This window comes from Colletotrichum costaricense, assembly GCF_030867565.1.
Source record: "Colletotrichum costaricense strain IMI 309622 chromosome Unknown Scaffold_13.1, whole genome shotgun sequence".
Taxonomy (NCBI): Eukaryota; Fungi; Ascomycota; class Sordariomycetes; order Glomerellales; family Glomerellaceae; genus Colletotrichum; species Colletotrichum costaricense.
In genome coordinates, this window is record NW_026848242.1 from 253,495 (window position 1) to 477,290 (window position 223,796).

The 223,796-nt window shown below is 51.1% G+C and overlaps 81 protein-coding genes across 81 annotated transcripts; 33 read left to right on the forward strand and 48 right to left on the reverse strand.

Annotated features, from left to right (window-relative positions):
• Positions 1–516: 516 nt before the first annotated feature.
• On the forward strand, positions 517–1,041 carry CCOS01_11515 (uncharacterized protein; the record flags this gene model as incomplete). The annotated part of the gene is made up of 2 exons (XM_060459668.1): positions 517–551; positions 612–1,041. The coding sequence occupies 2 exons, from the start codon at positions 517–519 to the stop codon at positions 1,039–1,041; spliced, it is 465 nt and encodes a 154-aa protein (XP_060309499.1).
• A 1,951-nt stretch (positions 1,042–2,992) lies between these two features.
• Positions 2,993–3,847, forward strand: CCOS01_11516 (uncharacterized protein; the record flags this gene model as incomplete). The annotated part of the gene is made up of 1 exon (XM_060459669.1): positions 2,993–3,847. One exon carries the CDS (start codon positions 2,993–2,995, stop codon positions 3,845–3,847), a length of 855 nt encoding a protein of 284 aa, XP_060309500.1.
• A 1,527-nt stretch (positions 3,848–5,374) lies between these two features.
• On the forward strand, positions 5,375–6,676 carry CCOS01_11517 (uncharacterized protein; the record flags this gene model as incomplete). The annotated part of the gene is made up of 3 exons (XM_060459670.1): positions 5,375–5,398; positions 5,494–5,729; positions 5,803–6,676. 3 exons carry the CDS (start codon positions 5,375–5,377, stop codon positions 6,674–6,676), a joined length of 1,134 nt encoding a protein of 377 aa, XP_060309501.1.
• Positions 6,677–7,636: 960 nt separating this feature from the next.
• Positions 7,637–11,296, forward strand: CCOS01_11518 (GRIP domain-containing protein; the record flags this gene model as incomplete). Its single annotated transcript, XM_060459671.1, has 3 exons — positions 7,637–8,156; positions 8,231–11,180; positions 11,245–11,296. The coding sequence occupies 3 exons, from the start codon at positions 7,637–7,639 to the stop codon at positions 11,294–11,296; spliced, it is 3,522 nt and encodes a 1,173-aa protein (XP_060309502.1).
• An 882-nt stretch (positions 11,297–12,178) lies between these two features.
• On the forward strand, positions 12,179–13,140 carry CCOS01_11519 (short chain dehydrogenase; the record flags this gene model as incomplete). Its single annotated transcript, XM_060459672.1, has 2 exons — positions 12,179–12,275; positions 12,329–13,140. 2 exons carry the CDS (start codon positions 12,179–12,181, stop codon positions 13,138–13,140), a joined length of 909 nt encoding a protein of 302 aa, XP_060309503.1.
• Positions 13,141–14,831: 1,691 nt separating this feature from the next.
• On the reverse strand, positions 14,832–17,793 carry CCOS01_11520 (uncharacterized protein; the record flags this gene model as incomplete). The annotated part of the gene is made up of 2 exons (XM_060459673.1): positions 14,832–16,164; positions 16,217–17,793. The coding sequence occupies 2 exons, from the start codon at positions 17,791–17,793 to the stop codon at positions 14,832–14,834; spliced, it is 2,910 nt and encodes a 969-aa protein (XP_060309504.1).
• Positions 17,794–18,477: 684 nt separating this feature from the next.
• On the reverse strand, positions 18,478–20,067 carry CCOS01_11521 (uncharacterized protein; the record flags this gene model as incomplete). Its single annotated transcript, XM_060459674.1, has 4 exons — positions 18,478–18,811; positions 18,876–19,289; positions 19,357–19,740; positions 19,814–20,067. 4 exons carry the CDS (start codon positions 20,065–20,067, stop codon positions 18,478–18,480), a joined length of 1,386 nt encoding a protein of 461 aa, XP_060309505.1.
• Positions 20,068–21,153: 1,086 nt separating this feature from the next.
• CCOS01_11522 (methyltransferase domain-containing protein) lies at positions 21,154–22,170 on the reverse strand (the record flags this gene model as incomplete). Its single annotated transcript, XM_060459675.1, has 1 exon — positions 21,154–22,170. One exon carries the CDS (start codon positions 22,168–22,170, stop codon positions 21,154–21,156), a length of 1,017 nt encoding a protein of 338 aa, XP_060309506.1.
• Positions 22,171–23,394: 1,224 nt separating this feature from the next.
• On the forward strand, positions 23,395–24,426 carry CCOS01_11523 (uncharacterized protein; the record flags this gene model as incomplete). Its single annotated transcript, XM_060459676.1, has 5 exons — positions 23,395–23,423; positions 23,491–23,768; positions 23,826–24,019; positions 24,098–24,166; positions 24,235–24,426. 5 exons carry the CDS (start codon positions 23,395–23,397, stop codon positions 24,424–24,426), a joined length of 762 nt encoding a protein of 253 aa, XP_060309507.1.
• Positions 24,427–26,068: 1,642 nt separating this feature from the next.
• CCOS01_11524 (FAD binding domain-containing protein) lies at positions 26,069–27,664 on the forward strand (the record flags this gene model as incomplete). Its single annotated transcript, XM_060459677.1, has 1 exon — positions 26,069–27,664. The coding sequence occupies one exon, from the start codon at positions 26,069–26,071 to the stop codon at positions 27,662–27,664; it is 1,596 nt and encodes a 531-aa protein (XP_060309508.1).
• A 1,096-nt stretch (positions 27,665–28,760) lies between these two features.
• CCOS01_11525 (uncharacterized protein) lies at positions 28,761–32,230 on the forward strand (the record flags this gene model as incomplete). Its single annotated transcript, XM_060459678.1, has 10 exons — positions 28,761–28,972; positions 29,196–29,479; positions 29,577–29,647; positions 30,035–30,183; positions 30,328–30,719; positions 30,800–30,926; positions 30,992–31,407; positions 31,475–31,633; positions 31,688–31,785; positions 31,850–32,230. Coding segments are annotated over 10 exons (2,289 nt in total), but the record flags the coding sequence as incomplete, so codon positions are not given.
• Positions 32,231–32,828: 598 nt separating this feature from the next.
• On the reverse strand, positions 32,829–33,743 carry CCOS01_11526 (uncharacterized protein; the record flags this gene model as incomplete). Its single annotated transcript, XM_060459679.1, has 1 exon — positions 32,829–33,743. The coding sequence occupies one exon, from the start codon at positions 33,741–33,743 to the stop codon at positions 32,829–32,831; it is 915 nt and encodes a 304-aa protein (XP_060309510.1).
• A 1,974-nt stretch (positions 33,744–35,717) lies between these two features.
• Positions 35,718–37,322, forward strand: CCOS01_11527 (uncharacterized protein; the record flags this gene model as incomplete). The annotated part of the gene is made up of 3 exons (XM_060459680.1): positions 35,718–36,754; positions 36,812–36,878; positions 37,020–37,322. 3 exons carry the CDS (start codon positions 35,718–35,720, stop codon positions 37,320–37,322), a joined length of 1,407 nt encoding a protein of 468 aa, XP_060309511.1.
• A 670-nt stretch (positions 37,323–37,992) lies between these two features.
• Positions 37,993–39,657, reverse strand: CCOS01_11528 (uncharacterized protein; the record flags this gene model as incomplete). Its single annotated transcript, XM_060459681.1, has 1 exon — positions 37,993–39,657. One exon carries the CDS (start codon positions 39,655–39,657, stop codon positions 37,993–37,995), a length of 1,665 nt encoding a protein of 554 aa, XP_060309512.1.
• Positions 39,658–41,760: 2,103 nt separating this feature from the next.
• On the reverse strand, positions 41,761–42,566 carry CCOS01_11529 (uncharacterized protein; the record flags this gene model as incomplete). Its single annotated transcript, XM_060459682.1, has 4 exons — positions 41,761–41,902; positions 41,953–42,089; positions 42,245–42,260; positions 42,343–42,566. The coding sequence occupies 4 exons, from the start codon at positions 42,564–42,566 to the stop codon at positions 41,761–41,763; spliced, it is 519 nt and encodes a 172-aa protein (XP_060309513.1).
• A 749-nt stretch (positions 42,567–43,315) lies between these two features.
• Positions 43,316–43,862, forward strand: CCOS01_11530 (uncharacterized protein; the record flags this gene model as incomplete). Its single annotated transcript, XM_060459683.1, has 4 exons — positions 43,316–43,401; positions 43,527–43,633; positions 43,701–43,733; positions 43,804–43,862. 4 exons carry the CDS (start codon positions 43,316–43,318, stop codon positions 43,860–43,862), a joined length of 285 nt encoding a protein of 94 aa, XP_060309514.1.
• A 619-nt stretch (positions 43,863–44,481) lies between these two features.
• CCOS01_11531 (uncharacterized protein) lies at positions 44,482–47,081 on the reverse strand (the record flags this gene model as incomplete). Its single annotated transcript, XM_060459684.1, has 2 exons — positions 44,482–46,942; positions 47,002–47,081. The coding sequence occupies 2 exons, from the start codon at positions 47,079–47,081 to the stop codon at positions 44,482–44,484; spliced, it is 2,541 nt and encodes an 846-aa protein (XP_060309515.1).
• A 275-nt stretch (positions 47,082–47,356) lies between these two features.
• Positions 47,357–49,197, reverse strand: CCOS01_11532 (uncharacterized protein; the record flags this gene model as incomplete). Its single annotated transcript, XM_060459685.1, has 3 exons — positions 47,357–47,979; positions 48,041–48,325; positions 48,375–49,197. The coding sequence occupies 3 exons, from the start codon at positions 49,195–49,197 to the stop codon at positions 47,357–47,359; spliced, it is 1,731 nt and encodes a 576-aa protein (XP_060309516.1).
• Positions 49,198–50,317: 1,120 nt separating this feature from the next.
• Positions 50,318–50,892, reverse strand: CCOS01_11533 (uncharacterized protein; the record flags this gene model as incomplete). Its single annotated transcript, XM_060459686.1, has 3 exons — positions 50,318–50,410; positions 50,491–50,823; positions 50,881–50,892. 3 exons carry the CDS (start codon positions 50,890–50,892, stop codon positions 50,318–50,320), a joined length of 438 nt encoding a protein of 145 aa, XP_060309517.1.
• A 923-nt stretch (positions 50,893–51,815) lies between these two features.
• CCOS01_11534 (uncharacterized protein) lies at positions 51,816–52,477 on the forward strand (the record flags this gene model as incomplete). Its single annotated transcript, XM_060459687.1, has 3 exons — positions 51,816–52,155; positions 52,208–52,320; positions 52,379–52,477. 3 exons carry the CDS (start codon positions 51,816–51,818, stop codon positions 52,475–52,477), a joined length of 552 nt encoding a protein of 183 aa, XP_060309518.1.
• A 923-nt stretch (positions 52,478–53,400) lies between these two features.
• On the forward strand, positions 53,401–53,973 carry CCOS01_11535 (ribosomal protein L14; the record flags this gene model as incomplete). The annotated part of the gene is made up of 2 exons (XM_060459688.1): positions 53,401–53,529; positions 53,659–53,973. The coding sequence occupies 2 exons, from the start codon at positions 53,401–53,403 to the stop codon at positions 53,971–53,973; spliced, it is 444 nt and encodes a 147-aa protein (XP_060309519.1).
• Positions 53,974–54,932: 959 nt separating this feature from the next.
• Positions 54,933–55,717, forward strand: CCOS01_11536 (NAC domain-containing protein; the record flags this gene model as incomplete). The annotated part of the gene is made up of 3 exons (XM_060459689.1): positions 54,933–55,172; positions 55,280–55,338; positions 55,399–55,717. The coding sequence occupies 3 exons, from the start codon at positions 54,933–54,935 to the stop codon at positions 55,715–55,717; spliced, it is 618 nt and encodes a 205-aa protein (XP_060309520.1).
• A 516-nt stretch (positions 55,718–56,233) lies between these two features.
• Positions 56,234–57,013, forward strand: CCOS01_11537 (ATP synthase subunit D; the record flags this gene model as incomplete). Its single annotated transcript, XM_060459690.1, has 4 exons — positions 56,234–56,242; positions 56,389–56,784; positions 56,844–56,930; positions 56,984–57,013. 4 exons carry the CDS (start codon positions 56,234–56,236, stop codon positions 57,011–57,013), a joined length of 522 nt encoding a protein of 173 aa, XP_060309521.1.
• Positions 57,014–57,651: 638 nt separating this feature from the next.
• Positions 57,652–58,674, forward strand: CCOS01_11538 (uncharacterized protein; the record flags this gene model as incomplete). The annotated part of the gene is made up of 1 exon (XM_060459691.1): positions 57,652–58,674. The coding sequence occupies one exon, from the start codon at positions 57,652–57,654 to the stop codon at positions 58,672–58,674; it is 1,023 nt and encodes a 340-aa protein (XP_060309522.1).
• Positions 58,675–59,963: 1,289 nt separating this feature from the next.
• Positions 59,964–60,858, forward strand: CCOS01_11539 (uncharacterized protein; the record flags this gene model as incomplete). Its single annotated transcript, XM_060459692.1, has 2 exons — positions 59,964–60,220; positions 60,549–60,858. The coding sequence occupies 2 exons, from the start codon at positions 59,964–59,966 to the stop codon at positions 60,856–60,858; spliced, it is 567 nt and encodes a 188-aa protein (XP_060309523.1).
• A 2,396-nt stretch (positions 60,859–63,254) lies between these two features.
• CCOS01_11540 (uncharacterized protein) lies at positions 63,255–64,987 on the forward strand (the record flags this gene model as incomplete). The annotated part of the gene is made up of 2 exons (XM_060459693.1): positions 63,255–64,562; positions 64,658–64,987. 2 exons carry the CDS (start codon positions 63,255–63,257, stop codon positions 64,985–64,987), a joined length of 1,638 nt encoding a protein of 545 aa, XP_060309524.1.
• Positions 64,988–66,027: 1,040 nt separating this feature from the next.
• On the reverse strand, positions 66,028–68,289 carry CCOS01_11541 (major facilitator superfamily transporter; the record flags this gene model as incomplete). Its single annotated transcript, XM_060459694.1, has 3 exons — positions 66,028–67,288; positions 67,344–68,070; positions 68,136–68,289. 3 exons carry the CDS (start codon positions 68,287–68,289, stop codon positions 66,028–66,030), a joined length of 2,142 nt encoding a protein of 713 aa, XP_060309525.1.
• Positions 68,290–69,043: 754 nt separating this feature from the next.
• CCOS01_11542 (uncharacterized protein) lies at positions 69,044–69,913 on the reverse strand (the record flags this gene model as incomplete). The annotated part of the gene is made up of 2 exons (XM_060459695.1): positions 69,044–69,773; positions 69,843–69,913. 2 exons carry the CDS (start codon positions 69,911–69,913, stop codon positions 69,044–69,046), a joined length of 801 nt encoding a protein of 266 aa, XP_060309526.1.
• A 1,460-nt stretch (positions 69,914–71,373) lies between these two features.
• Positions 71,374–72,065, forward strand: CCOS01_11543 (uncharacterized protein; the record flags this gene model as incomplete). The annotated part of the gene is made up of 2 exons (XM_060459696.1): positions 71,374–71,534; positions 71,636–72,065. 2 exons carry the CDS (start codon positions 71,374–71,376, stop codon positions 72,063–72,065), a joined length of 591 nt encoding a protein of 196 aa, XP_060309527.1.
• A 200-nt stretch (positions 72,066–72,265) lies between these two features.
• On the reverse strand, positions 72,266–72,790 carry CCOS01_11544 (uncharacterized protein; the record flags this gene model as incomplete). The annotated part of the gene is made up of 2 exons (XM_060459697.1): positions 72,266–72,492; positions 72,577–72,790. 2 exons carry the CDS (start codon positions 72,788–72,790, stop codon positions 72,266–72,268), a joined length of 441 nt encoding a protein of 146 aa, XP_060309528.1.
• Positions 72,791–77,109: 4,319 nt separating this feature from the next.
• On the reverse strand, positions 77,110–78,090 carry CCOS01_11545 (amidohydrolase 2; the record flags this gene model as incomplete). The annotated part of the gene is made up of 1 exon (XM_060459698.1): positions 77,110–78,090. One exon carries the CDS (start codon positions 78,088–78,090, stop codon positions 77,110–77,112), a length of 981 nt encoding a protein of 326 aa, XP_060309529.1.
• Positions 78,091–79,588: 1,498 nt separating this feature from the next.
• Positions 79,589–81,354, forward strand: CCOS01_11546 (abscisic acid ABA receptor; the record flags this gene model as incomplete). The annotated part of the gene is made up of 2 exons (XM_060459699.1): positions 79,589–80,772; positions 81,093–81,354. The coding sequence occupies 2 exons, from the start codon at positions 79,589–79,591 to the stop codon at positions 81,352–81,354; spliced, it is 1,446 nt and encodes a 481-aa protein (XP_060309530.1).
• Positions 81,355–82,383: 1,029 nt separating this feature from the next.
• Positions 82,384–84,993, reverse strand: CCOS01_11547 (uncharacterized protein; the record flags this gene model as incomplete). The annotated part of the gene is made up of 2 exons (XM_060459700.1): positions 82,384–82,690; positions 82,742–84,993. 2 exons carry the CDS (start codon positions 84,991–84,993, stop codon positions 82,384–82,386), a joined length of 2,559 nt encoding a protein of 852 aa, XP_060309531.1.
• A 2,089-nt stretch (positions 84,994–87,082) lies between these two features.
• On the reverse strand, positions 87,083–87,394 carry CCOS01_11548 (uncharacterized protein; the record flags this gene model as incomplete). Its single annotated transcript, XM_060459701.1, has 1 exon — positions 87,083–87,394. The coding sequence occupies one exon, from the start codon at positions 87,392–87,394 to the stop codon at positions 87,083–87,085; it is 312 nt and encodes a 103-aa protein (XP_060309532.1).
• A 2,562-nt stretch (positions 87,395–89,956) lies between these two features.
• CCOS01_11549 (pre-mRNA-splicing factor 38B) lies at positions 89,957–91,189 on the reverse strand (the record flags this gene model as incomplete). Its single annotated transcript, XM_060459702.1, has 2 exons — positions 89,957–91,046; positions 91,107–91,189. 2 exons carry the CDS (start codon positions 91,187–91,189, stop codon positions 89,957–89,959), a joined length of 1,173 nt encoding a protein of 390 aa, XP_060309533.1.
• A 697-nt stretch (positions 91,190–91,886) lies between these two features.
• Positions 91,887–92,729, forward strand: CCOS01_11550 (uncharacterized protein; the record flags this gene model as incomplete). The annotated part of the gene is made up of 1 exon (XM_060459703.1): positions 91,887–92,729. The coding sequence occupies one exon, from the start codon at positions 91,887–91,889 to the stop codon at positions 92,727–92,729; it is 843 nt and encodes a 280-aa protein (XP_060309534.1).
• Positions 92,730–93,419: 690 nt separating this feature from the next.
• Positions 93,420–94,108, forward strand: CCOS01_11551 (60S ribosomal protein L37; the record flags this gene model as incomplete). Its single annotated transcript, XM_060459704.1, has 4 exons — positions 93,420–93,423; positions 93,527–93,589; positions 93,706–93,777; positions 93,963–94,108. The coding sequence occupies 4 exons, from the start codon at positions 93,420–93,422 to the stop codon at positions 94,106–94,108; spliced, it is 285 nt and encodes a 94-aa protein (XP_060309535.1).
• A 696-nt stretch (positions 94,109–94,804) lies between these two features.
• Positions 94,805–95,976, reverse strand: CCOS01_11552 (uncharacterized protein; the record flags this gene model as incomplete). The annotated part of the gene is made up of 3 exons (XM_060459705.1): positions 94,805–95,092; positions 95,262–95,558; positions 95,722–95,976. The coding sequence occupies 3 exons, from the start codon at positions 95,974–95,976 to the stop codon at positions 94,805–94,807; spliced, it is 840 nt and encodes a 279-aa protein (XP_060309536.1).
• Positions 95,977–97,789: 1,813 nt separating this feature from the next.
• CCOS01_11553 (uncharacterized protein) lies at positions 97,790–99,370 on the reverse strand (the record flags this gene model as incomplete). Its single annotated transcript, XM_060459706.1, has 1 exon — positions 97,790–99,370. The coding sequence occupies one exon, from the start codon at positions 99,368–99,370 to the stop codon at positions 97,790–97,792; it is 1,581 nt and encodes a 526-aa protein (XP_060309537.1).
• A 753-nt stretch (positions 99,371–100,123) lies between these two features.
• CCOS01_11554 (uncharacterized protein) lies at positions 100,124–100,456 on the reverse strand (the record flags this gene model as incomplete). The annotated part of the gene is made up of 2 exons (XM_060459707.1): positions 100,124–100,141; positions 100,253–100,456. 2 exons carry the CDS (start codon positions 100,454–100,456, stop codon positions 100,124–100,126), a joined length of 222 nt encoding a protein of 73 aa, XP_060309538.1.
• Positions 100,457–102,976: 2,520 nt separating this feature from the next.
• On the reverse strand, positions 102,977–104,422 carry CCOS01_11555 (uncharacterized protein; the record flags this gene model as incomplete). Its single annotated transcript, XM_060459708.1, has 3 exons — positions 102,977–103,689; positions 103,739–104,165; positions 104,216–104,422. 3 exons carry the CDS (start codon positions 104,420–104,422, stop codon positions 102,977–102,979), a joined length of 1,347 nt encoding a protein of 448 aa, XP_060309539.1.
• Positions 104,423–104,952: 530 nt separating this feature from the next.
• On the reverse strand, positions 104,953–105,333 carry CCOS01_11556 (uncharacterized protein; the record flags this gene model as incomplete). Its single annotated transcript, XM_060459709.1, has 1 exon — positions 104,953–105,333. The coding sequence occupies one exon, from the start codon at positions 105,331–105,333 to the stop codon at positions 104,953–104,955; it is 381 nt and encodes a 126-aa protein (XP_060309540.1).
• Positions 105,334–107,720: 2,387 nt separating this feature from the next.
• Positions 107,721–107,969, reverse strand: CCOS01_11557 (uncharacterized protein; the record flags this gene model as incomplete). The annotated part of the gene is made up of 1 exon (XM_060459710.1): positions 107,721–107,969. The coding sequence occupies one exon, from the start codon at positions 107,967–107,969 to the stop codon at positions 107,721–107,723; it is 249 nt and encodes an 82-aa protein (XP_060309541.1).
• Positions 107,970–108,957: 988 nt separating this feature from the next.
• Positions 108,958–109,552, reverse strand: CCOS01_11558 (uncharacterized protein; the record flags this gene model as incomplete). The annotated part of the gene is made up of 3 exons (XM_060459711.1): positions 108,958–109,164; positions 109,240–109,405; positions 109,455–109,552. 3 exons carry the CDS (start codon positions 109,550–109,552, stop codon positions 108,958–108,960), a joined length of 471 nt encoding a protein of 156 aa, XP_060309542.1.
• A 1,459-nt stretch (positions 109,553–111,011) lies between these two features.
• Positions 111,012–111,943, forward strand: CCOS01_11559 (redoxin; the record flags this gene model as incomplete). Its single annotated transcript, XM_060459712.1, has 3 exons — positions 111,012–111,135; positions 111,204–111,406; positions 111,767–111,943. 3 exons carry the CDS (start codon positions 111,012–111,014, stop codon positions 111,941–111,943), a joined length of 504 nt encoding a protein of 167 aa, XP_060309543.1.
• A 1,704-nt stretch (positions 111,944–113,647) lies between these two features.
• CCOS01_11560 (60S ribosomal protein L24) lies at positions 113,648–114,531 on the reverse strand (the record flags this gene model as incomplete). Its single annotated transcript, XM_060459713.1, has 3 exons — positions 113,648–113,929; positions 114,050–114,193; positions 114,481–114,531. 3 exons carry the CDS (start codon positions 114,529–114,531, stop codon positions 113,648–113,650), a joined length of 477 nt encoding a protein of 158 aa, XP_060309544.1.
• Positions 114,532–115,148: 617 nt separating this feature from the next.
• On the forward strand, positions 115,149–116,721 carry CCOS01_11561 (adenosine-deaminase; the record flags this gene model as incomplete). Its single annotated transcript, XM_060459714.1, has 2 exons — positions 115,149–115,369; positions 115,596–116,721. 2 exons carry the CDS (start codon positions 115,149–115,151, stop codon positions 116,719–116,721), a joined length of 1,347 nt encoding a protein of 448 aa, XP_060309545.1.
• A 548-nt stretch (positions 116,722–117,269) lies between these two features.
• On the reverse strand, positions 117,270–118,155 carry CCOS01_11562 (nascent polypeptide-associated complex subunit beta; the record flags this gene model as incomplete). Its single annotated transcript, XM_060459715.1, has 4 exons — positions 117,270–117,499; positions 117,656–117,828; positions 118,012–118,018; positions 118,104–118,155. The coding sequence occupies 4 exons, from the start codon at positions 118,153–118,155 to the stop codon at positions 117,270–117,272; spliced, it is 462 nt and encodes a 153-aa protein (XP_060309546.1).
• An 843-nt stretch (positions 118,156–118,998) lies between these two features.
• Positions 118,999–119,485, reverse strand: CCOS01_11563 (assembly factor cbp-4; the record flags this gene model as incomplete). Its single annotated transcript, XM_060459716.1, has 3 exons — positions 118,999–119,135; positions 119,192–119,376; positions 119,433–119,485. The coding sequence occupies 3 exons, from the start codon at positions 119,483–119,485 to the stop codon at positions 118,999–119,001; spliced, it is 375 nt and encodes a 124-aa protein (XP_060309547.1).
• A 4,921-nt stretch (positions 119,486–124,406) lies between these two features.
• Positions 124,407–127,317, forward strand: CCOS01_11564 (SKT5; the record flags this gene model as incomplete). The annotated part of the gene is made up of 3 exons (XM_060459717.1): positions 124,407–124,869; positions 124,919–127,132; positions 127,184–127,317. 3 exons carry the CDS (start codon positions 124,407–124,409, stop codon positions 127,315–127,317), a joined length of 2,811 nt encoding a protein of 936 aa, XP_060309548.1.
• A 1,656-nt stretch (positions 127,318–128,973) lies between these two features.
• Positions 128,974–130,181, reverse strand: CCOS01_11565 (uncharacterized protein; the record flags this gene model as incomplete). The annotated part of the gene is made up of 3 exons (XM_060459718.1): positions 128,974–129,022; positions 129,309–129,891; positions 129,947–130,181. 3 exons carry the CDS (start codon positions 130,179–130,181, stop codon positions 128,974–128,976), a joined length of 867 nt encoding a protein of 288 aa, XP_060309549.1.
• Positions 130,182–134,378: 4,197 nt separating this feature from the next.
• On the reverse strand, positions 134,379–134,828 carry CCOS01_11566 (uncharacterized protein; the record flags this gene model as incomplete). The annotated part of the gene is made up of 1 exon (XM_060459719.1): positions 134,379–134,828. One exon carries the CDS (start codon positions 134,826–134,828, stop codon positions 134,379–134,381), a length of 450 nt encoding a protein of 149 aa, XP_060309550.1.
• Positions 134,829–135,081: 253 nt separating this feature from the next.
• Positions 135,082–135,480, reverse strand: CCOS01_11567 (uncharacterized protein; the record flags this gene model as incomplete). The annotated part of the gene is made up of 1 exon (XM_060459720.1): positions 135,082–135,480. A coding segment is annotated over one exon (399 nt), but the record flags the coding sequence as incomplete, so codon positions are not given.
• Positions 135,481–135,962: 482 nt separating this feature from the next.
• Positions 135,963–136,490, reverse strand: CCOS01_11568 (uncharacterized protein; the record flags this gene model as incomplete). The annotated part of the gene is made up of 1 exon (XM_060459721.1): positions 135,963–136,490. One exon carries the CDS (start codon positions 136,488–136,490, stop codon positions 135,963–135,965), a length of 528 nt encoding a protein of 175 aa, XP_060309552.1.
• A 2,972-nt stretch (positions 136,491–139,462) lies between these two features.
• Positions 139,463–139,687, forward strand: CCOS01_11569 (uncharacterized protein; the record flags this gene model as incomplete). Its single annotated transcript, XM_060459722.1, has 1 exon — positions 139,463–139,687. One exon carries the CDS (start codon positions 139,463–139,465, stop codon positions 139,685–139,687), a length of 225 nt encoding a protein of 74 aa, XP_060309553.1.
• Positions 139,688–140,772: 1,085 nt separating this feature from the next.
• Positions 140,773–141,153, reverse strand: CCOS01_11570 (uncharacterized protein; the record flags this gene model as incomplete). The annotated part of the gene is made up of 2 exons (XM_060459723.1): positions 140,773–140,850; positions 140,983–141,153. The coding sequence occupies 2 exons, from the start codon at positions 141,151–141,153 to the stop codon at positions 140,773–140,775; spliced, it is 249 nt and encodes an 82-aa protein (XP_060309554.1).
• A 766-nt stretch (positions 141,154–141,919) lies between these two features.
• CCOS01_11571 (uncharacterized protein) lies at positions 141,920–144,659 on the forward strand (the record flags this gene model as incomplete). Its single annotated transcript, XM_060459724.1, has 5 exons — positions 141,920–141,981; positions 142,077–142,156; positions 142,353–142,385; positions 143,165–143,509; positions 143,575–144,659. The coding sequence occupies 5 exons, from the start codon at positions 141,920–141,922 to the stop codon at positions 144,657–144,659; spliced, it is 1,605 nt and encodes a 534-aa protein (XP_060309555.1).
• A 373-nt stretch (positions 144,660–145,032) lies between these two features.
• CCOS01_11572 (uncharacterized protein) lies at positions 145,033–146,092 on the reverse strand (the record flags this gene model as incomplete). The annotated part of the gene is made up of 2 exons (XM_060459725.1): positions 145,033–145,718; positions 145,828–146,092. 2 exons carry the CDS (start codon positions 146,090–146,092, stop codon positions 145,033–145,035), a joined length of 951 nt encoding a protein of 316 aa, XP_060309556.1.
• A 1,577-nt stretch (positions 146,093–147,669) lies between these two features.
• Positions 147,670–148,911, forward strand: CCOS01_11573 (uncharacterized protein; the record flags this gene model as incomplete). Its single annotated transcript, XM_060459726.1, has 4 exons — positions 147,670–148,158; positions 148,274–148,329; positions 148,406–148,553; positions 148,660–148,911. 4 exons carry the CDS (start codon positions 147,670–147,672, stop codon positions 148,909–148,911), a joined length of 945 nt encoding a protein of 314 aa, XP_060309557.1.
• An 813-nt stretch (positions 148,912–149,724) lies between these two features.
• On the reverse strand, positions 149,725–150,804 carry CCOS01_11574 (eukaryotic translation initiation factor eIF-1; the record flags this gene model as incomplete). Its single annotated transcript, XM_060459727.1, has 4 exons — positions 149,725–149,873; positions 149,938–150,030; positions 150,157–150,231; positions 150,402–150,804. Coding segments are annotated over 4 exons (720 nt in total), but the record flags the coding sequence as incomplete, so codon positions are not given.
• A 939-nt stretch (positions 150,805–151,743) lies between these two features.
• Positions 151,744–151,950, forward strand: CCOS01_11575 (uncharacterized protein; the record flags this gene model as incomplete). Its single annotated transcript, XM_060459728.1, has 1 exon — positions 151,744–151,950. The coding sequence occupies one exon, from the start codon at positions 151,744–151,746 to the stop codon at positions 151,948–151,950; it is 207 nt and encodes a 68-aa protein (XP_060309559.1).
• A 174-nt stretch (positions 151,951–152,124) lies between these two features.
• CCOS01_11576 (dioxygenase) lies at positions 152,125–153,327 on the reverse strand (the record flags this gene model as incomplete). The annotated part of the gene is made up of 3 exons (XM_060459729.1): positions 152,125–152,398; positions 152,535–153,016; positions 153,100–153,327. 3 exons carry the CDS (start codon positions 153,325–153,327, stop codon positions 152,125–152,127), a joined length of 984 nt encoding a protein of 327 aa, XP_060309560.1.
• A 2,234-nt stretch (positions 153,328–155,561) lies between these two features.
• CCOS01_11577 (TAM domain methyltransferase) lies at positions 155,562–157,545 on the forward strand (the record flags this gene model as incomplete). Its single annotated transcript, XM_060459730.1, has 8 exons — positions 155,562–155,783; positions 155,848–155,886; positions 156,093–156,288; positions 156,365–156,490; positions 156,653–156,677; positions 156,737–156,874; positions 156,990–157,409; positions 157,473–157,545. Coding segments are annotated over 8 exons (1,239 nt in total), but the record flags the coding sequence as incomplete, so codon positions are not given.
• Positions 157,546–157,999: 454 nt separating this feature from the next.
• CCOS01_11578 (uncharacterized protein) lies at positions 158,000–161,694 on the reverse strand (the record flags this gene model as incomplete). Its single annotated transcript, XM_060459731.1, has 3 exons — positions 158,000–158,262; positions 158,330–161,362; positions 161,412–161,694. The coding sequence occupies 3 exons, from the start codon at positions 161,692–161,694 to the stop codon at positions 158,000–158,002; spliced, it is 3,579 nt and encodes a 1,192-aa protein (XP_060309562.1).
• Positions 161,695–163,589: 1,895 nt separating this feature from the next.
• Positions 163,590–164,781, reverse strand: CCOS01_11579 (uncharacterized protein; the record flags this gene model as incomplete). The annotated part of the gene is made up of 6 exons (XM_060459732.1): positions 163,590–163,690; positions 163,748–163,818; positions 163,877–163,950; positions 164,003–164,034; positions 164,085–164,626; positions 164,684–164,781. The coding sequence occupies 6 exons, from the start codon at positions 164,779–164,781 to the stop codon at positions 163,590–163,592; spliced, it is 918 nt and encodes a 305-aa protein (XP_060309563.1).
• A 748-nt stretch (positions 164,782–165,529) lies between these two features.
• On the reverse strand, positions 165,530–166,560 carry CCOS01_11580 (uncharacterized protein; the record flags this gene model as incomplete). The annotated part of the gene is made up of 4 exons (XM_060459733.1): positions 165,530–166,099; positions 166,161–166,262; positions 166,314–166,363; positions 166,425–166,560. The coding sequence occupies 4 exons, from the start codon at positions 166,558–166,560 to the stop codon at positions 165,530–165,532; spliced, it is 858 nt and encodes a 285-aa protein (XP_060309564.1).
• A 603-nt stretch (positions 166,561–167,163) lies between these two features.
• CCOS01_11581 (GMC oxidoreductase) lies at positions 167,164–169,370 on the reverse strand (the record flags this gene model as incomplete). The annotated part of the gene is made up of 4 exons (XM_060459734.1): positions 167,164–168,654; positions 168,717–168,797; positions 168,849–169,248; positions 169,321–169,370. 4 exons carry the CDS (start codon positions 169,368–169,370, stop codon positions 167,164–167,166), a joined length of 2,022 nt encoding a protein of 673 aa, XP_060309565.1.
• A 1,589-nt stretch (positions 169,371–170,959) lies between these two features.
• Positions 170,960–172,666, forward strand: CCOS01_11582 (CFEM domain-containing protein; the record flags this gene model as incomplete). The annotated part of the gene is made up of 6 exons (XM_060459735.1): positions 170,960–171,085; positions 171,187–171,322; positions 171,423–171,644; positions 171,700–171,767; positions 171,841–172,223; positions 172,300–172,666. 6 exons carry the CDS (start codon positions 170,960–170,962, stop codon positions 172,664–172,666), a joined length of 1,302 nt encoding a protein of 433 aa, XP_060309566.1.
• Positions 172,667–173,388: 722 nt separating this feature from the next.
• Positions 173,389–175,545, reverse strand: CCOS01_11583 (bacterial alpha-L-rhamnosidase domain-containing protein; the record flags this gene model as incomplete). The annotated part of the gene is made up of 4 exons (XM_060459736.1): positions 173,389–174,220; positions 174,270–174,477; positions 174,533–174,590; positions 174,646–175,545. The coding sequence occupies 4 exons, from the start codon at positions 175,543–175,545 to the stop codon at positions 173,389–173,391; spliced, it is 1,998 nt and encodes a 665-aa protein (XP_060309567.1).
• Positions 175,546–176,973: 1,428 nt separating this feature from the next.
• CCOS01_11584 (uncharacterized protein) lies at positions 176,974–178,053 on the forward strand (the record flags this gene model as incomplete). The annotated part of the gene is made up of 1 exon (XM_060459737.1): positions 176,974–178,053. The coding sequence occupies one exon, from the start codon at positions 176,974–176,976 to the stop codon at positions 178,051–178,053; it is 1,080 nt and encodes a 359-aa protein (XP_060309568.1).
• Positions 178,054–178,401: 348 nt separating this feature from the next.
• On the reverse strand, positions 178,402–179,028 carry CCOS01_11585 (thioesterase superfamily protein; the record flags this gene model as incomplete). The annotated part of the gene is made up of 1 exon (XM_060459738.1): positions 178,402–179,028. One exon carries the CDS (start codon positions 179,026–179,028, stop codon positions 178,402–178,404), a length of 627 nt encoding a protein of 208 aa, XP_060309569.1.
• Positions 179,029–179,700: 672 nt separating this feature from the next.
• Positions 179,701–181,782, reverse strand: CCOS01_11586 (uncharacterized protein; the record flags this gene model as incomplete). The annotated part of the gene is made up of 9 exons (XM_060459739.1): positions 179,701–179,791; positions 179,848–180,203; positions 180,258–180,320; positions 180,393–180,561; positions 180,629–180,732; positions 180,798–180,882; positions 180,955–181,269; positions 181,337–181,511; positions 181,569–181,782. 9 exons carry the CDS (start codon positions 181,780–181,782, stop codon positions 179,701–179,703), a joined length of 1,572 nt encoding a protein of 523 aa, XP_060309570.1.
• Positions 181,783–182,838: 1,056 nt separating this feature from the next.
• CCOS01_11587 (uncharacterized protein) lies at positions 182,839–183,684 on the forward strand (the record flags this gene model as incomplete). The annotated part of the gene is made up of 2 exons (XM_060459740.1): positions 182,839–183,096; positions 183,517–183,684. The coding sequence occupies 2 exons, from the start codon at positions 182,839–182,841 to the stop codon at positions 183,682–183,684; spliced, it is 426 nt and encodes a 141-aa protein (XP_060309571.1).
• A 2,316-nt stretch (positions 183,685–186,000) lies between these two features.
• On the reverse strand, positions 186,001–187,742 carry CCOS01_11588 (uncharacterized protein; the record flags this gene model as incomplete). The annotated part of the gene is made up of 3 exons (XM_060459741.1): positions 186,001–186,716; positions 186,770–187,401; positions 187,465–187,742. The coding sequence occupies 3 exons, from the start codon at positions 187,740–187,742 to the stop codon at positions 186,001–186,003; spliced, it is 1,626 nt and encodes a 541-aa protein (XP_060309572.1).
• A 630-nt stretch (positions 187,743–188,372) lies between these two features.
• On the reverse strand, positions 188,373–188,936 carry CCOS01_11589 (uncharacterized protein; the record flags this gene model as incomplete). The annotated part of the gene is made up of 1 exon (XM_060459742.1): positions 188,373–188,936. A coding segment is annotated over one exon (564 nt), but the record flags the coding sequence as incomplete, so codon positions are not given.
• A 4,543-nt stretch (positions 188,937–193,479) lies between these two features.
• Positions 193,480–194,560, reverse strand: CCOS01_11590 (S1/P1 Nuclease; the record flags this gene model as incomplete). The annotated part of the gene is made up of 3 exons (XM_060459743.1): positions 193,480–193,667; positions 193,742–194,401; positions 194,497–194,560. The coding sequence occupies 3 exons, from the start codon at positions 194,558–194,560 to the stop codon at positions 193,480–193,482; spliced, it is 912 nt and encodes a 303-aa protein (XP_060309574.1).
• A 1,250-nt stretch (positions 194,561–195,810) lies between these two features.
• CCOS01_11591 (uncharacterized protein) lies at positions 195,811–197,174 on the forward strand (the record flags this gene model as incomplete). Its single annotated transcript, XM_060459744.1, has 3 exons — positions 195,811–195,924; positions 196,032–196,131; positions 196,369–197,174. 3 exons carry the CDS (start codon positions 195,811–195,813, stop codon positions 197,172–197,174), a joined length of 1,020 nt encoding a protein of 339 aa, XP_060309575.1.
• Positions 197,175–198,945: 1,771 nt separating this feature from the next.
• CCOS01_11592 (uncharacterized protein) lies at positions 198,946–200,300 on the reverse strand (the record flags this gene model as incomplete). Its single annotated transcript, XM_060459745.1, has 7 exons — positions 198,946–198,991; positions 199,043–199,462; positions 199,523–199,660; positions 199,713–199,750; positions 199,810–199,964; positions 200,020–200,206; positions 200,268–200,300. The coding sequence occupies 7 exons, from the start codon at positions 200,298–200,300 to the stop codon at positions 198,946–198,948; spliced, it is 1,017 nt and encodes a 338-aa protein (XP_060309576.1).
• A 683-nt stretch (positions 200,301–200,983) lies between these two features.
• On the reverse strand, positions 200,984–202,360 carry CCOS01_11593 (alcohol dehydrogenase; the record flags this gene model as incomplete). Its single annotated transcript, XM_060459746.1, has 4 exons — positions 200,984–201,165; positions 201,230–201,954; positions 202,022–202,212; positions 202,358–202,360. The coding sequence occupies 4 exons, from the start codon at positions 202,358–202,360 to the stop codon at positions 200,984–200,986; spliced, it is 1,101 nt and encodes a 366-aa protein (XP_060309577.1).
• Positions 202,361–202,561: 201 nt separating this feature from the next.
• On the reverse strand, positions 202,562–202,789 carry CCOS01_11594 (uncharacterized protein; the record flags this gene model as incomplete). Its single annotated transcript, XM_060459747.1, has 1 exon — positions 202,562–202,789. The coding sequence occupies one exon, from the start codon at positions 202,787–202,789 to the stop codon at positions 202,562–202,564; it is 228 nt and encodes a 75-aa protein (XP_060309578.1).
• Positions 202,790–204,517: 1,728 nt separating this feature from the next.
• On the reverse strand, positions 204,518–205,012 carry CCOS01_11595 (uncharacterized protein; the record flags this gene model as incomplete). The annotated part of the gene is made up of 2 exons (XM_060459748.1): positions 204,518–204,539; positions 204,762–205,012. The coding sequence occupies 2 exons, from the start codon at positions 205,010–205,012 to the stop codon at positions 204,518–204,520; spliced, it is 273 nt and encodes a 90-aa protein (XP_060309579.1).
• Between the last annotated feature and the right edge of the window lie 18,784 nt (positions 205,013–223,796).

A 223,796-nucleotide genomic window follows, 5' to 3' on the forward strand; every position in this document is an offset into this window, starting at 1 on the left:
GGTGAGAAGGGAGGAAGGGAGGGGGTGTAGGAAGAGGATGGGGGTGTGCGGTGTGCGGTGAATGCTGTGCAGTGGAGGCAGGTGGTCTGATTTTCGTGCAGTGTCGAACGTCGCTGCCAAAATTGACAAACAGCCCATCCGCTGGGGGAATCGAACGAGGCAGGAACCAACCGCCCCAGGGCAGGGGAGGACCCGCTCGGCCCAGACCGGAGCCAATGGGACGAGCGACGTGCGTGCGAGTAGTCATCAAGTATCGTCACCGCAGTAATTGTACGGTGAAATACATGACCATGGTCCTCCCGACTGTTCCCGTGCTGCTGTTGAATTTTCAAAGTGGCCGTCTTCTCGTAACATTTTCATCTTTGATTATGACAACAACATCTCATCCAATCTCCAATCTCTCTCTCTCTCTCTCCCTCCCTCCCTCTCTTCCTGGTCCTTGTCTGTTTCCTCTTTTTTTTTTTTCTCCCTTTCTTTTTCTGTTCTTAATTTATCCGAACCGAGCAGGTCAGCAGCATGTCACTTTTGGGCCTTGTGGTGACGGCATCCCAGTGGATACCATCTTCCATGGATCATCATTGATCATGGGGAGTTGACATGTGCAAGCGCAGATGCCACAGAAAGCTTGCGACAATAACACTTTGCAATGAGCTGAAGCTATCCGTACTTGCTCTGGTAATGATAGTGTCCCTGCTGTTCGTTTGGCCGACACCCATCTCTGCCCAAGCAACATGGCATTTCAACAACACTCACACTCACTTGTACAGCAAGCATCACATAGACTCCAACACAGTCGACAACTTGACAGTGCTGATCGCCGCTACGGATCGCCCTGTTCCCTGCATTCCCGCGCATCCTACGGTGCCTACGTGCTCGCTTCTCCTCACTTACACGCACAGCTCTCCAGCTTTCGTCCACCATGAAACCCCCCAATCTCGCGGGCCTAGTCACCGTCTGCACATCATGTCGCACTCTCTCCCTTTCTGCGCAGTACCTCTCCGCCGAGGGAATACAACGTCAAAACTCACAATTCACTTGTAACTTGAGAGGCAGTGACAGCAACTACAATGGGCAGCATCTGCGAACCGAGTGACGTCTAGACCACTGGCCAAGTCCTATTTCACGCAGCTCCTCCCAGGTCCTCCATCCAACCCTCCCGACTCACTGCTTTGCGGCCTGCGGCTTGCCTGCCGCTTCGAGGACACTTTGCTGTTGATCCGAATTGATTCAAATAAATTCGATACATGCGACCAGCGGGTACATTGCAGACCTCCGACCGCGAGACACCTTTGCGCCATGCGGACCAACGGATCGCGTGTGGACTGTATCGTCCTGCCATCGGCCCTCAATCAGCCGCCGACCCCCTTTCCGCCCGGGCTTCAACCGCATCCAGATCTCGATAATTCCGCTCGCCGTCTACGGAGTACACTAACGGGACCTGGACCCTCGGGAATACGATTCTCTCTGTGTCTCGCCTTTTTTTTCCCCACTTGCGTAAAGGACAAGAGATTGCGCGGTCCGGTGGTCCCGGTTCGCCCTCCACCGTTCGCCGATTGAAGAAATACCAAGAGCCCGAAAAGAGCACCAGCATCTTCCGTGTTCGGCGGATCACTTACCCAGAGTTGCAACGACGGTTGGCATTCATTTGTTACCATACGACAGTCCGACCCCCCGAGAAGAAAAAACGGAAAAAAGTGCAGCAAGAAAATCAGCAAAGAACCGGCGCGCATACTCGTCCCGTTCCCTAAGACACGACCTGCACATCGCGGCGGCCGGCGCAACGCACTCGCGGAGGGCCTCCCGGGCGGTCTACCTGCAGGATCTGTGCTGTACTGTGCCTCTGAGCAGCAAACGCGCATATCAGTATCCCGTACGGAGTACTTCGTACATGACAACTCAACCCTATACTACGTGACTACCTACCCTGCTGCCTTAGTTTGAGGAGCTGAGGTGGTAGGAAGAGGACCCTGCAGCTCTTGTCCTCCGAGAAGCTAAACCTCTCTTGGAGTCTTGAGAGGAAATAAGGCGGGGTTTAACCTTGAGCGGACTATTTTTGCAGCTGGAGTTGGCTACTGGCACCGCTGGCAGGCCGCAGAGTGGCAGAGGCAGACTTTCAACTTGCGCGCAACTATCCGTACAGAGGCAGAGTGTGGTTCGCATGGTCTCGGTTCGTCCCTTTTCTTGCAGGAGAATTGCTTTTTCCTCCTCCTTTACCTCTCCTCTTGTTGTTCCTCCCCTGTCAACATCCAGTCACAAGCACATGCTTTCCAACGGCGCGAATGTGACGGGCTGTTTGTATCCGCATCTTGCTGGAAGTTTGCTCTCCCCTCCAGGGGCCCTCCACAATGTTTGCCTGTCAATTTGACATGCCCACATCCCCTCCTAGCGCCCTAACGTCGCTTACCGTGGAGAACTTTGATGTGGCGATGAGAGGGGGGCTAGCACTCCACGTCGGTCTGCAGGACGTGCAGCTCGCGCACATTGGCACGTTGTTGGCGCGCAAGGCACGTTTGGCGACACAGTTGTAACGGTTTGTGACGAGTCAAGACATGCATGCCCTTTTTGTTTCGTTGTGTCTTTGTCCAGAATTGCATAGTTTTGTCTGTCAATTGTGACGCGAACCCTCGGCTGCGCAGGTTGCCCTAGTTGGGAACGACTCGGACAGCCATGGTTGTGTTGTGGATGTCTTGACAGATCGATCTGGAGTGGCTTAATGAGTCCGGGATGCTCACTCATCGCCGAGTGATTGTCTCTTGGCGTGGTTTCTGCCTCATCTTGACTGTAGTGACTATCGACATACTCTGAATCTATGGTGACTCACGACGAGGCTCACAAATTCCAGCAGCTGCGAAGCTCGCGACATATATCAACCTTGCTGGCGACTAGGCCACCAGCACTTGCTATTCCATCATCGCCAGAAAGAGCTCACCATGACGAGAACCTTTCCAAGACATTCAAACTACTCACAACATCTAGATCAAATAGGCCTATCATGCCCTCTAGTAACCCCAACGCAGAACGCCCTCCAGCGCCCGCCCACCGCCCTGCCGTCCTCTTAGAGACAAACCCATTCTACATCGACATGAGCCAAGGTACGCACCGCAAGGCCCTCCCACCCTTCACCTCCACCCTCACCCGTGGAAAGAAACCCAGCCTCCGCCCTCGCTCCTCAGCAGAGATCTTCGCAGAGCTACAAGCCGAACAGAATAACCGTCCCGCAGAGCACGTCGCCTCCCGCCCATCAACACCAACGCCATGCCGTCGTCCACGAACCCCCAAGACGCATTCACCACGTAGCAGTAGCAGCAGCAGCAGCAGCCCTTCCCAGGACTTCAAAACTCCAGAAAGTAACCACAGCACACCCCGCAAGCGCATCATCCTGCCCCAACCCCCCGCCGTCACCTCCTCGGGTTCCTCGCACCGCAGCATCGACATGGACGGCGACATCCACATGAAGAACACAACCCCAGAAACCCACCCCCACGCCGCCCTCCGCGCCCTCGTAACGCAAACAGTCACCGAGACCTTGTCCCTCGAACGCGCGCGTCTGGTAGACGAGATCCGTCGACAGGTCCTCACTTCTCTAGAACGACAGATCGGACCGCTTGTAAGGGAGAACTTTGAGGCTGCGTTGGCGGAGGCGTTGGAGGAGCCGTTTGAGGGAGGGGAGGGGGGAAGGAAGAGGGAGGTCGCTGTTGTTAGGGTCGTCAGGGAGCGGTTGAGGGGGTTGAGTTGTGACGGGCTTGTGGAGGTTTTTTGTAATGAGGAGGTTTTGGGGGTGCTTAGGAGGTTGGTTGGGGTTATTGAGGCGGAGGTTTTGATGCAGGGGTGGGATGTTGTTGGGTAGGGCGGTATAAGGTAGGTTGAGGCCGTGGTGATGTTGGGTGGTGGTGATGGAAAGAGTAGATAGTCAAGTTGCCCATGAGATTTATATTCGTTTGTGCTCGATACTTGAGGTGAGGTTCGCGAGCTTGGTAGTTCTCCGTATAATCTGCTGGCTGGTACGGGAGATCCCATATGGAAAATCTTAGAGTCCTTCGATACTCCTATGGCACATCTTGGACATTGAAGCATCCGAGTAATTCGGCCATACTAGAGTTGGGAGATGGTTTCTGGCTTGATTGGTCGTTGAAGTTGACTTCGAATGAGAGACTAACGATGGTCATTGTAAGTCTTTCAGTGGACTCATTCATTCTCAATAGTGATTTCGTCGTCTAGCTTTCGATTTTGATCACACAACATGAGAGTCTGTTTCGGGTTCAAGATATATCGAGGACTCAAGTCAACTTTTATCGCATTGGTCAGTTGCCTCCAGCCTGATGCTACTTTGTTTTCTTTTCTTTGAGGCCACGTCACTGCGAGATCGTGAGGGAACATTATGGGTTATTTGATTATGGCTAGTAGCCTATGCTCTTAGCAGCGAACTTCAGTCTCATCTGAACGCATCTTATCCCGAGCCTCGGTGCTTGGTTCATGTTTTGTTTCTACCTTACCTTGGTCCTTGTTGTACGAAGGCAGCTTCTCAAGCGAGCATGAGACATGGCCACAGTTCGGTTCAAGAAAAGTGTAGACTGAGTGTACATGAAGTCTCTGTGAAGATTGACTGCGGAGCATTATTGCTTAGTTGTTTTCCACCTCTTCGCTGGCTTTCCTTGTCAGATTTTCTATCGATATTCGTTGATCACGTAACTCTTGAGAAACAATTGAGGCTCATTATATGTATTACGGATATTGATATTCCCAGAACCAGCGTCTCACTTAGAAGCCCAATATTTCCACCATAGATAGACCGGATGTGTTTGACTCTAAGCAGTTTTGTTGTTGAGGCTACCACTTAATGGTGTTTTATCACCCTTCATGTATCTTAATTAAGGTGAGGTCCTTGAGGCTGATATTCCACAGGACAGCTGAGGCTTGATCCCGGAGCTGTCAGGACGCTAAAACAGCTCTATGTTAGTGGTGGCAGGGAGAGCTCGGGCCCACTGTTTCCTCATTCAGCGCCGGGGACAGCTGTTCGCTGGTGCCCTGGGAGGCTGCGTCATAACCTAACAGCTGTCCAACTGCCTGAGGTGGACACCAGACCTAAGGTGGACCATTTGTGTCACGAAAGCTCCTCCCCTCCCAGGCCATCACCACCTCAGCCTCTCGACCTCCCCGATCCCGCACCTCTTCCCGCCGACCACAGCTGCCACGAGGACCACACATACGGCGGCGCTGCTCGTCCGATCTCCCACTGCGCATAACATTGCATCCGCCGCGATTCTTCATACTCCATTTTGTTTGACTTGCGCTTCTCCCCTGTCTTTTCTGCTACGGTCCCTCGAATTGGGCCATGCCGCTTTGAGCACGGCACGTGTCCGCATCATCTTTCGCCATGGTCTCCTTCTGGCCCTGGAGGGTACGTCAGCCACGACCTAGGACCTCCTCTCATTATGCGCATGATGCGCGCTTTCTGTAATGGACCGGATGAACCGCTGACTTTCCGATTCACAGCGTGACGACTCCTCCCCCGCCTCCTTCGAGAAGACCCTTTCTGCGCTGTCTACCAAGATCACAGACACCCAAGCGAGACTCGATGGCGCGCGCGCCACCTCCCGTCGCATCAGAGTGCTCTGGTCCTTGTACCTCGCCTTTGCCTACCTCGTCTACTCCATCGTCATCTTCCTCGTGGTAGGATGGAACGACATGGGCGCCTCAGAATGGACTGGCGTCGCTGGAGGCCCTCTCCTGTACGTTGTTCTTCTACCTCTCTCATGGAAATCTGGCTGCGCGAACATGAGACACTGACCATGCCCTCCTCAGCATCTACCTCACGCGAACAACCGTCACGGCCGTGTTCAACTACCGCATCGATTCTCTATCCGCTCGCCTCAAGGAGCAGCAGGCCGAGCGCGCAAAGACGATCCAGAAGCTCAAGGACGCCACAAAGTACAACTCCACCCTGGAGCTCCTCGAAAAGTACGGAGGCGACGAAGGCAAGGGCAAGAACAAGAAGCAGAACGCAGGGGACGATGATAAGAAGCCGCGACAGCAGCAGCAGCAGGGCGGCAGGCAACACGAAGTCGCCGCTCCTGGAGGCCGGACGAACATGGTACCCCCTCCTACCGCCAACATTCAACGCCGCGACGGTCCCCCTCCTGGCTTCCAAGCCGGACGTCCCCCGCAGCAGCCGCCCAACGGCCTCGAACCCACTGAAGAATTCGCGCCAAACGCCTACGCCCACCCGCCTCCACCGCCGCCCCAGTCGCAGCAATTCGCGCAAGCCGAGGGTCTGCCGGGCTCGTCGCACTGGTACGACCGCATCATGGACCTCCTCCTCGGCGAGGACGAGACGGCATCCAAGAACAGGATCGCCCTCATTTGCAAAACTTGCAGGCTGGTCAACGGGCAGGCCCCACCGGGCACAAAGGCCCTCTCAGATATCGGCACGTGGAAGTGCATGGGCTGCGGGGCCACGAACGGCGAGATGGAGGAGGGAAAACGCATCATGCAGGAAGTGCTCGGCTCCTCGCGGGGGGATGATGTTCCCACAGGCGAGGAGTTCAAGGAGTCTGATGATGATGTTCCTATCAAGGAGGAGGAGGATTCTGATGAGCAAGCTGCCGGCGTGAAGACGACGGGACGACAGGGTGGGTCGGCGGCGGCGAAGAAGCGGAAGGGCAAGGGCGGTAAATGACTTGAAAAACAAAATGGGGTGTGGTGATGGGGAACCGCTGCGCTGGCTAGCTATAGCCGATTATTTCATACCATAGTCACAGCATACAAAATAGAAAACACATCGACAGATTTTTGATTATTGTGCCGTCATCTCGTGGGAGACACTTACGCGTTAATGTCCACATGCGTTCCGGGACTCGGGGGCTTGAAGCCGGGATGCACCGTAGCACCGCAGTACCGGTGGATCGGAGGACCGAATGTGGCTAGTGCTGAGGCTGAACGCTAAAGGGCGCAGAGGTCCCCACACCCGCAACGCAACGCAACGCACCTCGGTGACCCTGGAACAGCTCCCTGCAGGCTGAGCGCCTCACTAAGGTACTACCCAAGGTAAGGTAAAGGTGAGGAAAGGACACTTGTGAATTCAAACCCGCTGCATCCAATGTACGAAGGGTCCCTTGGATGAAATTCCTCCCCGTCCACCACACACCTACACACAAACATACACACACACACACACCATTCGCATTCTCTCGTCCCAAACACCCTCTCCAAAAGACCAGCGCTGGCCCAAACGTTCCTTTTCTCCCTCTCCCTTTCTCCACGTAGTGCTTGCGCCACCAATAATGCAGCGCCCTTCGATCCTCGACATCGACCATTGCGCATAGAGCTCTCTCAGACTTTGAGCCACTTTTACCGTTTACCTTCCCTGCTGCACCTTTGAATTGTAAACGATACACCCAGAGAGGGATTCCATGGTCACAGGGTAATCCCATCATCCCTAGATCGGCAACATGTTCCAGGTTCGTCTCTGGTGTTCCTCCCCAAACCCTCTTACTCTCTTTCCACAGACCCTCCTCCCCGGGATAAGAAAACCTTGATCTAGACCTACACGTGGTGGTTTCGCCTCCCTTTTCCTCCCAATCTCCGTTTCTGCCCTCTCTTCTTCCCCCACCCCAAGCAGGACCTGTCCCCGCTGACAATGATGGGAATCCAACAGAGGCTCAAGGGCGCCATCGATCGGACAATCGCGGAGGAACAGGCTCGACAGGAGCAAGCACGACAGCGCATCGAACCAGGCGGAGGCACAGGCACAGGCACCCCGCGCAGGTCCGACTCCACCTCGCGGAGCAACCAGTCGCCCGCCCGACGACCCCGTCCCAAGAAGGCGGCAGCCGACGCCGGCGCAAAGGACGACGGCGGAAGCCCCTCGAACCCGGACCCTGCTGTCTTTGAGGCGGCGTTTGCGCTTGACGACAGCGAGGAACCGAGTCGCGTAGGCACACCGAAGCCTGCTGCGGATAAGGACGGCAATATGGAGAAGAGCGAGGAGAACGTCAAGGATAAGGCGGAGGAGGGCCAGAACGGGGACAAGGACCAGGAGAAGGGTGCTGAGGGCGCTGCTGCTGCTGCTGCTGCGTCGCCGGTTGCTGCGACGGAGATGTCTCCCGAGGTCAAGATGAAGCTTCGCAAGTTGGAGAAGCTGGAGAAGACGTATCCTGGTGTGTATACCACTCTCGCGCGCGCGCACATGCCAACTACTGTGATGGAACTCGGAACGTTAACGAAAGTGCAGAACTCCTCCGATCCTACAGAATCGCCCACGGCCGCGCCACCTCCATCGAGCCTTTTGAGCGTGTACTTAAGGAGCACACCAGCGTCGGTTCGATCCGGGAACCCGAGGCTCTCGTTGAGTATCTCAACTCCTTGAAGCAGAAGGAGCAGATGATTATGGACGAGTATAAGCGGGTGTCGATCGAAAAGGACGACTTTAAGAAGAAGTGCGAAGCCGCCGAGAAGGACGTGGAGAAGTTCAAAAAGGAGGTTGAGGAGCTCAAGGCGGCGCAGGCTGCGCCGCCGACACCTGCATTGGTTCCTCAGACGGAAGAGTCTAGAGACAAGGTGGACGCCGCGACGGACACAAAGGACGACGGCTCCGTCAAGTCTCCCGATGCGTCCGCTGTCAAGTCCCCCCTGCAGCAGGCTCTCGGCATCTTCTCTCCCAAGCAAAAGGCGCAGGAGCCTGGGGCGGAGAAGCCCGACGAGGCTACGGGCGACTTCTTCTCCTACGATGAGGAGGCGCCCAAGTACGAATCCGACATGGCGGCCAAGGACGAGGAGATTGAGAAGCTCAAGGCGCAGGTTGAGACCGTCAAGGCGGAGCTCAAGACAGAGGTCGACTCGCTCAAGGCCGAACTCGCCGCCGCCAAGGAATCCAGTGCCGATCTCACGGAGAATCTCGACAAGGTGACCAAGGAGGCTGGTGAGCTGCGCGATGTGGCTGCCGTCAAGACTTCTCTGGAGACGCAGCTCGAGGCAAGAAACAACGAGATCAAGTCTCTCACTGAACGTCTGGAAGCCTCGCAGAAGCAGCTCAAGGAGGTCGAGGCCAAGCTCAAGGGCGAAGTCGATTCTGCCAAAAAGAACGCAAAGGAGGCACAGTCGAAACTTACACAGTCCAATGCACGCGCAGACAAGGAGGAAGCTCGTGTCAAGGAGGTGGAGGCCGCCAAGACGGACGTGGAGAAGAATATCAAGACTCTCAACGGCCAGATCGAGACCTTGAAGAAGGAGAAGGCTGACAACGAGAAGAAGATCGATGACCTTACTAAGCAGCTTGAGAAGCAGGCGAGCGAATCCGTACCCGCTACCCCAACAACAACTGGGCCGACCGACACGCCCGCAGCTGGAGGTGCTGCCGGTACTTCAAAGAACGCCAAGAAGAACAAGAAGAAGAAGGGCAAGGGCGGTGCTGCTGCCGCCACCGCTGCGACGCCTGCCACGCCCACTACGACCGCAGGAACCGCGACACCGCCCGCAGCTGAGGAGGCCAAGGATGTTGACACGGATGCTCTGGAAGCGGAGATTACTCGTCTCAAGGAGGAAGTCACCACCAAGGACTCCCAGATCGAGAGACTGACGAAGCAGCGCAAGACCGAGGAGGATCTTCGCGAGGAAATTGAGACGCTCCGTGACGAGGTCACCGAGATTGGCCAGGAGCATGTTGTGGCTAAGGAGAAGATCAAGAACCTTGAGGCTGAGAAGAAAGCTCTGCAGACGCGGATCGAGGAGCTTGAGAAGGAGCTTGGGTCTTCGGCAAACGACGCCAAGGCGACGGAGAAGCTCCAAAGCGAATTTGATAACCTCCAGCGCGAATACGAGGATCTCAAGAGCAAGTCTTCGACATTGCAGTCTGACCTCGGCGCCGCGCAACAGCTGGCGCAAAGCAGGTACAAGGACCTCACCGACCTACGCGAGGTACTGCAAAAGGCGCAGCCTGAGATGAAGAGCCTGCGTCAGGACTCTGCTGCGCTCAAGACGACCAAGGAGGAGCTTACCGCGAAGAACGCAGAGCTGCGTAACCTCGAGAAGAAGGAGAAGGATCTCAAGGCAGAAGTGACGAGGGCGCAACGCCTGGCGTCGGACCGCGAGACCGAGATCAAGGCGCTCCGCGGCAAGGTTGAAGCCGAGACGAACAACAAGCTCCGTCTCGAGGATGCCCAGCGGGTGTCTGCACGCGACTTGCGTCGCTCCGAGGCCGAAAAGGTTGAGCTCGCTGCCAAGGAGGAGAAGACGGCCCGGGAGCTCCAGCGGGTGCAGGAAGACGCCAACAAACTCCGGCCCAAGGTCAAGGAGCTCGAAGAGCAAATCGAGAAGCTCGAAAAGGAGAAGAAGTCTCTTCAGGAGGAGGCGGATCTCAAGACGCAGCAGTATTCGAACGCGCAGGGTCTACTGGGCAGCATGCGCGACCAGACAGGCGAGCTGACGATACAGCTCAAGGAGGCGCGGTCGCAGTCCGAGTCGCTCGAGGAGGAGCTGGCTGAGATCCAGAAGCATCTTTCGGAGCGATCGCGTGAGGCGGAGCGGATGCGGGGGCTCCTTGCTGATGTGGACGAGCGCGCCGATAGTAAAGTGCGGGAGATGCGGGCGCGGATGGAGGCTGCGATTGAGGAGCGGGACCGGATGGAGGACGAATCGAGCACGCTCGCGCGCCGCAAGACGAGGGAGACGGAGGAGCTGAAGCAAAAGATTCGCGACCTGGAGCGGGATATCAAGACGCTTTCGACGGAGAAGGAGGAGCTGGAGAGCCGGGAGAGGGAGTGGAGGCGGAGGCGGGAGGAGCTTGAATCCGTGGAAGAGAAGGCCGAGGCGGAGGTCAAGGAGATGCGGTCTGCTGTTTCGGATCTGCGGACGACGCTGGACGCGTCGGAGCAGCAGGTTCGGGACGCCGAGAGGCAAAAGTCTGATTTGAGGAGGTTGCTTGAGGAGTCGAAGCAGAGGTTTGACAAGGTGCATAAGGAGCTCAAGACGGTGCAGACCAAGCTTGGGGCGAGTGTCACAAGCGGTCGGAGTTCGATGGACTCGAATCGGTCTGGGCTGAATGGTGGGCCTGCGGCTGGAGGTGCGGGAGGGTCTGCGGATACGTTGTATCTCAAGACGATTATGTTGCAGTTTTTGGAGCAGAAGGACAATAAGTTGCGGGAGCAGCTTGTGCCTGTTCTGGGGAGGATTCTCAAGTTTGACAAGTAAGTTTTGATCTCCCTTTTGATGTGTAGATGATGGATGTATTTGCTAACATGGGATTCACAGGAGCGATGAGCAAAAGTGGAAGAGTGCTATTCAGCACATCACTGTGAGGTGAGGATAATCAGGGCGTGAGTGTATTAGTTTTGTATGAATAAATACCCAGGATGGCTTCTTCCTATGCACATGATGGTTAGGCTATTTCTACGTGCCGTCAGTGGGGCGTGTCTTTGTTGGTGTTGCTTTGGTGTGATTAGTGGAGGCTCAATGCAAGATAAGGCAAGGTGAGGAAGGCAAGGTGAGCAAGGTGAGGTGAGGTATTGTCGGTGAGGTTGTGTAAGTTTGGGCCGGTCTAGATTGTCAAACTGGCGGGGCAGTCGGCTTACCTCATGCCATGTGCCCCGCCATAGCTCCAGTTCCCCCGCGCCCGGAGCTCTCGCCGGATCTTTCCCTCCGCGGGCCCAGGGGTTGACTGCATGTGGGTGTCGTCATGGAGGAGGCTTCACTGACCTCATCCGCTCGTGTACCCTCCCTATGGCGGACACTAATTCGCTGCCAGCCTTACCTGACGAGAATTTTACGTGTGTAAGTCCGACCGTAGAATCTCGATGACAGGGCTATTTCCCTTAAAAGCACCGCTTGGGGCTTGCTGCAGTTGCTCCCGCGCGTGCATTGCATTGTGTTTAAGATGACACGACAGCCTCTTCCGTGTCTCCCACGCTTCAATTGGCGCCTTCTGCATCTAGTCTCGATTTGTTAGATAACGATGAGATCATCCCGTGTACTTTCCCATCCAGTCGTCACCTCAGTACGAGGATTATATAGCCGCCGCCTTCTGCCCTCAACTTCACCTCTTCTTGTGCTCCCTCACGCCGTCAACACAGCTAAATTGAGTATTTCCACCTCACTCATCACGCGAGCACACGCAACAATCTTTTCTCCCAACACCACACCCACGATCCACATCACATCCCGCAAACACCCCATCCAACAAGCCAAAATGTCTACTGGCCAAAAGACATCCGGCCCCGAGGGCAACAAGCTCTTCACCCGCAACCACCTCTTTGACCTCACTGGCAAAGTCGCTCTCGTCACGGGTACGATACTTCCTCTCCCTCATCCCCCGAGACCGTGGTCTAACCCCCTCCAGGCGGCGGCACAGGCATAGGCCTAATGGCAACCCAAGCCCTCGCCTCCAACGGCGCGAAAGTCTACATCACCTCCCGCAACCAATCCAAGCTCGACAACACCGTCCAAACCTACGGCCAAAACGTCCCCGGCTCCATCGTCCCCATCGTCGCAGACGTCACCAAGAAATCCGACATTGACAAACTCTACAAGGAAATCGAATCAAAGGAACCCGCCCTCGACATCCTCGTCAACAACGCCGGCGTCTCCAGCGCCGCCTTCGAAGTCGAGAGCGACTCCGCGCAGGACATGAAAGCAAGCCTCTTCGACGACGCCTCCGCCGACTTCGAGGACTGGACCGAGACCTACCGCACAAACGTCGCGGCCGTCTTCTACGTCGCCGCGAGCTTCCTCCCCCTCCTGCAGAAATCCACAGACAAGCAGCACGGCTGGTCCGGCACCGTCATCAACATCAGCAGCATCAGCGGCATGATTAAGAAGTCGCAGCACCACTTCTCGTATAACGCGTCCAAGGCGGCGACGATTCACGTGAACCGCATGCTCGCCGAGGAGATTGCGTCCAATGGGTTGAAGATCCGCGTGAACAGTATCGCGCCTGGTGTTTTCCCCAGTGAGATGACGACCAAGGAGCCGGCTGATGAGGAGCAGAAGAGCGAGATTCCAAAGGAGAAGTATGCTGATAAGGTTATTGCGGGACGGCCTGGTCGGGATGAGGATATGGCGTCTACGGTGCTGTTTTTTGCGTGTAATCAGTATTTGAATGGTCAGACGCTTGCTGTTGATGGGGGGTATACTCTTGCTGCTGGGATGTGAGGGGGGTTTAGGTGCATCGTGAGAGGTGGTTGTGGTACAAGGGTTCAACAGGCGTTGGGGTTGTCAAAATATGTTAAGGTATGGTGGGATGCAGATAGAACATCAATCGAGTTTTGAAATCAGAGATGTGTCGAACCCTGATAGGGAGGGAAAGTGAAAAGTGGTTGTCAACAAGCACCGTCCGTTGTAGTCGATGGTTGAGCGGTACAATTCTAGCTTCCAGGAAGCGAGGTTGTATGTTGGCTCACGGTCATACATAATGCCATGGATAGCTTGTTTTTTTGTGCATTTTTCGGTGCGGTACGCTCGGTGCGATGTTGATGTTTGGTGAATACGTGTTGTGTATTCCGTATGTACCGGTGCTTGGTCGCTAGAATGATGAGAGGTCGTGAGTTCAAGTTGAATTATTTTGCCTCTTTTCTTTTCCATTTTAACTTGCTTACGAACGTGGGTTAGGTATCTAGATGTTATTAATCACTTATCTCGAGCTTCTAATGTTGATACTTCGATACTTGACCTTGAGATCGGAAGATATCCAGGAATCTCAACTTAGTTAGGTTGACGAGACCGCCAAGCAGAGTTTTAGCATCTAGCAACAAATAGATAAGTACCTTACCCAGAATCCCAGAGGACCTCCGGCTCCAAGCATGTCGACGGCTTCATCTTCTTGGTGGTACTGTGCCAGGATGGCTTCTCGCTCCTGGAGGCGGGACTCCAACAGCTTGGCGGTGCGCCTTGAGGCCCGGACCTGCTCCGAAATCTTTTCCCACTCGGCGTTGATCATCTTGCCGACAGTGACGATGTTGTCCTTTATAATAATGCCCCAGGCGCCGACCTCTTCCTGATCTAACGTCTTTTCTATTTATGACAAAGAGTACAATTCTTGTAGTGCTATATTGTAGGACGACCCGAAGTAACGGTTAGGAGGGTGGGCTTGATGTTACTTGAGCGGGATTAGGTAGACATAGCGCGCAGAATCTGCCCTTCGCAGTATACGAAAACTCGAAAGTTCCCGTAAACAATGCTAGAACTATGGATATATTCATGAATTACATTACTTTATTATTTGAGTATAATAGCTCGAATATTAAAATACTTATTTTAACAGAGCTAGAAGTTTTAATCGTTATTACTTATTTTTCTAATATAGTTAAATAATTTATTTAAAAAGAACGTTAAATAATTTTAGTATTACTGAGAGACCGGATCTGATAGCGCTATCATATTTTAAAAAAAACAGTTTAAGTAGATATAAAAAGGTTTTTTAACATCTTTGTATATAGCTTATATAAGCGCTAGCGACTGGTACCTGGAAATATGCACGGAAAGATCAGGGCCTAAGTGTTGTTGGCGGAAGCATTACCGTCCTCTGGCCTATAATTACCTTAATGAATAAATGTCCTCGGATTCCTCTGAAATTAGTCATTCGTTCGGATCCTCATGATTGCCATTGTCTGGGGAGTCAACATACACATCCACATCCTCCTCTCTGAGACCCACAGAGATGGCTTGCATAACTTGCTCGTTAAAGTGAACATGTTTTATTTCCCTCCCACGCAGAGGGATTGTAAACTCGTTCTCGTTGAAAGACCGACTTTCTGTTGATTTGGAACCGTTTGGGCTTGTATTCGAGCCCGTAATCATTGGCCCATAAAGCCAGGTCACATCGCAATCTTTCAACCTGGGAATGGTCAGCCGAAAGAAGAAACAGAGACGGAGGAGGGGATTAACCAATTAAGCTTCTCTGGCGACACGGTCTTTAGACCATCCTTAGCCTTCGTCCAAGCACGCCATGCGGCGTTTTCCAAGCGAGCTTTGTTGCCGTATTCGGATCCGTGAGACGCTAGGTATCTCCGAGAGGCCCAAAATTCTCCATCCTTCCATTCATGAGCAAGAAAGTCGACATGAACAGATGGTCTCTCCTCTATAGCAGCCTCATCTTTGGCCAATCTCCTCGGGCAAGAGGAGCCCATGCCATCATTGGCCTTGACTGATGCGAGAAGTTTCATCAGACCGAGCTCCTCGAGTTGCTCAATCACAGACGTATGCCCATTCTCAAGGGCAAAGTCCGCGACGCCCTTGCGGTAGTTGGCCGTCACTGCCCAAACGTCGGCCCCGCATTCCACTAACTTGCGAAGGGTGCTAGGGCTACCGAGTCTAGCAGCTTCGAGTAGGGGCGTAAGAGAAACACCTGTTCTCATTTCCGTGTCAAACCCTCCTTGGCAGTTGCAGAAGTCTATGGCCTTCTCCAAGTCAAAAGCACACGCCAGCCACACTGGATGGGCCGGGCTTCTGGTAGCTGAGTAACACCTTTCCAGCTCCAGTCCCGTGACTCCATCAAAAGCAGCGGTACGACACCAGATCTCGAATATCGAGGAATCTGGATGAGGTCTAATAAAAGTGTCGAATAGCGGCTGAAAAGGGACCTTATAACGATTTTCTCCGCTTAGCCTGGCGTGCTCATGCCAGTACTGGTCCACGTACTTTTTCACTGATTTTTCGGAAATGGGATACGAGGAGATGCCTTTCCCCAACAGCTCCTGGTTGGCGGCTATGCGAGTTGGAGCCAGGCTGGAGCATATGTGCAGCAAACTGTGGTGGGCCAAGGCTGCATGTCCCTTTGACGGGGTGAATGTCTCATCTCCACGGCCCTGGAAATGTTCGAAGAACTCGCGGACTGACAGATGGACAAAGCGGAAGACGTTGAGTGCTGGGTCAATCTCTACCAGATTTCCACAAATGTCCAACAGGTGCTGTGGTTTCAGCGGGATAACCGAGGCCCCGGTAACAAGGGAGATGAAGGCCGCGAATGTCTCCGTTTCTATCGCTTGTTGTCCATAGAGCAGCCATTGAAACACGCCGTTGGCAAGGAGTTTTGCAAATGTCCCAGAGTCTTGGATGGCGCAGTAGATTGCGTAGTATGAGTTGTCAAGGGTTCGTGGGAGGCGGCCAAGCCGAGACTTGAGGTCCTGGTCGAGTTTCGCACGCTTCAACGTCTCGAGCTGCAGGTCTACCCATCTGAACCTTCGATATGTCAGTAGTTTCAATGACTGTTTACTCTTGATAAAACACCTACATTCCCTCAGCCTTCTCTGACAAAACTGACGCAACATCTTGGCGAAGTCCCGGAAGTCCAGGGCCGTAGAGGTTCTCTCGAGAGTCCATGAGCGCACTAACTCTCTCATCAACGAATCGGTTGATATCCACAGAGTTGTGAGCGGCGCTGACTCTGATGTCTGACGTATCGGCTAGCGATGAGATTATATCAACATCGTCACGACTCGAGATAAGAATTTTGACCAGATTCGCAGACTTGTCTCTCACTTCCTTAAGCGAGACGAGAAGGTCCATCCGTTCATCCTCGTCGCATTCATCCAGAGCGTCGATAACGATTGTTAGTGAGGGGTAGATGTCCATGACATGGATGAGAGTGTCTTTGCATTCCTTCAACGACCACTCACGTTCCTCGAAGCCCTCATCTTGTATCTTCTCATACATACTCTTCACTGCTTTGGGGACTGTTCGGTTCGGGGACATAGCTACAGCTTGCCGTAGAAGACTCTGTACAGCGGCTTTGCACTGTCCTCGCAAAGGTTCTCGCGGATCTCTGGCGCAGTAGAAAAAAGCCAGAAGCTCAGCCGATTCAGCTTTTATGGCTTTTATCGAATCGATGACAACCGAGCAGAGCTTTGTTTTCCCGCAGCCTGGGATGCCGTGCAGCCAAAGAATCGTGGACGAACTGCTTCCCCGCCAGCTGCGAAAGGCTTGGTGATGTAACAGCCATTCTCCTGACCCATCCAAACGCCCACGGACCGCAGCCTGGTGATGAGACGGATACGGCAACGTGGAGAGAGACCTCAATATGGTCTGGCGATCAGTTTCTTGGGATAGCTTTAGGAGTTGCGATGTGTCTGCGGCAATCCTGCAAATTGGAGATTTTAGGGCCGATAAGATTTTCTTCATGTCCGTCGTGTATTGAGATTGAGCTTGCTCTGACTCTGCGGCATCTAGCTCACGAATTTCGGCTTCTGCAATCCCCATGCAACGCTCGATTTCGTCCTGCTCGACGGCGACCAGATCGGAAATACTTTTTGTAGCCTCCAAGTCACCGAGCGCGCTTTTCGCCAAGTTTTTAACCGTGCCGTTCGAGTAGTAGTTGGCGCTTCTGTCCAGAAAACGCAGGATACGAGCATACAGTCGAGTGAGTGACTGTTCCAGGAGGCGGGCAATCTTGAGGTTGCGACCCAGATACAGGTCCTCCACGATCGCAGATTGAGCAATGAGATTTACAACCTGGCTCATGTTCTCAGCCATGATGCCGAAAGCCCGCACGTTATCGACGGCCGCCTGGAGGAAGAAGCGAACACAGGCCCAAGGCAGCGCCGCATGAGTAGGGTCATACTGCACAGCTGTATCACCCACAGCCTTGAACCTTTCTACCCAGGCAATAATCTTCTCCAAATAGTCTCTAACGATGTAGGTATGACCATGCCAGGTAAACCTCCACCGCTTTTCCTGTGCCTCGACCTTCTTCTGCTGAGCGGCCTGGAGGATGTCGCTCAACACCTCTGGCCCGTCGGCGTCGACATCGACAAAGGTCTTCAGTCGGCCCTTTTCGTCGGGTGGGAGAGTTTCCAAGGCCCTCGACCACATGTCTTTGCTGCATTTTGTAGTAACTTCAGCGTGAGTTTCCCTACGCTTTTGGGCTCCTTACCTTATCGAATCGACCATGGTCACGTGTTGAATGTTTGGATATACGTCCTTATTCGTGTCCTATTACTCAAGGATCAAGGTCTTAGCGCCGCGGCACCGGTACTGATTCTAATGCCTTTAAGTTGCAAAAAGATACCGAAGTCAGAATTGCTGCCTAACTTTTATTAATAGCGAAGACCTAGCTGAGGCTATCAATGCACCGATAGGCTTAAGTATTATCAGCTTAGTCAGATCACGTCGACGGGTCTAGCGCCTTAGCTTGATATGGGCATGGCTCTAGGGCTCTTATTGTAGCCTGATGCACCCGTGGCGGGAGCACTAGCGTGGCCGGAAGATGGCCGGCCGGCCCGGCCCTGATTAGGTAGCACGTGGTGGTTAAAGCGGTCCCGGAGCTAGAGATAAAATTCACTTCTTACCTAATTGCTTTCGATTAGTTGGTTAGGCCAGCCCGTGACGTATTGATATCTAAGTTCACAAGTAACGAGGGAGACGACTCCAAGAGTCAGCGGGTGGGAGGCGCCCCGTCTCACAACGTTTAGATAGCTGACTATCAAGGATTCTGTGTCTACCATTACTTGCAGGAATCCTTATGGGCAGCCCGCAGAAGGTGAACGGAACTCGTGTTCAGTACTTCTCCGCGACTGCGCCGACCACAGTGACAACGTTATTGTCAAAGTTTGGGGTAACTCTGAAGGTCCGGCTATCCAAATCCCAATCATAAGTGTGCGTCTCATCTTCGCCGCTGCCTCCCAGACCAATGTGAACGCCAAAGATGCTGATGCTGCCCCCGGCATTCTTCGTCTCCTCCAACTTGGTATCGAGGATTTCGGCGGTCGACTCGCCGACCGTGATCTCGTAGCCAAGACCTGCCACGGCAATAGCCTGGCTCGCCCTGGTGAGAGTTTTGATATTGTTTGGGGCGTCCGATCGAAGCTTATACTTGCTCATATCAACGTTCCTGAAAACAAGAATCAGCCATTGTACCAGAAATGATGAGCATAACTGGGGATAGGAGGGAATACCATGGACCGGTGGTAATGCTGATAGCTTGGATAGAATTGTAGGTGACGGTGACTTCGACCTCGGAAGACTCGGAGCCGGTTTCCAAGACGTAGGACTCCTCAGAGTGACTGGCGTCATCACTAAATGAGAACCACCCGGTACCAGCTCCAATATTGCCGTCACCTCCAGTCTGCCCAAATTCGTAGTCCGATGCGTCTCCTTCAACATCGATATTGACTTCGATCCTCTGAGGCGAGCTGTAGTCGCCGTCATTGGCTTCCTGTAGAGCATCCTGCACGAACTGCTTGTAGGATCCAGCTTCGTACAAGGGCAGACGCTGGAAGGACGGTTCCGAAATGTCATCTCCCTGGTGATTCTTGCTGATGATCTCGGCTGTGCTGAGACCATTATCTATTGCAGCGTGCATGTTGTAACTTCAGAGTGTCAGTCCTCGGTCGGTATTAAATCGCAATGTTCACACCATCCCAGCTTGTAACGTACCCGACAAAGTCCATCTCCTCGTTCTTGCCCATGCGGAGGCTGTCTCTATCTTTCTTGACGGCGACAGCCAAGGGGCCTCCCTGATGCAACTGAAGATTGATAATCGTTTGGGAGATGCTGTCGACGTTGTCCTTCGCAGCCATCCGAGCCGGAGCATTGCCGCTCTGAACCCAAACATTGAATGCCTTGTCGGTCAACCCGCGGTCAGTATCTCGCCTCCATTGCGCATGGGCGTTGTCTTGTTCTTTGTCAAAAGCTTTCTGGTAGGTGGCTTGTTTCTTCAAGGCATCCAGAAAGTTGGCATCCAAAGCAGGGTTAGATTTTCCTCCCTTCTGTTCGTTAGCAGAGTTACTGTAGTGCAGCAGAGGACTTTCCTTACCAGGTCTACCCAGTTCAAGTAGCTAGAACATGGCTTTAGCACGGGCGGTATCCTCACACAATGTAAAGTTACACTCACAGGCCGATTGCCTTGTCGTACCCATGCAGAGCAGACGGACTGTAGAAGACGCTGTTGGTAGACAATAAGTTGTTGCCGAGGCTGTACAATCCCCGCGCAGTGTAAGCGCCAGGAACGTTGTTGCCGGCCAGAGGACCCTTCTGGGCTTCGGTCGCCAAGAAGAAGATCTTGTTGTCACTTCTAACTCCAGACTCCTGTCGGATGGCATCGCCGTACTGGAGCCAGAAGAGCTGGGAAACTTCGTCGGAAGCCATGGTGGTTTGTAGGACTTGAAAGGAGGTGAGTCCTAAAGTTTGTGTGCTGCAAAATGTAGAGATAAGATGAGGATGGGATATTGAGGTGGGGATTGAGAGAATGCAGAAGACCTTTATACTTCAGTCAAACTATCTTTGATTGTTGCACTTATGAAGAGGAGTTCTTATTTGTGTACCTTTTCTTTCTTGGGGATCGCACGCAATTCGGAGGAATGCTTCAGGATCCGCAGTACTGTTGTCCCTGACTGGCTGCTGGGCACCATTCGGTTTTGCCAGGCCGAAGTCGCATTCCATCCATGATCTTGGCAGTTTATATGGCCCATCAACCAGGTCCAACCAGTCTCAGACCTCGGTAATCGACTTTTATGACTGGAAGAGGTTAGAGAACTGTCTGCCAAGTCTCAAGTACCGTTGTCGCATAAGAACCAATCCCAAGGCTGGGAGTCGTTGGTGGTTTCAAGATATGGACTAGATCTTAGACAGAATGGGGCATATTTCCCATCATGAGAAATTCTATCTGATAAGATATGTCTCATCTTGTTACAAGATCAAATCGAGATGCATGGGGTGAGGGCAAGATGGCTTTAACTAACGCTTTGTGGCTGGCTTCTACACCCACTGCATCGTGCCTTGAGAGCCCTTGATAGCCTCCGAAATGATGTGTCTGGGTGGCTGAGACAACAACAGTATTATTCTGCCGTGCAATGCTAAAGTTCTCCAGAAATTTCACGATACGGGGAGTCGGGATGAGACAAGACCTATTGAGAACCTTGGGTACGTGTACCACATCGCCCTCTAAGCATGATTAGCAGTACTCTAAGCTCCTGACATGTCACATGAATGATTGAGTTTATTGTGAGGTTTGTCGGAACTTTTAGTAAACCGCATGGGAAGCTACATCGATTGAAGGGCAGAGAACTTACATTGCTTATCAACATCTCAAAAAGGAGTCAAATCTCGAACTCGTCATCAAGGGCACATGCCCGGCTCTGCTTAGTCAAATTTGAACATAATTTGTCTCATAAATTCCTCTAATCAATCTGTGCCCAATCTGCCTTGGCATCATCGTTGTTCTTCTCTGGCGCTTCAATTGGCATTACCCTCTTCGCCTGCCTTCAAAGGCTTCCGTCCATAGATGACATATCCATTCCAGTACGCATGTATACGTGTGTCTGCCAACTCTTTTCTCACTTGCGCGCAGAGTATCAATGCCTCTTCTTTGGACCAATCCATGTAACGGGTCAGCAGCGCTAGAGTTAGGCCCTCCAAACCGCCCGAGAGCATGGAGCGGTTCCAGTCACCAAGCTCCTTGAGCTTCTTGTCCTTGGGCCACCCCGTGGACGGGAACTTGAACGGAACCCTCCTCACGTCCTCAAATCCCATCTCCTCCATCTTGCCAACCAACTGAACCGTCTCCTTGTCAACGGGGCGCCCAATCTTGGTGCAGGCTTCGACCAAAAGATCGCCCCATTTATCCATGGCTGTGCCTTTCATCGTATCATCATCAGCGACCGGAGGCCAGTGGCTATCTTGAATTTCAAAGTAGCCACCGGGCTCGAGGTGGTCGTACGCCTGCTTGATGATGTTGTTCCAGTCTGAAAAGCTCGCATTCATGTTTCGGCAGAGGATAAAGTCAAAGGGATTGGTCCAGGTCCACTCCTTTTCCAAGTCGTCCACCTCGAAGCTGCAGTTGGGGGGAACGAAACCGGGCTGGATAGGGCTGAGGTCGACGCCGAGGACGGTGGCCTCCGGGAATGTCTCCGCGTAGTCGAGGGCCCAGGTCCCAGTGCCGGTTCCGATGTCGAGGACTCTCTTAGCTTTTGTGCCGTCGTTCTTGGGACACAGACAGAAGGCATTGTCGAGCGCCAACATCCAGATATGATTGACAATGTCAAGACGATCTTGCTCGCGCTCGTCGTTCGGGAAAACGTACTTTCCATCGCTCATGCGATGGTACGTCCGTCCGTTCTCACGGCGGTAATCCAGAATGCTCGATCTCAGCGATGCGCTGGATTCGTCTGTTGAGACACCGCCGATGGAGGAGGCGTCGTCGATTCCAGAGTCATCTGCCTCAATGGGCGGCTGATCTTCATTTTGTTGCATGTTTGATAGCCCGTTGGTCTTGTGAACGTGCTGAGTTGAAGTTGGGGGCTGCTGGCACGATTTATGGAATGAATGAATATGGGCGTGATGTGGTTCTGGAGACGATCGTCTTATTTTACCCCTCTTTTTCGAAAGAGCCCCTGACTTTATACAGCTTCTCCGCTTTTTCAATCACATTTCTGTTGATTGAGAAGATAACAACTGTTCAAGTGTGCTCTGTTGGTTGAAAGTTCCAAGACGCAACTTCCAAGTTGGGATCCCAGCCCCGGCCAATTAGCGAGGGTACCGTAACCTCGGCTCGGATATAGGCCAGGATCTTCAACCTTGCCAAGATTAAAGGCATTGAGCGAAGATTACAAGCTCACATGGTAAGAGCAGATCAACAGATATACTACGAGATGATGAAAGACGTTCCTGTTGTTGGATCATACATTCTGGGTAACCCACTGAATGTGAACTACCTTACACAGTTAAGCAGCCCAGGGTGGGGAGGGGAGCTATTTATCCATGACTAAAAGCCAGAGGCCCACCTTTAATGGCTGCAGATAGTTCAATTAGTCTTTTCCTAATCACTATCTGGTCGATAATGGATTTTGAGCCAATAGTAACACTCTTACTCCTAATTCATAGGAATCGTGTTAGTTGGGTCTAGATATTTCGGGGGAACATTGGTGTTGGCTCAACATTCTAAGCAAGAGGGGCTTCAGCAAGGCCATGAAACGACATTCAGGAAATCCATAGCTTAGCGATGTTGACTTCACTAGTAGCACAATTGATTTGTGCTCCAGCAAATTCATATTGATGACGTGCAAAAGTTGCGGCAATATCTTCAACGTAGTTGAGACTAGCCATTTCAACAATCAACTCACGTCACTGTTAAGAACGAGATGCAATGAAGCATTTAACCTCACTACACAAGAATGTTCCGACATGTTGTTGGCAATCTACTACTTAGGGAAAACACATGCTAAAATGACTGGCTGAGAGAAGACGCAAAATTAGGGGATGGCGCCTTGGCAAGGCACTCTTTCAGGGCAACACAGCTCAGCTGGTTCGAATCAGCCGCACACTAGCGCGCTGTCGCAGAACATGAGAGCGATGACGGCGATATAACATGGACGGACAATTGCGAAACCGCGATAAATATAATGAAGACATAGAACCATAATAAGACCAATCAATTTCGGTGCGTGTGCCTGACCAGGAATAGACCTTGGACCAACCATGGACCATACTCTGATCCCAAGTCGCCTGTAAGTCCAGCCAACATCCTCCTCATCACTCATTCCCTCCATAGAGCCGCTACTGAAGAACAAATAGAGGCATATTTCGTCTCAAAGAAGCCGACACAAAATCAGGACTCTTTTCGCGACTCGGCAAAAAGTACATCTTCGCAGTGGCGGAGAAATATCCCCTGAATTTAGACGACGCCTTGATCCTCATCTACTTCCCACTAATACCCTACGGTTCGAGCGATGCGATAATCTTTATACGAAGTGAATCCGACAGGGGCTTTCGCAAATATGCTGCCGTTGTCGCAAGGGGCGATCCGCAGTTTGAGATTGAGATACAGCATTACCCGGCTGAAAGCGCGACTGGTAAGTAATCTGAGATACCGGGCTCAGTCTCTGAGAGACTGATTCAGACGTAAATAGATCCCCAGTCCCTAATGATCAAGAAAACAGCACACTTTCACTCACTCGCGGACGTGATCTCTCAACGCCAAGACAAAAAGACAATAGACACGGTCAAGATTGGTCTCAAATTCCGGCGAAGTTGGGTCGGGTCGCCGGAGTACACAGAGTGGAAAGAAGAGGCCGGGACTCTCGTAAAGTATAGGACTGAGGATGTAAGTATTCTTATAGTTTATGAGTCACAACTATTTCCAGAGTCTAAAGTAAAATTGTTAACGTCTGGACCAATGTAGTTCAAAGTATGGGACGACACCAACGCCCAGATCGTGATGTTGTTCCATCACTTCAACCTAGCCAAGAAGGTAGGCTGAGAACTCTATTTCTGGAAGTTCAACGGCCAGTGAAAGCTCAACTAATCATTCAAGTCCAGCCCTCAGGGGCCAGATTCTCCATAGACTTGGTGCAGAAAAGCGACGATTCGAATGAGTATCTCATCTACCCGGGGCACACGCTTTCGGTTCTTGCCAAGGCCACGACGCATGCTCTCTTGGCTTGGAAGTACTGGACGCATGATCTGCAGGAAGCATCACCGATTCGGAGAGACGAAGAAGAACCTTCTTAATGTCGCTGAGGGAGGTTGTTGGACGCAGGCACTTGCTATCGACAATGTACAGTGTAGCAATCACAATCCTTCTACTCTGTCACCTCCTTCTCTTATCTTACTCACAAGGTAATGTATTTCTTATTGGAAATGCTAGTGTGTGGAATGCGTTACATACTTCTTTGTCTCTTTGTTCTAAAATAAAGAAGAAGAAAAAAAGGTGTAATAAAATATGCTTATCTCCTTGGTCGTAAAACAGTTTGTCAGGCATTGGCGAGGTTTCGGTCCTTGTGCACCAGGTGTAGGTAGGTGAGAGTAGAGTCACCGCCACCCTCGCTTCGCGCTTTCCTACCTTTTCCATCAAATCGAGACCTAATACTTACCATTTAACTTACTATACTGCAACTTTAGAAAATGCTAGACTCTCCTTCTTCTGAGCTCGTCTCTCACTTTCCAAGCTGAAACGGATTGCATCTCCTTCTTCACTTTAGGCCTGCATTGAGCATCGGAATGCGACTTCTCAAAACGCCAGAGAGAGATCTTTGATCTGGATATCTCAATTAATGTCGGAGCCGAGATTTTTTCTTTCCGACTAGTTCATCCTGTGAAGGTAAGTGGCAGACTCTCAGTTGAGGGCTCTAAATGGCCCTTATCTCGAGGTTCCAAAGTCTATCTCATTTGACTTTTGCCAAGAGACACATCAGATGCATTTTCCCCAACAAACGAGGGCCACATGACAACCTCTGGAGAAATGCGTCTTGAAACACCCCAAGTAAACCCTCAAAGGCATGAATACTGATCTTGCTTGCTTTATAAAAGTTCGAGTGAGGGACTTCCATGACTGGACTTATAATCAATCCCTGCATTGCCCGAGATCGACGAGAAAAGCTCTCCGTTGGATCTTCGTCGCAGCATCCAGATGACTATCTCAGCCTTCACTCTGCACACTTTCCAAGACCGGGCGACCCACAAAGTCGGAGCATCGGGAGTCAAAGCGACCGACCTCCGATACCTCACGTGACTCGACTCACCCATAGATCCCAGCTGCAACTCCCGCCCGCCGACTACAAGCTAATTTCAACCACCGCCAGCCAACGCATTCATCGTCCCAAGTGGCCCAGGAAGGACAGCCAAGTCCAGGCAGAATACACTTTACCGTTCAAAGTAACGCCATCGCCAGCTAGAAGAATGTTACGACCCCATTGCCCCGCGTGCGACCGGCCTCAATCTGGCCCCGGTTCCCGTATCTGTCCTTGACATGCGTTGTGTGGACAACCCTGCACCTCAATCAAATTGCGTGTTTCCCCGTCTTACCTCTCGCCCGCGGACTTCTCCCTCGACAATCTGGCAATGAACGTGACGTACGCGGTGATGATGAAGCACGGAGCTTGTGAAGGCGAGGTGCCGACGTGTTCGTTCAGCTGATGTTGGGCATGGAAACTCTGGTCCTCTTTGAAGCATATCGAGTCCCCTAGATGTTCCGCAGTATGACCCAAACGAACTTACGCGGGAAAAAGATGTTATTTAAAGTAGCATCCCGCCTTGCCTCGTCGCGGTTGGCGTCTGCTGCCATCGCCCACTCAGAAGCACTAACACACCAATGCATTCACCATCAGAGAAAAGACCATTGACATCGTCAACCAAGAGATCATCACTACCGAAAATGAGCGAAACAGACGTTCTCATCATCGGCGCCGGCCCCACGGGCCTTACTCTCGCACTCGAGCTCTCGGTGCAGAGCATCCCCTTCCGCATCATCGACAAGGCCCCCGTCCCGTCAGACAAGTCCCGCGCCCTGGCCGTGCAGCCGCGCTCACAGGAGCTCCTCCACCGCCACCCCCACATCGCAGAGTCCATGCTCGCCGAGGGCACCGCGGGACCCGGCGTCAACATCTACTGCAACAAGCGCCATCTCGTCACCGGCACCTTTGACGACCTCGGCTTCGACGATACCCGCTTCGGCCTGCCGCTGTGGATCTCCCAGGTCGACACCGAGGCTGCCATGCTGCGGCAACTGGAGGTTTATGGCGGTACTGTAGAGCGGGGTGTGTCGGCGGACGATATCAAGCAAGACGGCGTCCGCGCGAGCACCACTTTGACAAAAGGCACGTCCAAAGAGATCGTACGGGCAAAGTACATTGTCGGCTGCGACGGCGCACATAGCGTCGTGCGGCACAGCGCCGACGTGACGTTTGAGGGTGCGCAATACCCTCAGCAGTTCATGCTCTGCGACGCAAAAGTGATAGGCGACTACGACACAGAGCGTGTCTCCCTCTTTCTTGGCAGTAGGGTAATGGTCGTCTTTCCTCTCAAGAACGGCGTGGTCCGCTTCGTAGGCGAAAGATCATCGAGGAGCAAGCGCGAGGGCGACCCGGACAAAGAGGAGATTGAAGAATTTGTGGAGGAGATGATGGGGAAGAAGTTGGAGATTGAAGAGACGCTGTGGCTGACGAGCTTCCGGTGGAACTGCCGTGGTGTCAATAACTACCGCGACGGACGGCTATTTATGGCCGGCGACGCGGCGCACATCCATTCCCCTGCGGGCGGCCAGGGTATGAACACTGGCATTCAGGACGCCATCAACTTAGGCTGGAAGCTCGCGGCCGTAATCCGCGGCGAGAAGGAGGAGGCATTCCTGGACACATACAACGAAGAGCGACACCCGGTCGGACAGCACCTCCTCACGGGCACAGATCGCATGTTCACCATGGTGTCGTCGCAAAACACAATCTTCACAACAGTGCGGAACTGCCTGATGCCGTGGATCGTGCCCCGAATCTGGAGCAACAAGGCGCGACGGCTGTCGCTGTACACGTTTATCTCGCAAATGGCCATCAAGTACCGCAACAGCTCCATTGTCGGCACGGCAGTCGGCTTTGATGGGCCTGTCAGGGGCGGCTGGCGGGCGCCGGACGGGCAAGTCACAGACGAGAGGGGCGAGAAGGGCAAGTGGTTGCTCGGGATGACGAGCGCGCGGGACCACACGATTTTCCTGTTTGCAGGCGGTGCGGGGGACGACGAGGAGAACTTGGACAAGGCGGAGGAGAAAATTGTCACGGACGGAAGGTTCAAGGAGTACGGTGTTATCAAGATCTACGCCGGGGAGACGGTTGGAAAAGGGGGCTACAAGGACGTGGACGGAGTGCTGCACAAGCGGTACGGCTTCGAAAAGGGGGCCGGGATGGTGGTCGTGAGGCCGGATGGGTATGTTGGGTTTATCGGCCCGGCGGAGTGCGTGGAGGAGTTCTTGTCAATGTGACGGCGGGGCCTGTCTGCCGATGGGGTTTGGAAGAGTGTCAAGATGGCTGGGAGTAATCGTAATGGGCCAGGTGCCATGAAGAGGTAAAGGCCGTTGTTGAGATAAAGCCGGGAGTTTGGGAAGACGTGGATAAACCTCTCCGCTCTACAGCAAAGTGCAGAATCGAATTCAGAGAAATCGTTACGAAGTATCTTGGCGAGAAAACCGTCTGAATGAAACGAGTCAACAACTCTACTGCATTGCTCGGCCTTACGCTCGGCGGCTCAACCGAATCAAGTTAATGAAAGCCGCAGCCGCGAACGCGCCGGTACTTGGCGTGGCATGTGGGGGGCAAGGGAGGGAACGGGTTGCGACTTCAACGTCCGAGGGGCCGGAGACTCTCCGAGCCAACGACCGCGGAAGCAGCCATGTTCCCTCCTCCGCAGAGCCTCCTTTTTCGCCATGTCGAGTTGACAGCTGCTTGATGTGGAGGAGGTTGCCACCGATGTCAGGAGGTAGGTAGGTAGACACATAGGAGTTTGCATGTGTATGGAATAAGACGCCGTAACAATGGCACTAGGACGGAGCCTTGGGAACGAGGAAGAGATTACATCAGACTGACAGGAGGAAATCTATCTGTAAATGGAAATGGAGACGAGGGAGAAAAACGCGGCCAACGTGGAGTCCCCGCATCGTGATAGTGTGACGAATGCATCGTCTGCTGTGGGCTTTGCTATTCGGTCCGATCGGGTCCCATGAGCCTCTCCAGGACGGGATTTTTCAATGGGGTTTGAGCAATGCAAGATTCGGGGTGGGAGATGCAGTGAGTCGTCAGTTTTCTTTTTGTGGATTATTCCCGCCTCGTTCCATGGTGGGAAGTGACGACCGGAGGGCGGGGATAAGGACGTGGATGAATCGGAGAATTCGACCCAAGTCTGTTCCGCGATCTCATCGTTCAGCGTAACCACATAACCCAATCGATGAGGTAGAAACGAACTGCATTCTCGGTTGCTCACTTTGCTGAATTTGTCCTGTCTAGGAACTGAGTACAAGGAACTGAGTAAGGTACCTACTACCTATGTAAAGTTGGTTGTGAAAGATGGTTTACTAAGACAGGTACGTACTCGCGGCGCTGACCGCCGAGGCGAGGAAGCCACGGATCGACGGAATTAAGCTTCGACTACAGCGATGGCCCCGGCACGCCTCGCCCGTTTCAGAGCCGCGGATGGAGTCTCCACCAAGCGACGTCATCGCTGCACCTTTGCCAACGTCAAACGTCAACGTCAATAGCGCGCCTTCTCGCCTTGCCTTACCTACCTTCCAGGTTATGTACCTACGTTACTGTGAAGGAATGAACGTGGGTACGTAGCGGTGATCAAGTATGCGGGGTGCAGATTCCCACTCCGTTCTTTTCCATCTTTTCCCGTCCCCTGCTACCATGCTTTGGTTGGACTCTTGACTCAGTCCGCGTCGTGGACTGCCACGGTTTGGCCGAACCATCATGTCATCCCTTCGGCCAGTGAGAGTAGAGACAAGAGAAACATGCATACAGAACGGTCGCTCGCACACAGCCGGCCGGGCTCAACCCCGAAACTCTGAATATCCCTGCTCCCAACTGTGGCCAATGGACCACTGACCTCGAGTCTGTCTCTGATGCATTGGGGCTGACTGATTCCCCGCCATCCATCCATCCTTTCCCATCGTTCGAGTCGGCCCGGCCTAATCAGCGTCGATACCAGCGAGCGGCCATCGCGCCCTGGGACCAACCATGGGTCTTGACCTTGGTTTTCCGCTTTGCTGCTGCCGAAGCTGCATGTTCTACCTTGGCAGCCACAGGTAGGTAGACCGTAGAACCGAGACCTGAGGTCCCTGGGACGCATGTTACTAACGCCGCCGCACCATGACGATGACATCGTTTTGTTATCCACACTAGTCAGGCGCCTTTCCCATCACCGCCCGATCCGTCAATCATTACCCCACAGACTGGCGACGAGCACACTAGGGGTACCTCCGGGCAGGTAGCCGCGATAGATTTAGCGGCGACGCCTTGTTACTGGTAGAGCTTGTCTGGGGTTGGCTGGCGTGCCCCGGCCCCATGTTGGTTCGGGACTAATCGACGGGTCCTCCACCATGGGAGAGATGATGCCGCTAGTCGGAGGAATTAGACGTATGTAGTCCCCTTTCTTGGCTTTCTATATAGACTGCGTCTGATGCCGCTTTCCCAAACAATGGCAGTCCAAGACAAATGTTTGTTGGTCTAGTCTAGTCCAGGGTAAATTTGGTATTCATCGGGATTGGGAAAACACAGCACGGGTTCCAGCACTAATTCTTCGACGCTCGGTCCGCTTCACCGTTTGCTCTTCACCTTTTCTTTCACCTTCCCTCTCACAGATTACAACCATTCTCACCAATCGACGACAACACATAACTGGATCGATTTCTCATACTGAGCCTTTCATCATGGGATGGTTTGGCTTGAAGGGCGGGTGGCTCACCTTTTGGGTCACCATCGCCTGCGCGACAGACATGACACTCTTCGGGTACGTCTGCTCCTTCCTTCCATCCTCCTCACCTCAGCTCACCTTCCACCATTCACCAATTCTTTTCACCCTCAAACTCCTCCCCCCCAGAGCCTCATCTTCCAACCTTCCGCTCTCAGGATCTCTAATCTAACACCCCACCAGCTACGACCAAGGCGTCTTCGGCGGCGTCATCGTAACCGATGATTTCCTCCAAACGATGGGCATCGTCGGCAACGACAAGCTCCAATCCACCGTCACCGCAATCTACGATATTGGCTGCTTCCTCGGCGCAATTTCCACCATATGGATTGGCGAGCGCCTCGGCCGCAAGAACACCATTCTCGTCGGCACCACAATCATGTCCATTGGCGCCATCCTGCAGACCGCCGCTTTTGGCCTCCCGCAAATGTTCGTCGGCCGTGTCGTCGCGGGTATCGGAAACGGTATCAATACCAGTACCGCCCCCGTGTGGCAGGGCGAGACGAGTAAGGCGAGTTGGCGAGGCAAGTTGATTGTCATTGAGATGATTATGAACATCTTTGGGTTCTCGCTGAGTATGTCTTCCTCGTCTTCCTTCCCCTCTCTGGATATCTCCCGGCCTCGTTCTTCGGTACCAGATACTAACGATGAGCAGGTAACTGGGTCACGTTTGGCTTCTCATACCTCACCGGCTCCATCTCATGGCGCGTTCCCCTGGCCTTCCAGTTCTTCTTCATCTTCATCCTCTACGGCACCGTCCCCTGGTTGCCTGAGTCACCTCGGTACGTCCCCTTCCTAGTCCCATAAATATCACCCGCTGGATTCCTATGACTGACAATAACCCCAGCTGGCTCATGGCTCAAGGCCGCGTCGCCGAAGCCGAACAGATCCTTGCCGACCTCGAAGACATGCCTGTCGACGATGCTTATATCCAGACTCAGTCCAAGGACATCCAGTGGGCCATCAACTACGAAAGAGAGAATACCGTCCCCTGGTCGGACCTCCTCCGAGGCCGGACCGGCGAGTCGTCGGGAACGTCCACCATCCGGCGTATATTCCTCGGGTGTGGAACCCAGGCCATGCAACAATTTTCCGGGATTAATGTTACAAGTTACTATTTGCCTCTCGTTCTCATCAACTCCGTCGGTTTGGACAATAAACTAGCGAGGTTACTGGCGGCGTGTAACTCTGTCAGCTACTTCTTGTTCAGTTTGATTGGAATTCCCAACGTGGAGAGATGGGGAAGGCGAAAGATGATGATGTGTAAGTTGTGGAAACGTCGAATCCAGGCCCGATGAATACGCACAGGACAGCTGATTGTTGCAAACAGACGGTGCCTTTGGCCAATTCATGTGCTACGCCGTCATTACCATCTGTATTCGTTACAATGAAATGGCTGGCCTGGCACCAGAGACGCAGTCCCAGTGGGCAAAGGCTTCGATCGCCTTCTTCTTCTTGTACTATGTCTTCTTTGGCATTTGCTGGCAGGGTACGTCAAGTCCTTTCCCGATTCTTTGGGTCAATGTTTGCTAATTCGATATAGGTGTGCCTTGGCTGTACCCCACCGAGATCAACAGCTTGTCCATGCGTACAAAGGGAGCCGCTCTCGGCACCGCAACGAATTGGATTGTCAACTTCATGGTACGTCTCCCGCGATTCTCCTCCAATGCAAATAAAATCACCCAGAGACCTAACCCACCAACAGGTCGTCGAGATCACACCACCAGGCATCTCTTCCCTCGGCTGGCAATTCTACATCATCTGGACAGTCTTCAACTTCTCCTTCATCCCCATCGTCTATCTCTTCTACCCCGAAACAGCAGACCGCTCCCTCGAGGATGTGGACCGTTTCTTCGCAGACAACCACGATATTTTCGTCTTCCGCGACAAGGACGCCACAAGCTCAAAGCGGCCGATGAAGTACATCGCGCAGGAAGAGGAGGCGATCACGAAGCGGAACAGTCGGGGCGGTGTGCCTGGTGCTGAGGAGGAGGATATGTTGAGGCGAAGAGGGGCTGTGGAGAAGATGAAGAAGGGGCGTGAGGATGAAGAGCTGGCGTTCGGAGAGCATAAGGAGAGAAGATAGGCGGGACCTCCTCTGTTTGTTGGTGGAGTGTACGATCTAGATGAGATATTTACGAGTTATGATGGTAGAAGTTTCATGATACATGATGGTTATTAAACATTGTTCTTCCACGATTGACCGATCGAGTTTGGGTTGCCATCTTCTGACATAACTGTCTAATGGCTGCCATCGCCAGGAGACCTCGATGGACTCTGGTCGTACACAAGAATAGACATGGAAAACGTCACCAACTTTGCGCAGTCTTCTTCAAATATCCCGGGTGATTCCATTCTATGGATCTGTCTATGCTGATCTGATTCGGTCTGGACAAGGTCTCGGGGGGCACGTTGTCAATCTGTCAGTTCGCGGACCTCATGATGCCCCACTACCCCTCCCCGGCTTCGTCTTGCCTCTTTGATCCTCTCTGCTTTGTCTCTCTACCCTTCCATTTCGCTCACTCTGATTCTCCTTCTGTATCGGTCCTTGGCTTTCTTGTCGATAGAGGCTTTCTTGTCGATAGAATCAAATCCGGTCATCTACCTCACGGAATAGACAGTCAGCAACGAAGAGAGATTCAATAGATAGCACTCACACCAGGAACCTTATACTTGCCCTCATTTCAAGCATCAAAAGGCGTAGCACGCGCCGCAGCTCTCAGCCATCCCGCGTAGGCAACAGGCTTCTCCCGGCTTCTTCTGACAATGGAAGCCGAAAAGGTTCCTCCGTGAACGCCGGGAGAGGGGGGTTGACTAGGGGCAGAAGAGGAATCTTGGCTGATGATCATCGCGGGGAACACGAGCATGATGAGGTGGACGTGGTCGGTGATAGCGGCGTGGTTGATTCGGAGGCTGAGGCAGGTGTCTGCGATATGCTTCAGCCATTTTTGGGTAGTGAGCTCGAGGCGAGAGACGTCGGGGCCGACGATGGAGGTACCCTCGTCGTGGTGGTCCTCGTTCTTGGTCTTGGTCTTCTCCTCCACCTTGCGCAAGTCGCTGACCAGGGCGTCAAAGGTACCAAAGGGCCTCACCTCGATCATGGCGAACCGACGACGACGACGGGTACTGAGTGGAAAGCTCAGAGGCAGGATCTCGGCTGGATCGTGGAGGGCCACGAGAGAGTACACGGCTCTCTTCAATTCCCATAACCCCGTATCCTGCCAACTGTGTTTGACCACAGACGGGATGGGCTGCGTGGGATGGCGGCGGAGGAGATGGAACACGAAAGGGTGAGCGGGATCAAAGAGCTGATCGCACACGTCGAAGGCGGTGGCACCCCAGCGCAAGTCGTTTCTGACTCCCACCAGTTGTCGGTCTTTGAGGGGCTCCAGGTGGGCGTCGGTTTGGAAGCATTCCTGTACCAGATTGATGTAGAGCATGGGGTCGACGAAGGTAACGTGGGTGAAGTCGCTCATTTGCAGACTGGTCGCGGTCTCTGGAGGCGGTAAGGGAGGATCGGCGGGCTCACCGTAGGGGGGGAACCAGGCGGCGAGGTCATCGTCGAGGTCGAAGAGTAACGTCTTGGCTGATAGCGGCATCTCGGCGGGCAGCGGAAGTATTCTGAGCTCTTGATGCAGCTGGAGATGATGTTGGCGACATGTAGAAGGCGTAAAGGCTGGCTAAATTAGCGAATGAAGAAGGTGAGGCAATCCGTTCCAGCTTGGAAAGTGAGAGACGGCTTAAGAAAAGGGAGGAATCCAGAGCTTTCTGGGTTTGTGGTGCAATGATTCGAATAATTCAGTAAGAAATAATTCAGTGAGTGCCAGGTCTAGATTTGATAAATATGGTGGGAAGGTGCGACGGGGGCGGGGGGGGGGGGGGGCGGTGACTCTGTACTCACCCACACGTGGTGCATGGCCATTCAGAGTCCTTAACTGATAGTCTGCCACTTATATCACAGGAATAACTGTTTCGGAAGGAGACAGCCTCAGCTCCGACGTCGATTTGGATGTCCAGATCAAAGAACGTCGCATCCCAATGGCTCAAGACAGACTTGGAGTCATTGCTGATTTGTTGTTGGCATGAACCTCATCGGCTTCCTAATTTGGTACCTTGAAAGACATCTCCTTGTTTAACGGCAGTATTCCCTTCCTGAAACTGCTTCAGCTTCTTTCACGACATGGAAACTGCGGACAACAATGTAGTATAGCTCGGGCATATCTCGCTCATGTCACACGAAATGGGGAGCGTCTTGCAGGACGCTTGACACACACTGCTGTCAAATTCCCGTGGAATCCGGGTTAAACAGACTGAAAGCACTTTGTTCTTGACTCTACCTCTATCATTACAACTGAGAACAACATAAGAAACAACTGGGAACAGTTCAAACTTGGTCCCTCCTCCACGTATACCATTAATATCAGTTCCTAAGTTTCGTTCATAAGCCGACAATCCCTCCTTATTTCTGGGAGAATCATCTTTCCATCCTCGCTTCGAGGTTTATTTCTTTCGTCCTCTCATCTGACATTAACCCTCCAGAGATATTAGTTTCAATGTCCCACAATCCAGCCCAGTATCGTTTCATCCGTCTATCCTCCATGGCCAATCCAAGATTGCTGAATTGCGTCTGATAGCACATCGTCCTTTTTGATGAGATGCAAGTATCTAAGCTTGCCTCGCTTCCTCCTCTCATCGCATCCAGATTTCTATGAACATTTCGAATGAAATATTTGGGCATTCAACTGATATATCAAAGTCTGAAATTCATCTTGACACCGACGATGTCTCCTCCCGGCGCTTAGTCCGGCACAAGGTTTTGGCAAGTTCTTCTTTTGCAACTGAAATTTTATCCCGGGAGATTGCAGAGGTCGCATAGGTAGTAACACAGGTAACAAAGGTGCCTCATTCCCTAGCATAGGGGTTCCTTTCCGGGCAAACACCACCTTTATTCTGATTCCCTTTCTAAGCCTCGTAGTACAAGCCGCGAACTCTAGACACTTATTAGGGTGTCTTTTAGAGGATTTGAATCTCCTATAGGCATCTTCATCCTTTGGGGTTTTGTCACTTTTCCTGTTAATTGGTCAGGTAAATCCAAACATTGTGGACTCAGGTGTTTGGCGCTATTTTGCCTGGGACAGGTAAGCTGTCCTTGCCGGTTTTTCCTAGCCGTAACTTGCTGCGAAAGAACTTCTATGTTCCTCCTTGTGTCAATGTCAAGGTAGTTTTCCTTCACCTTTTCAAGATCCTTCTCAATGTGATCCCAATTTTCGTTTCATCCTTCCATCGCAGAGGCCTTAGGTCTTTCTCCTCATCCGGCCCGTATTAAGGCAACTTTATAAACCTTGAGGTGCCTCATTTCATTCGTTTGTACTTTTGCGGGTACCCAGGGAAGTTCGAACTCATGCGCCGCCGAAAATCACTCTGCCCTCTCTCATCGACTCTTTCCCCTCCACTTTCGCACCGTCGAAACGTGTTTTTCCCTACACAGAATCCCTTTCATTCCTCACCGTTTCATCTCCTCGCATCTTGAGAAACCTACACTCTCTCCCCGCCAGGCCTGATCAAACCTCATCATGTCAGACTCTGGCATGCCGGAAGCAAGTGGGGAGGATGAGCGCCAGCGACAAATTCACCTCTGGACAGAGTTCGGGCGTTATAAGCGAGGAGAAGTCTTGACGCTCTATCCCAGAAGCTCTGGTATCCCCTACGGTCTTCCAGAGTACGGATCAGAAAGGCCCGAGTCCAATGAGTGGCTCCTCCCCGACTTCGACCCCACAGTTGAGCAGCTGGGTCATGAAGTGCAGGTCGAGGTCATCAGATGCTTGAAGTGTGACATCGAGGGTAGTGCACTTATCCTCCTTTGCAGGGTCACTAAGACACCATCCATCAGCCGCGACACTCATCATCGTCTTACCCTCGGGCTCAAGGTCGTCCTCAAAATCTTCGACCCAACCTTCTTCCTTCTGGACCAGCTCTCCTACTTCTTCGGGCTCACACCCAGCGAAGTTTCCCATCAACTATATAGTCGGGAGGCTAATGCCTATAAGTACTTCTACGAGCAAAAGATCACGGGTGATCCTCACATGGTACCGCAGTACTACGGCAGGTGGGCGCTCAAGTTCGACGCTAGCGATTCACCTGAACCTGGCAGATCCTCTTCACCCAGAACCCGCCAATGGAGATGTGTAGGCGCGATTCTCATCGAGTGCATTGCGGACCGCTCGCTTGAGAAGATGTGTGAACGAGACCACAGCGGAGCCTTGATTGCCGATAAGGCTCCCCTTCCCTACATCGATCACGCAAGCAGTACGTCGAAAGTTCTGTCTCTGAACGACTCTGCATCGCGGCTCAAAGTCTTGAAGAAGGTTATACACGGCGGTGTTTGCTTCGAGCATATTGGCCCCGTCATCAAGGGTCTCGATCCCCATGACATCGTCCTCACTTTCCTCCAGAACACCCGAGACCGACAGACCCCAGAAAGCATCCGCCCTGTCCTTCTCGACTACATCTTCTGTGTTGTGTGGTCTCAGTCCCGCGAAAGCACGCACGGACGGCTCGACGAGTTAGACGAAGAAGCACCGCTGATCCCCCGCAGATATGTGATGAACAAGTACCCGATGCAACGACTTCCAACTCCTCCGAATCCGACGTGATTCTACAATGCTAGCCAGATGCAGGAGTTCAGAGGCTGGTTCCCAACCGAGTGGACGGAAAAGGTGCCAGGGGACTATGAGGTCTGGGCCGCGAGCGAATTTGGAGATCCCACGCAGGAGAGAAGCTATTCGACTGAAGACATGCTTACGGAGAAAATACATGAAGCATAGAAGACGGGTCAAGAGCAATACGATCGGGAGAAGCCTATGCTCAGCTAACAGGGAAAATATGACCTGATCATCGAGGATAGTGACATCCATCCAACTCCGAAGGAGAAGCGTCTAGCCAAAGCCGAGGCCGATCACAAGTTTATGGTCGAGCCTTCTAGAAAGGAGAGGGAGTTTCTGCGGCGGATCGGCCATCCAATTTCAGCTGAACTTGAGGCCGAATGTAAGGATCAGCCACCTTCAGCTGAACTTGAGGCCGCTTGTGAGGATCAGCCACTACCTGAGACTGGATCAGAGGATGAGCCAACTCCAGGACCTGACGATCATCCAAAATGGAAGTCACCGCAAGAGATCTAAGCTTGATTCGAGTTCGCCAGACAGTATTCGAGGTCATTTGAAGAATACTCGAGTTGGCAAAGAAGGCGAGGAAGACACCGATGACGACGCCGATGACGACGAGGAAGACGCCGATGATAATAAGGGGGACACCGTTGTTGGCGAGTACATCGATCACGGCGGTGATTCCAAATACGGTCCTTGATGTGTATGTCGTGGGGGGTTTTCCGTCTTTGCAGGCGCAAAAGATCAATGCGTGGCATTCTTGATCGTGGAAGATAGTCTGGCCAAATTGACCGCATGATTATCATGTATTGGGCCTTCGCACTACTGGCCCTGCAAGAATCGGGCAAACCAGAGCGTACGACCTCTAAAAAGGTTAAGTAGTTTTCAGTTGCTTCTTCTATTACTTCCACGTCGTAGTGGAAGGAGAGTTATCAATCAAAAGTTTTAGTATGCCAGTATCTCCTACCTTTGACCCCGTGATTAACTGACTGCATTCGACGTCGACCCCAGTCTCACGTCCAACTTCTCAAAATCATCTTGACATTCAATGAGAATGATCGCCATTGCCTAAGTACTAATTCAGTCCTGGGTCTGATGCTTGGAATGTCAGTAGACCTCAATCAGACCAGCCCATCCAAAATAGACCCTAGAACCCAGAGCTCCCTAAGCATCACTTCCTCGTTCCTCACGCCCTCCCAACAACACCCAACAACTCATCGACAACGACCCCCCTGAAAGCCCGATCCAGTCCACAACTGCCACTCTTACCAAACACGCTCTCATCTTCGTCCTCGTCCTCGTCCTCGCCGCCCCCTCCTCTTCCTTCTGCTCCACCTCCTGCCTCCATGGCCGAGAACGCAACAGCCAACTGCCGCGGATCCAACGCCGCCCGCACGGCAGCCGTATACCTCCCACCCATGACCGCATTCAGCGTCCCAAGATGCTCTGCCGCAGAGACAGCACCAACGCCGACACCAGAACCAGAACCGCCCGAAGATGAGGCCGTAGACGAAGACGAAGACGAAGTCGCAGACGCAGATGCAACCTCCGTAATGGGCCTCCCCAGCCCAATCTCCAACAACAACACCCCCAACGCAAATATATCCCTCCTCTTACCCTCCTCCAGCGCCTCTCCCCCATCACCACGATCCTCACCGCCACCACGAACCCGACACCGCCTCACCTCCCCCTCCTCGAACCCAGCCCCGACAAGCAACGGCACCGACACTTTGGCCTCATACTCCCCGCCCCTGACCCCAAACCACACATTCTCAGCACGCACGGCGCCATGCACCCGATCAACAGCATGGAGCTCGCTCACCGCCCTCGCAAGCTGTCCCGCAAACCGGATCTTATCTGAGAGGATCCTCGCCGCCGCCTCCCGCCGCCCGCGCGTGAAGTGGCCCGTCGGCGAGCCGAGGTGCTCCGACAGTCTGTGGATCTCCGCGCTGCGGCAGCCGTGCAGCGGGGAGGCGTCGTAGAAGAATTCCAGCCGCTGATCCGCGTCCTGCTCCCTGTCTTGATTCCGGTTCTGGGTGAGGACCCGGAAGCCCGTGCAGCGGAGGAGGTACGGCGACCGCGCGGCGTGTAACAAGGTAGCGAGCTTGAGCGTTTTGCGGCATATATCCGGGTCATCCCGCGGCATGGCCCTCGTCTCGACAATAGTATTCGCGTCGCGGAACCGCAGGCACGAGGCCGTGACAGACACGCCGTCGACTCCGTCAGCGCCAGGGGTATGACACATATCATCACTCGCGAGGAGCAAGCTTGCGATCAAGGGGGCATCCCCTCTCTGGATCCGAATCTGCCAGATATCGTGCTCGAGACTCGGGTCCCGCCCCACGGCGATATCGCGCAGCTGCACGGCGCGCGTGTCCCGGCTGAAGAGGTCTTGGTTGAGCACGCGCTTGATGGCGAGCACGACGTCGGCGCGGATCTCGTCGTTGAGAGCTTTCACCTGCCTGTGGGTTTCGAGGAGGAGTTTCGGGTACTGCGGGCTTGCGAGGGATGTCTCTGCCGGCCCCGCCGTCACCGGGCTCTGTTGAAAGAGGCGGAGGGTCTCGTTGGCTCGTCTAAAGGAATATCTGCAGATGTTGAGGTCCACCGGCGCGAGGCCGCGGAATGTGGTTGATGATGGCTCGAGGTGGCAGATTTGGTCGTTGTAGATAAGTCTATATAGGGTGGTTGTGCGGTATAGTTCGGACTGGAGCTGGTTCATCTGTCTTCGCGTCTGTAAGTGGATCGTCTTGGTAGCGTTAGCCAAGTCGACTAGTTGACGGGCAGTCTCCTCGGCTCTGAAGACCACTTCCCCCAGAACATTGGTGCTGTCGTTGCTATTGCTATTCGTCATGTCTGCGTCGATGTATCGAGTCTTACTCAACTCGTGGACGAGCACATTAACGACGCAGCAGTGGGTTGTTATACACAACCTGGAACCATGTTGGAGGGTATCCCGACACAACGGTTCACTCTCCCGGTTCCGGGGGGTGTTCCCACAGTTGTCGAACCCGGCAGCACGAACGTTACCTCGGAAAACATACGCAGCACACCGGCAAAATTGCGGTACAGTAACTGAATCGGGTTTCAAGAATCAGATCCTGCCCGACTGGCGGCACACGTAGATCTCTGCGGGACACCGAGTCGTGTATCATGCCATTGTGGCAGACACTCAGCTTCCAACGACTCGTCTTTTGGTCGTTTTGCCATCCAACAAAGTCCCCTCCCCCTCCTTCTTTTCCATTTCAGCCTTGCTAGGTTCCTCAACGGAGAGGGGCCCGCCAGGGTATTCAGGAACGAAGCCAGGACCATGACATCACCCCCGAGAGAATGCATATCATCGGCCTCGAAGGCCGAAATGCTGGGTCCGACGCAGTGGCTCATGTACCATATGTCAAGGAGACTGAGGGGGTTCGGGAACTAGACATGTTGTTGCGGGCCAATGATTCAAGCGCTTAGCAGCCAAGTCACAAGTCAAACGACCCGGCAATGTTGCCAGCGTGGTGTCAGCAACCCTATTCCAACCACCATGTGGGCTAGCTCGATTCATTGTCGAACAGAGACCCTGACCCGAGCGATATTGGACGTTGGTTATGGGTACGGAGTAGGTACGAAGTACGGGTATGCAAGCTGAAAGTGAGTCGGAAAAAGAAACGTTCCCAGCTTCCTATGAAGGACGGTGAAGGGCCCCTTGGTACCTTTCGCGTGGGACTGATGCGCCACCTGGCGTATCTTAGCTGCCCGTATCGGCCAAGTTCCGCATTGTCAATTCCCATCTTGCCCTCATGGCCATATGGTTTTAGTCCCAGACGGTCGCGGCGGTGTGTGAGGGGAACAGAGGGAGTAAAACGAATAAAAGACAAGAAGCCATTTCCACGTAAGCGATGGAAGGCCAGGGGTTTCATGGCATTAGGGCAGGTCGGCGAGCTTACTCGTCTTCGGCGGCCACGCCGATTCGGGGAGCCTAGTAGTAGTGCCCTCAAGTCTGATCCGTTGATAGGACCTCTTAACGCATCCCCATATGCCCGCATATGCAGCTGGCTCTTTCGGGCATGTAGTCCATCGAGGTAGGAGTCCGACGTGCTGTTGATATCGTCGCTGGCGGGGTCAGTTTTTGCTGCCTGAGCAGCTTGCCACTTCAAACAAAGCGATTCGGCATCCCAAGATTCCCCGAGAGACGCCCTTGCCGAAGATGTCGTCGGCGTTGGGATTCGGTACCCGTGCAAGGGGGGTTCCGCTCCGTACACGGCCCGGCCACCAACTGCCATATCAGCCAAGGTTGTATTCCATAGTCGAGCTGCTTGTAATAAGATGAAATCCCATGAACAGAGGCTAGGCCAAGTCTCCTCGCTCGAAATCAGGGTTCGATCAAGGCCTCGACTCTGGTTCGGGAGCTTGCGTGGGGGTGCCTGGGCGAATATGTCGCACACAGCTCGAATGACACAATGGCGCAGATGTCTCGGGATTTCCGTCGAGGATCCATACTGGCGGTACGCTGGTCAAGCTAGCTATCAACCCGTCTTTTGGTCACGTTACTACGCGGGGAATCGCGGAATGCTACCGCGGGGATCCATTTGCTGTTCCGTATAGAGTATACTCTTCAGCCAAAGCACATACGGCACAACGACCATAACGCATCATTCGAGTCAGAACGCGGTTTGCTTTCTTTCTCTTGCAATTTTTTGGGCCGTGAAATATTGGCCTTGTTGTATATCGAATTAGAAAAAGGAAGTGTCTAGGAACCAGATCTGAGAAGCGTGACGTGTCTGATGCATGACATGACATGACAGGGTGGGTAGTCCGAAGCGCTCTGCGCCGTCTCCTCTTGCCTCCGCGACTGTTCCTGGATCGTGGCCGCAGCTGGTACGTCAGTTTGGAACCATGCTACAACTTTACCTCGTCCCTCCCATGGACCCCTTAATGTACCCCACTTTGCTCGGCAGTTGCGATTCTAGGTCTAGGAAGAGACGGCCTCCTTGACGTCCTCCTTGACATCCTTGGCCAGGTCACCAACACTCTTCTGAGATTGCTGCCACATGAGGATACGGGAGCACTGGACGACACCGACGACACCGAGGAAGAAGTTGACAGCAGCAAGACTGGACAGGTTAGTTGACACGTTCCCTTTGTGAGACCCTTCATGACATACAGGTAGTTCTTGGGCTTGATGATCAAGCACCAACGGGTCCAGATGATACCAGTGGCCGTCAGGGCACCGTTCTGGGTGAGAGACAGCTTCTCGGCGGGACGGGCAAAGTCAGCAACACCGGCAAGAACGAGAGCCCACTGTGTATTGTGTTGCCAGTCAGCATTCGTTCCATGGAGGCATTGCCAATTCTCTCGGGTATTTCTTCGTCCGGTCTATATCGACCTCCGACATCGCGACCGGACATCTGCAAGGGAGATACCCGGAGGTACCTTCAGCTACCAGGACTTCATACCTTCATAACGGGGGCCCTGGGACCATCGGAGTCAGCGGACATGTCAAAAGAATACCATGCGAAGCCTTTGTATCGCATGTCGGGGACAGTCTACTCACCAGAAGTGCACCGTCTTGATTCCGATGGGGCTGTCCCACATGCGCTTGAACCAGCTAACCTGGGCATCGGCGGACGCAGTCGAGCTCTGCCATCTCTTGGAGCTCTCGCGGAACTGGGCGCGGAACTGGGAGGTGCGGAAAGCGTTGCGGATCTGGGCACCGGCAAAGACCTGCTGGCGGAAGGCAGGGCGCGCGGCCTTGAAGAAGTTGTTGGCGGGGGCCATTGTGACGAACTTTCAAAGCTATAGCTTTTCTTTTCGTGTGTATATGTCGTCGGAAACTCGGGTTCGGAGGATCGATTGAGAAGGGATCTCAATTCACGCGGAGGCAGAGGTGGTTTGGAGCGGAGAGGGTTTTCCTTTCGATAGACGCACGGGAGGGATGGAGGGGAGAGGTTGAGGCGAGGTTGAGAGACGCAGATGCGTTGAGGTTTGGGACGTCCGAAGATGAGCGGGCAGCTTTTTTTGGCCCGGGAGCACGAGCGAGCGCATACGGTGCACTGAGAGGTAAGGCGCACGGCAGCTCTCAGCGAGCAAACAGCGTCCGTCAACCGGAGATAAGCGGGGACAACCCGTCGAGGGAAAAAAAGTTGACTGCGGGAGCACTGACCAGGTCGACCTCACCTTCCAATTTCCATTTGAACCTTAGCACCTTACGTAATACTCGCCTGTCTGTAGCTGCGTACCTTGAAAAACGGCCCCTAGATCGGGGGTGTTGAGTTGTGCATATGCATAAGTCCACAGCTCCAGGAGTCCAACCAATCAGTAATACCCAATTAGACAAGTTATGCTCATCCTGAGTTCCCGACCGCCTTATGCAAAATTCCCTGACCCACCTCGAACCGTGAGCATCTCGTTAACTTCAATCCTCGCCAGTCCGTCCACCAGCAAAGAGGCTACTCCAATCGATCCGAATCCCGCCAATTGACCCAACCGCCGCCCGTCCGCACCTCCTTCGCGCAGCCCCAGCCACGATGTCGAGCAAGTACGCATTCACAAAGGCCCTCAAGGAGGTGCGCTTCCTTTTCTGCCAGACGGGCGAGCACAGCGCCGCGACCCGGTACGTTTCCTCGACTTCCCTACACACGCTCAGCGCATGTACACCCCAACCTCGAAACCTCCCAACGACGACGACACCAACCGCTCGCATCACCTCGATTCCCCGCTAACCACTTCTCGCAATAGCAACTTCGTCGCAAGAGCCTACCCCACGATGAAGAAGAACAACCCCCAGACTCCCATCCTCATCCGCGAGGCCGCCGGCACACTACCCAAGATCTACGCGAGATACGGTCAGAACTACTTCCCAATGATACAGAATGAATACCGAATGCTGATTAGGTACTCTTCCTCAAACAGAATTCGGCGTTGAAAAGAGCCAGTCGCTGGAAGGTGAGAGTCACCCTCCTCCCTCCTTCAATCTCTCTCGAGGACGCTCAGTAGCTAACATGCTCCGCAAAAGGCCTGTCGGACAAGCAGATCGAGGACACAGTTACGACCCTGGTGAAGAACGGCGCATAAACGTATAAACCCGGGCGGGGACAATTGAACGAATAGACTCAAACAAGGACCTTTTGTACCATCACCATGTTGTTGAGAATGACGAGCCGAAAGTTGTATTGAAACTGAACTCAGCGAGCTGCCGATGAATGAAACTAGGCGCCATGGTAACAGTTCGGGGTTATCTGTGTTTGCAAAGTACCATTTCTACGACGATCCCATATGCGGTCTGCTGGATAGTGTCCACGTCCCCCGGGATGTTCACTGTGCCCTTGATCAGACGAGGCTCTGGGAGAAGACAAGTTCACTTCAGGTCACCTATGACGGGGCTCACAACCACCCAAGTAAGCATTCAAGCAATGAACGATCAGATAGAGAGTCTTCCGAGCAATGTTCATTCTATTTCTTCGCAACTACTAAGCCACAAGCGCGAGCTATGGGTATCACTCAAACACAAATCCTTCTCAAGGAACGAATTCAAATCCTCCCCATCACCTGCTTCTGAGATACCTCCCCAACAGGCTCTCCAATCTACAGAAAAGCTCTTAGTCAACCCTGTCCTGTCACATATGCTTCCGTCTTTCCGTATTTGTTCGTATCGCGCCCAAATCATTTCCCCCCAAACATCGAACATCCTTGTCTAATGCTTGCCACTGCCCTCCTGATGGAGCGCGCCCGAGGATGTCTTGTCCTTGGTCTTGTTCTCGCTGCTCATGCTGCTGGTAGGAGTGGTGGTGCTGCTCTTTGTAGCAGTTGATGTTGCACGCGCTTTGCCCCAGACGCTGGTCGCAGGTAGGCTGGAAGCAGGCAAGGGAGCAGGCGGCAGGGACGGGAAGTCGTCTTTACTTGCAACAGAAAGCTTTCTGTTGTGCGTCCCAGGGGCATGTTGCGGTTGCTGGACGTGCTTATTTTGCTTCTTAGGCGAAGGGTTGTTCTTCTGCGGTTCTTGCTTACCCTGTTGATGCTGCCCGTGCTGTTCGCGATCGCTGCTAAGCTGTTGCTGCTTTTTCTTGCTAGCGCCCTTCTTCGCACGCTGTCTTTGACCGTTGCCACTGCTAGCATTTGATGGCTGTGGGACGGGCGTACCACCTTCAGCGGGGTGGTCCTGCTTTGCCTTCGCCATGCTCTCGGGTGCCGAATTTTGCGTGCCTTCATCTTGGACTGGCACTTCACCAGTTGTAGAACTCACTCCATTGTCGACGCCATCTCCAGCACCATGTCCCTGACACTGTTCAGCTTGAGCTTTGGGAGGCGTTGGTCCTGGAGTGAGAGTTCGGGATGTGACCGATGAACTGCGAGAAAAGTTGCGTTGATGCTGAGTGGTCTTCACTGGGATCGGTACCAATGGAATTGGCGCCAGCTTCACCCTATGAAAAGCAGGGCGCGGTACAGGCGACACAAACTCCTTTGCCTTTGGATTGAGTTGCATGGTTGACTTTGCCGTCGCTTCGCTCTCAACCACGGACGTTTCTGGTGAAAACTTCGGTTCAGGCGTCCTGGCTGACGATGGAGTTGCTGGGGTCGATAAGACCTTGGGCGAGCTGTTGCCAGAGCAGCTTTCCTGGGCTGTGGTGAAGCTCATCTGTGAAGTACTCGCAGCAGATGGAAGACCGCCGTCGACGACATGGGCCTCCTTTAGGATGGTGGCTGCTCCAGAACTAGAACCTTCTCGTACAGCAATGTTCAGCTGAGCCGGCTGCTTGTTGCGATTCTTCGGCATTCGAAGTGAGCCGCCAGCGTTGGCTCGAAAGCTTTTGTTAGGCGGCTCCGGGAGACTTGACTTTCCTGGAGACGCTTCTGTTGCAACGATATCCCTGGCCTTCGTGATGATGTCGGCCGTCTCTGATGCACCAGTCTGGGTTTCCGCCGGGATATGAAGAGTTTTATCATCGGCGGCCACAGTCGAGGCGTCGCCAATGGGCAGAGACTCATCTTGACTTCCTGATGTCGGCTTCTTCTTCTTTTTCTTGTTTCTCTTGGTCTTCTTCTTTGAAGCATCGTCGGCCATAGCGGTGATTGGAACCCCTGAGATTAAGCCCGCATCGATCAAGCTGTCGAGTGCATGTCCAGAATTCAAGCGAAGGCTATCGCTAGGCCCATCTTCGTCAGGAAACGAAGTCTTGAGGAACGAAGAGCTACTTCTTCCTGGCATGTGAGGCACCACGTCGAAGACCTCGACACTGCTGGTATCTCTGTGAGAAAAAACCTTCCTGTACTTTCCCTTGCCATACGTGGGACTCTGCGCAAGAGGCTCAGGGGCTATGACTCCTTCTTCCGGGACAGGCGAGACGTGAGGTATAACCTTCGCAGATTCTTCAGATGGTCCCTGGTCACGAAGAGCGCCGAATTTGTGTTCCTTCTCACTGGGAGAGGCAGGGGGGCTTTTCTTGAACGGAGAGGCTACCGATTCACTGGCGTCCGGAGTAAAGACAGCCTTGCCAGACGAGTCAGATTCTCCGTATACTTCAGTGCCCATCGAGGTTTTCGTCAGCTTTTGAGGTGTCGCCGGCAAGTTGACGACAATGACTTTGCACGGACTGTTGGAAATCCGAGGGCTGTCATGCTTGGTTGTCTTCTCTTCATCGGGAATGACCTCCTCGGAAGGCGGCTTCGATTGCGACTCAGCTTCACTTGACTGTTGCAAAGCTAGATCGACAGTCGGTTTGGCTTGTGTCGGCTTGACGTCTTCGGGCAGTTCAGTTTTCCCCTGCAGCACAGTGGCTTGGTCTGCGGTGGGCAGTGGAATAGTTAAATCAGTTACCGCTTCGGGCTGAGAACCATGTACTGCTTTGCCCTGCGATTTTGATGGACGAGGAATTATGTACTGCTCCAAGGAGACTGCTTGAGATCGAGAGTCCATACGAGCAGATAGAGACTGGCTCTGGGTGAATTGGACCTGGCTGCTAGCCCGAGATTGCTGAGACCCTTCATACGAGTTCGGGATTCTATGCTGTTCAGTCGCGTCCCGGCTGCCCTTGGAATACATCAAGCTTCCATAACGCGTATGGTGAATAGGTCGCGTCTGGAGCATACAGTGAAGCTCTGCGCACTCAACATCCTTTGCGCATGCAATCTCAGTGATGCGAGAACCCTCTTTGAATCTGAACGAGAGCACCTGATATCAGTAGAATTCCTAGCCTGGACGAATGTTGCCACTTACCTGACAAAAAAGTTGGGTAAATCTTTCTGGTCCTTGAGAGCCAATCTGTTGACTTTCTCAACCTCTCCCCACCGAGACATCACAGCATGGACCTTTTCAGACAGGTCATCTCTAATCAGATGAGAGGTGAGCTGAACGAAGACAGATCGTTCACGAGCCTCACAAGAAGGACACTCGCAAGGCGCGTAGGCCCATTTGTTATCGCCAAGCTTTTCATGTTGATTTGTGCAAGTGAAAGTTTGTCTAGACGCGGAAGAACGGGATAATGCACGGCCGCGATTCTCCTTGGTTGGAGAACGACGGAAAACGGGCCCATGAATCGAGTCATCTGCATTGTGGACCTTCTCCCATCCTTTTAAATCGCCACGGGTGCGCTGCTGATGATGAGAAGGGCCGTTCGAGTTAGGCGCTGCTCGCGAGTTGAATCTTGTCTCAAATCGCGGATGGCCCATTTGCGAGCCGCGGTCGCCTGCTTGGCCAAAATGGGGGTCTGTTGATGCATTCCGCTTGCCGTTGTGTCTCTGAAAGGAAACCAGCTCAGGTGCCACTCCGGGAAAAGCAGCAGATTGAGCACGCTGCTGCGCGCCGCCCACGGGAACAGAGCCCGGTATTTGCGCCGAATGCCCAGCGTTGTTGAAGCGGTTGTCATTAGGTCTTTGAGGAGACGGAATGACCTGCGAGGGTGGGCCGTAACGGCGATTTCCAGGACCAGCAGGAGGTTCCATGGGTCCATGGGGAGGCCCATGAGGAAGTCCACGAGAGGGTCCATTAGGAGGTCCACGAGAGGGTCCATGAGAGTGCCCTTGAGAGTGCCCTTGAGGGGGGGCATGAGAGGGAGCATGAAGGGGGCTAACGGGGCCAAGATAGGGCTGAGGCATACCATGTGGACCTGTAGTGAAAGGCGTGCTGAATGGATGACCATCAGGTCTAATAGCATGAGGGTAAAAGGTGGACCCTCCCGGACCTGCATTTTCGCCTCTGGATATCGAAGTTTGATTCGTTTGCGCAACGTTGGGAAGCAAACGACCAGGCAGCTGACGAGAACCATCGTTACCATGGCCATGACTTGCCGAAAAGGTCTGCCGCTTGTCCGCTGGGGTACCCTCGGGGTAGCTGACGCGATTCACGGCCGTGGCAACATCGTGATGGAGATGGTCGATTGGAGTTTGCCTAGATGTACCGCTCACGATCAATGGCTTCGGAGGAGAGGCTTTGGCAGCCGGGCTCGTTTGGGACAGCGGGGAGTCGGGGCTGCCCTTCGTCAGGTTTGGGGCGGTTGATGCTGGGGCAAGTCCACTAGGAGTATCTTGAACGGGTTGACCCGCTGACAAGGTTAGGTCAGGCGCTTTCAACAGGTAACAGAGTCAACTCACCAAGCCAATGTTGCAGTGTGCCTCCTTCCCACTGGTACCCGAGGCTATTTTGCGGGTACAAGGCTGGTTGAGCCCATGGCTTGCCTAGAAGCTGATCATGTCGAAACTTCAGAGCATTGCGGACAAGTTCCATGCTGACAGGAGGCAATCCCTGGAGGTCAACGCGATCCTCTGAGCTCAGCAGATTGAGAACGTCGCCCTGGAATTCTTTGAAGTCTAGCAGCTTCTTCTTGTTCTCGCTCTTTGCAGCCCATTCGTCGCACCAGTGACCAACTTCTGCAACGATTTCTTGATGGAGGTTGCGAACGAGACATTGATTTTCGTGGTAGAGATGAAGCATCAGATTCCAAAGGTTCATCGCGCCTTGGAAGTAGATGTCATAGCAGTCGAAATAATCATACAAGTCTTCCCAGAACTCCAGCTGCGGCATGGACTTCATGTGACTCCAATGCTTCTTGCGGATGGCATTGGCCCTCTCCTGGAGCTCTTCAGCGCTCCATAAATCAATCTGGCGTACTGGGAGGACGTGGCTGAGACCGCGAGTGGGAAACTCGCCATTGTTGGTGCTAAAAATAGCCTTGATCTCCTTCGTCGGCTGGTTGTAGAAGGCGATCGGAAGATTGTCTTCGATGTAAAGTCTAGGCGTCTCTGCCTCCTTGGTACCGACCATCTTGTAGCCGTCGGGAATTCCGTTGGGGTAGTAATGAGAGGAGGGCTTGGTAGGCATAGAGTTTGCCATCGTAGCGCGACTATCGTGATCGTTGTTCCTGGGGAAGCGCTGATCTTGGAAGGAGCCAGGTCCTCCATGGATGTTAGAAGCCATACTGCAAAGCTGCGTATATCCAACGTCGTTTGGCAACGGGATGATAGGCTTGCGGTGATGGGCTCGGAGGCAATGGAGGTAGAGAAAATGAGAATATTTCTGGTGGCGATTTTGGAGTAGGAGAGGGATTGATTTGGTGGTGGGAAGGGAGAAGAGACGATGAAGTGGGTGGTGTTGTTGTTTTTGGGACGAAGAGAGAGGGAGAAGGTCAAGACTCACAAGGCAAATGAAAAAAAAAGAAGCAGGAGAGAGGTTGGAAGGAAGGAGGCAGGTCCCAGAGATGTTTGTTGGGAAGGAATCATGGGTGGGTGCACCTGCCTGTAGATGAGAGCAGCAGTAGCATCAACCAGAAGAACGAAATATTCAGACGTTCACAGAGTGACACCTCTTAGATCGGTGAAGTGGAGGAAGCAGGACTCAGGCAGCAACATAGTTCCCGGCAGCTACATTTTTAGTAAGTACACCAGATACGGCTCTCACATGGTAATCGCGTGAGCTTCCTGGGTCTTCCTTTTGTTGCGACGACTCCTACTTGATGTGTAGACACAATTTGCTGTATAGGTGGGTAGCCGGGATCTTCTTCCCCTCCTTTCACAGGAACTTGATATGAAAAGAGCCAGTGTTCTCTTCTTTCAGCCGTCTGGCATCTTTCCCAAGGTCATCATGCCCCTCATTGTAATGTCCATAGAGACAAACAAGTCTTACTCATTTGTTCCTGATAACGAATAAATGTAGTTGATGCAGCACACTTCCATTGAGGATCAGTAATAAGATGGGATATCGTTGGTCCTGGAGAATTGAGGTAGCAGTGCTTGCATATGAGGTAAGGCTTTGCTCATCAGCGTGAACGAGCACTATTGCAGGAACATAGTACTCATTGGAACTCAACTTGGATCCTCGTCCGACAGCTATCAACAGATTGACGGCAGCCTACAGAAATAGCTACGAGCTAAATTTGGGCTTGATGGAAGCAATGGAAGATATTTTACACGGCATAGAAGAGAGAAGAGTATATTCATCATTCAACTACTAATGTACCATTGGGGGAATGAGAACGCAGGTATCTGGATAACAAGGACAAAGGAGCTGCTTTGAAACATCTGAAGAGAGCGTTCTTCTTTCAGCTCTTCTCATTGCTCAAGGCGTTAATCATCTTGAGAATCTCAGATTCACTCTCACCAGAGACAGCCTTGCCGTTGTTCCAATCCACAGTCTGTATGTCTCAGTCAGCCAGGTTTGTTCTCAAAGTACAGGTTTGAAGAGGACCACGAGCTCTGGGGAGGAAACACATACCACGGGTCTTTGAAAAACCTCGGCGTTCTGCTGGAACTTCTTCAGGGCATCCTGCTCAGTGGAAGCACCCTTGATGATTGATGGGATCTTGCTCTTTCCGACGTATTCCAGGATGGTCTTAACCTGGTCGGCTGTTGGGGGGTCTTCGGTGATGTTGAGCTCAAAGTCGGCGCGGGACGTCTTGGGGCTCGTTTGGACGCTGTGGTCGCTGGCCTGGTCCTCAGTCGCGCCGGCGGCGGCGTTGGCCGACACCTGCTTGAGGAGGTTGACAACCCTCACAGAGGCGGGGGAGCTCGCCTTGTGGAAGACAGTGACGATGTCGAGGGTCTTGCGCTACAGTGTGTGTCAGTGGTCAATTGATCTGTATCGGGTACAATTGAGCAGCCTTACGAATCCGAACATTGTGGCAGGTCGTTGGGGAGCTATTTTGGTGGTGTGTTTGTCTTGCGTGAGCTCTGCTTCGTGCAGCGTGATGCGATGAAGTCGGTAGTGGAGCTCTGGAGCTCCGGAGCTATCAGGTTTACGTCATTTAGCCGGGCGGCTTAGTTTTAGACGCCAATGCCGGATTAGCGCACTGACGGGGCCTGCCGCGCTTGACCCCTGGCCCCATGCACCTGGGACTGGCCACAGGAGGCACAGCGATGGAGCATCACGTCTTGGGACCCCTCACTCTGTCATTTGGATGGGCCTGGAGCCTCTTGGGCATCGATTTGGCTTTTTTCGTAACGGAATAGATCAGGGGCGCGGCTCCGATGGGTCCTCTGCTATGTCATGTTGCCTTCCCACAGCAATAGGGCAATTGATCTCACTACCTATCTAGATTCACAGGATGTGCAGCACGCGATCAGGGTGCCGCACAGTGCAAAGCTCGAAAGTGACTGGTCGGTCGTCAGGGAAGGTACTGGCGGGGTAAGATTTCAATGCACCAGGCAGATTCACCTTCAACGCTCCTATTTACAGATGAGAGGCTTGCCGAAAGAATCAACAGCTGAAGAAGAAAAGGTGCCTAGGTCAATATCGATCTTGGACCTTCGCGCTCATTCGTTATCCACCGTGGAGCAGGGGTAGCCAGACTTGAGGCAGGCGATGGGCTGAACTCAAGCTCACTCAGCTTCAGCATCAAAGACAGGGCTGAAAATTGGCAACGAAGATGCGCCGTAAAGTCAGAGCCGCCAACTACTCTCCGCCCCAAGTGCATCGCCGATTTTCCATGTGGCATGAGCAGATCTGTCATGGCTTTTTTGCGGAGAATGACAATTGCATGACGTAGGAGGGAGTTTTGCCCGTCTAAGCTGAGAATCGGCGCTGGAGACGTCATGACGTAGATGTACCGGAGGGGGGTCGCTGCGCAAGTGCAGCTAAGACAGCTTCCTTCCCATTCATATAGAAAGCTCATCTGCTGTACGCAAGCCTTTTTTGCTCCCTTCTCAATCCAAGCATCAATCACTCATCAAACAACACACCGTCCTTGCTCTTTAGCAGTAAACATACCCTCAAATTTCCACCTCACCAACAAAACAACCATCATCATGTCCGGAAACTCAAACGTTGGCAACAGCGCCGTTTACGAGGCTGGCGATCAGAGAAATGCCAAAGAGGAGGAGACCAACAACGCCGAGCGTTTCCACGAGGGCAAGGAGCACTCTCACTTGGCGACAGACTCCAGTAAGTTGCCCGTACAGCGGCCGGTATTTTGCAGCTGTTAATAGTTAATCAGAGGATGAGCGTTCCATCGCCAACAGACTCGCTGCTGAGGAGAAGAAGAACAAGGAAGGTGATGAGGAAGAGTCCCTCGAGACCCGCCTTGGCAAGGAGGACGCCACACTCCCCGTAAGTAGCATTCCTGAGCCCTCCGCGCATGAAAGAATCAGTGCTAATTGGCAATCAGGCCAAGCTGCACGGTAACAAGCCTTCCAGGGGCGCCGAGATCGATAAGCAGCTCCAGGAGGAGGACGAGCTCCGCCTGAAGCAAAAGGCTGGAAAATAGACATGGGAAGCACAAATATGATTTTCGGTCCGGCGTTGGCAGGGTAGCACCAGCATACATGAGTTCATAGGATGAATATCAAAAGTCATGAGGCAAAACACTTTTCCAGTGATGTTTACACGGTGGTTGCGAGGCAGTCTGAAAGATCGTGCTCACGCAATTAATCATGAAGAACGGGCAACACACTAGGATTCAAGAACGTAGACGTTTACATATCATATTTTTTCTTTACTATTAAGTCGTCTATACTGGTGGTCATACCTGAATGTTGAATTAGTCAAACATATCCAGACAAAGATTCAGAGAACAGAGAGGTGTTGTTGGGTTTGGAGGTCAGAATATGTAAGAATTGAATATCATATATTCAGACGATATAGCCACTCCGGCGAAAGAGAGCCACCGAAAGAAATCAATCGCAAATTTTTCTCATCATTCCAATAGGGGGTGTTTCGGGCGATGTGAACGTACCTTGTGTTCTGTTGCAGCTTCTTAGACAGATGCCAAATTCTGAGCACCTCGAAGCTGATGAAGAGTAAGATCAACAAAACAAAGGGAGAGCTCAGCAAGCTGCACCTTTATGCGAATGGGAAAAAAAAGTTCTGTCGTCGGTGGGGCCTGCGCGGTGAGTGGTCACTGACCGCCCCAGCTAAGCCGTTTTGGGAAGAGAGGAACTCGGCTCGGTTAATCAGCAAATCCGTCTCATTGCGGCTTTCTGACTTGCCCTAAGTCGCACCATCCTCCCAGGGAAAAAAAAAAAGAAGTGTGCCGAAGTGACTTCGAACTCCATCCACCACTAACCACCAGCAGCACATCTTCGACGTCTGGTAAGTTGACGCGCCCCTCCAAGACAAGCAAGACGCAACACCACGAAATCCGCAACCCCGATTCTAACTTCGCGATCCAACTTCAGACCGACCAGCAAAATGGGTGACGCTACCATCGAGGGTTCTAAGTGGCGACTGGTCGAGGTCGGCCGTGTCGTCCTCATCCAGGGCAACGGCCCCTACGCCGGCCGCCTTGCGACTATCGTCGAGATTATCGACCACAAGCGCGTACGTTACGACAGCACCTCCTCTCTCCCCCGATACGATTCGAATGGTTTTTTTGAAATTGGGCGCACGAGCGCGCGCTCCGTGGACGATATAGGAAACCTGGAAGACTAACATGATACCAAATTGCAGGCTCTGGTCGATGGCCCCTCCTCAGACGCCAAGCTCGCCGTCCCCCGCCAGCCCGTCTCTCTCTCCAACGTTCTCCTCTCCTCGCTCGTCGTCGCCGACCTGCCCCGTGGCGCCCGTACCGGCACCGTCAAGAAGTTCTGGGAGAAGTCCGAGATCGACCAGAAGTGGAAGGAGACCAACTGGTTCAAGCGCAGCACTCAGATCGAGCGGAGAAAGAACCTCAGCGACTTCGACCGCTTCAAGGTTCTCCGCCTCAAGAAGCAGCGCCGTTTCGAAGAGCGCAAGGCTCTGGTCAAGGTCAAGGCCTCGGCGTAATGGACTCACGATTAGGATGTCTATGGGGTTGACTTTGAAGACTACGGGGCTGGTTTAGAGCGTGACAGCATGGGATCCGGTTTGGTCTGCATCACCGCAGCATTGGGTTGCTGCACATCTCTTTTGCTCCGTAACTGGAAGGGCTGTATGTCACATTCATCATCAATCATATGATGACCGGCGTCAAATACGGAAATTCAGAGCCAAAAATGAATTCATGGCACAATCAGAAAAATAGATTGGTTGGCTCGTGACGGGGACACGGAGTAAAGACTTTTTTTTCGGTTTTCCTTTTGACACTCTGTAAATCTTCATGACGAGCCTATTCTTGACGTGAATGCCATGGCCAGGAGTCGGTTCTCGAAATGCCGTTTTAGATCTTCCGGTTAAGTCCAGATTTCGTAGTGAGCCCATGTACGGCCAGGCTCTGCCTCAGCCTTGTAGAAATGACGGGCAGAATGTCATCCATTTCCTTGAGGCGGCGGCCGTGGCTCAAAATGCCCGGCGTGCACCGCGTCCCATCCGGGGGACCTGAACTGGGGGGAGCCACTCAGGTCGGGAGCGTTGGCAGACTCGCAGGCGGTTGTCTTCTGCTTACCTAATCCACTTTAACACAGTAGGTGCTGCTAACCCTAGAATTTCTCTGCGATCTTTCCTACAAACCACAAAGCCACCGAACATAATCCCCCACGCCGAGTTAACGATCCCTCGTTCTAGTCTTTGGTAAGTGTTGCTGTCCCTCTGTCGGATTTTTGACGCCATTGCCCGATCAACGAACCCGCGACTGCACCGACGAATTTTTGTGCGAAAAGTTGGCATTTTCCCCTTCCCACAGACACCCAAATCCGAGCTCGCCAAATCAGCTCTGCGCGCGATCCTAGCTCCCACCACCACCACCACACCAGAAGCACCCCGCAGCTAACAATTTTTTTTCTTCCCTCGGTTCAGCAGTCGACAAAATGGCCAACCCCCGCGTTGAAGAGCTTCCCGATGACGAGACCAAGAAGGTCTCCGTCGAGGAGCACGAGGACGAGAGCTCCGACTCCGAGATTGAGGGCGAGGATGCCGAGGGCCTTCCCTCCGGCTCCACCGCCGTCATCCACTCCCGCAACGAGAAGAAGGCCCGCAAGGCTCTCGAGAAGCTGCACCTGACCAGAGTGCAGGGCATCACCCGCGTCACTCTCCGCCGCCCCAAGAACGTGAGTTGCCTGGCATGATATGATGTGGCTGTTGTCGGTGGTGGTGGTGGTGGCACGCACGGCGCAATGCGGGGGGGCATATTGAACAAGGCTGACCCACGTCCCAGATCCTCTTCGTCATCAACAGCCCCGAGGTCTACAAGTCCCCCAACAGCAACACCTACATGTAAGTAGCATACTGTACCATGGGTCATGCGATGTGTGGAAACTGACATGTGCACTCAAGCGTTTTCGGTGAGGCCAAGATTGAGGACCTCAACGCCACTGCTCAGCAGGCCGCCGCCCAGCAGCTCGCCGCTGCTGGTGGTGAGCACGACCACGCCGGCCACGACCACTCCAGCCACGGCAAGGCCGTCGAGGCTGACGCCGAGACCAAGAAGGACGAGGAGGAGGACGATGGTGAGGAGGTTGACGCCGAGGGCATTGAGGACAAGGACATTGAGCTCGTCATGACCCAGGCCAACGTTAGCCGGAAGAAGGCCATCAAGGCCCTGAAGGAGAACGACAACGATATCGTTAACTCTATTATGGCATTGAGTATTTAGCGGCGGCCCCGGTCAAAGGTAGTTTCTCAAAATCTCGATACAGCAAAAAGGACGGAACGGGTTGGCATGTACAATTCCCAGGGAGTTGACTCCGAAAAGTCTCTTTCGCAATGAGAGGTCATGATAATCGGCGCTTTCTTGCACTCTGGATATCGCGCTTATGACATACGTGATGCGTGATTGGCTATTGTGACATCGTGGGCTGACTCCTGCTCGTAATACCTGCCTTTGTAGACCAGCCTCGTCTGGTTGAATTTACAGCTACCCCTCGATCTGGCGGGAATTGGCTCAGACCGAATTCGCAAAGCCGGGAGCTTTGCCCCACCATTGAACCGTTCGTTCCCGTGCAGCCAGTCACACCCCAGTACATTCGGCCGGATAAGTATCACGTGAATATCCGCGTGACACAGTCCATCCCGGCTCTTTCTCTGCTCTCCGGTCGGCAAAGTCAATCATCAACCTCACGACGACGCAACTCCCTCTCCACTCCCCCGAACCCTCAACAAATCCTCCAAAATGGCCGCAGTACGTGTATCCCATCGAAGTCCGCTCGTCTCTCGTCGCCGATTGATGCAATTGCCGCCCATGTCGCCAATTGGGTCGCGCATCCGCGCATCCGCTCCCTTGAAGCTGGGCCACCTGAGCTAATTTCTCTCCTTGTCCTGCAATAGCGAAGCGCAGCTCTCAAGCTCGACTGGGCCAAGGTCACCACCTCCCTCGGCCTCAAGGGCCAGACCGCCGCCTCCCTCCAGGCTTTCAAGCAGCGCAACGAGAACGCCCGCCGCAGGGTCCAGCAGCTGTCGGAGCTCCCCACGACCGTCGACTTCGCTCAGTACCGCTCCATCCTCAAGAACCAGGCCGTCGTCGATGAGATCGAGAAGCGCTTCTCCGCCTTCAAGCCCGCCACCTACGATGTCTCTCGCCAGATCAAGGCCATCGAGGCCTTTGAGGTCGAGGCCGTCAAGAACGCCGAGGCCACCAAGCAGAAGGTCGACCTCGAGCTCAAGGACCTCGAGAAGACCCTGACCAACATCGAGTCCGCTCGCCCCTTCGAGGACCTCACTGTCGTACGTACCGCCGGAATACGTGGAGGACGCGGATGGCCGGATGCTTATTATGACTACAGGACGATGTCGCCGCCGCCGAGCCCTCAATCGATGAGAAGACCTCCCAGCTCGTCTCCAAGGGCCGCTGGACCGTTCCGGGATACAAGGTACGTTCAAAGCACGACCCCGATATGATTCGGCATACTAATACCCCCTACAGGAGAAGTTCGGCGATCTTTCCGTGCTATAGACGCGTTCGTTCTTCGATTCCCTTTGTGTACTCTAGCATTGTAGATAGGCGATCGGTCCAAGGGGAGGGAATCAACCCAGCGGACATTAATATCGACCTGCTGTACCAAGCGCCTTGCCCATCCTATGATGTACTCGTTCATTCTGAGCCGCCAGCTCTGCAGAGTCGGTTTGAAGGATACTGGTGTTCGGTTGAATTTTTCCGGTTCGGAGTTTGTCTCCTCGGCGCTAACCGCAGTGGTGGCCGTTCACCGAGCCGCCAAGCCCAACAGCGTGACCGTTCGCACGGCTCATCCAGCAATATGCTATGAATTCGGTCACTTCATAAGCACGCGGTGAGTACCGAAATTTTGACATATCCTGGTTTGGTTCTCGGGGCTGAGCTCACACTCGACCTGCCCGGCTCCCCGGAACTACGGCCGGATAAACGGGATCTCGTCGCGACAACAACAGCCCGGAAGCCCCGACTTCCCCACTATCGGACCTTGAGTCTAACCTCATCTCACAAAGCATCTCAACACCAAAGCCGCGTACAAATGTAGTGACCTTCGCTCTTGAGCCTCTCGTTATCGAATTGTTACATTTGATCGCTTCAATTCTTCTGTCCTTATTGAATCACATACATCTCACTCACTCAACATGACCTCCTTAGACCGTCTCATCCTCAAAGAGGCACCTCTCTTAGATCCTACTTGGCTAGCGTTCGAGGAAGAAGTCAAAGCCAAAGGCCCAAAGAAGACATACTCATCATCCCTCGACCGCCAGCCTGTCTACGCGGAAGAATGCAGACAGCTCAACGCCCGAATGCTCGCCCCCGGCGCACCATACCACCACCTATCGAACACCACACTACAGCCACTCACAACCCCCTCGAGTCTAGACCAGTTCGCCATCCCGATCCTCCGTTTCTCCGACGACACCGACGACACCGACAACAACACCACCGGCGACGAGATCGTCGTGATTTACTACCACGGCGGCGGGCTCTACGTCGGCGAGGCGGACAGCGAAGAGCTATCATGCAGACGCATCGCCAAGGACCTGGAGGGCGCGACGGTGTACTCGGTAGGATACAGACTCATGCCCTCGTCCCCGGCCTCAACCTGCGTCTCCGACTCTCTCGACGCCTTCCACCACATCCGCGCCCTCCACCCGTCCCCCGCAACCAAGCTCATCGTCGTCGGCTCCTCCAGCGGCGGTCAGCTCGCCGCCGCCGTCTCGCAAGCCGCGCCCCGCGGATCCCTCCACGGCGTCCTCTTACGCTGTCCAGTCACCAGCGACGGCGGGAGCTCTCTGGACTATGTGCCTCCCTCCTTGCGACACGCGTATACCTCCTCCACCTCGCCTTCCTTCGTCACGAGTCTGTTGGGCGTCTTCTCGCGCGCTGTCCCGCGCGACGGGCTGGAGAGGATGCCGCTTGAGGCCGGTGCGGAGACGCTGGCTGCGCTGCCGAGGACGTGGGTGCAGGTTTGTAGTAATGATACGCTGTACTCTGACGGTGTTTGTTATGCGATGGCGCTTGCGGGGGCTGGTGTTGAGGTGAGGGTTGAGGTTGTGAGGGGGTGGCCTCATACGTTTTGGTTGAAGGCGCCTTGGTTGGCGAGAGCTGTCGAGGCGGAGGAGGAGATGGTTTGTGGGTTGAGGTGGGTTCTTGGGGGGTGAGGACGGAGGGAAGGTTTCGGGTACTCCCACTGTCTCGATAGACTATCTTTTTTAGATTTTCTTCCTCCTTTCTAACTTTCCCTCCTGCAAAGTTCATTCCTCTACGTATATAAGAAGGACTTTGATATAAGAGGGTAGTAATGATGATATGAGTAGTGAAAGGGGTATTCATCAAGATGAATAGCAGGAAATCGATTTTGTCACCCACTTGGCAGGGTCCTGGCTGATTGTATCCGTTCTTCCTCTAGATACTAGTGAGTGATTGGGAAGATTGGCTGCGACCATGACTCTACGTAGGGCTTTCGTCGTATTGGGCTCGTACGCTCCATATAGAAAGGCCTGTTACGTTTTTGTTTCCCTTCTATCTTTACACCACTTAGTCGATCAAGCCTGATAATGGCTCGATAGAGAGAATTCCAGCTTGCATGGCCTTGACTGGGATCGTCGACAGCGTCAGATTTTGGTCTCATAAACCCTGATTGGCATGATCGATGAGATTCAGAAGCAGCTCAGGACTGAGTCCCAAGTATTGGAGCATTAGTTTTTGGTTCTATGAGTGGAAAGAGGGCAAGGTCTCGCCATCCTCGGAAAAGTATATCGCTCAGAAATGATGAGCTGCTTCATGAAACCGGTAAAGGATCAATCAAATGATGCTAAGATCCATCTGACAGGTGGCCTCGTCTACATTAATGTAATGATCTATCCAATAATATCTCTTGAGATAATTCCAGTGGTTGTAGGGACGCCTTGTTGAGCCTGGCTCTTGGGTGTTGGCACTCACTGCACCATGAAAGGCCCAAGTGACGACCTAATAGGTTCAGATGGTCTGGAAATCGCAAGGTACCTGCCGTATTTAGGGGCTATATTGAAGGAAGGGATCGATTATTTTTGAGGAGGACTTTCTTTGAGAATATTACAATCACATGACCAGCTTTTTCCTAAGTAGCGAAAAATAACATCTTGAGGCTTCACTCACCGCCCACACACGTGCAACTATTCACATCCCACTCTTTTATTCCCTCTTTTAGCAGTCGGTCTCTCCTTCCTTCTACTTCCTTCTGCACTTTCCTTGTGAGTATATCTATCTCACTGCCTGGGTGACGCGCCAGATTTATTCCGCCTGCCGGTCAACTTATTTGTTCCCTTCTTCTCTCCTCCACCCACCACTTCCACTTCTTCACCCACACAACAACCCATCTGCGAGAATACCTCACTTCTCGGATCCCAGACAATCAAAATCACCAACTATCCCCTTCAATCAATCAAACCACCCAATACCGACATTCACAATGGCTGGTGAAAACGGTGACGCGCGCCGCAAGGGAGGCGAGTACTCGACCAACCCCAACACTCAGCGCACTCGAACCTACCTCGCCAACCAGACTCCTGAGCAGAGAGCCCTCAAGTCCAAGGTCTTCTCCGAGTACCGTGCCTTCCGCACCACCTGCATCAAGCGCGCCAGCATGTCCGACTACATCTACGAGCGCGACCGTGATGCCAAGGTTAAGATGCTGTCTGACGCCCTCAACAAGCTTGTTGCGAACCGGTAAGCAGCACTGTTTGTTATCTCATCACCTCACCTTCTGTCAATTTTGCCGTTTCCTTTGTTTTCAATTCCTGTCGTTTCTACTTACTGCTCTTGTTCTTTGTTTTCTCATGCGGCTTTATGAGTGAAACCACATCCTCTTGTTATCTATATTTCCTCTCATATCTATTCACCACTCCAGTTCTTGAGCTTCTATCAGCCGTAGCTCTCTCACGGTCTACAGTTTTCCTCATTTTTGCTTATCACTCTTATCCTCCATGTTCTCATGCGGCTTCACGTGTGAAACCGCATCCCTGGGGAAGGAATACAAACTAATGATATACAATAGCACTGCACGCAACATTGAGTACATGGGCCAGTCTGTCAAGCGCTTTGCCGAGCGCTACCATGACAAGGCGTTCCTTCGGAGCGTCGAGGAGGCCAATGCCTCGACTGCCCCTGCTCAGAAGAGCACCACTGGCTTGGCCAACCTTGGCCAGGAGGACTCTGAGGAGGACACCGCCAACAATGTTGGCACTGCTGCCGCTGACATCTCGGAGGAGTTGGCCACCATCAGCCAGCTTCTCGACATGCAGGCCAGAGCCAGCATGGAGACCTACAACGGCCTGACTGACATCATGCACGGCCTCGGCTTCTAAGGAAGCACCACATGCATGTACACTGGGCACACTCGACACTCTTTTGGTTGGACTGTCTTCTCTTCTTGGCGGGTCTTCTTGGGCTTTCTGTTTTTTTCGGGTTCCGGCTTGGGATAGACGAGGGGTTTAGGAAGGAGTGCTGGATTGAGAAAACCCGGTGGTCTACATGGGACGGCTTGGAATCGCGACACCAGACGGATTTTGAGGAAATGCGAATACAAGACATGTTCGCCTGATCAATAACTTTGACACGAGACCAAGTGATGCATGTGAGATGTGATAATGGGGATGCAAGCCTTTTACCGGAGGATTGAGCTCGGCGATGGAACACAACGATCTACGACACGTCTACTTTGTTAACCTTCACTTTCGCTTTAGGATTACGTGGTCCACGCGACACGAGTGAGACCTCTATTTTACACCGAAGGCGAGTATCTTGGGGCAGATAATTGTGACACACCGGACACAGGCCTGATTCTATCACGAGTGTCTGGTAGGTACGATGGGCCAAATGGCGACAAGTGCAGAAATGATGGTCGTCGATGAGGGGACGCGACGGGAAGTGAAGGATGACTTGAGTTTCCCGCCGAGCCTCAATATATGCATGCGCGAGGAACCTTGTGTTATGTTTCTTGACCCAAGTTACCAGACAGCGGCGGCATCGAGGCGGGAGATCTCCTTGTGCAACCCGATTCTCCCCCACGACCACCGGCGCATGCGAGGTGATGCTGAGGCGGAGCTTTCTAAAGCTGGCAGAGCGGATGGTGATTTGATGGCATGGCTACTCGGAACGCCTGGATAAGATAACTTACATATACAACTGTAGAACTGGACATGTCTCAAGTAACAGAAGGGTCAGGTCGAGATGATGGCGTGCTACCTCGTCGTCAGATGGGAGATGTCAGATTAAAGTCAAGCACGGTCGGAGCACCGATTGAGGTTGTGTTAGTGTTGCAGCGCCCCGGGTGGAACGCGATCCACAAACGCCGAAGCGGGCCCCAGAGGGCTGCACTACAGGTCCGTGACGACCCCACCTTACAGATGGGTGTGGTGGGGTTCGGCGGACCCGGCGGAGACTGGGCGACTCACGAAAATGCAAAATTGCCTTGTGATGTCTGGTTTCTCATCAGAATACATCCACAATCCCCAACATGATTCTGCCCTGGCCTCGCAAACACGCATCCACAAGAGACTCGGTAGAGCGAACCGCGCCGATGGTTTAGTGGTAAAATTCTCCGTTGCCATCCAGCAGCGTCGGGGAGCCGGGGGTTCGATTCCCCCTCGGCGCATCAATGGGCGGGTCTATCTTTTTGCAGGTTTGTGGTATGCGTCCAACTTTGTGAGTATGATGTGGGCCGCTCTCGCAGCTTCCTTGGCATCACAAAGCGAGAAGTAGGAGACTTCTCTGGATGCTGCTAGTTGAAGTAAATTGCACGCGCTCTACTTACCTTATTCGGGGGCCGATCAATATATTCACATTAGCATGACCATACTTCACATTCTGCAGATCAAAGAGAGGATACTTGCTTCCTGTTGCTTCGCGTTCATACACGCTGCTGTTCCTACGCCCGCTTTCCGTATTCCAGGTGCTCACGCGCAGATATCCTCGTTGGCCTATAGCGCGAAGATGGAAGACGACCAAAAGCAAGTAAGGAGAAGATTTGGAAGAAGGCCATGGGCCACAAGCCAGCGTCCCATGCAAGCCGGTTCACTGAGCTTCGAAAGAAGAGAACGATCAACGTAACTCGATTTGTTTCTGTTTGGCGTTTGTACTGAAGGTAATGAGAGGAGATGATATCGATGCAGCGGAGAGCCATCTGCACCACCTCTGTAGCCACCCGGATGGCATCTCGCAGCTTGGTATGAAACCCAAACATTACAATTGAAAGCGGCCGGCGAACATTTGCCCGTTGAATCTCTTTTACTGAGTTTTTCTTCATAGACTCTTCGCGAGGACATGATAGAACCAGTGAGAATAGAGGACTTGAGCGTCACCTGCAGCTTATACCACCTTCCAAGCACAATTTTGCGTCCATGTTCACAGGCATCTCCACCAAATTATGTCCGGTCAGGTTTATCTATCTCCGTTCAGCAGCTCTCCTTCTCTTGCCTTCTCCCCTCCTCTCTTTTCACCCTTTCCCACAACAACACCTCCGAACGGCAATCCTTCCTCCAACGTCCACCCCAGTCCGGCAGCAACCATCACTTCTGCCCCGTAACTCTCCCACCATCTTGTTCGCACAAGTTGAATTGGCAGATTCTTTCTCTTTCACTCAGTTGGCGACTTGGCCGGCCATTCGGCCTTTTCTCCCTTTCACTATTCCGCACCTCGTGATCACCGTCTACTGTCGAAGCGATTTACACTTGCCCTTGGCATTATTCTCGCTCTACCCATCATGAATGATTTGGGCATCCGTAACGCAGCGGCCAGGAGATATGCGCACGGAGAGAAGCTCGACCTCGTACCCCATCACCCATGGGAGCCATTTGGCTCGGGGAAGTTCCCGCCCTTCCAAGACGACTACCAACCGCGCTCGCTCCAGCCCACAGCGGAGGAGCTCAAGCCGAAGAAGCCTCAGCTCAAGATCGTGGGGCCGCTGCGAGCCGGCAGAGACGTCGGCTCTCAAATTCTGCTCTGCAAGGTCGTTCAAGCACCTACGGACCGCAACGACGTCAAGAAGCATGCACCCTTTCCGAGTTTCCCCAGACAGAGCAAGGTAAGGCGATCAGACAACTTCGTCGTCGCAAAGGTATTCGACCCCCGGCTCTATCCCATGCGCGGCGGACTCGACCTGGCCAACGAACCCCCCTTTGACGACGCCACCGTCGCGTACAGCGAGCTCTGCCGCGAGGCCGCGGTGTACCAGTTCCTCTACGAGAAAGGAAAGTCCGGACACCCTCACATGACTGCTCAATACTATGGCTGCTGGGTCACCAACCGCAAGGCCTTGAACAGCGATTCGTCCCCGGACGCCTGGGTCGGCCTCATTCTCATCGAGTACATTGAAGGCCTTTCGATTGAGGCCATGTGCACTCGCGACCGTAACACCGGATACCTCCAGCCGCCGCTAGGCAGGGATGTTTCGCTTCATAGCGATCACAAAGCGGAAGGCAAGGGCCAGGCCAAGATGCTGCCGCTGGATCGCCAAGTATGCTTGGACGCCATCAAGAGCCTCCTCGGTCAGATCGTTGTGTGCATGCATCTGGGCGTGTCCGTCCCCGACATCTTTCCTCGCAACGTCTTCCTCACTCTCCGCAACAACGGCCTTGATCTCCCGACGCCCAGAGTCGTCATGTTGGACCACCTGTTCTCCTATGTCTGGGAGCACACCGAAGCTGGCAAGGCAGGGGTACCAGCCTACTTTGCCCATATGAAATTGCCCCCCCACCCATGGGAACAATTCGGTATACGCGGTAAGATGCGTCAATTCCTCGGTTGGATCCCTGAGGAATGGGATGATGGCAAAGCATGGCCAGAGACAACGACCACCCAGGGGGCTGCTGCCACCACCGCGAAGTCCTTTGACGACTGGCTCGTGGACTGCTTCGGTTCTTTGCAAGACAGCAACCCAGATTATACCGTATACCCAGAGGAGGTCTCTGACAGTGACGAGGAAGAAAAAGAAGAAGTCGGGGAAGAAGATGATAAAATTGAAGTCTCGGACGAGGGAGAACCTCAACTAGACGTGGAGACCGTGACCGAGGTAAGTCCCGTTGAACCCTTCACCCCCCACCCCCACCCCCTTCCCACCAAAAATGCGCCTCCCAAGTTTTTCATTTGCTAACTTTTTCTCTTCAGATTGATCAAGAGCAGGCTTATGCGGAGATGCTAAGACGTCGAAGAGAACGGGAGGATGTACGTGCCCGGGATGCCTCGATCCCGCAACGCCCACGCCCGCGCCAGGCCCGCACCACCCAGGACATCTCCCCCGGCTCACCCACGCGCAAGGCCGCAGCGGAAGAAGAAGAAGGAGGGGAGCAAGAATCCTCAACGACGTCAACCAGCTCCACGTCCCAGATCGCCAACAGCCCCTCTCACCAGTATCTTGGCGGGCTCATTGTTCGGGAAGCCACCGGATCGGGCTCGGGTAGCGACGACGAGCAGCAGCAGCAACCGCCGCAGTCCTAATGCCCCAGAGCGGGAGGTGAGAAGCAGGCTCGACTCTCTCTCTCTCTCTCTCTCCCTCTCTCTCTCCCTCTCTCTCTCTCTCTCTCACTCACTCACTTGCGAGTCGTGATCGATTTCGGCTGATGGGATATCGGCGTACCTTGGCGAGGTGGTGAAGACGGCTAGCTTACCAGACTTCTGTTGGATTTAAAAAGGGAGGGGGAGCGGGATAGGGTTTGGACAGTCCGTTTTTGCTTCTTCTCGCAGTGCTTGGTTTTCTTTTTTCGCTTTATCCAAGGTAGATCTACACCGTCTATCATTCTTTTCCCATAAAAAGGGGGGTAAAAGAATAGTCAGTTTTGCTCTTCCATCCATCCTTCCAAACGCAGTCTTCTCCGTATGTTGCCTCGTGAACTGTTCCCTATTCATTCATCATGTACCACTCACCCTCAATGTGAGGAACGGGGTGTGACATACTACATCGAAAGGGAATAGGGGAGGTCGAGTGCCATTTGAAGTGACGTGTAAAAGTCGAAAGCAAATATGCAATCACCTCACATTCATCAGCGGCTACGACTCGGCTCGACAAACACCCTCAACCCTCAATCAACTAAGAACACAAACTTCATCGGCAATGGCATACCCGAGCAGAGCCCGGATCCCACAAGTGACATCCCGCCGGCAGTCCAAACGTCAAAAACTTCAGGAAAATAGCTTCATCTAGATTCGATTCATTTCTTCTGGGACTTGTTCTAGGTCATATAAACTCTAAAGGTATCATGAGAACAAATGTCGGCAAACAAAGGCCATATATTAGCCCCGATCTCCAGGTGGGAAAGATGCACTAGTCGTCAAAATCCAACCCATCCAACAAATGCATACTTGGGCCTCATTCCCACGTAAAATATGCTACCCGACTCGTTGGGAAACCCCCCATCTAGTGGTGGACAAAACTTGTAAGATGCTGTGATGCAAATGCAAATGTAGATCCCCTAAACTCCAACTCCATGCAGAAAAATATGAGGGAGAAAGAAAAAAAAAAGACAAAGGACAATGCTCCTCTAGAACTTCTCCATAAAGTTCTTCCTCACGGTCCACATACGCGCCCGCTTCCCGTAGATGAACATGGGAACCGTGGCAAATAGGAAAATGAGCTGAATCACGCCCAGCCAGATGAACACCATTTTGGGTCCGTCCGAGGTAAGCCAGTGCGTGACAAACAGACTAAACACGAGTCCGTGGAAGATGTTCTTGCTAAAGTTGAGCGTGACGAGCGCCTCGCCCGCGTACTGCCGGTAGCTGTCGACGCAAAAGGTAATGGACGTCGTGGACCCCAGCGTGCAGCCAAACGAGATGAGGCCGAAAAAGATGGTCGGCACGATCCAGTGGTCGCGCTCCTGCGCGGACCAGCCGAAGCCCATGAGGCCGATGACGGTGGTCACGAGCACCGGCGCCGCCATGACGAGGCGGAACTCTGGCTCGTAGAGGCCGCCGTTGCGGCGGGCCATGGCCTTGACGATGATGTCGCTCACTTTCCCCGCGACGGCGGTGCCGAGGATGCCTCCGACAAAGGGGGAGAGGTAGACGAGACCCGTCTGCAAGGCGTCAAAGTTGTACGACTCACGGTTGCGGTAGATCAAGGCGACCGACTCGGAGACGACGATGAGCCAGCCGACGGAGAGAGAGTAGACTGCGGCCGACCACAACACGGCGGGGTAGGCGAAGAGGACAAAGGGCCGGAGCATGACCTTGAACCAGCTGTCGTGGTTCAGGCGGCCGTTCCAGGGCTTGAGCTGCTCGGTGAAGGATTTCGCGGGCTGGTGGCGGAGGGTATGGGTGTAGGCCAGGGCCTTTGGCGGTGAGTTGACGTCGGAAGCTTGCATCTTGAATTTTTCGCTTTCGATAGCTGGGGCGTTGTGGAAATAATCCGATCCGGAGGTGGGTGTGCCGGACGCGCCAGACGTCCGCGAGACGGGCACCGGGTTGGAAGAGTCCGGCGTCTCATCCTTGACGTCCTTCACCTGCTTGTCGATGCTGTCATCCTTTTTCTCGTTTGGGTCTGGCGCAAATCCAACGTGAAGGTCCTTGTGCGGATGCGAAGCAACGTGTGGCGACTGTGGCGTAGGACTTGTGGGAGCTACAACAGCATCTTCATGAGCGCTATGGGCCTGAGGAACGTGATGGCGTGATGAGAATCGGCGAGTAAAGCTCGGTCTGCGGGACGGCTTCCGTGACTTGGGGAGCGGTGTTCGGTCCCAGAAGGTCTCTGGCACGAACAGAAACAGAAGCACGCCACAGAAGGCAACAATCATGGCAACAATCCTGTCGAAATATTAGCGATGCAGTCTTGTGGTATCCGTACGTGTTGACTGCTTACCAGAAAGTCCAACGCCATCCAAGACCTTGAATGATGAGGGCACTGACGAGCGGGATGAGGTTCTTGCCGCCGAGCAGCAAGAGTGTATAGATGCCGATTCGGAACGCTCTCTCATGAAGGAAGAAAATTTCTGCAATGGTGGCGGAGGGAAGACACTCCACGGGACTGACTGCAATACCCTGAAAGATTCTAGCTAAGATGAGAGAGGTGAAGTTTGGTGACAGGGCTGCCCACACAGAGCTGAGGATGAAGATGATGGAGCTGAAGAGGTAGACGGGCCTCTTTCCGTACAGAATAGCCGTGGGAGAAAAGATGACGGAACCGAGACCCATGCCCATCATGTACAGACCAGTAGTTAGGGAGACTGTCTCGGTCTCAATGTGGTAGTCTTCGGCGACATTGGTGAAGCCAGCGGCAAGCAAGGGAGTCATGCCACCACCGACCATGCAGTAGAAACCAAGAGACAGAAGAGCGCAATCGCGCCGCCATGAAGGCCAGTTGAGAGGGTCATTTGCAGACTCTTCAGGCTGAGGGTTGAGGATGATTCCGTCCTTGGTCGTCTTTGCATCGGGCTCAGGTGGGGCCGCGTTGGCTGGAGATTGGCGGCCGGTCGGTGTGTCTACCGGCTCCGGGAAACCAGTGGGGATGGATGAGTGGGAAGTCCTTGCAGGCGCATTGCGTAAGCCGAGTGGCTCGTTGCGATGCGCAGCGAGGAGAAGCACAGAACCTGCAGGGTGTCAACTTGGTGGCCTTGGCATGAGCGGAAAACCGGAAAGGGGGTTGATTGCTTACCAGGGACTTCAATCGTTTTGGGGTCGTTGAGAACACCCATACTCCATTTCGGAATATTGGTATTCTCGTCATCTGTGGCTTCGGCACTGTCGAATTTAGTTTTGTTCCCAAAGATGCCACCGAAGCGACTCTTCCACGTGAGGACGCCCGCCATTTTGAAGCGTTCCACAGGATGTCTTCCCAGCCAGGTTTGGCGGGGCAGGGCCAAGGAACTCTGTTTGCTGTCGCTTTGGTCTACTACAACGGCAAGCTATGCGGATTTTGTTGTTGTTGGGTAAGGGAGAAAAGCCAAAACAAAAAAGGACGAGCAGAAGGATGAGGTGAAAGGAGGGTGTCGTTGGGCACGAGGGGTCGACAGAAAATTTGTCCTAAGATTGGTCGAGCATAAGGCAGTCTGTCTGGTTCGACCGTGCATCCAAAGAAGATGAGATAAGGTTGCAGATGTCCAAGAGCCGGATGAAGGAAGATGCCGAGGCAGTACGACTATGCGCTTTGGGAAGAAATACAAATTCTTCTGGAAAGCCCTGCGCCGGTGCGAGGCGATATATGCGGAGACGGTGAAAAGCAACAATTCTAGGAAGAGACCTTGGTTGGAGGAGGAGAGGGAGAGGCGGAAGATATGGGGTAGAAAAGGTGTTGGCGCAACGAAGCTGTCGATGGAAATAGCGTTTGGATGTCAATAACGAGGCCAACCTCGATGGCAGATGATGGGCTGCGCGCACTGCGCAGTGGGAGAGAGGAGAAACTATCCAGGTCCGTGCAGAACGATGGCGTCAGACTGGTAACGCGCCGTTTGACTGTGATTAAGAGAGCGAGGGGGGTCTGCGTCTCACGTAGGGGCAGGCGACCATGAGATCAAGGATGAACCTCGAGCTTTATGTTGCCCTGGCGCGAAGAGGGACGCAATGTTATCGTGCCCTGGCAAAGCCGCAAGCCGCAAGTCTGGGGGAATGGAACATGGGATGGAAATGAGATATCGGCGCTTGGTTGTCAGGATTGGCCGGCCACCGAGTCAAGCACCGCGCACAGGAGGCAAGGAAGACGAGATGCAATTCATGCCCAGCAGCAGCAGCAGCAGAAACAGCATCAGCGGTATGGCAAGGTATCCGTACTAAAGTACCAATAGGACCGTATTCGTACACAGTCGTAGTAGCTTGCAGGCTCGCAGAATCAGCTGGTGGGGTTTTCTGTTTGTGGGTGCCAGGTGCGTCGCGTCGGGCGGGTTCCGTGGGGAATTTTTTGAGCAACTGGAGGGGTCGAGAGACTCGAGACGGCCCTTCATCCACTGGATAGACTCGACGCAACCTGGACAGATTGGCAGGTGACTCGACGTTGGCGGGTGCGTGCAAAGTGCGATGATGGATCAAGGATTCGAGGATGGAAACGGCGTTGGCGGCGAGGGCGGCGGTGTCTCTCCTCAGTCCTGGCAGCCCGCAGCCTGCAGGTTGTAGGTAGGTATCTATACGGAGTACGTACTTCCACCTTTGTAGTATTGGCACCAGGCCATACGCAGCAGATGCGCCTGCGGGGGGGCGCTTGGGAGGCACTTGGAGACTGGCGATAGCCTTGGTGGACAAAGGAGGTGAGGAAAAAGGGCCACATGTCCAACTCCAAATGCCGCCCACAGCCAATACGCGTCTGCAACAAAGCCAAGTAGTGCCCCGGATGGCAGGACCCCTAAAAGCGAGACTAAAACCCCTTGCTCACAAGTCCGTGGGTGACTGGGTGGGTGACAGAGAGACTTCAGGTGCTGGTCGCATCTTCTCCACTTGGACCATGTGAATCAGCGGTCCAAGATGGTGGCGACTGGCGAGGGCGGTGACACCAGATCCATCAACCAAGGGATATCCAATAATCCAGCTTTCATGATCCATCATGTACCTATCGCTGTGCGGGCAACGGGAGGCTCTACACAGTAACGTTGTCGACAGTGCGGATGGGCCTCAGCTTCATCTGGGTAGGTAGTCACCGAAAGTTGAGAGTTTGTAAATGGGCAGGTAGCGTACGTACGCAGTAGAAGTTATGAATTGATGTCTTGGGGTCTCGGAGCAACCCGAGCGGTGCCAGACCACCACCACCACCATGGGCACCATCTGCATGTTTTGCTCGTCTCTGCTGACCTCGGGCTCGGATGTAATGGAGCATTCTTGTTACCCCTCCAAAGTGAGACTGACCCCATGGTGAGATTTGCGATGGAGGGATGGGCTCGTGTGTTATTCTGCGGCCTGCCCGTCGCATAGAGAAAGGTTAAGTGAAGTGCGTACTGTGTATGTGTGATGTAGAGAGTCTTGTCGTTGGTCTTGCGCCGCGATTAAAATGCGGCTGAGTGGTGGTTGACGGAAAATAAGACAAGGAGCAATTAATTGGGAACCTTCCTTCGCCAAGCAAGAAGTACAGAACACGAAGTACCTTCCTTACCTTGCGGTGTAAAGTACTCCGTACCTGGCAAGTCTGGGCAGAGTCAGAGTGCGAAGCTGAAGACAAAAAAGAGCAGGCGCCATGTCTGGGCGCCCAGAACGGAATGCACCTGCACTTACCTTACCTTACCGCAATTGCCGTTGGTGTCCTCGACTCCTTCCCTGCCGTGCCTGCCCTGTGCTTCCCTGAAGCCTGAGGTGGACCCCTGCAGAATTTTGCTTACGTCATGCAGCCTCAACGTCATCGTGCCGCGTGCGTGACAAGGTCTGACCCCATATATTCCTACACCGCCTTCCCCAATGGAGCCTACCGTGGTTTAAGCGCGACAGCGCCGTCTGCCAGGAAGGAAGGTGCACCTCCTGTTGATTTCGATTGCGACCGAACCTCCAGATGAACGTCGGATTTTCCCGTCATTGACAACAACAGCTACCAGCCTTAAGCAATACTACCTACAATATTCCCTCCCTCCCTACCTACCTAAAACCTCGACTAAGCTGTCCAGCTGCTCGGAAAACCGTTGACGCTACATAATCATCCATCCACTACCACCACCCTGTGCTATATCGAACCATTGGCTCCAAAGATATCTTTGTTAGCTTGCTCCATATCACAGGTACTCCCGCAACTGCCACCTGCAGCCCTCCACTCGTTCTTGTCCAAGAATTCTGTCGCATCTCAGCGGTGCGACTCGCATCACGACACATCACGGGATCATCTTCAACGACGTCAGTCGGCAGCACGCTGCATACATCCTTGGCATCTGAACAGACCAGACAAGACAATCGACATTCACCATACCATATCCTGCAGTAAAATCACCATGCAACTGCTAAGACATACCGCCCGCACCGCTTTCCGGGGCTGCAACAGCAACCTCACCAATGGCGTCCGTATTCCGCCCCCCAAGCATTCCATCTCTGCCGCCGCTGCCCACTTCTCCACGTCTCGTACCAGCCCGGCCAAAAACCAGATCTACGCATCGTAAGTGGGCCACCGCAGATTCTCCAACCTCTCTGTCCAATCCTTGCCCTGGCCTCTCCTCTCGAAAGCGCCCGTCCGCTAACCTCTGCTTCGGGTGCCAGTGTTCGCCGTCCTGACGACTTCCACACCTATCAACTCCTCTCTTCCTCTTCTCGCACACCACTGATAACACTGTGGACCACGTCTTGGTGCGGGACATGTCGAGTCGTTGCCCCTCTAATACAATCCATCGTAGAGTCTGGTGTCGGTGAAGCCGAGGGCGGCGTTGGCTATTGCACCGTCGAATTCGACTCTCCCGACGTCATGAGCGGAGGACTAGGCATGACCTACATGATCACCTCTATCCCGACTCTGCTAAGCTTCGACAACCAAGAGGCCCAAATACAGACCAAGCTTCACGACGCCAAGAAGCTGACAGACCGCGTTTTCCTCGAAGAGTGGATCAGGTCTGAGGCTCGGCGGCACGGCCAGCGCGGAGGTGGCGGAGGATCCGGCGGCGTTTTTGGAGGATTGTTTGGTGGTTTCAAATGATCAAGACGGACGCTCGGCTGGCTCAACAATCGGGCATATTTCCAGCAAAACCATGTGTCTGGTGCATCTGGCAGCACGAGGCAGACAAGGGCACCGAACGTGATCAAAACGAAACGCTCATCATTCGGCTGGTCGTTGACTAATAATGCAATACACTCGATCCCCTCATCCCACCAAATTTCTCTCTCTCTCTCTCTTTCTCAAGGCGTGTAGAACACCTCCTCGACGGGCTTCCACCACGCCGGCTCGCCTGCTTCACTGCTCACCGCGCCGGGAACCAGAGACTCTTGCCAGCCGTCGGTCATGGCCCACCATTCGCGGACCTTGGGGTTCTCCTTCATCTTCTCCATGTCTCCGGCGAAGTCGTAGCCGACGTACTTCATGGTCGCAAACAGAATACGTGAATCGGGCTCGTGCCAGATGCTGTCTGTTGAAAGTCAGCTTTGAAAAGTCGCCCGACATCGGGATTCGCAGTCTGCCGTGTTGGGGCCGACACCGACGGATGACCTACAGTCGACAATGTTGCACTCCTTGATCTGCTTGAGCACCTCGGGCCAGACGTTGGCGTGGACCTCCTTGTACTTATCGATGAACTCGGGCTTGAGCTTCACAATCTGGGCAATGCGACGACCGGGGTTCTTCTGTCTGGAGGATACGGGCGCAGGAGTCTCCACCTCGGTTGGGCTACCGGGCGCGGGGGGAGAAGAACGCTTGTTGGACCACATGATGCTCGTTGGACGCGTTTGAAGGGTTCGTCGTCGATGGCGGAGGTGGTGAAGTTTTTGCTCGCAAAATGTGCTCGGCGGAGGGCTGACCCAAGTGTGTCCCGCGGACTCGGCCGTCGGCCTGGCGAAGCTGGAGCGTCTGCTTAGAGCCGATCGATCAGCGGGGGTGTGACCTTGGACTCGAGAGTCGACGGCCGGCGGAGAAAACGACGGAACTCGGCCAAGTCGGGGGAAGAATGTCGCGAGGCGGGGCGCGAGGGGTAAACAGAATGCGGGGATTTGGGGAGGGGGGCACCACGGCTACTCGTCCACACCAACAAACACTGCGTCGATACACAGCACTCACACGCACACACCCAAGTAATTCTGCAGCGCGGGGAGAACGGCTGGGCAAACAATCGCTACACACACATAAATGATGCACACCTATCTGTTGGAGAGCCGTTGCTGCGACTGTGATGCGTAAAGAGGCCGCTGAGCGACGTAAGAGGAGGGGATCACGGGGGGAACACTCTCTTAAATACTGGCGCCGGCAGTGTCTTGGTCTGTTCCGCTTCATCCGTCGGCCAAATCTCGTCTATGGTGGGATGTCTGGTAGACAATGCGGCAATACGTCGTACGGTTGGGACGCGGATTAGTCAACTGCAGCAATCTGTTGGGCCGCAAATCGTGGAGATCGTGACATGTCCGGTTCGTCCGCGCGGGAGATGCATGGCAGGCCCGACAAGCTTCTTATACCTTCGTCAGCCCGACTCAAAGGTGTTCGTTCCTCCTCCCCGGTCCAGCAAGCTTGCAGCAGTCGCAGCAGACCTTCAGTACCGGGGCCCCGCGTCAGGTGCTCCACGGTGCCGCACCGTCTGAAGTTGACGATGATCTGAGCGTCTCCGGGCGTGTCTCACTCACCTCACTCAACTTTGCGAGCCCTACATCTAGTCAGCCCTCCAACCTAGAATAAGTGTAGTCGCAGGCCGCAGGAGCAACGGCGGATGGGCTGTCAAGGTTCCAAGTCTGGAACGGGATGCTCGAATTAACCCAGCCAGTAGAGTTCCTTCGAACTACCTCCATCCCTGACACCTCTCCGACCCCAGTCAACCCGGGTTTTCGGTCTCGACTCTAATGGAATCACATACTCAACACCCACCCCCACGAAACCGCACGGGATTGCCTGTTCCAGCCTTGATGGGGGTTTTGTCTTCGTATCTCTGATTGCGGTCCGTATTCTGTGTGGTTATCCGCCCCTCACGGCTCTGGGTCCTATTTATCGGCAATGTGCCGCGGGTAGCGTGCGTTACTTGCGTTGCTTCCGCCGTGACATGGTTTATTAATCTGGCCCGACGGCGCTGACCGAGAGAGGTGAAAGGTCAGAGGTGCGCTTGTCGCGTGCGCCGCTGGCCTCTGAGTGCGGAGCGGACGTCGGCTATCTGCCCGCATCTAGCGGGGTTTTGATCGGCGAATCAGACGTTCTGTCCTGCATGGGTCTGTAGATGATTCGAATGCTCTCGTGGTTGCATTGCATGCTCAGTATTCGCCGTGGCCTATTGCTGTGCTCCTTTACAGAATCTTTGGGAGCGCGAGTGGCCTGGAGGTGTCTTTTGCGAGTGAAAGAAGTGTATATGATTCTCTTGAGATACCTCGCCGAGTATTCTCAGACTTTAGTTTCCCATCACGTCACATATGAAGCTACGTTATCTTGTGAGCATGCAACGCGGAGAAGACTGAAATGCTTCCACGTCTTTCTTTAATTTTGTTTTAGTCTTTCTTTCATCAAACTCATTTCAGCTACGATGGCATCCTCTTACAGAAGTAGGGAACACGTACTGGTGCCCGCGTCTTTTGGATGAGATGAGGATAAGGTCTACGATGTGGGGAGTATACCGCGAAGCTCGTGCTTCTATTTTCATTCTCCTTTCGAGTATAGGGTAGAGTATGGAAGGCAAGGTTTGTTGATTTGGAGCTGTCGTGGGCTTGGTGGGGTGAATAGTGTGAGGAGTGTTCCGCTAGAAGCTGACGTGGAAAACCAAGTGGCTTGCTTTATCTGTAGGTGCTTTGACTTGAACAGATCTTTTGTGACTTGGAGATGTACGTGGCCATCCCGGATATGGTGTCGTGATGATGTGTGAGAGGATGGGTGACACGATAGTTTGCCGCTCAATGCCTTTGCTCTAAAACTGCTATTCCTATTCATCACTACTTATTTCTCATTCATCCCTCACAAGGTACGCTTTGAAAAGCATTTAGTAATGACAACAGCTATAGTGGCTCTAAGAAGGCGGCTAGTGGTGTGTTGATCGGCAACCTATTTGATCACCCACTCGTCAGCTTATGGACGGCTATGAAAGTTGAGGGTACTTGCGGCTTTTTACTTCCCAAGACGCGTTATTGCGGATAGATGATTGAGATCATCGTACACGTAGCTCAACTCTCTGATCGTCTTACTAAGAGCATCGAGAGTACAGCTCGTCGTGTTCAAAGTCGATCATTCACTTGTTGCCTCTCAGTCAGTCTCATTCTTTTCTACGAAAAGAAAATCTGAATTGAATTGATGCTGGCATATGTCAGATTCCAGGAACCCGCCTTCTGTCACAAAGCTCAGTGCTTGGCACATTTTTCTCTTCATGCCTGGCGATTTCCGGAGCGAGGGATGGCGCGGGTAGATTGGTCTTCAAGTCTTCCCACATACCAAGTAGAAGTCCAGCAAACGTTCGAATTTTGGAAACCACAACAAGAATCAGACCGAGACAAGAAATCATCGAACGCGTTCTCAAAATGATCCAGAGAGCAGTAAGGAATCTTAGAGTAGACTATACCATTCCTAATTTACAATGGGATGGGATATCGAATATAAGACTGTTTGTCCAGCATTTTAAAGGTTGAATTCCACCGGTAGTAAAGACGCAGCTGACCCTGACTAAGTGGATGAAGTACATTCACTGTTGCCCTCAAAATGAGCAAACTCAATAGTTTCCAAGAGCCTCCAATTTATCCAGAACCCACGATCGAAAAGACATCAGTGCCTAGAACTTCCCAACCTCACAAGTCAACCCGCCGTCGGGGGACATCCTCATCTCGGCCGAACACGGACCCCCGGACCCAGAATCGGCCCCAATTCCTAGATTACACAACGCCAACTCCAGTCTCCAGCCCTAAACCTCACTCCACCCACTACAGTCATAATCTCACTCCCAGCTCTAACCCGCATCTCAAATCACGAGTTCATCCTGCCAAGCGTCGATGGTTTAGTGGTAAAATTCTCCGTTGCCATCCAGCAGCGTCGGGGAGCCGGGGGTTCGATTCCCCCTCGACGCAATTCTTTTGTTTGTCGTGGTGATCAATGCGCCTCGTCGAAGGAGATGAAATCGTGGGATGTGGATTTTCGGTTTTGGTGGCTTTTTTGGGGTGAGGTGTTGTGTGGTGCGGGGTGGGAGGGTGACCCACTTCACAAACACACGCGTTTGCAAAGTGGAAAGATTAGAAGGACCAGGTGAAGGGATGATTAGTGATGTTAATGAGTGCATGAAGTGGTATGTTCTTGCTCAATGTACGTATGTAGGATCATATTATGGCAAGATTGTCGGTTGCGAAACCTACTTCGAGGCCTGTCCATGTTCTTGGGGAGTTAGTTAGTTGTCTTTTGCGGTTCAGAACTAAGGTGACAGACAGACTTGCGAAATTCGTTCAACATTATCAAACTGACGACTCGTTGCACCAACTCTATTAACGAGGGAGCGAATTGCGGATGTGTTCTCAAGGCTAATTTGATGTAACAATATAGCTCCCGTGACACCATTCGTTCAGATACCAGGAGAAGTGACCCAGGCTGTGTGGGCATTCGCCTACACTCTGCCAAAACATGCATGCTCTTACCAAAAAGTTGAACATTTGCACAACCAGCAAAAACTAATGTCCCTAGCAAGGCTCGAACTTGCGACCTTTGGATAACCCCCGGATTGTTTCCCGGCGTCATATGTATTTGATATGAGACCAACGCTCTACCGACTGAGCCATAGAGACGATCTTGTGTGAGAGCGGCCGCGGTGGGTGGCACCAAGAAGCGAGAGAGGGCATCGTGGGCGGGGCGGAAGGGGAGAGACGATAATTGTGGGAGGGGAACGGGGCCGTGGAGATGGGAGGGTCTTGGCCAGTCACGACTCGCGATCGTGATGGATGGAGAGGGAAACGGGATCTTTTGATTTCCTCAAAGTCGAACCAAGTGTGTGGACCGGTAGTGTGTGTCCCAGAACGAAACTAGACTCGATCTCCCCTCGAGACCACTTCCCAGTCACCCACTTACACAGTAGTACACTCCCACCCGCGCACCATCACGGCGCCTCAACCCTCAGCAACCTCTCAGCATTCCGGAACGCAATCATCTCAAGCTGCTCCCCCGTCACCATCCCACTATCTCTCAACTCCCTCATCCACGCGAGCCCGTTCTCATTCTTCTCAAACGGGTAATCGACACTATACAAAATATGTTCCACGGGCGTGTTCCTCAACACGCACGCCAGCGGCGCGAGACCCCACACCCCGCTCGTGGTAACCCACACGTTGCCCTCCCACACCTCCCGCCACCCGCGCCGCCGCGGACCCCAGCGAACCGAGAGCTTTTCCACGCGCTCCATCATGAAGGGTAACATCTCTCCGAAATGCCCAATGATGATTTTCAGGGAAGGGTATTCGTCGAAGAGTCCCGCGGCGAAGAGCTTGAGCACGGCGAGTCCCGTTTCAGAGTGCCACCCGAACCCGCTGGATCCCATACTCCGCGCCGCGCCGGGGTCAAAGTTCCCCTCGTACGCGGGCCGCTGGCTCTCGGAGGGGTAGGTAGGGTGTAAGTACACCGGCACGTCGAGCTCCGCCGCCGCTTTGAAGACGGGCCAGAAGCGTCTGTCATCGTAGTGTTGTCCGTCGACATGCGCGTCCACCAACGCGCCAACGAATCCCAGCTCCCGGACACAGCGCCGCAGTTCCGTCGCCGCGGCGTCCGGTTCGGCCATCGGTAGCACGGCGAACCCTGCGAAGCGCGCGGCGTTGGCGCGGACGGCGGCCGCGAGGTGGTCGTTTGCGAGGCGGCTTAGGTGCGGGGCGCGGGGGCCGAGGCCGGGCGCGTGGGATACGATTTGCAGGCTGATGCGGGTTTCGTCCATGTTGGCGAGGCGGAGGGGCCCGACGTCTTGGAGGCGGGATGAGACCTCGGGGAGGTGTTTGAGTTGTTCTGAGTATATGTCGGAGAGTTCTGTGAAGAGGTCTTTTGCAACGAAGTGTTCTTCTAGGGTGATTAGTTTTGGGAGCGGGTCGGACATGTTTGCGGGTTGAGGTGAGTTCGTGTTACGACTTAAGAGGGCTTGCTATGTGATGATGTGAGAGGTTTGAGCTGTATGAGTTGAGGTTCAAAGAGGTGAGATTGACTCTTATGTCGTGTGTTCGAAGCCATGGTGGTGGTGGCGGACGCCTCGGCCGACGTCTCCCGAAGAAGTGTAACCCCGCATGCTGTATTCAGATGAATTCATGTGAGACATGCAGCTCGCGAATCTCGACCCAGCAAGTTGTCTTGCGATTTGATAATCAAGAGCTGTTGAAAGATCCCTCCGTCGCTACTGGCATCTTGATGTGTGGGATTTTACCTGCGAGACTCATTGAAGGCCTAGCGAGTAGTGTGTCTTATTGTGGACGGCTCCGTGATTTTTTACACCTTCACTCATCAACCATCTTCTAACCACGCAACGACATCTCAAATTTTCCTTCCCGAGACGAAATGCTTGAGCAATTATGAGACTGTACTGAAGCTGCACACTCACAGACGATACAATATTCTGTGACTATCCCCTGACCACTGAGTGAGGGGAAGTCATAGACAAACCAAAAGCCGAAACTATGTACATTAATGTAAGAGAGCGTATGGTAGGCTACTCATACTTAGATGGCGAAATGTAGAAATCATGCCAATGCAATACAAATTCATGATTACTTCTTAAGCAGCAGAGTTTCAGCAATTCATGTTCATGTGCTCGACGCCATCTCATTCCAAGGCGACTAAACTCATAATGAAAGTCAAGTACAGTAAAGGCCTTATACTTGATTCGAAACCTTCAAGTAAATACTAAGAGACAAATACCCCCTCGTACTCATAGATTTCATCAAAGGTCCAGCATCATATGTACTTATAACAACGATGACGATGAAGCCCCAAGTCTGGAACCAAGCACTCAGAATCTCTCTACCAAAATACCCAGAAGGACGCACTATTTACCCATCGGCCTCGTACTTGTACAGCCCATCCGAGGATCAAGTATCACCCGAATGGCAATCACAAAACATGGCTGGCCTGGCCCACGGTGATAAGCAGTACCTAACAGCCACCCTTCTTTATCCACGGAGCAGAGCCCCACTTCAACGCCCCGAACCCCAGGGCCAAGCCCGCGCGTGTCCCCGCCACGACGATCCGAACCCCCGCGGCTCCCCCAACCTCCCCCCGGGAGCCCCTGAGTGTCAGTGCCTGGCACCCTGGGTGCGGCATGCGACTCCCACCGCCTCCAACCCCGCATTCCTGCCCCCCGCACCCGGAACGGTCACCGCCGCCTTACACCGACCTCACACGACCACAGCTGAAAGTAAGGCACCTCACCTTACCCAAGCTCCACGAGAGTCGCGCAACCTCATCTCACTTGTCTTACACATCACATCTCACTCACCCATTTACTCACTCATTCACTTACTCCCACACCTCACTCACCAATACCTCATCTCATACAACTTAAGTCAACTCATCCCAACACCTCTAAACTCCAAAAAAACAAAACAATGGACGACCCCTCGACCCAAACAACCAAAATCCTAACCCACCTCTCCAAAACCCTCTCCCTCTCCCCGCCCCAATCAACCCACCCGCCCGCAACCCTCACCGGTCTCCCGACATCACACACCGGCACAGCCTACCTCTTCCTCTCCGTCTCGGCACACCACCCCCGCCTCCAGATCCACTCCTACCCGGCCATCCACTGGGCCCGCGCCTACATCTCCAACATCCCGACCCCGTCCGCCCCGATATCTCTGCCGTCTAGTACACAAGAGACAGCACGAGACACGTCCGTCCTAGGCCTCCTCTCCGATGCTCTAGCCGGCCCCGCCATCCGCGCCTGCGTGACGAAAGACCTCCTCCACGTCCGCAAGTTTCTCGCCATCCTCTCTCCCGTGTTGGAATACATCATCTCTTCCAACGCAAACGCCAATTCCTCGTCGTCTTCAGCACCGGCGATAAACTCCTCCACAGCAATGGACCTAGACGCCCCAGAACCGACAACAACGACAACACCACCCCTGCCAAGCTGCCTCCTCCACGGCCTCGCAGGGACACTCTACCTACTCCGCCTAATCCGCCACTGGGTCCCCTCCTCCGCGCCCCTCGTCTGCGGTGCGATAGTCCACGTGTCAGAGTACCTTCTCGGCCCACATCCCTGGACATGTCCCTCACGATTACCGTCGTCGTCACAGCCACCTCATTCGTCACCACCGCCGCCACCAGAAGACACCTACGGCACAACTCACGGCGACCTAGGCATAATAACCCAACTCGTTCTCACATCCCCTCCCCTCGCCGCCTCTCCGTCCCTGACATCCCGCCTCGCAGCCCTCCTAGACCTCCAGTCTCCCAACGGCGACTGGCCGGGACCATCACCCACCTCACCTTCACAACCTCCTCGAAGCGATGTACAACAATCCTCAGACGCACCGCCAACACCAGCACAACAAGAGCCCTCAGAAACAGCGGCGGCATCAGCATCACAACCACGATCCCGCGGCTTCGCCTCCGGCCCGCAAGGCCTCGTCATCTCCCTCCTTTCCCTACGCCCCTTCTTCCCTAGCCTCCACGATCGCATCGACGCCGCAGTTGAGAAGGCCCGCGAGTTTCTCTGGGCTAGGGCGGTTGATCCTGAGGGACCGACTGAGGAGGTGAATCTGTTTTACGGGTCGTTGAGTACCGCGTTGTAAGTTGCTCTTTATTTTATCCTGTGTCATATGAATGTGAGAAGTGGACATGGACCCTTTAGCCCCCTATTCTTTGATGGAGCAGACACGAGTGTCAGTGTGTGATATCATTCCATCATACCGTTGACATCTTCTTCAAACAACCTGCTCTCATAATCACGAGTCTTCCTCGCCTATCCACCCCTGTCTTTAGCCGCCTCCTATATCTCGCAATCCTGACCCTCTCACACACGTATCCAAGCCTCACCTCTGATCTTCCTCTCATCACACCCATGTCAAACACCACCCCAATCTCATCCACCTAACTAACATCTCCCAGAACCTTCCCAGAAGGCCCCAAAAGAGCCCACCTTCTAACTCAAAAACCCCCCTCACCAAACCAACCCCTCTCCCCGCCCACATACACCAACACCACAAGCACATCTCAAAACCCATCAACACCATCCCCCTCCTCCTCCTCGACACCAACGACACCACCAACAGCAGGCTCCGTGACAACAGCACCCCACCCAGGCTCCGCATACCTCCACGCCGTCGCCGAGCGCGATATGCCCCGCATGATCTTCTACAACGACATCTGAACCTTTCATCCACTCGGCCTCTCCCACCATAACGGTAGATAGAGGGAGAGCATAATCTCACCTCTGGCTTAAACTAATACAAGTACCCATCTGTACCAACCTTCTCACCCCGATTACAACATCATACCGTCCTGAAGATCTCTACTACCGATTCACTGCCACCCTCCCTTCACCAAAGAAGTAATCCACATCGTTGCCTATGCTCTTCACCCGACAGGAATAGGAACGGTAGCGGGGGGGGGGCTCATTCAACTACGAAGAGGCAAGCTCCTCGGTACAACACGCACAGAAACAGAAACAAAGCTTCAACCCGCGGACATGGCCAGGCGTACATAGGATATAAGATACCCCAAACATAAATTCCACCTTTCCTTGGAAGAGCCTAGATACCACACATCATAATACCAATACTTCACTTCACTTCGTTGTTTCTTCGCATGTAACACATCTGCTAAACTCGCCCATGATACCTCACTCATCACACCGCACAGTCAGTCACCATGTTACAAATAAAAACGTCATAGTCAATGGAGTTCATTATTCCAAGAGCGCGTCCGCCCCCCGATCGCCAGTTGGGGACGAGACGACGGGTATATCGGCCACCTCACGCCACACCACAGCCACAGCCACTCTCTTCACTTCAGTCGTATATCCTTCAGGCCTGAAGGACCACAACCATCCGCAGAAAGCAAAAAACCTTACGTCCAGGACAACAATCGAAACGAGTGTAGTGAGGTCCCTCCCATTTCTCTCCCGGGCCATTTCGAGTCTTGGTTTCTTTCTTCACCTCTCGGCCATGCTGCCCCCAAAAAACAAAACCCTTTGCCAATGTGCCCAAGAGAAAGCCCTTCTCTCCCCTAAGAAACCCCTAATTACGCCATGTGTCCCGTTTCCCGTGGGACTAGTGCTTCCCAGTCCATGCCTGAAAGAAAAAGCAACCTCCAACGGTGCCAAACGTAAAAATCAGAAAAAACAAAATGCTAGCATTGATAGGTGATGCGACATCCTCAGTAGATGAGCGAACCGACTTCACCGGTTACGATCATCCTGCGATGATCGACTGGCGCGGGACGACGCTCCAAAGCTACTGGACAACATCCCCAACCACCCGTCGGACCGGGTCTGGCGACCCCTTGGCGCAGGCGAGAGGATGCCACCCTGCTCCACGTCTTCGTCCCTGTCCCGCGAGCCGGATGCCTCGGCCTCCACCTCGTCGTCAGAGTCGTCGTGGTACGGTTCATAGCGGGGGCTGGAGGGAGAGCCGCGTGCAAGAGAGCGGACAACATCACCCTTGCAGATGGGGCATGTGCGGCGGCGCGTCGTCAACCAAGGCGTGCTGAAAATGTCAGTGCTATCGACGTACAGAAAGAGGGGCGGATCAACTCACATGCACTCTGCGTGGAATTCGTGGCCACAGGGCAAGCTCATGACGCGGCTGACGCCGTCAACGTACTCCTCCAAACAAACCACGCATTCGACCTGTCTGCCCATGTACTTCTTCCACTCACTCGAGTAGCTGCCGTTTGCCTTCTCGTGCTCTGTCCGCAGTGGCGACCTAGGCATTTGCAGTGCCGAGTTGACAGACAGCAAACTCTCCGACTCAGGGATGCCCGTCGTCGTTCTAGAACGAGGCCGTGGTCGGGAGGGCGTCTGCTGTAGCAAAGGCGTAGTGGGTGTTGGGCTCGTCGGTGACGGGATTCTCGGCGAGGGAACAGGTGACGCCGCGACTGTGTGATATGTGCGAACAGGCAAACGCTCAACGACCGACTTGGGTGCCCTCCAGCGTCTTCTACGAATGCGCGCGCGGAGGATCAGCAAGGCATAGACGACGCTCAGAGTGATCAGAGGGCTGATGACAAGCACCAGCAGAGTATCGAAGAAGGGGCTGGAGCTGCTTGAAGGCGTAATCGTAACCCAGAGACCATCGTGGCCAATAGGCTCGTTGCCATTGTCGTTATCGCCATCGTCGGGAATGGGCTCCTCGGGGCGTGGGGGATCCTTAGGCTTGTCCTCCTTGGAGAAGTCGGCGCCATCGTCTTCTCCAAAAATCTTGGACATGATACCTCCGTGGGCTGTGGTCTCCTTTCCGGAGGTGGATCCCTCGGTCTCAACGGGCGGCAAATCGGGGTTGTACTCGCCGCTTCCGGGAGTGATGCTTCCGCCCTTGGGGCCGGTGACGTCCTTGCCACTTTTTGCGGTGCTGCCGGGCTTGCCGACCTGCTGCTCCTTGGCTGCGCCCTCGGTCTTGTCTTTGGAGCTGGGGGCATCCACCAAGTCGGGATCCCGCCAGTCCTGGACACCGATTTGGAACGTGTCTTCGCTCTTGCGAGCGTCGGGAACCTTGCCTTTGCCCCTCTTGGCGGCCTTGCCGAGACCGTCTCGGATGACCCTGTCCTTCTCCTCGCTCCAGTCGTCAACGAGCACCCAGTTATGGCGACCGCTGCTCGGGGGCTGGATGCTGTCGCCGGATCGTGGACTGCGGCCCCAGCTAAAGAGCCATCGGAACAGGCTGGTGCGGGGCTTGGCTGCCTTGTGCTCGGCCTTGGCCGGCTTTCCCTTTGCGGCAGCCTTGGCCTTGGGCGTTGCCGTGGCCTTGGGGGTCGGCATCGGCGTCGTCGCCGCAACCTTCGGTTTGTTCTTCCTGTTCTTCCGGCTCCCTGCGTCGGATTGCAGCACCTTGAGGGCCGGGCGGCCGTGCTCGTCGAGAGTGTCTTCGATGAAGCTGCCCGGTTGCGTCAGCGACGACAGCAAGTGCGCCGTGGTCCGGGTGGTGAAGACGGAGGGAATGGATACGTTGGAGGTATCGCCCCTCGCAAACATCTGGATCAAGGGACCCCCCTTTGTGTTATCGCCAACAATGAGGGCCATGGCACCACGTCGCTGCGCCCACTTGACCTTTTCCAAGAAACCGCAGCCACCGCGACTGAGCAGCACGATCTTCCCGGCGATCTCCGCAGCCTCTTGTATCGATTGGATATCGGCATGGGTCGACTCGGTGGACAGGGCGCTATCGTGGTTGGGCTGGGGCTTCCGGGCGAGGCCTTGGTGGAGGTAGTCGTCGGTGCCGTCGTCGGCTGGGCGAATCTTGGACCTGAGGCGGGTGACGGGGACACCCACGGCGTCGGGCACGGCGTCCTTGTCGGTCTTGTCGCGCTTGTGGTGACCAGGCTTGCCGGCAGCAGCAGCAGCCTTGTTGGAGGACTTGGACATGCCCTTGGTGGCAGTCTTGAGGACGGCGTTGGCCTTGCCATCGTCCCAACCGGGGATGTCACTGCATCCCAACTCACCCTCGCCCTCGCCCTCCTGGAGATTATCGTCGGCGAAACCACTGCCGATCCATAGCTGACCGCTCAAGCCTTTATTGGGCAGGTTGGGGCCAAATGCAGCAGGGCGAGCGACAAAGGAAGTGCTGTTGTCATCGGTCAGACTGATGGCGGCATTCGGCTGGAAAATGGAAAAGGGCGCTGTGAAGGAGAAGAAACTCGTGAATCGTGATCGCGGTACGGCGACTGGGGCGGCGATGACGGGAGAGGAGGAGGAAGCGGAGGAAGAACGAGCCAGTGAGGAAATGGACCGGCAGAAGAGGAAGAGCGAAGCGGCGAAGAAGAGAACGAGAATGGCTATTCTAGGAGTACGCATGGTTGGATATCGTATCGGGTCGTTACTGAGTGAAAGGCAAAAAGAAAGGGGCCAGAGGTCGAGGCTCTGCGTCGTGTGTATGGTATCTAGAAGTGGCGGAGGGTTCGGCGCACGGCGCGGCAGCCGAGGGGGTAATCGAGTCTGGCGATAGTGGCGCCAGAAAGAGTTGTCGACGTTGGATAGGGTGAAGAGGTATCGACCGGCAGCCGGCAGTGGCTCAGCGGCAAACTGCACAGGGGACCAGCATGCGCAAAGTCATTCGGTGACAGAAGGCAAGGAGAGGTCGTCTGTCTGGCTGCTATCGGTGGAAATGTCAAAATGTATGACGAGGCTGAAGTTGAGGTAGAGAAAAGTAGTGGCGAGGAGGGGAGGTGGATGGCACGACAGTTGGTAGGTATCCGTAGGGTCCGTAGGGCCTTTAGTTGGAGGGGTGAAGGGGTTGGGCAGCAGCCTTTCCCACACAAGGACGCACTCTCCGGGTCTCTCTTTGGTGTGCCGGCGGGAAGCGTCGGGTCAAGAGAGGAGAGAAATGGGACTGGTATTTCGGTGGTCGGGAAACAACAGGAGAAAGAAAGTTGAATGACGAGGTGCCGATCAGGTTATTCAGGTTCGGGACCGCAGCAAGGTAAGGTAACCTGATGTAGAGTGGGAGAAGTCAATTTGAGTGTGGGCGGCACGGCGGGTTGGGTGTGCACGCAGCGCAGAGCAGAGCAGCAGACGCCATGCAGAGACACCGTCGGATGAGGTAAGGTAAGGTAAGGTAGAGTAAGTAAGTAGAGGTTTGGGATGGAACGACTAGAGCAACGGAAGAGAAAAGGACGGATAGACACCTCAAAGGTTTGTGGTTTGTGACTTGTGACTTGAGGAGAGAGAGAAACAATGGAGATGGAAGACTGAACCAAAGTGACACACCAGGAGGGTCTGTCCCGTCCGCATTTGGTGGCGGGGCGCGGCGTTGCTGTTTAGGTGCCGGGGCCTCCCGTCTGTCTGTCGCTCACTCACTCCTGCTCTCGTGCAATTATCAATGACACACCTCACTCACTACACTAGAACTCACCATACCTCACTTACTCTGCAATGAGAAGGTACTTACCTCAGCCGACTGTCGTTTGGCAATAACTGCACATGAAAGCGTGACCGCCAGCAGGAGTGGTGGTCCCAAAATGGACTCATCCATGCACCATGGGCTCATGGAAATGGAGTCGTCGAGTCGGTGGGTTTGGGGGCCCCTGTCTGGCTGAGAGGTGAAATTCGGACGCATGGCGCATCGGGGCACACCTCACGCGCGTGCACTTTTCAGTTTGATGGCGTGGGCACGCGGGACTGGTCTGGTCATGAGCCACACATGTAATTCACCTCACAATTGACTTTCACTTTCACTCTCGCTCTCACTCTCCCTCTCAACAAGGTAGCAGCAATATCACTCACTAAGATCATCAAGTGAGTGGACAATCTGCTCACTCATCTTTTCTAATCAGTCATGGGGAAAAGACCATAAATCATCAACATCGCCATCTACATGCCTCAAGCGTACCCGTATTAATCACCTTTTCTTTCTTCAGGTGATAGTGATAGTCCATGGTCCACCGCGATCCACGGCTGTCAAAAATACACGCCATCCCAGCCACGCTCGCCCGCAGGGTGCGGCAGGGCCGCAGGGGGTGGGTCGCAGGGTCGACCGGCTTTGGCGGCACACGCACAAAGTGTCACTCAAGCTTGGTATCTTGGTGTCCAACCATCGACCTGTCGAGGGGTCCTTGGCCCGGCCCCAGAGGGAGCCAGAGGAAGCCAGAGGGAGGGTTAGTTTGTCCTGGATGCTGCTTGTCGTCGCGTGCTCGTCGCTGCACCATTGCTTCAGTAAACTCAACTTTCACGTTCCACCGTCTCAACTTTCTCCCCTATTCTCCACTTCCGATGCTTCAGGACGGACAGGCGACTCTCGCAGGAAAGCACATGAGAGGTAGACCTTGACGCCCAGCCGCGCATGGCGAGATTGAACCACGATCAAAGGAGCTCTAACAATTCGCGATCGTCTCGCAAGCGCCAGAGCCGACTGAGGCCTCTCAGCGTTCAATTCCTCAAGCTGCCCCTACCCCTTTCCCGTTAAGTTTCCATAAGCGTCCAAACACCAACTGGAGCTCAACTTACACTCTCGCGTCGAATACGACAACCCGGGAAATGAGGATGACGAGTTACCCGTATTCCCGTATGGCCCGCACATCGTACTCAAGGCAGCAGAGTCCAGAGGTCGCTTCGCTCGCCTCTTACACCGTTCCCGAGGGACGAGTGAACGACACCCTAGAAACCGGGCGCAGCAGCTTAGCTCTAAACGCGCGGTATCCCGTACAGGCCCTGCAGATACCGTTACCAAAACACGCACGCAAACAAAGAATCTCTCCATCAAGTCGGGGTTGCCAATGACTTCACAGGTCACTACGCACCAAGAAGGTACGGAGTACACTGACTGACCTGAATCCCCTCGTGACTAAACACCCAACTGAGACGAGGGGAAGCATCTAAACAGTAAACTGCAAAAAGGGGTGTGTGCGTTTGCAGCAGTCCCTTGCTTTTTCTGGATGCCAGAAACGCCCAGACTCGTCACGGCCTAGCGGTCCTGAAAGAAACCTAACCCAAATCTCAAAAGTCAAGACAGCGGCGGGGGGCCGTCTCGGCGAGGTCATGATCGAGAAGTTGCAAGTGACTTACTTACTGCCGGAGATATCTCATACTGGTCAAGAGAGACAAGCAACAAAGGCAGAAGTGCTTCTTCTCATGCCCGAACGAGGAAACTCGACCTAATCCGGGCTTTGGAAAGTGAGAGAAAAGTAGACACAGACGTGAGTTGATGAGGTAGTCATCATCAACAGCCTCCCGCCGAGTCCAAAGTGCTTGCATGAGCTATCCGTACCTCGTCCCACATATCCCCATCCGCCCTGCAAAGTCGAGCATGTCACCTTGCGGATACAGATCCTCTACCCAAATTCCCAACCCTCACGTGAGCTTACCCAGCATCGTGAACCTCTTCCACCTGATCTCCATCCAGTCCTCACCCACAACGAACCGTGCGTTGTCCGTTGAATTCATACCGCACGCGAATAACCTTACCTTACTTTAGTCTACGCGTCTACCTGCCGTGCTACCTAAAGCTCTAAAGGTATCTGGGCCTCCAAGGTAGGTAGAGTAGCAGGCGAACAGACAATCACAGTGCGTCTAGGCGTCTCACCTCGCCAACCCTCCCAGTGTTTATCCCGTTTTCAGTGACACGCAGGGTATTCCGCTCGATACCCTGAGTTCGAACCTCGAACCGCCGAGGGGGGATGGTGGCACAGGGGAAAACTCAATTCAACCCCGGGCTCCTCTAAATCCTACCAGCCAACCTCACCGTGAAGGATTGAAGTGAGGCTTGAGGGCCAGGCTTGAGCCCTCGACCCAACCCAACCAAACAAAACAAAACAAACCATGCTACCAACGTCGTATCGTCCACCCCCTTCACCAGACTTAGAAACGCGTTACAGATTCAAGCACCCATACATCTCATCCCTCTCCATGTATGTACGGTACTGTACGGAGTGCGCACACTCTCCAATGCTCCATCTCACCCTCACTCGAAACCATCAGCGGTCCACCAGCTCCATGACGTCCGACACATCACCCACCGTCCGCCTTCCGCCCCCCGGCACATGCCCCCGGGGCTTCATTCCCGCCGTCCTCAATACCAACCCTCACCCGGCGACGAACACCCCGTGGCAGTGCCGTCCCGGCGGTGGCGCAGAACCTTTATTCAACTTTTCCCCATCCCACATTCCATTCCTCCTTCCACGCCGCTTTCATCCACTCAAGAAGCTCGGCATCCTTTCATTCCCCTGGTATCCGCATTCCTCTCCCTCTCTCTCGTACCTGAAAACTGCACGCGAGCGGAAACGCCACTCCCGTCATCTGTTCCTCTCACCATCGCATTCCCCTTCTCTCATTCCCATACGGACGAACTACGTACAAAGAAAATCCCCAGTACCCGTATCCTGTATATGATGCATCCCACCTTTCTAACCCCTTCACCCCTCCTCGCCGAATCAAGTTAGTCTCCACTGACAAAATGGACCCCTTCTCGCCATTGATGATGGGGGTTCTCTTTCCCGAGCTTTTGTTTCACAGCCTTTCTCGGGCAGGGGTGTAATCAAGAACATCCCCACCTGCTTCCCTGGAAAATGGGAAGTGAAACGCTGTTTGCGAACATATCTTCCCCGTCGCTACAAATGACATTCCCCCCCTCTACGCCGTCTTCTCATGAGAAACCTCCTTCTCATCCGTATGGCAATTGAGACTCAGACAATGTCTCGTGGTTGATGTGCCTGTGAGGTTCTCGGATTGAGTGTCGAAACAAACGTCATCACTAAGAACCAGTGTCGTGGCTTCTACGACCTTCTACCCCTCCAGATGAGGCTGAGGCTAGGAAGTGAAGATAAATCTTACTTCGCATACTGTCATCCTGTTTCGAATGCCTCAATCACCTCATCCACGATCCCTGGTTTTGATGGTGCTTTCACTCGCAGATGGTCCAGATGAGGGCGTCAATTCTAGCCTCAGCCCATCTTGTGATGTGTGTCTCTCAATGTGGTTTTTTTCAATCGAATGTTGGGATATCCAAAACGATGCCGATTGTTTCTATATCATTCTCAGTAAAGATGGGTCTGTACACGGCATCCAGAAGTTCCTCCTACAGCTACTCGCATGTAATTACTCCTCAAGTCACATCGCGCTCCCAAAATGAGACATCCAGTTAAAAATTCATCATCGATCATCAACGTACCAAAACTCCATCCAACTAATGCAAATGCTTCAAACGATACCCTGGGATGCATTTCAACAATGCAGACGCCTCCTGGCCATGACCCAAAGCCTGCTTCCTAAACGACGAACGCAATGCAACAAGAAAGCCAGGTCCACCGCCTCGCGCGTCAGGGACTCAATTGAACTCGGAAAACAACCCGCTCAACCCATCCTCCTTGCCGCGATCCCACTCGCGCTTCTCCCCGGCCTTGGCCCACCGCACATCCCGCTCGTCCTTCTGCTCGTCAGCCGTACCGCCCTCCCTCCACTTCTTCAGCATCACATCGGTGTACCCGGCCGCCCGCATCCGCTCCTCCTGGTTCTGCCGCCACTTCTGCCTGTCCCTGAACGCCTCCACGGCGTCATCCCAGTTCTCTCCCGGATGTTTGTCGTCGTCGGCCATCTCCACGTCAATTTTGGGGTTGTAGTCTGCTTCAAAGCGCTTGTCGATACCCGAGGCCCCCATGGCGGTGCCCCGGCCGCGCGAACGGACTTGCTGCGGTGGTTCCGGCCCAATGAATTCGTCCAACGGATCCGAGTCTGACGTTGTCGTCTGGGGCTCCTGCTCGTGCACCCGCCCTCCGTCGCGGCGACGGCTGCTGCCCTTGATCGAGAATCCTGACTGTGGCCTCTCCCGGCTCCGGTCTCTGCGTGACCGATGACTCTTCGACATTAGATCCTGTCCTTCTTCGTCTCGTCTCCTTTCCCTATCATTTCGCCGGGACTTTGACGCAGTCTCCCTATCCTCGATTGGCGACCGATGGCGGTGCCTCCTGTGCTTTTCGTCGGGTGAGCGTGACCTCCGCCGATCGCTCTTATGTCGTCGACGGTCGTCCCGCTCCGAATCCGATTCGTCCCTTCTACTCCGGCGGTGTTTCCTATCGCTCTCGCGTTCTGGAGATTCGCTCCTGCGTTCTTTGTGATGTGCCCTCCGCGGTGGCGAGCCTTCCTTTTTGTGCGACTTCTCTTTCGACGTTCCCGATCGACTGAGCCTGGCTATGTCCTTGCGGTCTCCTAAGATGGATAGGATATCTCCCATCTGTCTCTTTCGAATATCCTGTGGGCCTGCCTTTCTCCGCCTCTCCTTCTCCTCGGCATGTTCCAGATCCTTCAAGCGCGCGCGAGACTCTGCGGCCTCTTTGGCTAGGAGATTCTTGTTGTGCGTATTCGTATCCTTGATAATGTGGCGCAGGAAACGAGTGTTTGGTTTAGGCATATTTGCCGGTCTAAAGGGAGGATCCAATTAGATGGTGACGTGAGGGATCCGGGAGAGTCGTGGGACGTACTTCTTGTCTGCCCTGCCCATGACTGCCTCTTTGGCGAGCAAGTCGGCGACGTAGTCGTCCGTGATCATGTCGTGGCTTGACATTGTGAGACCTTGGTGCCCAAATCGTAGATGCAAAAGGTGATGAGATGGCCACGCGCCTTCCGAGCACTTCTGATCAGGCTGATGGCTGCGGCATCCGGCAGCTAGATGGGGTATGTGCCTCTTTTTGTCGAGAATAGAAGAGAAGCGCGGGGGTTCTAGAAGTGCCGGTCTCGGATCGATGAAAGAATTCGAAAGTGACAGCGACAGGGCTCTTCAATGAGGCTATTGAATGAAGCGATGGAGAGGGACAGCGGGGGTTCGCTTAATTGAGAGATGTCGTTGTCGCAAACTACGGCGTTTGGAGGATTGATCGACGACAGCAGCAAAGGCCGCCAGAGTCACATCGACAAGGGACTTGGCGCGCAGTGGGACGAGCCTGCGCCATGCCTGCCGTTTTCCGCACGGCCAAGTAGCTTATCAGCAGATAATAGTGAGTCGGAGATGGCGATAAGATAAAGATGTGACCTTACCCAATCTAGACCCAAGTAAACAAACGTCACAAAGGTGAAGCGCCCACCTTACCATTAGTTACCTTAATGACAGACCTTGAACGCTTGAGGGCAAAGAATTAACAACCGCGACAGGATCTCCCCCGCCGACATCATCTCCGACGCGCCAACGACGAAACTTGAATCGACAGCGCGCCTACTGGGGCCAAGATATACGACAACAACACAGCTAATCGGCCTTCCAAACAATGGACGCGGGAAAGGCGGCCCAAGTGCTGCGCAAAATCGAAGACCTTAATGAGAACCATGAAATCTCAATCATCCGACTCAGCGAACCCATCTCCAGCGCCGTCGCGCAAGAATCACGACAACGGACGTCAGACGCATCCAACGCATCCCAAGATGCCGCGACACCAGCCAGCCTAGAGGCCGACCTCGAGCACTACAAGGAGCTCTTCGCCAAGCTGCGGTTCTCCTACGTCGAGCAAGTCACGAAAGAAAAGTTCATACGCGCCATCGTTGGCGATCCGCCCGTCATCGTCACGCCGCAGGAGAATCTGGAGCTGGAGAAGGCGAACCTCGAGGCCAAGGCGCAACTCAAGGCTCTCAAGGTGGAGGTCGCAGACATGGTGACGGAGCTGGAGAGGAAGGGCAAGGAGCTGGCGAAGCGGTACGACAACGTGTCGCTGGACACAACGAAGCTGAGGGAGCTGCCCGACAAAATTTCCGAGTTGGAGGAGCAGGTGGCGGAGCTCAGAGAGTCGCAAGCACCGGGGCAGAGCCCGATGATGAACCTGCCTCTCGCGAGGACCCTCGAACTGGTGGACGAGAAGAAGAGGCAGCAGCAGCAGTTGGATCGCGAGCTGGAGCAGTTGCAGGCCAAGGTGCCGCGCAAGAGAAAGGAGTTGGAAAGGCTGCAGGCTGAGTTGATGCCCTTGGAGGCCAAGAGGCAGAACAGCACGGCAGCTGCCAAGGAGGCGCGAAGGCGGAAAGATAGAGCCGGTGGTGATGCAGACGACCTCGAGGAGCGGGGCCGCTGGTTGAGAGCCAGCGAGGCGGCGCTCAAGCAGATGTTGGATATCCAGGGCTGAGAGGGGGTTGGTACAACGGGCGGATGGCAAGACGGTGGACGACGTGATGATTTTGTATACCCGCACACAGCAGGCCCGGTCATGGGTTAGGAAACGGCGTTCCCAGGCGTTTGGAGATGACATGAATTCACGGACTCGCTTCTACTGATACACGGTTGCTCGATTCAATGGCGCCAAGTAATGCCATCACTTAATGGTGAAACTCGGCTGCATCTCTTGCCTGCCTCTCATCCTCGTCGCTTCCCTGAGTGCCATTTGCCGTATTATATAGTCGCTGACACACGACACGAGAAGCATCCGCTGCAGTCTCAGAAAGACGAAGTAGCCTCAAATGGGGCTGTCCAGGGGTTTGTCACCAGCAAAAAAAAAAAGATGGATTGGCGGCTGGATAACAAGACCCACCAAAATTTGAAGACAGGGATGCTGCGGCGGTGCACAGGCAGGTCGAGTCCCCTGGCTGGCCGGGGAAGGTGTTGATTGGACGAAGATCGAACCCTCGGTCACGTGTAGTGCCATCCACGAATTTTCAGAGTGGCCGAATGGGTAGGCCCCACCAAGCCCAATCCTCTCGCTTAGGTCACGCACCACGAAATTTGACAATCGAGCGTCTTTCTCGATTGATTCCTCCGCGAACCAACTAACCGACCAGCAACCACCGAACACCATCGTCGACCACCGAATACCGCCAAGATGAGTACGTTTTAGCCGCCGCCGTCGTCGCCATCGTCTTCGCGACGAAAGGTTGACCATTTTACGCCGTTCCGATGGACTGACCGATGTTATTTTTTCTTGTATAGCGAAGGGTACCTCCTCGTTTGGTAAGAGACACAACAAGACGCACACCTTGTGCCGTCGTTGCGGTAAGTGGCATCTACATGGGAGAGAGTCGAGTTCTGGTCTACTAGGACGCGACTACTTTCAAAATTCGAGATTCGATGCGGGTTCAAGATACTGATCAATGTTTGTGTGTTTTCAGGTCGCCGATCGCTTCACATCCAGAAGCACACCTGCTCTTCCTGCGGTTACCCCTCGGCCAAGACCCGCAAGTGTACGTTTTATCCTCCCGAACGACGAACCCAATCCGAGTCCCCAGACATAATCAACATACCAATCCCCTGAGATGATCTCAATTCCACGCCACATCTTCTACGTCAACCCAAACCCAGCAACCACACAAGAACCATGAACCGAGAAAGATGAAGACGAGTTACTGACGTAGGATGCGATTTACAGACAACTGGTCCGAGAAGGCCAAGCGGAGAAAGACCGTCGGCACCGGCCGCATGCGCTACATGAAGGACGTCTCCCGCCGCTTCAAGAACGGCTTCCAGTCCGGTGTCCCCAAGGGTTCCGCCGGCCCCACCGCGCAGGAGTCGTGAGCGATGATTGGAATGTGATTCGGGTCGACATGGGGAGGTATCTGTGCAATCGAGGGCATTCGGGCGATGGGGGAATGAAAAATTGAGATCGAGGCGGGGGGCCAGGGAAGGCGTGGCAACGCCGCCGGAGTCTTGTCTACTCGGGAAACGATATCACGAAAAGAAAACAAGGGAAAAATCAGCTCCTTTCTTTCTTCTGCTTTTCTTCCCTCCCCCTCTGTCTCTCTCACCCCTCCCCTCGTTTTTTTGACTCGGAAGCAAAGCCAATATCAAAAAAAGAGTCAAAACAAAACCAAAGCATTTGGCCAAAAATCGAAACGGGTGTTTTTACGTCTTATGTTATCTCGCGCGCGGGCTCTTCAAGGGGATAAACTCACTTTTTTTTACACAAGGGAAAAACGGATCCTGAGGGAAAAGAGAAATGACTTTGCTTGTCTTGTTCACTCACTAATCCCATGCGCAACTGGATAATGGTGAATGGTCGATTAATGGGGGATTTCAGAGATGAAAAACATCGTGCTTTGACGTGACAGATTGGATATCCCCTCGTCGTGAGATAATTGCTTGCATTCGAGGGGTATATCATATCCCGATTCCAAACCCCTAGCAACCCCTCCAAGCCCTTCTCGAAGGATGAACAGCCTGACCGCAACACGATGGGTGGTGACATTCAACTTCAACCCCTCCTACACTCCATCACTGTCCCCTCCCAAACACCTTGACGCTCCCATCCCCACCAACAAAGTACAACAGTTCCGTCTCCTCAACCGCCCTGTCCTCCTCGCCGCCCCCTCCAGCCGTGACCCTCAACACCCCGCTGACGTCGCTCGCGTTGCCCGTGTCAAGCAGCCTCAGACCAATTACCGTCTCTGCGGCATGCGCCAGTCCGAGAACGAGACTCGCGTGCTCCTTCTCCAGCGTCGTGGTCTGCGCCGCGATGAGGGGCTCGTCTGCGGCAACGGTGATGATGGAGGCGTGTACTTTCTGGATGATGTGTCAGTGAAGGACCCTTACTTGATTTGATAATGATAAAAAGAAAGGTGGGAAGGATATCTCATCGTTGATGCAAAATAACTTGCACACAAAAGTTGCAAACGATACCTTCAGGGAGAGAAGAAAACGAGCCAGAAACTAGGTTAGTAAGCGTACGTACCTCTTGCACACCAAGCAACATATCCCTCAACGCAAGACCCGTGAGGTCCTCGCCAGACGCAGCGAGCAAGAGGTCCGGCTGGTCCACAATCAGAACCGTCTTCGCATCCGCCGCGGACACATCGAATATCGCGCCGTCGAGCTCGCGCTGGCTATCAGCCAGCCTTGCCCCACGGATGGTCCTCCGACCCTTGGGCGTCGTCGGCGGCGGCGCCTGATGAGGGGAGGAAAACAGCCCACTCAGCCCGTCCACGAAGACGAATTTGCCGCTTCTTCCCAGTCCTTCTAGATCGAGGCCCTGTGGTGCATGATTAGCATTTTTTCCAATTAGATTCCAATCGTGTTGGGTGCAGGCAAGAAAAATGAGTGGTGTAGTGAAAAATATCATTGAAAATCTCATCGATGGAGGGGTTGAAATTTCCAGTGAGGGGCATTTCACGTCAAGTAGCAAGCAAACATACCAATCTCCCAGCGCCTTCCCTCCAAAACGCAAAATCTCTCATGAAGCTCACAAGAACGACGCGGACGTCCTCGCTCTGCGATGCGGAACCGGCCCCTTCCTCACCAGCGGCGTTGACTTTCCTGAGATACGTGTACAGGTACCGCAGGACGAGCCAGTTGGTGCTGGCGCCGAGGACGCTGGTGAGGAGGATCTGAGCGTACTCGGACGGGAGGGCGAGGTAGCTCTCCAGCAGGTGCGGTATCCTCGTCGCCATTTTTTAATTTGTGTATGCTCTTATGTGTAAATGTTGTATGAGAGACGGATGCTTGGTTGTTATGTTCATGTAAGTGAGGGCCTCACTTGAAGTCAGTAGAGTCATTGTGCTATTTTCCGCTGCGTCTGGGTGTGGTGGGGCTCCTTTGGCAGTGTCAAGAGTGGTTGGCACTGTGTTGGACTGGACCTCTTAGCAAAGCTGACTCTAAATGAAGGTCATCCTGTCGCCGTCATGAGCCTCGCATTTTGATCAACTACATGTTGATTGATGTTAGAGACATGGTCAGTTCTACTTATCTTGGTTCAAGGTTTGTGCGCCTCAAATGATTTTTCAGAATGCTCGGGAATCAATTTATAGAATCAAGCTTAGTCCATATGAAACTACTTTTCGAGCTCATCATTGTTCTATAGTTAGTCTTACGGAGGCTGTTTCATGAACACAAAAGGCACCTTCACCTTGGATGGGTAGGTACTAGGTGAGGTGTGCAGTGCTATCTACCAGTGTATCATTCATCGAATCCTTGGCCATGACGTGTCAGTCCCTAAAACTAGGTAGCCAAAGTGAGTGAACACATCGCCAACATAGCAAAAGCAAAACATTCCGAAACCGAGAATCGAACTCGGGGCTATGCCTAACCACTCATTGAGATGAGAGGGCATCATGTTGGCCACTACACCATATCGGATTGGATAAAAGTTCCCTACGGCAAAGGAGAGTAAGAATGGTGGGCGACGTGACTGGTGGGATGCTAGGTGGATCTGGAAACACCTTTCGTGGACTTCGACGCCATCTGAAGCACATTGGAACAAAGTTCAATGTCGTGGAGGTTTTTAGATCCCAGTTCATTTTGCTGCTTATGGGTCATATACGTTCAGCATCAGGAAACCCAAGATGTGTCAATATTGTTTGTGAGGTTAGACGGTTGAAGCGGAAAAGCTCACCTACAAGGTTTCCCGAACAACTACAGAAACACATAAAAGCCGATGATTATCAGTGACCATGCCTTTTATACTTTATTATGAAAGGAAACACTTGGAATCACTCAATAACTTCCAAGGCAGTCTTTTCCATACGTGCAGCCCATCCCCTCAAGTAGAACGGGGAGCAATTCCAGCAGAGACTCTGGGTCCTAGGAGACTTGGAACTTCCCTTCACCGGATTGAAGAGTCTTCTCACTCCAGTTGATTACCAACGCACCTCGAAGCTTCAACAAGCAATGAGGGGCATTCACATAGCAGATATACCTTGCTACATCACTGAAGTAAATCAAAGTGGAAAGGCAGGGCCTGTTCGCATTCGGTTGGATCTATACATACGCCACGAGGCTACGATTGGCAGAGTGACCCCTAAAGAGCGGAGCCCAACTGACCTCTGTCGTGCGTACCCTCGTTTCCAAGCAGGGAGGTTATAGTTTATCAAACACACTCTGAGATCATAGTTCGAACACAACATAACACTGATGAGTCTTCTGCCCTATCATAGTTTGCTTCAATACCTATAACTAGACGCTCCACCCGGAAGATAATTACTCATGAGACTCAGGATCAGAAGCACGAGCTTGACGGCTCAGCGCGTCGCGTTCTCTCTGGAAAGCCTCAGGCATCCTGACCTTGGCTTTCAACTGCGCCGCCGACATTGGGCGTCTCCGGGATCCTCTCAATGAGCTTGGCTGCACACTTGACTCTCTCTGAGGATCCTCGTCCTTGCCATGAATCCATGTGATTTCCTCTGACACTGCTTCCGCGCTAGATTTCAATGACATTCGGGGGCTCGGAGCCTCAGTGGATGAACTTGCGCGAGTGACCAACTCTTCCTAAGAGCCATCACCCTTGTGTTCCTGGCTGGCCTCCTCTGCTTCAGCTGCTTCCGCATCTGCTTCCAGAGACACTGAGGGGCTCTGGGTCTCAGTCAACGAGCTTGGTTGCGCGACTGAATCTCCTCGAGGATCCTCGCCCTCGTGTCCTTGGCCGACTTTGTCCGCTTTCAATCCTTCCTTCCAGGCTGCCATCAAAGATTTTATGAAGGCAATGCCTGCGGTCTCTGTGTAAGTGATTCGTAGGGCGGCGGCCGACGAGCTCAGTCCTGTGATGGTATCTCTCTCCGCCGCTGTCTTCTCTGCGGCAGCCTTCTTCGCAGCCCTCCTCTCCTTCGCCTTCGACCTCCTCGCTCTCTTCTTCTCCTTCTCCATCTCTCTCTTCTTCTTGATTCTCGCCTTCTTTCTAGCGATTTCTCTCTCCCGCTTCAGCCATTCTCTTGAGTACAACATATTGCAGGAGTACCTATCGGAGTCATGTTCTCCGAAGCGTTCAAGCAGCCAATTTTCGAAGTGCTCATCTCCTTTGCCATTTTCCCAATCGAGAGGCCACCAGCCACCAAAACTATGAAATCGGTCAAGATCGAAGCATTTGGTAGGATGCGGAGGGTGAGGAAACCGCGACCATCTGTCGACGGGATCCCTGAGTTTGAAATCGATCGAACAGATATCGTAGGAGATGAGACAGACTCTTTGCGTCTCAAGGAGGGTTGATTTGTTCCGCATGGAGATGAGTACGTTCTCTGGCTCAACGTAGTCATGCCAGACCCCTTTGTATATCTGTTTGATGGTTCCCTCGATAAGTTGAGCTAGAATGTCCAAGCGTTTCTCAAGGTCAAAATGAATCGAATCAGGGCCGTTCGGGACCAAGTAGGTTCGTTGTGTGGGGGGGATTAGGACGTCATCGTCGTCGTGGCGGCATATAGCTTGAATGCTGCTTCCCTCGATGTACTCCAGGAGTACAAGGCCAACATGTCGCGTCTTTCCCTCGCAGTCTGGAGAGTAGCTCGTAAGACAGGTCGTCCAACAGCCGTAGTACTGAGGGGCGAGATGCGGATAGCCAGTCAGGTCGTTCTCGTGCAGTTCCTTGTACGCGCCAGCCTCGCGACTCAGTCTCATGTCGGCTCTGGATGTATCTTTCCAAAAGGGCAGATCCTCGGGGAATGAAGTGCTATAGAACAAGGGGTCAAAGATCTTGGCGACTGCGACTTCTTCCTTGTCGGGAAGAGGAAACTTGGGATCGCATCTGGGCATGTGAAGGATCTTGACCAAGACCACTTGGTTGCCGCGACCGTGACCGCCAGAAAGGACCCTTACAACCTCGATGCGCAAGCTGGTGTCTGGATTGTCGTGCTGGTCTGTATTGAGAAGATAAGGCTGGTTCTCGTCGTCGAAACACCGAGCCGTTTTGGACATTCCGGCCTCTCGCTCCGACAGGATACTCTTTTCTCTAAGACCCTCTGGAAATTTGTATATGTTATGACCATACGGGTCTGGCGGCGAGTGAGGAAACAGGGTAAGCTGCGTCGTTGCCTGATATTGCGCGATGGGCACACTGCGACTAGCGTCGGAAGAGGCCATGATGTGCGATGAACGACGCCTTGTGTAAATGTGCGTGCCTAGAGAAGTGATAATGTCAGCTGAAAATTTGAAGATGCTAGGTGGAGAATCAAGAGTGTCCTGCGAAGAGGATATGCAGAAAGTAAAGTGGGCGATTACCAGTTATTTACCTCATGCGACAGACACTGACTTTATAACGGCAAGTCCAAGCCGAGTCGGAGGGCGGTAGAGGGAGAAAGGTGCGACTCGGCGGATCAGAACAATGTTTATCAACGCTGAGTGATGACCTTGAAGGGTGGAAAATATGGGTGCTGGTTGGTGTCCTCGGAGGATGGAAGAAAAAAGAGGTGTATCGACTAGGAACCTTGGAAGGTGGAAGAAAAGCATGGCTGCTTGCCTGAAAAGCTTAAGTCGAGGGCGGTCGAAAATCTACCTCGTTTTGGAAGTCTTCTGTGTCTTCCTCATCATCGTCGCTCGAGCTGTCCGATGCATCCTCATACATGCTGTCGTCATCGTCATCGCCGTAATCATAGTCGTCTTCGTCGGCTTCATCATCATTCTCCTCCTCCTCGGCCGCGGCCTCGGCCTCAATGTCCATGAGAGAGATGTCTTGATCGTCTGGGATTTCGTCCCTGGTAGACCACTCAAGCAGTCAATAGATGCGATAAAGTAGGAGATTCCATCGAAATAAACTTGATTTTGAAACTACAAGCCCAACTACGTGTTCCATATGCTTTTCTTCTTAAATCTCCTGATGTGTGGTATCCTTAGTTCTCAGTTGCAGCAGCAGACCTAATAAGTAACGAGGGTATTAGAGTATGACTTCTACTTCAAAAATATTACGACAGACAAGAGGCGGTAAATAGGACGCTCAAAGAGTGGTAGAGGGGTGAGAAACAGTACCTGTCCGCCACGACCAGACTTGGAATTGCTGCAGCACTTTAGCGCCGAGCAGCTCTCGCCCTTGTCGCCGCCCTTGGAACACGTTCCCGCCTTTGCGCATTGGCGGGTCTCGAGGAGGGAGGGGAGGTTGACGGAGTCGAGGTTGCTTGGGACGGCGACAGCGAGGGTAGCGAAGAGAGCCACGAGGACCGATGAGGCGCGCATCTTGGTTGTGGAAGGTGTCGTACGGGGTTTGTTTTGTTTATGGGTTTGTGAGTTTGATAGACTACGTTGGGATTGATGAAGACGGCGTGATTATGTAGTTTGATTATGTTGTGTAGAGGTGATGCTGGAAGTTGATAGCTGGGAGGATGAAATTCGAGGGATTGACGGCGACATATATATCACTCTGCCTCGATCCACCACCCACGCGTGGTTTGCGATCGACTCGCATTGTCTCATGGGAGGCACCCACGCATCCAACCTCAAAAGGGTGAGAACGTTTGACAATCCTTAGGCGAGAACCGAATCCAGAGTGCTGGGTGAACCGGTCCCGCTCGTTTGGGGCCCGTCTGGTCTGGTCTGGTCTGATGTCGTGCTGGCTTACCGTCTGAGAGGGAGATCCGGAGTACTGGGGTTGTCTGTATGCTTTGGATGGGACGTATTCAACAACGAGTCGGTAGATCATCATTGACCCCGTTGTTTGAGATGAACCGCGCATGATGGAAAGTCCGACCTGTTCGGAAGGCATCGCGAGTGTCACGAGTCAATAGTACCACCTTCTGAAGGGTACCTTGGAGAGGGACTTCGAAAAGTCTCCGGGCGTCTTGGTATCTGGGTATCCTGCTCGTCTTGTGAGGCAGGCGAAGCTTGTCCCAAGATTCAGGTGAAGTGAGTTGATTGACATGACTTGGCGCGCGCGTAGGTCTCGTTTCAAGGCATCCTAGAAGATCAGGGTTCGAGTCAAGATGCCGCGTGGTAGGCCTCGTTCCTGACGCATGGGAAACCAGACGCCTTGCACGCACGCCCAAAGAGAGGAGGAAAAATCTGTAATGAAGAAAACAGCAGGGGCTGGGATGGTAATTCTCTTATTTTAGTATCATTGAGTCGTCTGATAGTTGTGTTGCCTTTTTCCGACGGAGTTTTTTTTGTGACTGACTGGTCTGATGTTTTGGCATTTAGACTTTGAACGTCAAAACGTGTACGCTTCGTCAGCCTCCAGCTCTCACTTGCCTGTGTCTTCTTGGTCCATCGTTCTGATCGGACAACGCTGTCGTAGGCATGCATATACCATCGTCTGCGAATCCGGATTTCGCGTGTACGGGGGAGATGGACCTGTTCGAGATCTTCCCACGGATACCTCAACCGCACTACGCCCTTAGCGAAGATCATAAAAGAAAAATGATGGATGTTCTGGATACTACATCGCACCCATTCTCGTCCGTTTAACAAAGAGACGCGGGATGAACGTAGATGCTGTCGATCAATGAGGTTGGCGTTCTCTCAGGCTCTCCCGTGGCCATTGCCGCATCAGGTAGTCGCTACTCACAAACGGCGCGTCTTACTGGTTCGATGAGAGTTCCGCGCGACAGGGGTCTGCTCACCCCCACCGAACGAGGAACGCCAACGATGGATTCAGAAAAAGACCATATCCACAGACTTTTCCGTCTGTGCCCATGTCTGACGGGGACACTAGAACATTGTTCCGATTCTGTATCCGTAGTCTCGAAGATGGGAGGTAGATCTCGAAGATGGGAGGATACCCTAGAAACCACCGCCGGATGACTACGTGCCTCAGCTCTCTGACAAAGTCCGAAGGTCGCCTGGGGGAGGGAGGCCCGCTATTTACGGCATTGCCCGTTTCTGGAATGAGTCTCTCGTCTCGGGTTGCCCTGCATCAGCCGGATTTACACCGCCGAGGGGGGGAGGGTAAACGTCTCAGTTTCATGTTGTATAGGTAGAATTTAAACTTTTAGTGGCTCAACTTCCCCGCCACCAGGCATCCTCAGACGGTGGAGGCATACTTTGAGTTGAGATGGGATTAGATGGGTTGTGTTCATGCACGATCAGGGTATCTTCCCCCCCCTTCCCTCTATTTTTTCGTCCGGAGTCTCCCTTCTTCCGAGGCCTATCATCAGAGGCTCTCCTGCCTCAAGTCTATGTAACTTTGTAGTGTCGCAATGACTGCTTCGCTTGCGGTTGGCGTTCTTGATCTTGAGAAGAAACATGATCACAAGAGGAGAGCCTTCCGGTCGTTGATTCAGGCTTGTTGCAGGCGAGGTAATGAAACCCCCTCAGTCGATAGCACGAGTTAAACAAATGCAAGTGAGCTCAAGTGATACCATAACATGGAGTGACTCGTCTAGATCAAGGTAGTAGAAATCGCCCTGTCATCTGTATCCTATGAACTTTCGATGGCACGCAACTCAATACCAGATAGTTGAGCTTTGTACCCGGCTGAAAGACTTGCCCTGCTGACGTATACACGTGAGGGGCAAACTTTCTTCACATCGCGTCATTGGAGCTGAATCTGGTATATAAATTTCCATGTCTTGATATACAAAGCCATACGACAAAACATGATCCCTCCACCGTATACGCCGCGCCCAAGCAAAATGGTATTTTGGTTCTCATCGTCCGTTCCAAGCATCCTTCACATACTCAATTACACCTATTACGGCCACCAACAAACAGAAGCTTTGCGATACAAGCTATCCCAGCTGTCTGTATCAGACAAAGACACACTCAAAAGTACCCGTGCTTTGGGATGGCAACAAAGATGGCGGTGAGGACACCGCCAACGAGAACGGCACAGAGCATTGCCTGAAGGAAGATGGTGTCCTGGATGGTGCGTAGAGCAGGCTCCTCAATCCACACCTCGCGGTCGAAGATCTTGCGGACAATGTTGCGCTTCTCATACTTGATGACCCAAGGCTCCGACTCGTAGCTGTTGTTAGATCCAAACGTGTCGAAGGAAGTCTTGCGGTCGTCATTCTCCTCGTCCACGAAGAGCTCCCAGGGACGAACGTGACGATGGTGCATACCGTGGAGGACAACGCACATACCCTTGTAGGCTGCGACCAAGGTGGAAATGCCCAAAACCCATCCAATGGCAGCCAGTGCTCGCCATCCGCGGCCCGCACGGCTGAGAGTAATCAAGATGGCGACGACAAAGGCGATAGCAATGAGACCAACGCCGAGAGCCCGGGCGAAGAAGACGCGAGCGGGGTTACCGTTGCAGATGGACCAACGAATGAAGTTGGGGTGAGCCTGCTGGCGGAGAGAGTTCTCAACTACTTTGATGGCCAAGCGGCAGGCTGTAGGATGGGTAGTGTACGCAAGGGCGTGAAGAGTGGCGTCACGTTCCTTGGCCGAGAGATTGAGCTGTCGCGGCGCACCCTCCATAATGTACGTGGCGATAACACGATCAATCTCTTCACGGAATGGTTGTATGGTGACTAGATCCAGTCAGCAAATGCCTTGAAGCCCTCGAGTCTGACAACTTACAAGGCTGCTTGGCACCCACGGCCGCGAATGCATCACTGGCCTGAGAGCGGTACGAATCGGCATTCGACACGCCTTGAGACCCCGTGTAGACTGAGCCTTCGTAGTCGTTTGGGGTGCGTGGAGGGGTGTGGAAAGGGTTGTTGGAATCTTGCACGATGCCGCTCGTGGCACCCTTCTTCTCGAAATCGGTTCCCTTGAATATCTCTTGGCCGGGCTTCTTGCGCATCCTCTGTGACTTTTCCTTGTTCATGCGTTGAAGCAGATCAGTCTCCATGGTTTCGGTCCACTCGGGAGCGAGAGACATGTCAGACGTCTTTGCTTCCCCAAAACGCTTCTGGAAGTCCCGGTGCCAGAGGAAGAATTGAAGGTTTTCTGCCGCATGCTCAATATATATCAGGTAGTTCATGAAGTCACGCACGGTACAAGGCTATCAAGTCAATACTTTGGACAGTATCAAAGTCATGAGAGGCAACCTACAGGACATGTGCCACCGTTGATAATCTTGTCAAAAGTGAGCGACTCTGGGATGCCCTGCAGTTTTCCAGAATTGCCGGAGCGCAAGGATGAGGAGGTATTGCTCTGCTTTTCATTGCCACTGTCAGATACATCTGAAGTGCTCCCGCGAGCTGAGCTGGTGTTGCTGACGTATACCGGTCGGCGGTAGGTGAGAGGTAGAAGACCCATAGTTGGATATTTGATAGAAGTGACACGAAATGTCGCAGTCTGGTTGGTAGTAGGTGGAGAAGCGAATGAAATAGGTGGTCTTAGGTTCTAGGGTGTAGGACAGTGAGTGTGAGTGAATGTCCAGAAACCTTTGATCGAAAGAGACCGCCTTTAACTTGTAGTATCCAGGTCCAGGAATGACGTTCCACGGGTAAGACCGGACAAAGTTGAGGGAAAGAGAGTAGTGTTGGGCTCAAGGTAGGGTTGGAACGAACTACAAGCTACTGCACAATGAAGAATAGTGCTCGCCTTGCGGGAGGGGTAGAAGGGGTTGGGAGTAGCGAAGAACACAACTAAGATGGGAGATGAAGGAACGGGGGAAACGGTCGAGGGCACAAGACGACTGATATAGCAGTGAGAGAAGAAAAGCAGGTGTAGGCGTAGGCGTGCCTGTGAACCCATGCCCAGATATCTCGAGAGTTGAGGAGAGTCGAGGGCTGCTGGGGAGGGCCAGGACGATGGCCAGCCCCACACACATTTCGACGGAAAGACTACTTTATTTGGCCATGGCTGGCTTCCGTTGACGGAGAGGGCTGAAGCTGGGCCCATCCAGAAAGCGCGAAATCGACCTGTAGCCGGGGTCCCTGTGGGACACTGGGAATTGGGATGGGTGAGGCGTCCAGACGTTTGTTGTTTCCTGGCGGAATGCGGACGGGTGGGAACGACATGGTGTGTAGGGATGTGCTTTCTTCTCGGACTTGCTTGGTGATGCTGATATTGAGGGCACGCTTGGCAGGCATGGAGGACGACGCAGAAGGAATAGCGCACCCGCGTGAGGGTGGAGGCGATGTACCGTGCAGTACGGAGTAGGCATGTATCTTCATTTCTGATTTTCTGTATGCAGCATGAGATAGTAGAACATTGAGAGACATGGCCCTGGCCGTGGATGCATGTGGGTATGAAGGAGAAGAAGCAAGAACGGCGCTAGCAACCGCATCGTTGATTTTCAAAGTTTACGCAGCGAGCCCTTGCTTACCTGGCACGCCTCGCGTTGTTGTGGCCATTGTTTTGGACAATACGAAGAATCACAGCGCTTTGCGTTTGCGTTTGCGAGGCGAAGGCCCAAACATCTCTGCTATGCTATGGTGACAAGACAAACGAGGACTGAGTGAGCCAAAAGCAGTGCAACGAGGTGACCAAGTGACCGGGCGCCTCAAGAACGCCCATTCTCCCATTGCAGACCTGCTTCGAAGCCATAAGTGACGAAGCTCCCGAAGCAGCGAAATCACTGTCGATCTCTTGCAGCATCGTGGCGATTGGTGGAGTGGCCCGGCACTAGCATCGAGGCTTTCCTGAACGAGTAAGGAGCGTCTGTTCGGCTGAGACAGTTCACAGCTGGGCTTGTCTTCCCTGCTTGGGGAAAATCGACTCTGCAGAGTGCGGAATTGGCTGGTAATAGGTACGGATACCTTTTATGTGGGAGATTGCAGGAGATCGGCAAGAGGAGAGCGTGGAGAAGACACCCAAAGGCCTGGAAATTTTTCAAACCGGCGTGACAATGATTAGTGATGTCTTTGGAAGGCGAGTGAAACCCCTCGAATATTTATCGGGTGCTGCTTTCACCTCAAGTTGTTGCAGCAACAACCTGACAGGACAATAGTCAGCATCAGAAGTTGGTTCGAGGTCAAGCGAGGCTCGCGCGAATCCTTAGGACTCGTTCCTCTCTTTTCTCCAGGGGACCGGGCCCGGGGCACAGAGGCGTAGGAGGCGGCCGTAAGGAGGTGGACCATGACGAGAGCAGGCGGCGCCTCCCACATCAAGCCTCCAGACTTGCCATCGTCGTCTGGTGGTGGACGGAGAAGAGCTCCGGGTCCGAGAGGCCGAGGCAGGACTCCCTTTGTTCTTCATGGCGCTGAGTCTATCAACGGATGAGGTCAAGGCTTCCGGACTGAGGAGACTGTAGTCCATCAGTCCCCATCCCCAAAGCCCGTCAAGTCGGATCACGAAAGGTGCTAGTAGGTAACGTAACGTGGTCCAAGTCGAGTTTGACTTTGGGTCTAGGTATGCCAGTCGCCTAACGGCGCTCAGGAGATATTGATCCGGCGTAGGGCAGGCTGTGAACAGACGGTGGAGCTACGACACAAGCGCGGGATTGCTGAGAGAGGCGTGCCTGGCGTGCTTGATGGGAAGTATCCGTACGTAGGTATCCCCATCTGACCGGGGGAAGAGAGAAGAAGAAGATGAGAAAAAGAAAGACAAACATGCTGCCCAGGTGGAAGGGGGAGAAAAAATAGAGGCAAGGGGTTGGTGGTGGTGAAGGTACCTATTCCTCTGTACTACTGAGGTACTAAGGTAGGCCAGAAGGTACCTAAAGTACTGGCAGGGTCTCCTGAACGACGGTCTGTGCGCGTTCCTTCCCCGAGATCGATTGACGATGTTTCCTCCCCTCTCTCTACTATTCGTACCTTGTTCGCACCTGCCATATGACTCTCAAGAAACGACTTCCATTTGTAAGGCAGGGAACCTTACCCGGAGAATTGAGTTTGAGCGTTCGATTTATGTAATAGGTCCGCCTGAATTCCTTTTCTTCCCAAATTTCATCAGACGACTGCAACGACAGACAACTCAAAGATCAGACGAGATTACTTACACGAATCCTCTCCACCAAGGTCGGCCACCTTCAACCAGCCCCAAACAGCATTTGCTTTTTGCCACATTATCATCTCATGCTAATACTCCCCTGCCTGGTCCTCATGCCAGGTATCTAGTCATAGTGTCAAGGCTCTCCTCAGCGAACCAGATCGGTCAGGCTAGAAGCAGTAACGAGACGACTAGCCTCTTCAAACCATCCCTGCGAAGAATGTGAAGAAGAGTTTGAAGGGGCGCCTTGATCATGTCTTCTCGCTAATCGATAAATCTATCCCTGCTTACACCAACGGCCAATCAAACAACCACTCAACCACCACCTTATCCTAGCTCCTCACTTTCACCCACCGTCACCCACCAGCTAGACAAGTCCAGCCAGCCTGAGAAAACCCCATATCCAGCCTGTCGCACCAAATCACCAAAAGCCTTAGTAGACTACCTCGGCTTATTCGGTCTCGCTAGTGTCGCCGACCATGGTGACATGGTCGCCGTACCTAACCATCGCCCCGAGGTCAGTCTTTGTGCGTCCATCCCCCCTCCCAGATTTGTGCCAACCGTCTTCCGAGCAGCGCCTTTTCTGTGTAGCGTCGATGAACCACCTATCCGATCGAGCCAGCTTTCAGTAGCTCTACTTTGCGAATCGGCCGCCTGTAACATTGGCAAAGACCACATCTTACTCCAACCTCACCTTCGCACTGTCGCACTGCAGCAGCTGTCGATGCAGAGGACAAGATAGCATTCCATTCAGGTCACAAAGCTGAAAATACCCCTGGTGCAAATCATTGCAGTCATCTCGAAGCGACCCCCCTCCAGCGGGACGGACGGCCCAATGGGCGGCCAGAACCCCTGTGCCGAGCCAAACGTCACACGTTACCCGATTGCGACGCTGCTTCCGGCCCGAGAGGAACAGATCGCCGGGCATGTTTCCAGCTGCGTTCTGTATAAGGTATTGGCTCGCCTATCGTGCCGCAAAATGACCATTGTGTGTATCTGTGACTGCTCTGAACGCGGCGTGATCATATGCAAGCTGATGGTTTTCGTCACAGCCCTTCGTCTCTGCTCTTCTTGTTTGGCTTCTGGCAAAGCTACATTTCTTGGTACCTATCCTCAAAAGCCTTGATTGGAACGATGACAGATTCGGGCAATCTCATATAACAACGCGAACCGTCGGCCGAGGTTGATGCTTTGCTAATTGCCATCATCTCGTCCTCGCGCAGGAGCCTCTCCCTTCCCCTAGCTCTCGCATCGTCTCTCTGGTCTCCATAACCGCCTCTTTGGATCGTGGCGTCAAGCTCCTGTCATGCGCTTGGCGACCTGGACCACACGACGCTAAGTCTTCCCTACGTCTTTCTACTCGAAACCAAGAAAGTTCTCTAGCGTGGACCATGGCACAACTCACCTTCCTATCTTCGCTGGCAAGATGTATTCCATGAGAGTCAGGAGCGTGCCGCCCATGTGCTGGCCTAAGGATCTTGACCAAGGTGTGTAGGTGCTTAGCTCCCAGGATCAGAGGGGGCAGTCACTCACACTTCCCGCCTCGTGGAGAACTCGCGAATTCCTCGTGGGCGGCTTGCTAGTCATATTTACGCCTGTTTTTGGTATTTCGAACATTGGCCTTCTATGGAATGTCTTGAAAAGATATGTGCCTGTCTCGTTCCTCATCCGATTGATAACATTTCCCCAAATCTCAAGACATGGCGGCGCATTTTCGACAGTGATTTCCAATTTATCCGACAGACGCACAGGTGTCAGCAGAGAGGATTCCGGACTCATTACTTCGAGACAAAAACCCTGCCGCCAGGAACACGAGCCATACTACGAATCATTGGAAGTCGTGCCCTACTACCTAATCTACGGGAAGGATTCGGATCTTTGCAGTTCTGACAATGTCTTGGCACAGAGGACAGATTTTACCAGTGCCTCTCAGAGATATCAACGGTATTCACATCAACGCCATCCCGGAACCACCTCTCTGTGTCTTCAATTTTGACATCGTTCCCGCTCATCTGTCTCTTGCGCATAAGCCCGTTCTCAGCAAAGGTCCAATCCTCGAGACCATACGTCCGCCACCATTGTCCCGACTCATCATGCCACTCATACCAGAATTGGACGGCAATCTTGTTCCAATGGTCAGTGATCTCTCAAAAGCGCAGCCACAGCTGCGGGGTCAACGGTGACTCTGGGGAGCTTACCTTGTTATCGGTGAAGGCGAACAACTCCTTGCGCAGTCGGTAGCCATTCTCCTTCTCCCACTTCTTGGTGAGCCATTGCTCAATCTCATCTCGACCCTGGAGAAAAGTGTCTCTGTTGCGCCAGATGGAGTCGGGCGTGTAAGCCATCTTCACTTTTGCGGGGTTTCTGCGGCGATGTCAGTGGGCGTCTGCTTCGGTTGCTGAGGGGCACGGACTTGGAGTTCCATCCATCCTGGGCCGCCTTCACCTTGATCCTCGCGGTTTCCTCGGTGAAGGGTGGGAACGGTGGTCTGGCTTCGTCTTGGCTGGTCATGATTCAAGCAATGCGATCTTTCCAAGTGATGATGCCTAAAGTCATGGAGCTATCGCCATGGCAAAGACAGCAGTTTTGAACATGTCAATCATGCTGGAAGAAGACATAAGCACCGGACGATGCAACCAATCACAGGCACAGGCTGCCGGGGGTTCGGCCTTTGTCAGCTGTCATCAGCGCCCTTGGCAAACACCGCGGGTTCTGCTCTTACGAAGCGACGTCAGATGAGGCGCAAAAAAATTGATTTTCAACCTTTCAGCTCTAGTTGAGAAATTCCAATCTAGCCTGAGCATGATGAGTCTTTCAAACTTCGGATGGCTTGCGGAGTGAGCGCTACAGCAACAAGCAACGGCCGACGCCGGCGCAACTTCTGCCTCATCACACAGAGCCGCGCTGGCTGCAGTTGCGGTCTGTCGTTGTGTGAACCAGGTACCGCAGGATTGACTTTACTGAGTACAGGCAGCTGGTTCTTCAGACGATGAAAGTCAGGTAATTCCAGACAAGCACATGCTCGCCGACTTTGTACCATCTGCACGCCAATGACCACCAACATCCAGAAATGTCACGCCGCCCGGGTCTGGAGTACCCGGACCTCGCCATGATGACAAAAAGGCTCCCAGAGTCACAACGTCTTGGCACAGTAACTCCGAAGGACGTTGGTAGAAGGCCGACAGGCTGGATGCTCGGACGGCCGAGAGGGGCCCTTGTTCGCCTCCCCCCACCGGGGGAGAGAGGCCGGGGATCGGAGCCCAAACGGACGCGGCATAAATTCCCGGTCTTGCGTCATGTCACTCTGTGGGCCGAAAAGGTGCGCATTTGGCTGGTGTTATCAGAGTTCAAGGTACATGTCATCTATTCGTACCTCCCCCATACGGATATTCTGTCTGTTGTCACTTTGAATGCTGCCGTTATCTACTTGGTACCTTACCTTGTACCTTGAGCAAGAGAAAAAAGATACTTTGCATCATGGCTTCCAAACGCGAAAGCGGGCAAACAAGAAAGACAGCTCTCCAGGGTTCCGAGACAAATCAAACCGTCGAGTGCCTCTTGTTAGTGCAACGGTAGGTCCCAGTGGTCCGCACTTCCTTGCCCACTTGTATGCCCGTATTCGTCACAAAAAGACTACCTGTCGTGCCTGTGCCTGAGATGGTCGGCGGTGGTCCCAGGAAGGAGTGGCCGCCCCGCGGCTAAGGAGCGTAGTATCCGTATCTCAAATACAAATCATCACGAGCTCCACTTCCCTGGAAGCTCGCAGAATTGCGCCTGGGACCCTGACTCGGCGATCCCTCGATATCCCGCCCACCTACTAATTCGCCCTACCTTCCTTTCCTTTATCTGATCTTGTTTTCCCTTTCCTTCCATTCTTCACCAAACCACTCTACTACCAATCCACTCTCAAACCTCCAACGCACTTCTTTCTTCACCAATTTCCTCAACCAACCCACACCAAATCATCAAAATGTCTGGTCTCAAGGTCGGCGAGCAGTTCCCCGAGGGCGTTGCCTTCCAGTACATCCCCCACCAGGAGGAGACTGCCGACTTCAAGGTCTGCGGTATCCCCATCAAGTACGACACCGCCAAGGGTAAGTCTCTCTCTATCAATCGAAGCATCACAAGATCCTCTTGGCTAACTGCTCCCGTCTCCCAACAGAGTTCAAGGACAAGAAGGTCGTCATCGTCTCCATCCCCGGTGCCTTCACTCCCACCTGCTCCGCCTCCCACCTGCCCGGCTACATTGAGCACAAGGACGAGCTCAAGGCCAAGGGCGTCGACCAGGTCATCTTCCTCGCCTACAACGACCCCTTTGTCATGTCCGGCTGGGGCAAGGCCAACAACATCAAGGACGACTTCATTGTGAGTTTTGCCCGTTTCTGTCTCGCTGTTTCTGTTGCACCTTTTTTTCTTTTTCTTTTTCGACTTGTTTTCTCCAGCTAGCAGCTAGCTTGTGCTGTGCTGTGTTGTTGCGTTGTGTTGTTTTACCCCTCCCCCTCTTTCCGTGGAGCTCACCCCTTCACCGACTCCGATAAACGCCGCCCGCCCCCCACCCCCCACTCTGCCCCTCCACAAGGGGGTGGGAAAAGAGTCTCAACATGATACCACGATACGCTCAAATCGCCTCACCCGCGAAGTTGCATTCGTGTCTTCTCTCATCTTTCATCGCGCAATATACCAGCCACCGTCACAAGCATTGATGAACTAACCCGGCTTTCCCAGGTCTTCGCCTCCGACGCTAACGCCGCCTTCTCCACCTCCATCGGCTGGAACCACGGCGAGCGCACCGCCCGCTACGCCATCGTCATCGACCACGGCAAGGTCGTCTACGCCGAGAAGGAGACTGAGCTCCAGGGTCTCGAGGTCTCTGGCGCCGAGCCCGTTCTCAAGGCTCTGTAAAGAGTTGGTACCTTGTGCCACTTGAAAGATTTAATGAATTTTGCGTTGGGCGGGTTCCTTTTTTTTACGTGATGAGAAATGCCCAAGACATGGTCTCTTTTATAGACGAAAGAGGAGAAAGAAAGGGAAACCTTTTTCCGACGCGCGTTTAGAACAAAAGCTCATATTAGAATTTTGAACTTTCGTTAGACGAAGATTGGGGCGGTTTTCGGATCACGAAACCACTTTCTTCCGCTTATAGAATAGAGACAAAAACTGAATGGTTCATGAGACCTGGCCATGTTTCTGCCTAGTTTGAAATACGTGATCCGATGACTGGAACGTGAGCTGTTAGATGCTTCGGTAGAGCTAGTAGAGCAGACGGACTTCGTCTCGGTAGCGGGGCTCGGAGATGCGATATTGCCGCGAAGAGAGACGGACGGGGGGAAGGAACCACAGGAGGAGGGGATGGTTGTCTTTCCCCCGACGCAAGTCATGGTGTTGTTGGATACTTACACCGGGTAAGCTCTATTACGCAGATGTATGTTACATGTGCGGCTCGTTTCCATAGTAGGCATGATGCGGATAAACTTGGGGTATCTTGACCCCAAAAGATGATGGATGTCCAGAGGTGTGTGTTTGATATGTTCTTGGAAAGAAAGGCTAGAGTATGATGTTTACTTGGAGTTTAACCAGCGGGCTTGATGTACTCGAGTGAGGACGAGGGTATGGATGTCTGTCGACGGCCGTCTTGTACAATGAGAGATGTGGTTTCTTTTCCCGCCTCATTTGCTGTTTTCTTCACGGCCTTTCGTGTGAAACGGTTTATCGAGCAGGGCGAGTTCTGGTGATGGCACGGCAAATTCTGAAAATACCCTCTCCCCCGCATGTCACTGTAAGATGGGAGAAGGGATTTTGAGCTTTGTGAACGTTTATCGTGTGGAGTAAGGTTCAGTCCTCATTCCGAGCGCGGGAAGCCGGGGGATCAAAGGAGTTCTACTGTCCCTCTACTTCCGTTGAGGGGAATACATGATGTGACAGCCACTACGAAGCGCATTTTGTTTGATGCTTCTCCGGCTCGTAGCTTCGCTCCGGGAACAACGCAGGAAAGGGAACGGGAAGGTTTGAGCTCGTGGATGAGTCCCGGGATCTATTGCAGTATATCCGCCTCTTAAGATCTCGGCGACTGTCTCCCACGCATGTCAACCTCCCAAGAATCACGTCACCATTCAAATGGTACAAAACACAAAAAGACTAGTCACCAAAGTACGGGATTCGAGGATCAAAAACGTTGGTAAGAATCCCCCGTTGGGACAATTCCATGCAAATTCCGTGCTACCCGTGAGATTGTGTAGTTATAGAACCCCAAAGTCCCCGTTTCAAAGCACAGTGAACCCTCGACTCCAATCAAGTTTTTTTTTGAACCTGGTCGTATTGTGCCTTTCACCAATCGTTTGTTGTCAGAAGCGTTCGTTCCTTCTCGAAAAACGGTCTCCCCCTCACCAGCCGGAGGGTTGAAAGAAAAACACCTAACCCTCGGCCGGGATTGGTCGGTGGCCGTTTCTGTTCTTTGCTTCCCGCATGTCACACCAGCCTCACGCCGTCTCGACAGAGAAATGTTTTTACTCTTTTTTTATTTCATCATGTCAAGAGAAGAAAAACCCATCACGCAAACCCAAATTTTTTTCCCCCAATCCTCAACGAGAGACTAGAAAAAAAAGCTGTTTAACGGGTACGGGCCTGGACCTTGGGGGCGGCGCCCTTGGAGCCCTGCTTGGAGGCGATGGGGCCCTTCTTGCCACCGGCGGCGGCGGTCTTGGCCTTCTCGGCCTTCTTGGCGGCGGCGTCGGCGTTCTTCTTGTCCTTGGACTCCTTGATGGCGGCGGCGCGGGCGGCGGAGCGGGCCTCGGGGCGCATGGAGCGCTTCTCCTTGATCACATCGAGGGAGGCACCGACGATGGCACGCTGGGCCTTGACGGTACGGCGAGTGCGCTTCTTGGCGACCTCCTGTAGTGGGGGTCAGTCATGTGCTTTCTACAAGGTCGAGGTTCGCGACGCGTGAAGGGGTTCGAGATATTACATCTCGAACGTGACCATGCGGCATCGTCGCGACGGTTTGGCACTCACCTCAGAGATACCCTTGCGGTGCTGGCGACGGTACAGGACGGTCCAGGCAATGCGGCGGGGGTTCTTGCGCTGGAGGAAGAGGGACTCGGACTTTCCGTTCTGGAAACGGAAGATCTTGGAGTCACCGCGGACGTAGAGCTTACCCTGTAGTCAGAGTCTCGTCAGCGTCTTGTTCCCATGCAGAGTGTTATGTCTTTGCCTCCTCCGTGAAGTCGTCTCCTTGCAATCATCTTTCCTTTTCCCGTCGATCAATCGTTGCCCCATGGCTTGCTCGGTCATCCAACTCGTTGCCCCTCATGTCCCATCTCTTCCATCTGGGGTTGAGCTCCCCGACTGCCCAGCCATGCTTTCAACAGGTTCCTTCGATCGACTGGGGGGAAAGATGATATCGGAGATATAGGGAAGGATGGGTGGCGTTGTCATCATCGTACCTTTCCAGGGTAGATTCTCTGTCCGGAGAACGTGTCGTCGTACGTGCGCATCTTGAATAATCAGTCAGAAAACAATTCCTCGAAAATTTTCGGAAGATCCTCCTGTAATCGACCCTCAATTCCTTCTCCTCGTCTGGCCCAGCGAAGTTGTTCGTGGAAAGCGGCTGTCTTTCGGAAATGGTGACGTTGCGGTTTTGTTGGGTAATCGCTAGGCCAGCAGTCGGAAGGAAAAAAATCGAGGGTCGACCGGACGAGGGGGTAATCTATTGAACGTACATTGGCGGTATTGAATGCGAACGTTGGCTGACTTGTCGATGAGGTCAAAGGGTTCGGGAAGGGGAGGGTAAGACCAGGCTGGCACTCTTCGCGAGATTCTACAATTTTCGACTCTGGTTCGGAAATTCGTCGTGGGAGGGTAGAATAGCCTAGTGGGCGTCAACCCTACGCGGACGGGACGAAAGAGTGGGTCTGCTTGGTGGTGCATGTGTCACGTGGAGATAGCCATTACCGATATTGAGGTGGTTGACTCGAACTGCGCCACATATTAGGTAGAGTGCAGTGGATTTGTGGCTTGCCTGGTCCAGAAGCCCCACTCTCAGCTTCAAGTCGAGATGTGCACCTACGACACAGGTTCTTGCTTGAGAGAAAATGTCGAACGGATACCGGTGATGAAAAGTTGGCTTAAGGTGACGAGACCGCTTATGAGAATATCACGGCCGCTGAAAATGCCAGCCGACCCCGATGAGATCGCAGATGTTGTCCTAGGGCGGTTCAAGAAGCTACCTACAAAACGCAGGCCCCAGGTTAGAGACAATGGCCTACATGAATGGGTTCCCCTGAGCGGCATTGTTGCCGAAAAAGATGGCGTCTTAACTTGTCTCTCACTCGCGTAAGTAAGATGATCATGTGTATGTTATCGTGTGGATGATCTCGGGTCGTACAACTTGTAGTTGATTCATGTGGCACATCATACTTCAGACTCTAGATCTCATCTTTCTTAGTTCACGATATTCTATATGGACAATACTCCTCGTAGCTTCCACGATACGTAGCAATATCAGACATCATTATCTCATAAATGTCATCAATGACCACTTGACTAACACCTACCACAGAACGGGCATGAAGTGTCTCCCAGCCAGCAAACTCCCCCTGGCAAAAGGAAACGCCCTCCACGACTGGCATGCCGAAGTCCTCGCCATCCGCGCCTTCAACCGCTATCTCCTGGACGAATGCGACACCCACTCGCAGGGCAGCTCGCCCACCTCAGATATCATCACAAGACGCCCACCCTCCGCCATCTCCCCCTCCTCACCCCAACCCTTCGCAATCAGAGACGACGTCACCCTACACATGTACTGCTCCGAAGCCCCCTGCGGCGATGCAAGCATGGAACTCACCATGGCCGCCCAAGAAGATGCTTCACCCTGGGAACTGCCTCCGTCCTCAGCCTCTCCATCCGGCACGACTACTACGCCACCTCCCCAGACAACAACAGACACAACCCCCCTCCCAGGAAGAGCCTACTTCTCCCACCTAGGCATCGTCCGCCGCAAACCAGCCCGCGGCGACGCGCCGCCGACCACCTCGAAATCCTGCTCCGACAAGCTCGCGCTCAAACAGTGCACCTCCCTCCTCGCCTCGCTGGCATCCCTGCTGATCCACCCAGGCAACGCCTACGTCTCGTCCGCTATCCTCCCGGAATCGGAGTACTCCGCTACAGGCTGCGAGCGCGCCTTCTCAGCAAGCGGACGGATGAAGGCCGTCGTGGATGAAGCGGCGCGTTGGAAGGGTGGATACCGGTTCTCGCCGTTCGAGGTGCGGACCACGTCTAGAGAATTTGAGTTCTCGAAACGGATGGTTAGGAGGAAGGCTGGGGCGGATAAGATTGCGGCGAGTAACCTCGCTGCTGCCTGGACACGCGGTGGTGGTGTTGATGAGGGGACGATGGGCGGCGTGCTGCAGGGGCGGAAGGCATTTGATGTCCGGGGCGCGAGCTTGGTTTCCAGGCGGAGGATGTGGGAGCTCGCGGCGGCGGTGGCGGAGCGGGTGGCCACGGAAGGTGGTGACGACGATGAGGTTGGGGGGTTGCTGCGGCGGGCGTTGGATGTTGATGCGTATGGCAAGGTCAAGGGCGGGGAGATGCTTGTTTATCGGAGGGAGGTCAAGGAGGCTGCGAGGAGGGTTGCGTTGGCGGGGTGGGTTGTCAATATTGGGGATGAGGAGTTTGCGAGGTTGTAGGATGGAATTCGTCACGGTGGTATGGATGCTAAAAGACACGAGTGCGGCGCAATTAGAAAATCATTTTGTATCACTCTTAGCATCTTCATCGTCTCACCATCTCATCACGCTGTGAGTATAGATTGTTGATCTTGTCGAGACCACAATACTGCGCAGTTTGGACATGAACGGTGAGTCTTCAGCGTCTCCCAGGAGCCTGACTTCCTCTCACCGTCTCACATCCACAACGACGCACACAATTTCAACCGCCGGGAAACAAATTGGGAGCGTCTTCGTATCGATAGATTTTTGCGTTGGAAGTCAAGTTTGTATCTCGTTAATTTTCCCATTCCTTAAAACCCACACGCTCGTTCATAGATGATAGGCAATCCACGGAACCCAAGGACGGTTTCGATCAAAAAAGTATCTCTCTTCTCCCTCGAACTCCCATGACAAAAAGTATAAAGGTAGTCGCAGAGGGGTGGCACCGTTTGGTTTGGGAGCTTTTTTTCATTTCTTGATCCTTTTTCGGCAAATCTTTCATCTTCTGTTGTGAAGTATTTCGCCGCTTACTCGACCTTGCTCTCAAAGTTCTCACCCTCGACCAGGTCGGGGATGTCGTCCTCCTCGCCGTCCTTGCCCTCCTTCTGCATGTTCTGGTAGCTCTCGGCGAGCTTGCGGAGCGAGGCGAGGGAGTCGGGGCCGAGCTGGTTGAGGATGCCGGGGACGAGCTCGGTGAGCTCCTTGTCCTCACCGTTGCCGTAGATGGCGAAGGTGTTGGCGGGGACGGCAGCGTGGACTGGAAGAGTTTCATCTTTAGTATACGTCTAGGTACTTCTTCGTGCGATGAGAGAGGAATGGGAGGGTAGAAGAGCTATCCTCTGGTGGAGGAACAGAGGTGCATCGGAAAAGAGGACGTGAACGGTGTGATGGTGATAGCTTGGTGGTCATTTACCCTTGGGAGCAGCAAAGTGGATGACGTTGCCGTCAGACTTGAACATGTTGACCTCCTCAATGGCCTGGATGGGCTGGACGTTGAGCTTCTTCAGGGCAGCCTGGAGCTTCTTGTCGTCGGCGGCGGAGCGCGCGGGCGCACGCTTCATCTTGCGGCGGGGAGTGCCCTTGCCGCTATCGTCGGGCGAAGCATCGATACGTTAGTCATCATTTCCTCTTTGTAAACATTCCGCGAATGAGCGGGTTCGAGAGTTGTGTTTGTAGGCAATTTTGTCTTTCTTTCTGGATATTTCGCGGTGTTCTCGGTGAGGGAAAGGGTGTAGGGAAAAAATGAGGGGTCAATTTTCGGAGGTTCACACATACCCTGCGCATCGCGTATATTAGCTACCAATTTCAAAACCGACAGCATTACGACAGCATAGAGACAAAAGACATTGACGCAGACATACCGATACGCGCGGAGGCGCCGAGCTTCTTGAGGCGTTCCTGGACGTCCGACATGGTGGGCAGATTGGCTCGAAAATTGACGAGTTTGGGGAGGGAGAGGGACGGTTTGGCGTGGTGGTTTTGCGGGTGGGGGAAAGGGAAGCAAGCTGGTGCTGTGCGGTCGTCCTCAGGGCAATTAGCAAAAATGTGTGGTATGGAGGTGGGAAAAACCCGGGCGGGCAGCGGCCGGCCGACCCCCCTCAGGCGAGGACGGGAGCTACGACCACACGCATATTCCCACCCCGCCCTCTTTCCTTTCCCTTCCCGACCCGTGTGTGCAGCGCCCGAGGGAAGTAAATTTCACTGAGGTGGGCAAACTACTCACCGTGATTCGTCTATTGTTTGTCACACGTTGAATTATCTACCATAAGGCTGAAGCCGGCTCTGCCAACTTTGCATGATAAGGGTGATGCAATGATGGAGGTTTTGTGCGTGCCAAGAATTCCCTTCGCTTGCGGAAATAGTATTGTGCCGAGGTACGTTCCTTTTCTGGACCTCACCGAAAGTTCACCGAATGAGGTGGGGCCAGCTGAGTGATGAGCTTTTCGGCTTACCTCCTCGAGCGGTGTTGAACTAGGTTAATTCTCTGCGTCACTGACAATCAATGTCTCCTGGCACGATGCAGGCTATCATGTCTCCATCAACAGGCCGATATCAACCCGGGCATCCCAAGAACGCAACACTACTGCCGCGTAGTCTGTCAATTTCATCCAAATATCTTTGAGCCCTCAAACGCCTGCAAGCAACCCTCAGAGGTCAGCATGGTATCTTTCGTTGTTATACAGCCAAACATGGCATAATCCCAGACCCTCCGAGACCACGTTGATATAGTACAGTCCGTCGCAGAGCGGCGGGATATCAGTCCAAGTCATCCGACATTCCCGACTCCTTGCGCATCGCCGCTTGCTGTGCCTTGAGATCTGCCTCTCTCCTCCTCTGTTCATTCACGCGTGCCTGCTTTTGTCTCTCAATATCTTCGTCTCGCACCGTCCAGACTGTTGACTGTGTTAGCTCCATGCTGAACCATAATTCCACGATATGACTGGCGTACTCGGCTTGTTCGACTTGGAGTATTCCTTCAGCTTCGTAACAAACTGGTCAAACTCCTCCTGCGTCTTTTCGCGGTTCGCAAGACTCCTGGCCTGTAGCTCGGGGTTGTATCTCTTGAAGAGCTCCTCTTCCGTCGGCGACACCCACATGGTGAAGGCCGGGCCGCCCACGCAAAAGATCCCACCACTGTGCCCATCTGTCAGTTCGCCATTCCCTGGAGACCTTGAAGAGTCTCAACGTACCCAAGCAGCATCTTTCCCCACAACTTCCAATTCGTAGCCTTCTTTGTCGCCATGGTGATTGAGTTTGTGCGATGCGGTGCGATAGCAGGTGGGCTGTGACGATTTGGCGAAGCTCTGGCAATGGAGGCTTGAGTTTGGGGCTTTGCGACACAGAGGCAGCCCTCTCACAATCGATGACGAACCTGACGCGCTTGATTGGAGATCTACCAGCAGAGACCCAATTTGGAAGGCGGTGGGAAGCTGCCATCTCGTGCACCCTTAGGTAAGCTTGGACTCGATGACTTACGGTGGTCCATGCGCTCTCTTGAGATGGTGTGGCTAACGCTTCCCGTAGGACATCAGCTTTCATCCGCATATTCTTAGACTAGAAGTTCACGCACCAATGCGATCAAGACTCGGGCTCAAGTCCGTTCGAAAGTGTGACGCCCTACACCATCAACTTCCCATGATCGTCAAAACCCACAGACCAGTTCTCATCTTCCCAGCACATCTCTGCAACCTCGTGGCGCAGGCGGAAGACCACATGTCCGAGGGGGCTGTGCTCACTGTCAACAAAACGTTTGTGGTTGGATGATGCCACAACCCATTTGGAGACAAGCAACGCTCCAAATCGACATGCAGGAACGCAAGAAAACGCTTCCCGTGCTCCCCTCCCCAATGACAGGACGAAATCGAGCACTAACCCTCGTGAGTTACGGCGGGATATTCCCCAGAAAGGGAGGCCACCTACGGTGCATCAGAAGCCCATGTGCCGGCCAAGCCTTCAGTAGTAACTGGCGACGACGGCGCAGCCGCCCTTCGATGTCAGTCACGATTTGTCTACTCTCTGTCGTTGTGGCGAAAAGACATCAAAAGGTCTCCGCCTCCCGGGGCATAGTGTCTTCCACGCGTCTGAGGGCTTCCTATGCATCGTGATTTGACCGTTGAGGATTCAAGCCATCAACCCCACCTCACATGGAAACGCCGGTCTTGGCCGCTCAGCCCTTCCTTCGAGACGGGAAAGAAAACGCTTTACTCCGAACGGGACGGAAGCTGACGAAATGCCTAACCCACCTCACCGCATGCTTGGCCGCTTGGCCGTACGTTGACCGGCCCGAACGGCCTTCCTATTCGACCTTGGTCGTTTCCACACTAGATGTGGTAGAGAAGTGGAGGCGACGAAGGCGAACGTCGTAAAGCAATACGATAGGGTAGAGGCCTCCCGAGCGTGACCAGAGAGGCTGATATACCGTCGACGAATAGCAAGACTGTAGAGACTTCGTCACCAGGTCATCCGGTCATTGCTCTTGAGTTCTTGCAAAGCGATTTTCCCGCTAGATGATGCATTCCCAAGTAAGAAGGAATGCCGCAACGAAAAGTAGGGACTAGCTGCGCTGCCTCGGGGTGGTTGCATAAACAGGCAATGCTGTCACTGAATCCCACAACCGTTCACCGGCACCAGTTCAGTACGGTATACCAGCACCCGCGCTCCGGGCAACAGGACGGGAGTCGACGGGAAGCAAGAGAGATGAGACGAAATGTCGCGGACAGGCTCGGCGCACAGAGACTTTACGAACCTAATTGCCCCTCGTCTCGCTGAGGGTCCTGTCGGTGCACCAGAACACCAGACACACCGGAAAACGGGGTTCAACAGGACAGGAGCCTGGACTGTTTCCGCACCCTTGCTTTTTCGGTTCTCGATACTTGGGGATAGGGTTCTTCTCCTACTCTCCTGATAAATTTCTTCTTGTTTTGAGAAGAGGTGAGCAGGAGCCGAGTAACAGCCGGGCCCCTGATGCTCACGGCTGACTGCAGAAGGGTGATAATGCTGGATCCCCATAAGGCAGACTCCATGGGAACAGCAGACTCAAAAGGGGCGTCAGGCCAATGAGGTTTGCCACTGGGGAGTTTCTGATACAGCGCTCTTGTCGTGTGTACCTCAAGAGAGAGAGAGACGCGGAGCCAGAATGCATTGCAGCAATGCTCATTCAACGGGTCTTAGGGGGTTTGTGATTGATCCCTGCTTCTTAATAAGGCACATTGTGCGACCCGGGTCAGGCAGTCAAGTGAGAGCAGGCGACATGCCTGATCAGCGTCGTTTTTCTTAGGGCACAAGATTGCATCGCTTGCGGTGGCTGATAGGATAGGTTTCCGTACTGGAAAGATCAAAAAGGAAGAGGTTGTCAGATGAAGCTTTTTGGGGGTGTTGCTATAGAGGCACCTAATTGAGGTTGGAATGTCTCTGATTCTATCTGCCTCGTGACGACGAAGACGGAAACGGCATGGTAGTTGCAAATCATTCGTTGAAGACAACTGTGACATTCCATTGATGGTTGCTGGACTGACGTCTTTTTCTTTTCTATTCGCAAAGCGAATGAATGAGTGTGGAGGGGAAATGGGTTGTGGAATGCAAAGGCTGGGAAGCATGGAGTCAATGGACCCATCCACTCGGAGTACCTAACGGTAGGTACCTACGAATGGGCCCAGTCATGCCAGTGAGGTGCGGTACCTTACCGTGGCCATGACCTCAGTTCCACGCCCCGATGCTGGGAAGACCCTCGTTGCAGCGCTCGGATGAACCTTTCCTGTGAGGGCTTCGTGCTGCGGCTGTCCAGGGTAATGGTATACTTCGCTGAGGGCGAGAGGGTAGAAAAGCGAGAGATATGCAAATTGTCGTGGGGCCGGCGGCGGTTCAGGCATGGTTGCCCAACTGATCCGGGATATCCTCTCTCTCAAGGTGCAGTACCTATGTAATCTATCCGGTCTGTAAGCTGATGGGCGGGTCACGGGAGGCCCCAGAGAAATAAGAGTATAAGACCCAGATGAAAAGATTAATGTTGTTGTAAATGTAACGAGCAGGCTGGCGCAAATTGAAGGCGGTGCTTCTGTTGGATCCCGCTTCATTCAATGCGCCTGAAGTTCTGATGTACATACAGTACAGTACTGATAGGCTGTAGCCCCTTCCCCCCTCTGCAAAGTCACTCAAAGTTCTCCGTAAGAGTAACCTTAAGCTAGCAGCGGCAGTGCGAACGCTGCTTCCGTACCTTGCCTTAGTGAGGTACTTTATTACTTGCCTTAGTAGCGCAAGTACCGAAGTAGCGTCGTATTGAGTGGATGAGCTTCGTCTCTGGTATCGAAACCATCTTGACAGGCCAAAAGGTACGGATCCTTGTGACCATGAGGACAGTGATGACAGAAAACGACAATCATCGACGCCGTTCGATAGCTGTCGCTTCTATCATCTACAGACTTTCAGCAACGTGTTGACACCAGGGATATCGATTACGGAGCACGTCCGGGTGGCATATCATCACTTGTTCAGTACCTTAATGTGAGATCAGGTACCATGGAGAAAGGTATGATAGGGAAGCAGGAGCGACATGGACAGACGGAAGGACACGGCCCCGACACGCGCCTTCTCAAACACGCTGTCGTCATTTTGTCGCTGTTGCTCAGGGACCTTAATTTGTTCCTTTTTCTGCAACAAACAAGACGCAGACAGCAGTCCTGCATTGCCGTATCTTAGTGTGTATGTTGCCAACGCTGCTAAGATAATCCAACTCATTTCATGAGTTCAAGTAATGTAGGCAGGTAGACACCACGCAGTTGTATTCCACGGACTTGATTGTAATGTGAGGTGGTGCGAACGAGAGGTAGAAGAAAGGTACAAAAGGTACAAGACCATGGGAGCACTTGCCTTCCATGACAACCGCCGCAGGAACGCCCCGTAACCGGGGACCCTGGGAAAGCGAGACACCACCTCCCCGATGCTCCAATGCTTTCCACCCTCCACAACCCATCTCTCTGCGAAAAGGAAAGGTACCTTTTCGCCCCGTGCCTTACATGCGCGAATCGAGGTACCCGTTCCCCCCGGGCGCTCGTCCAACAACCCAATCCCGTCCACGCATCCCGCCCAGTCCAGTCAAAATCCTTCTTCCCCCAGTCTTCCGTCTTGTCTTAATTCATCTGCGCGTTGCACCGCATCCGACAGCGTCTCCTGAGGTGCTTTGCTCTTCTTCTCTTCCACCAGCAAATTCCCTCCCGTGTCCCAGTCCCAATCCACACACCCGTACGAATACCTACCGCACCGCACACACGTCGTTCCTTCGGTGTGTGGACTTGTGGACGCGTGCATGAGCTAGACCTCTTCCTCGCTCTCTATCTCTTACCCATACCCTTTACGAATATCCGTACCCTCCTCCCACTCAACTCCCTCTCCTTAAGCAACCTGAGTTGCTCAACCTTGAACGGCACGGCCATAATAATACACAAACTGCCCACACAAGAGAGAGCTCGGCCCAACCTCATCCACCCCTCCAACATCAACTTCTATTTGCATCCCCACTGCTGCCCTCCGTCAACTGCCACCAATAGACGCCGTGTTCTGGAAACACCTGCGATCTCCCCTTAACGGCTGCTCTATTGAACCTACTACCCGGCATTGCCCAACGCGCGGCTCTACTTCATTTCTTATTCTCTCCTTTTCCCTTTGTCCCTCTCTCTCCATCGGTTACTACTCCCCTTGAAATTCGGCTCACTCCGTCCTGCGCGCACCGAACCCCTCGAAATTGCAGTGGACTATTCTCTCGTCCCGGATACCAACTCGAATCGTCCGCTCTCGCGCATAGCCTGGCCCGCCGAAACTGTCGATCAACATTGAGCCGAAACGTGCGGAATCCCAGCCTACAAGACCACAACAAACCCCCGCCAACCCTTGGCCTTCTCGTCAACGTCAGCTATGCGCCTGTTGTAGTCTGTCCAATTCCACAAAGCTGTGGAGCTACATCTAATTTTCTCCTTTACGGTAACCTTATGCGATCCCGGGCCGCTTAGGAGCTGTTACCGAAACCAACACTTTTCCGACCTCGAACCACCCATCTTTTTACTCCAACATACACCCCAAAAACACACTCGACCGAAACCCGCACATTGCGCCACTGAAATCGAAAAGTCCGCGACACGATTCCGACACGAGAAGTGGTGGCATAGCAGACGATGGCAGGATATCCGGGTCAGCGTCCTTATGGCGGTGGCCCTCCCGCGCCTCGTCCTGGACCCGGCCCCGGCCCAGCGCCCGCGCAGCGGGGTCCCCCTCAGCAGTATGACAACTACCAACAGGACGGATATGGCTACGACTACTATGATGACGGCGGCTACGATCAAAACTATGGCGGTCAATACCAGGACCCCAACTACGGCAGAGGTCCGCCGCCGAATCAAGGCTACCCGCCGCAGGATTACTATGGTGGCGGCCCAGGGCCCAATGGCCCGCCAAGAGGAGGGCGACCGCCTCAAACGGGAAGAGGTGGTCCTATTGCACGTCCTCCGACCGCAGATGGCACTCGCGGCGGATACCCGCCTCGTGGCGGTGGCGGTCCCCCAGGCCGAGGAGGTTTTCCCATGGGCCGGGGTGGCCGTCCCGCTCCGTATGAGCGATCGGCTAATTCAGATCCAGCTGGTGAGTTGCATGCGTGCCATTCGTGCCCTTGTATGCTAACCATTCCTAGCAAACCGTCCTCGAGAACACGCGCCGATTAGTCCTCCTGGCGCCCAGGGATTCAGTGGTGGCGCTTTCCCGTCATTTCCAGGACAAGGCCGTAAGACGGACCTAGATGCTGAAAATGCGATTCTGAACAAGATGGCCGGAATCGACATCTCATCCCAACCTGTCCAGCAGCGGCCTCCTGGTGGACCTCCGAATGGCAGAGCGCCGCCACCCCGTGGCTACTCTGACCCGCGGCGTGGTCCTGAGCCAGGTTACGGACAAGACTTCCGAGGAGATGGCTACGGCCAGCAAGGCCCTCCGAGGGACGACTTCGGTCCACCTTCTAGAAGCATGACCATGCCGGTCAACGACCAAGCGCAAAGGCGCGGGCCTCCGCCACGCCAGGACACATATGGTGGCCCAGGGGGACCGCCACGTGGTGGTGTTCCTCCTCGGCCTTCAACAGCGCAAGGAAATCGGCCCCCACCGCAGCGCATGTATCCCCCAAACCCGATGCCTCCGCCGCCGCAACAACAGCAGCAGCAACTGCCTCCGCCTCAAAATGCAGGGTATGGGGGACATGGAGAGTTCGGAGGCGATCAGGACGGATACCGAGACACTAGGGCGTCGTTCGGCGACGTCTACGACGCCTATTACCAACCTTCTCGCATGAGTAATCAAAGCGCCCACAGTTATGGGCATCACGATGCTCCCGACTACAATGGGGCACCATCGCATGCTCCTCGTGGTTCTTTCGAACAGCACATGCGCCCAGGCATTGCCGAGCACACGCAGCCGGGCGCTAAGCGCGTTCCGGAGATGAGTCGGACCAAATCGCAGCCAGATCTCCGACAGTCGCAGCAGGCTGTATTTGAGATGGCCGGCGACGCTCCTCCGATGCCGCCAATGGGCAACGGCTACCAGGACGTGTATAACCAACCCAACGGCTGGGACCAACCACAGAACCCGCAGATGGGGCGTCCTGGCTTGCCCCAAGGCCCTTCTCCTAATCGAGGCCCTGATTCTCTGCCATCTCATCCGGCCCCCGTCCGACCTGGCCACATGCCGAATTCCATGGTCAACATGAATGACAAGCCCGCGCCTGTTCGCAACTACGCCGGCGCTCCTGGCGTAAACGTGCCGACACCTCCTGCCGGTCCTGGCGGCGCACCTCCGCCTCAGCAGCAAATGCTCCCTCAGCAACCTAGCAAGGCTTCGCTTCAAGAAACAATACCCGTTACCCAGGAAGAGCTAGAGCGTCTACGCCAGGTTGTCAAGTCAACACCGAATGATCAAGAGACTGCCATGAGACTGGCGAAGCGACTGGTGGAGGCGGCCGATGTTCTGGCCCCGAATCTTGCCGATCCGAAGATGAAGACCCGTGCCCGGGAGAGATATCTTGCCGACGCAAACAAGATCCTCAAGAAGCTGTCGAGCGCGCAAAACTCTGAGGCAATGTTCTTCTATGCCGACTGCCTAGGCCGTGGCTTGTTTGGACTTGAGCCTGATAACAAGGAGGCTTTCACATTGTACCAGTCGGCTGCTAAGCTCGGACATGCGGCTGCGGCGTACAGGACGGCAGTCTGCTGTGAGATTGGCCACGAAGAAGGTGGCGGCACAAGAAAGGATCCCCTCAAGGCGATCCAATGGTATAAGAGAGCTGCCACGCTCGGCGATACGCCAGCCATGTACAAGGTTGGCATGATCTTGCTCAAGGGGCTTCTTGGCCAGCCAAAGAACCCTCGTGAAGCTGTAGGGTGGCTCAAGAGAGCTGCGGAAAGAGCTGACGCGGAGAATCCTCACGCATTGCATGAATTGGGTCTGCTCTACGAATCTGCAGCCCCCAATGATGCCATTATCAAGGACGAAGCTTATGCCTTCCAGTTGTTCCGAGAGGCGGCTGACCTCGGCTACAAATTTTCACAATATCGTCTCGGTTGCGCCTTCGAGTATGGTCTGATGGGCTGCCCCGTTGACCCCCGCCAGTCCATTATGTGGTACTCCCGCGCAGCTCAGCAAGGCGAGCACCAGTCTGAGCTGTCACTCAGTGGATGGTACCTTACTGGCACCGATAATGTCTTGCAGCAGAGCGATACCGAGGCTTACCTGTGGGCGCGCAAGGCTGCCACGGCCGGTCTGGCCAAGGCTGAGTACGCGATGGGTTACTTTACCGAGGTGGGCATTGGTGTGCCAGCCAACATGGAGGATGCAAAGCGATGGTACTGGAGAGCAGCTGGTAAGTTGCAATTGCTTGTGTGTTTGCGATGTATGCTGACCCATTTTACAGCCCAAGATTTCCCCAAGGCACGTGAACGGCTCGAAGACCTTAAGCGCGCCGGCAAGAACGGACCCCGGCAGCGCGAGCGTATTTCTCGCAGCAAGATCGGCAAGCAACAAGAGGGCGAGTGCTCCGTCATGTAGGCGGCAAGGCATGACCCAATACAACAACTTGATGTAACACGAGCGGTCCGGGCTGGGTTCCTGTGTCGACCGCAACGACGACCACGAACAGAGGATGAAGAGACGACGACGAGGTACAACTCTGTGTACTTGTACGGCATCAACCGACAACAGGATGTTTGATCTATACGGAACAGGAAAGAAAAGGCTCACGAAAGAAGGAAGAGAATGGGGGAAAGCCACAACGGGCGTTCTGGACAAATGGTAGTCTAATTTCCTCCATTGGATGGGAGGCACCTTTGTTTGATAGGGAGGTCACTCATATTCTCCTTCTTCCCCATACAGGTCCATGGAATGAGAATGGCTCTGATGAGGGGCTGGATTTCAAGCGTTCATGTCATTGTCTCATCTGAGGGCAGGTTGACATGGCTCATACAGCCAATGTTTGGCGTTTAGCATATATAATTATTCATCAACGTCTTCTTTGATGCTCTATTGCTTTCTAACACTTGGTTTATTTCCTAACTTGAGGTTACTACAGGAAGCTTGAGACTTAACCAATGTTACCTTGCTTGCGTACGAGGTAGTTGGCGAGTGAAATCAGTTTCCTCTTCCCTACCGATTTCCCCTAACGAAACTATTCGATTATCATGACCTTAGATTTGCTTGATTCTCCATAGGCGATTTGCATCTCACCTCGGAGCCGTAGAAAAGGGGGGGAGGGTAGAGTGGCTGTAGCTGCGACTGCCAACAGGTGAGTCTCGTTCGGTTTCGGTCTCGGGCCGTGTTTGTGCAGTGAGGCTGAGGTTCTCGAAAACCCGGGGTTACGATGGTTTGTGTGGGACGATGAGGGTTCCTTGGCTGTATTGCTTGCTAATTTTAGTTCGAGGTAGTCCGAGCGAGGCAGAATGGTCCTTTCTACTAAGGTCAAGTAGGTTGGTGGGTAAGATAGGCGGCGAGGAATGTTTCTTTGGCGGGGAGTTTCGTGCGGCCCGGGACGAATTTTGGGGGACGACAGTCCGGAGGTTGCGGCGCCGGGCCGGAGGACCTGTCGGCTTGGAGGATGCGGATGATCCCGGGGGGGAGTATATGGTCTGGATGTGTAGGAGATTCGCATCCTGATAGTGGCACGAATAACCTTCCTTAGTAGGTCGCGATTATTCGCTACGAATTTGATGTGTAAGGCTCACCGCGTATCCATGTATGTTAGTAGGTACCCTCTCTTACCTGAACTTCATGTACGAGATCTCTCTAGACGAGATTGATGAATCAGGGGAAGGAAGGAAGGCCCTCGAGGTACCTGCCCACCTTCCTTCCATCTGAATGTACGGGAAGGGTATATGGCCTCCCTCAATCCCATTCCTGTCACCAGCCAGCAGGCGCCTCCCTTTGGAAGGTCAGGTCAAAAGTGGCTGGGTGGTGGAGTGGTTGAAGTCCACGAACAGCCTAATCGGTGAAGGCTTAGAGGTCCCGTGTTCGAGTCCCAGCATGTGCGCCAGAGATGTAGCCCCCGTTCGCCACCGGGGGGGTGAACTCTTTTGCCTTTTTGGATCTTGGTTTCGCGGTAGATGTACATCGTGAATACCGGTTAAGAGTGCAAAGCTTTCCATGCAGTGCGATGTTGAATTTCTCCTCGTTCAATCTTGCTCCTTTTCTACTATTGCTTCAGTCTTTCTCTCACGGCACCTCTTCCGCCTGAGTCTCAACATCGAACGAGAGGTAACCTCTAGAGAAGATTAGTGGAGGAGCGGAAACACCGTGTGGTATTTTGAGCACTCAAATTAGATAATTATTGATTCACTCGTCTTCCAAGTAAACTCCTGAATTCTCATGTCTCTCCAAGCTAAACTAGCAAAATGGACATGCTCACTGTAGCAGCAACCAACAAGAGCCCACAACTCGAAGAAACCGAGCCAAATGCGCTGCTCGTTGCAACCCGAGTCGAATTTACCCTCATACAATGGATATTCGGTCTCGCCAACTTGATATTAAACCGCTCCTCCCCAACCCACGTATTGAAAATCAGAATCTGCACGCGGTTCGAAGCATTCAAATACGCCTGCCTCGCATCCCTGCCATCAACCAACCCGCTCCCGAACCCCATAATCTCACTCCCACTTGTTACCGGCGACGTGCTCTCCCCCGTCGTTGGGGTGGAATTACTCGTTACGTTGGGGTTGAGGTTACTCGTCCTAGCTCCATAAATCACGGCACCATACCCGAACGTGGTATTACACTCCGGGATAGTCTTCCACGAGGGCATTCTTCCGTCGCAGCTATCTCGGGTGAGGGATTTATCGGAGGCGTGGAGGGCTTCGAGACATGCTTCGCCTAGGACGGGTTCGCAGTCCGTGCTGTTGCCATTCTCCTCGGTCCAGAGGTTGGTGACGTTGGGAGAGAACTCGACGTCTAGAGACGTTACGCAAAAGGGAGAATCAGAGCCGCGGAGACCGCCGGATGAAAGGTTTCCTCCGAGGGGCCAGGATAGCGAGTATGAGGTGGCGATGTAGTGCGGTTCGGTGATGTTTCGGCCTAGGTTTGCCTCTGTGGTGTTTTGGGCGAGGTGGGGAAGACTGAAGTCGGATATGTTTACGCCTGGTGGTGAGATGTAAGTCTTTTCAGTGTCTGGAAGGGGGAATTAGAATCGTACGCCATGTCCATTCGTCTTGTCCGAGCAGCCGAGCGTTGCCTGAGAAGACCTCAAAGGGGCGGAACGATATTTGACGCGTGGCGTTGGGCTCTGCTATTGCCTGTTGGAGAATCTCGATGGATTGGTTATCGAAGACCGTGGGCGGTGAGGCTCCGAATGTTTGAGCGCGGTCGTTCCAATAGCTAAAGGGCGCAGAACCGCGTGAGAATAAAAGGCCTACGATGGGGAGTTTCATTCTGGACAGATGGTTTCTATTGATTATGATGAAGTTGAGATAGAGTACAAGAAAAGACCTGGAGATGTGTTGTAGCCCGTGGAATCATCATGTGCAATTTTGCCTTTAATCTTTTATTTAGAGACCTAGAGATTTCGAGATCTGGATAGAGGAGGCTCTCGAGGAGACGTTTTTTGCCCCGGGCGGAGCAGATCTTGCCGATCTTGTCAGCCCTACGCCCGGTAGATATCTGGGGTATGCGATACCATTACGTGCGCCCAGACACTATGTGATACTTGAGATATCACTTCTAGTCGTGGTGTGAATTTACATGTATGGATGACTGGCCAGTCGTAGTGGGAGGGAAATGGCTGCTTGGCATTGGCAGACGTCAAAATGCTAAGACAGAGGCAACCTCCAGAGCCGAACGCCACACCGAATCGTTCGAACTGACAGTAATCCGATTGAGACCGCGTCCAGTCAGGCCCCAATTACCTTGACATAATATCTGAAAGGGTTTCCTCTGACGACCCTGACAGCCTAGACTGCAAGGCAAATCAATCAGCTGTGATCGAGGAGTGATATGAAGAGAACCTATACCCCCGAAAATGGGTGACGCGTGAACTTGCCGACGGCTCTCTTCTGATGATTGGAAAAAAAAAAAACTGTTCATGGACGTACGAGTACCATTCCGTTGTATCTAGCACCCAAGTGAAACGATGAGCAGGGAAATGGTCATTCGGGAAATCGTCCATAAGGGGTCGAAAATGTAGTCAGTGTAGCACTAGCCTGCTGTATCCAGACGCTGACATTCATGAGTAGATATATAGAATTATTCATCGCAGCTTCATTCCTTCAGTTACCAGTCTTTCTGGCCCTTCATTGGCGCCCGACTCACTCCTTCTGCCCGTATCCAATACTTAGACCTCAAATCCATGAGTGAAGACAATACGAGTCACGTCAAGGACAGGAAGATTGCAACTCAATGCCAGATGCGACGCGGTGGAAGGATGACAGAGTCTATAGGTTGTAGGAAAGCTCAATGCCGGAGCTGTAATTGTTCCACCGCGTAGATAGATGCCTTCCCGTGCCCAACTCTTCTGTGGCAAAGCCTACCATCAGAGCCGTCAGCATCAGTCCATTAGAGATCAAGACCTCAAATTAACTCATCGATAGATGACCTCACGACTCTGGTGATCCTGTTTCGAGTATGGACACTCATCTTCTTCGTCCCGTACCATTCGGGAGTTCCCCCCACGCAGGTTCAAATCTAGAACTCGACCGACCTCGGTACGGCCGGCGTGTCATCCGATAGTTCGCAACACAGGGTAGCAACCAGCAAGATGGCCCCCGGAGCCCGAAGGGGTGATCGTCCCGTGCCTTGCGTAAGGGTCAGGGCCAGGGCTAAAAGGGAGAAAGAGAATCTCTTTTTCGGGGAGGGAGTGGATCACAGGGTTGGGCTGGAGATTGAAAAGTCCCTATCCATGCAACCCAGCCCAGCGAACTACATGTAACGGTCGATTTCGTTTTGCTTTTCCGCATTGCCGGGGCAGATCTTGGTAAACTTCTCGCCGATTACGGTCGACGGATGGGCTGGTCATCAAAAACTACGGACGAACTATGTGATTCTGACGTGAACGACCCATTTCGATATTGATAATTCTCCGGCATCATCGGCCGGGTAAGAGGGAGTTGCAGAGCCGGATGGACATGAGTGAAGGGGCGACGAGCCGGGGAGGAGCGGGAACTTGGAAGTGAAGGGGTCAAAAAAGTTTAAAAGATTGGATGAGTCTTGGTATCTCGGAAGAAGAAACGAGAGGGCCTGTTTGTCGAGGGCAGGGCGAGACAAGGTAAGGCGCTGAAGGAAGAAAGAAAAGGGTATTATTCAGGCAAAAAGGTCGGAGATGGGTCGACCGTGATGGAGATGGCGGGTTGCAGGGAACTAGTCTCTCTCTTCTCGAGTTCTTTTGAAGAGATTGCGGAACGTCTCACTTGAAACTTTCCAATCTCAGACGTTTCGTTTTATTCCTTGTCTCTTAACTCTCGTCTCTTTCCCTTTCTGCCTTTTGTCATTTCTGCATTCGGCATTCTGCATTCCAAAGGAAGGGGGGAAAAGGTGGGAAAGCATTTGATCCGCGGCTTCCACGAACCGGCGATGCCGCGATACATGGCCGAGATTACGGATACTGGGTAGAGAGACATGTCCAGTTCGTGGTGTACGGAGTATTGTGCGCTGGCAGAATTCTGGGAATCATATCCTTCGAATCATCGTCACACGTGGTTGTTGCTTTTCTGGAAACTTTCTGGATGGGGAGGGGTTACACCCTCGACGGGGTTAGCAAGGCTGGGTTGCGTTTTCGTTGCTTATTCTTGCCAGACTAGGTACCAAACTAATACCGCTCACACGACCCTGTCACCTTCAACTCCTTTTCGGAGGCAGGCAGACACATTCTAAGATGCTAGGGACGTGGTGACTTGGATGTGCGTGGTGTAGGACTCGGCAGAACGTTCTTCGAGGAGAGGAAGAAAAACCTCATGCTCTGAGATCCACAATGGGTAGAGAGAGGCCGCGCGCGTGAGAGAAAAGGTCTTTGGGTACAACGGCGGAGACAGAACGGTTCTATTGCATTGATGGAGGTCTTCCTGCCATCCGATGTTTCGTGGTCCTGTCTGTGTTTGATCACCTGTTCATCCCACAATGGCAAAGCCCCCCTGCACTGAGATGTCTTGTCTCCCTCTGTCATTGTCTCGAGTCTCAAGTCTCTCTTTGCCTTGCTGCCAGACCGGTGATAGACGCGCCCACATACAGACCACATGACGAGCATGCGGCACAGCAGCACATGGATTACACGAGACAGAAATGCACTGTGAGATATGCACGGGCGATCAACGACGCGAGGGTACGCACAACGGCGCGACGACAAGGCATTGGGGCATGCGACCTTATACTTCTTTCCCCCTCCACCTCGGACGTCCACAAAGTCGGCGTCGATTTGTGATCTCACAACCGAGTGGGATTGAGACGGTGGGTGAGGATGGTGGCTGCTGACTTTCCATCGTTCGTCTGCGTGGGCTTTTATGCGGGATGCTTATGCTGCAGAAGGGGGAGTGGCAGAAATTTGACGGATCATCTAATGCAAGCCCATCCAGCCACATCACTGTGTACGATGCAGCGAGCCTCTCGGTTTAAGAAATGTCACCGCCATCGAGATCGGTAGAATATCACATATGCCGCCGTACACGACTCGATGACTCCCCTCCACCACGGCTCGATTCCAGACGGAGGGAACAGCAACAGAGAGATCTCGCGATCTCACGATCGATATGGTCAAATGTCCGACCACGCTTTGTTCCAGTCGGCATCAAATTTCTCCGAGCCAATGAAGACGGAGGGTGATAGCACATCGCGGAGCCGAAGTGGACGGAGTATCCAGAAAGGAAGCCCAAGGGGGGGACGTGGTGGGCAGATGAAGATCCCAAGATCGTGGCATGCGAGCGCAAGGCCAGCCGAAGGAGGGGGGGTCCCGAGGACAGCGGCGCCAACAAAACAACGCACAGATGTTGCGAAAATGATGTGTCTTTTTGGGGACAATGTTCATGATCCTTGCTGTTGAGCAGGGATATGTGCTCATGAAGGGATGGGTAGCAGGGGTGAGTGATGGTAGGACGGCGTTCCATATCCTTGAGATAATTGCTTTTTTTGCATTTTTCTTTAACCAGAGTTTTTCTGCTTGTCTTTGGAGGGAAGAAGAATTGAGAGAGATTCGGTCTCGGATTTTGGGGGCCTGGTGTACTGGCTCAAGGTGGCTGATACATGAAATCGGTTACGATGGCCTGAAGCAGTTCAAGATCATCTCTGGTTGATCGATCATGTCGCTATCCGAGACTCAAGCACCGGGGGTAACTAGGAGACTGTGACGTCTCTTGAGGCAAGGAGGCGGTTGGGCTGAGGCTCAACTAGAGGCATTTAGAAGGCGTTCAGGGAGCCCAAATATTAAACATGGCGATTTCAGATCCAGATTCACCATGTATGGAAAAGGTTTGACAGGACGGAAGCTCCCGTTAGACGGCGTCCGATCTAAAGTGCTTGGTAGTCTACCAGGGCAGTAGGGGGAAATGAAGTGGAACGGGGGCGGCCAGATTTGATATCGAAAAGAAAGGAAACGAAAGGAAGCTATGAACGGGAGGACGGTAAGCTCCGGGATAGAAGCCATGTACCTATTTGACTTCTCTGATGACGTCCCGAGCAGTTTCGATCGAGTCAGTAATGGAATTTTGTTTTCGATAGTATCCGCTGGATCGATGCGCGGGTACGTCCGTAGATGAACGGCTTCTGACGTGGCTGGCTGGCGGGCAAACGTGAACCCAAAAAATGTCTCTATCCACGTGCCAACCTGCATCTGAAGATCGGCAATACACCATGTCATTGCCACGCACAGTTTTCAGTTGTGAATTAGACTGGGAGGCGAACCAGGAGGATATGAGGAACGACTGGGATGAAGGGTGCCGGGAGACGTTGAAGGCGTGGCACGCCAAGTCCTTGGTCGAACGAGAATCGCATGGTAGATACCGCGCGAGGGACCAAGAGGTTGGGCAGGACGTTGATGCAGTTCCGAATCGAGTGTTCGAAGCATGGTATGCCGTGATAGGTGGACGGCATAGTGACATACTGCTTGGAATCATTATTACTGAATCGGGATGATCAGATGGTGCCGTCAAGGATAAGAGATCTGGAGATCTGAGCGAAGTAATGTTTCCTTCTTTTACTGCCTCGTACAGCCGTACCTACTTTTGATGCGAGAGTTTTGGACCGTCAAAAGTCTATCATACTTACTCGTGTAGGCGCCACGATTCTGTGTTCGACGGCGCGCATACGTGGCTTACACTACCTACGTATTCGGGAGATGGATGGTGGTCAGGTTCAGAGATGGGGATCTGCCGCAGGGGAGAGACGAAAAGTACAGGGACATGGGGGAGAATCTGTTCGGGGAATGAGGGGTCCCCGGTTCCGCGGCCGGGATTCCACCCATGGCTTGTCTTGGCTCATCTTGAAGTCTCTTCGCCTCTTGTTACTTACATCCCTTGTCTCTCCCATGCGGGACATGTTACTCGGGGGCATGACCATTGGTATGCGAGCCCGGCGCGGGCGCGCGGGAAGACTGCATCGTGGGGGACCGTCATTTGGTTGTAACTCTACAAACAAAAGTCTTGGATCTGACAAGAAAGGTGTGGATGGTACGGAGAGACGAGGGCTATAACGCGGGTGTTGACGATGTTTGCTCTCCCGGGTCCATGGACGGAGACACAGCTGAAAATAGTCGAAGCAGGACGGGTTGGACGTGTACACCTACATATCTATAACATCACCCACGTTTGCAATTACTCTACCTACCTACCTAAGCTAATGCTACGGCTACCTACTTGGTTATTGAAGCAAACATACCGACTCGTCTCGTTGCAGACCTTTCGCCCGTTCACCATGCAACTACCCCCAATCACCCGTTCAGTTCCCTCCCCCTGGTCCAACGACACCACCTTCCCGGAATCCCTCAAAGGTGAGAAATGATATCACAAACGATGATTAAAAACCTTGTAAGTCCCAAAGCCTCACGCACTAGCCGAGGGAATAAAGCACTTTCCACCCAAAGAAACGAATAAGCGAGCCCCTCGGTTCCAGCCCTGTTAACCGCTTCCCCCTTGTTTCTTGCCCACCACGCAGTCCGTCCATTATGATCCCATGGCAAGCGCCAATGCCATATCCTAAAAGGCCTTCACCGCAAGTGAACTTCCGTGCCCACATATTCAAGCGCAAGATGAAGCCCGTCGCCGCAACCCGCCGGGCCAATGCGGCTTCACGCAGCCCTCGCAGCCAGGACTCAGCACATCCGGCTCCTTGCCCTCGAACAACTCGGGCTTGTACACATACCACTCGCGGTACGACTTCCACTCCTCGAGAAACTCGACCCAGTACGCGAGCTGCTCGACGAGCCAGCTATCGCGGAGTCGGTCGCGGATCCACTCGGCCGTCTCCTCCTTTCTGCCGTTGCCGTTGCCTTGCTGCCCCACTCCCGCTCCCGCTCCCGAACGTCCCGTCGTCCAGGTCCGAAGAAGATCCGGCCGGACGTCGGCGACGCGCTCGGCCGTGTAATAGACAAACTCGGCCCGTTGGCCCCGCGCCGTGAAGTATGGGACGGAACCCCACTCCACGACGGCGCGCTGCTTGGTCAGCTCCACCACGCGCACCGTGCAGCAGGTGCATTTTGCCTGGTTGAGGAAGTCGCGGAGGACCGTCGAGGCCGAGGGCGTGCTGGTGCGCGGGTGGAGCTGCATAGTTGAGGTTGTAGCGCGATGATGGTGTTTCCTGTGGTTTTGGTGTGGCGGGTGAGTACCTGCGTCACGGGGACTTGGCGGGCGAGGCTGCGTTTGACATGTTAGTTTGTGTTGGTCCTGATTTGAAGCTTCCGGGTGGATAGTGTTGGGAGACGGAGAGTGTGTGAGTGTCAGTCCTGTTGTGTGGCCGATACCCGGGGTGGTGGGGTGAAGCGTGAAAAAGGCTAGACGAATAAAAAGTAAAGAGTGAAAAATGAAATAAATGGGAAAAAAAAGAGCTTACGAGGTTTAGCGATCGATCTGTCGTCATCTCAGCTGCGCGGATATCTAGGATCTGTCGGCAAGTCGCAGTCTCTAGACCTGTTTGTTTTCTGTTTGTATCCACCCCGAGTTGCTTTCTTCGGCTTTCCTTCCTGGCGACCAAGGATCTCTTTGGATACCATCACCGACGGACCAACACGGCACGACTCGACACAAACGGGCTGTTCCGATGCTGATGCTGGCTGCGTACGTACCGGATACGTCCCAAACTTCTTTAAAATTGGCAAGGCTGGCTTGGGCTGCAGAGACGACAGAACGGGAATGGGGTGGAGAGTATGAGCTGAGCTGGAGCTTGTTGTCTTTGATCCTCAGGGCAAGGGAGAGAGAAAGAGACAGAAGGCCCGGCCGCCCCTCCAAAAAGTCTCTTGGAGTATTTTTTTTGCCCGCAATAAGATGGATCAACAATTCATTTATAGCAAGGTTTTGCTTCTCCCTCATGTCCCTCCCGTTACCCCAGTTCTGGCTCTGCGTGCCTTGTCCCCCATCATGTCTTACTCTTCTCGGCAAGGCTCGAAGGTCTTATGCAGTTACTATGAGGTCCAGCCAGATATTCAGCCATATATGTCACTGGCAACACTAAGGTAGGTAAGTATGTGTGAGTGACATAGAGAAGGGTGGGTGTATGTGTGTCTGTAGCAATCCGTCATAGTATCTCAGCATGAGCGTCATAAGGGGGGTGTGGTCCTTGAAGATTCTGCTCTGCTCTCATGGTTGCACAGAAAGAGGAAAAAAAAAGAACAGCGATACGTGCAAGGAGAAGCGAAATATGTATGGTATGGTGTCAGTTCGTGCTACCGTGTTGCTGCGAGCGTAGACTAGGTGGTGGGTGTCCCTCACTTCATGCTATCGCTTGCTACGGAATGCTTTCTTTTTCCGCCCCGTCTCTGTGGACACCCCATTTCGAGGAATGTTGACAACCCTGGTCTCCTCGCCGGGGTTGATTACCCGGGCGATCGTCCGCCCCAATCGCGCGGATACCCCATCTCGGGACGCCCGTCACATTTCACTTTTTCGTTTCCGCCGCATGACAGCGCCACCTTTGTGAGAGTTCCTCTTCTCTTGGGGGAACCGAGAGAGAAACATGGTGCCTGAAGCCCAAGTGTGCCAGTATCCTTACCTTACCTACACAGTAGTAGGTGTATCAAACAGCAAGCCTGGCGCGGCCCCTCCCCTCCCCCTTCCCCTTCCCCTTCATCTCGCTGCCCAATCTTCGATACCACGCACGTCTCTCGGGGATATGCCAGACAGGGATTCATGCAGAAGGTGAGATTTCACACTCCCGCCCGCAAATCGCCCATAGCTCTGGCTCATTGGCCTGAGGCTCCGTGCCCAGCGCGGCTCGTTACAGTGTTACTATCGAATCTTTTTCGAGTCCCTTCTTTGACAAAGATCAGAAAAGTACTGAATCCCTCTCCTATTCGCTGGGCTTGCCGTCTTCCGAAGGTGGTAGCGCCGGGAGAGATGGACCAACAAGGCTGGTCGCAAGGAAACCATCAAAAAATGAGAAAAAAAAAACCATTTGTGATCCCTCCGAGCTCGTGGATCGGATACTTGCTTTTTCTTTCCTTTTTCCAGTCCTTCCTTGCAACAAGGAAATCCGCTGGGCAGAATGGCACTTTGCCCATGCCCCGGTAGGTATTCGTACCTTGCTGACTCGAATCAACTCATTCCACCCGTGTCGTCGGTGACAACCAGGCGTAGTCTGGTCTTGAAAACACAACCTGGGGGCTGCCTGGCCACGGCCGAAAGAAAAAGATGCGGCAAACGGCACGAGGAGAGACAAACGGATCCTAGTCGTGCCAGCAGCTTTCCGCAAGGACCCTTGGGGAGGGGGGCGAGAGCAATAGGTTACGACTGATTGCTTTTGGAGAAGTTGATGAGGAAGAAGAGAAAGAAGAAGCAGAGGGAAAATAAAGGCTAATTATCCTACTTTTTTCTTTCTTTTGGTTTGAGACAAGGGCAAAAAACATCCACCGTTTCCCTTGATAATTTGGCAGACTCTCATCATCGATACGCAACACAGACAAAATGGATGTGTACATGCGCAATTCCCCATCTTTTTCTTTCCGCAAAAGAAACGATTTCTCGAGGGCCAGGCCCGCGGGTTTGTGCCCATGCCTTCTCATCCAGCTCATACGCCCGCCAAGTGTTCCCAGATAGAGGGTGGGCAGAATATCGAAGGGGGGAGGGGGGTATGTGATCGAGGGATGGGAAGGGTAGGTATTAAGCGGCAACCTTTTTTCTGAGATCCTATACAATCTTTACCCTCGGACCTTTCCCCCTTAAGCCGTATCGATCCCGCTCCTGCAGCCACCTGAGCTTAAGATCTTACATATACCCGCTTGAACCATCACCTCGGGACGTCGTCTGACAGGCTGCTCTCGCTCACCGGTATCTGTCGGCCCTTGCAACTTGCCTTGACCGAGTTGTCATGCCAAGTCCCCTCTTTTCAGTCTAAATCAACCTCTCGCACGCTCACACGCACACGCACATACACTACCCTCGTGTAGGTTTCGACGTCTGTTGAAGAGCAAGACCGATGCTGACGAAGAAGATTCAGATAGCTTTTATAGCTACCGCCAACCTCACCCTCTCTGTTTCATCAACAACTCTTCACCCCCACCGCCACCCACCGCCCCGCGCCGCCCGTCATGTGCGAGTGGTACCGACGCAACTACGCCTGCGGGCACCACTTCACGGGCGCCTCAGAGTGGTGCTACCGGTACAGCCAGACGCAGAAGCGGTGTAAGGTGGTGGTCACGCAGGTCGACTACGACTCCTCTGTATGCAAGAGCTGTATGAAGAAGGGCGTCAAGACCGAGGTGCCCTGGGAGCACATGATTGACCGATCCAAATTCGATCCCAACCAGGAATGAGAGACATCCAACCACCAACACCACCATCATCACTATCAGCATCGTCTTCCGGTGTCGTTGGCAACGAACCGTGAAAGACGACCGAAACACTTGCACAACCTTTTCCTAATCATGTATTTGTTCGACCAAAACCGCCTACCGAAAGGCGAGAAAACTTATTTCCAGGGCGAGAGAGAGAGATGGATCCTCCCAAGGCGTACCGGTATCTACGAGGCGGTGATTGGGGTCGTGTGGCCAGGCACGTCTATGGCTTATTAGAGCATCTGGGAGCGGCGCACCTTATACCCATTTGATTTTATGATTGGAAAAAACTTGTTGGACTGTATGAAGTCCTTCGATGGCAGTTGCATTTGGAGTTTTGGAAGCGGGATCTTCAACAAAAAGAAAAGTGGTTTCTCAAACCCTCACCTTGGTTAGACTTTGATTTACGCGTATAATGGTCGTTTGAACCGATCGCCTTAATGTTGGATAGGGTATTACCCGTCTTTCGAGATATCGTGATGCATCCTGCATGCTGCTTGATGAGCTTGCTGAGCGGCACGGCTATGCTAGCTTAAGGTATTGACTACCTGTGCAATGGATGCGGACCGACGAAGGCTTACTTGTCTCGAGGCAAGTTTCGATATCGACTTCGCGGTGTAGTGGTGTACTGAGTTGGGCATCGATCCTGCCGCGGGTCGCGGAATGCCAAGTCTCAGATCTTAGACATGAAGCAATCTGGAGGGGTTGGCAAGCTGTGGCAACTGGATCAGGACCTGAAGATCTGTCTAGCCTTTTTGACAAATGACGATCGAAGCAAGAGTTTCATGACCCATTTGCGTTCAGTAGTGAACAATGCAGGCATGGCATCCCATGTGCAGGTTGAGACTTGCCCAGCCTGGACACGAGGTCGTCAGGTAGCTATCGCATGGTGAAAGGAGGGGAAGAGGAGGTTTCGGAACTCCCAGTGGTTGTGAATTTCTCGATCTCGAACTGACACGGGCAATTCATTGGTAAGACAGACGGCCGCGATGATCCACGATCCGCGTTCCACACGGTACCGAAATCCTGAGACGCGCGCGTGCCTATGGCTCAGTCAGTGACGTTCAGACCGAGACAAGAGCTGACGCAAGGATAAGCCACTGAACAGCTGAGCTCTGAGGTTTTGGGGTGGTCTTGCGAGGCTAGAGTATCAGTAGCCGTGACAACGACTATCTACGGCGCCTGTTGGAATCGGAAGATGCCTTGGTGACCTCCGTACCGGTCCCGCATTTTCCGGAGGGATGCCGGAAGTCCACCGGCTTCTAAGGCCTTACATCGAAAACCAGCTTAGAACTGGGGGAAGTCGGCCAGTATGGCGTCAAGGGGCCGGCGATGTTCGGCGCTGTGGTCGTTGAGTGTCGGAAGATGCACGGGCTTAGATCGGGCGCCTGGGCACCGTGGCGGTCACGCGCGGCGCGGTGCGGCGCGGCGCCCCTTCCCTCCATGGTCCGGCGGACCCACTTTGAGATCCGATTACATAAAGAGCCGAGTACTCGTAAGGTACTTGACTATCAAAAGTTCTACCTCGCATCTCAGGTTAAGGTCATGTGATATCGTGGAAAAGGGTTCCTTGTAGTTCTTGATATCCATGGCAGATTTCCCCTTACTCAAACTAACACCCAGCCTCCTCGAGTCCTCGTAACTAAAGCAGAAGCTTAGAACCAAGACTCCAGAATCAAGAACGGTACGACTGACCCCCCACCACCTCGGGACCCCTCCACATCGGTAGCGCGGCGCCCACACCAAAAATCCAAGAAAAGGGCTCTGAATGGCCCATCGCCGCAGTCGGCCACTTGATCGCTGCGACTTTACTTTGACAACCCCCACACCGCGATCAAAGATGTCCACTCTTTCTCAGACCATCAGCTAATCCCGTCAGAGGATTAGGATGTAGTGGTGCACCCAAGGCGGTGGTTACCCAATGCCAAACCACGCTGCTCCTGGCCTAGCCAGTCCACTATCTGACCATCTAATTCGCCGAGTGTGAGAGGATTTTTCTCTCTAATAATCGTCTACTTTTATTCGCGCGCAAATCTCGCTTGTTACTCACGCCACGCGCTCTGTATCATCGTCACCTTTTGACTTCTCTTCTCTCTCTCTCACGACGTGTGACAGAGATTGAAAATTCATCGCAACTTTTGCGTCGCAGCCTTATAATCTGCTTTTTACCGTATAAGATTGACAATTGACAATTGCGCTTAAACTGCAACTATGGGTCAACCATCCTTCGCGGCGTCCAACGCCCTCATCTACGTCACCTATGGACTCTTCCTGTATGAACTCTGCGCAGCTCTTTCAATCTCAACACCCTTTATCGCTGCTGTTTTCCCTCCCTCCTGAAGAGTGTATGGTACTAACGTTTGCGCAGTATCACCGGTACTGCCATTGCGTGGAAGTTCCGCAATCAGTCCAAGGGAGAGTTCCTGTCTGGAAATAGAACTCAGACGGGTCAGGAACTCTTCCCCTTTGCATCATGAGAATGAGAGTGAGAGTATATGTGTTTAATGGGGCCAGACGAGGCTGAGTCTCTTATATCTGACCGCGTCTGCAACACTTGGCTCTCATTCCCTTGAGAAACAGTCAACAAGCTCGACTCTCATTCGGATCCCCCAATGTATAGCAAACTAACACGCACTCCCCGCAGCCTTCCCCCTGGCCCTCAACTTTATCGCCTCTGGTGAGTGAGGAAGACGCGGGTGGTCTAGCCACTGCGCTTCTTAACCCGATAGCAAAGCATCTTCGAGAAAGAAGAGCGGCAGAACGGCACGGAAAACAGCAAAGACTACGAGACTACTTTCCCACGAACCGCACAGCACAACGCAAGCCTACAACAGATGATATGAGATGATCGACTTCTCTATCCCCGATTCTTCTCATGAACAGAATCATCATGAGACGAATGACTACGGGCCAGGAATCCAATCGAATGACTGACAGGCAGGTTCGTAACCCAACAACAAGAAGATCAACAATTACTCCTCGACTTCCATTTCCCCCCACTCCCTTTTTTCTGATCTCATCTTCTGAATCGGCGGAGACAAGCCTACTAACCTTTCTGGCCACCCTGAGGCACACCTTGAATGTGGCCAGAATTATCTGTGGGAAACCCTCCCCCCTTCTGAAGATGTCATCAGGAAAAAGGGGGTGGGGGGAGATGGAAACATCGGGGATGCGGCTCACTACGGGCGCGGATTTGAAGCAGTCGCCGCGCATCCACCCTCTTCCGTTCTCATCGTCTCTGGAAAGTCCTTCTTGGAGGTCTCCTTCTGAGACGACACAACAGAAGAGGAGATGCCGCGAAATGTGGAAATGAAGCTGAGATTGCACCGTAATTACTCGATCAAGTTAATGCTTGCGTGGGAAACGTGCTGCCGCTCCGAACATCTCTCCCCCCTCCCCTCCCTCTCTCCTTCTACCTTGCCTCGGCCTCGTGAAATACTGACAAACACACCTAAGCCCTCGGCTCCGGCATCCTCTTCTCCTACCCGGAACTCGCCACAATCACCGGCGTCCAGGGCGTCCTCGTCTACGCCCTCTCGTCCTCTCTCCCGCTCCTCATCTTCGCCGTCCTCGGCCCCGTCATCCGCCGCAAGACGCCCGAGGGTTTCGTCCTCACGGCCTGGACGAGGCAGCGCTACGGCACCGTCGCCATGTTGTATCTCAGCTTCATGACCCTCGTCACGCTGTTCCTGTACATGGTCGCCGAGCTGTCCGCCATCGGACAGGTCGTCAACGCCCTGACGAGTCTGGATGGCTTGCCCGTCATGATTGTGCAGTGTGTCATCACCACCATTTACACATGTAAGTTTCCCCCGCCGGTATTCTGGAGAAATAGAGAATATCAGACTAACGTCCGAATCATTAAGCCCTCGGTGGTTTCCGCATCTCCTTTGTGACGGACAACATCCAAGGCGCAATGGTAATCTGCCTCATCATCATCGTCGCAATCACAATGGGCGTCAAAACAGATATCGACACCTCCCTCATCGAAACCTCAGGCCTTCTCAAACCAACCCTCCTGGGCTGGCAACTCCTCTACATCCTCCCCATCTGCATCCTCACAAACGACTTCTTCCTCTCGGGCTTCTGGCTCCGCACCTTTGCCTCCAAAACAGACAAAGACCTCCGCGTGGGCGTCTCCATCGCCGTCGTCATCATCCTCTGCATCCTCACCATGGTCGGCGTAACCGGCCTCGTAGCAGCCTGGTCCGGCGCGCTCCCGCTAGACCAGATCGCAGACAGCGGCTCCATCGCCTTCTTCCTCCTCCTCCAACAACTCCCCGCCTGGGTCGTCGGCATCGTCCTCGTCATGGTCTGCACCCTCTCCACCGCGGCCTTTGACAGCCTGCAATCCGCAATGGTCTCCTCCGCCTCAAACGACCTCTTCCGCAACCGCCTCAACATCTGGTGGATCCGCGCCGGCGTCGTCCTCATCATCTTCCCCACCGTCGTCATCGCCCTGAAAGCCCCCTCTGTCCTGCAAATCTACCTCATCTCCGACCTCGTCTCCGCCTCCGTCATCCCCGTCCTCGTGTTCGGCTTGGTCGACCGCTTCTACTGGTGGCGCGGCTTCGAGGTCGTCGCCGGCGGGCTGGGCGGCATCCTCACCGTTTTCTTGTTCGGTCTCGTCTTTTACGACGGCGACGCGCAAAAGGCGGGTAACCTGCTCATCATCTCCGAGGGCCTGTACGCCAACGACTGGAGTGTGTTCGGCGCCTTCGTCGCTGCGCCCGTGGGCAGTTTCCTCTGGGGGTTCGGCGCGTTGGGGTGCCGGTTGGCGTTCCAGTACGTCTTGGCCAAGAAGAGCGGTCGCCGCTTCGACGCGCTCGATCGGCCTGTCGGGCCTGGGTTCACGCCCGAGGCTGACGGCGCCCCTCGCTATGTTGAGAGGGACGAGTATGAGGCCAACTCTGAGGTTGAGGTCATTAAGCCCGCTGGCAAGTTCTTCTAAGGGCCATGCCTCGATCTCAACGGTGAGCATGCTACTCGGAGTAAGCAAAGCATAAGCGATCAGAAGGTGTTTTCCTGAAGTACCATTTGATCCTTGCATAGCAATTCGTATCAATACATGAAAAGTGGAATAAATACCCACGGAAGGGAAAATAACCCTAGCGAAGTAGGGAGAAGGGGGAGATTTTGATTCTTGTATTTGGTGGTCGGTCGGAGAGTCTTTTGCTCCTATGCAATCAGGCCCGTTCTATAGCCAGCCATTTAATCAGACACATATAATACACTCATTACATGTTTTTGTTTCACTCCTCATACACATGCCCGCCACAACCTCCTGTTGTCGTCCTCACCAGTGCGACCAAAAGATACCAGCCTCACAGCCGCTCCCCCCGTCTCTTGGCATAATCCTTCTTCTCCATATCCTTGATGCCCTTTTGCATCATTTCCCAGTCCTCCATCGTCGTGGCCTGCGTGTTGCCCCACGCGATCCACTTCTTGGGCGCCCACGTCTTGGGGTTGAACTGCCTGGTCATGACAAAGTACTCTGTCTGGTTCTGCACCCGCAGCCCGCCCTTGACGGGCTTATTCGTCGACTTCTCAATCTTGTCCAGCTTCTGCGAGCTCGAGATGGCGACGACGACCTGCTGGATAACCGGCGCCTTGCCCAGCGGCGGCATCATCGCAATCTTGTGGCTCACGATGCGCGGTTTGCCGTCGTAGCGGAGCAGCTCCCACGTCAGCTTCTCCGTCGCCTTGCGGCGCGAGATGACGGCCGACAGGGTCTGGTAGAGGGCCGGGGTGCAGATCTCGCGGAGGGTGTCCTTGTCGCCGGCGGCCAGGGCCTCGCCCAGGCGGCGGTGGAGGGCCTTGGCCTCGGGGACGATCTTGGTGTAGCTGAGCTGGAAGCGCGGCTTGGTGGTCCAGTTCGGCATGGAGTGGACCTTTGCGCCGAAGACGGCGAAGAAGTCTAGCACGCGTTGCTTGAGGCGGGCGTAGTTGTATGCCCAGAGGGCCTTGGGGGACTTGTCGAGTTGGGAGAAGGGTACGGTGACAAAGGTTCCTGTTGTGAATGCCGTGTCAACGCGCTATTCTCTGTCTGTCTCTTTCCTGCTCCCTCCACGTATGAAGTGTGCCTACTAAATCACACCATCTCGATACTGAGAACGCACCTGGAAGCATAATATGTGCCATAGTCATGGACTTTTCGATCTCGCTGGCAGAATATCCGCCGTCGGCCTGCGAAGCTTTCTTGTTCTGGCGCGAACTCATCCGCATGTCCGCCGCAAATTTGCTTGCGTAGCCCCTCCTCGCCGACACGGCCACGACAGGCGACGCTGCTATCCTCTTGGCCGCGGGGAGAACTCTGGTGAAGGGCTGCTGGGGGCGCATGGCTGCGCTGCCGAGGCCGAGCAGCGGCCTCGCGAATCGGTACATGGCGCGTGACGGATAGGTCAATCGGTATCGATTCGTGATCGTAGGATTATGCCAGTTTCGAGGTCGTCGTCGTCGTCGTCGAGTGCGGGAGCGGGCGGACTCTGGGAATGGTCTGATTCCGAATGGGTCGTCCTGTCCTCTTACCGGGGAGCTCTATCACGAACACCTCTGCTGACCAAAAATTCCAATTGGAAAAATAGGTGGTCCAAGCTTTCGGGGGACATTTTTCTTGAGGGACCACAACTCGGTCGGAATCCTCCGCGGCAAGCGCTTCGGCCGTCGCATCTTTTGGAAACAGCGGAGTGCACGGCTCATGTTCTTGCCGCGATGGTCATCTGCGCCACACTGTGGCTTGTAGAGCTATGTTTCCCCCACTAGAGTTGAATTACACCAATGACAGCCTCGATAGTCATCAAGCCACGTCGAGTGGATAATTGCTTCCAAAAATGACGACGAAGGCAGGCACTGGCAGGGTTGTAGTATCCGTTCATGATGTGTCGGACTCCTCAATGAGGGAGAAGAGGGATTCGTACCTTACGCTACGAATACGTACCTTACCCACGGTCGGGCAGGACCCTGCTGTCATTGTCTCAATTCCGCATCCACAAGGGAAGCCCGACTAAAACGTGCCTGTACCTGCTCATGCTGCTCAGTGCCCAGTGCTCAGGGACGACGTAGCAATCAAGATAATGTGAGGTAGCGAACCTGGAAGGTGGGAGGATGGATGGATGCTTCACCTCTTTGGAATACTCATTAATCAATCCAAACCTTTTTTCTTTTCTAATCTGGTCTACAACTCTGACCAATAGCTCACCTCCTGGACCAGCTGGATTCGGCCATTTTGGCATTATCTCACGCACACACACATTCCCGTAATTGACACTTGTCGACACAATTGCGGGCAGCGGCACGCGACCTACCTGCCTGGGCTTCCATTCCCCCTCCTCGTCCTCGTCTTCGTCCGTCCTCCGAATAACCCCCCAAAAAGGGTCCCTCATACTCGAGCTCCAATCCCTCCTTCACATCCCGGTCGCCTCCAACTCTCGGATGCTCTCCGTTCCTTGGAACATCCTGTCCCAAAAAACAAGAATAGAGGGAGGAAATCGACCGCACCCCCCAGAAACGAGCTGCAGGACCGCCCAATCCCAAGTGCTGGAGCACGACGCCGAGACACAACCTTGGAAGCACCAGTGTGCCGAGCTACCTTTCCGTCTGCCACTAAGTAGTTCTCGACTGGAACTTGCTTCTTCCAAACTTCCAGAAACCCGCTCCGCTCTGCTGCTACACTACGCTACTCGCCAACCTTACCTACCTTGGGGTTCAAGGTCCTAAAAGGCCTAGACGCCTACGGATACCGGACTCTTCGACCAACCGGCCATCTCACAATAGCTTCGAACCTAACCCTCCTTCTCGTCCATCACACGCTCTCTTCCTCTCTCCGTCTGGCACTTGCCTCCTTCGACAACTCTACTACCCCCATGCCGCCATCGTCGCCGCCGCCGCAGACAACCGCACCCGAATCCCCTCCATCAATGGCAGCGCAGTCCGCCGCAACACCACCGCCTCACAGAGCTTAGATGGCACCCCTCGCGCGCGCCGTCTCAAACCACCACCTCCAGCACCAACACCACCACACAAACGGCACCCCGATTCCCACGAACGGCGCTCCTCCAGACCCAAACGCAGACGACACCACCTCCGGCCACCCACCGCCCTACAACCCGGACCTCGTCTCCTCCTCCCTCCTCGAACCCCGCATCGCCGTCGTTCTCAATGTCCCCAAGCCATGGCGACCATGGCTCTTCGCCTGCCGCCTTCTCTCTATCGGCCCGGCCATCTTCTGGGCCCTGCAGCCCGCTCTGACCCTCCTCGTACAGATCATTCCCGTCGCCGTACCGGGGGGAAAGAAAGCTGTTGATGCTGCTGCTGCGGCGGCCTCTGGAGTCGGGGTTGGCGGTGTCGTCAGCGGCGGGTTCGCGGGTAGCACGTGTCCCCCGCCCAATTGGCCCCCCGGACACTCCGAGATACCCTTCCCATGGACTGAAATGTCCTTGGGACTCATGTGGGTATGTGGAAGCATTGCTCTTCTCTGGGGGAGCACACAACGGCGCCTGCGCTGGGTTGTGCCGTTGGATGAACCCCCGAAAGATGAATCAAAAGCTGACATGAATATCGTGTTAGTGCGGAGCTTCAGCGTACCTCTCCTTCTTCTTCATAGACTGCCTGATGTCACGATGGTAAGTGGTTGAAGCGCACCTTTCTTCTCCACATGCTGTGTTCCGTATATGAAGAGGCTCATCTAACAACGACTAGGCTCATCAACTACACCCCACAAGCGACAATCATCCGCCTCCTTACAATCAACTCCACCAACGCCTTCCTCACCGAACGAATCCTCACATTTTCAGGCGGCTTCGAGGACCCAAGACTTCTTCTCCCCGGCTGGGTCACCATAGCTACGGTCAGTCAAACGCTTTCCTGTTCCACAGCAGCTTTCTACACTTGGGCCGCTACCGAAAGCATTAGTTAAACAACCGTTAACATCTTGCCCTGCGTGCGTAAACCAGACCCTTACGATAGCATACCACATCACCCAACGAAGCATAAACATCCAAAAGGAAACCTCCACCTCGATCAACATCTTTTCCATCGCCAGCTTCATCAGCATGATATCCCTCCTCGCCCACCTCCACTACAACGGCTCAGACTATCCCGAAAAGCCGTTCGAGTCCCTCGCCAGGTTCATCCTGCAGCAGTTTGAGCGTGTGACCGGCGAGGTCATCTTGCCTTCCTATTCACCTTCGCATAGCGAACTATAGGCGCCATGTCACGAATCTAAATTTTCAGAGCATTGTTCCATCTATTTGATATGTTTTGGTGAATGCAGGGGGGACACGAACTATGTGTCATGGCGGATGGACCCCCACGATGGAAAGTATTTAGGGGCGGGAAGCTCGAGAAAGAGGAAAAAACGCGACCTTGTTGAAAGCAACGGGTGCTGGAATGTGCCTTGAGAAACATAGATACCCCAAATTCACAGCTATGCTGCATATAAAGTGGTTTCCTCATGCAATAAGACAAGTTGCTGGCACGTTGTTACTGTCCACAATGTATGGTTCAAACTTCCGTGTAGATGAAGGGTCAACTTTCGTCTGCTGGGTGCCAAATCGCAAAGTGGTTTCCAGGCAGTGGAAACATCCTTGACTAGGGATTGTCTCAAAAAGTGACATGATCCAAGGACTTCGACGAATTTATCAACGGCCACAAGGCTCCAAAACAATAGCACACATCACAAAAATGGCAAAAAAGAATTGGGACAAGTTTGTCATTTTCAAGACTAAATCTCTGGACCACCCAAACCATCAATGAAAGTACGGTGGGCCCTTGTGAGATGCTCGAGATCTAACTGTCTCATCATGCGTCGAAGCTGACGCAAGTCGCCCTCAACCTCCACCGATAACCTCTTCTGTCGGTGGGAGGTATACCGTCCTACTACGTCACATCGGGTGCCGACACTGAGCGGCGTCGAAAGGCGGAGAGGCTGCTATGCCTCGTGGCTCTTCTCAGACCCGGACGTCAGCCGTAGCCGCTGTGGCCAAGGCTGGTAGGAACGGTGGCGACTTGCGGCGTGCTTAGAAACCGTGGACCTTGATGGTCTTGGAATCCAATCCGAGTCCCTCCTTGGTGTTGATAAGGAACTCTTGCACAACCTTGCGCTGGTCACCCTGGAGCTGGATGACCTCGCCCATCTCGCTGTCAGCTACGATGGTGCCATTGCAAGCTAGAAGGGGTCATGTTAGCAGGCCGCCCATGTCATATTGGGGTTGAAGCGGGGTAATCCGTACCAAATTGCTTCTTGATGACCTTGAGAATTTTCTTCTGGTCGAATTTCTTCGGGAGACCCTGAACGGTGGTCAAAGTCTTTCGTCCATTGCGCTCTGCAAGTCATGGGTTAGTCACTGTATGTTGATTGGTTGCCTTGAGTCAACGCGCGTGGGACCGCTCTGTCGGGACGTGCGGCATTTGTGTCTCTCGACAGCAGGGTTTGGAGGTTCGCGACGTACGTTGGATCCGAATATGGATATAATTTTGAGACTGTTTGGTCTCGCCGGTGTCTTCGTCGGCTTCGGCGAAGGGGTCTGAAGCGCGACAATGGTCAGCATCCTGGTAGGCAAGTTGGTGGCGGTCAGGGGGGAGAGGGGGCAACGCAATGTGTTCCAATCTCTAGGCGACAGCGAGCCAGAAGACTTGAAGGAACACGGCGGTGATGATCGTGGATCGAGGGAAGACGACTGTGGTGGCGACATACCGTAGGACTTGAGATTTTCAATTGACATAAACTCGTCTGTTCGGGGGTGACCTTGGGAAACGGGTTGGGTGACGATTGTCGGGGGTTTAGCGACGGACGGCGTGAGAGCGGTCTCGCTGTAGTAATGTTCGAGTAGTTGGGTTGTTGACACGAGAATGCGGTTGTTCGCAGTTGATCTAGCGGTTATCTGATGTCGTTGATGTTTGTACTGGGTCGATGATGATGAGGTGGTGGGAGACAGACGAAAGAGGGATCGCTGGGCTGGGTGGTTATATACGTCGGAAGATTTATGGGGGGTGGACGGGGTCTGCAGATCAGTGACTGATGTTAGGGTGGGCAGGCGGGCAGCCCGCAAAATTGGTAACTTGGGACGGAAGGAATGACGGACTCGGGTTCGGGCGGGCACTGAACAGAGTTACAAAGAGCGATGCAGTCAGGTACCTATCTCAACTCCTCTGCCTGTATTAGGTAGCGATGGGCGGATAAGGTACCTGATTTGGCTGGGTCTCAGGCCCTCCTGCCCTGGTGCGAGTAAACCGGGGGACTTGGAAGGTGCAGGTGGGCACGAGGGGCAACTATTGCACAGGGCAGGCACAGGCCACTGGCCGTTTCCCGTGCCTGCTCTGGCTGAACCAGCGGGAAACGGAATCGCGTGAGCCGCTGACTGCGCCCGATAAGGTACCTTGACTTGGGAGAGATAAGGCAATGGAACCTCTCATCACCCGCATCTTCTTCTGCCTTGTGGTAGTTTCCGAAAGGCATTGCCCCTCTGTACTTCGCACAGTTCAACGTGTGTTACTCACCCTTCGCCCATCATCCCAAAGTCAGCCCTCGCAGTGAGCACGTTGTTTGTGACAAACCCGTCCGAGTCCTGCCCTGCACAAGATGACGACTATGGATATGGATACCTCATTGCAGAGGTTTGGTTGGTGGTCACACTTGGCACAGAAGCAACAGTCACACCAACACCAGCACGGCCCACACCTAGTTGTGGCTGGACTCATCGACTCGCGCGCCGCCGCCGCGACCCCATGATTGTCCCTGGCTATTTGCGGTTTAGTCGGCGGGATGCCCAAACAATCTATGGATGCCATCTGCAGCTCGTATCTCGGCAGGTTGCGCTACCCGGCTCCCAGGTACAGCCACCGTGAGGCCTCTGCCAGCTCTCTGCCAGGACGTCGGCGCCACCGGAGCTTCCTCGATACATCATACAGCTGCAAGAGGTCTCTCGTCGGCAGCCACTACATACCTCCAACGATCACGTACTTTCAAGGACTGAGACATGGGCAATCATCTGATAGGGGACCCCCCTGGAAAAGCGCCAGCCCAAGAGAGAGGCACAATGTTGTTTGTTTCGTCTGCAAGACAAATCCTGACTCCCTGCGTCTGCGGCATCTGCATCAACGCCAACTCGGCCGGCTTCCAGACCTTGCGCCTTGACCAGTCCCGACTCTACAATGACCATCTGCTGCCAGCCGGCTTTGCCGCTTTCAGCGCCCAGCCCTACAACTATCAAGTCTCCGGATGCGGCTCCACGATGCGTCACTGAGAGCTGACTAGCATGTTCCTGTCCTCCGTCACAATCCAACAATCCTACGAACAGAGCCTTTCAGACCATGGTCGAGCAAAAGCAGGATCGTGGTCAAGGCGCTTAAGCCACTCGATCGTAAAGTCACGAAATGGAAATTAAAGACTTCAAATGTTCATTACAATTCCACATTCATCAGTCAAGCTCTGGCACCGGCAAATGGTCGACAAGCTTGAGATGTGTCAGACCCAGCTTTCCCAATGCTTCGATAGCATTCTGGTCCCGCAGCTCCTGCGTCTCCTTCTCCGAGACCAACACAAAGTCCTGTTTCAGCAACCATCCGCCCTCCTTAACGTTATACTCCTCTGCCGTCGCCTTGTCCACCTTATCGAGGTCGACAACAAGACTCTTCTTAACACCAAACACCGCATCCGATTTCTCATATGGATCTCCCCGGATATAGAGTGCGCTAGTTGATTGCGTCAGCCAGATCCATGATCCATCTCACCCAACCCTGGCCATCCGCATCGGAACGGAACGGACGGCGGGTTCTTGAAAGAGCTAGCTCTTACAATGGAGCAATAGATAAGGGCGGAAAAACCTACGTGATCAAGTGGTCCCAGCCTTCCTTTTGGAACATGAAGTGCAGATGCGCTGGCCGCCAGCAATGACGCCCCAGGAGAGAAAGCAACTTTCCAACCGGCCCATCGTGGGGAATTGGATAGCTCACGGGCTTGATTCCCTGGAAGAAGAAGCGACCCTCCTTATCCGAGATCATGACACAGCGCTCGCTTGCTTCTGTCCTCCCTTCGTGCTGCACGTCGTAGTGACCACTGCTGTCCGTCTCCCAGATGTCAATCTTGACTCCGGAGATGGGGTTACCTTGTCGGTCCTTGATGGTGCACACAACCAGCAGCGGTTCGCCCTCAGGATCTCCCGACATATTCGCTCCGTTCTCTAGAGTCGGCGCATCGTGTGTGTGGAATGGCCCCAAGACGGAGCCTTCGGTGGAGTCGGATGGCTTGGGATGGTTAATGCTGTCGACGAGTAGGGAGAGGCCTAGGATATCGGAGAGGAGAATGAACTCCTAGTCGGGCGGTCAGCGTCGTTCGTCAGGAGTCCTGAAGCCATCCGCTTTATTCACGACGGGTGCACCGCGCGCCGACTTACATGCCGCACGTCGCTGCTAATCTGTCCGCAGCCGACAAGGAAATTCAGCGCCGCCATCCATTCGTCAGTGCTCAACCGCGTCTCCCGCGCAAAGTCGTGCAGATGGGTGACGAGCCGTTCCATGAGGTACTTGAGTCGTGCATTGTCGCTCTGCGAGTTGATGCGAACGGTGTTGGGTGTGATGTTGTCGATCGTGAGATCCAGGAGCTCTGGTGTGTTTTGAGCCATTGTTGCTTGCTAATTGTGTGTGATCTAGATGCAGGCAGCGACAACGGTCCGATTTGCTTCTCAAATGTCCAGTCGAGATAGTAACGGCTTTCTCTTTGCTCGTCTCGTCTATCTTTAATATCAAGGACCCCGGATTTATCTGGCAGAGGTGGTACTCTTCGGAGGGAGGGGCACTCTTTATGTAATGCTCTGTAATCGCTGATTTCCGAGTGGGCTACCTAGCTGTACCATGCAGTACAGATGGTCTGAATTTCGAGTGTTGGTCGACGGGTGATACCTTAGCCGCGTCGCGGCAAATCCGCCGCACCTTGGACGTAGTCGGACACTTCAGAACACAACGGATTTACGGAACAAGTCTCTAAGTCCTAGGATTAACTGCTTGGAAAGAGGTATGTCAGCACATTGTCATTTGATAGTTCCCCAAGACTCGAGGATACGGTAATTCTCCCCCTCTACCCCTCCTCCTCCACCACATCCCTAGCTAGGTACCTACCTGGGTGATAATCCCCTCCGGCACTCAGTCTGAGTCTCTGACTTCATAGAGGAGAGGGCGTTCTGCGGGGTACTAGCGCTGCCCCGCCCCCACAACCTGTCGCGGGAGACTCTGAAGTTGGTGGAGGGCTTGGAGGGGTAGTGCAGACGGGGTCCGAGCGTCACCCCCGGGTCCTGGCTCGGGACTTGCGATGGGCGGGCGGATTGTGTAAGCGGCCTTCTTCGGCACTTGGTCCCGGCCGGGATGTCCGGGGGATCATAACGACGAGAGGGTTTAGAAGTGGTACATCTAGATTAGGAACTATGTTGTGTTCTGCCGTTACCTTTGGGTGATCAGAGGCTGTACACTTTGGTATGGAGCTTTGGTCCCCGTGTGTTTTGCGTGAGGATGTTTGCTACTACCCAAGGTAAGTAAGCAAGGTAACGACGGCGAAGTATCATGAGGTCACATGGCGACGAGTACGTTTCATGCTGGAGAGATGGCTGTTAAACAACCAGAGCATTGATCTTCGTGCTTCGTTGAAACTCGGACCGATGGGTAGCAAAAGTGAGAAGAGACACTCGAGATTTGGCGGGTAAGGTAACTTGCGCATCATCAAAGTGTGCTATGTCATTGAGCTTCTTCTGAACTGAAATGTCAGTACAACACTGAGATACAGCTGCCACTCTCCCTTTAGTTCTCTTCTCATCGGTTACTAGTAGTGGGCTTTCCTTCCGGTACCATGGCACATTGATTAGCAGGCCCGGGTCAGGTTATCACTGCTCGATTCCGAGCCCCGTGCCGCGCGGGGCCCACTTTCTCCGACTAAGCCCTCGGCGCCGGCAGCGACGTAAGATTCTCCGGAGCGAAGAGCCACCTCTAACACAATTTCGTGTAGACGCGAACTAACAAAACCATTGTTGAAGCTACCACGGGTCACAAAAACCCCCCCCCCCCCCCCACTGGAGGTATGCGGTGTGCCCTATCAACGACGCGACAATACGACACAATGCAACTCGAAAGATTGGATAAACAAAAATCTGAAAAACCTAAACCCGAGTCATGCCATTCACAAAACCACGCAGTATCCAGAAGAAGAGGGATAAACGGAGCGTAATTCCAGCAAATATGAACGCGTAGGTATTATAACTTGCTCTGTGCACAACAAAGATAACTCCGCGGATAAAGCGGCTTTGAGAATCTGAATCCAGCAACTTGACAAATGTCCTCCGTCATTTCCCAACCCCCTTCCCGGACGGCCGACGAATCAATCTCGGCACTTGCTGGTCCCTGCATGATCATCACAACTCAAAGTTCACGACCGTGCCCGGGCTTTTGCTTTTCTTTCTTCAGGACACTTTTTTTTTTTTTTTTTTTTTTATTAAATGAAGCGATGTCATGTTCTTTCGCACACTAGTAAATAACGTAGGCTCCGTGATAAGGTATTCGTAGGCTGCATTGGAAGTTTCCCCGTAGCCGCCGGCGTTAAATAAGGTAGGTTCGATCCCGTCTTGGTACCCTGCCATGGCTGGGGAGGTGCGGCATGTTGCGGCATGTATGATGTGCCTGATTGCCCAGAAAGGGGGGGCCGTCCCTACTTCTTTCACCCGTTTACGCGTTTACGGAAGGCCGGGATTGAGATTGGGATTGGGATTGCTCTACAAGGTAATTACGGACAAGAAAATTGTAATCGTAAGGTGTGCCCGGTGTTGATGTTGCGCGCAAGTGCCATCGGATTAAGCTCCGACCTGACTCCTCTTCCTCTTGCCCCTTTCCTTGCCCTCCTTGCGCAGGAGTGAGTCCTCGGGGCCCTCTTCCCCGTACCCTCACCATCCCTGGAACGACCGTTATCCACCTTTTGCTTTTCCCGAACCCAAACCGGGGTCGGCTTTCTCAATCTACCAACCTACAAACATTTACATCGACAAAACGACCGAGGAGAACTCCAGAGCGAAGAGATATGGCTGCCGCTGGGCAACCTCTGGTGCGTTTTTTGACGAGAGCTCATACTGCGAGGTTTTGGTTTAACTAATTGATTGTGTTTCTAGGAGCCCGATACCTTTGATTCGGACTCGGCAATCTCGGAGGTATGAGTGTTTTGTTCTGCCCAGCTTGCGTTCTTCCCCCCCACCCACTTTGTACCTTTCTCATGTCTAGTTACGTGGCGGCGTTTCACGTCACATCCCGCGCAGCTAGAGCTCCAAAGATGCCACCGGAAACGCAACGAGAGCCTGGCTCTCATAATGTTTCCCAGATAGCATCAGCCATAGACTAACGATATCATGTGCTGCAGCTTCGGAATGGCAGTACCGACTCGCCTACCCCGAGTATGTTGACGGTGCTGGAGGAGAATGGCAGGACATATCACGCAATGAGTTCCGGGAGTGAGCAGTGCCTTGTGAACCGCCTCTCCGATGCTGGGGCCTTGACTGACGATATCAAAACAGAATACCCGTTCCCCAACGATATTGTCGAGCAGGAGCGCCTAGGTTTGCATCTCTCCTCTTTCGGTGTGCGGATTTGGAAAGGAACCCTGAAGCTCATATTTGTATCATCTCAAACCAGATTTCCAACACCTCATGTGGAGTGTGACGCTGGGCGACAAGCTATGCCTATGTCCTAAGGACTCACAAAAGGCAAAGCGCGTGCTGGACGCCGGTACGGGCACCGGGATCTGGGCGATGGATTACGGTGAGATAATCTGAGTCCTGCCTCACCTTGCTTTGGGGTTGTGAGATTGACGATGTTGAAATTGCAGCGGACGCACACCCGGAAGCCAAGGCAAGTCGATGAGATCCTCTCCATCCCGGCCGACGACTACTAAGACGGTCTTCATCTAGGTCATTGGTGTAGATCTGAGCAACATCCAGCCAAAATGGTAGGCTCATCAAGTGGGAAAAAATCTCATTGTCGTGCTCACTGACGTCGGGATGGCAGGACACCTCCGAACTTAACATGGGAGCTGGACGACCTAGAGCAGAATTGGACATGGTCTCAGCCGTTCGACTTCATCTTTGTCCGCATGCTAGCAGGGAGTCTCAAAAACTACCAAGACTTTATCAACCAAGCCTTCGAGTGTGTCTCAAACTTCTCTCTCTCACTCTTACCCTCACACTCATACCCGTCCATCTCATTCTATGCACACTTATCCCCAGCAGCCACTCAAATACTCACCTTCTTAACCACCCAGAAACCTTGAACCAGGCGGCTACCTCGAAATGCAAGACCTCTCCCTTCCCTACCGCTGCGACGACGCATCCCTAACGCCGGACTCCCCAATCCACAAACTCTCCGACCTTTTTCTCAGAGGCGGCCGCGTCACAGGCCGCAACATGGACGCGGCGCCCACCTACGCCACCCTCATGCGCACCGCGGGCTTCGTCGACGTTGAAGAACAACAATTCAAGTGGCCCGTCAACGCGTGGCCGCGCGACCCGCACTTCAAGACGTTGGGCGCGTACACGCATTGTAACCTCGACCACGGGCTCGAAGGGTTGACGTTGGGGCTCGCGACGAGGAATTTGGGGTGGAGTAAGGAGGAGACGCTGCTTTTCTGCGCGACAGTGAGGAAGAGTTTGAGGAGCCATAAGGTGCATGCTTATGTTCCTTTGTGAGTTCGGTTCCTCTTGATGATCGAGATTAGAGAGACTATGTGCTGACTTGCCTGGTACAGATACGTTGTGTACGGGCGGAAGCCGACGGTGGCGGAGACGAGTGGATCTAATCCACCGGAGGGTATACATTAGCCGTTCATATTCCTCTAGTTAGGGACATTATTGGGCGTAGGGAAATCATGATAGACTACCGGGCTGGCGGTTTACTAGGGGGTTCCATTTCGCATATGGATCATGGTGTTTTGGCGTATTGCAATGAGGGAGCATGGTTCATCAACGGCCGGCGAAGGACAGAGAAGCGTTTCATCACGGGAAGAACCTGGGTTATCTTTATGGTTTATCAGGACAGCCATTCCAATTTTTCTTCCTTTCACTCTAGCTAGGAAATAACTCCAGGCACGCCATCTGTCGGGTTGCGGTACAAAAGAGACTCTTGGTATGGGTACGTGTGCGCTGGTCCAGACGCAGTTCAATGGATATCAGGATAGAAGCAAACAGGCATTCGTCTTCGTCGTGAGACTTAAGCACCCGGATTCCTTGCCCGAGCACGAGATGCGAGTTGATCCATGTGTTTCTTCCACCGAGCCTACCAGACCCCGTCTCTCCCCTGGACCACTGGCCCATCGGGAGACCCTGCATCATCGTCAACAGGCTCAGTTCCGCTGTGGTGTCGGAAAATGGGACCAAGTCCTCCCCAGGGGTACGCCGGGCTCGAAGGGAGAGGCATGTTAGAGATGGTTGTGGTAGGCGTGCCGGCTACGGAGAAGCTGGTATCTGAGAAAGCGCCGCTGGCTCTGCTGGGATTGCTCAAGCGGCTTGTCGTTGATGTGATGAATGTCGTGGCTGGGTCTACAGATGTCCAGGTTCCTGCGATGTTGTTAGATTGACTAAATTAGGTCGGGAGGTTCTGACTTACGATTTGTTCTAGCTGAAGACGTGCACGAACCTGTGAACCCTGCCGTCGACGCTATCGTGATATTCTGCCATCTGGAACTGCAGGAAGATCTGGATGAGTACGCGGTGTACGCTGTGTTGTTTGAAGATGATGGTGGGTAGACCACGGTTGGATCAGCCTTCGCCGTAGCGGAATTGATGAGAATGCTTGTGGTGACGACCTGAGTTACGGTGCCGTTTGTTACAGTGACAGTGTTGCAAGCCGAAGAAGCTCCAGATGGAAGGCTGGCAGAGTTGGTCAAAGCTGGGCCCGCCGACTCGGTAAGAGAGGGTTCAGAAGATGGCGCGGTGCCGGAAGAAACTCGAGAACTAGATGAGTTGAAAGGCGACAGTGTAGGTACAGGTAATATAGACACAGAAGAGAAGACGGATCCTGACATAGTCCAGGTGAAATGAGACGTTGAGATTGCTCCAGAGATGGTGGTTGAGTTGCTAAAGGGGGGTAGCGAGGAGGGATGACCAATAGTAACGGGTGGAGATCCCGTTGAGAAGGCCGTGCCATTTGCATTTGTGACCGTTGTCGTGTTTCGTGGAGTAGGCAAAGGAGCAGTGCCGGATTGCATTGTTGGTATACTAGTGGTTGACAACATGTTTGACGCAGTTGAGTTGGGCCACTGACTCCAAGTTGAACTTGGATCTGTCGGAGCACTGAATGGACCACCTGTGCCTCTCCAAGTGACACTGAATCCCGTGCCGGCCGAGGTGCCCGTTGCGCCTGGAGTTGTCGTACCGTTGAAGGTTGGGAAAGGAGGCAGGGGAATGATTGAGAGTGTCTGCGTAGTGCTGCCGTTTGCTCCGGTAGCGGTCAGAGTAGTGACAGGGAGTCCTGATGCTGTGGCAGGGATCCAAGTTGGCCTTGGAATAGCAGTGGCGTTTCCTGTTGTCGGGAATGGCGGCAAATTGACGGTAGACGAAGTACTATTGGATGTTTCTGAGGGCTCGGAGGTTTGAAATAACGTCCCTGAAGCCCATGTGCCACTTCCTGTAGGCCCGGATAACTTGGTGGAGTTGGTTGTGGGAAAAGGTGGTCGTTCACTTCCGATGGATGTGTAAGTGATGGCAACGGTTCCTGAGTACACCGTAGAAGGCGGCATACCAGAGCTGTTGATCGCAGTGGGCCAGGGGATCTGGGTTAAATTGAATGTGGGAAAGGGGGCTGATGCTGCTGAAGACGTCAAACTGCTTGTGGCGTTGGCTGTAGACGTCTGCAGGAGCGTCCCATTTGAGGACGAAGTCAGGCTGGGAGTCATCCCGGTTGGCCACAAAGTGATTGTGCTGCCTCCACTCACGGTAATGACTGAGGCCGTGAGGCCCCCGCTAGATGTCGAGTTGATCCAAGGAAACGATGCCGAGGCCGAGGCAGTAGTGTTTGATATACTAGTTGCCGACGAGGTGATGGCAGGGATTGAAACGGTGCCAGTGAGTGATGCCTGGGTGGAGTTGAACACTGGCCATGGAGGTAAAGTGGCCGAAGCCCCTATCGAAGTCCTATTGGAGGTTGCTGGATCCCCGGAATGGCTCGTTGCCATCCAAGTGGCGTTAGCACTCGCGGCCCATGTGGAATTTGGTAGTTGAGGAGGGGTGGCGAGCGTAGCTGTTATGCTTGTGGCATTGCCGATCGATGTGATGACTACTGTTCCCGCCGTGGAGCCTCTTGTCAGAGTCATGATCGTACTCGAGTTCCATGGAGCAGTAAAACCTGTCCCGTTCGCGGAGATCGTAATTCGAGCACCTGACACTCGACTGCTCGCACTTCCAGTCGGCAGTGTTAGAGTAGTCGTGTTCGACGCGGGATATGGCCCTGTTGCCCTGGAGCTATTGGCAGCCGAAGGAAATGTACCCGTGCCAGATGGCGCAGGCGGTGGACTTTCTTCACTAATAGAGGCAAGCGTACCGCTTGGCCATATTGTCGAGTTTGCCGGAAACCAAGGCGCGGCAGTGACAGCAATGCTTGTTCGGACGATGGATCCTGTTCCCGAGATGACGAGAGTTGAAGTAGGCAGAATCACTGTAACGACGGGGTGTGAGGTCCAGTTTCCGGTCGGGCTACTTGAAATGGTTCGGTTTACATGGCCATCGACCGTCGAGGAGTTGACTGGTAGAGCTCCCGAGACTCGAGAGCTTATTAAGACGCTGGTAGAGATGCCCGTACCAAGTGTGGTCTGAATGCCTGTGACCGGAGCACCTGATTGTGTGCTATTCCATCCGACAGTGGCCTGTAGAGTATGCGAGAGAGTTGTCAACCGAACGGTTCCGTTGGCGCTGAGAGTGACGACAGAAGGGACTACTATGAAGGAACTTACGGACACCGAGAAGTCAACGGAAGAAGTTCTCAACGAGGACGAGTTGGGTGAGTAAGTTTGGGAGCTGGTCACCGAGGTGGGGAAACCAGTTGAATTCCACAGCGTAGGCCACGGACTTTCCACAGGTTGGGTCAACGTAGAAGCTTGTTCCGAAGAGACGAAGAGAGATGTTATCGACGTGGATGTGTTGAAAGAGGCTGAAACTGGACCACCGGTGCCAGTCTGTATCTTGGATGATGAATTGAATGCAGAGAATGGCGGCGTGGGCGTGGAAGTGGCCGATGCTGAACCAGTCGAGGATACGGCCGTGCCGTTATTGACTTCGGACGCGGAGGCAAAGGTGCCAGATATGGTCTCCGAAGAAGCTGTCTGGTTGGCGCTCAGTGACGTTGCAAAAATGGATGACGTTGCGGTTCTGGTCGAAGTGTTGGCTGGCGGCCAAAGAGTCGACTCTGTTAAAAGTGATGATGATACACTTGAAGCGATGGAGCTGGATGAATTCAATGTCACAATGGTGCTAGCCACCTTTGAAGATGCAGTACTTGAAGTACTATCAGAACTAGGGGGGTACGTGACGGCATTGGACAGAGTGGTGGTAGCTCCAGCAGAGACAGTTAAGCTCAGAGTAACAGAGTCAGAGACGCCATATGTGCTGGAGTCGCTGGCGACCGAGCCGACTTCAGTTGAAGATACTACGCATGTCAGTCTGAGAGCAGTATCCGAAATACATAATCGACTGACCATGAGCACTATTAGCAGAGGATATCACGGTCGACGGCGGCTGGTCACCGTAAGAGGTGGGAGAGGGAGGCGGCGGATAGGTGTATCCATAGTCGTAGCTGGTGAATGCATCGGGATCTTGAGGGCTCCTCGCGTGATGTTCAACTTTGAGGGCAGTGGTGTGGGACTCGACTTTGTCCCGCTGCTTGAGGTCATCGGCATTGGCGGAAGCTGTCACGCCTGTAGCAAAGAATGGCAGACCGACTACCGTCACAAAGACGACAGTGAGATGTGAGGCTCGCATATTCGGAGTTTCTTCTGAAGCGGCCTCAGTACAAAGTTCGTAGGACACAATATGGTTGACGATCATACCTGGCGAGCCACTGCTAGGAGTATTCAAACAAACGAAAGTCGGGGATACTAGTACAAGTGAACGAATGAAAGCCGGCTCACTCGTATTCGAGTGACTGGGGATGGGCACAGGAGAAGAAACGAAGAAGGGGGAAAGGGCGAGAGAGAAGGGAAGGGGGGAAGACCGAGGTGGGAAAACGGGAGAAGGAACTTTGTATGTGTAAGTATCTGAAGAAGGGGACGACACAATTATAGCAGGAAAGAGCTCACGACTTGCCTAATGAAAGGAAGGTATGATGCCGGGAAGGTAATACCACCAACTGGCTTACACATGCTCCTCCTTCCTTTCAATTTCACAGCAACTTCCATATCTTTCGGGAATGCCTAATCTTGCAAGATACCTTCTGATTACTACAGGGCTCGAATGTTCCCACTTCATTCAGTCTTGCCATGAGCCGAAATCAGTTGCTGAAGCGGGCCGAAGAGAGGCAGCCGGATTATCATTCAGCTCTGTGGCCTAGTTTGGTGGGGAGCTGTGGAAGATACAACCTTTCCTATATTGGAATTCTTCTTTGGCACAATGTCAGAAGATTGCGAAGAGTAGAGCAGCTTGTACTCGAGGCTAACCAGGTGGTCACAAGAGAAAGATACCCAACTGCTATGCGACCCCCGAGCCGAGCTCGACACAACACACAGGTACGATCTGGCAGTATAATGATCAGCTCGCGGTCATCAACCACATTGAGGCCCTACATCCGTATTGGTGAAACGAGAAGAGGGATGGACTTCACGTTCGGTACTCTGTCTGCGGCATCCATCTGGTACTGAAAGTCGATGCTGATGGAGAGTTGCTGCATCACCAGTCTCGCCCCTGCGAATCTGAATCAGTTCCTGACCAGGATATCACCGAAGAGCACACATCGTGACATCTACTCGCATGTCATCAAGCACAGCGTGGTATGGTGGCAGTCACAGACACGGGACGTGGTCCCGAGGTGGTTGCACTCACCAAGGAACACCTACTAGTGACCTACCAGAAAGCCACTGGTCGGCGAGACTCGAGCGGCCTCTCCGGCAGAACCGATAACTTTGCCCCGAGTCTTGTCCCATCTTGACCATCCTCTAGTGCCGGACACGATTGCAACCAGTTGTAGTTGCAAAAGCCAATCTTTGACAGTGCATGTCATGCAGCTACCCGTGTACCTTGAAACAAGATTACCTGTTCCTGAAGCAAGTAGTACGCCATAATGGGAGGCTCGGAGCGAGGGCTCGCGATGTCTTGTCCTACTCGTTTTGTTTATGTTAGGCCCAGGTGAGTCTCGCTTGATTAGTAGCATGGACTGCTTCGCCGGAACACCTGTCAATGTGCCGTATCAGGTGGCGAACGTCTCGATTTGAAGAGCGATCGTCTAGCTGGTCGTCGGCGAAAAATGACAAAGCCGGTGCTGCAGTGTCTGAAACACGTTGCGGCAGACGAGATCAGGGCAAGACTTGAAGAGTGGTACATCAAGGATATCGTGATGCGCAGGGTTGTGATTCGTAAATTAATTATTACGGTAAAAGTTCCTTCTTCTCATGTTCGTCGGGGCCAAAACACACTGCTCCGTCGACTGTTACCAGAATTACGCTTCGCCGACTTTGCTTAGCGTGTCGAACAACGCCGTCTCGCCAAGAGTTACGAGTGCTCTTCAGCTGAAAGCTTCGGCTCTTGTCGCACTAGATCCGTCACTGCTGTCAAGATGCTGTGGCACGGGGATCCGGTCAAAAGAGGGGTCGGTATCTCCTAGTGCCAAGCCGATCCCGCCGTAAAAGTCAAAGGTATGACTCCAAGACGCAGTCATCCGTCGTTTACTCGGCCTTTTGTGCCGTCTCTCGAAGCGTGGGTGCGGTACTATCCGTCATGGAAGTATCCTTGGCCTCGATATCGGCGGCCCAAAGAGCAGCGCCGACTATAGATAAGCGTCAGTAGTTACTCAAGGCGAAAGTCCAATCCTTGTCAAACATACCTGCGTTTGTGAATGTGAAGAGAACGCTAGCGAAAGGGATCATCTCAAGGGCGGTTGCAACTAGGCCGAAGCTGTGACAGAAGTCAGTCAAATGCACACAATACATGCGCGGGTGGATACCAAACGTACGCAGTGTAAGGCCCGGCGTGTCTTTTCAGCCAGTCGGCTCTTCTGGAAGACGACCAGTTCTTGAGTTGGAAGTACTGGGTTGGATTGTCAGTACGATATCCGGGAAATGGAAAGGAAGAAACATACACGGCCGTGGACGGCTTGACCTCTACTGCGAGCTGCAGAAACGTTAGCTGTGAAATACACGGAAGCGGCCGGCAAGACTCACCCTGCAGAGAGATAAAGATGACGGTTCCCACGACAGGAATGAAGTTCAGGGGCAGGTAGATGAGGTATCTGATGAGTGCCTTGGGGCTGTATTTTTCAAAGGGACTCTTGAGAACCTTGCCCAGCTTCTGCATGGGGTCAGATCCGGGCCTGAGCTGTCTGCCTTCCCTCACAATTCCGTCCTCGTCTCTGAGAAGAAGAGTGCCGTCAAAGGTGTCCAGAATCGCGTCCTGGAGCAAAAATGATCGCGAGAGGAAGTTGATGATTGCCGAACTCTCGTTCAGAATCAAAAGGACGGTGGTGAAGACGGCTAGCGGGCCGTTCACGAAAACGAGGAGAGCAAGTTGTGGCACGTAGGTGAAGACGAACATGCCAGTGACGACACCGGCAGATAGGAGCAGGTAGGATCCGATGCGTGACAGGAGGGGCTTCCACAGTGTTCGGTGGGTTGCGAAGTAGATGATGCCCTTGATGGGGTACAGGTAGGCCTTGCTCTTGGCAGCATCGGCGACCAAACCTCTCGCCTTGTCGTAGTCCTCTTGCCTGTCATACGTATGTTAGATTGGGGCGCGAGCACGCGAGATGGTGGATAATACGAACAGGACTTCCTGGGCCTTGGTTTGCACAGAGTCGACCATCCTGTTCCTTCCGCCGGAGCTGGAAGCCTGGCCCTGGGAAACAGTTCGTTCGTCAGACATGATGGGATAGCTTTCGTCAGGGTGTCGTCTGAAGTTGCAGAGAAGGCTTTCGTAAAGTAAGTTGGTGCTGGTAGACGGAACGACGTAAAGATGGGGAAGCTGAGAGAGAGTGTTTGCGACGTGGCTTGGCCAAGGCACAGCTCTGGCGTATTTATTTAGCCCGAGGATCGTGATCTGACTCCTGCGTGCCTGCCAAAGGCAAGCTACCTTACCTATGGCAGCTGAGGTACGTAGAGCTAGCTCCCTCGCTTTGGTTCGGTGATGGCTGTATGACGTAGTGCTGTGGCGGGAGCTTGACTTCCCTGTGGCTACTTATGATGTGGCTGAACTCCGGACCAAACCCTCCGTGGGGAATTCTTGGCAGCAGCAGCGCAAGACACGACACGACATGGAGCAGATCAATTCTCCTTAGCATTGGTCTAGACATTCATCTGGTTCCCAGCACTGGTTCACAACTTCACAGCGAACCGCACCTCTGCGGCTGTTGATGCAATATACACAGGTGCAGATTGCAAGTCCTTTGGTCTTAGCTGCGCTCGATGCTTGCTAACGACAGGGGTCTTGTTGGTGCATAATTAAAGTACCGCCAACCAAAGCCAATTCCATCCTCACATATTCACTTTGACAGCTCCAATCAATTTAATAACCACGGACCGCTCGAAAGATTCTATCAACGCCAAATCTCAAAACATGGTCTAGCCTCCTTCACTACTATCAAGTTGCTTCTGGTCCTTCCCTTCTTGCAAGATCAATGACGAGAATTGGAGGCTCGGCCCGATCCCGACGAGCCCCTGCCCTCAAGCGTGGAGCTGGCCGGCATGATGGCGAGAGCCAGGTCTCCTAGCCGGCGGAAGGCGTCCTCCCGGGCATCGTGAGCGTTCTCAACAGCCTTGAAAGCGTCAGAGATACCGTGCCGAGCATCGCCCTGACCAGCGTCACGGTGCAGCTCATCAACCACGAGCCGAAGAAATTGGTCCGAAGGCCCGATTGCTTGCGGGTCCCGTGCCGCAATCCAGACTTCTCTCCCCAGGCGGCGCGAGGCTTTTGCCTTTTCCTCGTCGATTCTTCTGATATCAACCAATACCTTCGAGACCCTTAGGCCAGCTGTGTTGGAGGAACGGCCGCTCCGACTCGGTCCTGCAAAGCTCGGGGCGCACCGAATCTCGCCCATCACTTCATCGTCAGACGCCGTGTTGTAGGCCATTGGAGTGTCCTCATCCGAAGCCGCTGATTGATGATCGTCTTGCAGTTGTGTGTTGTGGTAAGCCCTGGTCACTCTTTCAACATGTCGATATAGGTCTTTGATGGCTTTCCGATCCTGGCATGTCATTGTCAGTAAATGTTTCGAAAGACAACCCAACTTTCTGCATTGAACTTACCCCGGCGAACTTCTCGCTCTCGCCATCAACCTGTTCTGCCAAAATGATTTGCCTGGTCTTCTCAATGATCTCCAGAGTTTGGGGCCACTGCTCCTTCTGAATCTAGATGGAGATTCAGCATCCCACAGCCTCCACCAAGAAACAAACTCCTACCATGAGACAGCGTTTGTCCTTATCCTCGGCACATCTGGCGCATTTCCTAACTAGAACGATGAAACGTAAGTAAGAAAATCGTGAATGAGAAAGGTACTTAACGCCACTCACGGTTTCTTTTACAATAGTAGTTCGCGACCGGCTTTTGCTTCCTGGGATAGACGCCAGTGTAGAAACCGAGGCATCGTAGGCACCAGCGGTTGTCCTCCTTCAATGAATTGGCTGAGGCTTCGGATCGGGGAACCATCTTTCTGAAGCCAATGCCAACTTTCGACTGATCTTGCTATTGTGCTTGGTACAGAGACAAGCAGCTCTAGGGGCCTGGAAGGAGACGGGCTTGATATATGCCTCTGAGAAGTCTACCTAAAAAGTTGAGGTCTCAAGACCGGCGCTTCCGAAATGCTTAGGTGCTTCTAGCTGAGGTCAGTATGTCCAAAAGAGACGCTTGTGAGGGCAGGCGGCTGACCGTCTTCACCCTTTCAACGCCAAGACCTGAAAGGGGTCTTTGAGAAATGGTCTAAGAATGCCTTTAAGCTGCGTCAGATGTCTGACAAGGAAGACAGGATGAAGGTAGCTGGCTTCTCGGCTTCATTCGCGGCTGACCCTTGTCTCAGGTACATCAACTGAGCTCCAAGAAAAGCGCACTTTTACAAGATCTACAGCAAATAATGAGGCATTTTCACAGTTCGCTTATATGCTTTGTCTGGCTTTCATGAGACCAATGAATCAGAATCTGGTTGTAGTATTATGCACATCATAACACATGATGCTATTAGGAATTCCGGACTCTTCGACGCTTTTAAGCGACCCTGGTTACCGTCAACGTCCAACAACGGCGATCTTTGACAAACTACGCCGCTTGTGCCTCAGCGATGATCACATCAGCGGCCTTCTCACTCGCCATGTAGATACCGAGAACGATATAGAACCCGGGAATCTTGGGGAAGATGGAGGCATCGACCACGCGCAATCCGTCGACCCCACGAACCTTGAAGTTGGAATCCAGGACAGCCAGCGGGTCGTCGTCGGCTCCAATAGGCGCAGTGCAGCTAGCATGATGACCCCAGGCCTCATCCTTGGCAAATTGCTTAAGGTCAGCCTCGGACGAGATCTCCTTGGGCGGCCAGATGCGCTCGAACGAGCCATCAAGCGGGATCAGGTTCTCAAACGCCTCAATGCCGTACTGCATTCCCTCGTACACAGCCTGAAGATCTTCCTCGCCACCTATGCCCTCGAAAAGGCTGTGGAAGGTGATGTTGGGCGTGTCGCGCGGGTTGGTGCTCGTCAGGTTGACTACGCCGGCGTTGTTACGGCTGTGGCCCTTGAGGGTAAGCCAGGTCCAGACGCTGAGATCGGCGAGGGCGTGCTCGGCATAATTGGGGAAGTAACCGTTGAAGTAGGCCGGTACACCACCGAGAAAGAGGTCCGGATTGCCATTCTCCGCGACGGAAGAGTGCTTGAAGTACCCGAAAGCAATGCCGTTGGTCGTGTAGCCGCCCTTTAGGCCGCCGATGCCCGACTGCCACTGAGAGAAACAGGGGTCCTCGCCGTTGTGCGTGCCGTTCATGTCGAGGAAGGTGCACTTCTCGAGGAGGGAGAAGTCGGTGGGCGCCTTGCCCACGATGCCGACTTCGTACCGGTCCTGCATGTTGCCGCCGACACCAGGGAGGTCTTTGACCACAGGGATATCAAAGGATTCAAGTTCGGAGGCAGGGCCGATACCACTAAGCTTGAGCAGCTGAGGGGTGTTGAAGGTTCCCGCGGACACGATGACTTCCTTGCTAGCGAACACACGCCCGGGGACGCCGCTGTCCTCCTTGGTGGCTCTGGGATCGGCACGGTACAGGCTCTTGCCGACGAGGTACTCAACGCCAGTTGCCTTGGGCTTCTCGCCCGTCGTGTCAAAGTTGACCTTGGTCACGAGCGTGTTGAGAGCCACATCCAACCTGTACTTCTTGGATCCGTCCTCGTTGGTCGCGGTGACAACGTCGAATATGAAGTCACGAGGGGATGAACGAGTGAAGGAAGGGTCCTTCATGGAGAGGGGAATCTGGTAGATCTTCTCTCCATTGTCACGGCCGGGTGAGTCGTTGTTGACATCGACGGCCAAGATCTCGAGGAGGCCGGTGACGGTGTTGATCACCTTGCCGAGAAGTGACTTGCCCATCGTGGTGGCAGCAGCGAGAACCAGAGACAGCACTTTTTGGTCTTGAACGATGAGAATTGGCGGGGTAGTTTGCGTCTCTAGCCATCCGTCGTAGCCGTGCACGGAGCTGTCGAGGCCGCCGGGGAGGTAGTGACACTTTTCGAGCTTCTTGTAGTACTCTCGCATCTTGGAAGCCTTCGGAAGCCATTACCGTCAGCATTTTCCAGCCATCGCCGAGGAAGTCGGTAATTACTCACCTCCCACGAGCTGTCACCAGTGATGGCCGCAATATTGTCCCAGTCACTATCCTGAGGCAGAATGGTGACAAGAGCATTGTGCTTTTGAGATTGTCAGCTAATGGAACACTAGCCTACGTCGAGACGACTTACCTGTGAGCAACCACCGAGGGCGCCGACACGAGGATACAAGATTCCCAACTGCTCAGACCCCTCTGGCGGGTCGAGACCAACATAGATCTCTCCATCCGGCTTTCGATACGACATCTTGCTGTCCCTCTTGGCCTGCTCCGGATCAGAGTAGTGGTTGACGAAGAAATCCCACGCGATCGGCTGATGTTGAGAAGCCAGAACGTGCAAAGCCGGAACCTGGACGGCCGGGTCTTGGCCTCGATCCTCGCCGGCGTCGATGAGCAGGACACTGAAGCCGGCCATGGCCAGGCGGGCAGCGAGTGGAGCACCGCCAGGCCCGGAGCCGACTACGACGTAGTCATACGTCGAGTTGTCTGTAGGTCCCGTGGCATTGAGGGTTGGACCAAGGGGTTGATCGAAGCTGGTTTATGTAAGCCAATGATTCGCACGACAAGTGTGTAGGTATTGACTGAGACTAGTTGTGAGAACTTACGCCGCATGGGCAGCCGCGAAAAGCGCCGCAACAGAGAAAAGGAACTTCATGGTAACATCCAATGAAGGTGACTGGAACGCAACCGAAAGCAAAAACACGATGAATGAGTGACTGGCTGGCGAGTTTGTTGAGATGCAAAGGAATGACTACTGCCAAATGGTTAAGAGTTGGTGGAACCAAGACAGGCGAAGCGACTCAAAAAGTCAGAACCTCAAACGTTAAGTATGGGTTCATGAGAACGCTCCTTTTCGGACTCATTTCGAACGCATCTCCACTGATTGGCGATGCTGATGTGATGAGAGGCATTATCTCCCGTGAAGCCGGCACGCTCATGAAGGGGGCACGAGAAGCGAGACATGGGGAGAAGATGCGTTGATCTGCCAGTTTCCTTTCCTAACTCGAGGTTGCATTGGCGCCGACGACTCTTTGGCATGCCTGTCGAGGATTCAACCAAGGTCGTAGACGAAATGAAAGAAAACATGGGCCCTGTCAAAAATGTCAAAACACCACCCCCGGATCCTGCTCCGCCAATGGGGAAAATTGCTGCCCACACCAATGGAGTTCTACGACAAGCAACTGTCCAACGGAACAAGCATGGCAGAACCTTGCTGAGCGAGCACAATCCGACGTGGACACATCCACAGCCAGGGGTCACGAATCGAGAAACGATAGCCCTACACTTGGCCCCATTGTCCGAACGCTCTTTGGACGACGGGAATGGAGATTCTAGAGGGGCCCATTGCTTCGATGCCACTACGATTCACGCAACGAACGACAGACGGGAGACAGACTGGAGACAGAACAGACAGATCAGGCGCGCAAGCACTTACCGCCTCCTTGTTGTCGGGTTGGCCCTGGTCTGAAGAACCGTTGATCTCACTCTTACTGCCGTTGCAGTGCATATACAGAATACCAGGAATAACGAAAAGCATGTTAGCGATCCCCTGCGGTTCATTGGCCACTCGCGAACCCCTCCTCTTCCTCCATTCGTGATAATTTAACCGCTTTGGGACTGAGCTCAACGGTTTAGACGTCGACAGGCGGGTGATGGAGAGAGGAAGAGATTTGGCTTTTACGTAGCCAAGTTAGCTCAACTGCCGCCGCTAAGAAATCGGACCACTCTTTTCGGAAAGTTTACTTGTAAGTTTGCTGGTCAAGGATTCTAGCGAACCGTTTTGGCCGGCATCTGCATCCGGCGCAGGCCACATCCAAGTCTCCTCAGTCTTCTTACGGAATTTTCCTTCTCAACTACACCAGGGGTTCGACGACGATCCAAAGCAAGATCGTCGGCTACAAGGCAACGCAGAAATGACTCGCCCACTTCAGAGCGACTCCAGAATGAAGAAATCCAGGGACAGAATCCTAGAGAGAGACGGACCCGAGAGCCAAGGATCACGGCAGATGCCGCCATCTATGTGATGAACTTGACAGGCGGAGGAAGGATGGCACGCAAGTCACGATATGAGGTTAAAAGTAACACCCCCTTCTTCTTCTTCTCTAAATCCGGTCTAGGGAACTCCGTCTCTCTCGGTTACGATTTACATACTTGAAAAGGAAACCCGGAATCCCGCTCGTGCTTCTCTTCCCCATCCTTTCTTGCTCTCTCGTACGACATCCCCCCTTCACAATATCGGTCGCCATGAAGCTTTCAGGCATGCTGGCGGCCACGGCCGCAGCCCTCGCGGCCTTCTCTTCAACGGCCCAAGCCGCGACTTCAGCTGCGGAAGCGTTGGCCATGGCTCAGAAGCTATACCCGGAATGCGCAGTAAGTATTGAATAGTGAGCGGATCTCCCGCGCTTAGCGTCAAGACGGTGGCAATTCTTTTGGCTGATCAGTGCGGCATCCCCATCTTTTCCCGACTACAGCTCGTCTGTCTCACCAAGCTTGTCCCGACGTCGGGTTGCCAGCTTACGGACACTGCGTGTCTTTGCACCAACGAGGAACTCAATGCCAATCTCTCTGTCTGCGTGTTGCAGGGATGCAACTATGAGGATGCCCTCAGTAAGTGCCTTTGTCTTGCTTTAGCTTTGAGACCGTATAAGGCATATTCTCAGCATCACAAATGGGAAGATTTGACTGACTCGTGTTGATGCTGCGCTAGAAACTAAGAATGGCTCAGCGACCATGTGCGGCCTACCTGTTCGAGATGATACTATGAAGCCTCCTCTCGTAGCGGGTGTAGGATTCGGTATAGCTCTCATCATTTACATACTCCGTATGTGTTCTGCTCTGCCTGGATGCAACAGAGAACTCAGCTGGGATGACTGGACCATCACCGCTTGCGTTCTTCTCACGATCCCGCCAACCGTCTTTGCCTTCACACGTAGGTGTTCCTCCATAAACACGTGTCCCGTGTAAGTTGAGACTGACTGATCTAGTTTCTGCAAATGGATTGGGAAAGGACATTTGGACTCTGCCCCTCCAGAACGTTGAGAACGTGCTGTTTGTAAGTGACCAAATCCACTCACACCTCGTCTCAACCAAGAACAACGACTAACACCAACGCCCCTCACCAACAGTTCTACTTCCTCGGAGAGCTCTTCTATTTCCTCGCACAGGCAATGAACAAAGTCTCTATCCTCCTCTTCCTCCACCGCATCTTCCAGCACAACAGCCTCGGCAAGGCCATCTGGGTCACAATCGGCCTCACCCTGGCCTACGCCGCCGCCTTCTTCTTCGCCACGCTCTTCCAATGCTGGCCCATCAACCACGCCTGGCTGCAGCTCGAGTCAGATCACCTGGGCCGCTGCAATAACATCCACCTCCAGGGATGGTTGAGCGCGGCTTTCAACATCGTGCTGGATATCGTCATCCTGGCGCTCCCCTTGCACCAGCTTTACCAGCTGCAGATGCCTTTGAAAAAGAAGCTCATGGTAATGGTTGTGTTCTCCATGGGCATCTTGTAAGTCCCCTGAGACACCCCTCTACTGTCATCCCACTATCTCAACAAAGGGACAAGACTAACTGGTCTCCCACAGCGTCACTCTCGCCAGCGTAATCCGCCTCCGCACCCTCGTCGTCTTCGCAAACTCGACCAACATCACGTACGACTACGTCGACGCGGCTTACTGGAGCACAATCGAGCTCTACGCAGGCATCATCACGGCCTCCCTCCCTGCCGTCTACAAGTTCCTATCTAGCGCCTTGTCCCAGAACGCCGCCTGGTCGGCTGTCAAGTCCAAGCTGTCTGGCGCATCGTCGGGCTCGAGGGGTACCGACAACTCGCACTCGGCGGTGGCGACTGGGTCCAGTGGTTTGAATCGACGGCTTACGCCGAAGAGGTCTGAGGCTGAGTTTGTGCTTTTGACGGATGTTGAAAGTGGCAAGAGTCAGAGATGGGACTAGATAGTGGACAGCTTGGAGATAACATAATCTTGCAGTAATGCACTGTACATAACATCATCAACTTCTCCTCTTACACGCGATATGTACACCTACCTCACCGAGTACCTCACACACGCAAGATAGTCTATACATCCTTTCTCAACAAGGTCCAACTGGATGGAACTGTTGGAGAAGATCAAGCAAGTATAAAACCACTTCCAGAGTGCCGTGGACTTTTGTGTCCACCAAAATTGCCAGATTGGGGGATCTGGACACCCAGTCGGTGGTCTTGTCGTTCGGCGAGCGGACAAGGTGATGGCCGCGAGGATCTCACGACCCATAAGAGGGTATCTCTGTCCCTTCAAGTGAATAATACGCAATGCTGCTCATCAGTGAAGGCAGACGTCTTCTGCGTATCCGCTCGTGAAAGAGCGAAAGATAGAGGGTAGTCAAGATGAAAAGGAAATCTCTTACTATAACTCATGTCTGCCTCGGTCCTTGATGATCGCCATTCCCTGAAAGACAATGTGCTGGACTCAAGCGCACCGATCAAACAAAGGGCCGCTGGAACTATAAGGAGCTCTGGGAACATGGAGTATTGTCTGTAGAAAGACTGAGACTCTTAGGATCTACCTGCTGTCGGTTTTTATTGGAACCTGGGCCATACAGAAACGCCAAGATTACAATTCCGATATGCGCTCATCCCATCGAAGCGCACGACAGATCACCGACGAAGGAGAAGACTAGACGCTGATGGTCATATTACCTTTTCCACCATTGACCCAGACGGATTTCTGCCCCGAAAGCACCAAATATCCCCGAGTCGACGCCGGTGTGTCCCATTCAACGACAGCCGTTCCTTCATCCCCAACGGTAAACTTTGCAGAAAACTTGCCCAAGCTCGTCGTGAACCCAGCCTCGGCTTCCAGGAGCTCGCTCAGCACAGGCTTGAGCTGCCACTCGCTTCCGCCGGGCTTGGTGACCCTCAGTCCGACAAGATACTCCGTCATAGTCGAAGTTGGACCACTGCTCCACCCATGAGCATGCGAGATATAAGACGGATCGTTCCGGTACCCGCGATCTCCTCGATAGCCCCATGTTCCATCGATGAGATACCCCTCCACGACGGTAGACTGCGTGCCGTTGGGGTTGTTCAGGTACCAGCCCCACGCGTCTCGGATAAGCTGTAAGGCCCGATCGGGGCGTCCTGTTCGGAAGTGCGTGGCGATCTCGATGCTGGATATGAATGGCGACACGTCGTTTTTGAGTTCGGGGCAGTGAGGACCGATCGGGGTCCAGTTTGATTCGAGGTAGTCGGACACCTTTTGCGCTTCGGCGCTATCTGCGGAGACGACACCAAAGGCGACTGCCATGCTGTTCGCGTCTTGTGGATACAGCGACGTGTTGTCGGGACTTTCCTTGAACGCCCCCTTGATTTCATCCCACAGCTCAGTCATGATGGACGCTTGCAGCTTGCTCGCGGCGCTTGTCCAGTCTTTCTGGTAGCTGCTCGCGTTCGTGAGGGTAGGAGACCAAGAGGTGATGTCGGCGCCGGTGCGCAGGGCTCGATACAATCTGGTCGTAGAGTTAGTGTTTCCCTTGGCCGAGAAGAACATTCACCTACAGCATGCTTGCTGAGCTGCGCTCAGTGGAGTATGTCCATCGGCCCCAGTCCGCGGCGCCAGTCACGTTCATGATTCCCTTGTCTGAGACTTTGCTTCTACTGAGGTTGATTGCTTTGAGGTACTTGGGCCAGATGGAAGTCATGAAGTCCGTGTCGCCGGTGTACAAGAAGTAGTTGTAAGTGCCAACCAGTGTCCACAGATGGTATGCTATGCTTGCACCGTCAGCTTGACTTCTTGTCACCCTAAACTTGTCTCGACTTACTGTCGCTATCCTTCGAGAGATATGGTGGACCGGCTTTTGGCAAAGTACCGTCGGCAGACTAACGAGCGACACGTTGAGTAAATTTCAATTTCATCATCTTTGGGGCAACTTACCTGGTAGTTGTAGATCGCCAAGAGGGCATTCTTCGTGCTCTCCATATCGCCGGTGCTCACAAATGCAGAAGGCACCGCAGTCCCCATATCCCCAATCCAGACCCAGCGATCACGCTTCGCTCCATCCAGAAGGACGGTCTCCCCGGGCCCAATGTAAGCGTCATTCTGCCAGCTTGTGCGTCCACTTGTCCCAGACACGCGACCAGTCTTGCCCGGCACGGAGTTCGTCTGGATGGTATACGCCCCGCTGTACCAGATCCTGTTGAGGAGCTCGTCGCTGGAGTGGAAGTATCCCTGATAGGCTCTAAGATCGGACCACGTCGGCTGGAAGCTGATCTCCAGACTGATATTGCGAATCTCCAGCGAGACGGTGGACGATGAGTCGAATGGCGTGAGAAATAAGGTCAGATACCGGAAGCCGCCGCGTAGCTTCGGATCGGGCATGATGTAAGTTCCCGCTGCGTCCGAGCTGATGTTGTATGCGAGAGCGCCGTCTTGTCCGGTACCACCATTCGAGTTGTCTGACTTGCGACCAATGTAGTTTTTCGCCTCTGTGAAAGCGAGGCCGAGAGTGGCGTTGGTGAACTGGGAGAGCTTGTAGTCGATGGTCACGATGCCACCTACTTCGACGCCAAAGTCGAAGACCAGGCCGTCGATTTGGCTGGAAAGATTGAACGGTGCGGTAAAATTGGAGATTGCAGCTCCAGATGGTGAGGATAAGATGTACTTTGGTGTGACGTTACGAGAAGTGGGAGCATAGTTGTACTGGTCCCAAACTCCTGGGAACGAAGCAGAGCTTGGCCCATCGCAGGTCGTGTTTCGCCAGCATTCAGCAGAACAGTAAGTTGCAAGAAGAGTTGTTGCCGCAAGGGCTCGAATAGACGGTTGTGATATCAGCATGCTGGAACTGGGTTTGCCGTTGTGGCTGCAATGGTGCAGAAGGAAGTGGTGCGACCTGGTCAAGTTCCGATGACACGAGGCATATCGAGCGCCTTAGACTTTATGCCGAGGCGGCTGTGGGAGATCATGTTCACGAGACAAGAAGCCTTGGTGGAATATCTTGACTACCTCCTTTGCGCTTCGACAGCTGAGCTTCGGCTGTCGTTACATTTACTTGCGCGGAGTCAACCTCAATTGAGTCCATCTTCGGTGTAGATTGCCGCGGATGACGCCAATCACAGCAGTTACAACCCAGGCACCGATACAGAAGCGGGAATACCCACGCATACCCCGGTCTAGCACTTTACCAGATTGAGGACAGAACTTCATGTCGGTCGTGGGGTTCCCCAACTTCTGCCTGTGTACCCCGCAATGCCTCTCCATACGAATTTGTACGGATACATCAAAGGGATGTGGGTTTGTTTCCTTTGGGCCGATGATGCTGATTTGCGTTGAACGTCCATCGCGATCAAACATGGGTTTGCTAAGGTGGGATGTAACCTCCATGCTCCCGCCCGGATAGCTCCAGGTGGACGACCGGACTCTGCTTTTTCTTCTTTCGGGACGAAATGATCCGAAGATACGATGGATGTCTTCTGATAGTATGAATTCCTATTCAGCGAGAGAGGTTCTGAGACGCCCTCGGAGATGCTGAGATCTTGTCTTGTAGACTAAAGGCGGACCGATATCGATATCTGACTTTGGGATTTCAGACGGATCAAGCCTCATCGTTGTCCTTTATCGTCGAAGATCAACATTGGGGCACGAATCTGAGTCGCATCAGAAAGTTCAGGACAGATGATGCATCGTTGGTGCAGAACCTCGCTGTCTAGAGGCGGGATGTTACGGCTCGTGGACCGAGACAGAAGAGAGAGACGGTAACTTGATTAAGACCCATCTATCGGTTTTTCGTCGCCATTAAGTGAACTGCTCTAGATCCATGGTGGCTGAAGGTATTCCTCGACGACGAACCTAGGACCCCTTGCCTCTACCCCCAATCCCACCTGAGTACTCGAAATAGAGGTAGAGGCAAAGATGCTGCGAAAATGTCGTCCGAGGCTTCGTGGTCCGAGTCTCAACCGATGGATTCTAGACAAAAGGGTGCTCCGAGGACCCGAATCTCCAACGAACCGTCCTTCCAGGTATTGGTGAGGGCCTGAATGGCCAAGTTAGGAAGAACTTCCTATCGTAATGAACTGCCTTACTTGATAGTTAATGACTTGGCCTTGCTCTTACTAGTCATGAAAGTCGGTCGCATCGAACAAGCAGCTTGAAATCTTCTCACCTATTTTGGCGAAATCACCTCATGACAACTCCCTCAGCTTCAACATCCACCGACACAGTCACCCAGTAAGCCAGCTACAACTTACACAAGCCCAGCAACACAATATGGATCGTCTCAGACGACTGCTAGTTCATCATAACCACCGTCTCTTCCAACGTTTTCGAACGGAAACAACAAAGTCGTCCTCTGCAGACAACGCTTCACCGATCCAGTCCCTCCCAAACGAGATCCTGTACCAGATACTCAGTTCCCTCCCGCTACACGACGAATTCGCTCTCTCTCACACCTGCAAAGGCCTTCGTATCCTCACGCACAGAGACTGGACCCTTGCCCTTATCTCACTCCCTCGCAACCACAAACTCGCCTTCTGGACGGGCCTCGCTTACACCAAGCCGAACCACTGGGTATGCAGCCCCTGCTGCTGTCTTCACAGGATTTGTACGCAAGATATCCCCGGAGCCAAGAGCCACAACCCCTTTCCCTGCCAGCAAAACTCTCGCCACATTTTTAATCCGAAGAACTACAAACTCCGGCATGCGCACGTACAGCTCGCTCTTAAATTGGCTCGTATGAGTGACAGCGGGGGAATAGACCAGAACCAGCAACGACTCCTTGAGGACATTATGGCGCCATTCACATCGCGAGTAGACGTACCTGCAAACCTCATCTCCACCACGAGCCGGTACGCCTTCACACCCAAGATTATCGAGGGCAGGTTCCTAATTCACATGGAGCACGAGGTCCGCGATAACCTCGAGGCCGGTTTGCTTCGGATGACCTGCTCCAGGCGCGTCTGTCCGCATCTGATGATCTTACTGGAGCCCAACGGACAGGTTATGTTCGACGACGACGGTGTGAACATCAACCAGTGGTTGGGCTGGGGCCACCCCCGGTATGTCAGTAGATACATGGCGTCCTCGGATGTCATGGACGGCATCCGCGTTGCGGTGGACGGGCATGGGTACGAGCCGATTGGCCACTGCAACCGTTGCGCGATGGATTACACAATCATTGCGTCGCACGGTGTTGTGACACTTCACTCGTGGCATGATTTGGGGGCGTATGGGTCACCTGAAAGTAACGAGTGGATGGTGCATATTCAGACGGCGGAGAATGACTCTTCTAGGGGACCGACTGTATATCATAAGCTTGGTAGTGTGCAGCAGATGTACTTGGAAGGCTGATAGACACCTTGCATTATTCTGAGGTTGCCTAGCGAGATAGCTCAGCCTCTTTTGAAATGAGGTTAGTCCAGAATACTCAGGTAGCTGCTCTGGTAATAGTATTACAACTCATGTCCTTGACCCTCAAAGGAAAGCAGACAGCTTCTTGAATACAGTGCTATAGACTGAAATGCAGATCCTATCTATTATCACAACGTCGTTCGTGCGCCATGCGTCCAAGCAAGTAAGGGTGCCCAGCTGGCTACTGCCAATGCTGACAGCTCAAGGATTCCGGCGGCAGAGGTCTATGTCTACATATAAGCAAAGTCTACTCCCAAACGATTCTCTAAGTAAGCTCTCAAAGCCACGTCACAGCTTCTCCTGTCTCTTCTTCCGCTTCTCCATCCCAACAAAATACGCTTCCGCCTTGGCAAGAACCGTACCAAGCTCGTCGGTGATCTCCGCCTCGACCAAGAACTTCCTAGGCCCGTCCATCCGCTTCAAGACCGCCGTGCAAGCCACCGTCGACATGGTCGGCACCGGCTGTATGTACGTGATGTTCAAGTTCTGTGTGACCTGCGGCAGCATCGGCATGAACCCCAGCAACTTGTTGATGAAACCGATCGCACCCATGCACTCGTCGAATATGGCCGCGACAGCACCGCCGTGGCACCACTCCTTCTTGAGCGTGCTCAGCCCATGGCCGAGAGTCAGGAAGCAGCGGACCTTGGTCATGTACAATTCGTCGAGGGGCCGGCTATCAGGAGGGTTTCCGTCGGCGCCCGGTGGTGGCGAGGGCATGTGGAAGCAGCCGATGAAGAAGGGCACCGTGGCCGCGCTGAAGAGTGTGGAGCCCCAGAATTCAAAGATGCGATTATCTGGGTCGAATTCGCGGCTGACGAGGGGTCTGGCGATGATGCCTGGTTCCGAGAGCACTTTGGCGCACCACGGTATCCCTTGGAAGTGCGCGATCTGATCATCCCATGGTTCCGGCATGGCGAGGGAGTGAATGGTATGCTCAGACGAAGATCAAACTGAGCGAGTCAAATTTGGAGCTATTTCGTGATGCAATGGTGAAGATCACTTATCCTTCCGTAGCTACTACCCCGGAACATGATGTCTGGTAGGGTCAGGACAGTTCCTAAATAGGACAGCTCTCGCACCTAAAGAGAATCAGTAGAATTGACGGAGATTAAAGCAGGTGCAGCTGTCCGGAGTGTCGCGATAAGGTGAGTGGTAGTCTGATTAGTGAACTTCAAGAAAGTTCTCGAAGGCCCATCAAAAGGCTAGGTTCACAAAAACTTAGATAGATACTGCAGTCAATTTCTAGTTTCTGAATCGTCAGAAACTCAAAGGAAATATATGCCGGCAGACTCAATTTGTAGCATGTGGTGGCATGACCTTGGCATGAAGCTCAGTATCACTAATCAAGAACAGCATGTCAACAGGACCTCGAGCCGTGGCCGGAGTTTCTGATTGCCGTCACTGTAGATATACGAGCTTTCGACGTGGGTTATCCACTCAAAGTGTTATCTTATCTTAGATTGACACTACGTTTGCTGCTCTTGGATCCTCCGGAGTTGCGACATCTGGGACGCCAAGGTCGCCATCCGCCAGTCTTTAGATGTGAAAACTAATGGCGAAGCTGGCTTGTACAAGATTGCTTCCTCAACTTACACTATAGTTCTCGGCAGCCTGCAGGGTCTTAAATGCCTCAGGAAACCGAGATTTGGTGGTACACTCAAACGGAACCGGGCGTCTGGCATCCAAAGTCAGCGACAGCAACAAACTGGTAAGAGTACAGGGGTATCTCACACAACGACACCGTCATCGACACATCCATCAACATCTATAGGGACATTCAACCCATCGTATCCCACCTTCGGCTCAATCTTCATCGCCCAAAGCACCGTCGCGATAGTGATGAAGAGATCCTCATTCGCAATCTGGCGCCCGACGCACAACCGGCGGCCAAACCCAAACGTGACGTGGCCCTGTTCTTTCGTCTCCGCTGCCAGCGGCTTGAGCTGCCCAGTCTTGGGATCGAGGAACCGAGCTGGGTTGAAGTGATGGGCGTCCGGGCCGTACGTGTGCGGATCGCGGTTCATGGCCCAGACGTTGGGGATGAGCAACGAGCCTTTTGGTATAAAGCAGCCTTCATACCATATGTCCTGTGAGAAAGAGTCAGGTTACTGAGAGATTGTAGGCGCAAGGCTGTGACTTACCTCGGAGCTCTGATGTGGAAGACCTATTGGATCGACTGGTCGCCACCGAAGTGACTCCTTGACCTGGACAAGTTCAATCGTGAGCGATGTCGTTTCACGCGACAGAGAGGAGTCTCTGAAAATCCGACAACTCACCATGGCTTGAATGTAAGGTAGCTTTCCGTAGTGATCGGCAAAGTTCGGCATCGCCTCGCGTCCCACGACGCGGTCCAGCTCCTCCTGGGCGAGCTGCTGAACCTCGGGGTAGACGACCATAGCCAACATCCACCACTCGAGCACGCCCGTGATCGACTTTGCCCCGGCACTGGAGATATTTTGTCAGAAAATTGATCACATCAAAGAGGGTCGGTATACCTCGTAGACGGACTTACATGACGCTCGCCGCGAGCCAGTTGATTTCCGTGTCGGATAAGTTGCACCGGCTCTGGTCCTTGATGAAGCTTTTGACGAGACAGTTGCCGCCATTGACACCTCTCTGCAAATGTTTTCAGCACACAGAACTTCCAAAAAGACCATAGGGGTCACCCATGCAATACTCACAAGTCTGGCCTCCTCGAACCAACTTCCAAAGATAGCAGAGTCCGCCGCAAACGAATCCTCCACCCGCCTCTTCCAAGGCGCGAATCTAGACAGAAAACATCAGCATCCTCATCACCGCCGTAGTGACTCCACTGTCCAATCTGCCAAATAAACATACTTAGATGGTACATGTCTCAACCAAGGGAAGACCTGACTCAAATGCGCACCAGGCAGCGCAGCCTTGGTCAACCGCGCGACAAAGTCCTCAAGCCAAACCAGCTTCAAATCGCTCGCAGACGCGAGGGAAGGCGTGCCGTATACCAGGTTCATATTCGCCGAGGATATCGCGCGGTGCAGGTGCGACAGCCAGTCCCGCGGGTCCTTGAGCATGTCCGCCGCCAGGAGTGTAGCCTCCTTTTGCTGGACGAGGCGGATGTCTGGGAAGGAGATGCTGCGCAGCGCTGTGTGGGAGGCTTTGCGCATGCGCAGCCACCTAGAGCGTCGTAGTGAGCCTTTCTGTTCTGCTTCCTTTGTGGATGTGTGAATGTAGGGGGCCATACATTGCGTTCTGGCTCTGGAAAGGCACGAAGCAGGACCCCGTCATCATGTCTATGATGACGTTACCGGGCCGGTCTGCTGTGACGGCAGCGCGACGATCCAAGATGTCGAACGAGGTCTTGAGGTCGTTGAGGACGACTACATCGCTTCCGGCAGCGGTGAAGTGCATGATGGTGCCTGATTTGGGTCGTGTTAGTTGGTTAGCCCGTGGAGGGAACCGCGGGACGAGCATACCATACGTCTTCATCCAGCCGCCAAAAGTCAGCCACGGATCTTTGAGGACGTCGAGGGCGTTTCCGAGGAGGGGCAGCCCTCTCGGGCCTGGCGGAAGACGCCGTCTCGGGCTTCGAGCGTATGTAAAGACGAGAAGGAAGACCGAGACCACGGCGAGAGCCGTGATGGACCTGTAAGTCCACAAGACACGTAAGAGAGCATCGGCGAACTGCATTCTGGCGGTCATGAATTCTTTTCAGCGAGGTGAGCTATCACTGATGGCGAGCCATTGTTCCCCTCTTATGTAGCATAGGTGCTTTCTCTTGATAGACCTCATATACGGCCAACAAGCCAACATAGGGTCAGGCTCCGCCGGACTTGCCGGCTTTCTCAACATCACCGTGACCAACGCCCTAGCCCGGTAGCCGTTCCAACAGAGCAAACGGTCCAGCGTAGAAAGTGTTCAGCTTTCGTAGCCTCCAGAATGTCTCGCCACTTGCATCCAATAGAGTCCTTAGATTCAAGAGTCGAAACATCGGTCGACGATGCGCTGCAATACAGGCGGAACAATTGGCCTGTTGAAAGAACGAACCCCCCCCCCCCCACGCAGGGAGGCTCAAGGGCTAGATTCTCTGCTTTCCCAAAGCGATTCTTGCCCCCTTTCTCAGCTCGGGCTCATCATGGGCCGGAGATATGCGCCGGACTTGGGAGCTTCTGAACTGAAGAATTCAGGGTTTTCGATATAAGGCTACGGCAGAGGCGTTGCCAAAGGTACATTAGTACCTAGTTAGTCCCGGGTTTGTGAGTTGTTTGCTCCCTGCGCCTATGTGTCTCTTATTGCGTGTGAGACCTGGCTGGATCACTTAGGTCCCAGCCAGCCTGCTTTTCCCCGTTGCGAAAGGTACGTTGTGGCTTGGGTGCAGGGATGAAGCAACTCTCTCCCAGACCGGTTGAACCAACAGCGGAGCTAACGATAGCCTGATCCGGGACCCGTGGATCTGGCCAGGTTGTAGTTCTCTACCAGAAATCGACTCCAGCAAACACATCTAAAGCCATTGAACCAATGGCGTGGTACAATTCGGAGGGGCTGAAGATATGGAGGGCTAAATACTCAGGTGTGGGCAGCCTCAGTAATTGACTGTGTCCAATCCTGTTGCGTTCCGTGGTTCCCAACGCTTGTTGGTCGCTACCCGCGAGCTAGGTATGCGAATGTTTGTCAAACAACGCACTTCAAAGAAGCTAGCGTCTTCGTTGGACACCACTTTTTTGTGTTGGAACCTCCCTATTGGCAATGAGGGACTTGAGACATGGCCGCGAGGAGCTACTTCACTCGGAATTAGAGCCCTGGGTGCCCGGGCCGCCAAACCACGAGCCGCCAAACCACGAGCCGCCAAACCATGATCCGCCTGGTGCCTCCGGCTTCCGGATCGGCAGCGCCTCCACTTCCCAATCGGAGCGGAACCCAGCGCGGTCATGTCAAGCCCGGGCCGAAGGAGCCCTGCCCCATCAAGCTCTGCGGATCAAGGTCCGCCGCACTCCGGTGACGTGTGTATGTCGGCGGAAAAACTAATCAAATTCTCTGGTCCACGTCGGCGCGACGCCGTGTCGGCCTCAAAAGGGAAACGTATCCAAACCGTATCTTCAACGTAAGTTTCCTCTATTATGGAGGAAATACCATTGTCAGGCACAAACGGAACGTTGAAAAAGACTAAAAGAACCAAAACGTCACTCGCAAACCCAAAAGGCTACACCCAAGACTGTCGTTCCCGCTTTACCGAAGAACTCAAATTTCGCCCTACCTCACCCTCTCTCGGCACACTCAACCTTTTCATCGTCAAGAGAGGGTGTGGACATGTTACCAAGAAGGAAGTAAAGGCGAAAAACAAGGGAGGACTTAAGTAGAAAGCAAAAAAAAAAAAAAAAAAAAAAAAAAAACAGAACGAGAAAAGGAGAACGGCCAAGATGTCAGTTCACGTCGGGTCGTCCCCGAGTCTCAGACGGGGCGGCACTTGTCCAAACCTTTGCCCTCATCTCGGGACGTTGCGATGCTTTTGCTTCAAAGGATGAGGCGAAACTTCTGACGTTAGCCATTTTGCCAACTTTTGCGTTCTACTCGCAGACGCCGCGATACAAGTAAACTCGGGACGACAGCAGCCACGGCCCTCGGCACCGACCGAAAGAACAAAAAAGTGATGACTTCTCTACGGTGCGTAAGTCAAGTTCTGTGTTTCCCGACGGAGAAGACACGGACTTTTGACCTTGAGCGGCTCGCCGAGAAGGGGTACCTCAGGTAGATAAGTGGACTCGCGATTCAGTTGCAAGGTTCTGGTACCTGCATCATCACGAGCGAATATGATAAGGTAAGGTAAAGTAGGCATGAGAATCCGCGCAACCATAAGGTAAAGATCGATAGTAGAGGGCAAAAGACCAAGGGCAAACAACCCGAAACCATGTTGCGGAAAAGTGCGTAAAAAAAAAAAAACATGATCCCGTTGCTAGACGAACTCCGACATACAGAATCTTTCATCTGTTGAAACCTTGAATACGGTGATTTGGAGGGTGGAGTTGACCTTCTCATCGTTGCGCTTGCTCATTCAGTGGCACACTTGCGAAAACCGACGATAAATCAACTCGAAACCAACACGCTGAAAGCCAAAAGGGAGATGGGGAAAAACGGGTAAAACGGCCTCGCAGCAACGGACGGGAATAGGGAAGAACAAAAAAGCAAAAAAAAAAAAAAAGAAGAAAAAAGCCAAATTAAGCCTCAAGTCAGGTACAACTCTCAGAGTTCAAGTAAAAGAGTCATGAGAATAAACCTTCCGACGCAAGCCCAATCAAGACCACCTTGCGCGCGCGTATGTGTGTGTGTGTGTGTGTGTGTGTGTGTGTGTGTGTGTGTGTGTGTATGAGAAATCCCAATCGCCGAAAACAAAGAAAAGACCTCAAGATTAAGCTCCCCAAAGGCAGAAATAAACATCAATCAATCTCTCTTCTCGCCCGCCCCCCTTCCGAAACGTTAAAAAGAAATCTCCTAATTAATATACCTCCACTAATCCGTACCCTACCTTAGCTGCTAAGGCCCATTGCCCCCTCCCACGAGACCTCAAACACCCCCTTCCCCAGAACCCTCCTGGCACCACACGAAAAGTGCCATCCCAACCCATGACACATGCCCCCAATCCACAAACCACAGGTACCCAGATTCCAGCCTCGACTCGTGACATCACGAGCCCGGACCTTGAGCCTCAAGCCCTGTATTCGTAAATATAAGTCTGTCTGTTAAGGCTGTTCTACGGTACCGCAAGCCCCCTCTCTGTCGCAAGATCCCTTCCATCCGTCCCAACTCCGGCACTACAAGAAGAGAAGAATGGACAACGTGAAACACGTCTCAACTCTTCTTTACCCTATTTTCCTCCCCTCTCCCATGGGCCATACCCCCTCTCAGACCTGCCAAGTCGAACGCCAGTCTCCAACCCACACACACGTATCCCACTCAACGGCACGCGACGCTGGAGAGTCCAGCTTAGTCATGTACAAATCCCTCCCATCAGGCCTACTAAAAGACACCCCCAAAACAAGCAGACCAGGCACCCTAGACACCAACCCCAGCGCATAACACGGCCCCCCGGCCGAGACATGTGCCCCCCCCATCATCGCGACACGCAGATCAGACGCCGCAGCTCGGACCGCAGCTCGGACCGCAGCTCGGCACCGCAGCTTTCACTGTGCAGGTTCATCAACATCAGAGAGAAAGGACGTTTTGCGCAGTGTTGCCGGTATACCTCCTGCCACCCCGACTTTCACTAAGATGGGGTGACATCGTGACGTGTCATCTGTTAGTGGATCGCGGAACTCCTAGACAAGATATCACGACATGTCGAATCAGTAAGAACCAAAGAACCAAGCAAAAGTAATCCAAAAAAACTGTGTGCACTCTCTACTGGAATTGTGTCTTCCATTTCTTTCCAAGCCATGCTGCGTATCCTGTCAACGGAAAAACAACTCCCTCTAAATGTACAGAAAGGTCGGATCGTAAGATTTTGTGTCATGGTGATGAGGTGATGAGATGTGTGTGAGGGTTGTCGGGGAGAGGGGGACATTAGAACAATAATATAGAGGGGGAGGAGTTTGCCAGTGTTGTCGTTGATGATGTGTGAGTGTGTGGTATCGAAGCACGGGGAGCGCTGGTTTTCATCAAACAAAAGAAAAAACCATCCACGCCAACCTGCTCATCTAATAACCTCCTGCCAGTTCGTGTAGAATATAACAACCCCAAGAAATTAAAAACAGAAAAACACCAGAACACTTTTTGGCGACCCGGGTGAACCCAAAAGCATGGAGACTTGTCGTTGTATGTGATGTAAAAGGCCCGTGTTGTCCGTATCAGCGCGCGCGTGCATATCCCAATAATCCCTCGGTTGTTTGTCGTCCTTGTCGTCGAAAGGCATTCCGATTATGAGAGCTCCTGGATGCAGGTCTGAACCTGGGCATCACAGTCGGCCGTGGTGACCCCGTTCAACTTTCCACCGTTGAAAGCATTGAAACAGGCATTCCGTTGAACATCGCAAGCACGCTGCGCCGCATTGGCCTTGGAAACGAACGAGTTGCCATTGACGGAGAATGGTCGGCTGCTATCGCCAGAGTCCGAGACCGCCGGGGCCGCGATTCCGCCGATAGCGTTCGACGTCGCGCCTCCCTTGCCAGATCCAGAAGAAGTGTTACCGTTGCCGTTCTGTCCGGATCCATTGCTGTTGGCCTTGCCATTGTTGGAGGCACCTCCGCCCTGGGTGGGCGTTGGCGTCGCTGCCGCCGGGTCTACCGAAGGAGTCGCCGTCGCGTTCTCCGAATTACTGGCGGCGTCCCCGTCCTGGCCGGAGTTGTTAGCATTGGGAGCTCCCTGTGTGTTTCCGGTCTGGGGTTGTGCTGTGGCCTGTCCAGGGGGTGCGCTTCCAGGGAATTGAGGAAATTGGCCGGGGAATTGGCCTGGGAACTGTGTGTTTGGAAATCCTTGAGGGGGGTTCTGAGGTGTTGCTTGAGCATTACCTTGACCAGCGCCTCGTCCAGCACCGCCGCGACCGGCACCTCCTGCAGCACCGCCTGCAGCAGCGCCGGCGCCTTGTCTGCCTCCGGCTTGCTTACCTCCACGGGCAGCTCCGCCCTGGTTGTTGTCTTGTATCCGTTAGTACATCAACGAAACATTGAAGTATCACTGGTCGACTTACTCTGCTGGCCTCCGTTGGCAGCGTTGCCGCCGTTGGCAGCGTTGCCGCCGTTGTTGCCACCTCCGTTGTTGCCGCCGCCGCCGTTTCCACCAACGGTGAACTTGTTGCAGTCATCCTGGGCACCACGCTGGGCGACGGGCATCAGAACGGGCTGATGGTTGGAAGCACTAGACATGGTGCAGACGCGGTAGTTTCCGGCGGGGAGACCTCCAGTGACGGTGGCCTTCAGGTTACCATTGCCATCGCCGGCATCGTTGATACCCTTGAAGAAGACAAACTTGGAAGCATCCAGGGGAGTGTTGGGCGTCAAGGAGTTACCCATATCCTGAACAGTGACGTGAACGTGGCCGATAATGGTACCGCCGCCGCTAAGATCCTGGGGAGCCGAGTAGTAGGTAGACTGAGCGTCAGTGAAGGAACCGGCTTGCAGGTTGTTAACCTTGAGCTCGACATCAAAGTCCTGGTTGGCCTGGATGTTGCCGTTGTGAGGGGGATTGTTGATGACGGTAGACACCATCTTGGTCTGGGCGGGGATCTTGCCCATGGGGATACCGTTGCAGGAACCGCCAGTCTTCTGCTCACCATCGGTGAGGGTAGAACCGGAGCAAATGTTGATGAAGTTGGCATTGTCGCTGCAAGGCAGTAGGTTAGCGCGTTTCGGGGGTTGCCTGTGCCGTGTATGTGTCAATACTCACGTCTTCGAGTTGGCCTGTTGGGCGTTGGGCTGTCCGGCCTGCTGCGAACCCTTTTGCACCGCGTTCGTTTGCAAACACAGAGCTCCGTTACCAGCGTTGGCATTTCCACCCTGGTTTGCGTTTCCACCTTGGTTTCCGCCTTGTCCACCACGGTTACCACCACGTTGTTGACGCTTGGCGAGGGCGGCGCTCAAAGGCGAGGCATCGAGGAAGGCGACGGAGGCCTCGGCGACGACGGCCATGCCCGCGAGGGCAGTGATGAGCTTTTGAATCTGCATCTTGTCTCTTTCTTGTTGATCGTTGGGGATAAATCCGAGGGAGTTGTCGACCGAGTCGCTATCAATAAAATACTAGATTGTCGTTCGAAAGGGGTTGGTTCCAGACCGAGGAGCGAACAAGAGTAGAGTACGAAAGGAACGGTCACAGACACCTGAATACGTAGCACAAGCTGAAAAGAAATGAATGAATGAATGTGAAGACACACTCCCAGCGTGAGGCAACAGGATGAATGGAAATAAAAGTAAAGGGTGGAAGGCGAAAAGAATGATCGAGACTGAGCGCTGCTGGGGATTAAGAAGGGAGAGGCCGAGACAAATATGTGATCAGTGCCAAGCTTTCAAGTCTTATATGCACAGGGCTGTGGTTGCAGGCTGGTGCCGGTTCGACCAAGGGGTCGTATGAACGGAGACAGGCTCCATGACGGCTTGGGGGGGGAGGAATCGTCTCCACGAGTCCAAAACGCGGCGCAGGGGAGATGGGAGAGGAGGAGAAGAAGGAGGAGACAAGGGCTGACAGGAGCCCGTCTGCAGACTACCTAGTACCTAGCCATACACCATACTACTGAGTATACCTTACGGATAGTACACGGCTCAAACTGTTGGCCGGGGGTGTGAATACATGGATGCTGCTTAGCATCTGATCCCCGTGCGGGCAATTGGCAGGCCCGCAGTGGGTGACGAACCAGGGGGTGGGAAAAGGCGATGTGGGTCTGTCAGCTCTCTATGAGAAGGTGTCCGTCGAGGGAGGAGAGAGAGAGAGAGAGAGAGAGAGAGAGAGGGCGACAAAGAGACTGGGTAGGTAGCATCTGTCTGATGAGATGGTATGCGACAACTAGTTGACAAGGGCAGACGCCTCCAGACTCCGAGAAAGTAGGAGGAGGAAGAGTAGGGATGATGGATCGGGGGGTTGAGTGAAGAGACGGGAGAATAGAGATCTGAGCTTTGGCAGGGGTGGTTGAGTTTAGCTGCATGGATGGGACGGGAACGGCGACAAAGATGTTGGTCAGAGGCGTAGTGTATGAAGAGTCTCCGTAGTGTAAGGAGCGGAGTAGTGTAGACGGATAGAAAAAAGAGAGACAAGCTACAGATGAGCAGGGGATGTCGTTGTCCCAGACTGGGAGAGGGTGGGCACCCTTGACGGACAGTTCCCGACTTCTTCAGGATGGCAGGTAACGAAGTTGAGTCGAACAGGGCGGCTCGGGTAACGTCAGTGTGGTGTCTCTAGTCCCTGTGGCAGGTATCTACCACTCTACCACACAAGTATTGGTAGGGGTTCAAGATGCGAGGCAAAGAAAAAAGGTTGTTGGCACCAGATGTGGACGACAGTAAGAGACTACGCTACGCAGTAAGGTAAGGGTAAGGTATGGCAAGGGTAAGGATAAGGTAGTTGGAAGGAACCCCCCTCGTCCGGTGGTGGCTTGTGCCGTCGCGAGGTCTGGGAAGGTCTGATGCGGCTCCTGTCGTCGCAGAATGGGGTCATGGAGTCCCCACATGGCCCCGGCGCGGCTTAGCGAGCCAATGGCGGGGCCCGCTGTCCGGCACATCAGGCAAATGGCGTTTCGCCCGAGGCGTCGATGAAGCGAAACGAGACACTGGACGACATTTTCGTGTCCTTGCCGTCTCTTAAGCGCGGCACTTTACGGAGTGCCTCGTCGCCGTACTCGACCAACGTATTGTCACCGTCCAAGATACCGACCGCACGAAGGAGAGTTTGTGAGGCGCCTTCTCTCCACAACCACCCGCAAATGCTCTATTGCTGGCTATCTGAGCGAAGCCTCCTCCGTCCTAATTTCCCTGGAGCACTGGCAAAACTGGCAGTTCGCTCCTCGATGCCTGCACTGTCGCACGTCAAGTTGCACTCATCAGCTGGCAGGTTTATAACCGTTAGGCCAACGTCCGTCAGGACAAGCATCTATCCATCCGTATTTCCCACGGACCGTTGATACTTAGGCACGTAGTGGACCGATATGTGAGAGCCGCACCCTGTCGAGACAAATGGCACACCGAACCGCGGATGCGTATGCAATTGATTTTGGCTCTTGAGCCATGAGTCGTCATGGGTTTAGCTCCTCATGCTAAGCCTTTGAGGATCGGCCATGATTTGCCTCCGGACGCTGGCTTTCCTGAGAGGCCTGGCACGCCTGTATTAACGCCAAGACTAGCCACGCAGAGGCAAAGCTAGTGCTGTTTGCTGACAGCGCACACACATCATCATGTTCGTGATGGGGTTCTCTTGATTGACGTTACCGCTTGAAGATCCCCCGAGCCGTGCTGTGTTTCTTTTCCACGGTGCTTCTGCGGGTACCAGCGACACGACAACGGTCTCAAGCTTGGCCGGGAGAAAGCGGCAATGTGGATGATTGGCAACGGACCGTTTAGACGGGTGAGACATGCCGTGCTAGTGCGACCGCTGGCCAGCTACAACAGAGCATTAACATTGTCAGTCGACCATCGGTTCTGGCGGTTCTACCCATCGATCAGTTCGAGTCTGCAATTGCGCATGAGAATGGAAGCGCCCGTCTAATTCCGGTGAGCGAAATGCAACGCATCAACTCCACTGCATTTCGTTCCACTTCAAAGCTTGCCCTTATGGAATCCGTCCCGCAGATAAGGGTGGGATAGTGTATCGTGTGCCTCGTCTGCATCGCGAGCGAATGCCTCGTATCATGTATGTACTTGGCCAGAAGTGCACGGAGGCTTTTTGTCGGAAGGGCGGCGGAGTCCATCCAAAAACCTAGTTGACTTTTCTGCCGTTTTGCAGAATATGGAAGCAAACGAGAAGCACCTCGCATACGGAGAACCTAGGATATGTACGTTGGCGTTGCTGGTCGGAATGTGGAGTTGGCGAAGCGAGCGGAAAACCAAGGTCAGCAGCGGGCGCGCAGTAATGATGGCATCAAACATCCAATAAACTTAATCTGTTATTCGGCAAGTTCGGATGACGGCAAGGCCCCCTGGGATGACCAGTCACGGTACCGTCGATTGTCGGTTTGAGAAAAGAGGGCGAGCAGCAAAGGGGTTTCCAGGGTGAGTGGGCGAGGGAAAGGGGAAAAAGAAAAAAAACTTGAACTTGTCGGTGTGGTCCACCGTACCTTACTGCGGTTGGAGCTTCGGGGATGATCTTCCTCCCGTCAAACGTTGAGTGCCAAGGAAACCCATGAAGATGCCGAAGGAGCTGTCGAGCAATATTCGTACTTGATGGATGGGGTAATGCAAGAAAATGGAAGGTGCGCAAAGGAATCGAGAAAGACACTACTTACTACCTCCCTACCTACGGAACTGTGGGATTGGAAGGTGCGCCATCTCCACTGGTGCCTCACCTTCCATTCCAAGATCAAAACGGAGGCCCGTACCTACCTAGGTACGTAACTTGACTTATCTACATGTATCGTTCCGGACACTTCCAATTGCAACTGGAAGGGAAGCGTGGTGAAGTGAGAGGAGGGCACCTTCCACGTCCCAGCAGGAGTGCCAAGCGCCGTTTACACTCGGTACCTGCAGCGGCCCAAGACCCGTGGAGATCCACGACTCCACTTGGGTCGCCAAAACGGGAAAGGTTGATTATCTCATCCCCTCTTACCACGTTTAAGGTTGTCCTTAGCATCCCGCCCGCCAGAAACCCGCCCCACCACCGCAGCCCTGGAAGAATTGCAGGGGGAAGGGGTGTCCCTTGTCAAAGGTGTTGCTTCACCTCGACCCTCGAGTCTTTTCCCCCTCCCCCTTCTTCTCTCCCATGTCATTGTCCACCGAATCCTTGGATATCTGCCACCCCAACCGGCAGCGACGAGACCAACCAACCTCCCACCACCACCTTGCACCGAGTTCACCCCTTCCCCCCTTGCCACCTCGCTCGTTGGATAACCGGCCAGTCCTGCATCAACCATCCGAGCAAAAGGTTAATCTGATCTTCCTCATGGCCAACCCTAGTGCGCGAGATGCTTATCCATGAGATGACGGTTTCGATTTTCATCTCGTCTACTATTTTCTGCTGTCAACCCAAGTGCTTGAGTCGAGAACTTTCCTTTCTGGGCTGCCAATTGTCGGACATTTTGCAAACGACGCTGAGTTTAATGCTATTGATCGTCCACACCTAAAGTTGCCCTACAACGTTTTGCTCACTGCACTGACAGATCCGCCATTGTCACCGTTGGAAACATATGCTCGGTCTTGATCCCGCCATCCAAACTTCTACTTTTACTTACGGATCCCACTGATACCACATCGTGTGGATGACTGTGCCGGATCTTTTGATGGGTACGGACTGTCTTCTCGCCGATTGACACTCGAATGCGGCAGCCACGGCCCACGGCACCACATGACGATGCCTTCGCGGCCTCGCCTGCGCCTGGAAACGAACGGCACGGCTCTACGGCTTGATGCTTGAAGCTGCATCGCAAAAGATCACCTGGCGAAACCTCGAATTTCCATAGACGCACCCGAATGACCGGCACCACGGCCGACGCCTCCCCCATATTCGTCTCATCCCTTCCGAGATCCCGTAAACGAGCAGATTGTTTCCCCCTGAGATGCCATCCAATTCCAACATCAATTAAAGGGCTTGTCATCAATCTTCCCTCATCTGGATCCGAGCCACCGGGGTTGCTTGCGGTGGACTCGTGGAGTGAGAGTGTTAGTGTGTGCAGCGCCCCTGTCGCGAACCTCCACTCGCGCCAAGGAGGCGCACCATCCTGCGACACGAGGCTGAGTTTGAAGCCTGTGCCAAAAGTCCAATGGTGAAACAGGTTCACCTCGACTTCCGTCCATTTGTCACTTGAGCCAACGGCGCAACCTCGTCTTCATCTTCAACTCGCAGGCATCCTCCTCGGATCCGGCATGCAGACCTGCCTTTCATCCCAGCTCGGGAAGACGAGTTGAAACCCGTCGACTGTCACAGAGGCAAACGCCTTGCGCTATCTATCGTCGCTCATTGCCTGCACTACGGTAACCACGCTCGCCCACGGCCCCAGTCACCCAGCTCGGTTGAACCGTCATCGCAAACTTGAGATGCAGAACCCGTGCCAATCCCGTTGTGTCCACTGACATGCCCACAGGATGCGCTTCCTCCGGCATCCAATCTCCTTGGATGTATTGCTCGCCGGGCTGCTCTCGGACCCCCGGCAAGGGCTGTCATCGAACTTCACTTGTCAGACGTCACCTATCATCCCAATTGCTGTCCTTTGCCGTCACGGCTAGACCTCCAACCCGTTCTTAGCCTGATTCCAAATTCTCCACCGCGAGAAGGGAAATGCGTTCAAGTCACGCCACTTTCTCGTTGCCAGGTAATGTTTGCCGACTACGCCTCTGGGAAACAGCTCTTCCATGTGAATCAAACTGGGCCGCCTCAGCCATTGCAGGCACACTCTTTGCTGACGAAGGCCCGGCCAAGAATGTGTCGCGACCAGTGTGATCAACATTATTCCGAGTCTCTTACCCAAGGCAACTTGACAAGTCTGTGAGCTGCCGCATGGCAGCTGTCACGATCTTTAGCACTACTACGGCAGATGAGCCCAAGGTGAGCCTCGTCTCGTCATTGATCATGTCATTACACTAGCTTGGCATCCAGAGATGTTTGCGACTAGGCTCTAAGTCACGAAATCAAATACACACAGAGGACCCCGGCAGGGCCAAGCTTTCACTGCATCAAAACACATTTTGCTGTGTGATAAACGAGGGTCTTGTACAGAAAGTCGCGCGCGGAGCAAACAGCGCAACATGCTTGGCGTCTCATCTCATAATCTTACAGGTCTTCCATGACAGGTTCGGCCGTCTTCGCCAGGTCTTGGTATGCCGCGGCGATGAGGTCCAGCCAAGCAGCCATTCTCACACCCGCGCGGGCGACCTGAAGCTCAATCACAGGTGCCGCCTTTTGGAAGTACTCGCCGCTAAGTTCTTGGCCGACAATAGCTCGCGGCCCCTCTGGGAATACTAATACAAGAGTCAGTTTTGACGTCGCCCTTCCGGTTTGTGGGGGGTCGCCGATGGCTCGGGATTCAACATACCATGGGTGCACACGAAAGCGTTTCCCTCTCTCGCCCACTCTAGGCCGGTAGCGTTGACGTTGTTGAAGTCCAGACTCTTCAGCCACTCTGCCTTTTGCGCAGCAAACTTTCCAGTCTTGACCTCGTCAGCAAGCTCATCCGCCCATTTCTTCGCGTTGTCGTAGGGCCTCCGACGAGAGCCTCCTATCAGCTTTTCGGCAATGGAGCTGTCCCAGACGTGGTGCAGGTTGTAATCGGAACCCTGCCACTTAACGTGGATGCCGTTGCCTCCCCGGGCCACATCTTCGTTGTGGAGAGGCTGGTGCATGTCGCCGATGAAGTGCACGACGAACCTCGCCGCCTGGTTGCGTTCCCACCCGCTCAGCTTGGGATCCAGAGACCGGGCGGTGTAGTTTGCGAGTGCCGTCACGACGCAGCCTTGGTCTTTGCAATCCCGCTCGAGGTCGACGCCGCAATAGTCTGGCGGACTATCTTTGGCGTCGATAAAGTGGAAGGGCCCGGTGAAGTGTCCCCAGCGCGTGTACCGGATCGTATCGGCCCAAGTGGCGACGCCGGCAAGGTAGTGCTCGGAATCATTACGCAGCAGGTCCTGGAAGAAGACTTCGGTTGTGTTGGCGACAAAGTGGCTGGCTAGATACGCAGTCGCAATGTGACCCAGACCTGGTAAGTCAAGTCGGTCAGCGAGGCAACTCGAGACACTTTGCAGCTCAGGGCCATTTTGAAGCTATCGTGGATGCAGGGAATTTATGACATACTTCCCCATGCAGCAACCCCGTGCAGCGATGCACCGAGCAGTGCGACAGTGCCCGAAAGCCTCATGATGGCTTGCGATTCTTATTGGTGAGTTGGTATGCACTGAGGTGCGATTAGGCTTCACTGTTTTAGGACTATAATTCGGGTCCGTCAATTTGACTGAATGACGACAAGCTAGACAGGAAACAGGACGGACGCGCGGTTATATGGGAGCTTGACGCGTGGTTGGGTCGCCGGTCTTGGGGACGGGAGCGATGCACGCCAGCTCACGTTACCTTCCAGGTTAACGTCAACACGGATGACTGGCGCTGAGCGGGCCGCTGGTGTAGGCGCCCGGCAGAGGTGAGTTGGCCGAGGAACGCCTGCGCCGGGGTGCTCGTCCGTGACCATTCACACCCGGTGCCGCCTCAGCCACGGAGGGCGAATCATGGCGGTGCACGGGGGGAACCACGTGAAACACCACTTGGGAGGGGAATGCTGACGATCGGCGGATGTCCGGTGACTGCTGGAATGCGGAATTTCAGCCTATCTGATCGTTCGGTGTGCCTCTGCTCCTGTGATTGGAGACAGATGGTTAGACTTTGGGTGACGCCTCTCGCTGCATGCATTCGGGCATGTTATCTGGGCCATGCGAACGGTTCATCTCGATATTGGTGCAGATGCAAATGCGCAGAAGCGTCTTGGAAGAATTACATAAGCCCATGTTGTCAGCGACAGTGACAGCTTCAGCAGGTTGAGATGACCAAATCAGGACTCTTCATTGGCGCAACTCTCTCAGCTCGACCATTTTCTCCGTCATTGGGCCCCTCCGAAAATAGGACCTTTGCGGCGGTCAACCCGCTCTGCCCGCCAAATTCTTTCCAAGTTTTCCTGGAGGGACCCTTGCTGGATGCTCAACCCGCCCCCACTAATTGCTCTCTTCGTCAGCCCGCACTCCACAACGCCAAGGTCGTTCTTGGTCTTTTGGTTATGTCATGCGGCGGCAGGGGTCTCTTATCGGTTGCGGTAAGCGATAAGGAATGCGATAACGGGGGAAAAGCAGAATGCTGAAATCGGATTGGACGAAATGTGGGCGCTATCAGTCCCCTCTACCCGTGCCGCACCAACAATGTCTTGTCTGCGTGACTCTCCATCGAAGAAAACCATCCCACTTGACCCCATTCCTAAGCCCACCTGACCGAGGAACGGCACAAGAGAGAAGAGCTTCCCCCAAAACCTATCTGTCGCTGCGGCTCTTCTTACCCGTTCTTTTCACCTTTCTTTCACGTTTGTTATCGTGAGCTTCACCAAGGTCGCATATCGAAAATACACATACAATGGCTTCCGTCGCGGTTACGGCCTTTGCCGCTTTATCGTCCACGCCGAAAGTCGAAGAGGCCCTGTCGGGAATCTTTGGCAGCATTAGCTTGACCGCGTGGATATGTCTTCTCGTACGTCCCTCTCTCTGTTCGCGAAGGTCACGCGACCTCGGATCACGACTCTTCTTGCCTGCTTTTTCTGTCCAAGTAGACTGACCATCCTTATCTACACAAAATAGCTTCCCCAGCTTCTCACAAACTACAAGTCGCAAAGCGCTGATGGCTTGTCCATGGGCTTCTTGATCATCTGGTTGATCGGCGACGTGACGAATCTCATGGGTACGCAGAAAATATTACCTTCCCAGCTCCTCACTCTTTTTTCCTGGTGCTTTTTTGCCAATGTTCCATGGTATCTGCGCCTCGCGAGTTTCTCCCACACCGCTACCCTTCTCCAAGAAAAAATATGCGTCTCTTGTCATACCGAAAATTTCTCCAACCACCAACGCCGACACTCCTAACGCCATGAAAAAAATTTAAACTTTTGGCGCGTGCTCCCACTAACAACCACCCCTCCAGGCGCTCTCTTCACCCACCTCGCTCCGACGGCCGTCGCCCTCGCAAGCTACTTCTGCTTCGCCGACCTCGTCCTAATCTCCCAATGCGTCTACTACAACACCAAGAACGCCCGCCGCGCATCCTCCCGCCGCCGCTCCTCCGCGCCCGTCACCGCCACCGGCGCGAACCCGACCGAAGCACGGGAAGATGAACCCCTCCTCTCAAACTCAGCACAGCGCCGCCGTAGCTCGTCCGCGGCGGCCGGTCTCCCCGGCTCGCAGCGCCGTCACGCCCACCACGAGGAGAGCTCGCTCGACCCCCTGCGCAAGATGGTCACCGGCGAGGACGAGACACCCGACAGCAACCCCTGGCTCCACAACACCCTGAGCATCCTCGCGGTATACCTCGTCGGCGCGGCGGGCTGGTTCCTCTCCTACAAGGCCGGCGCGTGGGACGCCCCCGACAGCGACACCGGTGCGGGCGCGGGTTCCCCCGCCGCGGCGGACGGCACCTGGGAGAAGATTGGTCTTGCGCTGGGCTACTTTAGCGCCGTGTGCTACCTCTGCGCGCGCATCCCGCAGATTATCAAGAATTACAGGGAAAAGTCTTGCGAGGGGCTCGCGCTGCTGTTTTTCTTGTTGTCGCTTACGGGGAACCTGACGTACGGCGCGAGTCTTGTTGCGTTTAAGCAGGACCGGGCGTATTTGCTCAACGCGCTGCCGTGGTTGTTGGGGTCGTTGGGCACGATGGTGGAGGATTTTGTGATTTTTGGGCAGTTTCACATGTATGCGACTAAGAGGGAGGGGAAGAGGGACGATGAGGCGTAAGTGAGTGGTTTGGGTTGCTTGGTGTGTTGAATGCATGGTGATGGGGTTGTGCTCTTCGCTCCGTTGTGAAGGGGATGCGCGTTGGGGATTTGCATGCTCACGGGTGTGGACTAGACGCATTCGAGGTGATGGTGTAAGGGCGACGCTGCATTGAGAGGAAGCGTGGACTGTATCATTACGGTTCTTTTGCGTTTTCCTTTTGGGGAGCATCTTGTGTTCGACATGGCGTTTACAGAGGTCTGCGGATTACAATGGGGTTAATTGCATGGTTATGGGGGTTTCTGTTTTCAACCCACTTGTTTACCATCATGATGGCACATATTATGATAGCTTTTTTGGCCTTTCCTACCTATAGTTCTGAATATTTCAAGAAATTTTACATCTTTGTTGTTATGGTAATATCCCATGATGGTCGTTGATGCGCTAGTGTCATGTCAGAGGTAGGGTACTTGAAGCCGATGACACCCGACTTCAGTACCTCGCTCCAAGACTACGGATAGAGTGGCTCTTGAGGCTGGTGTTGGAAAAGAGTGAACGTGACTTGCATCCCACGTAAAGAGCTCTTTCCCCCGGTGACGAAATTTGTACGTAAAAGTATAAGTCGCACCCGGGATAAATGGGTTACGTAAGGAGGACAGAGGGGCGGGGGAGGTGAAGGTATGGATGAATGGATTGAGGCTCTGCTTTGATGAGAGGTATGCGACGCGACTGCCTACGACGGTCATCCCTGGAGTGCCGGAGTCGCCGACGATGGTGGACGGTGCTCGGGGACGGAGGGTTCCCACTTACGCAGTACACTGCACGGCGTGAAGCGAGATCCGGGCCGGGAGGCTAGACTTAGGCTGGAACGGAGGTAAGTTTGACAGATGTTGGGGATGGTGTCTGTGGCTGAGCTTGAAGGGGTTAATGTAGCGTAATCGTGGACTTGAGGTTGAATTCGTGCGTGATCGTAATTAAGAAAAGTGGTCAACACTGAGTTTGCGATGTCGACAATGGTGTAGTGAGATACTGCAGAGATAGCAGTAGGCGTTAATATGCTGTTGAGACCTTATGACATGACGGGGCATCTCTATTGAATATTCTTGATGGAGATGAAGCTCTGATGACGGATCTTTGACATTACATGGAAGTCCTTTGAGGAGTTTTAACACTTTAGCTTCCGCGAGAAACGCACTTGAGTATGCAGGGAATTTGGGGCATCGAAATGAAATACATTGTGAGCGTATCTACTAATAGCCAAACACCGACCTCCATCTCGTTTCGAAAGGTCTTTCTCAGCCGCTTGGTCAATTTGCTTTATTGGTACGCGATGCATTGATACGACCGCATATAAATTACGAGCGGGCTCCGTTCTACGAGATCAACGGCGCGAAAGCTGATGTCGTACCACGATAGCCGGCTGAATGGCTCGTACTGGTCGTCCCGCTGCGAGGTGGTGCTTGAGAAAATTTCTGGCGGCTGAGAATCGATCTGCCCGCACCGGGACGCCAGACGCTGGATACCAGATCTCCCTCCCGATCACTGACCGTCCTCTAAGCATAAGCTACGAATATACCCCCAGAGACGAAAGGGTTCGAAAGACACTATTTGTTCGGAGACATCATGTCGGGGGCATGAGATGGTCTTCGTTGGTTATGATAGGACGCTCCCCTCAATTGACAGCCTTGAGGACGCCTTCAGTGACCTTATCCTTGTGGATAAAGAATGCACGTTGCTGAATTAGAAAGTCCTCTTATGATAGCTCTCCTATCCATTTATACTTATTCATACCTCATGCTGAAGCTGGCCCGGCAGGCTTCCTAGCGTAGATGGAATGGCTGCCACCATTAGCCAAGGAACTGAAAGCACGAAGCGAGTTGAAAGCTTACACCGGGAAGTACGCATGAATGCTCCGATCGCTAAACTCCTTGCGCACCTGCATCATGAGAATCAGGACCTCCTCCCTAGACCAATTCAGGGCCCTGGTAAAAGGTGCCATGCAGAAGCCCTCCCAGCCGGCAACCAGATTCTCGTGGGTCCAGATCCCAAGCTCCTTATGACGGGCATCTCGCGGCCAAGGGTTCGTCGGCCACTTGAATCTCTGTACAGTCACATCCTCGAAGCCGACTTTTGTCAGAGTCTCTTGGAGTGCTTGCGCGGTGTGGTAAGGGCGACCGAAGATGTAAGCAGCCTGTTCTAGCATGCGGACTGACTTGATGACTGCGGACGTCTCTTGGAGGGTGCCGTCGTCGGACAGAGGGCAGGGATCGATTTCGTTTAGCTCGAGGTATCCCCCGGGGCTAAGGTGTCTGGATGTCATTCCTTAGCTTCCGCCCGCTGCTGTGGATGAGCAGCGATGGAAAACTTACTCGAAGCACTTGCGGATGAAATCTTCCCAGCTCTTGACCGACGAGGTCATGACGCGACTGTGGATGTAATCAAACGGCCGAGAAAACGTCCAAGTGTCCTCGACGTCGTCAATCTCGAAGCGGACATTGGGAGGGGTGCTACTTGCGATCAGCTACTTGCCCTACGAGAAAGAAGAGGTGGGAATTGCACTAAGTGGGCCATGTGGCAGACAGATCGACTCCGAGAACCTGAGATGAGAGTAAGGAAGATGTCAGACCATGAAAATTCCCGCTGCAGTCGAGCTTACCTCAGCCTCGGGATGCTCATCGCCAAAGTCGACTGCCCAGATGCCCGTGCCTGTGCCGATATCAAGGACGCGACGGACCCCAGAGTCAGCGGCATTCGGCGGGGCTGTTCCGAGTTTGTTGTCAAAGGTCATGAGAAAGAGATTGTGTGACAGGTCTGCGGGGTCGCCTGGGTTAGTCCCAGAAGGCGATGGTTGAGTTGCGCTTCGTACCAAGTCTATCAAGCTCCCGTTCATCATTGGGAAGTGCATATTCTACTTGTGTGAGCCGGAGATACAACCTCAAGTTTAGTGCGATGCGGAACTCACTGCCGTCTTTGTACTTGTGATACGTGCGTCCGTTCTCTATGCGGTAGTCGAGAATCGAACTGCTCACGCTCGTACTGGAGGATGCTATGCTCTGAAAAAGTCGTCATCCATTTGCTCCTCATAACCGGGCTTGATCTTGAAGCTGAACCTACGGGTCCAATTGTTGAGGCGCCCTCGTCGTTCATCTGAGCTCATGGTCAACAACCGCTCTTAGAAAAGATTCAATGTCTTGGAAAGACCTCATCTGGAATAATAGCGTCGATAGTATCATCGCCATTATTTGGGGGCGAGTTCGGCGACGACTTCGGAGAGGATTTGGGTGGAGAAGGTGCCATCTTCGTCGCGTTCCAAGTGAGGAAGCGTAATGTGGGGTGAAACGAAGACAATGCGTCAAGTTCTCTCATTTTACTTCCTCATTGTATTTATATCTGTGAAGATTCTTCTATCACATTTTACCCCTCTCTTGGCGCGTGATGGTTATGCATGTGGTCGGCATGCAAGTCCTGTTGGTACGATTCCCGCATGAGCATCTCCATATCCGGTAAACCGACATGGGACAACCAACAGATGTTGAGAAGGTCAGTCGCCGCAACCTGTATCATTACTTATTTCTACCTGAAGAAACCAATTCAACCAATACCAAAGGCGGAGGAAAGCCGCAAGGTTTGTGAGAGATTGCGGGTTCGATCCATTTGTCGATCCGAATGGTTGGACTCAATTTGCTCTCAGCGCTCGCTGCACTTCTTCAGCGGATCTGCGAGGATATTGGCTCGAGCAAATCGTCTCAAGAGCAGATTCATCTACTTATTGGAAGATAAATGATGGTATATTATACGGCATTGACGGGGTAACGAGTGGCATGTAGCTCTCAGAGACAACTGACCACGGCCCGTCCAGAAACCTCTCCTTTCTCTAGCTGGGTCATGATCTCGGGAACATGCGAGAAGGAGAAAAGGTCTATGGAAGCCCGGATCGTTCCCTTCTCAGCTGCCTGGAGCAGCTCCGTCATTTGATCTTCTGTCCCGACCATGGCACCCTTGATTGTCAGAGCTAGTGCGAACGTGTTAGCTTTCGTCTTTGCTGAGAGCTTGCGGTGCAGAGCTAGAGAACATACCTTTCAGGGCACACTGAGCAACTGAGATGGGCAACTCGAAATCATTTCGAGGTAGCCCAACGCAAATGATTGTCCCCATCGACCTCAAGAGCTTTGGCGCAATCCGATAGGCGTCCTCTGAACCGGGAACAACGATGATAGCATGAGCTCCCTCCCCGGTCAAACTCATGATCGACTTTTCCACGTCCTCAGTTGCATAGTCAATGAACGCATCCGCTCTACTCTCCAGGTACTTCCGTTTCTCATCTCCCGTGTCTACCGCGATGACACGGAACCCCTTGAGCTTAGACGCGATTTGCACTCCAAGATGACCAAGCCCTCCTCCAGCGCCTTGGATTATGACCCAGTCGCCTCGAGATAAGTCATGGTCCAGCATCGAAAGCGCGCCCATCATCGTGAGGCCCGCACAAAGCAATGGTCCTGCCTCCTCGTCGTTCAAGCCCTCCGGTATCAAGGTCAAGTATCTCGAGTCCGCGACGACGTATCGCTGAAGGGTCCCAGGACGGTGCTTGCCGGTATTCAGCTGCTTAGAGCAATTATTGGGGAATCCGCGCGCGCATACGGAACATTCTCCGCAGGCGCTATAGAGCCACTTGACTCCAACCTTCTTCTTCAGGAGTGACTCTGAGACGCTGTCTCCCAATTTCACGACTCTGCCGATACCTTCATGGCCCACGATGGGATCGTAAGCACCCCAACCACGGAACGCTCGGACTTCTGACCCGCTGCAAAGATGGCCATGGTGTTAGCGATGTTGGGACCAGTGATGAAGGTAGCCATCTGTCAACTTACCATAATCCAGTGAAGTCAAGTTGGACGAGAACTTCAAACGGCCCGGGGGTTCCGACTGGGACATCTTCCCGGACAACGACCTGCGCATCAGGGCCGGGGTTCTCAAAAAGAACTGCTCGTTGCAGGGTAGGAATATCGGAGCTCATCTTGCTTGAAAGGTAACGTCGCAGTGAGATGTTTGGAAAGTGACTCTAGAATGTGTCAAGTGGACATTGGGGTGGTCACTGGGGGGTTAGATTCCACGGAGTTTGTTACCTCGGGAATAGTGGGGTGTACCCCGCGCCGGGAACACACACGGCAGTCAAGAAAACGGGAATAGCGGATCACATCACGGACCATGAGCGGCGCCGGTTCATCGGTAGATCATTACGTTTAAACTCAATTAACTTCATACAGTTGACTTTTAATTATGGAAACTACCCAGTATGCGACCTTTTTCGCTCCATCACTCCTTTCTCTACCAAAACAAATCCATCAGCCACACTCATTCCTATTCTCAACACACTGCCTACATACCTGGACGCGAGTAGATGTAAAAGCTTAACAAGTCCAGACGTAAGTGCACTTGGTGCCAGCAGGGACGCAGCCCGTCTTTCCTGCGTTGCCGTCGCCAGAGAAATGTCCGTTCTGGTTACCGCAGACCAGTGTAGGGCTGGTGTACTGGTCGTCGATCTCGCACGTGAGGTCGTTGGAGCAGGTGCCGGAAAGGTTCCAGGTCTCTGCGAGGGCCAAAGGCACCAGGAGAGCGATGATGGTGAAGAACTGCATCTTTTGTGCTGGTGCAAAAGTAAAGGGCCGGAACTTTTCGAGAAATTGAAACGAAGTGCTGAGATTGGGAATGATGGTGTAAGTATTTGACAGGTTAAAGGCTTCCTTGCAACTTATAAATCTCCTATTGTTCTCCTTTTTTCTTTCTTCGCCCATTTTACTCAACATGAATCTCAATTGCTAAGCGGCCTTCGAGACAGCGTTACGGAGGGAACCATTGCTGGGAACATCAGGAGCCTGACTCGTCCAAGTAGATCATCATTTACGTTGTAAGCGAGAGGTTTTAAGAAGTGAGGGCCATCAAGCGGGTTTACGTCTGTTAAGTGCTGACTCGCTGGTTCTTTGACGGACATCAGCCGCAGGGAGGTACGCGTACCGTGGGATCCACCTCATCGCCAAGCATTCTGCTGGGTATGTATCACCATGGAAGCGGCTGGGAATATGACCTCTCCACAATGATCAAAAATCAGATAATCTTTTTTTAAGGGGATTACTGTACGAGCCGAAACAACGGCCGTGAAATGCGACGTAGTCGGAAGTTCTCAACGATTTCGGATTGTCGGATAGAGGTTTGGATAAGACCCAGAAACTCGAGCGTTCAATAATCGCTGTTTTGACATGACAGTTGCTTGCTTGATTACTATCGTATTTAGTACGACAAATCCGCCATACGATCGGAATCAGGAATGCTTGTATAGCCTTGACTCGCTTTCGACCCATCTTCCCGGTGGGAGACTTCCCTTATTGCCGCATTCCCGTATAGAAGACGAGGCGTGGGCATAATTTAACCAAACATACGTCCCTGGAGGACAAAAAAGGAAAGAAAAAAAACACCCCGTTCCTGGTCTCCAGCAATGGTCAATGATGTGTTCATTGAGGCACTGGAAGTTTCCCCAATAGAAGGCACAGTGGATCACCTACCTACCTCTTTTCCTATCTCCCCGTGCCCAATCGGGGACTCTTGCATTACAACAACTCATGTCGTCTTGTCCCGCGTGTGCTGCACAAAGAGGCCCGAATGCAGCAACGAGTGCACATGTAGACTTGTCAAAGAGTCCCTGTGGCCTATTTTCCATGAAGAACTCACAGACCCAAGTCTGTTCTTACAGAGTCATGAAGCGAGTACTCGTTGTGGGTCAAGTTCGGAAACCCCCCACATCCGGCATGCCGAGTCGCGGACGGCCGAAGTGGGAGGGAGCAAGCCGGTAGTCCGAAAGTCACAGAGGGTAAGCTCCTTTTCCGAAGTAAGTAAAAGAATAGAAAAAAGATTTCACCTCAGTAGGCTACATGTCGTGGTGCACATGCCGGGAATCGAACTCGTAGCCTGTCGTCGAGTAGGATGTGGGCGTATTTGATTGTTAAGCTTGAACTACTCCAACACCCAGCCAGTTTGACCTGACCTATCGATCTAGACAGAAGCCTGCTGGTTGGTGACAGGAACGGAATTGAGAGGGGCTATATATGTGTCTCCTGTATATTCAGGTGGAAGGTATGTCTAGATATCTCCCTATTAGGTCACAGGATATTCCTCTGAGTATTCGGTAATGAAGCTTGGAGTACCCCGTTGACGGCGAGGCATCAACCTTTGGGGCTCTCAAGTAGGCCAAAAGTACATTCGGAAATATGCCTACTAATAACGGGCACTTCGCCCGATGAAATGTTCCAATATGACACGTTGCTTGGAAAAAACGATGACCAGAAAATTAAGGCGACCGGCATTTCTATTGTTCATTCGCTTAAGAGCCAACACCTAGAGTAAGTTGCGAAGCTTAGTCTAGTTATTTGGTTCAGGATCTCAAGAGGTTGTTGTGTTTACTCTCGAGTCCATGGCATGACAACCGCCAGAATGGAGGTCTATGCCCGCGCTAGTTCACTGCTCTCTCACACTCGAGATCCAAAGGCATTAACAGTCCTACCACCCATACTAATACACGCTCCTCTCTTCCACGAATTATTCTCATGATCAGCATACCACGGACCACGGAGCTCCTGGCCCGCGATACATCCCTTGGTAGAGTAAAAGTACGCCTTCTGGTTATAACCCCCATAGACCTCGACCCGGACGGACTTGGGGGCAAAATCGGTGGTAGCGCAGGTGTTGTCGTAGATGTTGCGTCTCTGCGAGGCGCCTCCGCAGTTCTCGCCTTTATACAAGGTGAGAACATAGCCGGACGTGGTGGAGGCGAATCCGAGGCCGACGATGAGCATAGATGAGAGCTGCATTCTTATTAATATTATCGTCGTCGTTGTTAAGGTGGCTATAGTTAGTCTAGAACAACGAAAAGAATAAACATTTAATGCACTAGGCTTATGTCATATTAAATCGCTAACTTACTAACTTAATATTTAAGAGAAGGATTTTATAAGAATATAAGAGAAGAGTTATTTAATATTATAATAGTATTAAGCCTCGCCGGTTAGACCCCGTTAGTTAAGGGATAGTTTAAGGGGTATAAAAAGGGAGACTAAGTAATAAAAGAGTAGCTTAAGTATATATAGAGCGCTAATAATACGCCTTAAAAAAAGGGTAGATTTTAATAATTTATTTTTTAGACTTTAATAATAGTTAGCCTCTATAAGCTTTTTTTTTATATTATATACTTATTAATAATTTAAAATCTCTATTTATAAAAAGGACTAAACTAGGAGTTTAAAATATTAATAAAAATAAAATATAATAAAAGAGCATAGTTAGTATTATAATAATAAAAAAAGGACGACTCGTTTTTATTAAACTCTCTAAAGTTACCTCCTTTTTAATAAATAATATAAAAATAGAGTATAATAAGACGAACTACGTAGCGACGATATAAAAAAACCGTATTATTAAAAATATTAACGAATTTTAAATAAAATAGTAAACTTCTTACCCTCGTTTATTAATACCTAAACTAAATAATAAATAATAAACTAATAAAACTATAAAAATAAAAATAACGATTAAAAAAAGAAATCTTTATAATAACGTATAAAGAGCGACTACGTAAAAAATAAATAAATTTAAAACGCTTATAGAGCTCTTTAAATAGCCTAGCCCCTATACTAAAAGCTATAGTTTTAATTATAATAATTTTAAATATTAATTTTAATATAAATAAAAACGTAATCCGTGATTATAAACTTTATAAGAGGGAAAGTTTAAAAAGGTAGAAAATCTAAAAAAAATAGTCTAACGAGACAGTGGGAGTATCTACTAATACTGTGTGTTATTACTGTGTAACCGATATCGAGAATCGCCCGAGCAGCCAGTAAAGGTAGAAATAAAAAACAAATAAATAAAAACGTAAACCCCTAAACTAAGGATAGTTTAATAAATAAAGCTATATTTAAAGCGCTACTTAAGTAATAATAAAATAATAAGTTCGTACTACCTAAGCCTCTATTTACTAACTCTTTTTTAACTTAAATAAGTACTATAAATAGAACGTTTATATTTAAACTACTATCCCTTTTTAATTTATTATATATTAATAAATTAATACGGGATTTATAGAGCTTTTTATTTAATTATTACTATTATTTCGATTTATAAGCTTAATAAATAAAAATAAATTATAATAAAGTAGTATATACGGTTAGCTACCTAAATAATAATATAAAAACCTTTTAAATATACTATATTTTTAATTATAAAAAGGTCCCTAGGTTTATAATAAATTAAGTTATATAAAAAGAACTAAAGACCTTTTTATAAAATAACCTATCTAATCTTACTAACTAAGGGATAATAATAAATATATATTTAAATAGTGCCTCGTAAAATTAAAAAAAGAGGGTTAACGAGTTCGTTAGTTATATTAATAAGCTTAAAATAGAATTAGAATATATCCTAATAGAGAAATAAAAAATCTTTATATTAATAAGTAAATTATAGCCCGAATTATGCCTCGTAATAATATTATAAATAGAACTTTTATAGACTTACTTATAGCTAATATTACTAATAAAACGTATTAAGTAATCCTTATTATTAATAAGGAGCTTATAAACGTCCCCTAGGTAATATTTTAATTTAAACTTAAATAAGCTAGCGGGGAGATATAGGGGTATTAATAAGCTAATTACGTAAAAAATATACTATAACTCGCTTAGTAAGGATATTACGTACTATAATTATAAAAAAACTAGCTATATTATAAGGGATTACCCGTAACTACGGAAGTAATATTAATAATATTATAACTATAATAAAATTAAGTACTTTACTAATAGCTACCCTAGTATTATATATTATAAATATAATTAAAAAGGGTATAAAGTTACTAACTATTAATTAAACCTTGTTCTAACTAAGTAGCGCGGACTAATAACGAACTTAAATATTATTTTAATAAAAAAGGTAATTAATAATTAATAAGGGTAGCGCTTAAACGTCCTAACCTATATATACTTAAACTACGTATAAAAAAAGCTAAGCGCCCTTATCGATTTAAAAATAAAAAAGAACGTAATTAATATCGGGCTACTTAATAATTTTAACGCTAATTTATAAATTTACCCGTTACTATAGCTAATAAACGTTAAGGGTAAGTAAATAAAAACGTTAAGGAGCTACTACTTACGGCTTCGAATTATTAATAATAATAACGTAATAAAAATATAACTATATCGCTTTATAATAGCTAATATTATAGTACTTACGCTTATTTTCGGTTTCCCTTAATTAGAAAATATTAACTTACTAATTAGTTAAAAATAAAAAAAGTAGTAGTATTCGATTTATAAATAATATATCCGCTTAAATACTTTAAAAAAAGAGCTACTAAATAACTTAGTTTTAATAATATTTACGTATATTATAATTAACTTAGCTATAAATAGTAACGTAGTACTAATGAGTATAGCTAAGGATTAAAAACTACGATACTAAGACTTTAATAACTTATTTTTTAAAAAAAAGGCTATTTTATTACTAAATAGAGTACTATACGACTACTATATTAAACTAAATAACGCTATACCTATTTTATAGGGACCTATTTACTTATTATTAAATTATAAACTTAAGATTTTATAAAACTATTTAATAAAAATAAAAGCTAGGGGCTAAATATACCCTTTTATAAGCCTAGCTAGAGTACTTATCTTTTTTATATTTAAAAAAAGAAGAGAGTTATAACTTTACGTTAATTATAAAGTAATTAATAAGATTATATAAAAAGATAATATACTAAAATAGGGTAGGGTAATCAGTCCTAATAATTCTTTTCTAAAGCTAATTAAATATAAGTATTTACAAGAGGGCTAATTAGAGCAAGATATAAAAAAAAGGGCCCCGATTAAAAATAGCGAGTTCGATAGCGCGGATTTTTACTTTAATTATATATATACTTTTTAAAATCGAACTAGAGCCTTTTTAATAATTTACTTTCGGACATAATAATACAAGACGATTAAGAAGTCTACCCTTCCGATCTAGCTAATACTATCCTCTTCCCTTTAATCATAACTCCGTTAATTAAGGCCGTATTAACCTGATTAAAAGAGGTATCTTATATTACTTTTATAAGTATTAATAGTTCTTCTAAAGCACCGTACCGCGAGAGTCCTTTATACCCTATACGTTTTTAATACTATTATTACTAATTAAAAAGATATTAAATAAACTATTTAATACCTCCGTTTTTATAAAACTAAATTTTAAAAACGCATACTACTATATATATATAACCGAGGGTAATAAGTAAAAAACGGCTTTTTATACTAAATATAAGTAGTTCGAGTACCTAGTTATACCCTTCGGACTAACTAATATACCCATAACTTTTTAAGTATATATTAATAACGTTTTAAGCGGCCTAGTTAATACCGTTTATATTATATACTTAAATAATATCTTAATATATAATAATAACTACGTAATATATAAAAAGTACGTACGTAGCGTATTATAAAAACTACGGTAATAAAACTTATATTTAAATAGTAATAAATATAAGTTCTATATATTATATATAAGATTTTTAAAGTATATCGTATTTAATAAAAATATAAAAATAGAACCTATATATATTAAAGCTATAATAAATTAACTATTTTTAAAGAGCGTTAAAAATATATAAACGTTTTTTAAATTTACGGGGTTCTATTATAAATTTATTAATAACTATACTAAAATAACCGTACTCCTAATAAACTTATTAAAAAAAGTAAAACTAAAATAATTAGAGCTATTAATACTCGCTATAAAGTCGTTTAAAAAGCTATTAATAATATTTACTAATATACTAATATTACGATATTTTAACCCTACCCTATTTACGTAATTATAAATAGACGCTTTAGCTCGAGCTATTAACTTAGTAATTACGTAATTATTTAAAAGTAATTAATACTTAATTATTTATAAGTTAAGGAAATTAACGGATACGGAGAGCCGCTATAGTATAAAAAATATAAAGTTATTAATTATTATAAACGTATTAAAAAACTAATAATACTACCTTACTTATAACTAAGATTAGGTCGTAGTATTTATAAACTATTTTAACTTATAGTTCTTAAATATTAAAAAGAAGCTAAATAGAAAATAGTTATACTAACTAAATAAACTCGTAATATTTAATATTAAAATTAAGTTTAAATTAAGTATTAAAAACCTAGCGGATAAATTATTATAAAAACCTAATTATAATAAAAATAATAATAATAATAAAGTAGAGGAGCTATTATTAAAAATAAAAAAAAACCTATATAATATTAAAAATATATAAGAACCCCTTAAAATTATAATAATAAAGTATATAAAAACGAGCTACGGGAGCGGCTCTTAAATAAAAAGGATAGTAAGTATTTTAAAAATAAAATTAATAATAATATAGAAAAATAAGTAAAAGAGGTTAAGAGCTCCGGCTTAAGGGAGCTCTAAGGAGTATTTTAAAAAGTATAATAAGGCTACGAACCTAAAGTATTAAAATTATAGTATAATACTTAGGGAGCTACTTAAGCTTATTATTAAAACTATAAATTATAAACTACTTATTCTATAAAACTCTAATATAATAAGAGTATTTAAAATAGTATTTAATAAAAAGGGGTTATTAATAATAAGTTAATTACGGACTATTTAATAAGAGGACGCTTTTATAAAAAATAGGTAATAGATTAAAAAGAATTAATAGCCTCGCTTAATTAGAAAAAAGTAGTAATAAAGCTAGGTATATAATTTAAAAGGGCTATTATATTACGGTAGCTATATTTATATATTATTATATAAGGGGCTAAGGAGAGAGGTTATTAAAGTATATTACGATATATTTATAATAAGATATTATAATATAAAGCGGATAATAGCGCTACTAAAACGCTACTATTACTAAAATAGAATAAGTAGGGATATAAAAAGTTATATTAATATTTATATAGTATATTAGTAAATAAAGCCTCGTTATTATAAGCTATATAGCTTACTACGCCCCCTACTTACCCTAGTTAGGTTATAATAAGAAATATTACTAAACTTTATTATAAGCTTATTTATATTAATTATACTAATTAAGAGGCGCCCCTACGACGTAGTACTTATTATAATAAATTAATTTATAAAATATAACGTTTATATTATTACGAGGACGACCCTTATAGCTTAGAAATTTATAAACTTTTTATTTATAAAAATCTTTATAAAATTTAAAATACTTAAAAAGATCGTCTCCAATAGGGGCTCGTTATTTATAAATAAGTTTTAAACTTATTTTTATTATTTCTTAGTAATAAAAAAGTATTTTAGTACTACTTTTTACTTATAAACGAATAGTTAAATAAAACGGTAGAACTAATACTTAAAATAGTACCTTTACTACTTCTATACTTAGGACTAATTAGATTAAATATAGTATTTTTATTTAGCTAAGTTTATATATAATAATACTTAGTACTTAGTAATTTATAAAATACTTATTAAAGCCCTACTCGGGTTCTTATTTACTTACTCTATATTAATTTTTATAAAGATTTAAAACGGTATATAAAATATCTTAACTAAGGAGTATATAGCTCGATTACGAGCTAATTAAAAAGCTCTACGACCCCTTATATAAAAAGTACGTAAGATATATAAGTAATAAACTAATAAAACTAAAATAAATATATTATATAAAATAGGTAACTAAGTATTATTATTAAAGAAAAATATTAAGAAATAGTACCCTAGTTAAAAGTTAGTTAATAAATATTTAGGGCTATTTAAAGTTAAATTAATAATTAAAATAGCGGGGGTTACTTATTAACTAAACGTATTAATATAATATAAAATATATAACGTATTTTATATATCCTTATTTAAATTATATTAATATTATAAAAAAGCCCCTTAAAAGCTTTTATTTATTAAAAATATAAACGGGGAGCTATTTTATAAAATAAAAAATATTATATAATATAAAAGGCCGAAAAGGAAATAATAATACTTAATTAAGTAAAAAAAATATAGTAATAACGAAAATACGTAAAAACTAGCTAAGTATATTAAAAACGTAGCGTTAATTAGAATATATAAAAAATAAGTTTTAATTAAGTAGTGCGCCTTAGTTCTTAATAAGCTTAATAACGTAGCGAACTAGTTATAAATAATAAAAAAAGGGGGCTATATAACTATAACTAAGTAGCGTAAACGTATTAACTACGAGCGGCTTTTTTAATTCTTAAGACCTATAGGAGGACTATCCTTATATATAAAAAGGCCGCCCTTATTCTTATTCTTAGGATTATTAAAAAAGAAGTAATTATTTTATTATTAATAAATCTATAAATAATTAGTTATAAATACGGAGTATAAGCGGGATAACTATATTACCTCTAAAATATTATTTAAATAGCGTACCTCGTTATAAATAATACGTAATAGCGCGATTATTATATTATTATAAAATAAAAACGTAATACGAGAGGAGCTTATAACTACCTTATTATTATCGTTATTAATAATAAGAGTAGAACGGGCCTCCTTATTAGTATACTTAAATACCCTCTACGTATTATTAATAATAATTTTATAAGTTTATTAGAGCTATAAAATAATATTAATAACTTAAGTAATAATAATAATAGAGCAATAATAAAATAATAAACCTCTAAATTATAAATATTATTATTTAAAATAAAAATAATACTTTAAAAAGTTCGTATTATAAATTCCGCGGACTTAAGGACTTAAAATATTATTAACTAATACATAAAAAAAGTAATAAAATAGTAATAGTACTAAGCACTTACTATATCCTTATAAAAATAGTTCTGCGTAGTATATTTTATATAACGCGTACTAAATTTTAAAAAAATATTAAATAAAGGAGTAAACTAGGGGCTATAAATTACTAACCTAGCTAATTATAATACTCGACTTTTGGATTAAGTACTTTATATATAACGTAAGTAAGGTAGAGGAGTAAGCGTACCTAGCTAACTACGATCTTCTTAGTATTCGCTTTTTTTTTTTTTTTAATAAGAATCTATAACGGTTAGTATAAATAATATATAAATAATAATATATATATAAAGTTAGGGTAAGTAAAGGGGATATTAGGTTTTTTAAACGAACGGCTACTACTACTATTACTAAGTATACTTATAGTATTAATAACCGGTCTATTATTAATCGTAGTAATATTACTAAAAAAAGCTATATTTATACTAAAATAAAATTAATAATAAATATAGTACGACTCTAAAAAAAATAACTTAAATATAGAGAATATAAAAAATTAAGGGATTTAAAAAATATTCGTTAACTATAAGATCTATATAATAAAAAAGTAATATAAATGCTAATAAAAATAAGAGGCTATATATAATTAAAATAATTATATAAAAAAAAAAAAAAAATTAAGAATCGTAATAACTTAAAAAGGGGTTAATATTAATAAATAAAAGTAGGGTAATAACTACTTAAGTATTAATAATTATAAAAAACGGACTATAAGTAAGAGTAACCTAAGTATAAAATTATAGGGCTAACCGAATTTATTATTTAAAATAAAGGGTTTATACTTAGGCTAATAAGTACTATTTTTATTTACCCTCGTATTATATATTAAAGGATTTTATAAATAAAAGATTAATATAATATATATAAACTATAAGTAGCTTTTAGGATAAAGCCTAGGGGAGGGAGTACTTTATTAAGCTTTACTAGTTAGACCCCGTTAGTTAAAAAATAGCTTAAGGAGTATAAAGAGGGGGACTAAGTAATAAAAAAGTAGCTTAAGTATATATAAAACGCTAATAATATACCTCGAGGAAAGGATAGATTTTAATAATTTATCTTTTAGACCCTAATAGTAGTTAGCCTCTATAAGCTTCTTCCCTATATTATATACCTATTAATAAATAGCCCCTCAAGCGGGATCATACCTCTATCTTTATATATAAGAATATAAACTCACAACATAGTCCTAAGAGGATCAACGCCAGCGGGGTTTACTACTACATCGAGTTACTATCTGGTATAGTAACGGCCATCGTACACGATTTCCAAATCTGCAACACTTTTTTGCCCGGGATGCGTGGGACTGGACATGTCACGAGATCTCCAAGCCTTCTGGATCGTCGAAGACTGTGTGTACTATTACCTTGGATTTCCGAATAGGGCTAATATTACTTGGCATCTGACATGCTTACATCAATGCTGTGTCTTCCTTCGTTATACTGAGACCTAGACATGGAGCATGATACTGAGACAAAGAGGAAAGTATGCACGTGCTCACTGGCCCAAAGAGAAAAGTCGACAGCCTGCCGATCCAGACCTTTTCCATCATACAGTACGTCTTGTTATGGTCCTTCCTTTGCGACGTTTGGAAAGATGAAGTTGAAAGACATCAAGTTACTCTGAACAACCTTGCAGAGTTCATTTCAGAAATACTAAATCCATATGTATTTTCAACTGTGTATGGATGGAAAGTCTTTGCTAATACTACCTAGTTTCAAGACTGTCTCAAAACGCTTGATTGGAAGCGCACTTTGGTAGTAGATCAATGATGTCGATTCAGTACATGAAATTAATATTGTACGCCCCATGCGAAATAGTGCATGCAGATGAATCATCTTGCGCTGACCGCTCTTGTACCACTGCCACGCGTTGATCCTGACCCGTTTGTTGAACAGTCTGCTCAATTGATTGCCTTTGAGACTAGAGCTTGAGCAGCAGACAAGATGCACCTGATTCTCTGCCGTGTCACCTTGGTAGCTACTGAGTATCGTTCTGGGGACTCGAAATAAACTGTCGCGTGGCATACCCCACATTACCCAGTGGCAAGTATTCCCAAATACAAGTATAATAGGGATTACTTGTTCTAAACATGGTGCAGAAGTAGCTCAAAATGGTCATGAAGAGCCCTTTGATCTGAAGGTAATGACAGAGAACAGTCTTGGAATTCTAAAGCTGTGCGGAGAAAGGGTATGTTATGAAGAGACCCAGGTCCAAAAGGGAAGATCTTGATAGAGAAAGATATTGCTAGGAAGCAGCGCGGCAAAAGCGAGCAACCCATCTTGAGAGTGAATAGACAATAAACGAAAAGCCCGCAAGGTATCATCAATGCCTTGAAGACAACACATAGTATCGTAACTATTTCCTCTTAGCTGCTAGTCAAATGGTTTTCCCATCCGCCTTGTCCAAATTCAGCAACCCCGACCGCAGAGCTGCCGAGACGTACTCCTAAAAAGGCCGCTCTCAGTAGAACAAAATGAAGATAGACGTCTACAGCATTACAAGTGAATTCGACACAGAGTCTCAGGCAATTGGTTGTGACATCTGATGATTCCTACAACAACCTGAAGAAGGGCCATCTTGACTTCACACGTGAAAACATGCTACTACCACATGATGAAGCGAAGAGGATGTATCCTGGTGCAACATAGGCTTGACCACCTGTTCTTCGGGGCGAACGGGGAGGTTCAAGCGGCGACGTAGGTTAATAACTGCGTTGTCAAGGTGTGAGCGGATATAAGCCTGATTAGGATGTCGCGTCTTTAACTCGGTTCGAATAAAACGCCGACCTTATGTTTTTATGATGAAACATGAAAGCTGGCTATCGAGAAAGGCAAAGTATCTGCGCAGTTGAAGCACCAATTCCACTTCTTGGGTCTGGCGTTCCTAGTGCAGCATGAAGCTGTCGTGGACATCGACACCGTTGGGTTCACGTCCTTTGGCAACGAGTAGAAGCGTCTAGGCGTCTATCATAAAATGAAGTTGGCCGAGTAGACGGCGTTACATCAACTCGCAAAATGTCGGTCTAGGTTCTAGATAGTGCGTCGATATGGAAACATCGCTACTGGTTGAGTGAACATTGCCATTTACGAAGGGTAGCGCAACAGACCTTAGCCTACTGGACAAAAAGTTGCCAACTTGTCTTGTGCTGCGATCTAGCGATGAGCACGGTACTTCAGGATCCTTATTTCAACATGCATCAGTAGGACGCCCGTCCGTAAAAGCTCACCTGACTCACGATGGCCATTTTGCTTGATGGAAAACATCTAGGTGGAAGAGAGAAGGAGGGGCTGATGAGGAAGAGAGGAAATGGAAGAGAGAAGAAACCCCGCTCCCCTTGAACATCGTCCACAAAGGCTGTTGCGACACAACTTGGAAGCCATAAATGATAGGGCGTATCCTGTCAGCCATAAGGTCTCACAGGGCCGCGGCATAAATATTTCCACATTGGTGGCTTCGGCGCAGCAATTCTGTGGCAGGCTAACCAGTAGCAGCTGAACATTCCACCGTGAGAAGCTAGCCAGGTTGGTACTCTTGCGAGACAACCTGGCTCCAGCCGTTAAGATGAGCCGAGTGGCGTATTTGCAATCAACTGGGGTTACAATAGGCTTTATCGGATTAGAAGTCTAATTCGACCGCGGCATACGGCTAACTACGCAGGGGCTAATTAAGGGCCCTATTTATAATTATTATAGCTAGCCTAACTTATAATTAGAACCTCTTTTTTATACCTACGTAAATATTTATATAATTTAATTAATCTCTTTATTAACTTATAGTTTAAACTAATTACTTTATAATAAGGATACTAATACTAATTAATAATTAAATTTTATTATTATAAATTAATAAAATATCTCGTTATATAAAAAAAACGACCTTTTAATATTATATAAAATAAAAAATTTATATTAATTAACTTTATAAAAATAAATAAAAAAAGAGGTAATTTTTAAATACTATACGAAATTAAATAATCGTAACCCTTTACTACTTATAAAAAATTAACGTTTATTACGTTAAACTACGTTAATTAATAAAACTACTTAAGTAACTAGCTTTTTATTATTATTTTAAATAGCTTTTTTTATTAAATAACTTTCTTATAGCCGGCCCGTAATTAAAAATTAATTAATTAAATTAGTAAAAAAAAATATTTATATAATAACTACCTACTTAATTAATTAGTATAACGAACGAGCTTAATAATATAATATAAAAAAATACTGCGTAATTAAGAAAAAAGATTTTTAAATATAAATATTCTTATTTAGTAGCGAATATAACCTTATAAAAATTATAAAATTAAAAGATTTATAATATATAAAAAAGTCTATTATTATAAGAGTTTTATAAATATAATTATAAGCCTACGATCTAAATAACCTTTTTATAACTCCCTTAACTACTCCTTAAGTATTATTTAGAAATATAATATAAAAAACGGTTTTATAAAAAAAGAGAGAATTTAAAAATCTTAATAATATCGAGCTAAGAGTATTATAAATTTTAAAAACTAACTTAAAAAAAAAGCGGCTACTTTAAAATAATCCTACGACCTCCTATTATAGTTACTATTAACTTAAAAAAAGGCTAAAAAAAAAAAATTAAAAAAAAAAAAAAGAATCTTCTAAAGGGCCGCTAAGGAACTTTTTTTTTATACTAATTCTTAATATAAAATTACTAATTTTAAAAAATTAACTAAATAATAAAAAAAATTATTAATAAGTAATAATTACTTAATAGTAATTAAGCTATAAAAAAGACTACTTAAGAAATATAAAATAGGGTATTAAAAAGTAGCTAAAAAAAAGATCCCTAAAATAATTAACCCTACTTAATATAAGTAGTAAGTAATATTTTTAATAAGTCCTTTAGACCCGTAATTTTATAAAAAAGAGGGCTTAACTTTGCTAACTATACCTAATTACTTATTTATATTTTAATAACTTATTTAGCTCTTTTATAAACTACCTAACGTCTATTTCTAACTATTCCTTTAAAATACTACCTTAAAAAAAGTAAGTTAAGAAAAGAAATAATTTAGAAATTATAGAGAGTACGAGGCTTAAAAAATTAAAAATATATAAAATAGTAAAAATTAGTAACTAATAAAAATCCTAAGATTAATTATTATATTTTTTTATAGTAATATAAACGTCTACTATTATTATTAAAAAAAGAACTACTAAAGTTTACTTTTTTATACTAAATAAAAAAGAAGATTTTAATAAATATAATAACTAGTAATTTAAAAAAGTAATAGTAATTACTAAAAATAATAAAAACGAAAATAGTAATAAAATAGCGAAAAAAAGCGGGAATTACCTAGACCTTAATAAATTCGTTAAATAGTAAAAGTACGGATTTATTATAGCTAGTACGCAAATTAAATATATCCTTATTAAAATTAAATATATTAATAATTATTAATACGAGTATAAACTAAAGTACGACCCTTAGTAAGTTAAAGTAAAAAAAAAAAAAAAAACCTAATCCTAAATAGAATCCCAATCCCTTATAAATAAATAAATATTAACTTAGATTATTAAAGAACGTAAATATATAAAATTATAAATTAGCCTAATAGTAAGTAAATTAACGTAGTATTAATTTATTTAACTAAGGTTTATAAAAAAAAGGGGCTATAGGAGTAACCCCTATTTTATAAAATCGTAAACGACTTTAGCTACTAACTAAATAAATAATTTGCGAGCATAAGCCTAAGAATTATAAAAATAGTTAATAAATTCCTTTATAAACAAGGGGTATTACTAGCGTAATTATAATTATAAAAACTATATAAAATCCTAATAATAACGATTATAAAAAAAAAATTCGTATTATAAAACTAAGTACAAGTTAATAAAGCGTATAATCGCTTTAATAAATTTAAAAAAAAAGTAAACGACCTAGATTTCCTTTTTATAATTACTAATAATAATCTATTATTATAAAAAAATATATAAAAGTAAAATATAATACTAAATATACGATAATTAATAATTTTACTTATTTTAATCTATAGCTCGTTATTACTATTAATATAAAATTCGGTACTAATTAGTTAATAAAAAAAAAGTAAATAATTTAAAGTTATAAATAATACGTAATAACGTAGGGATCGTATATAAATACTAAAAATATAGTAATAAATATAAAATAATTTATAAATTTTAAAAAGATCTTCTTAAAAAAGAAATTATATTTTAAAAAAAATACGAGGTTTTATAAAAAACCTTAATAATATTTTATAACTATTATAAAAAAGTCGGGATTAGGGAATACTAGTATTATTTAATAATTAATATCGTACTTATAAATAAAGCTTTTAATTATTATTACGAAGTAATATATAATCTCGATTAAAATAACTTTTTTAGTATTATTAACGTAATTTAGAGCTACTTTAAAACTTATAATAAAAATCTAAAGCTCTTATCTAAGCTATAAGTAATTTTTTTTATATTTATAACTAGGATAATAAAAGGTAAATCGTAAATAAAAATCCTTAAAAAGCTTATTAATTAAATTAATAAGCTAACGAAAACCTAGCTAAATAAAAGGATTAATAAGTAAAAAGTTAGATATTTCTATACTATAGTTTAGCGTATATTAAAAATAAAAATAACCCTATACTAAGCGCTTAAAAACTACGAGACGCTTTATTTAAAGCTAAGATCTAACTTTAATATTAAAATAAAAATATTATACTAAACCTATTTCTAAGTATATAACGGCCCTTATTAATAATATTAAGTCGACTAAATATATAATAAAAAAAAAAAAAAGACTAAGTATAATAATTACTAATAGGGAGGCCTAGATTTATTAAATAAGTAAAGATTTAACTTATAAGTAAGATAATAAAAAAAATAATACTTTATTTATAAAAAAGATAAATATTAATTAAATAACTATTTTAAAAAAAAGCGTATTAAATTATATAAATAGTATAAAAAGTTAAAAGTAGTAAATAGTAAAACTAGCCCTCGTTAGTTTAACTAATTCTTTATTATATATAAGGGTAAATCCGGGGGCACAGAACTTAGTAATAATAGCTATAATAGTAGCCTAAAATATCCGCCCCCTATAAGAAATTTAGAAAATAAAAAAAATCTCGCCCTATATACTAATAAATTAAATTATAATAAAATTAATAATATTAACTACTCCTTTTTTATACTATTAGCTTCTAGAGGATATATAAAGCTAAATAAATAAAAAATAATAAAAACCTTTAATAAGTAAGCTTTTATTTATAAATAGTAAAGGAAGGTCCCTTAGATAGTAAATATAGAAGTAAATAAAAAAATAAATTTAATAATATAGAATTCTATTCTCTTAACGCTTAAAAAAAAAATACTACTTTTATTAATATTAAAAAAAAAATAATACTAAGTAATTTTAAAAATAGCTAGAGAGGTCCTTTTTATACTACCTAAATTACTTAAATACTAAGCTCGTATAAGCATTTTACGCAAGTAAAAAATATAACCTAAATAATTTTTATTAGATTATCCTAAATACTAGAGTATTATAATAGTTAATAAAAAAAAAGAGTAATTCTAAGCGCTATAAAAAATCGTATTAATAACGCTTAATATATTAATAATAAGTATTATAAAAATTAGCTTCGGCCTAGGTAAAGAGATCGTTATTTTAAATATAATAAAAATAAAAACGCACTTTAAAATAATAACTTTTTATATTTTACCCATTAATACCCTATCTCTCCTATATTTAAAAAATATAAATTAACTAGGTATTATATTTAATAATATAAGGAATAAAATCTCTAGTAATAAGTACTTCGAAATAATTAAATAATAATAAGAGTACGCGTTTATAAAGCTTATTAATAATACGAAATTAATTAATTACTTAATAAAAAATAAGCTTAAATAATTATACTAGAGATTTAAGTACTTATTAATTACAAGGTTATATAACTTTTTAAAGTAATTAAATAATAATAATATTAAAATAGGGGCGTTAGAGTAGTTAATAAAAGTATATTATTAATATTAAATAAATATATAAAGCCCACGCAAATTTAAATTTAAATTATATAATAAGCTTAATTTTAATTAAGAAATCGTTATTAATATTTTCTATTTAAATAATCGACCGGTCTTATATATAATTAACAAAGCTATATTATTTTAAGTAGGGCAATTCTTCTAGGATTTATAAATAAAAATAATATAAATAGCCCTATAAAAAAGCTAAATTAATATATACTAAGGACCGTTAAATAGTATTAAAACTAATACTAATACGAGTTTTAAATTAATAAAATTTAAAAAAAATATAACGGCTTATAGTATATAATTAAAAATCGTATTTATAAAAGCGTACTATAGTATTAAAAAAGTAAAAAGGGTATATTAATAACTAAAAAGGGCGTTTAAAATTATTAAAAAAGAAAATCCCGATTTTACTAATAATAAATACCTCTAGATAGTACTTAAGTACTATAACGATACTATAGGGCTTAATAAGCTTATATTAACGCTATTAATATTTAAAGTATACTTAAGGACGATTTTAGCCTCGCTACCGTTACTAAATATAAACTAACGAGCCTAAGTAATTAAAAAAATAATACGGGCGCTACGTAAAATAAGTATAAAAAAATAAGTTAATAAGGTAATTATTACGTATAATAAGCCCGATATAGGGGCTAATTTAAATATATTACTAAATTTAGATATATAAATATAGTAAGAAATTACTTAATAATAAGCTAAGCTATATAAATTAATTTCTATTAACGAGTATTTTTACGTAGTTATAAAAAATCGTAACTAACTACTCGAGGTATTAATTATAGTAGTTAGACTATATTATAAAAATCCTATTGAAATAATTTCTAATTTATAAAAAAAAAAAAAGCTAAAAAAAACTATATAACCCGTAGTAGAAGTATAAAAAATCATCCTTAATAGAATCGTCGTAATAATACTAATAAATAATAAGAAAAAAGAAATTACTAAAAAGGTATTAATATTATTAATAAGACGTTATAAAAAACTACGATAGTAAGCCCTAACGTAGTAATTTATTATTAGTAATGAAGTAATTAATACTTTTTATATAATAAAAAAAAAAGCCGATTTTAAACTAGTAATTAAACTACGTAAAAAAAGTATTATTATAATTACTAAAAAGCTATATAAGAGATTAGATCTTATTAAAATAAATACTTTATATAATTAAGGGGTTTATTAATTTATCTACTACGACCCTAAGAAATATAAAAATCTCCGCATATTTAAATCGTAAATAATATATAAAATTAAAAAAAAAAAAAAACCTTAACTATATAAAAAATCTAAGTATATAATTTAGGAATACGGTAACGTTAAAAAAGTAACGCTACTTATATAATTACTAATAGTATAGCGCTATAACTAATAATTAATAATAGTATTAATAATATTACTATAAAAAAAAAAGATACGGGATTTAAAACTATAATATTACTTAGGCCTATACTTAATTAGTTACAAGGCTTATAAAAAAAATCCTAGTCTACTTACTAAAAAAAATAGTTAGTAAATACTTAAAAAGTATAATTATTAAAATACTTAAACTACTATATAAGCTCGTAAAATCGGGCACCTATTAATAAACTATATACTACGATTTTTATATTAATTAATTATTAATAATTATATTTACGTACGACCCGTACTTACTAATTTTTAAATATAAAGGTAACTAATTTAAAATTATTAAAATATAGACCGATAATATATTAAGTATATTTAATATTAATTTTATAAAAAAAGAAAATAAAGAGTTTTAAAAAACGGGCTTTATAATAAAGTTAAAAGAGGTCCTTATAATAAATAACCTATTAGTATTTAATAGCGGGATTTTTATAATTAAAAAAAAAACTGTTGTTTTTTAATAAAAGGGGTAAAGTAAAAAAATTACTCTTATTAACCCGAACGTAATTAATATTAAAAAGTAATATAAAGCTAAGCTCGCGCGAGGGGTATATATTACGAATATATACTAACTTAAAGTAATTTTTAACTATGTTAAAATAACGTAAATTATAGATCTAACTAAACGAGATATTAAAATACTTAATAAATAGCTTAAATAATAATAAACGAATTTTAATTAAAGCCTCGTCTATTATTTAATTAACCTCGTTATTAATAAGCTTTACGTTTTTATTAATAAGTTATTTATAAATAATAATAATTTTATATTATAATTAGAATATATTATTATCCTAGCTAATAAGGGTATAAGAGAGAGCGAATTTACTATATATAATAATATAATTTATTACTTATTAACTAAAAATAAGTAAATAACAAAAAGCGTACTAGTATTAAAAGTTTATAATATAATTAACGGTATAAACCTTGCTTATACGATTTTAATAATACTAAAAAAGATTATTAATTAACTTAACTTTTTATTAATTCTAACGGTTATTTATACTAATTCTTACTTATTATATAAATACCTCGTTAAATTAAGAATAATAAAAAAAAAAGCTTATAATTAATATTATAATCCTTAGGTAATTATATAAAAAGCGCGAGATTTTTAAAATTTATTAAATTAATAATAATAATAACTTCGCTAACGCTTTTATAAAAATAGTATTTAATAAGGGGTTAAAATAATTTATAAATAATAAAAAAGTTAATATATAAATAAAAAGATAGGTTATATAAAAAGAGTAAAAAAAAAAAAAAAAAAATAACTTAATAAACGGGCCCGAGGTTAAATTATATTTCTAATTATAATAAGTAAATTAATAAAAAAAAAAGAAAATTAGTATTAAATTAGAAATTTAATTTAATTACGGTATATAGCTAACTATATAGGGGCTAATTAGGGGCCCTATTTATAATTATTATAACTAGCCTAACTTATAGTTAAAACCTCTTTTTTATACTTATATAAATATTTATATAGTTTAATTAATCTCTTTATTAACCTACGGTTCGAACTAACTACTTTATAATAAGGATACTAATAGGCTTTGATATTAGGTCTAACTATCTTTTAGAAATGCTTTAGCCGTTGCATTTCTCGTTATCGAACTTTTACCACAACGTCGTAGTAGACGGATTCCCTGGCATAATTCTCTGCGTAGGGTTGGAGGATATGAAGCTGCAGAGGCTTTGGGGCAGAGATTTACAATTGCGAGACGGGTATCCTGCCCTAAGACTGCTGCGGCTGAGAGCGGGAGAAAAAAAAAATGCCAAGTCGAGGTGTCCGAGAAGGCGAATTTGGTTACACAAAAAGGACCCGAAACCAAATTGGATGACAGTAGAAGGCTTGTGACGGGTTGCACGCGGTATGACATTGTCAAATTAAGGTTAAACAACATATCCGTCAGCCAGGAGTGCAGGGGTCGGTCTGGTTGTAGATCTTGGATAGACTTTGAGGTCTACCCGTACTTGAGTGAATCATTTCAAGGGGCCATGCCAGCCGTAGGAAGGGCAGTGACAAGGTAGCCAGGTGATAACAGACTGGCCTCAATCGTGTAATCAGCCAGCAAATTTGCTCAAAGATGGACACGAGCGACAGAACGGCGCGGAGTTACCGCAAAGAAGCCTGGAAGGTGCATTAAGGTGCGGGAGGAGAGCGGATGAGGCTGTTGTAGTCTGCCTGGCGGTCTCACTAGATTTCAGCTAGCAAAAGAACGTAACCACAACCTCGAAGGATCTGGAAAGCTATCCGCCAACTCGTTCGTATTTGGCAGCTCTGCCTCAGGGCTGAGAGCTAGTGCGAAGAAACTGACTGGGGCATGGTGCCCGAGACTCC